The sequence below is a fragment of the Dasypus novemcinctus genome, chromosome 9 (genome assembly GCF_030445035.2).
Source record: "Dasypus novemcinctus isolate mDasNov1 chromosome 9, mDasNov1.1.hap2, whole genome shotgun sequence".
NCBI classification, from domain to species: Eukaryota; Metazoa; Chordata; class Mammalia; order Cingulata; family Dasypodidae; genus Dasypus; species Dasypus novemcinctus.
The window spans coordinates 117,059,011-117,296,187 of NC_080681.1; the positions used below are offsets into that span (position 1 = coordinate 117,059,011).

The window sequence follows — 237,177 nt, forward strand, 5'->3', positions numbered from 1 at the left end:
AGCTGCTGCTTACTCGCCCCAACCACCCTCACCTAAGGATCTCAGCTCTTGCCTGCACAATAGAATCTCCTGGGAACTTTTTTGATTGCCTGATCCTGACCCATCTTAGACCAATTAAATAAACTTCTGGGGGTGGCAGACTTGGCCCAGTGGTTAGGGCGTCCGTCTACCACATGGGAGGTCCATAGTTCAAACCCCGGGCCTCCTTGACCCGTGTGGAGCTGGCCCATGCGCAGTGCTGATGCGCACAAGCAGTGCCCTGCCACGCAGGGGTGTCCCCCGCATAGGGGAGCCCCACGTGCAAGGAGTGTGCCCCGTAAGGAGAGCCGCCCAGGGCGAAAGAAAGTGCAGCCTGCCCAGGAATGGTGCTGCACACACGGAGAGCTGACACAGCAAGATGATGCAACAAAAAGAAGCAGAGATTCCCGTGCCACTGACAACAACAGAAGCGGACAAAGAAGACGCAGCAAATAGACACAGAGAACAGACAACCAGGGTGGGGGTGGGGGGGAAGGGGAGAGAAATAAATAAATAAATAAACCTTCTGGGAGTGGGTCCTGGGCATGGGCATAAGTTTAGAAGCTCCACAGGTGAATCTAACGTGAAGCTGGGGTTGGCACCTGTCATCTAGATCCTAGAACAGGGCTCCTGGGCCGGCCGCATCAGCATCACCTGGGACTTGTTAGAAATGCATTCTTGGTCTCACCCCAGATGGGATGAATCAGAAACTCGGGGTGGAACCAGCAGCCTGTTTTAAGAAGCCCTGCAGCGACTGTGCGGCAGCTCAGTTGTGAGAGTCTCTGTTCTAGAAGTGTGTCTCCAAAATCCCCCCAAGGAGGTCATCATTCACAGGGGTCCCACCAGGTGAGAAACGAGCTCACAGGAAAGCCGGGCTGCTGGAGCCCAGGAACGTGAAAGTAGCACTCCCGGGGTCCTAATAGCACGGTGGGCTCAGTACTCTGGGAAGATGAATTTCCTGAGATGGGGCTTGTTTACTACTTGAATAACAGTATTCCTGGGTGATCAATACTCCTGTAGTATTAAAAACAACAGCTGGGGGGAGGGGTACTGGGTTCCTGGCCGGGGGTGCTCTGTCATGGTCCTTAGGGGAGCAGCGGCAGTCCCCCAGGTGCAACGGTAAGAACAAGGAAGGAATGAGGGTCCAACAGTGAGCCCTTGATACTAATGACTATGCTTGTGAGCCTATACGCCTGAAATAAGAACAAGGCCTAGAACAGCACTGTGCCTGGGAGTTTCCTTCTGACAGCCTTCATGTTACTCAAATGTGGCCAGTCTTGAAGCCAAACTCAGCATGTAAATGCAATGCATTCCCCCCAGCATGGGACATGACACCTGGGGATGAGCCTCCCTGGCACCGAGGGATCACTGCCAAGTACCAGCTGATGATGCAACTAGAAAATGACCTTGAATTAAAGGTTCAACGCGGACCAGCAGAATGTCCCTGTCTACAAAGACTTTAAAATGCTGTTTGACCTAATGTAAGGGGGAAATGGAAAGAAGAAATGAGTTTATATGGCTATGAGTCTCTAAAAAAGAGTCTGGAGGTTGTCAGAAGGATTGCCCTTATGCACACCTGAGCAGAGTCTCAGAGACAGATAAAGTAGATACAACCACAGGTATTGGTTCTTTTGAGGGCTAAAGAGACCCACAGGTTCTATGGTCATGGCCGATGGGGTTCACTGCCATGTCAGTTGGCCCCTCTTTGGAGCTGGTGTTTCTGCGTGATGGAACTGGACTCAGATGGGATCTCTTTTCATGGGACTTTCATGCATATTATTGGAATTGTAGTTGGTGCTGGGGTTTAAGATATATCTAGGGGATTTGAATCTCTGGACTGACAATATGATAGCCACACCCTGAACCTCAACAGACTTCAACTCCTACACTCTGATTTATTGGACTTACCCCACTCAGCTAACATGGAATTGAAGAATGTCGACCACCACACCATGGAGCCTAGAGTGCCTGCAACTGAAAGCAGGAGGATTGCATCCAGTATCCATGTGGAATCTAAGCCCCCTCTTGACATAGAAGTGCAATGGACACAACCAATCCAATGTCCACAGAGAAAATGTGGCATTGGTGTGGGAAAAGTAGCCATGGTGGCTGCTGGGTGTGGGGAATGGGAGGAAGAGATGAGATATGGAGTTGTTTTCGGGACGTGGAGTTGTCCTGGGGGGTGCTTCAGGGACAATTACCGGACATTGTAGATCCTCCCAGGGCCCACTGGATGGAACGTGGGAGAGTATGGGCTATGATGTGAACCATTGACCATGAGGTGCAGCGATGCCCAGAGATGTACTTACCAAATGCAATGATGTGTCATAATGATGGGAGAGAGTGTTGCTGTGGGGTGAGTGGGGGGTGGGGGCAGTGGGGTTGAATGGAACCTCATATTTTTTTAATGTAATATTTTTTTAAAAAATGAATTAAAAAAAAAGTGGAAAAAAAAAATACTCCTGTAGTCACAATTTCCAGACAATGGGGTCCTATAATCTTTAAATATCAGTAGTCCTGGGATGTTCCCTTCTGGGATGTCAATAATCCAATACCAACAACATCAGGAGACCAGCGGGATCCGGGCGGTAGTCTCCCCAAGTGGGGCCCACACCCCCTTTCCATCTCAGGCCCTCTCTGGGCTTCAGTAACCTCATTTTTAAAAGGCCCCTTCCAGTCTAGCTGCGGCGGCCAGCTCAGTCGGTCGAGGTGGGGTCTGGCTGCGGACGAGGGACGAAGGGTCGGTCCCGCTTGGGACGAGGGGTCGGTCCCACTTGGGATGAGGGCTTGGTCCGGCAGCAGACAAGGGGTCGGTCTCACAGGGGTTGCGCAGTTCGGCTGACGGGGTCGCCCGGCAAAGCCGGTGACGAGGGGGTCGCCCGGAGAAGCAGGCGACGAACTGGGGACAAGGGAGGCCAGGCCCTTGTCGGGGGTTCTCAGGACTGGAGGGCACACGGCAGAAGAACTACCAGGGAGACAAGGTAAACACGCAAGTCCAACTTTATTGAGGGAGAGGCAACAGTTTTATAGGGGCTGGGGAAGGCTGATTGGTCGAAGCCACGCCCTGTTCTGATTGGCTGCTGGAGAAAGGTCAGTGGGAGGTACTGGAAGGGGGAGGGGTGGTGGTTAGGGATTGGCTGTTGTTGTTGCTGGGGGAAGGGGCAGGGTTTAGGGATTGGTGGCTGCTGTTGCTGGGGTAGAGGGCAGACTTGAGTTTCCCGCCTTGTGCCTGGCTGTTGCTGCTGTGTGTGGGGGGGGAGGGAAGGGCAGACTGGAATTTTCCGCCCTGCGCCTACGCAGGGAGAAAGAAGAAGAAGGGTGTTGCCTCATAAGGCATCGTGTGGCGCTATCCGGGAGGAGGGGCGGCCGCGGAAGCATGGCCGCCGAGAAGGGGAGACCCGAGGGCACTCTGCGCCCATGCCGTGCTCCCTTCAGGGGTGGCGGTGAGTCCGACCAGCCACCCTATTATGGGCGCAGCGGCTTGGAATTAGGCCTACCGCGGCTGCTCCCCCGCCAGGCCAGCAAACCACACTTCAGCCCGAGGGGTGACCGCACTAGCCAATTCCATTTATGCCAACCCTCTGCCTTCATTCAGAAAAGACACTGTGTCCATCTTAAAGAAAATGACTTGCCCACTGAGGCAGCATGCCATAGGGGAGTAAGACCTGGAGGTGCAAATCCCAGCTCTTTCTTTACGACTGTGTGACCCTGGACAAGTTACTTTCCCTCTCTGGTCCCCGGTTTCCTTCTCTGTAAGATGCCCCTCAGAAGAGTCTCACGTGGACAGTGACTGTTTCAGGCACTGTGCCTGGTCCTTGACCAGCCAACTTGTTTGTTTCCTCGCAATCTGCTCCTGAAGTACGTACCAGTATCACCCCCGGGTTGCAGGGGAGACCAGGATTTAGCAAAGTGAAATCCCTTGTCCAAAGACACACGGATCACAAGTAGCAGAACCCAACCCCCACGGAACAAGGTCCACGTGATTCCGGAACGTGTGCAGCATGGAGCCACCGAAGAAGGCAGCTGGGGCTTGGGCCTGCGTTGCAGGGTTTGGCTCTTTCTCTCTTCCTCCAGCATCACAGTCAAGTCTGGTTCCCTTCACCATGAAAGGGCTTCTCCGCAGCAAGTGCATCAGCCAAAGTCGGCGGGGGAGGCAGAAACTTCGCGGTGACATCGGCATCCCTCCGATGACAAGAGCCTGTAGGGTCCCCTAGAGAAAGACGCTCCCTGTCCAACAGTGAGGAGGAAACGAGGGTCCAAGGCGGCCCCCTTCACTGTGTTTCCACAGAGCCCCTCTCTGTGGCGGCCCCGCCCTGTCCTTGCAGGTGGTGTTCATAGCCTGGGGTGGCCCTTGCCAGGACTCAACCCCCAGCCCTGCCCCAAAGCCAGACCGAGCGCCTCACGTCCAGGGGACACGGTCCCTCGTCCCTCCCTGCACAGCGACAGAGCAATGAACAATGAACCCGGTGGACCCTGGAGCCTGCCCGGCCCTGAGACCTCAAGTGAACAACGCAGGGCACATTTGGGGAGAGAAGCCGGGTCTTTGGGGCAATTCCAGGCTGTGGCAGTCAAGACAGTGGGTGGGAGAGGGGAAGGGAAGCAGCCGGCAGGTGAGATAATTGTTTCCTCTTGCTTTAGAAGGAAAATCTGAGCGCTGCCTGCAGGCAGATAAAGAAGGCCTTGCCAGGGCTGCAGGGGCCCCAGAGTTGGCTGGAGGGAGATAAGGTTATTAATTCACTGGCCACGCCCTACCTGGTGGCTCACAGCCATAATTGTAATCACCAGGGCAGGAGGCTGCCATGGAGGTGGGAGACCTGGGTCCAGGGGCTGAGGCAGCCAGAGGCAGCAGGCAGCTGGGGGCTGCAGGACTCCTTTAGTGGAGGTGGGAGGGACTGGAGGGACCCCGCTTCACCCAAGATGAGCAGGCCCTGCTCTGGCCCTCCTGCCCCTGTGCTTCTCTCTGCCTCTTGCATCCAGTAGGGATTATGCAGATGGACCCCATCATCAGATAAATGGGGTTCAGTCCTAGCTCTGCACCCTGGGTGGCTGTGCAGCCTTGGGCAAGTTAACACACCAGCCTGAACCTCTGGCGTCCTCATCTGAAAAGAGATCATGGAGATAGGTACCTGGAGATGAAATGAGATGGTCCACACCAAGCACGGAGCCCAGTCCAGCCCCGGGCCCAGGATCAATGAAGGAGAACTATTTGTAAGACAAGAAGAAATCAAAATGTGTTTTAATAAAAAAGCAACCAGCACAAAATACCCATTTGATGACTCTGAAGGGAGGCCTGTGCCTTTAAGACAGGAATCGATCCACCCTCAGCCAAGCCAAGGAGGAATATCAATCCTTGGGCACATTAGGAGCTGAGGATTGATCAGGAATGCGGCAGGCGTGGGAGTGGAGCTGGGGGCCAGGCCCCTCTCTGCGTGGGCCTCAGACAAGCCGGGGACCCCCCCCTACCGAACCATTCCGTAAGCCACAGGGACCTTTTCTCAGAGGTGCCGCTGGGACCCAAGGGCCCTCCCCACTCACACACACCTGCACACTCACCTTTGCTGTGCCCTGCCCAGGAGTGCAACAGCCCCTGGTTGGGGGAGGGCGGCTCACAAACTCAGCCCACCTAAACCAAGGTCTGTACGCTGTGCCCCACCCCGGAGCCTCTGAGATGAGAGCAAGAGCAGCTCACAGCCCAGTGGGGAACTCATGGTGCAGTGGGAACCAGGCTTGAAAAAGGGAATTACAGCCTGGGGGGGGGGGGGAGGGGGTAGGGGCAGGCCAAGCCCAGGGGCTGTGGGTACTCAGGGGAGGGGCTCGAGCTGAGGCTGAAGGTCCAGGAGGGCTTCCTGGAGGAGGGCCCTAAAGGGGAGGTGGGCATCGAGCAGGGGAGGGAGAGGGAAAAGCATTCCAGTTGGGGAACAGCACGAGAAAGGACCAGAGGCAGGAAAGAGCACGAGGGGGAGCATGGGATGCGGGGTCCTCCAGCGGAGCTCTGGGCAGTGAGGAAGGGGTTGAGCGAGTCGGGTCTGGGCCGCGTGTCTGGAGTGGGGTGTGGAGGGGAGGTGAGAAGGAGGCAGGAGGGCAGCAGCAGGGCTCCAGGGGGGCACCCACTCAGCCCCCGGGCCCGGCTCCTCCGCCTGCCGGGGCCCACCGGGGAGCTGCCACCACCAGCTCCCCGTCCACGGCGGAGGGAATGGCAGGTGTGGAAGGGGGCCTTGTCCCGACCCGAGGTCCGGGCAGACTGGCAGAGTGGCCCAGGGCCACGCGCTCAGCCCCCCGTGTCCTGCTCTCACCACCGCGATTCCCCTTCTTTCCCACGGCCTTGGCTCTGACTGGGAAGAAGGCGAGGAGGGAGACAGACGTAAAACGGACTGCCTCTGGGCTGCAGCTGCTCTGCCGGGCACTAGGAGATTTCTCTCTAACGAATCTGCTGTGTGATCTTGGGCCAGCCACGGCCCCTCTCTGGGCCTGTTTCACTGCTCTAAAATGCTGTGGTTGGTGCTGGTGGCTCTGAAGGATTCTTCAGGGCTCATATTCTGAGTAGAGCAAAGAGAATGAAGCCTCCAAGTCCAATTTCTGGCAAACTGTGGGATTTCAGGCAAGTTCTCCAAGCCCCCTGGCCTTGCCTTCTGCAGCCTATGAACAGAAGGTCTCCCTGCTGCACAGGGTGAGAATGCAAGGAGGGGGCTAAGCCCTGTCCCGCGTGGCCCTGGGCACAGGGGGCCCCCCAGCCCCTGATGGCTCTGCTTGCACATCCTGCAGGAGCCCAGGGCCTGCTCCAGCCCAGACCTGTTCCCGCCAGGCCTGGAAGAGCCTAAGGACAGGGGCAGCGAAAAGGCAGCCGGGCACTGGTTGCTTGGTCTGGCGTTCAGTTCAGAATGAATCCCCCTTTTATCCCGAGGAGCCCCGCCTCCCGCGCCCCTGGGCCGCTGGCGCTAACGAGGGAGCCTCATATGGGCCCCATTCATCCCCTGCATTTGATGAAGATTCCTCCTCCAGGAATTGTGCTCCCAGACACTCCTCTTTGGTCTCTGAAACTCAACGGCGGGTTCTTTAAAGGGGCAGGGGAGGCACGCTGCGTCCCAATGTGCGGCTTTTGAACCCGTTGACATTAATAGAGGTCACGGTTCCCAGGGACACGGGGCCCTCCCCAGAAATAACTCAACGCAGGTGCCGCCCGCCCACTGATCTGTTTGCTCCATTTTCCTTTTCGATCACCCACTGGTGCTGGGGGAGATGGGGAGTTGGGGAGGCAGAGAGCCGGGCACCCGCGTTCCTGGGCCTGGGGGAGGAGAATCCTGTCTGAGGACAGGGGCCTAGAGAGGTCACCTGTCATCCTGTCCATCCTCCACTGCCCCTGGAACCCAGGGGTCTCAGGGCAGGATGCCAGAGAGTGTTGCAGGGCTTTACCAGGTGCAGGTGGCAGGCCCAGCACCAAGAGCTTAATATGCATCTTCTCATGCCATCCGCACTGTTATCTGGGGAAACTGAGGCCCAGGGAGGCTCAAAGTCACACAGCCAATAAGGACTTAGCTGGGCCTCAAACTCTAATTACCCCACTCCAAAGCCTGACCTTACCCACCAGGCAGGCTGCTTGTTAGAGGGCCTTAGAAGGAAGAACACAAGGATTTCCTGGTCCAAGACCTACTAGGTACAATCCTTCCAGGCCCCTCCCCTTCCTCCAGAGATGGAACCTCAGGAGAGGAGGCAGGGACTAGGGGGAGGAAAGAGGGAAGGGGCAGAGACAAGAGACCCTCGCCCTAACCTAGCCTCCTGGCTGCTTTACAAAGACAGGAGGGGGCATGGCCCAAAAGACAAACCCTGCAGTCGGCAACCAGGCAGGCCTGGTTGGAATCCCTGCTCTGGCCCGTCCTCACTGTGTGGTCTTGGGCAAATGACTTGACCTCTCTGTGCCTCAGTTTGAAAAGGTAGCCTCTCCAGCAGGGCCTCCACTGAGTCTTGGGGAAAGCTGGGGCAGGGGCTGTGGGGCAGTCACTCCCTCACTGCCCCCACCCCTCTGACTCCCCTCCTAACCCTTCGCTGGCTGTCAATACTGCAGGCACAGACTGGCTTGGCCCTGTGATGGTCCTGCCACATTTAAAACTCTCAACACATGCTCAGATGTATAAGGTTGTGTGTTCCGGTCATTTCTCTGTTACCGATTGCCTTATTGATCGTGCTGCTGACGTGAGTCCCATGATTTTTCTGGCACTGCCACTGCCTGCCTGGGTGGCCCTGGGCAAGTCCTTCATCCTTCTGGCATGGAGGCATCTCAACGACCATCAATTCTGTCCCTCATTGTATCGATAATAATCACAGCAATGACCCAAACCTCCACTGGAGCCCGTGACAGGGCTGTTCATTGGTGGTCCCCAGTGAACCATGTCTCCAGGTAGTTCTGCCCTCGTGGAGTCCCCTCCCACGTTGATGCTGGACCAGGTCATGTGATGTGCTTTGGCCATTTAGCCAAATTAGCCAATTAGCAAGCATGGGGCAAATGGAAGCTTGCTAGGTGCTTGCCCATTGACACCTATTCTCTTGGGCACTCCCTCTTGGAATGCTTGATATCCCTGAGCTGCAAGGAAGCCCGAGCTGGTCGCTTGGAGAAGAGCCTAGAAGCCCCGGCAGGGAGCCCTCGCTGAGTGCCCAGCTGACAGCCAGCACCAGCGGCCAAAGCGTGACTGAAACCCTGCTGGACGCTCCAGGCCATCTGCCTGCTGCAGCTGCAGCAACCAGAGTAGCTAACTCACCTGGGGATCCCCAGACTCTCCAAGTTTTAGCACTAAGTCCAACCTCCAGAAATCCCCTCGCCTCCATCCCCCAGTCCCAGGCAAACCAGCAGAGTGGGTCAGTCTGACAACAGCTGAAACTGAAAAGCCTTCCCACCGGCCCAGAGTGTCAAGAGAAACCATATCTGTTGTGTGAAGCCTCTACGTTTAGGAGTGTTTTGTTACACAGCAAGAGCTAACTGGAACAATTCCCTAATACAAGCCAAGCACTGGACTAGGCCCTTGAAATCAGAATTTCTAATCTGCACAACAGTCCTGTGAGATGGTTTTATTAGCCAACAAGGGAAGAAAATGAGGTTGAGAAAGGTCAAGTGACAGTTCAAGGCCAGGCAGGAAGAAAGGGTGTAGATAGGGTTCCAACCTCAGTGTAACCACAAAAGCCCTGGATGTTGTTGCTGACGTTTTGACAAGGAGGAATCCGCAGTTCAGAAAGGCCATGCAGCACGTAGGAGACAGCAGGTTACCCGGGGCTGCCTCTGTGGTTCTAAGTGTAGTAATAAAAATAGCTGTCAGTTATCTAGTGCTGTAGTAATGCTGCATAACATACTACCCCAAAACTCAGCAGCATAAAACAGCAAGCACTTACTCTGATCGCAAGTCGATGACTCGTTTGGGGGACCCTGGTTTTGGCTGGGCTCACCCATGGGTCTGGGGCAACTGGCTGTCAGCCAGTCTAGGCTGGCTTCGGTTGGGGCTACTGGGGCAGCTCAGCAGCGTCCACCAACAGGCTAGCCTGGACAGGTTTCCTTGGCAAAAGCAGAAATGCAGGAGCAAGTGGAAACATACAAGGCCTAGGCTCAGAACTGGGGCCTCTTTGCTTCTTCTACTTTCTCTTGGCCCAACCCAGTTACAAACCAAACAGATATAAGGTACAGGGGGAAAGACTGCCTGGTAAGAGAAAGGAAGTGCAAGGACTCATTGCAGAGGACATGGGTACAGGGAAGGCCAGAAAACTGGGGCCCTTAAGGCAATCCATGTGTCACCATAGCTATCGTTTATGGCGTCTTCACCAGGTGCCAGGTAGCGTGCCGGTATTTTATATTTATCACATTTATTTCCTGAACTGTTCCTGAAAGGTAACTGCTATGATTAGCCTCCGTCTCCCAGTTAAAGAAACTGAGGCTCATGAAGGTTAAGGGACTGACCCAAGTCCACACAGCAAGCAAGGGGCAGAGCCAGAATTCAAGACCTGGTCTACTTTACTACAAAGCGCATGGCCTATCCACTGAGCTACACTACCCCCAGCCCATCGACCCTGCGGCCGGGGCCAAAAGTGATATTCCAGAGGACAAGAGGCCCGGCTCTCTGAGGTTCCCCCTGGAGCCAGGAGCCGGTTTCTGCTGATGCCGGTGGGCAGCCCTGCTCATGGAGATGAAAGCCTCTTCGCCAGCCAGGCAACTCTGCTGACAAAGAACAGGTTTCCTTTAGAGTCAGCCCTTCCGGAAGGGAGGCAGTAGAAGCCCCGGGCAGGGGAGTGAAGGCTGCGGTGAGGCTGGCCCCTGAGCAGGCAGGGGAGGATGTGGCGCGGAAGCCACAAGCTTCCTTTGCTGTGCAGCGGGGCAGCCGCGGGGTGGGGGTGGGGGCTCCCTCATCTGGGCCTACTACGGCAGGCCAGCTGCTTACGGTATTGAAGGGGAAACCGAGGTCCAGAGAGGGGCAGAGACTTAGCCACAGATACACAGCTGGACCCGAGGTACTCGTCCTGCCTGGTGAGCCAAGCTCATTTCTGGCCCCCACTGGGTCTCCCAGTAGGGCTCCCACCGAGAGAGGGGCCCGGTCAAGGCCAGGGTCCGCCAAAGTCCCACCTTGCCGGTTCTGGCGTCCCCTGGGGAAGTCAGGCCTTGGGCATTTGGGACCCCTGAGCTCTTGCCATGTCTTTCCTTCAAGGAGACTCAGCGAACACAGCGCGGATCGGCCAACACCATTTGTTACGTCCGCCGCGCTGCTGGGACCTGGCGGCCCGCGCTCTCAGAAAATGCTCCTTATCTCAACCGGGAGCCAGGCTGCGGGAAGGCCCAGAATTACGATCCCCCTTTCACGATAAGGATTGGGAAGCACCAGCCTCGGCTGTCAGCAAACACGGCGCAGGGGCAGGCATGGCATTTGCATAGGAAATTTTACAGAGTGCGGCTCTCAGAGGCTCCGCAGAGGATGCTGGGGACACAAGCCATGGACTCCCCGCAGCCCAGGCCTTGCCTCTGCCCCTGACTCGCAGGTGACCTTGGGCAAGGCCAGTGACCCCGCTGGGCTTTCTTCTCCCCACCTGCTCACGGACGGGACCAGGGATTCTCAAAGTGTGCTTCTTGGGACCCCAGGGTTCCCCGGAGGGGCCTCAGGGGCACGTCGAAGGGGAGGAAGCGAAAGTGGAGCTCTGGCCCCACTCCCAGCCGCCACCAAACCAGACCCACTTTCATCTGTCTGATGTGCTGGGAGTCATGTAAGATGCATTCCAACAAAGGGCTCCAGTACCTTAAAAGGGCCAGCGGAAAGCCAGACCAGACGAGCCAAGGGGGCCCTCGTGGCAGTCAAAGGGAGGAGGGCGCGGTCCCACGAGGAGACGCGCCACGCGATGGAGGGTGTGCTCGGGGGGGAATACGCTGCACCCCCCCCCCAGGCAGGTTTCCCACATCCACCCACTTCTCTACCTCCTTCCAACTCAGTGCCCTCTTCATGGCTCTCTCCTTGAAATCCCCAATGCCTGCCTCCCACCCGGGCCAGGGGGTGGGGAGTGGAGACAGGAGGTGGGCAGCGGCAAGGAGAGGGCTGGCAATCAGGTCCCACTGCTGATCCTTACTCCACCTTTTCCAGCTGTGTGGCCTTGGGCAGGTTCCCTCACCTCTCTGAGTCTCCAGGTCCTTCTCTATAAGTTGGGGAGGGTAGTTGTACCTCCCTCATAGAATTCTAAGGATCGAGTAAGATGAAGTACGTTAAAGTGCTTAGCCCAGGGTGGGGAACAGAATAGATGCTCATTCAAAAAGACACAAAATAATGGAAGCCCAGATGTGGCCCTTTCGCTCCAGAGGATGAGAGGGTCACTTACTACTGCATCCCCTTTGTTCATTCCCTTAATTATTCATTCAGCAATGAATTTTTTAAAAGATTTTTTATTTATTTTTCTCCCCTTACCCGCCCCCCCTGCAGTTGTCTGCTCTCTGTGTCCATTCACTGTGTGTTCTTCTGTGACCGCTTCTATCCTTATCAGCGGCACCGGGAATCTGTGTTTCTTTTTGTTGCATCATCTTGTTCTGTCAGCTCTCCATGTGTGCTGCACCATTCCTGGGCAGGCTGCACTCTCTTTTGCGCTGGCCGGCTCTCCTTACGGGGTGCACTCCTTGCACATGGGGCTTCCCTGCGCGGGGGACACCCCTGCGTGGCACAGCACTCCTTGCGCGCATCAGCACTGCGCATGGGCCAGCTCCACACGGATCAAGGAGGCCCGGGGTTTGAACCGCGGACCTCCCATGTGGTAGACGGACGCCCTGTCCACTGGGTCAAGCCCGTTTCCCAAGGGTTGGCTCTTGAACGTGCCTTTTGTGGGCGACATGATTCAATCCCCAACAACAGCTTTTCTCGACTACAAGGAACAGCTGCAAACAACTTGCATATCATTCAATAGCTGCATCTTCCATCATTTAGGGCTGGATTCCTAGAAGTAAAATTGCTGGGAGTCAAGAACACAAAATGTTCAAGGCTCTTAATGCTATATAGAAGCACTCTCTTCCAGAAAGCTTATCCCAATTTCCATTCCACCAGCCAGGGATAAACAAGCCTGCTTCACTCCACACTGCCCAGCGTGGAGGTACATCCTTTTGTTCGCCTTTGCCAGTTTGATGGGCAAAAAATCAGAGCCTCATTGTATCCCTTGATGATGAAAGTGAGGTGCTAAAGGGTGCTTAGACAAAGTTAAGTGTTAAGTCTAAACAGAAGCCTGTTTGGCCTGTGTTTATATGCAGGATTTTGTTTGTAAAACCCCCACATTGAGAAGCTGTCTCTCCTCTCCTGGGAACACTCCCTCCCCAGCCAGAGAGCGCCATCCTGTCCCCTGATGGCTCTGATCCTCCATTTTCTCATCCATCAAATGGGGAGAATACCATCTATTTTGTAGCACTTTTATGAGCATGCAGTGGATGTTTATTTGTTGTTTGCTTCCATGGCATCCTTTTCCTTCTCCCCTCTTCCTCATCTCGCCCTAAGTTTCCTGGCCATGGGAGATGTTGACTAGTTTAATGCAATCAATGTTTTCCATCTCCTGGAGCAGTGATTAGTTCAGGAATGGGCACATGACCCACGTATGGTCAACCACAGGCCAATTCAGAGGCTGGATCAACCCTTGCCTGAAGCCTGCAAGACCAACCAACTTTTTAGTTATGCAAGCCTGTAAATTCTCTTTATTATTTAAGCCCATATGAGTTGAGCTTTCTGTCACTTGCAACCAAAATTGCAGGGCTGCGGATGGAAGTTACTGCTGGGACTGGTCTGGCACACAGAGGGCTCATGGGCTTGCACACAAATGCCTGTGCACAGGGGGATAGAGCAGCCTGATTAAAAGCATGGGCCTCCACGTCAGACAGAGCTGGGCCTGAATCTCAGCTCCATCTCCTCTGTGTTCTGCTGGGTGACTCTGAGCAACTGGCTTCACCTCTCTGAGCCTCAATTTGCTCCACTGTGCCATAAGAATGGTCATATTTGACTTCCTGGGTTTTTGTGAGAATAAAATATAATTCACACACACTTACAGTTCCAACCCATAATAAATGCTCAACCAAGTAACATTATTATTTATCAACAGTTTTGTCATTATCACCTGCCTCCCGTGTTGATAGTGAGTTCCCGGGGAGCAGGATGGAATTGGTGGCACCCTGTGTGTCTATTGCAACGATCTGAATTGTCACTTAATTGTTGCTTTGGGGTTGGGATTTACCGCCTTGAACCTGGAGGCGAGCTCCCTGAGAAGAGGGGCTGGGACCTGCCGCTGCGTTCTTCAGGGGGTGGACCAGCCACGCATCCCACCCCTCACTGATATATAAACAAATCCGAAGACCTGCTGAGTCAAAGAACCACCGCGAGCCTATCAGGAAGATCCTCTTCACTTCGGACAGATGGGGAAACCGAGGACACCACGGGAAGGCCCGAGGCCCCAGTGCCACATGGTGGCACCAGCACGTGGGACCCGGGCCGGTGTCACTCCAGGGCCCACGCTCGGCACAGGTCTTGGAGTTGGGGTCCGTGGTGGTGACAGGCGTCCCTGAGCCTGCGACACACCCCGACGGGTGAAGGGATGGCAGCCCCGGCAGACCCGCCGCGGGTCAGGGCACACCCCAACTTCCTTGTCGTCATCGTGGTTGTCACCATGATGCCATTTTTCACAAGACCAGACCTCGGTTCTGATTGCCACAGCTTGAAAAGAAGAATCATGGACGTGGAGAAGAGCGAATGGCCAAGAGGACTGGTGGGGAGGGGGCTCAGGCAGAGCGGAGCGAGGAGACGAGGCGTCCAGCCTCTTGCTCTGGGCATGTGGGGCTCTCTCTGGCTCCCAGGAAGCTGGACAGGAGGGCGAGGAGCTTGTGCCCCTGACCCAGTTGCCCTTTAGAACCAGGAAGAGGTCTCCCGACTCCCCATGCAAGCAGCTGCGAGTGCGCAAAGGGGGCAAAGGTTAAGGGACTGAGAATCACACTCCAGAAGGTCCTGGAAAGTTCCAGAAACAAATCACAAATGGGAAACTCCCCAGTTCTCTAGCCTCGGACACTAGGAAACAGGTATCACAATGGCCCCTGGTGACAGACACTGGAGAAATTGGAGCTCAGAGGGGTAGAGTGTCTTGCCTGAGGTCCCACAGCAAGGCCGAACCAGGAGCCTCCCTGTCATGGGCCCCAACTAGGACCAGAAGATGCAGGTGTCCTCCTCCTTCTCTCTCCCCCAGGCCCGGGGCTGCCTGCACTGAATCTGGTAGATCTGGGCTCCCAAGTGGGTCTCTGAGGCCTGAGACAGAAAATCCTGCTCTTCCACCCCCTTGCGAGGCCTGCTAGGCGTGGTGTACCCATCTCACAGATGAGGAAACTGAGGCTCGTAAGTATTAGCATTTGCCGCAGATCACCCAACCAGCAAGAGGCAGCATGGATGCGAGAGCCCAGGGCTCACCCCACCCCCACGGATGCCCCACAGCCTCAGCACAGACTGACCTTCCAGTGCGAAGCAGGAGGCGGCGCCCCTCGGGGCCTGCGTGGCTGACGAGGTGCGGAGGGCCCGGGCTTCCAGCGGCAGCTCGTTTCTCTGGGTGGGGGAAACCAGACCCCCTCGCTCCTTCTCCATCAGTTTCTAGGCACCGAGGGCCAGCCTGAGCCTTTCTCCGCAGACACCAGCCCCTCCAAGAGCAAGTCACCGCCGCTCCCCTGCCTCTCGGCGCCTTCCTCGCACTGGCCACGGCGTCGCTCCCGCAGCACATCCAGCGGGGGCTCCGCCACCAGCCCGCTGTGCCGCCCAGCTGGCCCGCCACCCTCGTCGAGGCCAGGCTCCTTGCCGAGCCCCCAGGGCTGCTTCTAGACGGCTCCAGCACTTGAAGGGCCCAGGGGGTTGGTGTCCTTCCTGCGGGAGAGCAGCCGAAGGCTCACGTCCCCTCTTGTCCCCACGGTCCCTCCCTCCCCTCAGAGAGCCCCGCTGTGTCTTCGCCTCCGTGTCCGCCCCTCCCTGCCACCCAGATCCCAACGCCAGGATCCTTGTCCCCGTTGTCCCCCCGGGGCCTCAGGCGGGGCCTGTCCTGTCCTCAGAGTCCCGTGAAGGGTTGATCAGTGACCGGCTGGCCAGCAGGGAAGGCCGGGATCCAGGGAGCACCTGCCAAGACCCCTCCAGCAAGGCCTTCCCTGACCCTCCACCCGGGCTGGAGCAGGGGCTCCTCCCCTCAGCACCCATGACACCCAGGACTTTACAGTTACCCAGGCAGGTTCTGGGGTTCAAGTCCCAGCTCTGCACTGACTAGCTGTGTGCCTTTGGACAAGTGGCATAACCTCTCTGGGCTCCATGTCCTCATATGTAAAATGGGGATGATAATAACAGCGTCAGCCACGTAGAGTTGTGGCGGGGTGCTGGAGATACAACCAGCCCCTGGTACAGTGCCAGGTGCACGCTGTGCGCCCACAGACACCGGCGGCTGCTATGACGGGCACAGGTAACGCAGTGTTGTCCTGCCTGGTCACCTACCTGTGGACTCCTCAGCGCCTGAAGGGTGTTGGAAGTTCAGGTGTTTGTTCTGAACCCCCCAGGACCATTTGCTTTTTTTTTACTTTCTTTTTTTAAAATAATTAACTTATTTATCTTTAATTGCAGTAAAATATACATAATACTTCAACCATTTTAACTGGATAATTATTTGACATTAAGTACCCTGTCAACATTGTGTAACTGTCACCACTATTTCTATACGATCTTCATCATTCCAAACCAAACCTCACATGCCCTTAGCAATAACTCCCCATCCTCCCTCTCCCCACGCCTGGTAAGCACTGTTCTGCTTCCTGCCTCTATGGGTTTACTTTTTCTGAGTATTTCATGTGCAGGAAATCATACAAAATTTGTCCTTCGGTGCCTGGCTTACTTCACGTAAAGTGATGTCTTCCAAGTTCATCCATGTTGTAGCAAGAACCAGCATGTCACTTCTTACGGCTGAATAATGTTTCCCTGAATAGATACACCACACACTGTTTATCCAAACATCTGCTCATGGACGCTGGGTTACTTCCATCTTCTGGCTATTGTGAAGAGTGCTGCAATGAATGTTGCGGTACGAATGTCTGTCTGAGCCCCTGCTTTCAGTTCTTTGGCGTATGTACCTAGGAGCGGAATTGCTGGGTCTTTTGATAGATCTATGTTTAACTTCCTGCCAAACTGTTTTCCACAGAGGCTGCATCATTTTACATTTCCACCAAAAATGTACAAGGGTTCCTATTTCTCCACATCCTTGCCAACACTGTTTTCATTTATTTAATAATAATTTTTTTAATAATTGCCACTTCAGTGGGTTTGAAGAGTCATCTTAATTTGCATTTCTTTAATGGCTAATGATGTTAAGGATGTTTTCGGAAACTTATTGGCCATTTGAATATCTTCTTTGAAGAAATGCCTATCCAAATCCTTGGCCCATTTTTTTAATTTGGTTGTTTGTCCTTTTGTTGTTCAGGTGTTGGAGTTCTTTATATATTCTGGATATTAAACCCTCATTACATATATATAGTCTTAAACTAATAACAGCCTAGTTCAACTAGTACCAACCTATTTTTAGTAGTATAAAAACTCTACTCCTAAATATCTCTGTCCCTCCTCCTTTATATCGTCATTGGCTCAGATTACATCTTTTTTTAAAAGATTTATTTATTTACTTTATTATTTTTTAAATTTATCACCCCTCTCCCAGATGGTTCTCTTGTCTGTCTGCTCATTGTTTTGCTGCCTTCTCCAGGAGGCACCAGGAACTGAACCTGGGACCTCTCACATGGGAGGTGAGTGCCCAGTGGCCTGAGCCACATCCACATCCAGCATCTACTGGCTTATGGCATCTGCTCGTTTAGGCATCTGCCTGTTGCAGCAGGTGTAGCATCTGCTCATCATCTTTAGGAGGCACCAGAACCCAAACCCAGGACATCCCATGTGGTAGGTGAGTACCCAACCGGTTGAGCCACATCCCCTTCCCTCAGATTACATCTTTATATACTGTATGCCCACTAACATAGATTTAACATTGGCCTTATTAAATCATATCAGAGGGCAGTTAAAACCAAAAGTACAATAATACAGGGTTTTATATTTACCTATTTAGTTACCTTAACTAATGTTCTTTATTTCTTTTATGGCTTCAAATAACTGCTAAGTGTCCTTTTTATTTCAACCTGAAGGCCTCCCTTTAGCATTTCTTGTAGGGCAGGACTTCTGGAAAAGAACTCTTTCAGCTTTTGTTTACCTGTAGATGTCTTAATTTCTCCTTCACTTTTGAAAAATAATTTTGCTGGATATAAAATTCTTGGTTGACAGTTTTTTGTCTTATTGGAGCACCCTTGGATGTGACAAGTCAGTTTTCTCTTGTTGCTGTCAAAATTCTCTGTCTTTGGATTTTGACAATTTCAATACAATGTGTCTTGGTTTAGATCTCTTAGAGTATAACCTACTTGGAGCTTGTTGAGGTCCATGGATGTGTATATTTGTGTCTTTCATGAGATTTGGGGAATTTGGGGGACCATTATTTCTTCAAATTTTTTTCCTGCCATTTTCTCTCTCTTGTCCTTCTTGGACTCCAGTGGCACATACGTTGGTGCATTTGATGATGCTCTGTTCATATTTTTTTATTTTTTTTCTTTCCATTCCTCACCCTGGATAATTTACATGTCTTGTCTTTAAGCTCACTGGTTCTTTCTTCGGCCTGTTCAAATTTGCTGCTAAATCCATTAGAATGAGTTTTTCATTTCAATTACTGTACTTTGCAGCTCCAAAGTTTCTGTTGTGTTCTTTTTAAACTTCCATCCCTTTATTTTGTTCAATGTTTTTCTAATTTCCATTAGTGCTTTGTACATTGATTCCTTTAGTTCCTTGAACATATTTCAGACAGTTGGTTTAAAGTCTTTGACTAATAGTTCCAATGCGTTAGCTTCCTCAAGGATGTTTTCTGGCAAATTCTTTTTTTTTTTTTTTCTATGAGTGGGTCACACTTTTTTGTTGAGAACCAGACCTTCTGGGTATTGTGTTGCTATAACTCTGGACTCTAGTTCTCCCACTCTTCTGAGATTGCTAGGTGTGCTGGTGGTGGTGGTGTTCTTGACGGCTGGACCATCCATCTGTGACTTTTCCAAACTTTTTTTGCTCCCAAATGAGGACTGGAAAGAGAAAAAAAAAAAGTAATGCCTCTTTAAGGCAACTCTGCTGCCTTCACATGAGGGATATTGGAACAGTGGCCACCCTCAGAGCTGGCCCCCAGCATGTGAAGTAACTAATTAAAAGCAGTGATCAGCAGTCAGACCTCACATGCCTGGATTTTAGAGGCCCAGGTCCTTGCAGCCCACCAGGCCCCAGCAAGCTGCACCAGGAACCCAAGCTATAGTCCCCACTGCCCTGCTATGTGGCTGGGGGGTGGGGAGCAGGAGCTCTGCAAGGTGGCGAAATTCACTGATATTTACTGTAATTTACCAGCCTCTTCCTCCAGCTCTTCCCTGGACGCTGCAGTGTGCCACTGGACTCCAGAATTCCAACAAGTTGATTCAGGCAGTTCCTGCCAGTTCAATAGTTGTTGGGGTGGAGGGATTGATTCCTGCAGCTTTCTACTCCACCATCTTCCCACAATCCTCCCTTTGGATCCCTTTTCACCATTTCTCGGAGCCTCTCCATTGACTTTGCCTTCCTCTTCCAAAGGCTGCGCCAGTCGCTGGTCCTCACAGCCTGCCCTTGGCCTGCTGAGGCCACTTTGTCCACTCAGCAGGGAGCCAGAAGTGCCTGGGGTTCTACCACCCCCAGCTGCCCTGGGCTAGTGACTGGCAGGTCAACTCCGAGGCTCATCTTACACTCCAGAGTCCCCTGCAGGGTCAGGCTGAGGCTGCTCGCCAAGGGGCCTTCGCTGAAGCCGCACCTGACTTGGCTCACCCCTAACCCACACCTGGCTAGCTTCCCTCACTCCTTTGCTGGTCTCTCTGGGAGCAAAATTTACACCCAAATCCTTGCCTCAGCCTCTGCTGCTGAGCAGCCGTATCTAAGACAGTAACTGAAACCATGTTTTGGTCACGCTGTCTCCACTGCCAGCACAGAGCCCAGACATGGGGCTGCTTGGTCAATGTGGGTCAACAGTCCAATTAAGCTCTGTCTTTAAGGAAAAGATTTGGCGAGCCAGAGAAAGGAAGAATTCTGAGATGGAGAGGCTGAAGCAAAATGCTGGAGGGTTTCCCCAGACACATCTGCCCTGCCCCCTCCATGCCCAGCCCCTCCCTCACCCACACCGTGGAGCCATTTGCAGCCATAAATGTTCAACGGAGCCTGAGGTCTTGAGTGCAGGGATTTTGAGCTGCATAAGCAAGGCTGCAAAATTTCAAGGCAAACCTGACTGGGCTCCCAGAGGCAGTCCCATGACATCACAGTTGGGGGCAGAGGGAGGAAGCTCTGGGGTAGGAAGAAGGGGCAATTTGGCCCGAGCTGATGGGTGCTTCTGCTTGTTTATTTTGTAATCATTTGATCTGAAATGACTGGATGGAAGCAAGCCCACATCTGGACTGCAACTACCGTACAAGGGGATTGGATGGTTTGTCTCTTCCAAAGAGAATCAATCCTCTTCTCTGTTTTTATGGCTAAAATTCTGTGCTAAAATTCAGGGCTTGAGAACATTCTAGAAGCAGGAAAAACAAGTAAGTCTCTACAACTTCAGATACTGATCAGTGCTCTAAAAATGGGATTAGGAGGGAGGCCTACTTTCGAGTGGGGCATCACCATGAGTTGTCACCCCAGCAATGCCAGCATGAGCCCTCAGGAGGGAGGTGCTGGCCACAGAGCCCTTTGCCGCTGACCGCATGGCCGGCTCCTCCATCACGGGCTGCTCTGCCTTCTTCCCGGCCTCCCCCACTTGCCCCGGCCCAGCAGCGGCTTACAGATCAGACCCAGGGCGGATTTCTCACACAGCTGACCCAGCTTCCCAACCTCCAGGCACATTGGGTAAGAGTCTGGACTGAGGCAAGCTGTAGTCCGGGGTTCAAATCCCAGCTCCACCATTTCCTAGCCATCTGTCCCTTGGCAAGATTCTTCAGTTCTCTGAGTCTGGTTTCCTGTTCTGTGAAATGGAAATAGGACAGTCCCCACTGGGCAGAGTCGCTGGTGGACTAGGTGGCACCTGGTAGCCCACAGTAAGGCGGAGGGCTCGTCCTTGTCCCTAGCACTCCCTCCTCACAATGGCCCAAGGCTGCCTGACAGCCGGCAACATGCATGGATCCAGCGGGGAGGAGGGCTGGGGGGGGTGGTAACACCTACTACTAAGATCCGGCTGAGACAGGAAGAGCTCAGAAGGGGCTTGGACAAGAAGGGGAGGGGCAGGACAAGAATGAGCGTGGAGACAAGGGGGGCTGCACAACCTCATTCAGGAAATGCCACGGCAGACCTGGGTGAGGGGGCAGACGGTCCCTTCCGGCTCTGAGATGCGCGAGTGGGTCCATTTGAAGTTACTGCAATGTGTCAGACGAGGGGGCCCCAAAGGAGGGGAGACGGGTCCGATAGACCTGAGTCGAATCCCACCTTCGGCCACTTAGCAGCTTGGCCAAAGGAACCTACCCTCCCTCAGCCTTGATGACATCGTCTGTAGACTGGGGATAACTTAGAATCCACCTCCTAGGCAAGAGGCAGGGATTGAATGAGATGTGACATGGTCAGCACTCACTAAATGGAAATGAATAAATCTTATAGTGAAGAAACTCTGATTTCAAGATTCAGTGAATCTCAGACTCGAGATTTTTTTATGGTTTGTGTTTTGTTTTTTAGGAGATACCAGGGGTTGAACCTGGGACCTCGTACATGGGAAGCGGGTGCTCAACCACTGAGCTACACCCCTCCCCCAGACTCAAGATTTTAATATTCTAAAGGTTTGAGTTGGGCCTCCTTGACCCATGTGGAGCTGGCCCACGCACAGTGCTGATGCGCACAAGGAGTGCCGTGCCACGCACGGGTGTCCCCATGTAGGGGAGCCCCACACGCAAGGAGTGAGCACTGTAAGGAGAGCCGCCGAGCGCGAGAGAAAAGTGCAGCCTGCCCAGGAATGGCGCCACACACACGGAGAGCTGACACAACAAGATGACGCAACAGAAAGAAACACAGATTCCTGTGCCGCTCACAACAAAAGAAGTGGACAAAGAACACCCAGCAAATAGACACAGAAAACAGACAACTGGGGTGGGGGGAAAGGGGAGAGAAATAAATAAAATAAATAAATAAAAATTAAACACTTAAAAAAAAATTCTTATTAGAATGTCAGCTCTGTGAGAACAGGGATTTGGTCTTTTTTTCATGCTTTTATCCCCGATACATTGTGCCCAGGCCTGGCGTATAGAAAGTAAGTAATAAATATGTGTTGAATGAGTGAAGGAGGGAGGAGGGAACAAGCAGGGTTGGCCACCCTGTCCGGTGCCCAAATCAGAAATGAGGGTGCCATCTCCTCTCCCTCTCCCCACGTCTGGTCACTGCCAGTAGCTCTCCACACCCCCATCCCATCCCCCCCACCTCCCTCCCTTACACAGCCACCCAAGTCACCTGGAATGCTGCCGTGGCCTCCGATCGGATCCCCCAACTTCCAGTCTTGCCGGTGCTCTCCTCCCATCTTAAAAATTTCTTTTGCAAAAAGGAGCGAAGTTCATTAACCCAGTTGGGGGCATTCTGCCACAGGTCTGAGCCATTACCAAGCCCAAAAGAAAATCTTATCTCAGTCACCTACAAAACTAACAAGAAGGAACCTGGAGCAGAGGGACTTCTGTTAGGCTGAACGTCCAGGCTTTGCGGGTGACAGCACCGCCCACGTCCCAGGAAGTCCCGGGGTGCCAAATGGACGGCCATGGACGCAGGGCCCGTGGCGGGGGGGGGTGGATGACATGACCAGGGGCCACCCACAGCCCCGGCCCCTGGCAAACCCCGAGGGCCCCAGCAGCCACGGTCACTTGCTGGCACCCCACTCCCGTCCTCACCCCTGGACACTCAGTCAGAGCCCGGACACTCCCAGCTCATAAAGCAGCTGGCCCGGGGCCCTGGGAAATGTCTTAATTAGCTGGCCACACTGGCTCGCGTCAATTAATTTGATAAAGCTAATGGAATTCAGCGGAGCAGAGCTGACCACGTTTCCCAGAGCAGCTGCCTGGAGGCCTGAGCTCTAGGAATCAGGAAGGGAGAGGGGCGAAGGGGGCAGGAGGGGCCTCCGAGGTCAAACTGTCCATCCCTCTGCCACCGCGCATTTCACCTTCTGACCGCCAGAAGACACGCAGTGGCAGGGAGACAGGAGGCTTCGCCTTATCCTGCTGTTTCCTGGAGGCAAGCGGGGTTTCCATCCCAGCTTTGCATGTTCCGTGTGAGCCCAGCCGCCTGACTGGGGGATCCTCGGTGTCCTCTGCTGTAAAATGGGGTGACAGTCCTGCCTCCCAGCGCTGAGTAAGTGAGAGCATCCATGGGGGGCCGTTGGCACAGGCCCAGAGAAAATAGCAAGGGAGTCCTCAGCAGAGAGAAGCAGTTATATTTCTTATTCACCTAAAATAATGGCAGTCCCCCTCTGCGGGACCTTGGGTGTCCATTTGGAAGGGGGTTCTTTTGGATAAACTAGTAACTCCTGATTTTCACGAGCTCGCACTCAGGCTGGGCCTTCCACTCCCCTTGGAGCTGAGAGGATTGAACGACGTGAGCCCTTCCTGCCACACCATGAGCTAAAGAAAGAAAGGCAGGAAGGCACGTAAGTGAAACTGCAGGCGGGTGGACTGTACCGGGGCTGAACACAGTTGAGAATTCTGTTTCCCTTCCAATCCAGATTTTACTTAACAACCAGTCGGTTTGCTGAGGAGGCTTAAACCCCCTTGAGTTCACACTGGCCACAGACAGTGGGGGTGGAGGCTGCTGGGGAGACCTGGGATTCAGGCTGCGCTCTGCCACAAGTCATGCCCCTTCTCTGAGCCTCAGTTTCCCCATCTGTAAAGGGGAAGGGAGGGCTCCAAACTCGAAACACCTTTCCTGCCTAGTTCGTTCCACAGACCCTGCTCTGAGCCACTTGCTCTTCGGATTGGCTGGCGTTACCTGAAACTTCTTCCCACACACTCCTGCAGCCCAGGCTGGTGCCTCCCACGGCGCCGAGCATGCTGGAACCACCTGCATTCCCTCTCCTCAGACAGCAGCAAGAAGGACTAAGGGTAGACCACAGCGATCCCTGGAGATGAAGGGCCCCAAGTGTCCCCAACCTGAATACCAAAGTCGTCCCTGGGGCGTGAAATCCCTGAGCTGGGCTACTCGACACCTGCTCGTCAGCAAAGAACAATGGCAGTACTGAGCACTGGCCCCTTTCTGGAGGGGAGACCTGCTCTGGGTGTCCAATTAGCCCAGGATTGGATGATTGGTGTAATCTGGTGCTCTTCCCTCTCTGACAGCCTCTGCCACGCTGTCCCTTTTCAAACTTGAGCTGTAGTAATATCGGGCTGATAATTGTAATATGAAAATGGAAAATCAAATCAGAGGCTCCCATTAAATTGATTTAGGACTGGGGAAATTAAAAAGAGCCCCTGCCCTCCTTGTCCCCCTCTCCTCCCCGACCCCAATGCAGAGCTGCCCCAGGGACAGAGAAGAGCACACCCTTGGAGCCCACGGGCCCCACCCCCGTGGGCCCTGCCTCGGCCTCGGACCTGCTGCCACCTTCCCATGTGGTCACGCACCACTGCCCGCGAAGGCCCGTTGTGAGGACTGGGTGAGAGCGCCACGCACGCAGCACCGGGGCCCGGGCCAGCAGGGGCTGAGTTGGTATGCACTTCCTTTCCTTCCCCGTGAAACAGCAGAGCCCGTGCAATTTCTAAGTTTGATAAGATCAAGGAATGGAGAGAGTATCAAGTGACTCCCATCAGTTCAAGGGACAGTAATCAAGTCAAACTAGCATACAGAAAAAAAAATTTTTAGTTCCAGAGGGAGAGGGAGCCCAGAGCACTGAGAACGCCGAGCTGGCACCACCCCCTCTTCGCTCTGCTTGGCCTCCTCTCCCACCGCACCTGGGGGGGGGGGCGCACGACCACAGATGACTTCCGGGCTCACGTCATCCCGGAAGTAACAAGAGCTTCTCACCCCAGTTCAGTGGCAGAACCTCAGGAAAGCCCCGACCGGCTCGTCTGTGGTCTCTCGCCCACCTCATCTGCGGTCTCTCGCCCACCTCTGCACCAATCCTGTTTCCGGGGGTGAGGCCTGGATCCCACCCCCGGGGCTGAGGGCCCAAGGTGAGCAGCCCCTCCAGGTCAGCAGGGGAGGGGGGACCCCAAAGGGAGGCTTTTGCCACCACAAGAGGAGGAGGCATGTTGTTATGTGAAATGGCCCCCTTGGAAAAATGAGGCTGAGACGACCTTTAAGACCTCCCATGAGGCTGGGGGCGGCTGGGCCCAGGCACCGGCTGCTTCTGCTCACGTGACGTCACCCGCATCATGTCCCTTCACTCAGGCATGTGATGGCCAGCTGGGGTACCTGGGGTCTCTCAGCGCCTCCCCCTCCCCACCTCGCCTCTCCATCACGGTAGCCGGGTCCCCCAAAGTAGGAAAGCAGAAGCTTCCAGGCCTTCTTAAGGTTTAGGCCCAGCCCACCCCAGCAGGGCTGGACAGACAAGGCACGACCACCGCTCATGTCCACTCATCGATGAACTGACACCTGAAGCGCTGGGGGAGACCCTGCCCCCGGTGGGCCTTGCGCTGGGGGCTGCGCTTCCTCCGTGGCGGCCATCTTTGCGAGTCCTCACTGGGATCTACCCCGCCACCCTCCCTGGAGGACCACCTGCCGCCTGGGCTGTGTCCGTTGCTATGGAAATCAAGCTCCTTCCCCATATCTGGAGACGCAAGTGCATCACCCAAAAAGGAGAAGGCTCTCACGGGGCGAGAGAAGATGCTGGGGGGCTCCAAGGGGAGTGCAGAGGCCACTGCTCCAGCGCCACCCCTCAGCAGGGAGGATAGGGTCTGGAACCAGAGACCCGTGTTTGAATCCAGGCCTCCAAAGACCAGGCATGTGGCTTGCAGCAGGTTGCTTCAGCTCTCTGCACCTCAGTTTCCTCATCCTTAAAATGGGCTCTAAGGAGAAAAGGGACTAGCACATGTGGAGACTCTAGTGCGGCACCTGGCACGTCGTAGGCGCTGGGTAATGGGGACCTGTTAGAGCAGGTGCCACCCCCTTCCCGTGGCCTCTGCCTGTTCCAAGGTCTTTGCTGGACAATCAAGGACACCTGCCTTGCGGCTCCGTCGCAGCTTCTTCAGCATCTTTGCAGGCAGGAGCCCCACGCCCTCCTTTCCCCCTCAGCTTCTGGAAGCACAGGGAGGGCTGGCCCCAGAGTTCTTTCTGGATCTCACTGTCCCTTGGAGACCGCCAGCCCCTCTGAGCATCCTCATTCACACCTGTGGGGTTCGGGCTGGCTCAGAGCGGGTGGACTCGACACACTTGTTTCATTTTACACACATTGAGTTTGGGCCTCTTGAACCTCACATCCTGAGAAACATGCAAATGAATGAAAATGAGGCCCTGATTTATGCAAAATAGCATGCAATTGCATGTCCCTGGATTTGCCAAGGCAAAAAGCCTGGTCCCTTAATTGAGCAGAAATAGCACAGGGAGGAGGTCGTGTCTGTCCCTCTGAGCTAGGTTCAGGCCACAAAGAACTCACAAGACTTTCTGGAATGGAGCAGCAGGACCCCAGGCCCACCCTGGGCCGCAGCCCACACCAGCCCCTGGAACAGAGCCCCCCGGCCCGGGCTTGCCAACAGAGCGGGCCTGCAGCTGAGCAGCTCCCTTCCCTCCAGGAGGGCCCTTGAAGAGGACGCCCCAGCCCCACCACGCCGGCCCCGCTCACAGCGAACCGCGTGTCACTAAGGTCAGGTCCATTATCGCTGTCATCACCACTCGAAATGGCTGGCCCTGGGCAATCACCATATGATTGACGACCCCACTTCTAAGCATATGATACCCCAGAGAGGTGAAAGAAGGGACTCGAATGGACGTGGCCTTGTTCACGGTTGCTGAAGGCTGGGGCGGGCCAGGTGTCCATCCACAGCAGATGGCCAAACAGCACGTGGAGTTACCCACAGTGGAACGTTACCTGGCAGCAGGAGGAACCTATTAGACTTCATGCTGCGTGGCATAAGCTGGACACAGAAGGGCAGCAGTTGGGTGATCCCACTGTGTGACATCACTGCAATGGGCGGGTCACGGAGCCAGAAACTCGAGGGCACGTGGCTGGGGGCCGGGGTGGGGAAGGGAGTGGGGACTTTGTGCTTGGTTGGCGTGGGGTTTCCGAGTGGGTGATGGGGAGTGTGTGGGTGGTGGGTGGTGGGCGGTGGGTGGTGGTGGCTGCAGCACAGCCTTCACCTTGCCACTGAATTGTCTATTAGATTGAGCTGGGGTGGGGGGAGATTTTAGCTTGTATAAATGGTGCTAGAATTTTAAAACAAAAGAAACCATGGACTGTTGATCACAGTGGGCCCTGATGTAAACTACAGATACGGTTGATGGGTGAAGGGTGATGCTCTCTCATCAGCTGTGGCAAAGGTGCCACATGGATACAAAGCGGTAGGAGTGGGGAGGGCTGAGTGCAAGGGCTGTACGGGAGCTCTGTATTTTCTTCATGATTTTTCTGTGGACCTACAATTTCTCTAATTAAAATAATTTTTAAAAAGATAGCTGACAGTGACCAGTATCCCAGCACCAGGCCCGACGCCAAGCACTTCACACACGTGGTCTCCTTCCGTCCTTGCACTGCCTGGGGTAAGGGAATAGTCCAAGATGAGGAATACAGTGGAAAGCACAAAGACCAGCGAGGGGGTAGCCCCAGGAACAGAGCGGATGAGAGCCTCCGCCTCGTGACCCCAAGCCACCAGTGATCTGCTCCCAATGCCAAAGGCCTCCTAGAGCCTTCTCTCTTTAAACCCATTCTTCCAGGAGGCTGGGGGCGCTCAGCTCACCAAGGGCAGTGACCTTGTCTGTTCATTCGCTGCCCCGGCCCCCGAGCCCAGTCCCGGGCCTGGCGTGCAGCAGCGTTCAGTGGACACTTGCCGAATAGACAAACCCAGTACTGGGCACTGCTTGCTCAAACACAGCTACTTTTTCCTCCAACTTATGTGGTCTCCTCTCTGGACACACTGAAAGACCTGCAATTGGAATGTCTATCCAAACAGCACAGAAGTTGCTGCACTTTGCAATGATTTTCCAAAAATGCTTTGTGAATAGCACTGGGATTTGTGCAATAAGCTGGCAGAACTGATACAAGTTTCTGCACCGGCGGCTGGGTTCTGCTGAAGGGGCGCCACACCCCTCTAAAGAAGGCGCCAATGGCTGAGCAGCATGCTTGGGAGCTGAGTGCCCGAAAGGAGCATGTCTGAGTACAAACACCTGGCAGGGCCCTGCCAAGGAGGAGGGTGATCAAGAAGCGTCCGTGACGGCTCACCAGGGGCCGGAGCTGTCCTGAGCTCTTCGCACGACTTAACTGGTCTCACCCTCCAAACAGCCCAGGCGGTCAGTGCCGCAGACATCCCCCTTCTCAAGAAGAGGGAGCCGAGGGTAAGCCTGGGCACAGCCTTCTGCAGCTTGGCCAGCCCCTGGGCACCTGCTCTCACATGGGGTCCTCTCGGAGCCAAAGGGGAGCAGGCCGGGCCAGGCGCCTCGTTTGATGACGGAAGATGGGGGAGGCAGGTAGTTCAGGGCCCAGGCTGAAGCCCGAGTGGCCCTGTGTGGTGTGTGACCCTGGGCAGGTGACCTCACCTCCCTGAGCCTCTGCAAGGTGGAGAGAGTGATAGAGCCTCCCTCGGGGTGCACGGCACTTGGCACGGCGCCTGGAACCCAGCGAGCTTTCAGCACGTTCGGACAGGCACTGAGTGGGACGTGGGCTGGAGCCATGCAGGGACTTGCCACAGGTGGGTCACACGGCCTCACGGAGACAGAGCCAGAACTTGAACCCAGGTGTCTGGCTCAAGGGCCAGCACCGTCTCTGCCCCAGGGCTCTCTGGCCCACACTGCTGGGACCTCCGGACTCCCCGAGGGGGCTCCCCTGAGAACCTGTCCCGGGGGCTTCATGTGGGAGCCTCCTCACCAGGAGAGGCTTTGTGGTTTCTGTTGAAATCAAAAGATGACAAGAAATAGCTCCAGTAAGTCTATTAATTTTCCTCAATTTACACATTCTCGCTACTCACTACTCTCCCAGGAAAGCATAGATGAGGAGTTTAGAGCAGTTGTGCGGTCATGTAATTAGGTCTGCACCATTAAAAAGTTTCTGTTGTGTGTTTTATTAGGAGATCTCTCTCAATGTGGGGTTCCTGTCTCCCCCTTCAGACTGGAGCATGAAGGATCCTGTCTCCCCCCTCAGACTGGAGCTTGCCAGGGTAAGGGATTTAGCTCCCACTTCAGCCCAGAGGATCTCCACATCGCACTGGAGAATTCTCTGAGGACAGGGCTCTGTCTCCCCCATCGGGCTAGGCTCTCCTTCAGGGGAGTAACTCAATCTTCCCCCATCAAACTGGTGGGCTCCTGAGAGCTGGCCTGGGACCCCCCATCAGATCTGGGGTTCCTTAGGGGCAATGCCTTATCTCCCCAGCAGACTGGTGGCTTCCCCCATCAAACCAGGGGATAAGGGCTGTGACTCCTCCCTCAGACTAGGGGCACCCTGAGAAGGAAGTGTCCCCATCAGATGGGGACTTTTCAGCCGGGCGGCCCTGTTAGGCTGAGGGCTCTGCACGTGTGAAGGACCCCAGCCTGATGGCAGAAGCTCCCCTCCTCCGCCTCAGGAGCCCACGTGCACGGGCTCTGGAGCCTAAGCGGAAGCAGACTCGGCGCCCTCAGAGGCGAGGCGGGGGCCCCATCCACCCTCCATGACAGGGCAGTTCCTTGGCCTGCCTGTGTCCTGGACCGTGCCTGGGGCCAGCTGGGGGGGTCACACGAGACAGCTGGGGGGCTGGTTCCTTCTCCCAGGTAAGAGGCCTGTGTCCAGAGGCCTGACCTCGTCGCCCCCAACCCAATTCGCCCGTCCTCCCGCCACCCCCTGGCCCAATTCCCCCGTCCTCCCTGACCCATTTCCGTCAGGCTTCCGCTCCCGCCGCGCCTCCAGAGCGCCCCTCGCCAAACGCCCAGCGGCCTCCGTGTGGCTCAGTCCTCAGGCCTCACCCCGCTCTCCTCATGGCGCCCGGCAGCGACACTCTCCCCCGCGGGCCGCCGGGTTCTCCGCCTTCTCCGCTGTGCCCTGCAGGCTCCTCCAGCGCCCTCCTCCGCGCTCAGCGCCTGTCACCCTCTCCCCCCACTCCCGCCCTTGGCATCTCTGCCGGGTTCAAGGCTTCAGTTTCCCCAGGCGTGGGTCTCCAGCCTGGACCCTGGAGCTGCAGACTCGGAGTCAACGGTCTCCACGTCTCTTCTCCACTGGCCACTGGCAGCGCAGTCAGCGCACCCCAAACCCAATTCCTCATCTTCCCCCAGAAAACCCGCACCCCACAGCCAGGCCGCCGCGTGAACGCCGCCCCGTGACGGACGGCACTGCTCCTCAAAATCCTCCAATGGCCCCCCACGCTGCTGAGGAAAAGGAAGAGCCCCCTTCCTCTGACCCCGTGACTCAGGACGCGACCTCCCCTACCCCAGAGCCCTCTACCCTCTGACCCCGTGACTCAGGACCCGACCTCCCCTACCCCAGTGCCCTCCACCCTCTGACCCCGTGACTCAGGGCCCGACCTCCCCCTACCCCAGTGCCCTCCACCCTCTGACCCCTCTGACCCCGTGACTCAGGACACGACCTCCCCTACCCCAGAGCCCTCTACCCTCTGACCCCTCTGACCCCGTGACTCAGGACCTGACCTCCCCTACCCCAGAGCCCTCCACCCTCTGACCCTGTCACTCAGGACCCGACCTCCCCCTACCCCAGAGCCCTCCACCCTCTGACCCGTGACTCAGGACCCGACCTCCCCTACTCCAGAGCCCTCCACCCTCTGACCCTGTGACTCAGGGCTCCGCTACTTCCACTCCAGCCATGTGGGTGTGCTCTCCCCTCTGCCTGGAAGTCTGCCCCGCCAAGCACCTGCTCCTTCTTCAGGTCTTGACTCCAATGTCGCCTCCTCAGGGAGGTCACCCTGCCCCCCCATTTAGCATTGCAAGCCCCCTCCCCAGTACTTTCAATTCCTCCTGTACACCCCATCTGACATATTTCTGCCCGTAGGATGGAGGGTGGGGCAGGGAGTATTTGTCTTATTCCAACCTGCACACAATCGGCTTTCAGCAAATATTGAATGAATGATACTTAGGTATTTCTCCCATCAGCCCCTGGGCAGGGCCTGTCAGTATCCCCTCTGAGACACAGAGAGGTTAAGGCACTTGCCTGAGGTCACACAGCTAGTAAGCAGGGGAAAGCATAGTTGGAACTCAGCTCTATCTCTCTCCAAAGTTTTGCTCCTGGAGGCAGTGTAGCCTTTAGATCCTGACGCTTCCTCAGCAAGTTATTTAATGTCTGGAGCCTCGGCTCCCTGCCTAGAACTAAATGGGCAGATGCCTGCAAGGTGCCTTTGGTGATTATGACCTTATCCATGTCTGAGATGAGGGCTTCCTCAGCATTCTGGGCACATCCTGGTCTCAGCAGCCGCTTCCAATGACCCCCCCACCCCCATCTTCCCCTTACTCTGTTGTCAGAGATGCAGGAGATGAGCCGGTGATTGATATGATAATCTCACGGCTCTAGCAAAGTCAGTCATCTTCAGCGAAGGGATTTCACGGGCCGCATTAGATCTCCTGGGCCCCCTTCAGCTGAGCAATCTGTAGGGCTAGGATCTAAGGGACCCCGAGTCCTCAAATACCAACTCTTGCACAAAAGGGGAGTTTTCTAAGAAGAACCACCTGCCTCAAATCATCTGGAACAAGGCAGAGGCTACGATGATACAAAGGACAACCACAGAGCTCCCAAGGGCCGGGGACCCTTCCGGGAGCTTCCCAAGACTTGGCACCATGCCTCAGCAGCTCTGCAAAGTGCATCTTCCCTGTTGTAGGAATGAGGAAACTGAGGCAAGAGGGGCAGGAAGGGGCTGGGAATCCCCCGGCTGGCCTGCTGGACTCTGGGGCCCAGACTCACTCGTCCAAGCAGCCTCTGTCACCAGCCACTGTCCCAGGAAAAGCCTTGGCCAGGATCTGGCTAACAAGATGTGTACCCCTTGGGAGTCCCCACGAGACAGGGCATTCAGTAATTAATCTGAGCAGTAAAAATGAAAACACTGCGCTTTATCCCATTCGTGCCTAGAAAGGATTCCCCTGCCCCAGGAGAGGCAGGCAGGGTAGTGATGTTTCTTCCTTTGCATCAAATGGGAAACTGAGGCCCAGAGGAGGGGGACACATCTGGATCTGTACGGAGCGGGTCAGTGTGCTGACTCTCTCAGAGCCATGATTCCTCCCAACTCACAACCCCTTCCTCACACCTCGTCCCCAGCCTGGGGGATCCACGTGGGACCCCTCACTCACGGGAAAAGCCCTCCTCTGCACACCTGGCATCTTTGCACAGCTCCTCCTCGGCCCCCTTCTCTGCAGCCCTCGGCCCCCCTCCTCACAGCTGGTATTTATGCCTGCTGCCCCTCACCCCAGACCTAGCTCCTAATGCAATGCCTGGCATGTAGGAGGAGCTCGAGGGGATGGTGAAAGGAGCAAATAAATGAATGATGTCTACAGCGGGCAGAATTCCACCAGACTGGAGGGACCCAGCTGGACTGTCCTTCTCGTGGGCATTTGTCGCCTTGGACATCCTGGCTGTGTTCCCGTAACTTCCCATCGAAGCTCTGATCGAGCTGTGCAGTCAGGTGCAGCAACAGGTCTGCCCGCCCCCAGCTCTGCCGAACCCATCCCTGCATTCCTGGCAAAGGTGTCTTTAGATGTGGCAGGAAGGACGGACAGGGGGGCAAGTGGTGGGTAGGCAGACGACAGAAAGGTCGGCGGGTGGGAAAACACAGGAACCACTACCCGTTTGGGTGCTGGTTTTTGGTTGTTTTTGGTTCCCTGCTGCCATTTCTAGAAATCTAGGGCTGGAATGTGCTAGAAGAGGGAAGCCAGAGTCAAAGGCAGCCCCACCCACCAACTCCATCCTATAGCCTGGGATCTGTGGCCAAGGCCCCAGGGCCCTGCCCCGAATTCAAGTCTTCCTCCCGCAGGCCCAGGGGCAGCACCGCCCCCCCCCCCCCCCCCCCCCCCCGTCCTGTTGCCTGCAGCACTGGCTCCAGCCCCCACCCAGTTCTCGACTCCCAAGCCAGCGCCCCAGGAGCCCTCAGGCTCTCTCCCCTCTGGCTTGCACTGTTGGACGCCAAGGCCTCCTGCCTCCATACTACTCCAGAGCCGGGGTGACCCAGCGCCTTCTTTTAAAAAATATTCAGGAGAGCAGCTCCCGCAGAGGAGCACTTTCTGCAGCAACGGAAATGACCGGATCTGCATTGTCAGATCAGCGTCCACTTGCCCCAAAGGGCTATTCCCAAGCCACCCGTGAAATGTGGCGGATTGGAATTTTTAATTTTACTTCATTTTAATTAATTTAAAATTAGATAGCCGCATGTGGCTCACCGGGATGGAATTGGACGTCTCGGGTCTGGAGCCCATCCCCATAGAACGGTTCTTCCTTGTGTCTAGCCCAAATCCTCCCTTCCTGCTGAGAGCAGCGTCACTCCGGGTTCCCAAACACGCCGTCTAGCGACAGCTGCTCTCTCTTCCTTGTCCCCTAAGCGCCGTCACATATCAAAAAGCTGCCGTCCTCGTACAGACATTACTCTTGCCTTTTATTCCAGCGTCTCCCAGAACTCCAATATGTACAGACTTCTTTTATACACATATAATATACACCATATATACGTATTTATATATATTCACACACCAGCCCACACGCTCTCATACACTCGCTCACACGCGCGCACCCTCCTGGGACGGCCGCGGCCCTCCACAGGCCCCGGAGGTGGTGCTGGGCTTGGCAGGCAGTTCTGAGGTTTTGTGTTTTGTTTTTTTGCTTTTAAAAAGGTCATTCCTCCGGAGGTGTCTTCTCTCTCCCCAAACCCAAAACCCTTCCCCAAAACACTTTGAGAAAAATATTTTAAAAGAAGAAGAGGTTTTTCTCCACCCAGCCAAGGAAGTTGCTCTCCGCGCAGCTCGGCTCTGGTCTCCGGAGGGCGGTTCCACCCCACCCCCTCCAGGGGACCCCAGCCGGAAGGGGCCCCAACAGCAGCGGAGGGGCGCCGTGGCTGCAGCCGTGCCTGCCCCGTGCCCTAGGTGGGCTACAGCGACAGGGGCCCCGGCAGTGGGCCCCTGGAGGGGAGGGCTATAGTGTCAAGGGCACCTGCCAGATGAGGAGGGTGCTGTCCGTCTCCCCGCACGGGGCCGGCCTCCCGCTGCCGCCCGGGGCGCTGCTGAAGTTGCGGTAGCCCTGCCCGCCCGAGACGATGGCCACGGAGCAGATCTCCTTGCGGTGGGCGTCGCGGGCGCAGGGCCGGCTGCGCACCCAGACGTCGGGGTCGTCGGCCATCTCGTAGATGGAGCCGTCCTCCTCGCTGTGCTCCAGCGCCGGGCCGTCAGTGGGCGGCGGCTCCCGCACGGAGAGCAGCGGCCCGGGCAGGTGCGCGGTGGAGCGCAGGCGGTACTGCAGCAGGATGCCCTTCTTGCGCGTCAGCTCGCGGCCCACGTGGCTCTCGGGTGCGGGCGCCGGCTCGGGGGGCTGCCCGTCTGCCTTGTCCTCCTCGGCCTCCTCCTGGTCACTCCGCAGGATGTCGGGGGCCAGGACGCTGGTGGCCACGGCCAGGAAGGCCACGGGCCCACAGTGGCCATTGAGCGAGACCATGCCTTTCCCTGCAGGAGGGGGGAGAGGAGGGCCCGAAGGTTCACGCTAGGGGAGGTGCCCGCGCCTGGGGAGAACTTTCTCCGCGTTTTATCTTGTGTCTGGCGACTGCCGCCATCTATGCTGGGTCTGGCGCAGGCGGCCCCCGTCCAGGCCTCCTTTCGCTGGGGGAGCAGGATGGGAGCGACCGTGTAAAGCACCTGGAGGAGCTGCAGGCTGGAAGTCCCGCCATCTCCAGGCTCCACGCCTTTGCCCAAGCGTTGCCTCCACCCAGAAGGCACCCCTCCAGCCCATGCCCGAGTCTACAACCCGTCCTGCAAAAGGCAGCTCAACTTCCCTGCGGCGGAGTCTCCTTGACTGCACCTGCCAAGGGCTGACACGCCTGCCCGGTGTCCCTGGGACTCCCTCTGTGGCGGCACTTGCTGCCCTGGGCTCTAAGGGCCCCCACCAGACCACCAGACCACCAGCCCCTGGCAGGCAGGGTCTCCGCCCCATTCATCCCCTTGTCACACACCCCCTGGGTGAATGAACGCCCCATCCGCTCAGTCCTGATGCTGGGAGATCTCAGCACTGTGCAGAGCGCAGGGTCTCCAGCCCCACGCGGGCCGGCCCAGCCTCCGGCCTCTGACCCGGTGGGCCGATCACACCGTTGGGGCGGGAGCGAGTGGGCCGTGCTGGGCCCTCAGGGCGGTCACCGGCCTCCCCGGCCTCCACACTGGACGCCAGACAACCAAAAACGTCTCCAGGTATTGCTGAGCGTCCCCCAGGGGGGCGAAATCGCCCCCCATCGAGAACCACTGTCCTATCCCCAGAAGCTCTGGCTCCTAGGTGGTCCCGGCGTGGGAATTGCTCAAACAGCACACCACCTCCCCACACCCGGGAAGGTGAGTTTGGTTTGCTACGAAGCCCTGGCCCAGGTAGTCTCTGAGATTCGGCAGGGCAGGGCATTGCCACGGGACGGCTTGGCGGCGGAGGTGGGTCTCCTGTGCGGTCCCAGGCTGTCCGCACCAGCCGGCCAGGCCGGGACTCCTCCCGTTCTGCTCAGCCCTGCTCTCAGGACAAAGGCCTGAGGTGGCCAAGCCAGGCCCCTCCCGACCCCGCAGGTCACAGGGCGGACCTTCCCCTAATCCAGGCAAACACAGCTGCGCATGGACCCCGTGAGGGGCCTGGCCTTGGTCCCCAGGAGCCCCGTCTTGAAACTGGGGGGAGGGAGCCGAAGGGGCCCAGTGGAGCCTCGGCCCGTGCCAGGCTCTCCTTCCCAGTCCTCCAACCGCCTGGGCAGGAGGCGCTGCCATGCCCATCTGCCAGATTAGGAAACCGAGGCTCTGGAAGGAGGTGGAGATGGTGGGACTCGCAGGACCCTCTCCTTCCACGATGTCACGGTGCCACCCACAATGACAGAGGACGCTGGAGGCCGGCCCCCTGCCCCCAAGTCAGAGGAGGATGTAAATGCCTGCCCTCCCCCCAGGCACCCAGACCCCCGTGCCTCAGACGGGCCCCCGCGACCTCACCTGTGATCTTGGGGATCCCTTCCAGCCGGGGCACGGGCAGCAGGACGATGACACCCTGGTCAGTGCCCACCCAGAGCAGTCCCTGGCAGATGAGGAGGCTGGTGACACACAGGTGCTTCTGGCCTGCAGAAAGAGAGGCCGACATGAGCCGCTCCCCTCGGGGGGCGGCCAGGGTCCCCGGGTGCCCCCGCGAGGTGAGGCCACGGCACGGCTCGGCGCTTCCCACGAGGCACGCCAACAGCTGGTATGCGTGGTTAAGACCTCGGGCCTGAGACGCTGGCCTGGCTGGGTCCAGGGCCCCCGCTGTGTGCCCTCCTGCTCCTCACTTGAAGCTCTCAGGCCCATCCTGCCTCAGTTTCCTCATATGTAAAATGGGGCTGCCATGAGGATGCAATGAGGTAACACCGCTGAGCTCAGGGCTTGGCCCATCCTAATAGGCAGTGGCCAGGCTAGCTGAGCCCAAAGGGTCAGCCAAGGGCAGCCCATGCCAGGGACACAACCGGCCAGCTGGGGAGTGATGGCAGGGAGGACCAGGAAGGTGCAGGCTTCCAAACAGGGAGGGAGAAGCGGGTGTTGACGCAGATGGGATGCATGCAGAGGGGAAGGGTGGAGTCAGGGACATGGTACGAGGTGGTAGTGTGTCGGCAGCCCCTTTGTGAAACGCTACCTCCAGCCTGGGCTTGACATTCTGCACAGCCTGCCATTCTTGGGCCCAACAACAAAAGTGGACCATTCTCTGCTGGGAACTGGTTTGTCTTCACTGTCAGTCCAGATGAGTGCTTTTCCCACTATCCCCTTGGTGCTCTCTTCATTTTAGTGAGAGTGGCGATGGCAGGGAGGGCAGCGGGGCGCTCTCTGGAAGGCGGTTCCTCTGCTCTTACAGCACAGGCTGCAGGCATGTGGCCGAGATACAGGCCGCGGAGCTGGGCGGCCGACTCCCAGCCAGGCCCTGGGACTTACTAGCTTGTGGCCTGGGGCCAGGCCCTAAACCTCTCTGTACCCTGGTTTCCTCAATTGTAAAAGGGGCCGATGACCATATTGCACAGAGTCGACAGGTGTCAAACACCCCACCTCCTGGCACCCGCAGAGCTGGCCTGCTGAGCTCCGGCAGAGGCCTCCGGGTTAGCGAGGGGAGGCTGGGAGTGGCCGCGGAGGGGTGGGGCGCAGGGAGCGGGCCAGGACAGCCCGGGGCTCCCGGGGGCTGTGCTAGCTCACCCCTCCAAAGGGCCATCTGGCTTCTTGCCCAGATCCTTCCGTCCCGCTGAGTGGGGCTTATTCTCCCCTCAGAGGAGATTCAGATTCACTCCACGTACCGTGGCAGTAACGACGATGATTACACTTGAAAGGGCGCTTAGAGCAGCAGTTCCCAAACCTGGACCGACTGGAGCCCCACCAGGAGGCTTTACGGGTCAGCTCCCTGCCCGCCCCCAGAGCGAGGCCGCAGGCAGGGCTTCCAGCAAGTTCCCAGGTATGCGATGCTGCAGGTCCGGGGAGCACTTTTGGAGAAACGCTGCCTTAGAGTTTCCGACGCACTCATACCCCTGCCCTGATCCGACGTAAGCTTTGCAGCAGCCGTCTACACTCCAGGTCCTGCGCTGCCCCATCGCTCCCGGGCAAGTTCCTGAAGCTCCACAGGAGTGGGTCAACACGCTTCCCCTCGGAGCAGTCTCGGGGGAAAGGATGTGGCTCCAAATTCACCCCCACAGGAGGGCGACCGTCCTGGGGCGGGCAGAGCAGGGTCTGGCGCAGCATGCCCTCCCATCATGGACACATGCACTCGGCACTAGGCCCATCCCTGAGCACCTACTGTGCGCCAGCCTCTGTGCTCGACATGAAGGCACAGCCGGGACCATGCCCAAATGTCCCTGCTCCAGGAGCAATCATTCTAGAATTTTCTATGATGATGGAAGTGTTCTCCTTTGCACTGTCCAATTCAGTAGTCATTAGCCACATGTGTTCATACCACCTGAAATGTGGCTAAGACAGAGGGACTGATTTTTACCTTCATTTACTAACCTTAAATAGCAGCTATTCTATTGGACAGTGCAGTCCTAGAAAGGGGAGACAGGAAATGAAAACATAAACAAGGACACTCATTCTAGGCAGGAGATGAAGATGGGGCGGTGGGGCAGAGCACGAGTGGGCTGGAGGGTTCCTCGGTGCTGGCGGAGGGGGCTCGGGGTGAGAATCAAGATCCAGATGACAAGGCGGAGCCAGCCACCCAAAGACCCTGTGACGAGTGAGTGTCCAGGGGGCTGACTGAAGCCAGAGTGGCTCGGGGCAGTGGACAAACGCAGGATGACCAGAGGGGAGGTCAGAAGGCATGAGGCTGTGTGAGTCAGGGTGAGGCAGGGGGCGTCTCATTCCAGGAGCAACGAGGAGCTTTTGGAAGCTCCCAGCAGCACCAATTTTAGCAACCTAGTTGCAGTGCGGCAGAGACCTGGGAGTAGTGGGGGGTGTGGGGGGCGGAGAGCAAGCAAGGAGACCAGCGAGGCGGCTCTTGAGTTGTCAAGGTAGGAACGGTGGCAGCGAGATGACGGGACGCCAACACGTTCGAGAGATATCCTGAAGCAGAACCAACAGGCCTGTCGACAGCCTCGAGCGGGAGGAGGGAGGGGGGCCCGGGGCGGTGCCGAGGTGTCTCATCTTGAGCAGCTGGGCGGACGGCAGTGCCATCACTCAAGATGTCTCGAGAAGGCGCGGGTTTGGGGACTGAAGTGAGGAGTTCTCTTTTGGACGGGTTGTTTGAGATGCATATTAGACATCGGAGGGGAGCTGTCAAGCAGGCAGGGGGACGCGGGGGTCTGGAAACGTGGCGCAAACTCAGAAAGTCACATTCGTATTGATTTGTCATGGAAATACAACCACCCTGGGGAGAAAGTGTTAGTGACTCGGTGGCAGGGGCCATTTCACCAACAGCGTCTTGTCCGTGGAGCTGGGGCTCTTTCTGAATTGCACCAATTCAGAAACCATGAGCTCAAAGCAACGGTGACAGGCCGCAGTCCGGGGGTGGGCCTCCCGGCAGTGGGGGGCTCCTGGTGTGACCGGCAAGCCCTGCAGGCCTGAGGCTGCGGGCTCTCGTGGTCACCTCCCTCGCGCCGCCGCCCTGGCCATGGCCCGGATCCTCCCTTTTCTCGGGGCTTTTTAATCGTCTGCCTCCACGTCCTGAGAGGTAAGCGTCATGAGGACAGGGTCTTATTTCTTTACTCAGGGTTGACTCCCCCAGCTCCTAGAATGTAGTAGACACTCAAAAAAAATATCTGAGTGAATGAACAAGTGCATGAGTGAATGAAGAGACATGAAAAGGCACACAGTCATTGATGTCACTTACTAGCTGGGTAAATTTGGACAAGTCACCTTCTTTCTCTCACCAACCAAAGACTATTACAAACCCACCTTGCTCAATGTTATAATTATTAGAAACATTATATATACGATATACTGATACACGCACATATGGACAGCTGAGCACAGCTCTTAGCTGATAGCACACAATCAATAAATGGAGACTATTAGGATAATGTCTGGGCTTATTAAAAGAACGTAAACCCTAATGTTTTCGGATTGGCTCCATCAGAGCCATAAAAACACTAAAACAACACAGCCAAGGGGGCGGAGAGTGGCTAACGTCTCGTCGCACGCGCCTCCCCTCCGTCCCCGAGGCCCCTGCATCCTCTCGGCCCCCGCTGGACAGCCAGACCCCGACAAGCGGAAGGAGGGTGAGCGAGAAGCCGAAGGAGATGCCGGAACTGAGAAACGACTTCATCTGCCGACCTCGTTCTGGGACCTCCACACACGCCCCCACTCGCCCCAAGGAAAAGAGCGAGCCACTGCTCACAAACAGTCCAAAAGAAAAAAATTCTAATGGTGGATAAATATTTTATCACAGAGACTTAATGCAGCAGTGCTCAACTCACCCAGGCCATCTATCTAGAGATATACAACTTTAAAAAGCTCAGGCTCTCAGAGAACATTTTATTAATGACCTGTCTAGTTAAAAGGAGGAGGGAGTTTAGATTAAAAAAATGCATTAATACCAGTCGGGTACTCGGGTGGAAGAAACGGGTCCAGGGAAGGAAGCGTGATAAATTTTTAACACACCCTAAAAAAAAATCCACACTTAGAGGAGGAACAAATTTATTACTAATTATGCAATTATTTCATTTGGTGGTATGGGGGAAGAAAAATTCTTAAAAGCCTTTTAAAAATATCTCTAATAAAGAATTTAAGAATCCTGCTCTATTGTTCTTTCGCGAGGGCAGCACGTGGGTGAACCTGAAGCCGCCCCCCGTGCTCCAGGCCCCACACTCGGCCTGGGGCTGGCTCAGCCCTTCTGAGGTTTGGGGGGTCCCAGTGGACCTGGCCTGGCCAGGCTGCAGGCTCCCCAGTGTTGCTGATTGCAGAGGTCAGGCCTGGGGTTAGGAGGTCCAAGACAATAACTCCTGGGAACCTTCCAGAAAGCCTGCACCCAGGAAGCTCACTCAGCCTATGCCCAGCTGCGTCCAGGTCCAGGCTAGGGGCGTCTGACAAGCAGAGAGGCAGCTGCGTCTGCTCTGACGGCACTGGTGCCGGAGGAAGGACACCGGCCAGAAGGCGCGAGCACGGGAGCTCGTAGGAGAGCAGGGCGGGCAGGCCAGGGCGAGCAGGGTGGGATCTGGGAGCGCGTGACCAAGGAGACGACGATGGCCAGGGCACCAGCCCAGCCTGGGACTGACACAGCCCTGGGGGACCAGGACCATGGGTGGGAGGGGGCCCACCCCTCGCTCCCAGGCACCAGGCGGGCAGGCGGGGACGCGGGGATGCCAGCTGGACCCATCTAACTCCTGGTCTACCTACACAGCCTAGCCAGGTGCCGACTCAAATCTCGGCCCTGCGGTATATAGATGGGGAAACTGAGGCCCCAAGAAAGGGGAGTGACTGCCCCAGGCTGGGCATGAGTCTGTGAGACAGCCTGGGTTGAAGCCCTCGTCCCGGCCTTCCAGCAGGGTGACCTTAGGCCCGTTACTTAACCTCCTGGGCCTCAGTTTACCTGGTTTTAAAATAAAATATGTGAAAAAAATAATCATACTAAGAAATGCCCTTCCTTCTTCAAACGGTAACTGCAAAGCACATGGCAGCTAAGGAGGTGAAAACGTATTCGGAGCACACAGTAAAGCCAGGTCCTAGCGTGTGAGCTGCTGTTTCCTGCATACAGCCAAGGTCTGCCCGCAAAGCCTGGCCCTGACCACCAGATAAACTTGATTCTTTCTCTCGCTCTCCCTGGCCCCCACAAGATGAGATTCAGAAGATTAAAAAAAAAAAAACCCACAAGATTATCCTTTTTTGTTATTGTTCCACTAACTTGAAATAATTTAGCTATCAGCCTAAGCATGGGAATATTTTTGTGACACAGGGAGATTTTTGTTGTAGTTGAAATAGATAAAGCTTGTCTGATGGCTAAACATGATGAAATACAATGAAATACAATGAAATTGAAGGAAAGGACAGGCCCACCATGCCTGCCCCCACCCAGGGGATGCCAACGTGGCCGTCCCCACCGTGGGTGCCACACTCTGGGCCTGGGCCCACTTCCTCCCAGAGCCGGCCACATTTACCCCCACAGCGGCCCACGGGGAGGGGCCACGTCACAGCTCACGGGAGGACGGGGGGGGGCACATGGCTGATACGCGGCCAGGCCAGGATCTGGGTCGCGCCTGACCCCTCCAAGGCCATCCTCACTCCCGTTCCCGCAGCAGGACTCTGAACTGCGTCTGGCCTGGCGGGCGCCCTGGGCCTGCCCCTGGCCGGCTGCACGGGCTGGGACCAGCCACTGCACACTGCCAAGCAAACCTGGGCTCCTCCTCTGTGCGTCGAGGACCAAGTCCCACTCACAGGGCCAAGGAAGCACGGCAGCCTTGCGCTCCGTTGGGCTCCTGCTGGGACAGGCGTTACCAGCCATCGTCACGGCTGCTGCCGTGGTTAGTAGCCACCCCCTGTGGTCACCAGTCCAGATCTGGGGACATCGGGCCTGGCCAGGGGAAAGCCTGAGCCAGGGGGACGCCTGGGCCTACAGCCGGGCTCAGGGACCAGACCTCCCAGCGAGGCAGAGGCCTCCAGGCTCCCGAGGAGCTGGCCATGGGCCACCGCGACCCAGCCTCTGAAGGCCGGAGGACCAGCCCTGGGTTGGCACACGGCTGCTTCCTGCCTCCACCTCTGCCGGTCAGGACAATCAGCTCAATCCTGCCTAATGGCTGTTTCCAGCCCCCGGGGCCTCTGCTCCCCAGTTGCTGAGCCAGCCCTGCCTGGGAGGCTGGACGGTGCCGCCACAGGCCTCCAGAGTCCTGGCCTCGGGTCAGTCTGCCTGGAAAGCCGGGGCAGGCAGGAGGCACTGTGAGCTGGGCCTGCTTCATGCCCTGGCTGCCACAAAGCCTGCGGGAGAGCAGCTGCCCCTGCCTGTCCCCTCCCGGGCCCGCCCGCAGGGATCTGGGGGGCGTCTCGGGCGTGCGTGGGACCAGGTGAGCTCCAAGCTGATGCTCTGCCATCACCTCTCCACCTGGTCTCACCGGCAGCCTTGTCGGGGGCTGCACAGGCCCAGGGGATGCCATCCTCGCCTGGCAAACTGAGAGGGGCATTCACCATTCTTGTACAACTTCTAAGGACAGAGCCCCTTGCTGGCCTTGCCTTTTACCCTTCACCCCATCTGAAGGGAGTTGGAGGGAGAGTGAGGCTTTGGGTCAGTCTGAGCCTACTGGGGGAGGGAACTGGGCTCGGCGCCTCACTCTCTGAGTGCCAGCCTCTGGGGCAGTCGGGGCTCAGGATGACGGGAAGAGGGGACTTTGGGGATCCAGATGGTCAGGCTTCCCACCCATGTGCGAGCTCCAGGCCCCAGTCGGCCCCGATCCCACCTTTCCTGGCAGCTTTAAGTCCTGGTCCTGCTGCCCCTGGGAAGGGGCTTCCCTCTCGGGGCACCGGTTCCGCTAGAGGGCCACTGAGGCGGCCGGCCCAGGGCACACCCCACCTGACCCTGGAAGTGCTCCGGGTGTGTCAGCTGCACCCGCCGGCCCCAGCCTCACCTGGCAGGAGGAAGGTGGTCCTGGTGGCGATGTTGATCTCCTGCAGGTGCTCCAGGGTCTCGGTATGGAAGAGGCGGATGGAGGAGCCGGAGGAGAAGGCCATCCAGACGCCGCTGCCCGCCTTCACCATGTGCGTCACGCTCGCCGCCTCGTCCTGGTACGCCTCGAAGCTTTGCTGCGGCACAGCGGGGGGAGTTGGTGCAGGGCTGGGGCCCGCTGGCCGGGCCTCTGGAGGCCAAGCCTTGGCCCCCAAAGCCCTGACAGGGCCCCAGGCCCCCCACCCCCAGGGCGGCTGCTTTCAGGTCCTCCACGAGCACACGCTCACCTGGCCTCTGCCCAAACCAGAAGCAGGGCCACGAGGAAACCTCGGGCTTCGGGCTCTCGGGTGGCAGGGGAAGGGCAGGGGGCCCCCGCTTCACGGGATTTACCAGTTCTCATGGTGGAAGTACTCCCACCATAGCCGGTGTCACGCTACCAGCAGGACATGACCGAAAGAGGAGGGGGAGAGGGATGATGACTGGCCCCCGGAGATGGAGGAGGGTTCCAGCACGTGCCTGCGACCCCTTCCACAGCCTTGCCTCCCACTGGAGGTCAGCAGAGGGGGAAGCCGCGGTTTATGTGTATTATTTATGGGACAGAGGCAGCCAGCACAACTACTGGGGAACGGAGGAGTGAGCCAAATCTTCACCTTTCACAACGGAGAGCCAACAGGTAATAGTCAAAAGCCGACCAATCAAGAAACAGCAGGGTACATGAATTAGAGTCAGATTAAAAAAAGAAGTGGCAAAAAGTGTTTTCTTCCAGGAAACAGGACTGGGGCTGCAGAAGGGTAAGGGCCTTTGGAGATCCACTGTTCCATGCTATTTGCTTTTTCTAAATAGGTACATGTATAATTGTCATTAGGAGAGACGATACAGATGGCCAGGCTTCCCATGCACTGCACAAGAAAGTCCAGCGCCGTCACCCAGCGGTTCAGGCCCCCAGCAGCCCGGCCCCACCTTTCCTGCTGCCTCCCCGAGCTCCAGGCCACACCAGACAGTCGCATCTCTGCCTTCGCCATGACCTCTGCACCGCCCAGTCAGTCTCTGGAGACACCACGTCTGGGTGATATCCCTCTTCCCAGAGGCATGCCCCAGCAGCCCTGGACGGGCCACCTCCCCGCACGCCTCCCCAGCCCACCAGCAGCCCCCACATCGCTCTGCTGGGCAGCTCTGCCTAGCTGCTTCCTGCACTGGAAGAGGAACTCCTGGGACCAAGATTAGGGGACCCCTGCTCTGCCCGCGGCCCAGCGCATGGTGAAGTCTGGTCGAGGAATGAAAGGATGGACATTTGAATCCCACTGATAATATTCAGTCGTTACTCAAGCACAGACGAGTCCAGCAAACAAAACTAGGAACAGCCTCCTTGCCCCACTGCTGGGGACGATCAGGCAACTCTGTGTCCACATGTTTACAAAGACTGTGACAAATGTGGAGAAATAAGGATGCGATAGTAGCGAGGGCAAGGACACCAAGATGCACCCAGACTTGGAGGAGAGAAGGGGTGGGAGGAGAGCCTTGCGAGCCGAGGGTGGCTGCGGGCTCTGGCTTGGCAGTCCCCTCCCTTCGGTCCTGTGGGTGTTCTCTCCTACAAGGAGGAGGTGCTGCTGGCAGAAGCCCAAGACAGCAGGACGACACTGGGCAGAACGCAGCTTTGAAACCAGACCTGCTGTGAAATCGCGTTTCCTCAATAGTGTCACAGGCCTGGGCCTCAGTTTCCCCGCTTGAAAGGGAGGTTGTTGTGCAGCTCCTAGGGACCAGGGAGAGGGAGCGCCCAGTGTGGCTTCACCCACTCCACAGGTGTCCTTGAGCCCCGCTATGCGCCTGGTGTGGTTCTGGGTGCTGGGGACAAAGTGAGGAACCAGACAAGGTCCCTCAGGCTGTGAGCTGGACAAGGGGCTCCTGCGGGGGCGGCCCCTGCTCCTCTCTCCCCAGCACCCCCACCCCACTCGGGAGAAGGCTCGGCCAGCAAGCCGCTGGCTTCCGCCGGGAGGCCGAGCCCCTTCAAGGCCGCCACAAAGCTGAGTCGGGGCCACTGGGCGGGTTCCCCACCCTGCCGCCACGGCCCGGCAGCACTGGCTCACGGCTCTCCCGCCGAGAGGAGCAAGCCTTTGAGGAACCCCGCGGGCGGTCAGCCGCTGCCTTTCTGAACCAGCCTGCTCTCGAGACAAGTTTGCCGATGGCCCAGACCTGGGTGGTCCACCCTTGTTCCACCAGGAACCTGCCCGAGAGCCTTTGCTGGGGTAACCACCGAGGGGCCATGGGCCCAATTACAGACGGCGACACCGAGGCCCAAAGAGACTTCCCACGGCACCTGCCATCAGCAATCACTCAACTGCCCGACAGAAGGAGGAAGGGACGGGGACCGCAGGAGGGTAGGGGAGACCCCAAGACGCTTAGTCTGCAGGCGTATCCTTAAACAGCACACACATACGCTCTTGCACACGAGGGCACAAACACACACACCGACAGAGTGGTGTGTGCTGCAAGCCTCCTGCCTGATTCCTGAGAAAAGGGCAAAGCACTTCCTGTCTCTGAAAGAGCCAAACCACTCGGAAACCGAGGCCTGGGACCACAGAGAGCTGCACCTGAACTTGCAGCCAGCCAGCCCTGCATGCTGTTGTCAGGATCTAATTAAAAGAGAAGTCGGCAGCAGAAACCCAGGCTCATTTCTCCAGAGGCATAGCAAGTCTGCCTCCAGGCCCGGAGGGGTTTGCAGAAGGCCTGTGCAAACCTGCTAAGCCCAAAGGGTAAGACAGGAGGGAGAAAGGGCTGGAATAAATCTGGAGAGCGGCACAGCCTCTCCAGCTCCTCAGGCCTCAGTTAGCTCTGGGCTCCTGGCCAGCTGGGCCTGCCCTTGGCATCCCTTCTCACACCAGGAGCCTCCGTCGGGAGAGATGGTCTCGCAGTCCTGCCTGAGCTACTTGCCATTGGACCGGGTCAAGTCAGGTGACAGAGACAGGCTGGCCTCAAAGGGTCCAGAGAGGCCCAAGGAACTGAACATGGCACCTCCGGGTGGGGTGGGCGGCAGGAGCACGGCACCTCCAGGAGGCCGCGGCCCACCGTGCTCAGACAAGCCAGGTTGTTGGTTTTGTTTTCCAAACACAGGATGTTCCCTTATCCAGAGGAGCTCAGGTTTGTTTGATCTGAATTAACTGCTAGCGGAGGCTGCTGGCCCCCAGCTCCCCTCTCCTCCAGCCAGGGCAGGCAAAACGCTGCCCGTCTGGCACCCCAGCCAGGCCGTGGCTTCTCCCCTCACCTCCTCTAACCCCGGGGGGTCCAGGGCTGGGGCTGCCTTACTCTCTAAGAGGCTTCTTTCCCCTCACCCCTAACGAGGGCCCCCGCCCACCTGCCACCAGTTACAGCAGTGCCCTCCGGGCATCCAGAAGGCCTGGTGCTTCTGCTCACTTGGCCGCGCGGTCCAGGCTGGGCCCCTGCCCTGTGCCGGGAACTGCTCTGCTAGGATCACGCACGAGGCTAGCGGGCCGCACGCGGCAGTCCTCGGCCAAACCCAGCCTGCCGCCCGTTTTGGTAAATCGGATTTTACTAGAACACAGTCAAGCCTCCAAAGAAAAGGGTCTGTTCAAGCAGCTTGGGAACCCAGCACCCTGACCAAACACCCCTGACGTTTGACCTGTTTAAGGACAAAAAGATCTGCCAAGACTATACCGAACCATACGGAACTTGACTTGGTAGGCCAGGTGCCGGGGGTGGTCTGGGTTTGAAAAGCGGTTCTGAACTCAGTTCTGAGCTCGGTTGCGACTGGAGGGCTCTGCCGCTATTGGGAACCAGGGTTCCAGGGAGGGACGAGAGAAGGGAAGGTGGATGTGATGGGAAGTAACGGTGACACCGAGGCAGAATCTGGCCAAAGACTGAAACAACCGGCAATTTCAGATTGTGGGGACTTCTATAGGACATGGGTTTGGACCTTTCAAAAATATCAGTATCATGGAGACAAAAAAGAGAAAAGCAAAGGGATGATTCCAGGTTAAAAGGAGCCATGACAGCCAATGCAACATGTGCTCCTAGGCTGGAAGGGGTTGGGGGGAGCAACTATAAAAGAGCCAGTGGGGGGGGGGCAACTGGGAAGCAGGTGGCCGGCCCTTAGATGACATCAGGGCAGCGATGCTGAATCCTGGCTGAGCTGACGGTACTGCAGGAGAAAGATGGCCGAGTGCTGGCAGGGGTGGTGGACTGAGCCGTGCACCCGTCTGACATGGTCTTGGTCTTGGTCGGCATTCTGGCGGGTGGGACCACTGTAAACGGGATCTCCTGAGCCTGTCCTGCAGGTGAGGGGGCCCCAGGGCACCAGGCTCTTACTTGAGCCCTTTAGAAGCAGAGTGAAGAAGATAAAAGCCCCAGGGGAAGCCGGAAGTGGAGGTCAAGGGCAGCCAGGAGAGAAAGGAGAAGACGCTGCTGTGTGCCTTGCCAGGTGACGGAAAGGCCAAGGACCCGGGATCGCCAGCAGCCAGCCCCGGAGTGCCACGGTCTTTGGGAAGAAAAGACCTTGAGGACACCTTGATTTTGGACTTAGCCTCAAAACCATGAGCCAATACATTCCCATTGCTTAAGCCAAGCCCGCGTACAGTATTTGTTTTAGCAGCCAGGAAACGAACACAGGGCTGAAGGGTAACAAATGACGTTTGCAACTGACTTTAAAATGGCCTAGCAAAATCAAGGGGGTGTGAGTCTGTGTGTGCACCCATACGGTGGGGAGAGAAGAAATACGGTACAATGTTAACGTTTGGTTAACTGGGTGAAGGATATATGTATTATTACTATTTCCTTGGAGTTTGAAAATTCTCAAAATGAAAAGTTGGTGGAGGAGGGTAGGCAAAGTTATTTTTTAAAAAAGGAAAGGGAGGCCAGCTGGAGCCAAGGCTGGGTCAGACCCTGGCGCCATCCTGCCCAGCTGCGTGCTTCTGGCCAGGCACCAGGTCTCCTTGCTCACCTGCACGTGGGGACAGAGAAAGGGCCTGCCTTACGGGCGCTGTGAGGGTCCAGGGGACAGCGCAGCACCCAGCGGGTGCACAGCACATGCCGGCCCTGCCCGAGACTCCCTGTCCACATCTCCCTCGGCCGGCAGCCCCAGGGCCGCCCCCGCGGGCACCCGCCACGGAGCTGCAGGTGAGCGCGCCTGCCCTGGAGAGTGCTGACACAGCCCCGCCTCCAGTCGTACAATATTTATGTGCCTCCAGGTGATGCTGCCGCGCGGTTTCCATAAATTCCCAGGGTGAGCAGCTCAGCACTCAAAGTCATTAGAGCTGAGATGACGCCGAGGAGGGAAGGGACGCTGGGCCCCGGGGCTGGGGGGGCTGGGAGCTGCTCAGGAGACAGCAGCGAGCCTGGCTGCACCTCCCAGGCGCCTCCTCCCACCGGGCCTCCCCGAAGCAGGCCGGGGCACCTCACAGAGACCCTGATGGAAGAAGAGGAGAGGAGCCCCGAAAAGGGGAGCAACAGCCCAGGGTGACCTCGATGGGCAGGGGCAGAGCTGGGTGTGAGCCTCGCCTGCTGGCTCCAGGCTCACGCCTCTGCTCAGGGGCTCACAGGACCCACTGAGGCCGTACCCCCGAGCAGGGCATGCATGAGAAGGGGCTCTTGCACGCTCATGCTCAGTCACCCCCAGTGGGCTGGCCTCCCAAGGCTTGCCAGCACCCGCTGGCACCACCTCCGCTTCCCGCCCCTGTGGCCTGGGCTTGAGAAATAACCTGCGTGGGTCACTCCACTAGCGGGGGGACGGTTAGGAACTGAGGCCCAACGCCACGACAGCTGCGATGCAGGCAGGCCAAGAAGCCATGTCTCCAAGGCGATTAGCACAACTCCCTTCCTCTCCTGACCTGGCACCTTCTTACCAACGCTTTACAGCTGAGGAGACACACTAAAGGACATTCAAAAAGCAGCACTGTAGAGGAAAGGAGGGGGGCCGGGATTCGAACTGAGGGAGACCGACGTGTCCCAGTCTGCCCGGGGCTGTCCCGCTGTCAGCACTGAAACCCCTGGGTCCTGGGCAAACCGGGGAGGCCGGTCACCCTAACAGGCCTTGGAGCCCACACTTGACCTCCAAGCCACGGACGGACGCCTTTCCATGGGCTCCACTAACACCCAAACCGAGGGCCCTTTTTCCAGAAGCAGACCGGCCTCCCCAGCGCATTTCTGCGGAGACTTAAGATGCGGCGCGCACGTCCGCCTCCTGCCCCAGGCCGGTGGGCGCCTCTGGGACCCAGGATGCTCAGCTGTAAAGTGAGCATCAGGCCCTCCTCTCTAGCAAGAGCCGTCAACAGATAGGGGCTCCCCAGCCCTGGCTGTCCCCCAGCCCTGAGATGTAGGGCCCGCCCTGAATTTTTTAACAACCCTTTTAAGAAATCGCTGTGAAAACCCAGGTCTTTGGTGCATTCTTCTGGGAACATGGTCAACAGCTTTTGCCAATGTCTCAACATGGCCTGTAAACCTCCCTCATGGCCTGCCAGGTGCAGAATTCCTGTTCGAAAGCCTCCGTCTAAGCACACAACCCAGACCGAGGCGCAGGAAGTGCCACGGCCAAGGGCCATACTGCCGCGGCCACTCAATGCTTTGCCTTGAGAACCAAGTGCCGCGGCTGAGCTGCGGGTGGCTGCCTGGAGCCACCCTGCCCCGGCCACCGTAGGGGACCAGTGGGGGCCGGGCACAGATGGAGCAGGGTGGGGGGTGGGCTTCCAGCACCTGAGCCCGCCCGGGCTGACTCACCTCGCTGCCCTTATGGAATCCCTGCAGCCCCCACGGGGAAGAGATAGCCACTGTGCCTCTGTCCAGACAAGGAATCTGAGGCTCAGATGGGGCGGGTGGTGGAGGGAGACCTGCCCAGGGTGGGATAACAGCCAGGCGCAGAGCTGAGCTCAGATGTGCAGCTCGCCCTCTTAGCAGCCCTCCATTGCCAGAAGCTACCTTGTTGTCTGTTTACGCTTGAGAGAGGCCCCAACGCCACCAACACTGCCTCAGTTTCCTCGACTTTACAGCGGGGGTAACAATAGGAAGATAAGTTGCCACTTGCAAAGGGCTTGGAGCAACTCTGGGACACGAGGGCCTCAGCGCTCACTCGGTATGGTGGTCGGAGGGTCTGCGCCCCGCAGCTGCGCACGTGCCCAGGGGCTGACCGGCTTTACCTCCCCGGGGCCAGGCCCCCTCATCGAGGGCACCACCCCCAAGCCAGGCTGGACTTGCACTGGCCAATGGTCACTGCTGGGTGCCCAGGCTCTCAGCTCCCTTCTCTCCCCAGGTCTCTTGCCTCTGGCCATCGCCGCCCCCATCAGAGCCCAGGGGCCACTCTGGACCAGAGGGCCCCGGCAGAGACCTTGTGCCATGTTCCAGAAGGACCGGGCAGCTGCTCCTCTGGGGTCTGCCTGCCCACCCTGCTGCAGGGCTCAGAGGAGGAGTGCCCAGGACACGGTGGCGGGTGGGGAGGGGGTGGGGAGGGCTCTGCGAAGGAGGGACAGGAGGACGGGGCCTGGCCCTCCTGCCTTCGCCCGCCCTCCCTCACCTCCAGCACCCACCTCCCCCCCCCTCATGTCTTCGCTGCGCCGTGATCCCCTGTCCAACGTCCTTTCCCGTCTCTGTCGCTGCTCCAGGTCCCGGCTCCGCAGAACCTGTTCCCTGAGCTGGCGGCTTCAAACTTGGTGTTTTTTTAACCATGAAATCTTATCATCAGCCTGAATCATCCAGGGGAGACTAAATATTCAGCAGAGGTACGATCTGAGCTCACCCAGGTGAGGCGAGAGGGGCCCAGAGACGGCTCCTTCGCCATCCCCTGGCCCACACGATGGACCCTGAGCTGCGCCCGCAATGCCTCCAGACACCCGGGAGCAGAGGTGCAACCCTGGCCTGCACCGCTCCCTTCCCGAGCCCACAGGGTCCCCAAACCCACCCACCCCCTGCTTTTCTCAAGCTTCCTAAGAGGAAGTCCTTCTGAACATCTACCCTCAACCCTTCCTGCTGCTTGGAAAATGCTCACCCTCCTTTTGAACGTATTACTGTCAGAGGCTTCTGGGAAGTCTCCATAACCTTTAGGAAAGCAATTTCCCAAGTTCCACTGGCCAACTACTGTTTTAAAAGAAAATAGCAGAATGATAACAATGACACACACATTTTTTTAAAATTTAAAACAACACTGCTGAGCAGAGACACCCCCTGGAAGGACGTGACCCCCGACCCCGCACACTCCGGCGGGCCGGCGCAGGTGCGCGCAGCTCCTTGGGACCGTGGGAACCGCACGAACCTTCCCGCCCTGGCGCTAATCTGCATACCGCTACCCAGGGAGCTCTGCGTCTGGATTTTGCTTTTGCAAATCCCCACCCGTTTCGTGTCATAAATAAGATAGAAGACAGAAAACTAATATGGCCCAGTGATGCATTATTCATGGCGCGCCCACCGTTGATAGATTTACAACGGCTGATCCATGCAAACTACGTTTGGGCTCTAAACGTGAAAATCAAGGGTGGGGATGGGGGTGTATGGGGAGGGGGGTGGGCCGGGGGAAATCCAGGGACCACTTGTGTCCAGGACACAGAGAGGGTGCTTCTCTGTCACCTAAGAGACAAACAGTGTGCGCGCTGGTACCGCGGCGGCAGCTGAAGCGGGTCATTTAGCCACGCGCTGGACCACGCGCCTTTGGGTGGCTGCGCCCTCGGCCAAGGGTTCCGCGCGCCCCCAGCCCCGAGCTCCCCTCCACTCAGGATGCTCTGGGGGTGCCCGTCCGTCCCTCGTCACCCCTTTGCTGAACGCCTACTACGCGCCAGGCCGAGTGGCGGCCCCAGGGCTGCGGTGGCTGCGGGGAGGTCCCGCCCCACGACCTTCCGTCCGGGGAATCCGATAATCGGCCCTAAAGCGCTGGCGTCGGCTGTGCTGAGCGCTGGGAAGGACGGCGTGGTGCCACGTCAGCGCATGGCCAGGCGTGACCCCCTGGGTGGGAGGCACGGGGTCCAGACAGACCTCCCAAGAAGGGTGGGGGAACCGGGCTCTGTGGGAGAGGGTTCCCCAGTCAGCTATCCCAACACCCTGTGAGGCAGGAGCCAGGCCTGGTGCCCACACATGGCCCCAACTCGCCTTGGGCTCTGGCACTTTCTAGGCCGGCTGGGGGCCTCCCCCACCAGGGAGGCTCAAAATCTGCTCAGCTGAGCCCGTGGGAGAGGGGCGTTGCCATGGAAATGCCTCGAGGCTGGCACAAGGGGCACGGTCCGCGGCAGGGCGCTGGTCCCTCAGAGACACAGCCACGGTCCCGTCTGCCACCCACGGTCCTTCCTTGCAGTCAGATGGAGCCCCCACCCTCCCCCACAGTGCTGGCCACCGTCCCCACTGGCCTCAGACCCCTGAAGGTCCTTTAACCCAAATCCCTCCCGACTCCTCGGATGCACGATTCCCTCCTCCTGGGAAACTTCCCCAACTGGCCCCAGTCGCCCCGAGCCTTTGCCAGCCCAGGTCTCCGACCTTCCGCCCGGAGCTCGTAGCCCAGCATCGCACGCTCCCTGCGACCTGCTCTACGGGCCCATGTTTTCCGAGGCCGCACTGCTGCGTGGGAGAAAGGCGTCCGCACAGCCAGTCCCTTGTGCACCTGCGGGGGCTGCTCCGTGCCTGGCCCTGGGGGCCCCGGAGCTCACAACCTCGCGGGTGCAGATGACAACCAACGAGGCGATTTCCAAAAGCAACACGTGCTGTGCTGATGATGAACCAGGGGTCCAAGTGAGAGTTGAGTGCATGGGCACTGAGCAGTCAGGGCAGGCCCCATGGAGGCGGTAGCTGTTGAACCAGGACCCGAATGGCGAGAAATGGCTGCGCAAGGGAAGCTCGTGGGGTGTTGCTCCAGGCAGAACGAACAGCAGGGGCAAAAGGTCCGGTGATGGGAAGGAGCGTGGCACGTTCCAAGACCAGCCGGCCTGGCTGAAGGCTAGTGGGTCCCCGACTGCCAGTCAAGAGGTCCTCGCCCGCCTCCCCAGCTCTAAAACGGGGACAGCTGTTCTCTTCAGGGCACTGTGCAGATCCAACAAGCAGCGGAAAGCGCACTCACAGCTGGTTCCCGCCACCCTTCCTCACCCTCTGCCCCCTCCGTGAGCTGGGCGACGGCGACTCCAGCCCACGCGCTACCCGGGGGCAGCTCACCCGGCACCCAGACCGCCCGGCAAGCTGCAGGCCATCAGCCTGGCCCCAGTGAGTTTTTCTAAAAATTAAGATGCAACAATCGTCCCACAGCCAGCTTCCCCCTCCAGCAACCGGGTAAAATGAACTCTAGACAACTGGATTAGACTTTGAAGGTGGCGATCTAGATAATGAACACGGAGGAAGCGGTGTTGACACAGGCCCTGGCGAGCTACATTATTATTTAACGGGCCTCGCCGCTGCCTCCACTGGGAACGAGGGGCTGAACAAGCAGTTGGTGGGCGAGTGCAAAACCCAGAGTCACGCCACGGGCACTGGCTGCGCTGGGGAGACGAGAGCGAGGTTGGGGACCCACGGGGCAAGGGACGGGGGCCAGGCCAAGTGGGGTTAGGGAGACAACCAGAGCAGGCCCAGCTCAGGCCCCTCCCCCCACCTGGAAAAGCGTCCACACCGCTCAGCGCCTGCACACCACCGGCCTTCCCGGCCTGCTCTTTGGCTAACCCTCCTTCTCCACCTGGAGCCCCCTCCCCTGCTCCCTCTCTCCCTTCACCCCCTCACCTGCCCAGCCTCAGCTCAGGGGTCCTGTCCTCCAGGAAACTTCCCCAGATGAGTCCTGCTCCTGGACCATCCACCAGCTGGATCCGGCACCCCTTCCCCCCCGCAGGCCTGGGCTCACCCTGTCTTAGGTCTCATCTCACTGGGCCAGCAGGCGGTCCTGGGTCCACCTCCCTGCACGAGCCCCTGAGCTCCTGATGAGCTGAGACTAGGTCGTGTTAATTTCCCCACCTCCAGCACCGTCCACCAGGGCCTGGGAAACCAGACACTCGGAACAGCTCGTCCACCACGACCACTTAACAACGAGCACTCGTCCACCACGACTACTTAACAACGAGTACCTGCTCTGTGCCAACCACACAGGCCTGGAGGAGGCGCCAGTGGGAAACACAAGCACATAAACAAAGGTGGGTTTCCAGAGTTACACCGGCGGGACAGACACCTGGGGGCACGCGCAGCCGCAGGAGACTGAGCTAAGGACAGACTGCAGCCACGTGCCTGTGCTCGAATCCCAACTCCACCACTTTTTAGCCATATGGCCTTGGGTAAGGTACTTACCCTCTCTGTGCCTACTTCCCCGTGTAAAGTGGGAATAATAATATTCATCTCATAGGAATATTTGAGGATTAAAATAGTTAAAACACATAAATACCTAAAACCATGCCTGGTCCATCCTAGGCACTCAATAGATGTTGGTTCCCGTTACTTCCTTGGGTAGGAGAAACCAGAGGAGCTAACGCAATCCCCAGCTTATCCCACAGGGGGCGTCCTCCAGCCCGGGAAGAGTGACTCACCGCTGCTGGGCAGGGATGCCCTGGGTGGGGGGGAGCGTCTGCCACAGACCACCACACACACCCCCGCGCCCGGCCAGGCCCTGCCAGCAGGCAACCTGGAGACCTCAGCCAGGGAGCCTCCCCCTCTGCCCCTGGCCTGCGCTTTCTCACCTGCCCGGCTGCGCAAGGGGGTGTGGGGGTGCACAGGGAGGCCCAGGGGAGCGCAGAGGTGAGCGTGGAGCAGGAGTGGGTGGGTGCTCATTAGCTGCAGCCAGGCGGAGACTTCCGTGCGTGCGTGTGGGTGCCAGGTTCGCTCTGCTCTGGCAGTCAGGGGCTGCGGCTCATTAACTGCATGGCGACCGCCTCGGTACATCGGGGAGCTGCGGACGGGGCGTGCTCCCCCGCGGCGGCCACCCCTCCTCCAGCCAGTGCCCTCCACGGCCAGCAGAGCGGGTGAAAGGCGCACCCATCGCTTCGTGAGGGCAGCTGGTCCAGCTCTGCTGGAGCCTGGTGGCCGCCGTGGAGCCTGCGCAGGACCACAGGGCACTGGCCACGGCCAGAAACGACGAGGGCCGGGCCCCACTCGGGCCTGTCCTCCTTCGCCCCCAGTCCACGGATGGCTGTGGGCAAAGGAAGGCTTCCTCCCAGGGAAGAGGGGAAGGCCCGGCCGAGGGCAGCAGGGGCGGCCTATGCCCCTGGCCATGCCGGCTCTGCGGGAGGAGCCGGGCTTTCCAGGTGAGCCGCAGGAAGCACCTTTCAGCTCCCAGCTCACCTCCCCAACTTCCTCTCGTGTCCCATGTCCCCTGCTGGCAGTGCTGAGAAGGACCTCAGGCCACCAGGGAGCTCTGAGGGCCTCACCTTCCCAGCACATGCTCTCTGCTTCTCTGTGCTGACCTTCCTCACGCTGAGGGTGGGGCTGAGTCTCCCCCATCAGACTGGAGGCTCCCAGGACACGGGTTGAGTCTCCCCCATCTGACTGGAGGCTCGCAGGGGCAGGGGCTGTCTCCCCCATCTGACTCGAGGCTCCCGGGGGCAGGGGCTGTTTCCCCCCTCTGACTCGAGGCTCGTAGGGGCAGGGGCTGTCTCCCCCATCTGACTGGAGGCTCGCAGGGGCAGGGGCTGTCTCCCCCGTCTGACTCGAGGCTCGCAGGGGCAGGGGCTGTCTCCCCCATCTGACTGGAGGCTCCTGGGGGCAGGGGCGGTCTCCCCCATCTGACTGGAGGCTCCCGGGGGCAGGGGCTGTCTCCTCCATCTGACTGGAGGCTCCCGGGGGCAGGGGCTGTCTCCCCCATCTGACTGGAGGCTCCCGGGGCAGGGGCTGTCTCCCTCACTGGAGGCTCCCAGGGGCAGGGGCTGGGTCTCCCTTCTCCTTGCCCTAACTCGGGCACCCAGGGCACAGGGCTCCTAGCTGGGCACGTCTGTCCACCATTTCTTCTCTCAGACCCCTGCCAGGTGACAGCAGCCAAGGAAGCTTGGAGGGGGCAAGCTGGGGTGCTCGGGGCGAGGGCCAGAGGGGGAGCAGGCCGAGGAGCCGGAGGCAGGCGTGCGCCTCCTCCTGCCCAGCAGCTGGAGAGCCGGCTCCGCCGGGGCCCTCAGGCCCGGGGAAAGCCAAACTGGCTCGGCTCCTCTCACAGGGCTGAGGTGGGAGGCCCCTGCAGGGGCGCTATGAGGTGGGGAGCAGCAGGGAAGCCCCAGAGGGAACCGGGAGCTGGGGCAGGAGCCTGTGGCTTGGGCTCCCCAAGGAGAGGACCGAGGAGTCAGCATCACCGTCCCAGCCCTGCCCAGGGCTCCCACCTGGCCCAGTGAGGACAGAGCTCGGGAAGCCTGTGTCCCCTCCGAGGCACTGGATAGGAGGCACCCCGGGGACAGTCCAGGAGCCCAGTTAGCCCCAGACCTCTTCACAGGACTTCCACAGCTCGAGACTCAAGCCTCCTGGGTCTGCACACGGCACCGCCTCCCAACCCTGGCGGAGGTCATGGGCCAGGCTCTCAGGCCTGGGAGGAGCCGGGAAGAGCCGGACCGACCCCCAGCACCAGCCAGGGCAGCGCTGAGACCAGCTCACTCAGTGAGCTCAAGGCCTGCAGGGAGGGGCAAGGGCTCCCCTCTCCCAGATGGGAAAACCAGCATTCCCGAAAGGGAGCCCACACCGTGGCCCCCGCCAGGCAGGCCCCACGCAGAGCCAGGCTTGCTTGGCTTGCTGACAGCAGCACCAGGTGCCAGCAAAACGGCGTGGCGGCTGGGACCCTGGGAGCAGCAGCTCAGGGCTCAGGTCTCCCCAGCCAGCTCGGCCCCCCTGGGATTTCCCAAATCGAGGATGCGCTGGCGGCCTGCCTGGCTGGTCAGTGGGTCTGTGGTACAAAGCAGACAACCAGGAGCAGGTGAGCGGGCATCCCTCCAGGGGCACACCGTCCAGGGGCACACCTCCAGGGGCACACCGTCCAGGGGCACACCCTCCAGGGCACACCTCCAGGGGAACACCCTCCAGGGACACACCCTCCAGGGGCACACCTCCAGGGGCACACCCTCCAGGGGCACACCTCCAGGGATATACCCTCCAGGGGCACACCCTCCTGGGGCACACCTCCAGGGGTATACCCTCCAGGGGCATACCCTCCAGGGGCACGCCTCCAGGGGCACACCCTCCAGGGGCACACCTCCAGGGGCACACCCTCCAGGGGCACACCTCCAGGGGCATACCCTCCTGGGGCACACCTCCAGGGGCACACCCTCCAGGGGCACACCTCCAGAGGCATACCCTCCAGGGCACACCCTCCAGGGGCATATTTCCAGGGGCACACCCTCCAGGGGCATACCCTCCAGGGGCACACCCTCCAGGGGCACACCTCCAGGGGCACACCTGGGGCCCTTCCGCTCAGCCCACACTCTAGACCTGGGGCGGCTCATTCTAAATGGTGACGGCAAATATCACAAAACCACCACCAGGGGAGTCGCTCCCCAGTCCAGCCCCCAGAACGACCCTGGGGCAAGGTGAGGCTGGAAGTGGTGGTGGGCGGCAGGTGGGCCCAGGCTGAGCCAGGCCCGCATGGGAGGCAGGGGAGCATTCCCAGGGGCCAAAGCAGGGCACGCTGCCGGGAATGCCAGCTTCCAGGTCATCTGTGCCACCAGCCACACCCTCAGCACAGCCGGCTCCGAGGGCAGCAGTGGGAGAAGAGGCAGCCCAGTGCCCACCGCCACCCACACAGGCAGGCAGACACCCCTCAGAACCTGGCCCACAGCCCAGGGCAATCAGAGACCCACCCCTCGCAGCAGCCATGGGCTGTTTGGCAGGGCCCAGCAGGGCGCTTGGGCCCCTCTGCTTCCCAGCAAATGCCATCTGGGTGGAGCCCTGAGACCTAGCCCAGTGCCAAGGAGGGTGGGCAAGGCTGAGCCAGGCAGGTGGTCCCACAGGCGGGGGCCTGAGCCCCGAGGCCAGTACCTGGATCTGCAGGGTGGTGGCATCCACGACGGTGACCCGGGGCCCACAGCTGGCCCACACGGCGTCCTCCAGGCTCAGCAGGGTGCGGACAGGCCCGGGGCCCACTGTCAGGCACACGGGAGGGCGCTCCAGGTCCCAGGGGACTCCGCCTAGAGCAAGAGGGGCAGCAGGTCAGGGTGGGAGGGGTGGCAGGTGGGTCAGGGGCCCAGCACTCCTCACGCCCTGGGGACCCGGCAGGGTCCCAGCAGCTGCAGAGGGCCCAGCCCGGCTTGCCCCTTCCCCTGGCCCCTCACCCTCCCTCCAGCTGGGGGGGGGGAGAGGAACTGTTCCTCTGACTCCACCTCCCACCTCTTATTCCCCTCCCTTGGGGCCTGGGTCCCAGTTCATGCCTTCCTCCTTCCTTCTCTCGCCTTCCTCCCTTCCTTCTTTCTCCTTCTCTCTCTCTCTCATTCATTCATACCACACACACTTAGTAAGCACCTACTGTATCCCAGGCCATGTGCTGGGTACTGGGAAGACAGGAATGGGCCCTGCCCTTGATGAAATCCCCAAAGGTAAGAAACCAATAGGGTGACAAAAGTAACCCTACAAGCCATCTTGTGCAAACAGCCAGGTGTGTAAATGGGGTCTTGGGAAATGGCTATGGTGGAAGGGACTAAGTACTTCAGAGGGGAAATCCAGGGAGGCTTCTTGGAAGAGGCAATATCCACGTGACCCGGGACAAGGAGGCAGCATGGTATAGTGGCAAGTGTCCTGGACTAAGAATCAAGAGACTTGGGGTCTGGCCCCAGTTGTGCTAGCAACTCCCTAAGGACTTTGAGGGCCTCTCTTCCATTCTCAAGGCCTCGGTTTCCCATCTGTAAAACGGGCACAGGGTGTTGCTAACAAGATTGGCTCTGAGGACTTTCCTGACACCGCAGCTTATCTAGACGGAGTATTTCCTTCCCACCTACTCTGAGATCACAGAGAACCTTCCTCCCCCAGAGGTGCCGCTGCCGCCAGGAAGAGCAGGCCGTGAGCAGCAGTCAGCCCGTCTGCCATCGCTGAAGCCAGAACAGACCAAGGGGCCTGACCGGGCACTGAGCAAGCCCTCCCCTCCCGCACCCCAGGGATGCTCAGCTCCCCCAGAAGCTTTTTCCCACCTCCCAAGGTGGTTACCAGCACTGCCAAGAGCTGGAGAATAAGGAGCCCCCTTCCCAAGCCCAAGGCCAGCTCTTTCCGGCCCAGGAGCATGGAGACGTGGGAAACAGCTGCGCCAGGGTCCTGGTTGTCGCTCCTGAACTTCTGCAGGAACTTGGGCAGGTGACTGCACCTCTCTGAGCCTCAGTTTCCTCATCCATAAAACGGGCATGCTGACCGTGCCTGCACCTCACCAGATGTTGCAGGGACAAAATGCGACGCTGCAGAACACTTAGCACAGTCACACGAGCTGGCAGCCGTGGCTACGCAGCATGAGATGGGCGCCTGGCTCCTCTTTCCTGATTATTTCCTCAACTCCCTGCAAGGTTGTGTGGTCACTCCTATTACCCTCATGCACAGCTGAGAACACTGGGGCACAGAGAGGTTAGAGAATTCGCCCACTTCGCACAGCTGGAATGTCTAGTGCTGCCAGCCCTCGTTGGAGAGCATTTGCCCCGCGGGCATGCCGGCCATGAAAACTTGCACAAAGCCCCCCAAGGGGGTCTGGCCGGGTGGCGCTCGAGCTCAGCTCCTCCTCCGGTCCAATCCTCCTGCCCCATTTCCTGCTGCCCTCTCAGCTTCCAAGAGGAAGGCAAGAGGAAGGGGCTCCAGGGCCAGACAGGGGGCGGGGAGGGGTGAGTAGCCAGGAGGTGGCCAGGCCTCCACCAGGGATGCTGGCCCCCACCCCGACACCAGAGATGTGGGAACGCCAGGCTTTGAGTGCCCCCCAGTGGCCAGAGGTAAGTAGTGCTTCGTGGCCAGAAGCCAGAGCTCCTGCGGTAGAAGCAGCTGAGGGATGATGGGACTACCCCATAAAAACAGGGAAAGGGGGCTCTGGCCATGGGCACGCAGCGATGGCCTGAGCCTCTGCACCCTCTACTCTGCCCCTTTTGTTCCCCAAGTATGGCCGTGGCTGCCTGGGAGGGCAGGGGGGCGGGGGGTGGCTACGTTGGATGAGCACATCTATGCTAACCACCCCTCCTCCATTTGCTGGGAGTCTTGCAAAATCCTCTAAGAAATCCCGACTCCAGAAGGGAATGATAAACTGATAAAAGGTATTTATAACAATGCCCTTACATCAAAGGTCCGCTGGGCGGAGAGGCCCTGAACGGGAGGCTTCCCCTGCTGGGACTCCGTTCGCATGGCACCAGCAGGGACAGAACTTTGTCCCTTTAGGCCCTTCCCAGTCCTCCCACACCCTGGTCCTAACACCTTAGACGCCATCATGGGGTGCTCTAGGCAGGCTGGGGCCACCCCTGCCAGGTGGGGGCTCCGCCCCTTCCACCCCCCCACTGGCCCCGCACGCGCACGCGCACATGCCCGCCCCTGCGTGACAGCCCATTCTTCTGCGCCAACACCGGCTCTCCCACCAGACCAGGGGAGATGGAGGCCCTGTCTCAGCAAAGGCACCTTCAGGAGGCGCGAGTCCCTCCCCGCGGCTCGCAGGGGAGACCAGCCGGAACCAGAAGGCAGGGTCTCGAGTGAGTCATCAAGGCGAGAGGGGCCCAAGGGCAGCCCCCTGCCCGGGAAGCAGGAGCAACAGTACGATGGGGACGATGATGAAGGCAACAGCACGGGTCCCTAGCTCCCGGCCTCTGTTGAGGCGCCGGCGCGGATCAGCGCATCCCAGCTCTGCGACCGTTCTGTGGGCCGGGGCTGGCTGCATCCATTTTACAGGTGAGAACACCGAGGCTCCGAGCAGCAGAGCAACAGGCTCCACCTCTCACGGCCAGAACTCAGTACCAGGAAGCCTGAGTTTACCGCATATTCTTCAACCACCCGTCACCTGCCTCTTCAAGTGGGTGACCCTGGCCTGCGTCGAGTAAACCCCCAAATCCCACCCCAAGGCCTGGGAATGTCCTTTGTCTGCTTAGACGGGGTGGCAGGGGCAGAGATCCCAGGGAGCGCTGTTCCAACACAGGACTCCACAGCGGGGGGTGGGGGCTGTGGCATCTGGCCCACGCCTGCGCCCCAGCAGCCTGCCCTTCAGCGGGACTGCACGGGCCCTCCAGGCTGATCCACTGAGGGAATGAATGAATGAATGACAAACGCAGATAAGCAGAGTCTCCGAGAGTAGCAGACTGCCTGCCACGCCATATGCTCTTGGCCTCAGTTTCCCTGCCTGTCGGTTGGGGATGGACTCCGAGGCCTTCCAGATTTGCCTGCGACTCTGCATGTGGCCTGGTGAACTTGGAGTCCAGGTCAAGAGACCGGTTCCACAGGTCCTCCAGGGCTAGGTAAGTGCTCGGGTTCCTTTCTGCCTGTGCTGCTTAGTATTTCTGGTGCTTCCCTTTGGCAATGAGCTGAAGAGCCAGCCAGGAATGCGGATTTCGCCTGCTTTATGCCTATCGCTGTAAACACGACCCTCCGGGGCTGAGGACAGAGCTGGGGATTTGCAAGCCAGGGCACTGCCGGCCACCAGGGGGCAGCAGAGGCAGGTCCCGAAGGGCTCTGCCCTGGGGTGGGGTTGCCCAAGAGCAGCTCCCAGGCCCGGCTCTGCCCCTGGGAGGGGGGCCTCAGGGGTGTCTGAGGCCTGGGTCTGCAGGGGGGAAGGCCCATGCCAGCCTCACAGCTGGGTCACAGGCCAGGCAGGGGACTCCAGATATGACAGGGCCACAAACAGCCTGGGCGAGGCCGGGGGAGCCCACGCCCCTTCACTGGGGGGCAGGTCCGACAGCCCCCTTCCTGCGAGGTGAGGCGAGACATCCGAGGGCCTCTCACTGGACACACCTGCACCTGGGGCCTCCCCTGCCTGGTGGAGGTCTCCCTGCCTCCACTCGGGCCCGCCAGCCCCGGGAGCTCAGTGCTCAGCCACTGCCCTTCTTGATACTTTCCTCTGCTTCCAATCTCCTGTGGACAAGTCCAGGGTCCACAAGACCCGGCCAGGCCTGCTCCCCCGTCTCTCCCCAGCTTCTGTCCAGCACAACTTCTTGGTTTCCCCACCAGACCACCACCCTCCTGCCTCCTAACCTGGGCACATTCTGTTCCCTCTGCCAAGAACACCATTCCCTCAGCTCTTCACTTGCCTGGACAGGTCTTCTTCAGGTCTCAGCCTAAAGATCCGGCTCTTTGGAGACACCGCCGATGACCATCCCCGTCCCCAATGCCTGGGTGGGACAGATCCTCACTTGACACCTGTCCTTCCCTGAGTGGCCCTCAGCCCGCTGGCTAATCTTACACTCACCTGCTTATTTACTTGACTAACTCTGTCTCCCTTATAGAGGGCAGGGGCTGCATCCATGTTGCTCACCACTGTATCCGTGGCACATAGTAGGTGTTCATTAAATATGTGGTGGATGTATGTTTTTTTAGGGGGGAAAGCCGTGGAGGCCCTGCACCTTCTCCTTCAGCCACACAGCTCCCAGCTCTGCTCAGAGAAGCCAAAGTGCCCTCACGTCCAGGGAGGGCTCTAACCCGGGAACAGGACACTTGGGCACGGTCTCAGCTCAGCCATGGGACTCTGGACCGTCCCTTCCCATTCGGAAAATGGGCCATAGCGTCCAGAGGTCTCCAGTGGCTCTTCCGGCTCCAACCCCAGGCTGAAGTGCACCAACTGGACCCCAAGCCCCTCTCCTCCCCCAGCCCCAGGGGCCCACATAGATGAATCAGGAACCAAGAGGGAAAGGGACAAAGCAACCCAACCTGGGGACCTGGAGGGTTCAGGGGTGGGGGGAAGGCAAGGCAGAGCTCACAGAATTTGGGGGGAGCCAGAGAAGGGTGGTCCCTTTAGCACCCCTTCTGCACATCTCGGCAAATCTGAACCCATATTTACATTCACACGCACGCTCTCTCTGATGGTGAGAGGATTTTTTCCCTCCCTCTCCCCCCTTTAATTAAAAACTATAAATGCCTTATCAAAAGCTAATTAAAAATACCAACACAGTGCCAAGTGGCAAAAAAAATAGCTCAGTACAAATATCCGTTTATAACCCTGCAACAGGCTGTGATGACACAGCAATTAGAGCCGCACTGGAGGAGAAAGAAGGAAAATCCACAGCCGCCGGCCGCAGGGCGACATGCGCCAGCCCCTTCTGCGGGCCCGGGGTGGTGCGGCACTCGGCTCAGCTTTGCCCGGGAGCCGGGAGCTGAGCAAGCCACGGAGCCGCGCCCCACAGGGACGGGGACCGCAGGGCCCCGTGGGGCTACGTACAACCAGGTCACCCCCTCGGTCTCAGCTTCGTCGTCTGGGAAGAGGAGGCAAGCCTCAAGAGACATGGTGTGCATTGGGCAGGGGGCTGCCCACAGTCAGCCCTTGACCCCGTGCCTGGAGCCCAGCAGCTCAGACGCCGCCAGCCTCACCCTGCAGACGTCAGAATCCGCGCCAGCCACAGCTCCGTCAGACGACAGGGGTGGAAACGCCGACCCCTGTGGAGACTCACTACGTGCCAAACGCTGTGCTTGGCCCTCACTGGGCTGTTGAACCCACCATACCCAGAAGCAGTGGGTGCTGCTATTACTCCCATTTCACAGAGAAGGGGACCAAGGCACAAAGAGGAAAAGGCGCTCCTGACGGGCACAGCTGTCATCGACGACAGAGCCTGCCCTAGAAGCCAGGTCTCTCGGACCCCAGAGTCCCTGCTCTTACCCACCAGTCTCCTGCCCATGGGGCAGCCTGAGCAGAAGTGAGCACCCAATTTTTGCAGAGATGCTGGTGAAGGGGGCCCGAGCTGGGCTTGGGGGCTCTGAGCCCCTCCAGCGTGGAGATTCCCTGACTTGTTTCTGAGCCGGCTCTGTGGCCTGCCTCCCACGACTGTTCTGGGCGCCCCATTTGGCACATGTAAAAGCGCCCCGAGGCTGCCCCCGCTCCCGCACCCGGCCCCGTCCTCACCGCTGGTCCGAGGGTAGGCGGCGAGGGTCCCATCCTGCAGGCTGGCGAACAGGTGGGAGGGGCTGTGCCGCAGGCAGAGCACGGGCTGCAGGCCGGGGCTCCTGCAGGCTGCCAGGCATTGGGTGCCCGTGTCCACGCTGCCGTAAACCAGGATGCTGCGGAGAGGTGAGGGCCAGCGTGACTCACCCAGGCCCCTGCCCACCACCCCCGAGCCCCGTGGGGAGAGAGGTCCAGGGGATCCCCCCACTCAGCCAGGCCTCCTCCTGTTGACCTTCGGGAGCTCGGACTTTTACGTGGGTGGCCCTGGGAGGGTGATGCCACCAGGTCTCCATCACACGGAGGAGGGCAGGAGGAGGCAGGACAATGCAGCCTCAAGAGAACTGTCTTTAAAGTCACGAGTTCGAATCCAGACATGCCGCCTTCCAGCTGGCGGACCTGGGCCGCTGAGCCTCAGTTCCTTCTATAAAGTGGGGCAACGATGCCCACCTCGCAGGCTGGTTGTGCACCTGGCAGGCCGCCTGGCCTCCCATCAAGCGCACGCCCGGGGAACACAGCAGCAGAACTCACCATCGCCAACGCTGGCGGGAGCCCAACTGTCCATCAAGGGACGAATGGACCATAAATAGACCACAGCATGTCCCTACAGCGGGACGTTATTCGGCAATGCAAGCCATGAGGTCTCGCACATGCTGCGGTGCGGACGAACCTTGGAGAATGGACAGCTAGTGAAAGGAGCCGGTCACCAAAGGTCACGTGTTATGTGACTCTGCTGATATGAAACGTCCAGAAAAGGCAAATCCACAGAGACAGAGAGCGGGCCAGCGGCTGCCGGGGCCTGGGGAGGGGAGCGGCGAGCGGCGCCTAATGGGGCCAGGCTTTCCTTTGGGGATGATGAAAACGTTTTGGCGTTAGCGGCGGTGATGGTTGCACAGCACTGTGAACGGACAAAATGCCACAGGATCGTGCACTTTAAAATGGGTGAAATGATGGGTTTTACGTTACATGAATATTGCCTCCATTTAAAGAAAACAATAAAGCGTTTCCCTGGGCCCCTCCTAGTTCTGGGTCCCGCCCCCGGGAAGCTTCCTGGGGCTCCGGTTGGTTGGGAGGACAGACGGTTTTCTGCTTCTCCTTGTTTCCGCGCGTGGGGCTGCCCTGAGGCTCCTGGCATGGGAGCTGCACACAGTAGGTGCTCAGGAAGCCCGCCCCACCTCCCGGCTCCCCTCCCGGGACAGGAGGAGTGGAGGTGCCGGGAGGTCACGGCAATGCTCAGCCACGAGCTTCCCACAAGCGCTCCGGGAACAGGTCCCGTCCCAGGTTCCCGGTTCCCCAATTTCCCAGAGGAAAGCGCGCTCCCACTTAGGCCAGGGGACGTCCATGACCCAGGCAGGGCACAGCTCTGCCCCCTCCCTGCCAACTCGCCAGCTCCAGGCAAGTTCTACAGTGGAAGCCCCCGCCCCCTCCGCAGGGATCTCATGCCCAGAGAGGGGGCCTGAGCGGGCAGGCGAGTGAGCAGTCAACTCTGGCTTCCACGCAGAGCCCAGGGAGCCCGCGCAGCCGCCCTGCGTGGTGGGTTAGGATTCCCACTTTACAGACGGGAAACTGAGGCTCCGCACGGATCAGCGGTGCGGCCCAGGACCACAGCGAGGAAGAGGTGAGCTGACACCCGAGCCCCCAGCCGCTGACACCCAGGTCGGTGTCAACCCTGCTGTGCGGCACCGCCTGGGGAGGGGGCCACATTCACCCCGGGCAGCCCCTGTAGGGTCTGGGCTAAAGTGCAAGCAGCTCCTGTGGCTCTCACGCCGGGCAGGTCTGGTGCCACCTTCGCGGAGCTGCCACCAGCGCCGGGGAATGTGGGTGGGAGACGAGCGGGGAGGGCGGGCGAGAGCGGCGGCCCGGCTCGCGGCCCCTCCTCCCTGGCACCTCACCTGCCGTCCTGGAGCCCGAGGCAGATGGTGGGATGCACTGCGGCCGCGGGGTCAGCGGCCGGCCGGCTCTCGTCTCCGCTCTCGCCCTCCTCCTCCGGCTCTGGAATGTACTCCATGCAGAGCACGGGGGCCGCCAGCGGGAAGGACTTGACGGTGCGAGGCGAGGGCCGGTTCAGGGAGAAGATCTCCACCTGGCCGGCGGAGCCCTCCTGCCCGCCCCCGACCTGCGGCAGAGATCCAGAGAGGCCGTCAGGTGGGAATGCAAGGGGCAGGGGAGGGGTGTGGCCCCGACCTTCCCAGGGACCCCATCCCCACCCCCGACGGCCACCGGCGCTGGCTATCGAGGGGCGTGCCCCCTCTCCTGCCCACCACGTCCCGCAGTCTCTGAAGGTCACTCATCTCCAGCTGCCATGGCAACAAACCAGCTTCAGGGCCCAAAGGAAATCAGGTAAGGAGCTAAGGTGGATTAGATACCCAGTCAGCATTCTATTTCCTGGTCTTTAGGGTGTGATTCAACCAATAAATAGTGAATGTCTCCTCTGTTCCTTTAAAATGTCCTTGTCTGTCTTGTTTGCTGTTTTATTCCTGTCTCTAGCATGTGATAGGTACTCAATATATATTTACTGGACGGATGGGTGGGTGGGTGGATGAATGAATGGATAGATGAGAAGGAGGGAGAGAAACAAAGCATGGACAGAGAGGGGTGGTGATGGATGGGTGGACGGGCAGATGGAAGGATGGGTAGGTGGGTGGATGGATGGACAGATGGATGATACACTATGTACTAGATACTGGGAGACGGTGAAGATCAAATCACCGTCAGAAGGGACAGCTGGGCAGGACTCTGAAGAGTAGACCAGAGTTTCCCTGCCTGAGCACCTGGAGGCAGGAGGAAGAAGGGGGAGTCAGGGGTGGCTGGAGGGTGGTGAGCCCAGGGTCTCGCGATGCCATCTCTTGGGCCTGCAAGAGGCTTCGCCAGGAGCCCAGAGGCAGAGAGGTGGAGTGCAACCAGTGAGAGGGCGGCGACCACAAGCCCTGCTTCCTGACCCGGGGGGGACCCCGCAGCCAGGCTCTCTGCACAGCTCCCCGTCATTCCTCCACCAGAGCCGCACTCGCGCGTCGGTCCCTGGTTTTCCGACAGTCCCTCCCTCCTCGTCCGTGTGGGCTCTTGGGAGACGAGGCCCAGCACAGGCCCAGCACCAGAGTCCAGAAGAGCCTGCTGGATGCAGGGGAGAGGCGGGCAGGGTGGCGGGAGGGCCGGCGGGCAGGGCCCCCTCCCTGCGCTGTCCCGCATCCCTGGGGAACAGAGGTACTCACCCAGAGGTAGCCTTGTGGAAGGGAGGTGCTGACCGCCGAGAAGCCCAGAAGGGGACAGCTGACGGGACTGTGGACCAGGGCGCCAAGCTGCAGAGAGACGGCACAACGGGGTTAAGTACCAGGGTGCCCGAGGCACCAAAATGGGCAGAAGGACCTTGGTCTGACATCCCAGAGCAGTCCCTGTTCATCTGCAGCAGGACCAACCGGGAGTGGGGACTGAAACGGCAGATTCCCGGGCCCCTCCAGGGTGAGTGAGGTTCCCCAAGGGCAGGGGCTGGGAAAGACACACGTTTCACAGGGTCTCCAGGCAGCTCCTGCGCCCTGGGGTTTGACCATCGCTCTTCTAGAAACTTCCGGCTAGAAGGCGCCTGAATGAAGCTCTCTGCCAGCCCAGGGTTTTCCGAACTCGGCAGCTTCCAGATAAGACTTGTTGACAACCACTAATGCCCACCCCTCCGGGGACCGCAGGGGGCCCTGGGCCGGCCCAGGCTCGGGGAGGGGGAGCCTCTTTATCTTCCAGCTTCTTCCAAGGGTGCACGTGGAGGCGCGAAAAGGACACCGAAGGTCTCAGTGCTGCCCCACCCCAACTCAAGAACTACGCTGAAGAGGAGCCTGGCAAGGCCAGAGACACAGGGCCGTGGGCCTCTGTCCGAAATCGGCAGGTGGAGGACAGGCCCGGCTGTCACCGAGCGCCCCAGCTGCCTGCTCCCCTGCACCTCCTCCCTAGCCCCATGCCGTGTGGCCTCGCTGAGGCCTGTGTCCTGGGCTGGACCCGCCGGTCTCTCCTGGCCAGCACGGTACTGCGATGAGATGCGGCCTGGCCTGGCAATGCTGGAACCCCGGCATGACCGACGGGGATGGACACTAGGTGAGGAAAGCTGGAGGGTGACAACCCGGGCGAAGCATCCCGGCAGGTGCTGCCCTCTGCTGGTGCTGGGAGCTCAGACCTGGCAGGCCCTGGCCCTGTTGGAATATTCTAAGACAATTTCTCATGGCCACAGGATGGTGGCCCAAAGAGGTCACTTCCTCCACCGCCTTCAGCAAACTTGAAGCTCAGAGAGGGGATGTGACCGACTCAAAGTCACACAGCAAGTCAGTGGCAGAGTCAGGGTTAGTACTCCAAGTTTTGACTCCTGACCCAGTGCTCCTTCTCCTTCTGGTGAATTCTACCCGGAAGCCAGGCTGCCATGCTGGAGGCTTCTGCACTCTGGGGTCCCCCTTCTGCCCAGCTGGGAATGGGGGTCCAGACACCCCAGGGCCAGAGGCGTCCCTTAGCCTGGCCTCCTGCGCACCCCGGGGCCCTGCTCCTGTTCTCTTTCGCTTCTTGGTGGGTTAAGTTCAGCTACTCGAAGGGGGAGGGGGCAACCCCAGCCCTGGCTCAGATGTTTCCACGGCAACCCCTGAGTGCTGAGGTCAGCTGGAGTCAGCAGAGCCTGGTCCAAGACCACGACAAAAACTCACACCGCCCCTTCCTCGGGCAAAGCCCTGGGCCCCGAAGTCCCGCTCGTGCCAGGAAGCCGACCACAGCACCAGGGTGCTCCGCGGGCGGGGAGGGCGGCGAGGGTGGAAGGAAGCAGGCCTCGGGTGCAGCCAGCCTGGCCCCGGTCCAGCTCGGCTGCTACGGCGGGGTGGCCCCGAGCAGCGCGGGTCCCTGTCCTCGTGGGACTGGCCGTGGGCGCCGAGGGGCCGGCAGGTGAGGCACCAGCAGCTGCCGCTCACTTCCTGGGGGCTCTCCAGCACTTCCTATGCGCTGACGCCCGTGCTCATCCCAAAACCCCGCGGGAGGGGCTGCTTCAGAGGTGACCGCAGCCAGCCGAGCGGGAAACGAGCTTCCCTCCAACAGCCGTTCCGATGCACGGAGGCAGGGGAGGTGTCGTCCAAGGCCGCTGGCGGGGCCCGAGGCCCACGCAAGCCTGGCCCAGCCCCTGCAGCTCTGCAGCCCCCAGTCCCCGGGATGGCCACACTTTAAGGCCTCAGAGGGGCACAGCCCACCCCTGTCCCAGGCGCCTGTCCTGCCCAGGAGAGTGGTCTGCCCTGAGCCCGCCCCTAGGGGCCTCCGCTTGGGGTGCAGCCAGGGGTCCGGGAAGACCCTTCTGACACCTCAGCAGTCAAGCCTCAGCCCTCCCCAGCAGGCCCGGGGGGCTCTGTGGCTTCCTGCTGGCCTGAGCCGGCTCAGCAACGGCTGAGGACCGGGCAGGAGTCACCACGGGAACCCGGCCGGGAGGCCCCGCAGCTGGCCGTGAAGGCACGGCAGGGACACGGAGCGCCGAGCAAGTACTCCAAGGCCACAGATCCGTGGCAGGGCTGGGATCAAACCCACGTGGGGCGCCCCCCGGCCGCTCTTCCCACTCTTCCAGGGTGGCCAGCGTGGGCAGGGCATGACAGCAAGGCCAGCCACCAGCACCCAGGGGGCGACGCCCCCTCCCTCGGCCCCTGGCGCCCTGGCGTCCTTGCCTTCGCCGAGGGGAAGAACCCGGCACACGCCTCACCTAAGAGCACGGACGTCCCTCCACGGGGCTCCCTGGGAACAGACTGGGCCCCTGGCCCTCACGCGGCCGGCCTGGGGGTTCCGGCATCGCCTGGACAAAGGGGGTGGGCCGGAAGGAGGCCCAGGCCCCGGCCAGCATGCTCGTGTCTGTCCTGGCAGTACCTGGACTGGGCTCTGGCCCTCCAGGCCCTAATTCATTTGCTGCCAGCACAGAGCTGATGGGCACATCTGCCCGGGGGACTGGCAGGCACCGGCAGAGGGGTAGGGTCTTGAGGCCTAGCAGATGGGGAAGCACAGGCTCTGGAATGTCCCACAGGTCTATTACCCCTGGAGGCTCCTTGTGTCCCCCGCCCCACCCCCTGCTAGCACAGGGGCCCCACAGGGGCTGAGGGTGCTGCCAGCTACTAGTCTCTGGGACCAGAGAGCTCCAAGGAGGAGACCGTGGGCCCTTGTCCCCCAAGTGCGAGGCTGCAGAGGCCCCACCGGGCGCTGCTTTCTTCCAGGGAGGCCCTGGGGGCAGCGGGTCTGACCCTCAGGGCTCAGCGTGGGCCTGAATTCCCAGGAGGCCCAAGGCCCTGGGAGGAGGCAGGAGATCCAGGCCCACGGCCGAGGTGCAGTGGTCAGCCTTCGCGCCACAGCCCAGCGAGCGCCAGACAGGGCAGACTCCACAGACGCTGGCCTCCGCCGCAGGGAGCGCGCAAGAGCCAGCAGGCCTCCCCACGAACCGTGAGTGAGGGCTGGCCCCCTCCGGAGCCCGGCTCCCCCGAGGCTCCCAGCAGTGACCAGCCTCAGGCCGCCCCCTACAGCTCGGGCACATGCCAGACCACAGCAAGGGCCACGTGGAGAGAGACCTTGGACAAGGCATTGCTCCTGCTGCTGCCTCAGTTTCCCGGCTATGAAGAGTGACGGCCAGCCCGTTTCTGAGGGTGCCTGGGCAGATTCTGGTTCGCACGGAGCCTGGCGCGCAGACGCCTCGCGGCAGGGTGTGCTGCCATCGTGTGAGGGTTAAGCACATTCGAGTCACGTTGCTTCCACCAGGATTATTGTTATCCTGGCAACTGTCGACGGAGCACTGGTCACGCCCGAGTCAGGCTAGAGCTAGCCCTCGGCCCAGTATCTCTCCTGAAGCGCAGGAAACGCTCCAGCCCCCGACACCACCCTCCATGCTGCAGCCAACACCTGGCAGCACCCTTCCTCTCCTTCGCCTTCAGCCTTCACCCATCTATTACCAAGTCAGCCAGTCCTACCCCAGTGCACAACCCAAATACACCCCATCACCCACGCCGTCGCCTCTACCAGGATCAGGCCTGCGGTGGGCTAACGGGCACGCCAAAAACCTCAGTAGCAAGGGAAAGCCTATTTTAATGCATTTTTTTAAAAAATCAAAATTAATACCAAAAAAAACATGATGAGCAAATATTCACATGCTGTTCCATAAAGACAGGACCCAACTCTGCACTTGTGCCACTCTGCCTCACCCTAATCCTGGCCTTTTAGTTAACAACAACAAAAAACAGCTGAGCCAGAGGCCAGAGTTTGCCAATTTCACTTTTTTTTATATTACATTAAAATATAATTTACCTTGATTATTGGGATTTTGGGCACCTGTTGAAATCTTGTGCCCAAGGAGAATGCCTCGCTCGCCTCACCCTAGCCCCAGTCCTGGCCTCTCACGGTGCCAACGCCTGCCACATCTCAGTTGAGTTCTGAACTGCTCTCTCGGGATACACTCTTGCCCCCCTTTTGCCCAGAGCTCACCCTCCCACGGCAGCCAGAACGAGGCAGCGATCCTTCCAAAACATAAACCCGGCCGTGCTGGGCTCAGGCTTGGAACACACAGGGCTTTTCATTGCTAGAATGAAATCCTAACCCGAGCCCGGTGCACCCCCCACACCCACCGTCCAACCTCGGCGCCCACCCCTCCGGGCTCGCCGAGCCTCGGCTCACTGGCTCCCTCGCTGATCCTCCAGCAGGCACCCGGCTGGGCCTCGGTCCTAGCTCATCTGCCTGGAACATTCCTCCCCCGACCGGATCACAGGGCTGGGTCCTTCTTGTCGTCTGGATCTCGCTTTACCTGCCACCTCCTCTAGGACCCCCTAACTCCGGGGCTCCCCAGCGACGCATCTATTACAGCCCAGGTGTGTTTTCTTAGAGCACATGGCACTCTCGCATGTTCCCTCTGGCTGGTTGGCGTCTTCCCTGCCTCTCTCCACTAGACTGAAAGCTACGTGAGAATAGGAAGCTTGTCTGTTATGGTCACAGCTGTATTCCAGGGCCTGGCATACAGTAGGTGCTCAACGATTATCTGTGGAATGGACAAACGAATGAATGAACAGATGCCTCAAGGGTATGTTCAGTGAGCTGTTAAGAGCCACCACCTCTCACCCAACCCGCAGCCTCGGGGACCATTCTTCTGGGCCCAGCAGCTCCCGTCCTTGCTGCACCTGCAGAGCTGATGTGACCTCATCTCAGGAGGACAGGCACTGCTCCTCGTGGGCACGGCCAGTGCAGGCTGCACATCCGAGCACAGGGAATCAGACTGAGCCATGTCCGAGTTCCTGGGCCCGTCCCTCACTAGCTGTGTCGTTTTGGGGAAACCATGTCCCCTACCTGCGCCTTAGCTGCCTAATCTGTGCAACAGACATAAAGGTGCCTTCAAATAGAGGTTTTCTTCCTCACAGAGTTTTGTAAATATTGAAACAAGAGAACACTGCAGAGCACCAGGGAAGGACAGTAGGTGCTGGAGGCCACATAGAGGGGCCAGCTCCATGCCATGGACACGGCCCTCTCAGTACGCCCCGGCTCTTCTGAGCCGGAGCCTCACCAGCAACTAATGAGGTCACTGCGATCTAGTATCTCAAAATAGGGAGGCGTCCATTTGCTGGACCCACAGAAGTCAATGACCCCATTTTCCTGCTGGGAAAGCTGACTCCTGGGGCACCAAAAGGATCACCGGCTCCCGTCAGAAGAAGCTATGAGGCTGGTAGCACTGGTTCTCCCGGGCGAAGGGAGACCACGGCCTCCTTCGCGGGCGGCTCGGCGGGCCTGCACACTCACCTGCAGGCTGAGGGCCCGGGAGGAGAAGGCGGGGATGCAGCAGGCCAGGGTGGGGCACCAGAACGGAGCCTTGCTCTTCTTGTCCTCGTCTGGACACAGCCAGCCCGGCTGGTTCTCCTCCCCTACGGCAAGAGGAGGAAGGAGGTGAGGCTGGCCAGCGTCCGAGCGCCAACTGGACACTGAGTGTCCCCCGAGCCGAGGGAGCCACCGCAGGGCAAGAGGCCTGGCCTGCGCGGTGGCCTGGACTGGCCCAGGAAGCTGCTCCCCCAGCCCCATTCCTGCCCACCCACAACGAGAGCCAGCCTCAGACCACAGGTGTGGCCGTGGGGCCAGTCAGAGAGGAGGGAAGCCCAAGGCTGGAGTCCAGTGTGACCTCCCTCTACCTGAGCAGCCTTGGGCAAACCACCCCAACTCTTGGCGCCCCAATTTCTTCACCTGGAGGACCAGATGAAATAAGAGATGCAAAGGGGTTTCAAAAAAACGTTAAAACGCCGAATGGAACACATATAGCTTGATGGTACTTTTATCTGATGATGACGTTGACAGTGACGAGGAACAATCTCTCTCCTGCTTCTTTGGAGGCTGCCCTGAAACCCAGGAAGGCATCTGGGCTCCACCTGGGCATCAGAGCCCCAGGGGACCTCTGAGACAGTCGAGAAACCCAGGCCCGAGCTCAACCACAAACTCAAGTTTGGAGACTGCAGTTCCAAAGAGCATCTGCTAAGCCATGTTCTCCTAGATCTTCCTGCAGCAGCTCTTTCGCAGGTCAGGGCCCTGCCCAGTGCCACCTCCTCTGGGAAGTCTTCCCTGACCACCCTGGCTACAGCAGTCTCCTTCCCAAAGGAATCACTCCAGAGGGCCCGCCTTATTTTCCCCACGGCATTCATTACCATCTAAGACCATCTTGCCCGTTTCTTGCTTGCAGTCTGTCTCCCACCTCTAGAACCAAGTTCAAAGCAGCAGAGTCTGAACTAGCTCATTCATCCCCATCTCCCTGGCACCCAGCACACTGCCTGGCTCGGGGTGAGTGCTCAGTAAACACTGGTTGAAAGAATGAAGGAAAGAAATGAGTGAGCAAGTAATCTACCATCTGTCCCAAAGAATTCCGCCTAGGTGCCCTTCCTTCTTTAGGCACCACATGAAATTTACTTCCCAGAATCCCCACAGCAAGGCGCAAGGGCACTGAAGACGCTGCCTTCCACGTGCCCAGGGGCCAGGCACTGCACCGAGAGCTCCAGGTCCACTACCTGGCTTCAGCTGCACAATGACTAAGCACAGTCGGAATAATTACTTCCACTTTACAGATGATGAACCTGACACTCAGAGATTCAGCAACTTGACTCGTCCCCTCCATGGCTCATGGCAGAGCCCAGATTTGGACATGGGTCTGACTCCAAAGCCAAATTCTTGGCTCTAAACCGGGCAGCCTTCCAGATGTGCCCTTATCGATGCCACTGTCACCAGCGCCCGTGAGCACAATCACGGCGACCCAAGGGCCAGAGCCCCTGGACAGGGGCCACCAGGTGAGTGGGGACCTTCCTGCAGGGACCTCAAGCCGAGGGCACCCAGAGCGTGGCAGATGGGAGGAGAGGCCATCGACTCAACTGTTGGGACCCCAGGACCCCAGGCTGCCCACTCCCCCCTGTGGCCCCTCGCAGCCCAAGAGGAAGCAGGAACCCAGGCCCACCCTGACCCTGCCTGAGGAAGGGTCAGCTTGGCCCACCAAGGCCCATCGGCCACACGGGTCCTCCTGACCCGTCTTGCAGTGCTGATTCCTGGCCTTGACCTTAGGCCTCCCCACAGAGGCCACAGTCACCCGGGGAAGCTCATAATGGACCACATCACTCCCTGGCTTAAAAGCGTCGAGTCCCAGCCCACTCACAAGAAAACCCAAACTACTCCCCATCCTGACCTCCGCGGCCTCAGGCCCTGGGAGGCGCTCTCTGCCCGGAGCTGTTCCCTCCACTCTCTCCAGGGCTTGCTCTCTCCTCTGAGCTGTAGGTAGACGCCCGCCTTCTTAGAATCTGCCTGCCCATCTCCTACCCCTCCCGCGCTTCCATCACTTTCTATCTCCGCCCCTGCTGGGGGCGGCACATCCCTGACCACAGAATGCAGCTGGCTTCTCTCCTTCTGCTTTGTGCACATGTGCACGTGTCATGCAAGGGCGTTCACACATGTGTGCCTTCATTCTGTGTACATGTGTGTGCACACACACTCCCAAACTGTGCCAGGGTTCTGTGGAGGGAGAAACCTCCCACGCTATTTCCTTCTATGCCAAACCCCATCCCTGACAGTGCTGGACACACAACAGGCACCAGTACATATTCTTTTAATTTACTGCTTTTATTAGAGAAGGTGTGGGCTTATAGACCAATCAGCATACAATACAGGATTCACTTATACTACCCTATTACTAACACTTTGCACCAGTAAGGTACATTTGGTAAAATCGATGAAAGTGCATTTTTATAATTGTACTATTAACTATATAATGCATGGACTAACTTAGGGTTCACTGTGTTGTGCAGTTCTATGGATCTTTAATTTTATTTTTATTCTAGTAAGATATACAACCTAAAATTTCCTAATTTTAACTGAATTATGTTCACAATGTTGCACCCCTACCACCCCCATCCATTACCAAAACTTTTCCATCGTCCCGAAAGAGCCTCTGTACATGTTAAGCCTTAACTCCCTACTCCCTACCCTTAGTCCATCCCGTGGTAACCTATATTCTAAATTCTGACTCTATGCATTTTCTTGGTCAAGTTATTTCATATCGGTGAAATCATACAATATTTGTCCTTTTGTGCCTGGCATATTTCATTCAACATGATGTCTTCAAGGTTCATCCACGCTGCCAGATGTTATCAAAACTTCACTCCTTCTTACTATTGAATAATATGCCATTGTGTGTATCTGCCACATTTTGTTTATACATTCATTGGTTGACGGGCACTTTGGTTGCTTCCACCTTTTGGCTATTATGAATAATGCCACTATAAGCATCAGTGTGCAGTACCTGTTCACATCCCTGCTTTCAGCTCTTTGGGGTACATACCTAGAAGTGGAGTTGCAGGATCATAAGGCAATTCTTTACTTAACTTTCTGAGGAACTACCAAACTGTCTTCCCTGGCAGCTGCACCATTTTACACTCCCACTAGTCATATGAGAGCCTTCTTTCTCCACATCCTCTTCAGTATTTGTAATTTTCCATTTTTTAAGAGTAGCCATTCTTGTGGGTATGAAATGGTATCTCTTTGTGGTTTTGATTTGCATTTACCTAATGGCTAAAGCATCTTTCATGTGGTTTTTGGCCATTTGTGTATCTTCTTTGAAGAAATCTCTATTCAAGTTGTCCTATTTTAATTGGGTTGTCTTTTTGTTGTTGAAGTGATGGATTTCTTTATATATTCTGGATATTAAACTCTTATTGGGACATGTGGTTTCCAAATATTTTCTGTCATTATGTAGGCTATCCATTTTACTTTCATGACAAAGTTCTTTGAGACACAAAAGCTTTTAATTTTGATGAGGTTTCACTTATCTATTTTTTCTTTTGTTGCTAGTGATTGAAAAGTCAAAGAAACCAGTGCTTAACAAGGTCCCAAAGATGCTTCCCTACATTTTCTTCTAGGAGTTTGATAGTTCTGGCTCTTATATTTAGGTCTTTGATCCATTCTGAGTTGATATTTGTACACGGTATGAGGTAGGGGTCCACCTTCATTCCTTTGCAAATGGAGATCCAGTTTTCCTAGGACCATTTGTTGAAGAGACTGTTCTTTCCCAATTGAGTGGTCTTTGTCCCTTGTCAAAAATCAGCTGGATATAGGAGGGGCAAGATGGCAGCAGCGTAAGGAGCTCCGAGAGTCAGCTCATCCTACCATGCAATTAGTAATCACCCAGAGATATCCAAATCACCTGTTCGGGGAGGGGGGCCCAGAGGCCAGAAGAGCAACCTGCAACACCCTTGGAAGACCGGAAGGAGGAAATTGCTCATCTGCAGTGAAGACTCCACGTGGCAGAGGAGGTGTCTACCCCCCGCTGGTGGCACAAGACCTTGGGAGCTATTCCCTGGCGGGAGCTGGAAGCCCCATTTCCCAAAAATGGGGGAGGAAGAAATGGTTGGGCACCGGCTTCAGCTACAGATTAGTAAATTCGGCTGGAGGCCCAGGCCTAAGAACAGCTAACGTCTGAGCCTGTCCAAGGCAGAATGAAGCCGGTAGCCTCCACTTTAACTCCACGTCCTGCAGGAGGGGAAGCTGAGCTGACTGAAAACCACAGTGCGGGAGGGACCGGCTTCTTCCCACCAGGTGGGATTGCTGCCCTGGCCTGGGCTCCAGCCCCGCCTCCGGCAGGGAGGAAGCTGGGACCCTGCACCAGCCTCTCCAGTCACGTGTGGACACTTTCCGCCCACAATGACTAGACTGCAGGGCCCCCATGTGGCTCCATCCCCGCCTCCAATAGGACAGGAGAGGCAGTGCTCCCGCAGCCTCTCCAGGCGACTGTAGCTGCTTTTGGCCCACACGGAATAAACTGCTGGACACATCTGTGGCTCCATTCCTGCCCCTGGCAGGGGAGGACAGAGGCCAGGGCTTGACAGCGTATCTGGGCGACGGCATCAGTTTTGATCCGCCCAGCTTAGTTTGCTGCCCACACCTGTGGCTCCACCCCGCCCAAGGCAGGGAAGGACAGGGCACGGAGCTTCATCAGTCTCTCTGGGCAACTACAGACAGTCTTGGCCTGCACAGTTTGAATTACTGCACCCTACCCCTGGCAGGGGAGAAAGGTGGGAGACGCGTCATCGGTTCCCGCGGCAATGTGGGCCGCTTCAGCCTCCACCGCTTACAGCACCAACTGCATCCTCGGCTCCTACTCTGCAACCAGCAAGGGAAAAAGGGCAAAAAACAGATGAAAAACAGCTAAAAAAATCATACTGCTAAACATGAGCCACTATAAAGATCCGAATTAAGATGAACCAAGTATCAAAGAGGGACTGTAGCACAAGCCAAGCTAACCGACAGCCCTAGACTAAAGAGAGAAACTGAGCCCAGAATAAATACATCTAGTAAATCAGATGCTGAGATACCAACAAAAAATTACAATCCATACCAAGAAATAGGACGATATGGCCCAGTCAAAGGTCAAACTAAGCCTCCAGATGACATAAAGGAGTTGAGACAACTAATCATAGATGTTCAAACAGATCTCCTTAATAAATTCAATGAGACAGCTAAAGAGATTAAGGATATTAAGAAGACACTGGGGGGGGGTGCAGATGTGGCTCAAATGATTGCGTGCCTGCTTCTCATATGGAAGGTCCCAGGGCTTGGTTCCCAGTGCCTCCCAAAAAAAACCCCCAGAAACAAACAATAAGCAAAACAAATGAATAAACCAACTCAGGGAAGCTGATGTGGCTCAGTGGTTGAGCACTGGCTTCCCACATACAAGGTGCCGGTTTCAATCCCCAGCCCCCAGAACCTCAAAAAAAAAAAAAAAAAAAAGAAGACACTGGGTGACTACAAAAAAGAATTTGAAAGCATACATAGAAAAATAGCACATCTTATGGGAATGAATGGCACAATAAATAAAAAATACACTGGAGGCATATAACAGCAGATTTGAAGAGGCAGAAGAAAGATCAGTGAGCTTGAAGACATGGCCTCCAAAAAAAGAACACAGAACAGACGAAGAAAAGAATGGGAAAAAATGAACAGGGTCTCAGGAAACTCAATGATGGCAAGAGACATGCAAACAGACGTGTCACGGGTGTCCCAGAGGAAAAAAAGAGGGAAAAGGGACAGGAGGAATATTTGAGGAAATAATAGCAGAACATTTCCCAACTCTACAAAGGCCATAGATGTCCATGTCCAAGAAGCACAACATACTCCCACCCAAATAAATCTAAATAGACTTACTCTGAGACGCAGCTAATCAGAATATCAAATGCCAAAGATAAAGAGAATCCTGAGAGCAGCAAGAGAAAAGCGATTCATCACATACAAAGGATGCTCAATAAGATTAAATGTTGACCCAAAGATGTACTTACCAAATCCAATGGATATGTCATGATGATGGGAACGAGTGTTGTTGGGGGGGGGGGAGAGGGGGGGTGGGGGGGGGTGGGGTTGAATGGGACCTCACATATATATTTTTAATGTAATATTATTACAAAGTCAATAAAAAATAAAAAAATTTAAAAAAAAAAAAAAAAAAAGATTAAATGTTGATTTCTCATCAGAAATCATGGAGGCAAGAAGGCAGTGGTATGACATTTTTAAGATACTGCAAGAGAAAAACTTGCCAGTCAAGAATCTTATATCTGGCAAGACTGTCTTTCAAAAATGAGGGCGAGTTTGCAATATTCACAGATAAACAGTAACTGAGAGAGTTTGAAACAAAGAGATCAGCTTTTCAGGAAATACAAAAGGGAATGCTATAGCCTGAAAAGAAAAGACAGGAGAGAGAGGCTTGGAAGAGAGTCTAAAAATGAAGATTATATAAATAAAAGTAACTGAAATTGTAAAAACAGTGGTGAAAATAAGATATGACAGATAAAACCCAAAGGTCAAAATGGGTGAAGTAAGAACTGCTTTAATAGTAATACCATAGAAGGTTAGTGGACTAAACTCCCCAATCAAAAGAAACAGATTGGAGGAATGGATAAGAACATACGAGCCATCTATATGCTGTCTACAACAGACTCATCTCAGACCCAAGGATACAAATAGATGGAAAGTGGAAGCTGGAAAGACATTTCACACATGCAGTAACAAAAACGAATTGGTGCTGGGGTTGGTGTATACTCAGGAGACCTGAATCTCTGGACTGTCCATGTAACAGCCAGGCCCTGACCCTCAGCAGACTAGCAACTCCTACTCTCTGCTTTATTGGACTTACCCCAGCCAGCTAACAGGGAGGTGAAGAAGGTCAACCACCACACCAGGGAGCCAAGAGTGCCTACAACTGCAAGCAGGAGAATTGCATGCATCATCCATGTGGAATCTAAGCCCCCTCTCAATATAGAGGTGGAGAGGACATCACCACCCCAGGGTCCATAGGATGGAGGAATAGAGAGTATGGATTAGAGTAGAGTAGACTTATGATATTCTGCTATGGAACTATTATGATTAGTAACAGAAGAAATTGTAGCAGTGATGTGGAGAAAGTGGCCACAGTAGCTGCTGAGGATAGGGAGAGGGAAGAAGAGATATGATCTGGGGGCATTTTCAGGACTTGGAGTTGTCCTGAGTGGTACTGCAGGGACAGGTGCCAGACATTGTACGTCCTGCCATGGCCCACTGGGTCGACTGGGGGAGAGTGTAAACCACAATGTAAAGCATTATCCATGTGGTGCAGCAGAGCTCCAAAATGTATTCACCAAATGCAATGAATGTGCTATGATGATGAAAGAGGTTGTTGATGTGGGAGGAGTGAGGTGAGGGGGGTGGGGGGTATATGGAAACCTCATATAATTTTTGAATGTAACATTTTTTTAAAAATAAAGAGAGAAAAAAAGAAAAACAAACGAACAAACAAAAAAGCTGGAGTAGCTATCCTTATATGAGATGATATAAATTTTAAAAGTAAAGCTATTATTAGAGACAAGGAAGGATTTCATATATTAATAAAAGGGTCAATTCACCAGAAGGAAATAACAATCATGAATATATATGTACCTAACCAGGATACACCAAATCACATGAGGCAAACACTGGCAAAGCTGAAGGGAGAATATAGATGTCTCTACAATAATAATTGGAGACTTCAATACACTACTCCCATCACTGGATAGAACATCTGGGCAGAGGATCAATAAGAAAACAGAGTTTAAATAATATGAAAAATGAACTAAACCTAATAGACATACATAGAATATTGCACTCCAAAACAGCAGGATATACATTCTTTTCAAGTGTTCATGGTTCTTTCTCTAGATAGGCCATATGTTGGATAACAAAACAGATCTCAATAAATTTAAAAGGATCAAAATTATACAAAGCACATTATCTGATCATAAGGGAAGAAAGCTGGAAAACAACAACAGGAAGAAAAAAAGGGAAAATCCACAAATACATGGAGATTAAACAGCACACTCTTCAATAATCAGTGGGTTGAGCAAGAAATTGCAAGAGAAATCAATAAATATCTCAAAATGAATGAAAACAAGAACACAACATATCAGACCCTATCGGATGCAGTGAAGGCAATTCTGAAAGTGAAATTTATAGTCCTCAATGCTTACATTAAAAAAGAAGAAAGAGGAAGTGGACTTGGCCCAGTAGTTAGGGCGTCCGTCTACCACATGGGAGGTCCGTGGTTCAAACCCCGGGCCTCCCTGACCCGTGTGGAGCTAGCCCACGCGCAGTGCTGATGCGCGCAAGGAGTGCCATGCCACGCAGGGGTGTCCCCCGCATAGGGGAGCCCCACGCGCAAGGAGTGCGCCCCGTAAGGAGAGCCGCCCAGTGCAAAAGAAAGTGCAGCCCGCCCAGGAATGGCGCCGCACACACGGAGGGCTGACACAACAAGATGACACAACAAAAAGAAACACAGATTCCCGTGCCGCTGACAACAACAGGAGTGGACAAAAAGAAGAACACGCAGAAAATGGACACAGAGAACAGAAAACTGGGGTGAGAGGAAGGGGGGAAGGGGAGAGAAATAAATAAATCTTTAAAAAAAAGAAGAAGAAGAAAGAGCTCAATCAACGACCTAACTACACAGCTGGAGGAACAAGAAAAAGAACAACAAACTCATCCCAAAACAAGTAGAAGGAATGAAATAACAAAGATTGGAGCAGAAATAAATAAAGTTGAGAACAACAACAGCAGAGGATTACCAAAACCAAAAGTTGGTTCTTTAAGTAGATTAACAAAATTGAGAAACATTTAGCTAGACTAAAAAAAGAAAAAAAGGAGAGAAGATGCAAATGAATAAAATCAGAAATGAAAACAGGGACAGTACCACTGACCCCACAGAAATAAAAGAGAATATAAGAGGATATTATGATCCTGTATGCAACAAACTAGACAATGCTGATGAAATGAAAAAATTCCTAGAAACATACAAACAACCTACCCTGGAAAAAAAAAGAAGACCTTAACCAACCAATGGCAAGTAAAGAGATTGAAACATTCACCAAGCAACTCCCCAGAATGAAAAGCCCAGGACCAGATGGCTTCATAGGTGAATTCTTCAAGCATTCAAAGATTAAATACCAATCTTACTCAAACTCTTCCAAAAAATTGAACAGGAAGGAACACTACCAAACTCATACTGTGAAGAAAATATCACCCTAATACCAAAGTCAGATAAAGAAACTATGAAAAAAGAAAATTACAAACTCATTTCCCTAATGAATACAGATACAAAAATCCTTGGCAAAATACTTGCTAATCGAATCCAACAACACTTTAAAAGAACTATTCATCGTGATCAAGTGGGTTTTATACAACGCATGTAAGGGTGGTTCAAAACAAGAAAATCAATCGCCTTAATACACCACATTAATAAATTAAAGAAGAAAAACCACAAGATCATCTCGATTGATGCAGAAAAGTCATTGGACAAGACACAGCATCTTTTCTTGATTAAAAAATTCTCCAAAAGATAAGAATTGAAAGAAACTTTCTCAACAAGATGAAGGGCATATCTGAAAAACCCATAGCTAACATTGTACTCAGTGGGGAAAGACCAAAAGTTTTCCTGTTGAGACTGGGAGCAAGACAGGGTTGCCCACTGTCCCCACCGTTCAGGGCAGTGCTAGCAGTTCTAGCTAGAGCAAAATGGCAAGAAAAAGAAACAAAAGGCACCCAAATTGGAAAGGAAGAAGTAAAACTTTTGCTATTCTCAGATGACATTATCCTCTACCTAGAAAGTCCTGAAAAATCTACAACAAAGCTATTGAGCTAATAAATGAGTTCAGCAAAGTGGCAGAATACAAGATTAATATGCAAAAACCACTAGTATTTCTACACACTAGTAATGATCAATCTGAGGAGGAAATCAGGGGAAAATTCCATTTATAATAATGACTAAAATGATCAAATATTTAGGAATAAACTTAACCAAGGATGTAAAGCACTTATATTTAGAAAACTGCAAGGCTTTGCTAAAAGAAATGACAGAAGACCTAAATAAATGGAAGAACACTCTGTGTTCATGGATTGGAAGATTAAATATTGTTAAAATGTCAATTCTACCCAAATTGATATACAGATTCGATACAATCCTGATAAAAATTCCAACAGACTTTTTTAAAGAAATGGAAAACCCGATTATCAAATTTATATGGAAGGGTAAGGGGCCCCAAATAGCCAGAAACATAAAAAATGGAAGAACAAAGTTGGAGTACACTCGCTTATAGACTTTAAGTCATAGTACCTAGCTATAGCAGTAAAAACAGCATGGCACTGGCATAGTGATAGACATATAGACCAATGGAACGGAACTGGTGGTTCAGAAACAGACCCTCACATCTATGGTCAAGTGATTTTTGACAAGGCTGTCAAGTCCACCCAGCTGGAGCAGAAAAGTTTATTTAACCAGTGGTACTGGTAGAACTGGATGTCCATAGCAAAAAAAAAAAAAAGAGAGAACCCCTATCTCACACCTTAAACAAAAATTAACTCAAAATACATCAAAGACCTAAACATAAAAGTTAGAATCATGAAACTCCTAGAAGAAAATGTAAGGAAGCATCTTCAAGATCTGGTGGTAAGTGGTGGTTTCTTATACTTTACACTGAAAACATAAGAAACAAAAGAAAAAATGGATATATGGGATCTCCTCAAACTTAAAACACTGTTGTGATTCAAAGGACTGCATCAAGAAGGCAAAAAGGCAGCCCACTCAATGGGAGAAAATATTTGGAATCCACATATCCGATAAAGGTTGGACTTCCATGCTATATAAAGAGATCATACAATTCAACAGTAAAAGATCAAACAATCCAATTTTTAAAATGGCAAAAGACTTACACATTTCTCCAAAGAATAAATACAAATGGCAAAGAAGCACATGACAATGTTCAATATCACCAGCCATCAGGGAAATGCAAATCACAACTATAAGGAAATACCATCTCACACCTCAGAACGGCTATTTGAAAAGAAAAAACAGAAAACAAGTTCAGGAGAGGATGTGGAGGAAAAGGAACATTCCTTCACTCTTGGTGAGAATGTAGAATGGCGCAGCCTCTGTGGAAGATAGTTTGGAGGTTCCTCGGGAAGAGAAACATAGAATTGCTGTATGATCAGCAATCTCTGCTGGGAATATATCCAGAAGAATTGAAAACAGTGACGCAAACAGACATTTGTACATCGATGTTCACAGTGGCATTATTCACAATTGCCAAAAGATGGAAACAACCCAAGTGTCCGTCAACTGATGAATGAACAAAATACACACACACACACACACACACACACACATGGTGGAATACTATGCTGCTCTACAAAGAAATGAAATTGGGACACATATAATAACATGGATGAATCTTGAGGACATGAAGTGAAATAAGCTAGACACAAAAGGACAAATACTGTATGGTCTCATTAATATGAACTAAATATGAAGAACAAACACATGGAATTAAAACCTAGAGTATAGGTTACTAGGAGCTAGGAGGAGGGCTGAAGAGGTACTGACACTTAATGTATGAAGAATTTTTAATATTATCTTGACTGTAAAAGTGTGGAAATGGGTAGAGTTGATGGTAACACATTATAGTGAGCATAACTAACACAATAAAAGGGATTGTGGCTGAAAGGATGTTTAGGATGTAAATGCTAATTGAAAGAAAGCTAGAGAATAATCAAGGGACTGTATAACATGTGAACCTGGAGGTGGATCAGGATTATGGTTAATAGAACACAAGAATGTTCATCTATGAACTAGAACAAATGTACATCACTGTTACAAGGTGGTTAGAATATGGTGAGGCATGGGGAAATGCAATTGTAACTTGTGATTACAGTTAACAGCAATACTGTAATATTCTTGCATCAATATCAAAGAAGGTCTGTATCAAAGCTAAGGGCCAATAATAGGGGGACATGGGACTTTTTTCTTCTGGACTAAGGAAAACGTTCAAAAATTTACTTAGGTGATAACTGCACAACTCTAATGAAAGTGAGAGCCTCTGAGTGTACACTTTGGAAAGACAGTACAAGGTATGGAACTGTGTAACACAGTGAACAATGTGGTGGAAAATGGATTGTGGTTAACAGTACAAATATAAGAGAGTTCTCTCATGAACTATAACAAATGTACAGTACTAATACATAGTGTTACCAATAGGGGATGTATGATAAAAATATACCAAATGCAAGCTATGGACCACAGTTAGTGGTAATAGTCTGATGATGCTCCTTCATAATCTGTAGCAATGGTTCCACAACTATGTAAGGTGGTGGCGGGGTGATGTATTAGAATTCTGAACACTATGCATGATTGTTTTATAAGCTCACAACTTCTCTAATAAAAATATATATATTTAAAAATCAGTTGGCTATGAATGTGAGGGTTGATTCCTGAGCTCTCAATTCAATTTCGTTGGTCTACATGTCTGTCCTTGTGCTAGTACCATGCTGTTTTGATTACTGTGACTTTGTAGCAAGTTTCGAGATTGGGAAGTGTGAGTCCTCCAACTTAGTCCTTCTTTTTCAAGACAGCTTTGGCTATTTAAGGCCCTTTACACTTCCATATAAATTTCATTATTGGCTTTTACATTTCTCCAAAGGTTGCTGGAATTTTTATTGGGGTTGCATTGAATCTGTAAATTTCTTTGAGTAGAAATTACATCTTAACAATATTTTGTCTTCCAGTCCATGAACATGGAATATCCTTCCATTTATTTGGGTCTTTTTAAAAATTTCTTTCAGTGAAGTTTTGTAATTTTCTGTGCATAAGTCCTTTACATTCTTGTTGAGATTTATTCCTAGATACTTTATCTTTTAGTTGCTATTGTAAATGGAATTTTTTTCTTGATTTATTTTCTGATTGTTCATTACTAGTGTGTAGAAACACTACTGATTTTTGGATGTTGATCTTGAACTCCACAACTCTGAGGAATTCATTTATTAGATCTAGGAGCTTTGTTGTATATTTTTCAGGATTTCCTATATATAGGATCATATCATCTGCAAATAAGGAAAGCTTTATTTCTTCCTTTACAACTTAGATGCCTTTCTTTCTTTTCCTTACCTAATTGCTGTGGCTAGAACTTCCAGTACCAAGTGGTAAGAATGCGCATCCTTGTTTTGTTCCTTATCTTAGAGGGAAAGCTTTTAGTCTTTCACCATTACTTATAGGGTCAGCTATGGGTTTTTCACAATGCCCTTTATCATGCTATGGAAGTTTCCTTCTATTTTCAGTTTTCTAAGTGTTTTTGTCAATGAGCACTGGATTTTGCCAAATGCCTTTTTTGTATCAAATGAGATGATCACATGTTTTTTTTTCCCTTCATTCCATTAATGCATAATTGAGATAAATCCCACTTGATCATAGTCCATAATTCTTTTGATATGCTGTTGGACTCAGTTTGGTAGTATTTTGTTGAAGATGTTGCCATCTATATTCATAAGATATATCAGTCTCTAATTTTCTTTTCTTGTGGTATTTTTATCTGGCTTTGGTATGATATAAGTCTCATATGATGAATTAGGGAATATATCCTACTCTTCAATTTTTTGGAAGAGTTTGAGCATGGTCAGTGTTAGTTTTCTTGGAATATTTGGCAAAATTCCCCTGTAATGCCATTTATCTGGTCCTGGGCTTTTCTTAGTTAGGAAGTTTTTGATTACCAATCTAATCTCTTTATTAGGTATTGGTTTGTTGGGATCTTCTATTTCTTCTTGAGTCAGTATAGGTAGTTGTGTGTTTCTAGGAATTTGTCCATTTCATCTAGGTTATCTAATTTTTTGGCATACCATTTGTTCATAGTATCCTCTTACAATCCTTTCTATTTCAGTGGGGTTGGTAGCAATGCCCCCCTTTTCATTTCTGATTTTAGTCATTTGTGTCCTCTGCCTTTTTAAATTTATCAGTCTAGCTAAGGTTTGCCAATATTCTTGATCTTTTCAAAGAACCAATTTTTGATATTTTTTATTCTATGTTTATTATTATTATTAATCTGTTTCATTTATCTCCACTTCTTTTTAAAGATTTATTTTATTTCTCTCCTCTTCTCCCTCCCCCCTCCTGCCCCCTCCCCCCCATTGTCTGCTCTCTGCATTCATTCACTTGCTGTGTGTTCTTCTGTGTCTGCTTGCAGCCTCACTGGCACCAGTTTCCTCTGCGTCTCTTTTTTGTTGCATCATCTTGCTGCGTCAGCTCTCCGTGTGTGCAGTGCCACTCCTGGGGGGGCTGCACTTTTTTCACACGGGGCAGCTCTCCTTACAGGGCGCACTCCTTGTGTGTGGGGCACCCCCATGTGGGGGACACCCCTGCATGGCATGGCACTCCTTGCGCACAGCAGCTCTGTGCATGGGCCAGTTCACCACATGGGTCAGGAGGCCCTGGGGATCGAACCCTGGACCCTCCATATGGTAGGCAGAGGCTCTATCAGTTGAGCCACGTCTGCTTCCCTATCTCCACTCTAATCTGTTATTTCTTTCCTTCTTCTCACTTTGGGTTTAGTTTGCTCTTCTTTTTCTAGTTTTTTCAGTTTTGAGGTTAGATCTCTGATTTGAAATATTTCTTCTTCTTTCATGTAAGTATCAAGAGCTATAAATTTCCCCCTCAGCACTGCCTTTACTGCATCCCATAGTTTTGGTATATTGTTTTTTCATTTTCATTTGCCTCAAGATATTTCCTAATTTGCCTTGTGATTTCCTCTTTAACCCATTTTTTTTTGTTTAAAACTACATTTTCAATTTCCATGTATTTGTGAATTTTTCATGTCTCCCTCTGTTATTGATTTCTAGTCTCATTCCATTGTGGTCAAAGAAGATACACTGTATGATTTCAGTATTTTCAGATTTATTGGGACTAATTTTCTGATCTAAGATACAGTCTGTCCTGGAGAATGATTCATGTTCCCTTCAAAAGAATGTGTATTCTGTTGTTGTTGGGTGGAGTGTTATATATACGTCTTCTATTAGATCTATTTGGTTTACAGTATCATTCAAATCTTGTATTTGCTTACTGATCTTCTGACTACATGTTCTATCCATTATTGAAAGTGGTGTATTAAAGTCTCCTACTATTCATGTAGAACTGTCATTTCTCCTTTCAAGTCTGTCAATATTTGCTTCACATATTTTAGAGCTCTGCTATTGATGCATATATATTTATAACTATTATGGCTTCTTGTTGAATTGATTCTTTTATTAATTTTTTTTAGTTTTTAACCCCTGTAAGATGTTATGCATGTTTGCTTTGTGAGTTCACAACTTTTACTATACACTTAATTGTTTATGTATGTTCATATATAAATGATATAAAGATAATAATAATCAGATTGGTTAGGGGAAAAATACTTTGTTTAGTAGTAATTTTTTGACAATGCTCTTTTATCATTAGTTAAAAAGGTTTAAAAAACAATGCAAGTTATTGGTAGTAGGGTGAGATGTTATATATGTTTGTTTGATGTTATATGTTTGTTTTGTAAGTTCACAGCTATTATATATTTATTGTTTATGTACGAGTGATATATTTCAATTTTTAAAAGTTAAAAAAAGTCACTTGAGGGGAGCAGTTGTACCTTGGTGTGTGAGGGCCTGCTTCCATGTGTGAGGCCCCAGATTCAATCCCTTGTACCTCCTAAATTAAAAAAAAACTTTTTAATTGATCCTTTTATCAGTATGTAATGATCTTCTTTGTCCTCATAACAGTTTATGATTAACAGTCTATTTCATCCAATATTAGTATAGGTATTCCAGCTCTCTTTTGGTTACTACTTGCATGGTATATTTTTTCCATCCTTTCACTTAAAACCTACTTATGTCTTTGAATTTAAGGAGAATCTCTCGTAGACAGCATATAGTTTTGTGTTGTTTTGCTTTTAAGATTTATTAGTTTATTTCTCCTTCACACACACACACACCCATTGTCTGCTCTCTGTGTCCATTCACTGTGTGTTCTTCTGTGTCTGCTTGTATACTCATTAGGTGGCTCTGGAAACCGATCCTGGGATCTTCTGGAGTGGGAGAGAGGAGATCATTCTCTTATGCCACCTCAGCTCCCTGATCTGCTGCATCTCTTACTGTCCCTACTCTGTGTCTCTTTCTAGTTTGTCATCGTGCTGCGCCAGCTCTCCGCATGGGCCAGCACTCCTACACAAGGCAGTACCCCACGCAGGCTAGCACTCCAAATGGGCCAGATCGTCACATAGGCCAGCTTGCCTTCACTAGGAGGCCTTGGACATCGAACCCTGGACAATAGCATATAGCTGTGCCATACCTTTTTATCCTGTCTGCCAATCTCTGTCTTTTTACTGAAGAGTTTAATCCATTTACATTTAAAGTCACAACTGATCATGCAGGACTTTCTTCTGGCATTTTGCCATTTAGTCTTTATAAGACATATCTTTTTTTGTCCCTCAAGCCTTCCATTAATGCCTAATTGATTAAATATGTAATAAATATGTAACTCCTACAAAATGACAGTACAGGACATAAATATTTATTTAATTTTTGTTATATACCATATTTTCTCACTTCTATCTGGATGTATTTTTTCATATATTTTCCTTGCATTTACCATGGGGTTAAAGTTTAATGTCCTAAATACACAACAATTATGTTTGACACCAATGTGACTGGAATAGCATATATAATCAATATATTGTGGCGGGAATAAAGTCTGTTTTCTCAGAGCCTCTTTTTCTGGATTTGTCAAATGGGTACATTAATCTCCAACTTTCTTTCATCAGAGAGATGCTGTCAGGTCAAGCAACAGGACAAGCCACGCACAGAAGGACCAGACCGAGGAAGGATTGCTACAAAAGCACATAGCAGGCCCTCAATAAATGCCATCACTGCCAAAAAAAAGTGGCACCTAAGTATCTGTCACAAAGCAAGGAGATGAAGTGAGGTGGCAGGTGTGGATGCTATTTGAACAGTTAAAAGACGCCTGCGAATGTCAGACGCTGCTTTGTGAACAACCACATCCAGCGTCTCCAGTGCACGTGCACACTCATCCTCCACGCCACAGAGGGGCTGAGCGTCACACTCGTTCCCTAAACCTGCACAGAGGCATCCTGAGTGCCAGGCTCCCCGTCCTCCAGGCCCCTGAGACAGAGTCACGTAAAGCCTTGTCCCTGCCACCGAAGAGGTGAAACCGACCTCGGGGGGACTGTCGGGGAAAGGCTGACCACAGCACGGTATGGGCATCTCCACCGCAAGATGACTCTACGTGCACAACACTTCACAGTTTACAACACTCTGTCCCACACGTTCTTGTTCCATCCCCACAGCCACCACAGGAGGCAGGTGTTCCCATCCCAGTTCCAAAGCTGAGAAAGAGAGGCTCAGGAAAGCTCGGGAAGGGCCCAGGGGCTATAGGGCCTGCAAGTGGGCAGTGATAACAGAGGAAGCGCCATCTACGGGGCAGGCACCGCCTTGCTGACAAGCGCCCGGCCGAGAGTGTCTGCATCAGGGCCCGCCACGCTGCCTCTTGGCCAAGTGCCTGGGGTGCAAATAAAGAGGGACAGGATGAGGAGAGCCCGTCCGCGCTCTCACGGAGCTCACCGCTGGGCAGACTCTTGCCGCCGCCAGGCAAGAGCCGGGCTCACCAACCGCGATGCCTCTCCCAGGAGGCCTCCTGGAGCTTGGGCAACACGAGCCCCTGCCCCAGGCCTTCCCCCAGCTGTGGCGCCCTCAGCTCATCTCCTGGTGCTTTTCCTCTCTTCCTCCACCCACACGCAGCCCATCAAGTCCTGGCAACTTAGTTATTTATTTTTTAATGATCTGACCTTCTCTTTCCAGATGGCGCCTTCCCTGCCTGCGACTGGGAACGTTAAAAGAAAATGGAGTTGTTGCTCCCCATCTGCTGCTGCCATTGTTCCCGTCACAAAACCAGAGCGGCTGAGACCAAATTAGAAGGCTGTTGCTGCTGAAAATTGAAAGTCCGCTTGGGATAACTGACATTAAGAACTGGCACCAACGGCAAAGCCGTGATTTCCAGCTGACATTAAGTGGGGGCTTATTTAGCGCCCGATGCTGTTCGCCGGCACCCTCTGCACACAAGCGCGCCCGACGGGGCAGAGGGAGCAACCCCAGGGTCGGGGCCACATCCCCTTTGGCTCCCCCCGAAGCTTTGGAACAACCCCTCCAGCTGCAGGTGCTGAGTCTGCAGTCAGATGCACCTGGGGACAAGTCCCAGCTCAGTCCCCAACCCACAGTGTGACCGAGCAAGGCACGTCACCCATCTAGCCTGTGGCCTCGTCTGGAGTGACGGCGGTCATTCAAAGTAGGGATGCACTCGGCGCCCAGCCTACAGCAGGCCCTCAAGAAGCGGCACCCGGGAAGCGGACTTGGCCCAGTGGTTAGGGCGTCTGTCTACCACATGGGGGGTCCAAGGTTCAAAGCCCGGGCCTCCTTGACCTGTGTGGAGCTGGCCCATGCGCAGTGCTGATGCACGCAAGGTGTGCCCTGCCACGCAGGGGTGTCCCCCGCATAGGGGAGCCCCACGCGCAAGGAGTGCGCCCGTAAGGAGAGCCGCCCAGCGCGAAAGAAAGTGCAGCCTGCCCAGGAATGGCTCTGCACACATGGAGAACTGACACAACAAGATGACGCAACCAAAAGAAACACAGATTCCCATGCTGCTGACAACAACAGAAGCGGACAAAGACGATGACGCAGCAAATAGACACAGAGAACAGACAACCGGGGTTGGGGGGAAGGGGAAATAAATAAATAAATAAATCTTTAAAATAAAAAAGGAAGCGGCACCCGTGACGGTCATGGTCCCTGGGACACCTCTTGCTATCACGGAGGGCAGCTGCCCTGCCTCTCCAGCCCGAACTGCCTCCCAAACTCCTGCAGGGCTGAATTCCCGCGCCACGCCCTTACTGACCCGCTGCCCAGTGGACAGCCCAGACCACTCTCTCCTCATTCCTGAGTCCAAGTCCAACCACCCAGGACACAAGACCCTGCTGGCACGGCCACAGACGTCAGGGCCGGCGGGACCTCGGCGAGCATCTCCTCCTGCCTTAGGCCCTGCAGAGGAAGCCGCAGGTGCCCGGGGAGGCCAGGTGAGTGCTGGGGTCACCCTGCTGGGATAAAGCCCTGTCAGGTTCCGAGGTCGATGCCCGGGGCCTCTCCCATAGTGGGACAGGCACAGATTGGGCAGATCCCAGGACCAACTTCTGGGACTGCTGCAAGGGTCGAAGGAGGTGAGGTTTAGAATGCGCTGCCATGCAGCCTGCGCCAGGCTCAAGACTCAGAAACCAGAACCCTCGCGAGGTGGTGGTCATGGCATTACAGGAAGACGGAGAGCTGAGAAATGGACCAGATCAGAGGCAGCAAGGGAGGCCCCAGACCCCACATTCAAGCTCCTCGCTGGGAGGCCCGTGGCGGCCCTGTGAGCGGGGATGGGGCCGTGGCCGGGCAGGCTCAGGTGTTCACGGGTGGAGAGAACAGGGAGGGCTGTCGCTCCACGGCCACGGCGTGCACAGCCAGGGCTGCAGCGCTCTGAGAGCTGTAGGGGTGAGGAATGGAAGGGAAGGACCAGAAGCCCCCAGACTCGCCTTTGCCTTCTGGAGCGCTCCATCTGCAACTCTTTTCCTGACCCTTTAAGATGGAGAACACTGGTGACTCTGCTCTAAATTCTACATGGCCCTCGGCTGGTTGCTCCCCGGCTGTGAAAGGACACGCCTGCCCCAGGAACTTCTCCCATGGCCCTCCGCGCTGGGTTGGTTCTCCTAGGGGCCTTCCCGACAGCGTCTCCCCACACCCCCACAAGAGTCCTGGGAAGGAGGGAGGCACAGTCACATCCTCGTCTGCAGGTGGAGAATCCCAGGCACCTAGAGGTCAACTCATTTGCCCGAGACCCCTGGGCTGGCAAGTGGCAGGGCGGGCACCTGAGCCCAGGCGGCCGGGCTCCTTCCACGCAGGGCTAAGCCCCACCCCACCCGCCCCGCAAAACTGAAAAGCGTGAGGACAGGACACTTGCAGGTCTTGTCCAACATGGGAAACCTGGGGCTCAGGCTGGAGACGTGCCTTCCCCACGACCACACAGCAGGGCGGTGGCCAAGCTGGGGCTGGAGCAGGGTCCCCGCCTTCCCCTGGGCTCCCACCTTCCAAGGGGCAGGACCCATCCCAGCTCCCACCACCCCCGTCCTTCTCCCCTCTCACTCCTTGGTGGATTATCATCTCGGCACACTGAAAGAAAGGAGGCAATCAAGGGGAGAAGATGTCGGGGGGATATTAAAGGAATAGCATTCTTTGTGAAGAAATGTTTTTAACGTATCCTATTTCTAACAGGCTCATATTATCCACACACACCCGCCCCAAAACCAGGCGCTGCAGATTTAAAAAAAAAAAAGAAAGAAAGCAAACTGGCAAAATAAAAGGAACAAATTATTCAGGCCCCGGGGGAACCCAGGCATTCAAATACGATTTCAAATGACTCTCCTTCCATTAAAACTTTTGCTGCAGTGCAACTGCGCAGCGATAAGGCGGCTGCGCATCTTCACAGGCCCACATCAGTCAGCGCCTCTCCTCCCAGCGCCGAGCCCACTCAACAAAGCCTCGTGGCTTCAAACGGGAGTTTCAGGCGCCTTTAGAGCAGGTGTACAAACAGCCCGCGGGGCGGAGGGGCGCGGGGGGCCCCAGGCCCGGCGGGGAGCAGCTCAGCCTCTCTGCAGACCTGAAGCCCCGCAGGGCTCGGCTGAAAATCCTCGGGGACTCTTTCCACCGCCGCCGGCATCCAGGTCACCCAGAAACGTCCGAGCAGATGCCTGAGCAACGTCAGCACCACATCCACGATGTCTGGCCGAGTGAAGCCTCTGATCCTGGCTCCCCCGAGCCCCAACCTCCCACGGGCCTTGCCCCACCCCATAGCTGTGCCTCCGATGCCCCCCTCTGCATAGTAGCCACGATGACCCACTAAATGAACATCAGATCACGGCACTGTCCAGCTTGCGATGCTACGGTGACCAGTTTCCCATCACACCCAGGACCAATTCCTTACACCTCGTCCTGGTTTTCCAGAAAACCTGCCCCTTCCCACCACCCATGCCTCCCTCTCTCCCTCTCCAGCCTCGTTCTGTCCTCACCCCAGGGCCTTTGCACCTGCTGTCTCCTACGCCTGCATCGCTTTACCCCAGATCTTCACATGGCTTCGGTCTCCACTCAAATGTCCCCTCCCCGGAGGCCCTCCCTGACGGGAGCTCCCGACCCCTGCACCAGGTGACAGTCGTGTCCCCAGCTTTCCGCCCCTCACAGCAACACCACCACTTCCTCCCGATTTGCTCCTGTTCAAGGCCTGCCCACCCCTCAGCAATGGTAAGTTCCCTGAGGACAGGAAACTTTCTGTTTTTGTCCTTGTTGGTTTCCCAGGCCTAAAATTACTGCAGAGACTCAATTTTTTTTTAATTAATGAAAGCCAGTGATGATTTATTTCCAAAAATGTTTAAGAACCCATTGGATATATATACACCTATGAAAAGAGCACAACAAAACAAAAACAAACAAAGCAAAACAAGTCCCTGCTGTTGGCTGGAATCAGCAGATGGGAGTTCTTGTGATGTCACAGGGCTGGGAATTCGAGTGACGTCACAGGGCTTACTCGCTCTGATCAACAAGGACACAGACCTTCCATTAATTTGTGAAAAGGACAAATGAGGGCATTATAACTGAACAAATGTGGTGTGGCAGACTTCATCTCACCAACTTGAAGAAGCAGAACGACCAGACAGGGAGGGAGCAGGGGCTCTGGAAGCAGAGGTCTGGATCCCAGCCCTGCCCTGCCTGCTGTGTGACCTCAGGCAAGTCACTGACCCTCTCTGGGCTTCAGAATCCTCAACTGTAAGAAGCAGTTCACCACAGACTAACTTCTTAGGGATATCATGAATGTGAGATGAGAAAGATGTGTGCAAAATGCTAAGAAAGGTGCTTGTCTCACAAGGAAGCACTCGGCAAACGTAAACATCCAGAGGAGGAAAAATAGGTCTTTGGTTGAGAACCAGTTTAGTCCAGCCCCCGACAGATTTTTATTAACAGCTTCATGGAGACAGAATTCTACTACCATAAAGTTCACCAGTGTACAATTCACTGGTTCTTAGTCTATCAGAGCTGGGCCACGATCACCACTATCTAATTTTAGAACATTTTCAGCCCCCCCCCAAAAAAACCTGTACCCATTAGCAGCCTCTTCCTCCCCCCAGTCCCCTGGCAACCACTAATTTACTTTCTGTCAACCCCTATCATTTTGCAGACAGAGAAACTGAGGCTCAGAGAGGGGAGGAGACTTGTCCAAGCTCACTAGGCGGAACAAAGGCCCTGGCTCCAGCAGCGTCTCTACACCGCCCTCTGACTCGGAAGGCGCCCTGACCCCCGCTGAGCCCGGGCGGGACCCCCGTGACCCCCCCTGCGCACACGTACGCCCCGACCTCAGCGCCCGGCGCCCCTGCCGAGGCGCGTGCCCCCGCTTCACTCACGGAGCCCGAGCTTGGCCAGGTGCAGCCTGTTGACCCAGGAGATCTTGCTCAGGGGGCTGGGGGTGATGAAGACCACCATGAAGCTGATGGGGCGGCCAGACCTGCGGCGAGAGAGGCGGGGGTGAGGCGCGGGCCCTGCGGGGGACGAGGTCACAGCCTCGCCCAAGTGTGGCCGGAGCCCAGGGGCCCGGCGAGGGCGCCGTCCCCACGGTGGCCCCCGGAGGGCGCTACCTCCCCAGGCTCTGGCCGAGCCACGTGCCCCAGCCCGGCCCCTGGGCACCTCCGGCCTGGGCCACCAGCAGAGCTGGAGGGGGTCGGGCCACCAGCAGGCTGAGCCCACCTGGCCAGCCTCCCGCCACCCCTGAACGCTGCCCCCCCAGGCCCCGTCAGACGCTGACTCAGTGCCCAAGCCCCCATAACGGGTCTCCCTCAGGTCTGTCCCCAGCCCTGACGCAGGGCAGCTGCTCTGTGGTCGCGTGAATGAATGAAGAAATAAAAGAATGGGATGGAGCACAAGCTCAGGGCAGCCAGGGGCCATTGCTGCCACCCACTGCCCCCCTCCTTGGAGCCCCAGGGCCCCTTCTGAGTTCTTTGGAGCTTGTTCTCCACAGTGGGCCATCCCTGCTGGGAACCCCCCGCTGGCGCGGGGAGAATGGGGTGCAGGAGGGGCAGGGAGCAAGGCTGTCCAGCAGGCAGAGGGCAGAGCCAGGCGAGAGCTCAGAGCCGCTGGCCCCTTCACCCAGCGCGTGCCCTGCAGCTTGGGCCCATGGCCCTGCCTCAAACGACTGCGCTCCCAACAGCCTCTGCGCGGGTGGCACTGCACCAGCCCAGGCTTCAGAGGCTGTCCCACCGGAATCCCGCTCTGCCTCTGGGGTGAGGCCGTGGACCCGTCAGGTAACCCCGAGTCTCACCCGCCCCCGGCATGGCTTGAAGCCTCGGATGGCTCCAGTGCCCCCTCTCCAACCCCCCGCGCTCCTCTCACTTGTCAGGTTTCCCAGGAAGCAGGAGCCTGAGGCGGCACTTGTTGGCCGAGTGGATCTCCTCCTCCTTCACCCGCATCAGCCTCTGCAGGGCCAGGCACCAGTCCTGAGCCACGGTCATGTTCAGGTTCTAGGGTCGAGAGGCCAAGGTCAGATGCAGCCCGTGGGCCCCCAAAGCCAGACCAGACCCACGGGAGTCGCAGCCCCCCGGGGAGGCGAACTGGGAGAGGCCCGGAGCCTCCGCCGGGGGCCCTTCGTTAGCCAAAAGCAGGAGGCTCGGCCCTGGGCTTGGATCCCACCCGGCACCTTCCGTGGGAGGGTCAGGCCCCCCTCCCCACTCAGCCCCCTATCTGGCCAGGCTCCCCTGAACCCGCACCCAGGAGCCAGGGCCCACCAGGGGATGGGGCAGAGGGAGGGGAGACCCCATGGTGCTTCTGGGTCTGGGCACGGCCCTCGGGGCCCTTGGGGCCCGGGGAGCGCGGCAAGGCCGGGCCTGGCGCCGCCCACCTGGTAGGTGCCGTGGAGCGTGCTGACGAGCAGGGTGATCTGCTCCACCACGGCCAGGTCCTTCTGCAGGTCCTGCAGCTCCTGGAAGAGGCGCGGGGGGCCGAAGTACACCTTGTCTGGGCAGAGAGAGGCCACGTCAGCCTCGGGGCCGGCAGGGGGCTGACGCGAGCCCGGGCATCCGTTCACGGCGACAACTAAGGGCCGGCGCCCTGGGGAGACCGCCCTCAAGATGAGGAAGGAGGCAGCAGGTTCTCGCACCGGCAGGAGCTGAGGAACCTCCCAGGGCCAGGAGGGAATGGCCGCCGCGGGGAGCAGTGCGTGCAGAGGCACGTGGCTGGAGAAAGAGCCTGAGCTGCAAACTGTTCCTGGGCGTCCCCTGGGCCAGGTGCCGGAGCTGCCGGAGGTGCTGGAGATACAGCAGCAAACAAGACAGGGAGGTCCCTGCCCTCAAGGGGCTTATGCTCAGGGGGGAAGGCAGCAGCCAAGGAGCAGCTACAGGGAGGGGAAGGTGCCGGAGAGGGAGACATCAGGGCGATGGGACAGTGACGGGGAGGAGGGTGCCCAGATGCCTGGGATGCTAGGAATGGAGCACGGGTAGCAGGAGGAAGAGCAGGAGGGTCCGGGAGGACCGGAAAAGGGAGTCTTTGAAAGCCGTACTACGGGGTCTGCTGTTTTTGGGCCAGGGTTTCTCAAGCTGAGGTCTTCCGGAAGTCCAGTGTTACACTGCGTTTTATTTAGATGATTACCTTAAAAACGCACATCCTGAGTCACCTGGAAAGTGACCTTCAAGCCACGTTCCACTGCACTAGGCTACCAGGGCTTCCGTGGGCTTGGAGCAGCGCTACTCTAATAGTCCCTAGGTCTAACCAAGGAGCAAGATGGGCTGGGGGCAAACGACGCGCTCACTCTCAAGGGTGCGGGAGGGTTCTGCAGAAACCCAAACAGTGAGCGGGTGGAGACGCGAGTCGCGACAAGGTCCCCCGCGGCACGGGCCCACAGAGCTCAGGGGACCTGCGCCGTAGCGGAACCACGTCCATATTGCGAGCAATTTGGTTTCCGCAAAACAGCGTCATCCATCACATTAAATTAATGTTGCTAATTTGAATTTTATTGTTCTGTAGTTTTATTTTTATTCAATTTGTGAGTTTGCTTGGGTTTTATGGTTGTTCCACGGCTAGAAGCATAAGGAGTTTATTAAGCCTGGTTTTATATTTCCACATATTTGAATAACAATATTATAAGAAAGCATTTAAGGCTGACTGGGGTGCAGCAAGCCTTTGTTCCCCTTTGAAAGGGGCCTGGCACTGCATGACTTGAGTTGGAGGAACACGCTATAGACAAAGTCCTTGAAGGAGGGGTCCTGGAGCAATGGCCCCGGGGTGGGAGGAGTGGAGGCAGAGCTGGGATGACGGTCCTCCAAGGAGGTGGGGGGGGGCAAGAAACGCTCGCAGGGAGGTGCCGCTCACGGTGAGTCGGGAACGCAGGCCAGCCCTTCCTGCCTCGCCGAGCTGGGAAGAGAGACCAAGCATTCTGGAAGTGGGCACAGCCGGCCCGGCCCAGCCCTCCCTGAGCAAGAGGGGATGGTGCAATCTCTCCCTCAGAAGTTCTAGAATTGCAGGCAGCCCCATGAGGAAACCTGGGTCAGGCAATGGACAGAGCCCCGGCTGGAGGGAAGGGGGAAGCGAAACCCCAGGGCCCTCCGAGCCTGGGGAAGGGGTGCCTGGGCACGGCCCTCCTTTCTGCCAGCCCTGCAATCACTCGACGGACAGCTGTGAACACCCGCTCTGCACCGAGCACCACGTGAGGGACGGCCCAGCTAAGGGACGAGACCTCAGCCACACAATCTCCAGTAAAGTTGCCCTGAAAGCACACAACGGGGGTCTGGGCTAGGCTGGGCTGCGCTCTGAGGAAGGGGCATCGGAGCGGAGCTGAGGAACAGGAAGTCAGACACCAACGAGAGGGCGGCGAGCCCTGAGGAAACCGGGTACACGGCCCCCGGGAACCGAGGGGCCAGTGTGGATGGAGCCCACAGATGAGATGAGGGAGGGGGCAGGGGGAGCCCCAGGAAGGAGGCAGGGGCCCAAGCAAGGACCCCGGACTTTCTCCTGAGAGCGATGGGCAGCCGTTGGCGGATTTGGCGGGAGGGGCTGGGGACACAGGCAGACCTGATCTGCAGGTGGAAGAGCTGGCTCTGGGGGCAGGTAGAGGATGGACAGGAAGGGGACAGAGGTGGAGGGAGGGGGGCGCGGTGGTGGCCGTCGTGGGGCTCACAGATGGAGGGGTGCTGCTGCGGGACAGCCGAGCTGCCCTTCTCATTGCAACAGAGTCTGGGGGGACGGTCAGGACAGGGAAGGAGGGCGCAAACAAAGCCAGACAGCCTGAGCGTCACCTGGGTCCCGCGCCATACAAAGGGGGGCCCCCGAGGTCCAGAGAGGGCGAGGCACCTGCCCGAGGGCCCCCAGGAGCGGCCACGGCCAGGCAGTCATGGAAGGCACGCCTTCCACCTCCAAGCCACTGCGTGTGCATGTGTGTCTGCATGAGGCACAGCGGGGCAGGTGGTGGGTGGGGCAGGGTCAGGGGCGTGATCGTGCCCACGCAGGGCGGGGGGTGTGGGTGCACATTTACATAGAGTGTGGAGCTGCAAAACCAGCTGGTCTCCCAGCCACACCGCCCACAGGCCCGCGGGTCCCTGCTGCGCCGGGGCGAGGGCGGCAGGGGCGTACTCACTCTGGGCCTGCCCCGCGGCTGAGGCCTTCTTGGCACCGGCGTGCTGGATGAGCACGTTGTCCTTCTCGTAGGCCCCGCCCTCCTGGCCCACCTCCACCACCTGCACCTGGGGCAGGGCCGTGTTCCACTTCACCACGTACTTGGGCCCCAGGGGCACCAGGCTGCTGATCTCCAGCTGGCCCCTGCCGGGAGAGAGAGGACAAGGCCCTGGAGAGCCCGCCCCCTGCGCTGGGCCAGCCCGGGGCCGTGCTCCTTAGCACACCAGCTCCGCACACCAGCTGCACATACCAGCTCTGCACACCAGCTACGCACACCAGCTGCACACACCAGCTCCGCACACCAGCTGCACACACCAGCTCTGCACACCAGCTACGCACACCAGCTGCGCACACCAGCTGCACACACCAGCTCTGCACACCAGCTACGCACACCAGCTGCATACACCAGCTGCACACACCAACTCTGCACACCAGCTCCGCCAGGCACCGCGCAGCCCAAGCGGGAGGGCTCAGGCCCAAACAAAGTCAGGCAGAGCGGGAGCCCTCGTCGAGGCGGAAGCACCGGGGCAGCCAGGCTCCCGCCCAGGCCAGAACCACGTGCCCCCCCCCCGGCCCTGAGCCACCTACCTGTGGTTGGCAGGCCTGAGGACAAAGACAAGAAGGAAGGGAAGCGGTTACTAGCGCTACGATTTCTGCGGGGCTGAGGCCTGCCAGGGCCGGGAGTGGAAGGACAGGTGGATGGCCTCCTCGGGGGGAACCACGGCAGCACAGGCCGGGTGTGGACAGCGAGGCCCACCAGAGGGCACTGGCCTTCCGTCCTGTCACCTCCCATTCTCGCAACAGCCCTGCTAGGAAGCTTGAGCTATTCCAGACAAGGACACACGCTCTGTGGCTAAGGGACTCACCCCAGATCGCCCAACAGATCCCTCAAAACTGGACCCCTAGCATCCCCATGGCACTTTCTCACTGCTGCACACCTGAGGGCAAAGGGGGTGTCAGTTCCACCCGTTGCACCTGCCCGGTGCCTAGTAGGTAAAAGGACTTAGAAGCACGGTATTCGGATGAATGAATGAGGGAGCGGGTCGTCAGAAGCACCGCTCACTCTGGTCTGTCCTGGAGGCTCCCTTGCCTGAGTCCCACAGGCCACAGCTCCTAGAGGCAGGGCCCGGGGCTGGCTCAGAACCACTTGCTGGGTTGAGGGACAGATGGACAGGCGGGCAGTGAGTGTGCGGGGCCCCGAGCAACCCTGCTTGCCACCCTTCCAGGACGCGTGCACCACGACCACGCCGAGCCCCGGGTTGGCTCCAGGCCCTGCGCAGGAGGCCCGGGCTGCCTCGGTGCCTCCTGAGCCAGCCTCTGCCACGCCCCGGCCCCACGTGGCTTCCTCTGGGAGGCAGAAGGGCCAGGCTGGGATTAGCAGTCCTCCACGTGGGAGGATTTTCCCTGCTGGATCTCAGTTATTGTTGCCGTGTTGTTTCCAAAGTGGTGTCAAACATGGAAAGCGCGCTCTCCCCATCCCCCTGCCCCAAGTGCAGGGAGCCCTGCTGGCAAAGTCACAGCCGGAGTTCTCAGGGGGCATCTGGCAACCAGTCACGACTCCTGAAGCCCCCAGGGCCATGCGGGAACACAGAGGGGACGGTGGGAGCCACAGAGCAGGAGCTCTGGGTTCTGAATTTCCCAGAGGGCCCAAAGGGCCCCACCTTTGCGTGAACTCTGCGTAAGGCCGACATTAGGTTCCCAGGGGCCCAATCCGACCCGTGAGCTGCCCGCTTGCAACTCAGCCCCACCCCAGCTCCAGGGCTCTAACTCTTTTGGGGGCAGCCTGGCACCCGGGGTCCAGCATTTCTAGAACCTCTGGCCCAGAAGCGGGGCACGGGCTCCCGCGGGCAGAAGACGCCCCGGGCTGTGGGGGAGGGGAAGGCTCACACTGAGAAACACAGATTTGCCCAGAGGAAGAGTGAACTGAACGAAAGCACCAGGATGTGGATTGGACACGGAGAAGAAAATCTCGAGGTTAAAGCGGCCAAAACCCAGGAAGCCGTTCGGTAACCAAGTGCGGAGTTCCAGAACAGCCAGTCGGTGCTTTGTACAGTGGACAGCCATTTGCCCAAAGGCTGGGGCTGCCCCTGCTGACCTCTCTAGGTACTTCCCAGCCGGTCGCTGTGGCAGCCAGCGACAGAGCAGGCCAAGAGGGCTGGGGGTGGGGAGAACTGGACAGCAGGGGCCTAAACTGGGCTCGGTGGGACCCGCTCAGGAGGCCGTCGGGGGCTGGGCTGCGGGAGGGCCCCCCAGGGGTGGCGCCCGCCCCCCGCACGGGCCCACTCACTTGAAGTTGATGTTGGCGCAGACCAGCATGTCGTTGAGCAGAAAGACCCTGCGCTCCTTGGACTTGATGAGCTGCCCGCGGTCACCGTACACGGTCTCCGTCAGCGTCTCGCACAGGAGCAGCTGCCGCTGGCCCGAGGTCAGCAGCTGCGGGGAGGGGGCGAGGTCAGCACCAGCACTGCAGCCCACGCGGCTACGCAGCCATCGCCTGTGCCCCCGACGCGGAGGCCACGAGGTCCACGCGCTGAGTCCTCCGCCCCGAGGCGGCCTCCGCGAGCCTGACCTCCGCGAGCCTGACCTCTGCAAGCCTGACCCCTGCGAGCCTGACCTCCACCCTTCCAGAGTCGGCCCCCGCCAGCCGCGCTCCCCCAGCCTCCTGCGGAGGGCCACGCCGCAGGACCACCACGGCCACAGCTCCGGGTCAGAGGCGTGCTCGGACGCTAGCTCCTCCACCCGCCAGCTCTGAAGCCGCCACCCCCCCCAAGCCTCAGTTTCCTCAGCTGTCAAGTGCGGACAGTGGCCTCTACCGCTCAGCTCACACGAAAGAACACGTGACCAGTTCTGGCTGCACGACTTGTGGACTCAGGGCAAAATGGAAGCACGGGGTCGCCTGTTCAAAAGCTACTGAGAGTTTCAAGATGGCGACAGTAAGCCAAGCGTGGGGCCCCCTGAGCACGGGCCCTTTGGGGCGCTGCAGGCGCGTCCAGAGACAGCCGCCGTCCCTGCTGCAGGTGTCCGTGATGGTCTTCACACCTGCAGAGGCGCAGGAGATGCAGGGACGCCCGGCCTGGAGCTGGTCCCACCCCTGCACCCGACCTGCTACGCAGCCTTTGGCCTGGAGGCCTCTTGGAGGCTCATGAAGGGGCTGGAACAGAACTGCTGGTCATAAAGTGACCCTCTAAGGGGACCAAAGGCCTTCCAGCCTACGGCATCTGAGCAGGCATTTGCCAACCTTAAGCTGGACACCAAGGACCCCTTCCTAGCCCTGGGGCCATCAACCCAACCAGGGACCCACTAGGAAATAGCTCTTTTCCTGATGAGGGCGGGGGGCAGTATTCAGCAAATTCATTCCCAAAATCCATTACTCTGATGACAGCAATTATTCTCCCCTGCCCTCTCCATCCTTGCTTGAAAAAGGACAGATGGCCCCAAACTTATCCTGGAGAGAACAACCCAGTGTTCTCCAAAGAGCCATCCATCTCGCTGACACATCACCAAAGCCCGAGCGGCATCGGTGCCCACCAAGGGCCGGGCGCTGTGCTCGCACGAAGCGGTCCATGTCTCATTGGGTCATCCTGACCATCCCACCAGGCTCTGAGCGTTGCCCAGACGAGGAAATGGAATCACAGAGGGGAAGCACTTTTGCCCACACGGCCTCCTCCCCCAGCACTCTCCGTGCTTTCCAGCTGGCGGGACAGGGGCCCACACATGGGGGGCTCAGGAGGGGCTCTCGGGACTGCTAAGGCAGGGACTCCTGCTCCCACGCTACTTCCACAAACAAGCGAAGGACGGTGCCTGGCAATGCTACTCGGGCTCTGAGGACAGCAGAGGCCCCACAGGAAGCAGCTAAGCGGGTCATGACTCAAAATTTAGGAGGAGAAAGTCCTCTGGGCTGCTGGCAATCATCCCCCTCTGCCCCTAGGCAAAGAGAGAGAGAGAGAGAAAGAGGGAGGAAGGGAGGAAGGAGGAAGCGAGAGAGAGAAGAGAGAGGAGGAGGAGAGAGAGAGAGAGAGAGAGAGAGAGAAAAGGGGAAAGAAAAAGACAAGAAAGCCAGATATTCCACAAATGTCCCTCTGGAGGGTCCTGAAGAGGCACATTTTGCAATCGTCAGCAGGGTTCCGTTTCGGGTACACCCAGTTTCATTTCTGCTTTTCCCTGGGTGACAGCGACAGGGAAATCACTGAACTGGTCTCAACACTGGCTGAGCCTGTCCCAGGAGGGCTGGAGGGGGGAAGGGCAGGGCAGGGGGTGGCACCCTCTTCCAAACATCACACACCTATCAAGCATGCCATTTGCTTAAAGGATGGGGAAACTGAGGGTCACAGAGTTCAGTTCCTGCCCCAACCTCAAACACCTGATACCCGAACTCTGCTGACCGCTGTGCTCCACTGCCCAGGTCCGAGGGCCAGAGCAGGAGAGAAGGATACCCTTCTCCTCGGCAATCTTCCTGCCGGGAAGGAGGGCTGCACAGACAAGTCCCCACCAAGGAATGAGACGAAGCCAGGGAGACCCACCTGCTTTCAGGAAAGGGGACTAAAGGGGGGCAGAGGAAGAAATTTCCCATGGACAAAGATCATAAAACATTAGCTCAGGGGATGGTGATTGGGCTGACATCTTTTTCCATAAAGAAATTCCAAACCAGAGGCTTGTGTGAGGCTGGATTGAGAAAGTCCTGCTTGGAGTGGGGTGGGGGCATGCCTTCCAGCCCCCAGTCCACCCCATGCCCCCAGGGGAGGGTGGGGTCTCCTGACCAGCTTTTCCTCCCCAGCTCTGTCCTCTTGGCGCAGGTGAAGCAAACCCAGACCATGGGGCTGGCAGGTAGCACAGGTGGGGACAGGTGCCACGGAGGAGGGAGAACCACATGACCAGCTCTTCCAATCCTTCAAGATGAGCCAGAAATCCAAATTTTATGAGGCCTCTCCCAATTTTAAGATGTCTGCAACTAATTCCATTCTCTTAAAAATGCTGTGTGGGCCCCAAAACACTTCTGTGGCCTGAATTTGGCCTGAAAGGGAGGATCTAAGAGTGGGTCTGAGGTCTAAAGTTGCAAGGACCACCCTGCCTTACAGGCCCATTAGGTAAGGGTCAAAGAAGGCAGCGCACATTACATATACTGTAAGTGCGGTACACATGAAAAGGGCTGACATCCAGCTTGGCAGCTCCTTCCTGTATTATTAGAAAGTTCTTCCCCCTGTAGCTGAAATCCTCCCCCTCCCCCCAAGAACTGCCAGTCATTGGTCCTAGTTCTGCTTTCTGGGCCACACAGAGCCAGGAGGCACCCAGTTTGTCCCCTAGAAGATCTGAGCACATCTCCATGCCACCCCCAGCCCTCACACACACAACACCCTTCTCCAACACTGTCTCCTCACCCTGAACCCTCCCTGGCAATCTCCGCCCTCTTAGAGGGTGAAAGGAAATGGAGCACAGGGTGCAGGGCCTACCAATCTGGGTGCAGCCGTGGCCGGGTCATGCCACGTGCTGGTGGGGAAACAGAGGCACAGGGTGGGGCTCCGAATGCTGACGTACCAGTACGTGACTCTACGGGCAGTGTTGTTGTTGTTATTGTTTTATTTTTTATTTTTTGCACTAGCCTTGTGTTTTAACAACAAGGGTTCTCTGCTGCAGGCTCATTTGCAAGTTTCTCAAGGTTGGTTTTTTTTTTCCCCACTACGATGTTCCAAAGTTGTAATCCCAAACACAGTGCGGAATTTTTGTCTTCTTTAAAAATAACAATAATAATAACTTCTGCCACCAAGTGTTAGGGGTTCAGAAGGCTGCACGGCTGGATCACCGCGCTGCGGCAGCCGTGGGGGTCAGGCACTATTAAACTTTCCTTGCTTCAGAGAAAGCAAGTGAGGCTCAGTGAGCCTGGGTGACGTCCCTGAGGCCGCGCGGGGAGAGCCTGAGGCAAAACCTGGATTCAAACCCAGGCTTGGGCTCAAGTCCTCTCATTTAGCCACAGCGCCGGGCTGTCATTTCTGGCATCTCCACCAGCGATCACGACAAACAAAATCAGCTTTTATCCTAAAATAACGAGACTAGCACGGCAGGTGGGGCCGGCCGGGAGTGCAATTCTCTGGGACCTGCGCAGAGAAAAGCAGGCAGCCCTTCCTTCGGGGAACGCCGCCACCTAGTGGGCGGCCGGGGGCGGAGGCCTGGCGACAGGTGCGGAAGGCGGCAGAGCGGGGCACACAGGTGCGGGGCACACAGGTGCGGGGGGCGGGGCCCACCTTGTTGAGGCTGCTGCGGTCGCTGACGCTCTTGGTCAGCTGCTGGATCTCGGCCACCTGGTCGGCCAGCCGCTTCTGCTCGTTGAGCTTCTCGGCCAGCGTCTCCAGCTCCGTGAGGGCCAGCTGCAGCGAGAGCCGGTCCGGGTGGCCTCTGGGCGTGTTCTTGAGCATGTCCTGCCGGGGCCAGACAGCCGGGGCTCAGAACCCCGAGCAGCCCCCAGCCTCCATCGCCCCTGCGCGGGCCAGGCCTAAGGGGCTGGAGCACCCGGCCTCGAGGAAGAGCCAACGCGCCAGAAAAATGAAACCAACGCGTGGCCACTCCCTGGCCGAGTGACACGCCTTGAGCTTAGCACTCCCGCCGCCTGGTAGCTCTGATGACAGAGAGGAAGTCGCCACTGCGTCCCCTGGGCCTGGCAGCCACCCTCCTGGGCCCCGTGGTGGGAGACCACCCCTGCCTCGGGACCGGCAGCCAGCTGGGAGGTCCCCCAGCGCTCGGGGCCCCGCAGTCGGTACACTGGCTGCCCATCTCCTCCAAGCTAGGACCCCTCCCCGGCCCCGCAGCTCCCGCGAGCTTCTTCCCCCTGCCGCAGCCTGCGCTCACACCCATACCGGTCACTCAGCCTTTCGCACAGGGGAGAGCAAAAGAGCCGGAGGGTAGGACCGGTTCTGCTGCAGGCTGGCCCCCAGGCCCCCGGCGGGCGGGTGGCTCGTGGCGCTCCCGCCTCCCGCCCTCGAGTCTGCCCCGTGCCCCATGGGGGTCGACGGTGGCCGGGATCCCCGCTTACCTGGAGCAGCAGGATGAACTGCGGGAACCTCTGGATGGGCTTCACCATCAGCCCGTAGAGGGTGACGCGGTCAGGGCTGCTCACCTGCCGCCGCTGGGGGAAAGAGGCCTCGTCACCCTCTGCCCCGAGCACCCGGCCCACGGGGTCCTCAGCACCAGCCCCCGGGACTCTGCTCAGCCGCAGGGAGAAGAGCTGCGGGAGGTCCCTGGACCCGCGGTCAGGGAACCCCTCCCACCGCTGGTGGGCCCTGCACAGCCCCCTCCCCTCAGGAGACCGCAGCAGTCACGTTAAGGTCTCTGAACCAAAGGCCTAGCAAGGAAGTTCAGCCATGGGTTCAAGAGATGAGCGCCCTAGAGGCTGACGCGGCCACCATTCCCTCCACTTTAACTGAGAGTGGCTGGGGCAGGCCGGGACGAGGTGCGGGGCACAGGGGACCCAGTGTCCTGCCTGGATCCGTGCCCACCACTCCATCCTCACACCTGCTGCTGTGATCCCAGCCCTCACCCTCCAGCTTCTCCACTGGCCTCCACTTCTGCCTGCCCCAGCTCAAGACTCTTCAATGGCTCCCCACTGCCTGAATATTACATTGTAGCCCCTGAGCCTGCAGGTCCAGCTGCCTCTTGGCCTTCTCTCCTGGGACCCCCAACAGGGACCAGGGGCTCACAGGACCCAGCCAGGCCTTCCCGCCCCACACCTGACCCTGACCTTTACCTACCACCCTTATACCTGGAGCCCCCTCTCCTCTGTCTCTACTGCTACAAACCCACCCCTTAGGACCTGTGTCAGCTGGACCCCCTTCAGAAAGCCCCTCCCCATCCCAAGTCCCCCCCCCCAGCCGGAGGCAGCGGGCTCCAGCACTGGGGCCACGTGATGCCTGAGCTTTTGAGGCGCCTGGCCCACCCTGCAGCCCCTGCCGGGGTCCCGCTCCTGAGGGCAGGCTCTCCGGCTGTCCCAGGGAAAGCAGGGGCAGCCCGGGCAGGGCTACACCAAGCGACACTATCTCCTGCTCGCAGCGGATGCTGAAGTTCTTCCAAGCCTTTATCTCGACTCTCCCACGTGGTCCCTGGGACACCCCTTGAGGCGTTCTCACCCCTGCACTGAGGAGGAAAAGGGCCAGCGCGGCAGGCTCTGAGCCAGCCCTGAAGCCCGCCAAGCCCAGCCCTCCAGGAGGGCACGGGCCCCGTCTCCGTCTCCGCCGGCCTCCCCCGAGCCGGGCCGTGCAGGCCCCTCGAGGCGCGGGCAAGGGGCCAGCAAGGCCCCCGAGTCTCCCTCCCCCGTCAGGGCGCGAGGGCCCCAGGCCGCTCTCGCTCTTTATGACCCTCCTCGAGGGGGACAGGAGGGAACGGTTTTCCTCCCACGAGACTGGGGGGTGCCCCAAAGGAAAGGGGGTGTCTGGGCCAAGGCGACGAGGGGAGGCCCTGGGGGCGGGCCGGAGGGGGCCCACCTTGAGGAACTCGAGGAACGCCGGCTTGGTGAGGCAGGCCTTCTTGATGGTGGACATGGCGCTGGTGAAGTTGTTCACGTAGTCGCTGTACACATCCAGCACCACGGACTTGGAGAACTGAAAGAGGCGCGGGCGCGGCCGGGGGCTCTCGTTAGCGCACGGGGAGGGGGCGCAGCCGGCACTTGCCCCGCACCCCGGGGCCCACCGTGCTCTGGGAGCATGGCCCGGAGGAGCTCAGCATGCCTGGGAGGTGAGCAGAGCCAGGAGCTCCACGGGCTGTGAGGAGACGGGCTCGGGGAGGTGGGACCCGGTCGCCTGCACAACAGGGTGGCACCGAGGGAAGGCCCGGGGTCCCGCCTGCCTGTCGGGGGCCTCCTTCCCAGCCCAGCAGCCGGGTCCAGGGGAGAGAGGCGAGGGGGAGCAGCGCAGCCTTCCTTTCGCTCCACTCACTTGCTCCCCCCTCCAGGAAACAAAACGCCCCTGGCCCTCCACCCTCGAGGACGCACTCCTGGCCCCTCGCCAGCAGCGCTGCACCCCATTGAGCCGCCACAGGTGGAGCTGGTTTACCTGGGGCCCCTCACTCGCTCACCTGAGCCTTTGGACACACAGCCCGGGGCACTGGGTCTACTTAGTGGATAGATTTGGGGCTATGGTTTCCAAAATATTATTTTTTCTTTTATGCAGCACAACCCCAAGGACCCGAAACACCAGAGTGGACCCTTCCCACCCCACCCCCCACTCATGAATCTCTGGGGCCCCAGGGGCTTTGTTTGAAAACCATGGGTCCAGGGCATCCCCTCAGTTCAGACAAGGAACCAGGCTCCAAAGAGGGCCCTGGGCCTGCCCGATGCTTCGGCACGGGGCTGGGACCGCGTGCAGGCCTCCTGGGTCCTGCTGGGGTACGCAGCCCCCACACCGTGAGGTGTCCTCCTGGGCCGAGGACATGCCTGGGCAAGCACCTCATGGGGGGCTCGCTCCACAAGCACTTGGTAAGAGTCCAGAACAGCCCAGTGGCTGCCCTGGGTACTGGGAGACCCACAGTCCCCCCGTGGTGCTCCCTGCTGGGCAGAGCCACAAGAGACCTGGCTTCGCTGGCATGTGGCCTGGCCGCCGTCGCCAAGGACATGCGGGAGCCTCAGGGTGTCCCACCCGCCCCCCGCTTCAGCCAGAGTGCTCAGGAGCCCTGCCCTCCTCTCACCCCACGGCTTGGGCAAGGTGACCAAGCAGAGGCAGGGGGCTGGGCCGGAGGAGCTCCAGAGGTCAGGCTGGCTGTGGTTTTACTTTGGGGACCCGAGGAAAGAAAGTGTGGAGGGGTGTGGGGGGCGCCCAGCCTAGCCACACCTACCGAAGCCACGAAGAGGTCCCCGATCTTCTCGGTGGCGTCCCACTCGGCCACGCGGGAGGACAGGGCAATCTGGAACATGGAGTGGCAGTGCAGGATCTCCTTCACCCGGAAGAACACGCCCTGGCACTTGCGGACGCTCAGCACCTTGGGCTCCATCTCCATCAGGGGGTTGCGGTAATCCTGGGGGGCGGGCGGCGGTGAGCGCCCAGTGGCCAGGCCGCGGCCCCTCCGCCCACTGCCCTCGTGGCGGCCGACAGGTGGACCTGCCCTCGCCTCGAGTTCCTGCTGGGAGGACCTCCACGGACAGGGCACTCCTGGCTGCCCTCTGCCCGCCCCTCTCCCAATGTCTGCATCAGGCTGAGTGGGGAAGAAGGGGGCCTCGTGGGGACCCTGCCCGCCAGGGGCTCTGGGGAGGCCAGGCCCAGGGCGAAGCTGGCCCACGGTCGGTTCTGACTGCAACAGAGCCAGGCTGCCTGGCCCCCCAGACCTGGCACCACACTCCCAACGACTTCTTCCGAAACGAGGTGAACTTTTGATCTCTACCTGCCTGATTCCTGACCTCCCTCTCTGCAGATCCCAACCCGGGAGGGGAAGAGAAGAGTGTTTGTGGCACCACCCACCCCGCAATTCCCTTCCCAGCTGGCCTCACTCTCCACACCCCCAGCATCCCAGGAAACTCGCCATGCCAGGAATTCAGGCAAGTCACGTGAGGATCTACTTAGCAACCCCTGGGTGTCCGGATGGTGAGAAAGAGGGGGGGGACTGTTGGCCTTGGGGACATCCAGGATGACGGGAGTCCCAGGTGCTGAGAAGGCACGGCGCCTTCCAGGCAGGGACGTGACCACGTGCTCGTGTTCCAGGGCGGCCCTCGTTTAAAAGAATTTCAGTTTTGTTCAGAAAATACAGTCGACCCCATGAATCTAAGGCATCAGGAATCCTTGGTGTCCCCCATTTAGAGGGCCTGCTGTCCCCCTAGGACAGTGCTGGCTTCTAGCCCCCTCCTCTCCAGCCTCCCTTGACGGCCCCCAAGCACTCCCTGTCCAGTGCTCCTCCGAGACCCTCCCTGGACCAGACCCCTGCAGCCATACCTGGAGTATCCGCTTCAAGGACTCCACGTAGCTGCCTTCGCTTTGCACAATCGACCCCAGAATATGCCTCCGGACCACCTGCCCGGGTCAAAAAGCATGGTCAGTGCCTGGACAGCCATCAGCCCAAAGCCAGCACCTGCTGTGTGCAGAGCCCCAGGTGGCCAGACGAGGGAGAAGCCACGGTCCCCCAGGAGGCGCCTTGGGCCTGGCTGGCCAGTGCTTCCTTCCAGGAGCCCCGTCCACTCCAGAGGAAAACCCGTGCTGCCCCCACTGCAGAGCCAGCCCCGAACGGGGCAGGGAGGGCGCTGGGATGCCGCCAGCCACATCCCAGTGCACACCCCCTGCTCGGCCTCTGCTCAGCTACGTCCAGGGGTGGAAGTGAAGGCTGCCGGCCAGAAGGACTGCCGAGAACCAGAGGGCAAGGAGGGATGGCGCCTCCCCAGCTCTCCAACCGCTGCCAGCGAGAGCCGGCGCCAGTGCGGCCATATCATCCTGATTTTCAAGAGGCCAAAATTCAGGTCCTCCTGCCAACTAAAAACCAGCAAGCCCCTTCCACTGAGCAGGCTGCCCCGGACACGTCTTGCTCATTGTCCTCACAACCAGAGGAAGCAGGGATCTCTTGCCCTGGTTCATGCCTGGGAAAACTCAGATTGGGAGGGGAAAAAACGTGACCCAGCCAAGATCACCGAGCAAAGCCGCCCCGATCTCAGTGCGAACTTTGGGAGAAGGAAGAGGCCCAGCTCTGGGGTGGGGGGTTGGGACATGGCAACTCCGACAGGTAGACAGAGGTGGAGGCCAGCACCTGCGCTCACCTACAGAGCCCCTGCTGAGCAGATTCACTCCATGCTTTCAACCATTTTTTTAACTGCAGCCCCTTTCTTCCAACGTCTTAGTTTGAAAATGGCTAAATAGGAGCTGTTCTGGTTGCCGTGGGGTGAGAGGCAAGAGGTCCAAACACTGGGGTCCCACCCCCACCCCCAGGCCAACAGCACGGCACCCACAGGGTCCTCTTGGTGCAACAACGAAGTCTGGTGGAGAAGAGAGCCCGGGAAGCAGGCCCCAGCCAGGGCCAACAGCCCCCTGACGGCCACTTCCCCTTCAAGACCAGCTGGGCCCCCGCCAGCCCTCCCCCTGCAGCCCCCCTGCCCCCACAGACCTGCTGAGGGCTCAGGCCGTCAGGCATGGGGCCCAGCTCCGGGGCTGGGGGCTTGATGTCTGTCACGCCGACCTCCAGGAGCCCCATGTCCTCCTCCTCCGAGTCACCTGAAAGCCGGACGGGCGGGTGATGCGGCCAGGGCAGGGCCCACGCTCCCCGCCCGGGCCCAGGGGCTGCGGACCGCCCAGAGCAGCCCTGGGGTGCCTCTGGGGGCGGGCGGCTCCTGCACCGCGTGCCACTCAAGCCTACTCGCAGCGCTGAACCCCCAGGGCCTAGAACTGTCCCTCGGTAAGTATACGGGAGGGGGGCGTGGGCAGGGAGGGCAATAAAGCAGCATCCTCCACGGCCCGTCGCTGTCCCCGCTGAGACCCGCCCACTCTGGCTGGGGAAGGCAGCCCGCCCGTGTCCCCATCACCAGGCACTAAAAATAGTTTTCTTCTTGGACGCCTAAAAGGGGGAAGAAAATAAGCTCCGAGAAGAACGGGCAGTTTGGCTCTGCGCTTTCATGTTTTAAAAAACATGCAAAGAGAATCAATAGGGAGAGAACTCAACCGGTGTCTGATAAGGAACGGGGGTGAGCGGGGTGGACCGGGGATGGAAGGCGGCACGCGACGGACGGAGGCTGGGGCACAGGGGAAGAGGCAGGGAAAGAGAGACGGGGGTCAGGCCAGGTGCAGAGGCCAGTCGTGGAGGGGTCAGGGCCCCACGCGAGAGAGGGGCAGGCCCGGGGCGATGCGGCCGGGGACGGCAGGAAGTGGGTGCTGTGGGGACGCTGGGCAGGAGTGAGGGCGGCCCCGGGGGCTGAGGGGGCAGGGACACTGGCGGGCGGGCCCTTACCTGAGCAGGAGAAGGAAGAGGAGGAGGAGGAGGGACAGCGGATGAGCGCGTGGGGGTGGGGGTGGCAAAGGCCCTCCTGCCTGGCCCACATGGTGGCCCGGGCATCACTGCGCACCCACCCCAGGCGCCGGCCCCGCGGCTTCCTCTTCCCCCACGCGCTGCTGGGCAGCATTCTTGGCTGGTGATTCGAGCCCGGCACGGCTATTAATAACCTCTGGTGGGAGGGTCACTTTAGGGAAGGCTCTGGGCTCATGGGCGGGGCGGCGCGGGCCCGGGGATAGCCCACTGGCCGGCCTCGGGGCGGGCGGGGTGGCGCAGGGACAGCTCCTGCCAGCCGGCCTGCCCTCCCTGCCTTTCTCCGGCCCATTCCACTGAGCTTGCAGGGGACACCCAGCCCTCTCTCGTCAGGAGCCAGCACTTCCCCGAAGGGATGTTTACCGAGCACCTGTGCCAGGCACCCCTGGGTTAGCTCTGCATCAGGTGCCTGGAGGGTGGGGCCAAACCCATTTTACAGATGAGGTCCCTGCAGCGTGGAGAGGGGAAGTGTGTGCGAGGTCATGCGGCCAGGAAGCTGTCGGGCCGGGCCCTGCGCCCAGGCCAGCCTGAGCACCCCAGTACCAAACGCCTCCATTCGCTGACCCCCCGCCAAGACTGACGCCAGGCACAGGGCCAGGAGCAGCTCTAGGCACTGCCCTGCCTCAAGCTGACCACAAGACAGATGCCAGATTAGCCCCACTGTACAGATGAGGAAACTGAGGCATGGAGGGGCTAGAATACTTGACTTTTCAAGAGGACACAGGTCTCAAAGTTCTCCCCCGCTTGAAAGCCTGCGCTCCTTCCCCTACACCCCTCTGCATGGCAGGCAGTCCCAGGCAAGGACTCCTTCGCTCCAAGGGTCCTGTCCACCCAGAGGTCACTGGCCGCTTGCCCACGGTACAGCGTTTCTCAGGCTCAGGCAGCGACCTGCACGGTTCACCTGCTGGAGGCAGGGACCCGCTCAGCTGCCACCTCCTCAGAGAGACCCCAAACAGGGTCGCCCCCTGGCCATCACGCTGCTCCCTCCCTCTGCTGTGTTCCCTTCTGGAGTTGGAATCCTGCCATTGCATTATATTATGGATCTACTCACTTAGGCTTTGTTTCCACCTCCCCTGACCAGAACAGCAGCCCTCGGGGGTGGGCGTCTCACCTGTCTTCTGTGTCCCAAGAGGTTAGGACAGCTCCCAGCACAAAGCAGATGAGTAAAGCTTGTCGAATGAATGACTGCTCGGCCGACCAAAGCTTACCACAGGATGCCTCCGTCTAAAACCCTCCAAGGACCCCCACCGTCCTCGAGATCAAGGGCAAGTGGCCAGCAGGGCTGGCGGAGCCTGTGCTGACCTGCCCAGCCCACCTCGCTCCAGCCAGGTGGCCCCACCCACCCCCTGCCGGGTGACAGCCCCTGCCCCTCCCACACTCACACACTCCAGCCGGGTGACCCGCCAATCCCCTGTCCCCCTGCTCCAGCCCAATGCTCTCCCCTCCTTTCCATGCCTGCGTCCTCAGACAAGTCACGGTGCCTGTTTCCTCATCTGCAAATGGGGCACGAGGGCCCTCGGGCCCCGTGTGGTGCTCATAAAGACACCTGAGTAACGGCAAAGCTCCCAGGAGGGTCCCTGGCACACAGTAAACACCCGGGAGCTCTCGACTGAGTCAAGAATCGTTCCCTGCACAGCGACTTCCCTGCCCCTGGCTCGGCACGTGCCGCCTCTCTGCCCGTTCCCCTCCCCTGATGGGCCTCGGTCTCCTTTTCCTTCTGGCCACAGCTTAGATTCCCTTCCACGAGCGCCCAGCCTGCGTGAGACCCCACTCGCCCACCTCCGCACTCCCTCCACGTGACCCACATCTCTCTCTGTGCCTGTCCGCCCACCGGGCCAGAGTTTCTGGGGAAACCCTGCTTCATTCACCCTGGTGTCCCTGCACCCAGCGCAGGGTGTGGCACTGTCACTCAACAATAACTCCCAGCTGGCTGGAAGGATGGGGGATGGACGAAGGAAGGGGAGAGTGCAAGGCCCGGTGAGCGGGGCAGCTCGCGGCAGGGGGTGGGGACAAAAGGAGGGCCCCACCTGTTCCCAAAGAGACGGGCCTCGCCTGCCAGGGGAGTGGGCAGCAGGCGGGAGCCAGAGCAGGCAGGGCTCAGTCCCCAAAGGCCACTGCAGAGCAGCCCAGACACACAACCGGCCCACTGCGACCTTACCAAGGACGTCTTTCCTGTGCAGAAAGGACACTTTCCGCATGACGGCAATCCTCGTCTTTTCCAGCCCGTCCTTGGTCCCGCTCTTGGCGGCCTTCATGAGCTGGGTCATCTGAGCAAACGCAGAGGGTCTCGTCAGGGAAGCTGGGGGGGAGGGGGTGGGCTGCAGGCACAGGCACCGCCTGGCCCGTTCCCACCAAGGAGGTGAGCAGCAGAGGCCAAGAGGGGTGGGGGGGCAGGGCCACCCCAAAAGACCTCCTGGGAGTGGGCAGGAAGGTGCCTTCGTGCCCTTGGGGTCTCCTGGAGTTGGGGGAACCCTCTTTATGGGCCAAGGGAGGTCCTAACCCAGTTATTCCCTTTGGGACAAATTACGTAGGTAGGGGTCAAATTAAGGAGCTGGGTGGCGCTGGGGGAAGCTGGAGTCACCTCCTGGTTCCGATCCCAGCTCTGCCACGTGGCTCTGGGGGAGCTGCTTGGCCTGTGAGCCTCCGTTTCCTCAGGCAAAGCCGAGGGTGACAGCAGTGCCCACCCATGCCAGGTTCCAAGAGGCCCCAGCAGGCAAGGTCTATGAAGGTGCTCGGACAGCAGGAAGTGCTGCACAGATGGGGGTGGCTACTTCAGGGTGACCAGAAAGAACTGAGCGTGCACCCCCATCCCGTCCACTGAGCCAAGTGAGGAGCCCTATCCCTTACCCCCTGACAGCCAGATTTCTCAACAAGCCACCACCCAGGAAAAGGGGAGAAGGCTGAATCTGCCCAGAGCGAGATGCAGCTTCCCACTCGTGGGAGGGTCCGTGGACACTGTGGGGCACAAGCCAAGCAGAGTGTGAGGTGCGTGGAGGGCAGTGCCAGGAGGGGAGCAGGCACCTAGGCAGGGAGCCCTGCGTTATCCTTTTGTCTCCCCAGCCCTGACTCCCAGCCCCAGAATCTTCCCCAACACACAGCCAGTGCGGTCTACTAGAACCTTCCTATGCCTGTGCTGCCCATCACGGTAGCCACCAGCCACGTGTGGGTGCAGGGCTCTTGACATGTGGCTGGTGCAACTGAGGAGCTGAATTCCTAATTCCACTTAATTTAAATTAGTTTAAATGTGAAGAACCACATGGCTACCATAACGGGCAGCACAGTTCTGGAAAAACCCTCTTCTTCCTGAAACTCTCTGCCGAGGCGGGGAGCAGTGGGTGGGATGGTCCCTGGTCTCCTCTGGTCTCACCAGCCCACTCCTCCCAACCACCTCTTGGTCCCCAGCTCAAGGGGTGAAGGGCTTCTTGGGGGGCTGAGCAAAGAAGGCCTGCTGAGAAGCCACAGGGGCCCTGGCGAGGGCAGAGGGGCGGTGGCTTTTCAGGAACAAGGTCAGCTTTCTGGAAACAAGCAGCCGACAGGAAAGGGAAGTCCCCCGGCCTCCCTTCATCTAGATGTGCAATTCTAACCCAGCAATGCTCAGCCTTTTGGGAGATGGGCAGGGGTCACAGAATCCTTTAGGAAGCTAATGAAAGGGCTGGATGTGGACCCAGGAAGGTAGAAAATGCGGAACTGATGCTCATTCATTCTGGGATACGTCCTCTGGGGGCCCCAACGCCTAGACTGGAAACCTGTTAGAGCCTGTTCCTGTCTAGGAGAAAGCCATCGATGGGGCTGGCCTGTGGACCCCCCAAAGTGGTCTTTAAGGGCTCCATGGAGGCTTTTCTCTTGGCATTTTCCTCTGCAAATTAGAACAACAGGCCAATGCCCAGGACGGCGTCCCCAGGCCAACGCACGTCCACCGGCTCTCAACGCGCGGCAGGGGCGGGGGTCTCGCCCGGGGCTGGGGGCTGGAGAAAGTGCCCTGCTCCTAGACTCTGTCTTTCGCCTGCTCCAGGTCCCCCTCCAGTCTCATCCTGCCCCACCCCGGTACTGGCTCTCAGGAGATGTCTGTAGAGGGCGAAGCCCACCTCCTCCTCCTTCTCCTCCTCCTCCTCCTCATCCTCCTCCCAGGGCCGCTTCCGGTGACACGGCAGCGCTGCAGGATGGCGCTCGGGCCGTGGCACTGGGCAGACTCAGGCTTGAACCCCAGCTCTGCCGGTTCCTCCGCTCCGGCCTCACTGGCCTCCTGGGGCCCGTGGGCACTCACGGGGAGGGTGAACGTGACATCGGCCCCCAGCGGCTGAGCTAGGAGCTCCTTACAGCGCCCCTGGGGCCGCTTCACAGAGAGGGAGCCAAGGCTCAGGGTCACACAGCAAGGAAGCAGCGGGCCTGGGTGCACAGCCAGGCCCACGGGCCTCCAGAGGCCCCGCCCTGCACCCCGCCCAGTCCCCAGCACTGAGCTCCCTGTGAGGAGATGCCGCTTTCTCCTGGACGTCCTCGCCCTGGTTGGCTCTAACAGCTGGGGAGCGGGGGTGGGGGGAGCCGCCAACGTCACCAGCACCTGCACTTTTCAAAGTGTACCCCAAACCCACTGCTGGTAGATATGCAGATTCCTGGGACTCAGCCCGCACCTCCCACATCAGCAGCTCCGGGGTGCGGCTCAGGACTCTGCACCTGACAAGGCACTCGGGTGACTGTGAAGACACTAAAGTCTGAAACCTTCACCGGAAGACTTGTGGAGAGCCAGGATTTTACCAGAGGGAGGGGAGAAAAACACGTGGCAAGGAGGAGGACAGGAGCAAGCGGGCCCAAGGCGCCCACCATCCGGGTCAAATGCGGCCAGGTCCCCGGCCTCGGGCAGCGCGGGGGCGGGGGCGGGCGCTGGGGGCTGAGATCCACCTTCCACAGCCCCAGGAGCAGCAGGCAAAGCCCCGGGAGCCACAGCCAGGAGGTGACCCCATCAAGGACTGGGGAGGGACAGACAGACAATACCTTACAATCGTACTTGTGCTTCAGCTCCTGCATGTCTCTCCCCCCAACTCTTAAAGCCAAGATGTCTCTCTTAGTCCTGGCGTATCTCTCCTTTAGCCTAGTCAGGTCTGGAGAAAGCTGGAGCCCCCAAGCAGCCAGGCAGAAGGAGAGCAGGTGAGAGGAGCAGGCGGGCAGGGGGGAGACAAACACAGACAACAGAGGAGAAAGGAGACTTAGATCAAGTGGTGGAGGGACAACTCGGGGCGGGTGGCACTGGGAGCCTGGGGCTGACACGCAGCAGTCCAGCGAGGCCCCTGCTGGATCTGCCCCAGGAGCAGCCAACCCCAACGGGCCAGGCAGCTGAGACTGGGTCTCTGCACAAAGAATCCCAGCCGCTGGGAGGAGAGGGCTGAGGGGAACAAGCACAGGCCTCCCAACCTCAGGGAAGGAGAACAATGCTCAGAGGTCCAGGGCCATGTCCTCTCTCCATTCCTGGGGCCCAGCTTAGGGCTTGCAACAAGGGAGGTTCTCAGTAAGTTTGTGGGATGAATGGATGGCAAGGGGATAAATACATGGGAAGATGGATGGGTGACTGGCTAGCTGGGCAGGTGGATGGTTGAACAGGTGGTTGGGTGGATATACAGATGGATGAGTAGAGGAACAGGTGGATGGATGGATGGATGGATGGATGGATGGATGGATGGATGGATGGATGGATGGATGGATGGACAGGTAGATAAAGGGATGGGTGAGCAAATGGATAAATATGGATGGGTGGCTATATAGCTGGGCAAATGGACAGATAGATGGATGAACAGACAGGCAGATGGATGGATGAAAGGATGTGTAGCAGTACGCTACCAGCTATTCAAGAAAAAGAGCCCTGCTTTATAGCATTTCCATGGTGTGAATACTCTCACCATGGCCAATTTCAAGTACCAACGTGACATCACTGCATATGGAGTTGAGTGATGGAAAGAGATGTGCACAGCTGGTTCTCATGAATAGCAGAAGCTGGCTTCAGCACCCCAAAGGAGGAAGGGGAGGATGAATGGAGGAATGGGTGCATAGATGGGAGGGAGGGAGGTAAGGAGGCTTATCAGTTGGGAGGATGGATGGATGGATGGATGGACAGACAGAAGGACAAATGGATAGATGTTCAAATACATGAACTGAACAACAGTGGTATGAAGTGCACACAAGGCCAAGCCAGGCACAGCTTCTAGATAAGTAGACAAGTAGAGGGGTCAAGAATACGCGCTCTGGAGGCAGGCCCGCATTCAAACCATGGCTCCTCATTCACTAGATAGAAAATTCTCTTTACCTCTCCGAGTTTCAGCTTCCTCATGAGTAAAGTGGCCATAATAATACCTACTTCACAAGGTTGTTTAGATGATTAAGTGGACAATACATGTAAAGCCTAGAGCTTAGTAAGTGCTCAAAAATTGGAAGCCATTACTATATTATTCTATTTTTCAAATTACAAGCACTCATTATTTGTTGAATGGATGAATAGTTGAATGGTTGTGTGGCTCATTGGCTGGATGGATAGTAAGTGGATGGATGGATGGATGGGTGGTGGTGGGTGGGTGTGAAGGTAGACAGATGGATGGATGGATGGACAAGGTATTTTCTTTTATCTCATACGTGTACTGAGTACCAATCAGCTTAACCACCTACTGGCTGTGTGATCCTAAGTATATCACTGAGCCACTCCAACCTTCAATCACACAGGTCCTCTCATCAATAAAATGAGAATATTAATGCCAATAAGACCAGCCACTTTAGGGTATTGGGAAAATTAAATGGACCATTTTGTAAACTGCAGTGCATTAGACAAATGTCCAGGACAGGGATCTTTGTTACCCAGCCTCCTGAAAAACTGGCGAGTGTAGGATTTGGACTGAGTTCTGTTTCATCTATAAATAAATAAGATGCCCCTCAAATATTAGACTCAGAGGTCAACTGCTGAGTTGGCCAGATCAGAGCAGGGGACTGAGCAAGGCTGAGGTGCGAGCTGGCATTTCTGTACGAACCCACGGGTTCCGCCCAGCCCCCCACCAACTGGATCCACCTTGACTATGAAGCTACAATCGGGAAGTGGAAGAGTTCAGTGCAGCCCATCCCCACATCTGAAAAAAAAATCCCAGGGGTCATGAATGGCAAACAGCAGGATGCTCGTTAACAGGATGAAGATGCTTTCACCTGGACCTCTAAGGCAGTCCTTTGCAGACCCTTCGGCCATTTTCTTGGGCAAGACTCCCCTGGCTACAGCTGGCCCCTTGAGACACCTGAGGAACCTGCCACTTCTCTTGCAGCTTGCAGGTACCAGGCCCATGGTCAGATTCCAAGGACAGGACAGAACACTTGCCCTGATGCCTAACTGCCCTGCAGCACACACAACGCAGCCAGGCAGTGGTGGCCCAGAGACATGCAGCCGTGATGCCAGGCAGGGAGCAGGTGCACCCCAAGCAGCTCAGGGGTGCCAATGACCAGAGTCAGGGCTCAGCCAGGGTTCCTCTGCAAAAGTGGATGCCTCTCTCTCTCCCCAGGAGTCTGCCGTTCAGGGGCTGACGGGCCTTGGACCACAGCCAGAGAAAAAGTTCTCGTGGTTAGAAATTCCAAGACCTTTGCCACATTGTTTATCTACTGAGGACGAGTCCAAAGCCCCCAGTTGAGGGTCTGAGGGACATCAGCTCACAAGCAGCCCTTAGAGACCCCACTCCCGGGGCCAGGCCGTGGGTGCGCTTCAGCCCAGCATGTCCCAGTGTGCACGGTGGGCCCCCTTCATTTCCTTGGAATGAGGTCCTGGCATCTGCAGTTTCGACCAGCTGCCCGTGTGGTTCTGATGCCCATGAGGACCACTGCTCCCTCCCAAATTCAGCCTTTGGGAGATACCCCCAGTTCCCCCTCCGGCCCCAGCCAGAAGGCAGGAGAATGGGAAAGTGACCATGCAAGAGCCGGAGGGACAGCCAGAGGCTGAGAATAAGGATCAGGCTCCCCTCTGGTCTCACCACCAGAGCAGCCAAGGTGCAGAGCCCTGCCCACGGAGCGGGAGGCCACCCAGGGGCCTCGGCAGCTTCTTAACCAAGGCCCCTCCTCCCCTAAAGACCTGCACACCGCCCCTTCCTCGACTTGTGCTGGGGCCATTCCCCCTGCCTGGAACACCTGTCCCAGCGCCAGACTCACCTGTCTCGGCAGCGTCCTCTGATTGGCCTCGTGAGGTCCCCTCCCCTTTCGGGCCTGGGCCAGCCAGCTGGCCCACGGGCCCGTGTTTACGTAAAGGCCTTCTTGGTTTGATTTCTGATAAACTGTTTCACATTCGCTATCTCCTCCCAGACCAGAAAGGTTCTCGGAGCGCAGACCGGGTCTGCCTGTTCCCAAGTGTCCCCATGATCCTCAGATATGAACGCGGCACACAGTAGGTGTCATAAAGGCTTAGCCTTTTCTCAAGGCTGTTGTCCTTGGCCAACCCCGTGGAGGCCCGGCCCTAGCCCTCCTCAGCCCCCATGTTTCCTGCGGACTTGGGGAGCCATCTTGGTTTGAGGACGGGCCCCCGAAAGCCTTAGGCATGGGCGCTGCTCTGCTTAGCCTCCCCCAATTCCCAGAAGTGGGTCCGGGACCCTAGGAAGGACCTGGAGGCCCCCGGGGGAAGGCTTACGGTGACAATAGTCCCAGCCCCAGCCTGGGGCCCCTGCTCTTGTTCCTGCAATGCCGGTGCCCGGCCAGCAGGTGGCGCTCACCTGCCCTTTGAGGAGGGGTGGAGGCGGGGCCGGGCCACCCTGGCCTGGCAGGGCGGGGAAGAAGCTGCTCCCGTGAAATCCCCAATCTCAGCGGGGACAGAATCTGCCTTCTGACGGCTTCAGTAGAATAATGTGGGAGGAGAGAGGATGTCAGAGAGGAGGAGACAGCTTGTCCTCCAGCTTCAGGGACTCCCTCCATGAATCAGGCAGAATGACCCCCGCCCAGGCAGGGACACAGGAAAGCCAAATGCCTGAAGGGCCAGCTAAAGGGTTTGCACAGCAGCCTCCATTCGTCCACTTTCCTGGGGCAGTGTGGTCTGAGAGTTGGTCGCGTTCTTTAGGAAAGGGAGACCAGGTGGATTTGCTCCAAATGCCAACTTTAAAGGATTGGCTGGGCTGCCTGGAGCCCCGTGTTGAGAAGGATTCTGAAGCCAGATCTGAGCCTGGCGGGGACGATCATCATGATCCACTGCTAGGGTCTGCCACAGGAATGGGGTCTGGAGGAGGGGGCATTAACCTTGCCCGTTCCAGATGTAGGGCGTTCCACAACCAAACAGCAAGGCCTGTGGACCGGCTCCTGTTTGGGGGTTACGGGGCCGTTCCACTCTCCCTGTAGAACGACTGGGAATTACTGACATCTGGACACAAGTCTCAGGTCTGGCCCCCATCGCCCCGCCCCCTCCCTGAGGGGGTCTCGGGGCCCTGGCTGGGGTGAAAGACATCCCGTGCCCCCCTCACCTTGGGCTGGAAGGACACTCGGTGCTTGGCGGGCTCCACCTCCGGCTTGGCCTCCTCCCCAGAGTCCTCGCTGTAGCTCTCGAACTCGCTGGAGCTCCAGCCTAGGTCCTCAGCCTCCCGCAGAGCCCCGTCGCGGTGCACGTCTTCATACAGCAAGGTCTTCTCCGCCCCTGCCGGCCATGGGGCAGGCTGGTGAGCAGGCGGCCCCGCGGCCCAAACCGACCCGACTGCGGGCCTCAGACCCAGTTTCTGGACCCGGGCTGTGAATGAGGCCCAGGACCCGAGGCCCCGGCTGGGCCTCCTCATCCGTAAACAGAGGTGATGACGACACAGCACGCACCTCCTTGGGGGAGGATGCCCGAGAAAATGCCAAAAAGCTCCCGAGGCGCACACGGCACCCAGCAGCTGGGTCACTTCTTTTTAAACTCGGCGTTGCTTTTCGGTGATCTGAGTGCTCCTGCTGGGCTTCTGGGCATTTTTTTTTGGTGGAAAAGGAAGACTTAGGGTTAGGGACTCTGGCTCAGCACTTTGAGGGAGGAGTCACTGAGACGCCCAGGAAGGGGCCACCCCAGAGTCCGGCACCAGGCAGGCCCTCGGGCCCCGGAACCTCGCCCCGAAACCTCGCCCCGAAGCGGCGGTTCCCATGTGGGTGCAGGATGGGCCAGCAGGGGGCGCGCCTGGCCCGGAATCCAGGAGCATCCCGTCCTCTTCCAAAGCCCCACCAGGAATGGCTTGGACTGAAACTTGGGGATGAAGGGGGGAGAGTCCACTGATCTGGAGGGACGGGTCACACCAGGGTGGGGGGGGCTTTGGGGGACGTTGTCAAGTTGGAGTGTGAAACACTGCCACTGCCTGGAGCTGGAACGCCTGGGTCGCCTCCCAGGGCCACCGCTGATGGCTGGGAGATCTCTGGCAAGTCCCTGCGCCCCTGGGGGCTTCTATTCCCATCTATTACCTGGCGGTGAGGGGCCGACCTCACAAAAGGGGGGTCAGAAGTACAGCAGATGAAAATGCCTTCTCCACTCAGAAGACAGATGGCTTGGGAAAATGTTTAAAAATTAATAACCTGCCATAAAGGAGTAGGATGATACAGCCCACTCTTAAATGTTTAGACAGAGGGAGAATGATATAAAGTGACAAAAAGTGAAGAGTTGGTAAATCTGGGTGTCTGGGTGGGGAGTATATTGGAGTTCTCTGTATTATTTTTGCAACTTTCCTGTAAGCTTGAAATTATTTCAAAAGAAAAAAGTAATAACCCACGTGGAAATTATATCGAAAACCAAGGCACTTTGCCTTCAGAGACCTCTCGGCAAAATGGGGATGATAACAAGCTGAGAGGCTGAGGAAATAAAATATGCACACAAAGCTCTTCCCACGAGCCGGGCACGTGGCAAGCGTTCAGTGGAGCAGCCGGCCGTGGGGGCTCCGGGGGGCTCAGGTGTGTGCACACTCAGGAAAGCGGCGTGGGAGGAGGGTTGAGGAGATTGTCAGCCAAAGAACCAGCAGATCCACTGAGGCTTAGCTAGAGATTCAGGTCCCAGGATCAAGAAGGAACACGAGGTTATTTTTATGCAAAAGACAATAGTGACTAATGTCTCCAGGGAGAGGAGCAGCTGACGAACAGGCTGTGGCCTTTAAAGGGCTGGGCTGATGGCCCCAGACCGCAGGGGAGGCCCCACATCCTGTGCCCAGAGGGGCAGAGCCCAGTTCTTGCCACACTGCCTTCTGAGAGCACCCCACCATCCTGACAGTCACCCTGGGGGCCCGGAGAGCCCCTCCAGCAGGGGCAGTGTCACCAGATTCCTGAGTCTGGACCGCGTCCTGGGTGCCAAGTCCTCAGCTTTCAGGGCCCCATGGTACTGAACCCCACTTCCTCCTGCCTTGACAGAGCGCTTGCTGCACAGCTTACCACCCCGTGCTCAGCTGTACCCCAATTACTCATGGAATCCAGGCAATGACCCCAGGATTTCCAGGTGCATCAACTGAGTTCTCTGGGCTCCCCAAAGCCCCCTGAGTTAGGGAGGTACCCCCACTTAATATGCAGATGCTCCCTCTGAAGTCTGGGGCCCTCGGCAGGACGTAACTGGGGCAGCGCCATTGCCACCAGGCTCCGTGCGGAGCACCCTCTGAGCGCAGGCCCTGAGCCGGCCCGGCCTCGCCTCACTCCCTCCTCCCTCAGCCCCGGTGGCGGGTGTCACCAGCTCCTGCGCGCGGGCTCTGAGCCAGGACGCAGGCGCAGGCTGTCGACTCAGAGCCACGGGCTCTTCACCACCTCATGGGAAAACGCCAGCGTGGCAGGGCCAGGCCACAGCCACCCGAGCCCACCCGGGACCCACACGGCCTGGGAACTAGGCAGGTGCTCAGGGGGCACTCGGAGACCAAGGAAAGTTGCTCCATTTGATTTTAGGTGGGAAAACAACCTAATAGGCCTAAGCAAATGCTGAGGCCTCTCAGTGGCTCAGACCTCCCAGCTCTGGAACCTTCCAACAAGCTCCCACTGCCCCCCAGCACAGTGTGCCCTCCCCCCACCTCTCCTCGGATTCATGTGTGAACCGAAAGCTGGGGAGCCAGGAATGCGGCCTGGGGGCCTCGGGCCCTGTCATGTGGTCTGTGGGCCTCACCCATTGCACTGTGCTCAACCCCAGGATGGTGCCAACCGCCTCTATCAGACTAGGAGCACCTAAAGAGCAGGCACTGTGTGTTCCCATTAGATGGGGAGCCCCTGAAGGTAAGCAGAGTAGTGGAGTAGGAAAAGCAGAGTGAGATGGACATCAATTCAAATCCTTGCTGTGGGATCTGGGATCTGAGGCTTACCCTCTCTGATGCGACTGTCAATTGTAATCATAAGCACCCCCTGTCGAACTGATGGAGTTGATGGTATAGTGGGAGCCATTGTGGGGCATGTATTATAAAATATCACCCAAATCCTCCTGGGTTAGGGGACAGACCACTGAACTTGGGGCTTGCATGCCAGCCCAGCATCTACGGAGTATCCTTGTCTGTAATGAGGACACAAGAGCCCCAAATCAGTTTTGGAGCAGATCACACAAGACAAAATGTAAACAGCAGGTGTCGAACCAGAGATGGCTCTTGCTGACTGCTGGTGAACATTCCTCCTCCCGGGGCAGTTCTCTCTCCTGGGGAAGTCAGGCCCAGCTCCAGCAGGACTTCCCTCCCCCACTCCGTCCCCTACTCCAAGTGAGTAATCAGGGAACGATGGGGAGAGGGGACAGGTTTAGAGAGGGGGTTCAGAAGAGTCCCCCAAAACTCAGCCAGCAGAGTCCTGGTCAGTGAAAAGGCAAGTCGATGAGGATACCCCACCCCACCCCCACTCCCTCTGCAGCCACGAGTCCCCCCTCCTACCAGCCACCCGCCCCCCAGGAGCAGGCTGACTGATGTGCTTTATCTGCCCTACTCTTGTGGTCCGACCATTTGTCCACCTGCCGACAGCCCGTGGGGTCTGGACCATTATCCCAGTTTCCGGAGGGAGGCGCCAAGGCTTGGAGGACGTGGTGACTCACCCTGCCCCTGGAGCCCCTCCCCAGCCTGGCCGCACCCCCAGCCACCTCCAGAGCCTCCCCAGTGACTGCGGTGGTTGGTTTTTGAAAGCTAAAGGAGGGGCACGGGGCTGGGTGGGGACAGGGAAGGATCCGGAAGAAGAGCCCCCCGTCCCCGTCCTCCTTCCCCTGTCCCCAGAGACATGGGAAAGATGACGTACCAGGCTGATGGGCATCCAGGTTCTCGCAAGGGACGTCGTCGTAAATCACATCCTCTTCCAGGGCAGGGAAGGTGAACCGGTCGACTGCGGGCGAAGGAAGAGAAACAGCACATAAAGGCTGGGGCTGGCAGCGGCCAGCGGGGAGCTGACATCAGAGCTGCGGCCGCCTGCGGCTCCCTCCCCGAGGCCGGCGCCGCAGCATCCCCGGCTGGGCACCCGAGCCGGCGGAGCCCCCACCAGCCGCTCCCTGGATCGGCCGGCCCCCGCCTCTGCCCACCCCAGCTCCCACCCGGAGGGCTCCAGTGACCGTGCAGACCCTCGCCTGCCCCCCTGCCGCCCACGGGCCCCCCATCCAGCACCTCAGGGGGCAAGAAGCAGCCCAGCACCGGGGCCCTGGCCCGGGGAGCATCTTCGCAGCCCAGGCCCCCAGGACTAGCCCCGTCCCACGGAGCAGGGGCCCAAAGGAACCACTTCCAGAGTCTGGCCAGGGCAAAGCAGTGCTAGTGAGTAAGCAGAAAATGACGGGGGCCCGGGGCAGATCTGGGGTTGAGAAAAGCACCCCCAAAATTCAGTCAGCAGGGTCCCGATGAGCGAAAAGCTAAATCGATGAACTCCTTCCTCACCCCACTATCTCCCTGGGCAGCGGTGAGCAGGGCAGAGAGCACCCCGACCACCTTAGCAGCTGCCCAGGTGGAAACGGGAGGGAGCCCAGTCTCTGCCTCCACAAGGAAGGGAGTGCACCTGCTGAGCTAGATTTGGAAAACCAGTCCCTTCTGTGGCTCCCAGACCTTGCCGGAAGACAGGGTATAGGGTGTAGGGGCAGGTGCACTGGAAGGTCCCTGCTGGCCCTGGCAGCTCCTGACGCTCCCCACCATCGGCCCCAGTGTCCAGCTGGGGCCACCATCGGTGCTTCCTCCCTTCCTCCCACTCTGCCTCCTAAACAGACAATCAGTCCACCCCGTTCGGCACAGCAGCCTCTCTCTCCTGGATTGCCGTGACAGCCCCTGTCACTCGGCTCCTGGCCCCCCTTGTGTTGTACCCTCACCTGCACCCCGAGCGATGAGACTGAAATGCACAGGTGGCTCATCACTCCTTTCCGAGGCTGCCTGTGGCCTGGGATAGAGCTCGAGCTCCTAAGCACGGCCCAGGGTTCGGTGGTGAGACTGGCGGCCTCCCCTCCCCGCTCCCCTGGGACGCTGCCCTCCATCAGGCTGACCCGCTCGTCATCGCCCCAGATGCTCCCCCTCACCCCCGGGATCGAGCACCAGCGGGTTTCTCTTTCCCTCCCTCTCTGCCTGCAGGACCTGGCCCCAGCCCTCCTTCGGCCCACCTCCCCTTCCTGACCCCTGCACACTGCAGGCAACCCCCTGGCTACACGTCTGGTTCTTCTCCCAGAGAGACTTGCCCTGGCATCCACAGTGCACCCTCCACCCAGCTACCTGGCCTGTTGCAGGAGCTCCATAAGTATTTGCCAAACAGGTGCACGGGGCCCCTGGCTCCATTCGACTCATCAGGAGTCGAACGGGGCGCGTCTCCGAGGATGGGCAGTGGCCGCCCACCCCAGAGCAGCCTCCCAGCCACCGGCAGCTCCAAGGAGGACGGCCCCTGACCCGCCTGAGCCCAGCTTAGTGCTCAGTCCAGAGACCTGGCTAAGAGCTGGGGCGGGCAGTGGGGACGTGGAGGGGGCACTCACTGCGTCGGGAGCTCTTCCGCTTCCAGGTGGAACGCCGGACCCGGGAGGAGGCTGCACCCACGGCATCCCCATTGCTCACCACGGCCGGCACGCTGAGGGTCAGGAAACAGGGTCAGGGGCCATCAAGGGGACGGCCGTCCCAAAGCCTCTGCAGCTCCTTGCTAGGTCAGCAGGGCGCACAGGGGTCAGGGCCCGGCTGACGCTGTCAGTCAGGGGGCTGGGGAGGCCCGGGGCTCTAGGAATCAGACAGGCCTCTTCCCCTCTCGCGGCTGGTCTTTGGAAGGCACGATAAGGCCTGCCCTGCTACTCGACAAATGCACAAAGATCCACCGTCTCCACCGCCACAAGCCTCAAGCACTCTACACGGTACCCCTTCCCAATCCCTTCTCCCAGGGAAGCTGAGGGCTGGCGGCTCCCAGCATGTCGCTGTGTCATGAGGTCCCTTGCCCTCTCTGTGACTGTTCAGCCATCCATCTTTTTCAAGGAGAGAAACAGCACTCAGCGTAGAGTCAGAGACGCAAGCTCCAGAGTCCACCCGAGTTCATGGAGTTCAAGCCTCCAAGAAATACCGTTACCGCCCAGCACCGAGGTTGCAGTGCAGGTTAACCAAGAGCACACGTGAAGACCCTTTGCCAGCTCTGAAGGGGGAGTGGGGGTGGGAGAAGTACTATTGGGTGAAGTCAGGCATCTACAGAAGCATCTGGAACAATGTAATGAGCATATTAAACCAGAAATACAAGCCTCCCTGTCTTAGTTTGACACAGCTGGCTGGCTTAAACATCAGGAAAGTGTTTTCTCCCAGTTTTGGAGGCTCAAAGTCCAAAATCAAGGCATCAGCAGGAGCGAGCTTTCTCTGAAGTCCAGCGTACTGGGGTGGCTCGCCGGCAATCCGTAACTCGGCCCCTGTCTCCATCGCATGGCCATCTGTCTCCTTCGGCCTCCTCCTCTCTGTCCAAAATTCCTCTGCTTCTAAGGACTCTAGTCATACTGGATTAGGGCCTGCACTGATCTGGTTTTCTCTCTCTCACCTTAACTAACGGCATCACCAAAGATCCCGTTTACAAATGAGCTACATCCTCAGCAGCGGGGGGTTAGGACTTGAGTCTGTCTTTTTGGGGGTGGGATTCAATCAGTAACGCTCCAGAGAGCACATTGTCAACAGACAGCAGCCGGCCAGTTACTGGACCTGGCTTCCGGGGCTGGGGAGCTGGGGGTCCCACCGCACAGCAGAGCCTGGTAGCCCCAGGGGCAGGGAGACGGGTGCTTCGGGGGCCTGGGCTGGAGCCCACCACCCACTCCTCACTTCCACTTTGCTGAACCTCTACTCTGTGCCCAGGCTGAGCTGAATGCTGGAGGGATGCCCACTTGAGAGCAACAACTTCCAAGAGAGGTCACTGCAGCCACTGTCCAGCTGAGGAAGCAGGTCACAACCATCAAGTACCTGGCCCCGTCCCCTGGCTGGCGAGGGGTGGAGCGTGGCCTGAGCTGAGCCTGTCTGCCCGCAAGGCCTGGTCTCCACACCAGCTCTGCTGCCCCCAGGCTGGGGCAGGTGCTCCCCAGGCCGACGAGAGGGCAAGGCCCTGCCAGGCGAGGGACGCGCGCGCAAAGCAGGGGGTGTCACGTGCAGGGGAGCAGGGTAGAATTCAAGGTAAAGGTGCAAAGAGGCCACGGCAAGACACGAGGCTGGGGGCACCTCCTCCCTCCTTGCCCCTGCCCCCCTGCCAAGGCCTGCCCCCACCCAGTGGGCAGCCGCTCCCAGTGGCCACACGGGACCCTACCACACTGGAGAGTATAACTCTCCTCGTGAGCAAACACTCCTGCCCAAAGGCTCCAGGTAAGAAAAGAGTCAGAAAAGCCCGGGCAGGCCGATGGGCTCACGCTTGGCTGAGCTTCCTGCACTTCCAAGGCCTCCCAGCTTACACGGCAAGACCGAGGCTAACCTTCCTCGTGAGGCGAAGCCACTGCAGCCACTCAAAGGCAAAGGACAGACCCCAACCCCGGAGAAGAGAAGTTGAGCCACCGTGGAGTGGTGAAGGGGCGAGGCAGGCTGTTCTCGTGCCCCCCCGGAAGGGTCTGGGGGAAGAAGCGAGCCGGGGCCTCGTGGCCCCATGGCAGTTTTCACTGTAAGCCAGGCTTAATTCAAACGCCCCAGAGCACCGCCTGGTGAGGGTCTGGTCCGCGGGCGCCTTCTGCGCCCCTCCTCCTCTCTCGCCAGGGAGGAGGGAGAGCCTAGTGGGAGGTGGGACCCTGTACCTGGAGCCCCGGTACAGCCGGCGTTCAGAGGTGATGGCCACCACTCACCTCTGCCGCTGCTGGTGCAGGCCCCGTGGTTCCGTGACTCTCTATGGACAATGGACTTCACGGGGTCCCTTCCCAGAGGCTGCACAGTGGGGTGGGCCAGGCAGAAGACCCCAGAAACCAGAATGGTTCTGAGGATTATGAGCCAACCGAACCCACTCACTGGGGCATTTCCGGGGCCTTTTCTAGGACAAGGTATGAAAAATCTGAAAGAATTTTACCTTTGGGTACTAGATAGGAACAGACTACGTCTGCCTCCAAAGGCCCTGAGCAAAGCTCCGTCGGAAGCACTGGGGGGGGCTGGAGCGGCTCAACTGCCCAGGGCAGCCCCCCCAGAGTGTCACTCCCCGCTAGGATGCCACCCCCACACTGCTTCCACACCCCAAACCCAAGAGACGCTAAAGACAGGCACTGGGGGGATTGTGGCTGCTCCACTGGGGAATGTGACAGAGCTCCCCTGGCTGGGAACTCAGCACTCCCTCGGTCGTTGTTTGTAACTACTATGAAAATACCCAACGACTATCCGAATAGCCAAAAGTTTTTATGTCCCCTATATACATGCCCTGGAGAACTCCTTTCCAACCATGTGTCCCCCATCAGTAGCACCCCCACCAGTGCTCCTCCCCTGCCATAGTTGAAGCCCTCTGTGGTCCAAAACTTCTTCAAAAATGAAGCCTAATATATTGCCAAATTCAATTAATAGGAAAACAAAATAGTAATGATAGGTTTAAAGATTAGAAATAGAATACATACGATTTTTAAAAATTAAAATAAAAATAAATTGGGGTATTAAAAAATGAAAAATATCATAAAACTTTGTTTTTGACGTTTTTGCCTTTCATCACTGCAGTAGGTGTTGCCCTGTATGTACAGCAGCAAGGCAATTTCTTTCATTTCTTCCCCAACCAAAGTAGACACAACCCCAGGCACTGGTGCTCCTGAGGGCTATGGAGACACACAGGTTCTATGCTCATGGCAGATGGCTCTGGAGTTCAGTGCCTTGTCCGCGGGCCCTACTTCGGAATTTGTGTTTCTGAATGTGATGAAGTTGGACTCAGATGTGATCTTTCTACACATGCCTCTTCTGTCACTTTTATTGAACCTGTGATTGGCACTGGAGTTGGTATATATCCAGGAGAACTGAATCTCTGGAATGTCCATGTGCCAGCTGGGCCCTGAGCCTCAGCAGAGTTGCAACTCCTACTCTCTGGTTCATTGGACTTACCCAGGTCAGCTAACAGGGAGGTGAAGATGTTCAACCACCACACCAGGGAACCGAGAAGGACTACAACTCCAAGCAGGAGAATAGCATCCACCGAACATGTGGATCTAAGCCCCCTTCTCAATATAGAGGTGGAGTGGACATCACTATCCCAGGGTCCACAGGATGGAGAAATAAAATATGGACTAGAGTGGACTTACTGGTATTCTACTATAGAACTATTGTGACTAGCAATGGAAGAAATTGTAGCATTGATCTGGAGAAAGTGGCCACGGTAGTTGCTGAGGGCAAGGAAGAGGAATAAGAGATGTAATGTGGGAGCATTTTCGGGACTTAGAGTTGTCCTAAACAATATTGTAGGGACAGATGATGGACATTATATATCCTGCCATAACCCACTAAATGGACTGGGGGAGAGTGTAAACTACAATGTAAACTATAATCCATGTGGTGCAGCAGTGCTCCAAAATGTATTCACCAAATGCAATAAATGTGCGACAATGATGGAAGAGGTTGTTGATGTGGGAAGAGTGGGGGGTGAGGGGTGGGGTATGTGGGAACCTCTTGTATTTTTTAATGTGACATTTTTTGCAATCTATATATCTTCAAAAAAATACAATAATAAATAAATAAATAAATAAATAAATAAATAAATAAAGTAACCAGAGTGAACCTTCTAAAAAAAAAAAAAAAGGCAAAACACAAAGCCCCGATTAAACCTGACACCAGATTTCTTTTCCGCCCTGGCCGCTTTCTCATTTGTACACCATGTTAAAGCTGGAAAGGACATCAGCGATCGTCTAGTCCAGTGATTCAAAACCAGCTGCCCAGCAGAGCTACCCAGGGGCCTCCTAGAAGATACCAATGTCCAGAGCCCTACCCCAGCAAGTCGGCCCCCTCATCTGGGGAGGGGCTGGGCATGTGTCTGCAAAGCTCGCCGCGGGTTCCAGGGTGTAGCCAGGGTGGAGGAAGGGAGAGCACAAGCTTGAGAGATGAGGAAGCGTGCACTCTGCAGCCAGACGGACCTGCGACCAAACTGCAGCTCGGCCCCTTGGCTGTGCACTGGGGCCACTTAATGTCTTGTTGCTGTTGAAGGGGGTGAATACTCGCTTCCACTCTCATTAGGAGGATTAAATGAGGTGATGCAGGTGAAGCACTTAGCATTTCTCTAGGCCTCAGTTTCCAGATCTGTGAAATGGGGTAGTCACACCTCCCACTTAGGGTTCTGGTCAGGAGTAAATAAAGAAGGCATGAAAGCATGTGGCTCAAGCATGTGGCTTCCGCCTACTATAGAGGAGGTCCCGGGTTTGATCCTTGTGGCTTCCTGGTGAAAAAGAAGAGAAAGCGTGCCCGCGTAGTGAGCCAGTGCCCGCACAAGTGCCTGCATGGTGAGCCAGTGCCCACGCAAGTACCCATGCAGTGAGCCAGTGCCCCGTGCAAGTGAGTCACGCAGCAAGACGATGACACATCATAAGAGAGACAAGGGGAGAGTCAAGGTGAAGTGCAGCAGAGACCAGGAACTGAGGTGGCACAATTGACAGGGAACCTCTCTCCCCATCAGATGTCTCCAGGATCGAATCCTGGTGAATCCTAGAGGAGAAAGATGAGAAGACAATACAGACAGCAAAAAGAACAGGGTGGGAGGAGGGGAGGGGGGAAAAAGAAGTAAATAAATCTTTAAAAAATAAAAAAAAGAAGGCATGTAAGATACGTAGCATGGGGTCCGGCAGCCGGCAAATACTCCAGCCTTTCCCAAGCTTCCCGGCAGCCCATCTCCAGTTTCAGGGCCTCCAATGCCCCGGGCACAGCAGTGCCTCCAGCCTGCCCACACTCACCTCTTCACGCTTGGCTTGGTCCTCGCTTACACACCAAAGGAGCCAGTCTGTGCCCTGTGCCCCCACCATGTGATTATCGATCTGCTTACTGACGGTCATGAGGAAGCCAGGGGAGTGAGGGTCAAGGTCACCAGCGAACCACCCCAGCATCCTGCCCGTCCCCATCCCCACAGATGCCGATTCTAATCCCAGCCTCTGGCCTTCTGTTCCCAGTGACTGCACCCCCCTCACTGACATCTCAGGCTCCCGGGCCTGGTGGTCAGACCATGGGCAGGTGCTGACCCCCCGCAGTTACTCATCAAGAGCCACGCTCGTGCGGGAGGAGGATACAGGTTCCCGTGGGAAAACGCTCACGATAAGCAATAAAGTAAACAAGTGAGCCATGAAGCAGCATGTACAATCAAGCCCCAGGTCAGTACATAGGATGTATGTGGTGGGTGTCCCTCAAAAGAGGGTGCACAGGGACGCAGCAGGTGGAAGGTAGATTTTAGGTAATAGTTTTCTAAACAGAAAGAAGGAGAGGAGACAAAGAGGGAGAGAAAAAAGAAGGGAGGGAGGGAGGGAGAGAGGAAGGAAGGAAGGGACACGTTCCAGGTAAAGCTTCACAATGGACTGGCAGCACAGGGTTCCACTTGCCCTACAAGCACTCTTGGACAGGGATGAGGAGCAGCTCGCTGGCCTGGCAGCTAATCCTTTACATCTCAGCTAATCCTCCCGGGAGCTCCATCCATGGGTCCTATCATCCCACTTTGCAGAGACACGTCCTTGGCCCAAGGTCACAGAGCTAAGATGAGACTAGGCCAGGGTTTAAACCCAGAGTGTCTGCTTCCAGAACCTGGGTCCCAGCCCCTCTGCTCTGCCCCTCCCGCACAGCTCTGGTTTGGATCCCGCCCACCTACACGTTCGCTCAGTGACCCAGGACCTTCTCCACTAACCCTCAGTCTCCTCTCTGTAAAGTGGGATGGTACCATGGATGGATGGCACATCCTCCATGTGCCCTTTTCTAGCCTGGTAGAATGGGGGTTGTAATGGTGCCTGCCCCTTTGGAGCATGAGGATCAACTGAGACAAGGCAGGTGGCGCTCTTAGACGCAGCTGGACGGAGGAGAGGCAGCGGGAACGAGAACTGGGCAGCCCTTCCTGGCCTCTTCCAGCTTCTACAGGCCGCCTGCACTCCTTGGCTCGTGGCCCCTTCCTCCACCTTCAAAGGCAGCAGCGGAGCACCTTCCAGTCTCTCTCTGATCCCGACCTCCTTCTAAGGACCCTGTGATGACACTGGGCCCACCCGCGTCATCCAGGATCATCTCCCATCTCAAGAGCCTTTGCTTAATCCCACTGCAAAGTCCCTGCTGCCATGTAAAGCACAGGTTCCTGGGCATGGGCTGTAGAGGAGAGGGAAGGGCACTATTCTGCCTCCCACAGTTATCCGAGGGTCAAAATAAGACACGTGTGGACAGGGTTACGTAAACTGTAAAGTCTGTGCGCAAGGCAGCTAGCGTCAGGCCTTCTTTGTGCCCAGCAGCAGGGACATAAAGAATAGTAAGGCAGAGTCCCTATCCCCAGGAAGGGGTGGGCTTCACCAGCACCTGCCAGCAGGGCTTCTGAACCTTCTGTGTTCCAGGGACCCCTCTGCCAGTCAGATGAAAACCACGGACCCCTTACTAAGTCCACACTATACTGTGTATTATTTAATAAATATATCACGCCCACACCAACACGTCCCCACAAGAATCATGTTTTTTTGAATTTCAATTCAAGCTCACAGACCCCTGCTTAAAGGGACATTCTGTATAATGGACAGATGCCTGTGGACATTTCTCAGGGGTGAGGGTGTGTGGCCTTTATACTGGGAACTCAAAGGGTCTGTGACCCAAAGGCCATGGCTCTGGTGTGGAAACAAGAAACTTCATCAGCAGGGGTTGAAAAGGAACAAAGGTGGAAAACAGACCTTTGCCAAGTCAGGGCTGGCAAGGGGCCAAGCAGAGAGGTCATTCATGGGAAGAGAAGCCCCCCGGGAGGGCCTCGGGCAGCAGCCCCACGGCGGGGAGAGCTGATATCTGCAGGTCTCAGGTCCCACGCCGACAGGACAGGACAAGAGAGACTGCGAATGCTCTTAACTGCGGGCGAGAGGTGATCCAGGGGTCTGCAGCAACCTGGAAAACTATGAGTGATAACTCCACTACTGACCTCCCCAAGAGGGGTTTTCTCGAGTGGGTTGTAGGGCTACCCCAATGGCCCTCACTGACCTGCCGTCCAAGCACTGCTGCCCTGGGCCGGCGTCCTCCTGACCTGATCCTAGCTGCACCAGATGTGTCCGGGGAGAGCCCTGGCCCTTCCGGCAATCTGGCTGCCCCTTCCATCCCTCCAGCTCCAGGCCAGGTGAGAGACGCTGGCCAGGAGGTAGCACAAGCCACCTTATCCAGGTAAGTTCAGGAAGGGGCAGGACGGGTAACCCCAGGGGGCCAGTGAGAGTCCCTGGGGCTGAGGCCAGGAGCCAAAGCCCTGGCAGTACTGTGTCCGCAGGGGGCCCTACAGGAATGGCCAGAAAAGCAAACAACTCCGGAGGAGCCGGCGTCCACGAGGCTGGGGCACTCAAAGGCGAGCGGTGTGGGCCTGAGGCCAGGAAAAACCCGGGAAGCCAAGGATCCTCGGCTCACGTTTCCCGACCACCACTGGGTGCTCAGGGCTGCTCTTCTGCCTGGGACTCCCAGAACCAGAGCTCAGGGTGCTAGCCGGAGCACGGGCACCCATCCACAGGAAAGGAAGGGGTGCGGCCTGGTGCAGTTGGTCATCTACCAGCGCCACGAGATCCTGGATCAATTCAACTCTCTACGCCTCAGTTTCCCATCTGCAAAATGGGCATAATCAATAGTCCACGTTTCACAGGGCTCTGGGTGATAAATGAGATCACGGGCACAAAACACTGACCACTGTGTGTGGCTCGGAATCGGAGCCGGCACCATCGGGGGCTTTGGGGACGGGGACCCTCGCCGTGAGGCGTCGGGCTGCTTGACCGTGCAGGCCTCCCTGCCCACTGGCCTCTGTCCTGGCCCCTGTCCGCTGCCACAGTCAGGGCCCAGGGTCAGAGGTTCTATTTCCACTCCACTGGTTTGCTCATTTTCATCGAGACACTGAGAGTCACGGCCTTGCAGGCCACTCGTCCTGTGACCACCGCTCCTTCAACGAGGACGGCCTCAGCACCCTCCAGGGCCTGGCGCTGCTCTAAGGCCTGAGGCTACAGCAGCCAACAACAGGCAAACCCGAAACCTGGCCCGCGGCGCTGCCCTGCAGGTGGGGGAGGCGCGCGCTCCGTCCATTACACACCCTGGGGGGGCTCCTTCCATTCTCTCCCATGTCGAGGGGAGGAGCCTTACCCTGCACACACGCCGGGCAGTGCCAAGGTCTGGGCAGCCCCACCTCGGCCACTCTGCTCGGCTCCCCAGTAAGGGCTCTGGAACACTCCACCAACGGCCTGGAAACGCTCTCCCAGGAGCTCAGGGGTGAGCTCTCAGCAGGCACAAAGCTGGCCCCAATAACCGCCCAGTAACCGCCCCCCAACACACACACACACATTCAGATCATATGGCGCCTCCACACCCTTCGCCAGGAACCGAAGGAGGAGTTCCTGGGCTTGGAAGTGGCGTCCTCAGCCCATTCCTGGAGACAGGAGCACGTGGTTGGGGTCAGAGGCGCCTCAGTTCTAGCCTCTCTTCTGAATTTACTAACTACTTGTGACCTTGGGCAAACCACCTAACTTCCCTGAACCGCAATAATCCCATCCGTAAAATGGTAATGACAGTCGCTGCCTCCTAGAGACATGAGCAAGTGACACTGGGCGTTTAGCTCCGGGCCTGGCACACAGTAAACCATCATCATCATCGTCGTCACCATGCCCATCTGCTGCTCCGTCAGAAGTGTCCCACGGAGGAGCGTGCACGTGCCCGCAGTCTCCCGGCCCTGTGAAGGCTGCCTTTACCTGGCAGCAGGCGGGACGTGCTCCCAGCCGTCCTCCCTGCTTGACGTTGTTGAGCAAGGCGTCCAACCCAGAACTGCCCCGTGGCCTGGGCCGCAGCCCACACCCACCCAGCAATGCCAGCAGGGGTGGGGTGGTGCCCCAAGGGGCAAGTAGGCCTGGTCCTGGGCCTGCAGGGGAGGGGACGAGAAGTCCACAGGCCTTGGAGCCAGAGACTGACCCAATACCGCCCCCACCCCCGTCAGTACAGCTGCTACAGAGCCTGCCATGGCACCTGGTCACCCAAGCCTCAATTGTCCTCGCAACCACCCACCCACCTGGCAGGTGTGCTTGTCTTTGTGGTGCAAAGAGGGAAACGAGGTGGGGAGGCTGGCTCGGGTGGCACAGCTGGTCGGTGCCTGCTGGGTGAAGCCCAGGGCTGGAGGACTCCCGGGTGCAGAGCCAGCTAGCTCCCTGCCAAACCAAGTGGTCACCAGGACTCAACAACCACAGAGATGACACATGCCGGTCACCGGCCTAAGCACTTTACACACGTTAACCTCACCGAGTTGCAAGACAAGGACCCTTGTCCCCATTTTACCGGCGAAGAAAGGGGTTCAGGGACAGGAAGCCACTTGCCCTGTGACACACGGCTCGTGAGCAGCAGAGCTCACGGTCTGAGCTCCCAGCCCCTCGGAGACCCAGCCTGCAGCCCTCACCTCACCACCCACTCTCCCGCCTGCCCGCTCACTGCCACTTCCTCTGTGACTCCAGTTCACCACCTGTGAGGGGGGCTAGCACCGGGCGCCTCCTTCCCTCCCCAGCTGCAGCCAGGTGGGGCCTGCGGTCACTTAGAGACCAAAGCTGTGCCCAGAGCTGGGCGCTTATTCTGTGATCAGGAGCCTCGGGAGTCCAGCGGCCCCTGCTCCGGCCGCGGCCAGGTAGGCAGCCTGGCAAAGCCGGGGGCCACTGCCAAGCCTGGGGCGGGGGTTGCAGAGGGGACGCAGTGAGCGGAAGCAAAACGCCCTCTGCTTTGAGGTTTGGTTTTTCAAAGCAGTGTTTGCTTAGTGAAGACTTTTGGGGAAGTGTTTATTGAATAAAGATTTTTTTTTTTTCCTTCTCTTAGATAATGAGAACAGAAGTAGTGTGGATTGATCGTTTTCCCAGAGGACTCCAGAGGGAAAAATCACCACTCAGGGAAGTGGCTGGAACTTAAGTGAACGGAGCCCCGAAAGGGAGGGAACAGAGCTGGGAAAAATGCAGAGAGCACTGGGCGAGGAGTCAGGAGGCTGGGCCCTGGCAGGTGGCAGCCGGCCCTTGGGATCCTCCTCTGAGAAAGCCTCCTGAGTGGCTGCCCCGAAGCGGGGTGCACGTGCAGTGAGCGGTCACCTGAGGAGTAAAGGTGGCGCTCACGGCCGCTGTTGACGAGATGCACCCCTCCCCCCACTCGCGGCCCAGCCCAGGAGCCCCGGGCGCTGGGTGCGCAGACAGCTGGCTCCTCGGCCCCATCTCGAGGGGAAGCAGCGGGCCCCAGGCATGGACGCGGGGGGGCGGGCAGGCTGGGTGCTCCACAGGCCAGCCCCGCGCCTCCCTCATGGGGCTTCCAGGCAGCAGTGGTTATGTCCAGCCCCTGGATGGGGCAACTGAGGCTCAGGGGGGTTCACGAGCAGCCAGGGAGGGGCCAAGTGGGGATGTGATCCCCCAGCGTGCGCGCGCGTCCCCAGTGCCTCGATGCTCAAGGGAGCTGGCGGACTCCAGCGCGAGTGGAAGAAGCGTGGCTGCCGCAGAGGGTGGGGGTTAGGGCAGAGGCTGGGCCCCTCTTCCTGCCCAGAACACCCACCCACTCTGGCGATCTTAACCCGCCGGCCATTGTAAAACAACGCAGTGTGCACCAGGTATGGGGACTGCTGGGTTGCTTGGCCTCTGCATGGTGCCGGGCGCCAGCCTGACACTCAATCCGCCTGCCACGTCATCGGGGCCCAGCTCTGAAGCCAGTTCTGCCCGCACAGCAGGGCCCAGGGAGAAGGCACAGGTAGAGAGGGCGCCGGGCTCAGTGCCCCTGACGGTGAGGTCGAGGGCCTGGGGTACCCAGGAGGGTGGCTCGAGAGAACCAAGAGCACCAGTCCCTGCTGCATATCCTTCTCCGTCCCACTTTGTCTTGGCTGCACCTCCCCTCCCGAGGCCTGGCACGCCCTGGAGGCTCTAACCCCTGGGGAGCACACAGCAGCCTGCAGACAACCCTCCCCACCCACCTCGTGCTTTCCTGACTCACTGCAGGTCCCGAATCAGGGAGGACAGGCTGGTCCCTAGCTCTGACCTTAATTACTCAGAAACCCTCCAAGGGGCCGTGCATTCCCCACGAATGGACACAGACGAGGACTCCTGGGCCCTCCCCTCCCAGGCCCAGAGGCCACGATCTGCCGCTGAGACCACAGAGGGCACCGAGGCCAGAATGACGGCCCAGGCCAGGGGGCCTCCACGCGGCTAGGACCTGATGCATCAGTTCTGCCAGGGACTGGCCCTTTTGACATTCCAGAAAGCCAAAGCCCGGAGGGACCCTGACTTACACAAGGCCAGGGGTTCAGTGCTGGGGCAGGACTAAGACACGGGCAGCCCCCACAATGCCCTGCCTCCAAGAGGCTCCAGGCATCGAAGGGCAGCGATGGTGACAGTGCTGGTGAGAGTGACCGTCAAGGTGACAATGGTTCTTAAGGACCACCCAGTGGAGGGGGGACTTTATGTCTATCATACGACAAGCCTGGCATTGGAGAGTCCGTGTGACTCATCCAAGGTCACACCACTAGCAAGGGGCAGAGACAGGGACTGGAGCCAGGCCTGCTCTCCACTACTGCACAGGCTGTTGGGGAAAACAGAAGAACTAAAGCAAGTGTTAGGGAACAGATGTCTTCTCCCAGACAAAGGAAAGTGACAAAAATGCCTTCCTCCTGAGCCAACGACCTGCCCTGAGCCTTCTCGGCCTCAGCTCCACCCTTTTCCCACAGCCCCTGCCCCGTCTCTCTTTTTCCAGCCACCAAAGCAAAGGGCCAAGTTCACTTACTCTGTCTGGGTCGGGGCGGCCGCTGGGTCTGGGTCTGCGGGAGAAGAGCGAGGGAGAGCTGGTCAGGCAGGAGGCCGGCCCCCTGGGCTCAGCCCGCTCCCGCCCCCTTTCCCAGCCTCCCGGGGGCACTGGAGACAGGCCGGGCCAGCCTGGGCTCCTGCTGGGCTCCTGCCTCCCCTCCCCCAGGCCTGGCGAGCACAGCCGCCACTGCACGGTCATTAAGCTCCTCTACCTGTCCTACCTGTACCACCCCCGTCGCCCACACCCCGACTCCAGCCAGAACCAGCCCCCCTGCCCCCACCCACGGCCTCTCAAGGCGCCTGTTGTCCCCAGGTCTGTGGGAAGTTCCTGCTAAGCTGGTCCCTAGAGCCCTTCCCAGATGACAGGCCCTAGGAGGCCAGAAGCTGTCATTTACCCGCAGCCTTATCAGAGCCCTCCTGCCCTGCCCCCCAGGGCTGGCGGCTCCCCTTGGCAGCCTCGGGGAGCTGGTGTGGCTTCCCGGGGAGAAGCAGCCGGGCAGGGCCTGGGCAGCAGCCGTCTCTAAAGCAAAGCCCGGGCCGGCCACTTGCACTTCCAGCGTGCCAAAGTGGGCCAGATGTTGTGGGAATGCTAGGAATCTGGAATTCCCAAGGAGAGCTATGGAATGCAGCTTCTTCCCGATGGTTTCCCTTCCGGCTTTCTGGGGACGGCTGAGCGGCAGCCACACCTCACTGGGAGCCGGGAGCCGGGAGCCGGGAGCCGGGAGCCGGGAGCCGGGAGCCGGGAGAATGGCTTCGCCCAGCTCTCCAAGCTTTCTCCAGCCTGAGGCCGGGAAATTGGGGCAGGGGGTTGGAGGGAGGAAGTGGGCTCCCAGAAAATCTCACCAGTGATGGGGGCAGAGTCAAAGAGGATCAGTGGGGGGGCTGCATCTTCCTGCACAGCAACAAGGAGGGCGCCCAGGCCCACGCTGGTGTCCTCCTCCTCGTCAATGTCATCAAACTCGAAGGCCTCTCCAGGGTCGTCCTCCGCCTCTGGGGAGGGGCCTGGGGCTGCGGGAACCAGCTGATCTCCTGGGGAAGGGGTGGGTAGGAAACAGGAGTTAGCCAGGCGGCGGGGTCGCGGGGCTGGGTCAAGCATAGAGATGCTTCAGGGAGGCTGGCCGCGGTGGGCCAGGGCCAGAGCCTGGACGCGTGCGACAGCTGGAGCGTCTGGCGGAGGGAAAAGGCGTTCTCAGAGACTGAGTTCAAGTCCTGCACAGGCCAGATGGTCCTACTAAGCCCCTAAGGTGCCTGTGGTTGGGTTAGGCTGCTAAGCAGGTGGGTAGCAGAGGCAGGGAGCGAGCAAGCTTCTGTGTCTGTGGGTGCAACTATACGTGAACGTGTGACTTTCGTTTTCCTATTTTATTTTTGTGGGCCAGGGGGCTGTTCAAACACATCTGCACGTGTACCTGTGGGCACACGTGTTCACATGGATTTGTGAGTTTTGCATGTGTGCAGGTGAGCACATGCCAGCACGTTCTGCGTGCTGTGCTTTACTCAGTGTGCACGTCAGAATAAAACAGCCGCCTGAAGACATATGGAGTGTGAGGCACGCCAGCCCTCGGGTGCCAGAGCACAGGCTGCCCAGACAGGGCCGTGCTCCAGCACGGAGGCCTTCCCCATCAGGCCTCGTTCCCTGCCTCGCCCCTCCTGGGGGAGCCACTCCGTGGCGCGCTCTCCCGCCATCCTGCAAAGCTTGACTCAAGCAGCGAGGCCCTCCCTGGCCTCCTTGTCCATCTGAGGCCCTTGTTGGTTTCCTTCATCCATTCCCCTGCTCCAGGTCCTGCAAACACCTGATCTGTTCTCTGCCTCTATGGATGCGCCTTTTCCAGCATCTCACACAAATGGACTCGGGCACTCTGTGGCCTTCTGTGTCAGGCTTCTTTCCCTGGGCACAATGTCTTCTAGGCTGATCGTGTCGCGTTTGTCAGAACTTCATTCCTCCTTACGGCTGAGTAATAATCCGCTTATGGCTAGACCGCATTTTGCTGGTCATCAGCTGGTGGACATCTGGGCTGCTTCTACCCTCTGACCACTGTGAGCAATGCCGCTGGGTTTTTTGCTTGAGCACCATGTCCAGTTACCTGGGGCATGTACGGGGCAGTAGAAGCGGGGCTCGCGTGGGGCTGTTCCCTTTGTCCTTGCCCTTCCTGAGCCCCTCCCCACCTAGGATCCCTGAGAGCGGCGCTTCCGTGGTCTCCCACTTGGCGCAGAACAGGAGCTCAGAAACTTCCGTTAGGCGTGGCAAGGCCTGAACCCTCTCCCCGAGACAGCGTTCCGCGAGCGCTCCCCCTTCGGCTCATTTCACCAAGCTGAGGCTCCCCCGTCGTCCTCCCTGTCTCCCTCACGCGGCCTAGAACCTGGGGCTGGAGAGGACGCCAGGAGCTCGCCGAGTCTGTCCCCCTACCTCGTGCGAACCTGCTCCAAAGGCAAAGGGCAGTCTGGTCTGGTTCTAAACAACAGGAAAGCCAAGCAGACCCTCCTCCACCTGCTGAGAAGTCCTGCCCGTGCCACTTGGTTTAGAATACAAGCTTTGGGTTCAGACGGTCCCATCTGGTTTCTCTACTAGCTGTGCGGTTCCGAGTAAGTCACTGCACGTCCCTGAGCCTTGGCTTCCTCATCTGTAAATTGGGAAATAGGAATAGCCCCTCCCCCATAAGGTTGTGTGCACCCTGGGAGGTAGAGCAGGGCTTTTAGGAGCAGCCCTGGGGACTTTTGGGGCTGGCTCATCCTCCGCTGTGGCTGCCCTGGGCACTGTATGATGTTTACAGGATCCCTGGCCTCCACCCAATAAATGCCAGCAGCCAACTGTGACACCCAAAAATGTCTCCAGACATTGCCAAATGTCCCCTGGTTGAGAGTCCCCAGTGCCGGTGTGACGCTTAGCAGAGCACCCAGTACACGCAAGTGCAATGACGGAAATACCTGCTGTTGAAACCACTGTGCCCATCCCAGCCTGAGGTCCTTGGGGCACAGGGCCGTCTATTCCTTTGTGTACCCTGCGCCTCACTTGGGCCCGGCTTATAGGTGCTCAATAAACGTGAGATGAATGGAGGCTCAATGGATGGGGACAGAACAGAGATGGAAAGATGGACATACCTAATTCTAGCAGTTTCTCTGGCCAGAAAACCCTAACCCCTCCCCCACTGTGGCCTGGGGGTTCCCAGAGCAGAACAGAGAACCCAAGAGGCTCCTTCCTCAGCTGTTCTACTGTAGCCGAAACCCAGAGCTCACCCTTGCTCCCCAGGATGGGAGCCCCAGGTTCCACTGAGGAACGCAGACCAGGCAGAGGCCACTGTGGCAGGGGCACAGCCCTGCTCCTGGGAGCTCTGGGGAGCCCGTGGGCCAGCACCTTCTGGGGTGGGCCCTTTTACCCGGTGGCAGGGCCTGCGGCACAAGCTCCTCCCCCAGGAGTGAGGAAACAAGCACGGAGAGCCTAAAAGGTGACACACAGAGGCACGCACCGTTTACACAAGGAGGCCACATGGCACGTCCACAGCCACCCAGCCTATAAGTGGGAGAGCCAGGCTGGGACCCACGTCTCTTTCTGTTCTCTTTCCACTGAGCTCTGCTACCTCCTGGGGGTGGCCTGAGCCCTTGGCCACTCTGACCCATTATGAAGGATTATAGAAGGAAATACAAGGGATTCAGTGGAAAGTCAGATCAGCTTAGGGATTTTCAATCACAGCTCTCAATGCTTTGTTGGTGATAAAATCAATTGGGGGTGAGCAGATGTGGCTCAAGTGATAAGGCCTCCACCAACCATGCAGAGGACCCAGGTTCGATCCCCGGGGCCTCCTGGTAAAAAAGGAAAAGAGAAAGCGTGCTTGCGTGGCGAGCCAGTGCCCACGTGGTGAGCTGAGTGCCCGTGTGACGAGCCAGGTGCCTGTGTGAGTGCACATTGAGTACCCGTGTGGTGAGGCAGCGCCTGCACAGGGAGCCGAGCGCCCGCGTGAGTGCCTGTGCAGGGAGCCAGTGCCCACGTGGCGAACCAAGCGCCCGCATGGCAAGCCGAGGGCCCGCACAGCAAGCCGAGGGTCCACGCAGTGAGCCAGTGCCCACGCAAGTGAGTCACGCAGCAAGATGATGACGAAACTAAAGAGAGACAAGGGGAGGGTCAAAGCGAAGTGCAGCAGAGACCAGGAACTGAGGTGGCTCAGCTGACAGGGAACCTTTCTCCCCATTAGAGGTCCCCAGGATCGAATCCCAGTGAATCCTAGAGGAGAAAGATGAGAAGACAAAAAGAGAAACAGATACAGAAGATCACACAGCGAATGGACACAGACAACAAGAACAGGAGGCAGGGGAGGGGGAGGGAGAAGGGAAGAAAAAATCAATTAGGGGATTCTCAATCAGTATTTTGTTTATTAATTGCCTATTTCAGTTTTTTAACATTATACTACTAATAAAATCATATTTGGTATTATTTTCGACATTGCTTTCGATGCCTTTGTTTATAATATAATGTGTGTCTGTGCTCACATGTAGAGAATCTTCTGCTCTCCCCGTACTCCTTTCATTCCAGCCACCACTGGTCTCCTTGCCGTACCTTGAATGTGCCACAAAGAGCTCCTGCTTCAGAACTTTTGCACTTTCTATCCCTGGTCTGGAAGATTCTCCCCTCCTTCAGGTCTTTACATGTCCCCTTGAGGCTGCTGTGACCCTCTGTTCACGACCCCCCCAGAGACACTTGACACTCCCTAGGGGCTTGTCCACTTTTTTTTTCTCACTGGCACTTACCAGCAGGTGACCTGCTGGATATTTTCCTTATTGTATTGTCTGTCTCCCCTACTAGAATATAAGCTTCGTGAGAGCAGGTATTTTCATCTGATTTGTTCAGAGCTGTGTCCCCAGCATCTAGAACACTGTCCAGGATATAGTAGGCACATGATAAGCATTTGGTGAATACGCACCCGTACATACTCCCTTGTTGTCATGTAAAATGCAGTTCTTGCTATGGGTTGTGATTTTTTTTTTTAAGTTTGAAAAACACTGGAAAAATGGCCACAAGATCCCTGCTTACTATTTTTGGGGGTTCCAGATACAGGGTCATCCTGAGTTAGGGGCTTACTTAACTCTTCAGGGCCCTTGGCTCCTGAGCAGTTGAAGCCACTGGGGGGGGCAGTGGGGAGGGGAACCTTCCTTTGCACCTGGATGGTATCAGGACAGTGGCTAAGGATTTAGCATCAGACCCCTGGGTTGAGACTCTAGCCTCCCATATACCAGCTGTATGACTGCCAAGTTATTTTATCCCTTGAAGCTGTGTTTTCTCATCTGCCAAATGAGGAAAATAATAGCAATGACCTCACAGGGCCCTTGATAGAATGAATTAGCACACATAAAGCCCCTGGTGTGAGGTGTGTGCTCAGCAAGTTAGTTCTTCTTGATTCCATCTCTCATCATCATCATCATCACAGTGTCGAGTCACAGCACAGGCCTGGATCCTGGGCAAGAGGGAGAGTCCTTCCCTACTCACAGCCAGGCCATGCCCAGATGGCACTCTCCCTGTGCCAGGAGGCTCCAGGGGAAACGAGACACAGCCTGGGTGTCACGGAGCTTGGTACCAGGTGGCAGAGGCTGGTATGGCTAAAGGCATAAACCGCAGTGGCTGACCAGGAGCTCAAGGAGAGGGGGCCCCGAGCTCAGAGGCTGCCCTGCCCAGGGCCCTGGGGGAAGAGGAGAGCTCTGGCGGGCTCGGATGGAGGGGAGGTATTCGGGGCGGAGGCGACGGCAGAAGCAGAGAACAGCAAGCGGCCGGGTGGGGCAGAGGCCGTGAGCACGGACGAAGGGGGTCACGAGACGTGTGAAAGGGTGCTTGGGGGAATCCTCTACTTGGGAATTGTTTTATTAGGTTAGACAAGGGAAAGCTCTCAAAGAATCAGAAAGTGGCAAACAGCCTGGTTCAACCAGGCGATACTAACCAGGAATATCAGATATGGCTGGAACAACCAATGTCCCTCCCACGTTCATTAGGCCACGCTGAATGGAACTGAATTGATTTGATTAGGAAATAATTGTTTTTCCTCATTTCGAGTTTGGCCGGCTTGGCGGGTAGGAGAAAGGGAGCAGGGTGCTCAAGGCAGCAGGGGCTGGAGAAGGGCATCCTGGGACCCAAAGGCACGGTCTTGAGTCGGGAGACGGCCTTGTCCCCAAGCCCCACCCCAACAGGCTGCCCTCCCTCCGCTCCCAGGACCCGGCACCCAGGCAGCAAGGCGCTGCTCCTTATCAAAAGGGAAAATCAGGAGGCGCGTCCCAGGGAGCTGGGAGCCCCGCTGAGCCCTGCCCAGCCACCTGGACCTGCGGCATGAGCCGAGCAGATCACGCAGGCCTTTGATTTCCCTGGACACGCCCGGTCCGCAGGCGAGCCCATCAAGGGAGCGCAGGAGGGAGGGGACCCTGGCAGCCACCTGTCACCGCGCATCGCCGTGGAGAAGGCAGGGCCCCCGCACGGACCCACCTTCAGGGAAGAAGACGGAGGCTCAGGGAGGAAGAGACTCACCGTTCAGCAGCACCCGGGGCCCGAACACGGCCCACCAGCCCGCCCACCAGCACCCTACACGGACGGCCCCTCCCAGACTGACCGACGGCCACACGTGGTGCCTGACGTATATTTAAGGCCTTGTGACAGCCCGGGAGGGGGTGTTATCATTACCCCACGATTGTGGAGGAGGAGACTGAGCCCCGGAGACACCTAGTCATTAAAGAGCAGGGCGCAGGTGCAGGGCGGCCAGTCAAGCGCACGGCAGGCTGGTGGCCAGGCTCTCGCGCAGAACCGCCCTGCGATTCTGCCTCCCCCAAAGGCCAGCGAGAGGAAGGGGAAGCTGAGGCCTGGTGGGTGAGGCCTGCGTTTTCCACTGCAGTGTCTAATAAAATACAGTGACGGGTCAAACACAGGACACTGGGTTCAATGTGAATTTCAGAAAAACAACCATTTTTTTAGTCTAAGCATGTCTTTTTGTTTTCTTCTTGCTAAATCTGCACCCCTCCCGCTGCGGGACAACCCGGACTTCATCGAAGGAAAGTCTGACCCTACAGCCAACCTCAGCTCCCACCCTCAGCCTAGGAGCTTCAGCCCCAAGTGGGCTCTGCTCACCGTGCAGTCCTCAGGGGAGACGGGGAAAGAATTAACTCCTGTCCAGAGCCTGCTCTGGGAGGAAATTACTTTCATTTTATAGACAGAGAAGCTGAGGCAGAGGGCCTAAGTCACTTGGCCGATGGCCAGCAGAGCCAGACTCTCAGCAGGGTCAGCCTGGTTCCAAAGTTAGTGCCTCGCAGCCCCAGGGGGGGCCCTCTGCGGAGGGGCACGCGGAAGCAGAAGCGCCTGGGGGTACGGTACCGTTGGCAGGCTGCGGAGGGCTGGGGGAAGCCATCAGACAGGGTCCGGCTCAGCGCAGCACCGCCCCGGCCGCTCTCCTGTGAACAGAAGGACAGAAATCCAGTTAGGGGACGGGGCTCGGGCGGGGGTCCAGCCACAGACAGGGGCTGCTGGCCCACACCCCGAGCCTCCGGCCCCCACCTCGCACGCTCCCTTCCCCAGCCAGAAAGCGCCCGGCCTCTGCCCTACACAAATCATTAACCTGTAGGAAAACCAGCAGCTGCCGAGCTCCAACTCCCAGCTTCCCAGAAATCCCCTGCTGCCGTCACGCCTTCCTCTTGCCCAATGCCACGGGACTCCCAGTGTCCTTCTGGGTCCGGCCAGACCGCCCCCCCCACCGGCTTACAGGTGACACCCCCGCCCCAGAGACCAGGATCACGCAGGAACCATCACAGTCGGGGCCGGGCACTTGCTCCCGCGGCTGCGGAGTGACCCCAGGCTCCCTCGGGTCCAGCCGTGTCACCAGTCCCCTCCTTGGGCCTCGCTGAGGGCCACTCTCTCTCTGACTCTCCCTGCCCTGCTCTGCAGGGTTAGCCAGCTGGCATGGGACCACCGGGCCTTGAAACATGGGGAAGTGAAGAGCTACAGGGCGGCCCTGGCATGGGACGGGGCAGAACCCCGAAGGCTCGGGGCTGGGCACACACGTTCTCCGGGCTGGGAGCAGCCTCCCCTCCCCTCGCAGCCACGGGGCAGTGGCTTGTGGGCTTCCTGGGCCCTGAGCCAAGCTCACGCAAGGGCCCCTGCCAGGCAGTCAGGAAGAGATCTCCCCACTACCCACGGCTCTCCCACCCCCCATTCCAAGCCAGGGGCTGTCCCTCTGGACTTCCCTCAAGTCTAATCTGCACTGCCACACAGTGGCTGCACGCCTTCTTTCTTTTCCATCCCTAGAGCCTTAATTTTTATTTATTAACACAATTAAAGTGTTATCTATGTAAATGGCAATATTATTAACAGCAAACACTCGTATGGTGCCTGCTATTGATCTCAGATCTTGTTCTAGGCACTTTGCAAATATTAACATATAATCATTCAAATCATAGATGAGAAAAATGGAGCCAGAGAGGCCAAGTAACTTGCCCTAGATCACACAGCTAATAAGTGGCAGGGCCAGAGCTCAAACCCAGGCCCTGGGTTTGAGTAACAACACTCCAGGGCAGGGGTTCTGAACCTTTTTTGTTGCACAGACCCCTTTGCCAGGCAAGTGAAAACCACAGACCCCTTACTAAGTCCACACTATACCGTGTATTATTTAATAAAAATATCACAACCCCACCAACACATTCCCACAAGAATGCCGTGTTTTGGGTTTTTTTTTTATTTCAATTTAAGCTCACGGACCCCTGATTAAGAACCCCTGCTAAATGGGAAGCAGATTCGGCTGAATGGATAGAGCATCCGCCTACCACATGGGAGGTCCAGGGTTCAAACCCAGGGCCTCCTGACCTGTGTGGAGCTGGCCCATGTGCAGTGCTGATGCGCGCAAGGAGTGCTGTGCCACGCAGGGGTGTCCCCCAGTAGGGGAGCCCATGCATAAGGAGAGCCGCCCATGCAAAAAAAAAAAAGCATACACGGAGAGCTAACGCAGCAAGATGATGCAACAAAAAGAGACACATTCCCAGTGCTGCTGACAAGAATACAAGTAGACACAGAAGAACACACAGTACATGGACACAGAGAGCAGACCCCTGGAGAGGGGGATGGGGAGATAAATAAATAAAAAATCTTAAAAAAAAAAAAAAAGAACCCCTGCTGTAGCATGCCTCTAAGACATATGAATATGCTCAAGTGTTCATGTGGCATTGTCTAGGTGGATGGGGATCCACACAACAACCGAAAGAATATTGAATTCCCATCCTGGGGAGTTCTGTTACATTCTCTAACAGGATAGCAAGAATCCCCTGAGTGCAAAGGCAGTAGTGCCTAGTGAAGGAAGACAGACCATTATGCCAGGCCTTTATATTGATGATTGCACTTCTGAACCTTTTCTTGTGAAATTAAAACTTAGCCTAGTATTGTATATTGCCTAAGAGTTACCTCCTAAAAACCTCCTTGTTGCTCAAATGTGGCCTCTCTCTAAACCAAACTCAGCATATAAATGCACTACCTTCCCCCCCACCATCCCCAGCATGGGACATGACTCCCAGGGATGAGCCTCCCTGGCACCAAGGGATTATTACCAAGTGCCAACTAGCAATGCATCTGGAAAAAGACCTTGACCAAAAGGGGGAAATGGTAACTACAAATGAGTTTTTATGGCTAAGAGATTTCAAAGTGAGTTGGGAGGTCATTCCAGAGATTACACTTATGCAAGTCTCAGCAGGATCTCATTGACTGCCACAGTAAACAGTACCTCAAATAGTGGGACTCCTGAGGGCTCTAGAGACCTCCAGAAACTAGAACAGGGCAGGTGCTCAGGAATTTGGCACACTGTCAGTGGGTCTTACTTTCGAATTTATGCCCCCCAGTGTAACAGAGTTAGACTCATTTATATGTTCTCTACACATGGCTCTTCTGTCCCTTTTATTTGAATGTATAATTAGCACTATACTTGATAAATATATGTCCCAGAGACTTAAATCTTTGATTCATCTATGTACCCATTGAGCCCTGATTTTCAGCAAAGTTTCAACATCTACTCTCCAGTTCATTGGATTCACCCAGGACAACTAACAAGGAGGTAATAATGGACAATGTCCATCCCAAGGAACAGAGAGAGTTTGACAACTGCAAGTAAGATAGTTCCATTCATCTGCCCTATGGGATGTAAGCTCCCTCCCAATTAGAAGCAGAGTGGGCATCACCATCCCAAAATCCTCAAGACTGGGGAATGAACAATAAAGTAGATTTACTATTATTCTACTATCGATTTATTATTATTCTAGCAATGGAAGAAAGGCAGTGAACACCATAGATTCTGATGGATTAGAGAGGGAAGAATAAGTGTAATATGAGGGCATTTTCAGGACACTGGAGTTGTCCTGAATGACACTGCAGTGACAGATACAGGCCATTGTATATTTTGTCATAACTTACAAAAGAGTGCAGGACCGAGCATAAACTATAATGTGTAAACTGTAATCCATGGTTAACGGCAATGCTTCAATATGTGTTCATCAACTGTAACAAATATACCACAATAAAGAGGGATGTTGCTGATGTGGGAAAGTGTGGGAGCAGGAGGGAGTGGGGCATATGGAAATCCCTTATATTTTATGGAAATCCCTTATATTTTTTATGTAGCGTTTATGTAATCTAAAGCTTCTTTAAAAATAAAAACAACTAATTGAAAGAAAAAAAACATCTGCTCTAGAGCCTAAATTCAAACAAAATAAAGGGGAACAAAATGAAAAGCAAGTCTTTCTCCTTCCCAGACACCCTAATCCCCTACAAGTTCCCACTGGTAGTATTTTCTTATGAACCCTTCCAGAATAATCCCATGTGTGGATGAGCTTGTGAATCAGTATATATACCTTTGTTTTTGTTTTATATACAAGGAAGCAAACTGTACCTAGTGCACTGCAACTGCTTTTTTTCTTTAACAATTTCAGTGATCATTTCATAACAATACATAGAATCAGCCTGTTTTTTTTAATGACGCACAGTAGTTTTTGGATGTACCACAATTTACTTAACTGATCCCCTATCAGTGGACCTTGGTAATTTTGTTTCCAGCGTTTTGCTATTAAAAACATCCTAGTGCATGCGGCCTTGAGCAAATGGATCAGTGAACCTAGGGCCAATTCCTGGAAATGGATCTACTGAGTCCAAGAGGAGAGCTGCAGTTTTCATTTTGAGTGATGTCCCAGATGCTCTCCTTTGAGTGTGTGCCTGTGCCTTTAGGCTACACTGTAAATTCTCAGGACTAGCATTTTATCTTCAGCAAAAAGGGTCTGGGAACTCAAACCAAAATGTATGCAAATCCCTGTACAAACTGAAAGAGCAAACAACAGCTTCAGAGAATTGTAGGGGTGCTCCTGCCAGCCTCTCCCACGTGTAGGCTCAGTAACAACCAGTAGTTCTGCTCAGCCTTTCTCTGAGGGCACTAGTACCCCAGCAGGGAAGGGGGAGGATGCAGAGACTTAGGCCCATTTTACCGCAAGGAAAAGGAAGGCTCTTTGTGTAAACTGCTCCTTAAACGCAATCTGAGGCTGCTACTTCCTTCTGAGACAAAGTCCAGGATCCTTCCTTCCCAAGCCAGAAAGTCTGGCATTCTCCCCTTATTCCTCACCTGTCATAAGCTGATTCCTGCCCTCTGGGCCAAGCACAAGGCTTTCCCTGGAAAGGAAGGGACACACTAACATTTATGGAGCCTGAAGTTTCATATGCATTATTCCATCTAATTCTCCTAACACCATTTTACAGATGAAAAATGGAGGCTCAGAGTTTTGATTTGTCCAAAGTCACAGAGATAACAATGCTAAGACACAAGCCAGGGGGCTCTGACTCCAAAGCCCAGTCTCTCTCCCTTAGCCACACCGCCTCCCTGAACTTCAGGGCTGGAATCCGGGCAGCGTGTGATGCAAGCTGAGGGCCAAGACACAGGCCCGCAGGCCCGCCTTCCCCCAGAGCACCAGTGAGCTCTAGCGAGCCTCTGGTGGGCACCATTTTGCACACACCTGCCACTACCCCCAGAAGAATGAGGGCAAGGGAGTAGGAATGATGGCTCCAAGCAGCCCGTCGCCACCACTAGAGACTCTCCTGGCACAGCAGTTAAGAAGTTCAAGCTCTAGAACAGTAGGGTCTGGATTGCACCACTTGAGGCTTAACCGCACCCCAGGGCCTCAGTCTACGCACATGCAAAACTGGGGTTAAAAAGTACCTACCTTGTAGGACAATTAAGAGGAAATACAGGGAAACGGACTTTGGCCCAGTGGTTAGGGCATCCGTCTACCACATGGGAGGTCCGGGGTTCAAGCCCCGGGCCTCCTTGACCCGTGTGGAGCTGGCCCATGCGCAGTGCTGATGCGCACAAGGAGTGCCCTGCTACACAGGGGTGTCCCCCGCGTAGGGGAGCCCCACGCACAAGGAGTGCACCCATAAGGAGAGCCGCCCAGCGTGAAGGAGGGAGCAGCCTGCCGAGGAATGGCGCCGCCCACACTTCCCGTGCCGCTGACGACAACAGAAGCGGACAAAGAAACAAGACGCAGCAAAAAGTCACAGAAAACAGACAACCGGGGGAGGGGAGGGGAATTAAATAAATAAATAAATAAATAAATAAATCTTTAAAAAAAAAAAAAGAGGAAATACATAGAAAGCTGTTGGAAAGGTCCCTGGCACCCCCTGACCTGCCACTGCCATCCTCTCGCCTGAGCCCTGCATTCAGTTCAGTGAAGGGGGTACAGCAGCACCTGCCCAGAGATCTCACAGGTGCTTCCATCAGCAAGCTGGCAAGGCAGCAGGTGTGATAGTGCCGAGGAAGCAGAGGAATTGCTTGGCTCTTCCCTTTCCTTTTTAAAAGTCTTCCGTGGACTACACGTGGTCAGGAAGCTCTCAGTTCCTAAAACACCGACAGCGCTCTGCTCAGGTGGTGGCTTATAGGAGAGTCTCCTTTCACCATCTGAATCATGTCCCCCACGAAAAGCACATTCAGGACCCACCCCTGGTCCCGCGGGTGTGAACCCATTGGTGAATGCAAATGTTGGAAGCATCTGAAGATGCTACTGGTTAAGGAGAGCCCAGACTCAATGAGAGTGGCCCTTAGTCCATCCCGAGCAAAGGACATGGGACATGGAAAGACAAGTCACAGGGAGCAGCCAGCACTGGAAGGCAACGGAGCCCAGGAGAGAAAGGAGAAGACCGCACCATGTGCATTGCCGCGTGGCGGAAAAGCCGGGGAAGCTGGAGATTGCCGCCAGCCAGCAGTACCGGCCCAGGAGGAAGCTGGCTTCCTAGCCTGTGACACCAAGAGCTGACAAATCCCTGTTACTGAGCTGACTCGTGTGGTATTTGTTTTAGCAGCCAGGAAATGAATACACCATCTTTCTACTTCCTGAATTTTCCAAGACTTCTACAGTAAGCATAATAATGAGGAAAAATGAAAACCATTCTCATTTTTTTAAATGACTACTACAAAATCATCAGGGCGTGTCAGCGCCAGGAAGAACCTGCAAGATGGTGCTGTCAGCTCAATTTATAGAAGCGGGAACTGAGGCTGAAGGAGGGCAGGCAACTCCCCTTTTGCACTGTTGCACCTGAGAGGCCGTAACGGCACAGGGGTTAAAAGGATGGGGTTTGTCACCAGGAGATCTGAGTTCAAATCCCAGCCCTGCCATTTGCCAGCAGCGGCAGTTGCCACGCAGCTGCTTTATTCAGTAGGACTGAGACCAGCACCTGCCTCCCCCCAGCTCCTGTGCTGAGTAGGTGACGCGCGCAAGGCATTTCACATGGGCCCAGCACAAGGTCTGGGTAAGCGGTGGCCACCGGCGTAAGGGTGATAGGAGCAATTCTGTGCTTGGGTGGGAGGGTCACAGGAGAGCGTCCTCTCTTGGGGATCATGGCTGGGAAGACGGCAGCCAGGCTGGATGGGCAGGCGGATTCCCAGGAGGCCGCTCTTCTCAAACTTGCTCCGCCAGGGGGAGGTCCGAGGGAGAACCAGAGGAGCCCTAGCTCCCGGCGGCTGGGTGTGAGCTCAGCGACCCCAGGACCCCAAGAGCAGTCCGGCACGCATACCCCCTCCATGCTCAGCAGAGCGGGTGGCTCCCTAGCTCTGGGCTGCTTTCACACGCTTCGCAGGCCCCTTCCCTCTGGGATCCCAAGGCCATCAAGGCCAGAGGCCTCTTTAGGACAGTCTCCTCCTGCCACATGCTCTCAGGACCGCGCGACCCCCCAGGCCCGGGCCATCTCCCATGCCCCCGTCCCTCAAATGACCCAGGTCCCTCTGAGTGAGGTCTGGAGAAAGACATCCGGAGGACTCCTGAAAGTCAGGGAGGTGGCAGAGGACCCAGGAGCTGGAGGAGAGGGACGCTGGCTTCTTGGGGAAGGGGAGGGAGGCGGGGTCCAGGCAGGCAGGAAGTCCCAGGGCAGTGCTGGCTGCAATCCCAGAAACTGGGAAAGGGGCAGGAGCCAGCACACCCAAGTGGGCGGCCGTGGTAGAGGAAGGGTGGCTGCCACCCACCCTTGCACAGAGGGAAACCGGGAATGGGTTTCCAGCTTCAGAGGCACCTGTGTCTGTCTCCTGGAAGTAAGAAAAAAAATGGGGGCCAGGGGTGCAAGACCGGGTGCTTGGACTGGACAGCACCAGAGCTGCTCCGCGCAGGTGCGTCCTCCCAGAGGTCTCTCTGGTTTTCAGCTCTCAGGGGACACAAGATGTGCTCCTGAGCAACCCATGCCCACAAAAACGCCTGATCACATCACCCCCTCTGGCATTATACCGATCCTCGTTCCCCTCAAAGTGAAGCCCAGGTCCTAGGCAAGGCCACCAAAGGATCACCCCCTATCTAGCAACTCCCGTGCCTGGCCTGGCCTGCTCCAGCCCCAGGACGGTGTCACCTGTCTCACATCATTGGGTCATGGCTCAGTTATTTGTTACCTCCCAGGGTGATGTGTTTTCATCTCTCAAATGAAAAGCCTTTTCTCTCTCACAACCAGCAAGCAAACTCCTACCCATCCTTCAAAGCCCAGACTCATTTCTCCTCGGTGATGTCTCCCCACCCGTCTAACCTTATCCCAGTTGTGGAGCCCATATAAAATACACATGGGCGCAGATGTGGCTCAAGCAGTTGAGCTTGAGCAGATGTGGCTTGAGCAGCTCGAGCAGCTTCCCAAATGGGAGGTCCCGGGTTTGGTTCTGGGTGCCTCCTAAACAACAACAAAAACAAACAACACTCAAAGCAAATGAGAAAACCAACCCGGGGGGGCCGATGTGGCTCCGTGGCTGAGCGCCGGCTTCCCACATACGAGGTCCTGGGCTCAATCCCACGCCCTGGCACCTCAAAAAAAAAAAAGTGCACGTGTCCCAGGCCCACCCCCTGGGACTGTTTCAGTAGCTCAGGGGCGTGGCCAGGGAAAGCCCATTTTCAAAGCACACAGGAGGGTCTGGGGCACATACAGGGTCAAGGACACGTGCCCTGTCGTGGCCCTGGCCCCACTGAATTTTAACTGCCTCCCTCACTAGACGGTGACCCTCCGAGGGCACTGGCTTCTACCATCTCAGCGTCCGCAGCGCTGGCCCAGGCCCAGGACGCTGGAGACCGGCTGCCACGACGAGCTGAGCTGCAGCCAGGAGCTGAGAGCACAGGACAGGGACAGGTGAGGTGGGGCCTGGTGGGGCCAGGGGCAGCTGTGCGGGTGGGGCTCAGGCCCAAGGGATGGGAGGCACCTTCCTGCCCCTGTGCAAGAAGGGGTCCCCCAGGGGTCCTCTGCCCTGTCCAGCAAGACCAGGGCAAGAGGAGGGGGCCCTAGGGAGTGAGGGGGGAGCCCCGCAGCAGTGCCTCGGGGGACACGGCTGGTGGAGGCTCCTGGACGGGAAGGGGTCCGGGGTGCTGGAGAGAGGCAGGGTGTTGGAGAGAGGCAGGGTGCTGGAGAGAGGCAGGGTACTGGAGAGAGGCAGGGTGCCTTGTCCCAGAAAGCGCAGGGGAGCTATCATGGGGCCCGACATCAGCAGAAAGGGCTTGGGCTGGGGTGGGAGAGACCAGCTCCAGACGCAGAATCCGGGCTCTCCGGCTGCACGACCTCAGCAGCCCGCGCCCCGCTCCTGCTGGCTCCTCTGTCAAATGGGACTTGGAGGAAATGAGCCCGGGCAGTGCTGGTAGGTTAATAACTGCGAGTGCCCTTCCCAGGGCTCCTGCGGCCCGTCGCAGCTGGCAGACGGCTGCGCCAGGTCCCAGCTGCGTCCACCAGAATGCATCTTTGTGGCCCATGTCGCCCGGGAGGTTACATAATCCTCGTCTTCAGATCCGGAGCGCCGACCCCTAGCCACCACCGCGCACGGGTCCCCACGTGCCCGCTTTACAGCGTTCGTCTCATTTAATCCCCGCAGCAGGTGAGGGAAGGCGGCGCCCAGAGGGGCAGAGTAACTGCTCACATGGGAGGTGAGACGGGACCCTCAGGCTGCTTCTCCCGGGAACCTCAGCCCCAAGCAGGTGTTCAGTGAACAGGTGGGGTCAGCGGGGGGGGAGGGAAGAGGGAGGAGTGAGTGCGGGAGGCCCCAGGAGGTGCCCCCACATACCCGAGGGACCCCGGGGCCTCCACAGGCTTCCCGCGGAGGGAGGGGCCCGCGCTAACTTCCTCTTCCCCAGAGGAGGGACTCTGAGGAGACCCAGCCAGGCTGCCCGGTGGACGGCTGCAGCCTTGGACAATGGGCACGCCCCTGGTTAACGGTCCCAGGCAGGACGGGTGAGGGGCAGCCGCAGCCCCAGCCTCGAGGTCGTAGCCCCCGCGACCCCGCCAGAGGGGGCCCGGGGGCAGCCGCCCTGGAAATCAGAGCCTGCCCTGAGAAGCTGCTGGACCATGGGGCAGGGGGCACCGGCCTCGGCCCCAGCCCCTCCTCCTCGGGAGGACAAACGCTGCAGCGCTGGGCCCAACGGGGTGGCGTCTCCTGTCGGCCTCACCCCCAGAGGGTCCCAGATCCTCGGCGGCAGCCTGGAGGCCGGAAGGGGAGGATGCACTAGCTTTGCCTGGGCTGCCCATCTATAAAAGGGGAGACAAAGCCCATTTCTCACCTCCCAGCCTGGGAGCATTTCCAGGCTGGAACCAAACTTGAGGGCAGGCTCTGGTCCCCTCCTTTTATAGACGGGAAGCTGAGGCTCGGCATGGGAAAGTGACCGGCCCGAAGTCACCCAGGAAGGATGAGGCAGAAACCAGATTTGGAAAACTCAGGTCTGCCAGCTCCATACAACGCTGACAGGCTCCGCGTGGCTGACAGATGGACCGTTCCAGGCTGCAGGAGTAGCCCAGGCAAAAGCAGAGAGGCAGGAAAGAGCCGGGGAGTGCAGGGACGGCGGGGGGGGGGGGGGCAGGAGCGGGGTGCAGGGCCAAGAGCAGAAGGGTGCGATGGGTAAGCCTGGAGCTGACGAAGGAGGGGCAGCGCTGTCCAGCCCCGACCCCAAGCTTGGCGTGAGGCGCTGGGGTTGCTCAACGAAGCCTAGAGGAGAGCCAGGCTGAGGCACCCACTGCTTCAGCCCTAACACCCCAGGGACCCCAGGGGCCCTGGAGATCTGCGAGTGGCCTCAGGCAGTGAGAAGGAGCCCCCGCCCGGCTGTCCCGGAGGTAAAGCTTTCCCCGCACAATTCCTTCATTCCGCCCACCACTCAACCAACCCTTCCCCGGGCACCCACTGCCTGTCGGGCTCTGGGCAAGGTGCTGGGGACAGAGAAACCAGCAGGAGGCGGCCCCAGACCCTCGAGGAGCATGGATGCCCAGCCCGCTCTCTGAGCAGGCAGTGCCCCCGCGGGCAGGCAGGTGGGGGCACAGCATGCCCCAGGGCCTGGGTGGGAGCCAGGCAGCGGCCTGGAGGCCTGCTCATTCCAGGTCGGAGGCCAGTGCGGGAGCCCTGGGGCCGGGCTGTGTTCAAATCCTGCTGCGCCCTTGCTCGGCTGCGGGTTAGGGTGAGGAATGGCGGAGGTGAGGAGCGGCGCCTGGCCCGGGCAGGAACTCGCTCCCGCAACGGGCAGAGGCAGGAAGTGGGTTTCGCACCCTGCTCTCCAGCGGGGTGGGCCGCGGAGCTCAGCTGCGCCTGCAGCCCTGCCTGCACCCCTGCAGAGCTCTCCGCACTGCCCGCCCCGGGCCAGGCTGGACGATCTGCTGAGGCGCCCGGGACAAGCCACTGACCTCTCCGGTGGTTCCCGGGGTGTGAACTGACCTCTGCCAGCAAGGGATTCGGGGGCCGGTCAGGGAGCGGCTGCCCCGCTCAGGACTCGACGGTCTCCCGCCCACCCCGCGGGCCTGGCATCACATGCACAGCCGGATTTCAGAACTGCCCAGGACCACGGGCACTGAGTGCCCGCGGCCCCCGTCCGAGCGGGGAATCCAGGGGTCAGCCCCACCTGCCCACCACTCCCGCCGAGTGTGTCTCTTGGATTCGCAGGTTCAGACGCGGGAGCTGGGCGCCTCACCCGCACGGGCCCTGGGTTGGATGAGGAGAGCCTGGACTCTGAGCCACGCCCGAGGGGAGGAAGGCGTTTTGCCTGGAGAAGGGATGTGAACGGCAGCCTGGAAGGCAGACGGTGACCGGTGGCATCTCCCCGTCTTCCTGGGCTAGAAGCGAGGCCACCAAGAGACCCCTCAGCCCCAGCAAATACAAACCAGCGTGGCTGCTCACCTTTACAAAGAAAATCTCACCGAGGCCACACCCCCTCCACCCACCACCCCATTTCTCTGCTCTCCAATTCTCTGCTGATCCGCCTCCCATCAGGCTTTCGTCCCCCATACCACAAGGCAGCTCCCTGAGCCACCAGCGACCCCAGTGCCCACCCCGGTGGACTCGGCCTGCTCCTCACCCTGTGGGCCTACTGGGTGCCCTCAGCAGCGGCCCCCGCTCCCTCCCTGGAACGCCCGCTCTGCCCTCCCCCTGCCCCGTGCCCGCTGCTTCACCTCTTCCTCTGGACCGCCAATGCCTGGGAGGCTCCAGGCCTGGCACCCCGACCCGGGCTCTGCCCACCCTCTTCCCTGGGTGGCCTGCTGGAGCCTCACGGGTTTTAATGCCATCTGCACGTGGCTGCCTCAGCCTGACCTGCCCAAGCGCCAGCCTCCTGCCTACCTGCCTGCTCAGCCTCGCCACGCGGTGCCCAGTAGGGCATCTTGAACTTACATGCCCATCCAACTCCTGATCACCAGGCCCCTCAAAAAAAATAATAAAATTACTCCTCCCAGTCTTCCCCTCTCACTCGGCAGCCCCACCCTGCTGGGCACTCAGGCCAAAACTTTGAGCGTGCCTCTCTTTCTCTCAGACCCACCTCTGCTCCATCAGCAAACCCTTCAGAGCATGTCCAGAACCTGACCCCTTCCCACCTCCGCTGCCGCTGCCCTGGTCCAAACCGCCACCACCTCGGGCCGCAAGATCACGACAGCACCTCAACCGCTCTCCCTGCCCCCACCCCTAACCCCGCCTCCTGCTTCCACTTTAGCCCCATCCCATACACTTGGTTCTCAACCCAGCAGCCAAGTTACTCCTCTGCTCAAAACCCTGGAACGCTGGGGAGTGGATGTAGCTCAGTGGTTAAGTGCCTGCTTCCCACATACGAGATCCTGGGTTCAATCCCAGTATCTCCTATTAAATAAAAAGAGAAACCTGGAATGCTTTCCCACCTCATTCAGAGCGATGGCCAGAGTCCTCCTTGGCCTACAGGGCCCTAGGTGGCGTGGCCCCTGCTCCCTCCCTGAGGCCATACCCCCCCCCAGCTTACTCTCACTCTGCCTCGCAGTTCCTGGCCCCAAACACGCTCTCCCACCTCAGGGCCTTTGCACTTGCCTTCCTCGCCCCCAGATATCCCCAGAGCTGGTCCCCTCACCTCCAGGGCTCTGCTCTCTTATCAGGGAGGCCTCCTCCCACCACCCCCTTTAAAAGAGCACATGCCCACCCCATCACACCCTCTCCCCGACCTGCTTTCTTGGGCTTCCTAGCGTCTGTCGCCCCTGGTTATTTGGTGGAGTCAGTCTTCTGGTAGAACATGGACTCCCCAGAAGCAGGGCCATTGTTGCTTTTGTTCATGGCTTCATCCCAGCCCTGGGGCAGTGCCTGGTGACCTCAAGAAACACCTGGTGAATGGACAGAGGGGCCCTGGTCCCAGGTTCGTGGCACCCCCTCCCAGGACTGGGCCGCTCCCATGTGAAGTCAGCCTGCGGCCAGGCCAGCTGCTCCCGGGAGAGCGTCACAGCTTCAGGCCACGCTGCACACCAGGCGGCTCCAAAGCCAGCGTGGGAAGGTCTGGGGCCAATGCCAGGGAGTGATCAGAAGAAGAGGGGTGGGGCAGGGAGCAGGAAGGACTTGGACTATTTTTAAAGACTCGCTCCCCAAAAGACCACATTCTTCCTCTGCTGAGTCAGAGGCACGTGGCTGGGGGGCAGGGGACAGCATCCACCGGCCCCAAAGTCAGCAGCTCCCGGCTGGCAGGTGCGCACGCACCCGGCAGGTGCAGGGCCACAGGCCAGAGTGGCTTTCCAGGGAAGGGGCGGGCAGCGGCCAGCGGCGGCAGCAGAGGCGGGGCTGGGCGCAGCAGCCGCGGCTGGCAGGCCGTGGAGGGCGACGAGGCCTCTACCAAGCCCGCGAGGGTGCAATCTGGCGCCCATCTCTGCTCTTCAGGCCCAAGCTCTGCCTCGGTCGTGGGAGGTGGCCATCCACTCTGTCCCACAAGGGAGCTCTGGGCAGGAAAGATGACGTTTGCAAAACTCAGAAGTGAAAACAGCTCAGCCCACCCAACCACCACAGGCAAGGCGAGCTGGCCGGATGGAGGTCTCCTGCGATGCAGGCCCCACCTCCAGCCCCAGGGGACAGGGACGGCCCTGCCACACGGCCCAGCAGCCCAGCTCCAGGGGCTGCTCTCGGCAGGAAAAGCGGCCAGCATGGAAGATTCAAACCCCTCCTCTCAGAAATGTGCTGCCCTTCCCCAGAAGATGCTGCCCATCCTTCAGCTGTCCTCAGTCCCGCGGGGAGAGGGCAACAGCTCCGCGCGCCGCTCCAGGCCGAGCGCTGCATGCGGAGCTCCTCGAAGCCTGGCGCCAGCCGGGCGCGGGCACCGTCCCTGAGGGGGTGGGGTCAGCTCCACTTACAGAGGAGGGAACTGAGGCTCAGAGAAGCAGAAGGGCTTGTCCAAAGTCAAGAAGCTCACCAGATGGGAAGAGGACATGGCTCAGCTGATAGAGCATCCACCTACCACACGGGAGGTCCAGGGTTCAAACCCAGGGCCTCCTGACCCGTGTGGAGCTGGCCCATGCCCAGTGCTGATGTGTGCAAGGAGTGCTGTGCCACGCAGGGTGTCCCCGGCATAGGGGAGCCCAATGAGCAAGGAGTGCGCCCCGTAAGGAGAGCCGCCCAGCGGGAAAGAAAGTCCAGCCTGCCCAGGAATGGCACCGCTCACATGGAGAGCTGACACAAGATGCTGCAACAAAAAGAAACACAGATTCCCAGAGCCGCTGATACGGGTAGCAGTGGTCACAGAAGAACACACAGAGAATGGACAGAGAGAGCAGACAACTGGGAGTGGGGCGAGGGAAGAGAAATAAATTAAAAAAATAAATCTTTAAAAAAAAAAAAAGCTCACCAGAGGCGGGTGCATGACTGGGCCCCGGGTCTGTCTGACCCCAAGTCCACGGTCTCTCCCCCACATCAGGCTGCCTCGCCATCAGGCCAGGGGACCAAGCCACACTCTCCTGCCTGACCCCTTGTAGTCCACTCCACTCATCTGAGACGATGCTGCATGGGGCTGGGGAAGGGGCCAGGGGCAGGGGGCAGGGCAATGGGAAGGGATGGCCTCTGCCACGAAGTGGACTTGCCCTGGAGCCCCCCCGTCCTGGGGTGGAGACAGACCCAGGGCCAGGACCTACAGAGGACGCCACTCCAACCGCCCGTCCTCTCTCCTTATCAACTTTACCAAGAGCCAGTCGAACGCCCACTGACCTTGCAGTGGGGCCCAGGGGGACCCAGCCAGCCCCGGTGTGCACCCCCAGTCCTACGAGGCATTCCTAGGCTCCCTCCTGGTATTCCTCCCGCCCTTGGCATCAATGCCACCCGGGTGCCGGGAGCTGGGAACTCACCTCTGCCTACATCCTGCCAGTGGAAAATGGGGGCCATTTCCCTCAGGGGTACTTCCTGCTCTGAAGCAGTCTCTGGTCCCACGGGAGTCCCCTGTGGGTGCCCCTTTCACCATCATGCTGCCCTAGTTATGGTTCTCAGGAGAATAAGTTTTGCCATCCAGCCTGCTTGTGTCCTGGCCCTTGCACTTACTCACTGGGAAACTAATATATGATTTCACTGCTCTGATCCCTGGTTTCTGCTCCTGTACAACCACAGCAATAAGACAGACTCCCCCACATGGGGCTGTTATAAGGATTCAGTTAATAATTCATATGAGGTGCCTAGCTGAGAGCTTGCAACACAGTAGGTGCCCAATAAATGTTTGTTGAGTGAATAAGTGACCACCTCCTCCTCAATGTACAGCAGCAGTAGTGTACGTGCAGGAAGGCGTAATGTCTTGAGCTAGAGCTGACCCTAGAGCCCTCCCCGTCACTGCCGCCAGAGCCTTCTTGGGGCAGTGAAAGCGAGGCTAAAGGGGGACGGCCTCTCCAGCAGGGTTTGACCCAGCTTGGCCTGAGCCCAAGGCTAACACTCAGCAAGCAGCATGAGGTCAATGGAGCCTCCACCAGACTCCTGCGCTTTTCAAGGTCAAGATTCCAGGAAAGAGGGTCACAGTCAGAGAGGGGGAGGATCCCGAAAAGAGACAGCGATGCTGAGTTCCTTAGTTGGTGCGATGACCAGAGCCCTGTGCGCGGCGCCAAGGAACATTCCAGTTCCCTGCGTCTGGGTGGTCAAGCAGACAGCCGCGCCTCAGAGCGGTCTGCCCCTTTAAGTAGGGCACTCTGGCTCGGAAATCAACCCTGGGGAGAGTTGCAAATAACAGGTTTCCACTTCCCTGCTCCAACTCAAATACTTTCTGCTAAATCCAGGGACAGCACCCCCCTCCAGGCAGCAAACTTACAATGACCCACCAGACAGGCCACGGCTGTCACACACACCGTACGGGAGCGTCCGCAAGCAGCCTGGGAGAGAGGCGAGGGGCTGGGACCCGCACACTGTCGGCACGCACGGCAGGTGCTCAAAGGCCAGAGGGGAGAGACACAATGGACACCTGACGCTCCTGGCCAAGACCGAGACTTTGCCAGGTACAGCCGAGGCTCTGTGCTGTGGCCGGGAACTTGGCTGAGGATTGGGACACCAGCTTGCTCCAAATCAGGATGCAAACCAGGAAGTGAGCAGCGGGGGTCCCAGCTTCCACGCATGTACTGTCTGTGTTAGGACAAGGTCTCCCGGCCCCACTCCCTGACCCCAGGGACTTTTAACCTCAACAGCATTCAAGGGGCAAGACGGGAAAGCAGGACTGCGTGTCTCCGGGTCCCTCTGCCAGCCACCAACACCCTAATCGTTCAGCAAACATCTCCTGCGCACTCGGCGCACCAGGCACCATGCAAGGCTCTGGGGATTTACCGAGGGGCAAGACAGCCTTGGTCCCTGGCCTCCTGCAGGCCACAGTACTGTGGGGAGGCAGGTACTAAACAATCACACAAACCCACGCTCCTCACAAAGCAGGCAGGAGCTGGGTGGTGAGCACCAAGATTAGGGCTTGACGCAGACTTGGGCTGACAGTCGAACGTTCTGGCTCAAGCCTCCCAGGTCAAGTACAGCCTGTGGTCATCTGATGGTCTGAGGAGAGGAGGAGCTTGAGGACCTGGTCAGTTCTGCCTGGGGCCTTGGGCAAGCCACACAGCAGCTCTGGTCTCCAACGCCCTTCCACTGTCAAACAGATCATTTATGCGCCTAAGGATTATGGAAGTTACAGGATCTTTTATCCTCTTTTTTGGGGAGGAGAGAGGGGAAGAGGAAGTCTTAAATTCCAAAATCTCCACCCCATCTAGATTTACACAGTTACAGCCTCACTGCCCCATCTAAGGCAGTGGCTCCCAACAAGGGGCAACCTTACCCCCCCCAGGGGACACTGGCAATGTCTGGGGGTACTTCTGGTTATCAAGACTGAGGCAGGGGGAAGCAGAATTGGTCCAGTGGTTAGGGCGTCTGCCTACCACATGGGAGGTCCCCGGTTCAAACCCCGGGCCTCCTTGACCCGTGTGCAGCTGGCCCACGCACAGTGCTGATGCGCGCAAGGAGTGCCGTGCCACGCAGAGGTGTCCCCCGCGTAGGGGAGCCCCACGTGCAAGGAGTGCACCCCGTAAGGAGAGCCGCCCAGCGCGAAAGAAAGTGCAGCCTGCCCAGGAATGGCGCGGCACACACGGAGAGCTGAGACAGCAAGATGATGCAACAAAAAGAAACACAGATTCCCGTGCCACTGACAACAACAGAAGCAGATAAAGAAGAACACGCAGCCAATAGACACAGAGAACAGACAACTGGGGCAGGGGGGAAGGGGAAAGAAATAAATAAAATCTAAAAAAAAAAAAAGACTGGGGCAGGGGGTGCCACCTGCATCCAGCAGGTGGAGGCCAGGGAGGCCGCGGAACATCCCACGATGCCCCACCACAAGGAATCCTCCGCCCAAACGTCAATGTCAACAGCACAAGGCTGGGCACGCACGACCTGGGAGCCTCTGGCCAGGTCCCTTGAGGATCTCGAGCAGATACTGGCCTATTAAGCGGGTAGTGTTTCAGTTATCAGTCCCAGGGATACAAAGACCAAAGTCACTGCCGCTGGCTTCCATGGCAGATAAACCCCGGGATACAAGTCTCTGAAGGAACTGCATCATGCTACAGCTACTAGACTGTGAGGGCAGGACCACGTCCCGGGTCCCTCTGCGCCTCCACCACCTGGCCAAGCAGCTGGGGAGAGAAGGAGAGAGAAAGGGGGGGTGGGGGAGGAGACTGACCTCTTTAAACGGGGAGGGGGCGCGTCTGAGCCAGGGACCCTGGGCCTGGCCTCCAGCTCGGCTGCACCCTCAGCACACAGTCTCTGAGCAGCCTCACTGCTGGGCGAGACAGACCGGTCCCTGCCTCGGGAGTGCGCAGTCAGGCAGTAGGGAGGGAGGACTGAACGAGGGCTAACAGTAAACGGGGGCTGGGGCTCCCGTAGGGGAAGTCTGGGGGGCTGTGGGAACCCCTGAGGGAGACCCTGAAGCTAGATGGGGACAAAGAGGGGGTGTCACCCTGAAACAACACACACTAGCATGATAGTTCATCTCCACCTCCCGCATACTGTGTCATGCCTGGCACAGAGCCGCAAGGAGAAAGCACGAGAGGGAGGGAGGAAGGAGGCAGACGGGCACCTGGAGGCTGCCCTGCTCCTCTTATTCACTCACCCGACAAGCAATGTGGACTGAGTGGAATCCAAGTCTGGGCACACAAAAAAGGCCACAGCTCCTGGGTACCCAACGCCACTGAGAAGTGACCGCTAAGATCAACAGGACAGCTACCTGTACTAACGGCTTGCTAAGTGCACGGGCTATCCCAAGCCCTTTACTCCTATAATTACTTTAATCCTTACATCAACCCTGGAGGGGAGGTTCTATTATCCCCACTTTACAGATTAGGAAATGAGGCACAGAGAGGTTAAGGAAACTGCTCAAGGTCACACAGTCAGTAAGGGAGGAAATGGATGCAGCGCTGGTGCCTTGAGCCCCGACAACGTTGCCTCTTGGAGCCCCAGTCCACTGGAAACATGCAGGTGAGAAGATGGGACACGAAGATCCCACTCATGGGGAGCTGGTGGGGAGGGTCCCTGAGGGCAGCACATCAGGTGTGGAAGTTGGGGGGCCACCCAGTGGGCCCCCAGGGGTTCTAGTTGCAGCACCCCTAACGGAACCTCGACAAGCACCCTGACAGGGGGTGCCACCGGGAAGCAGACACCTTCACCCTGCCTGGGCATGGCAATCGGGAGTCATCTGGAGGCTGAGGGCAGGCAAGTTTTCCTGTAACACCCGGGCTTCATCAAGGCTAATCCAGCCATCACCCGAGAGAATGCACACAGGCAGAGGCAGCCTGAGATGCAAGCCCCCCGGGACCAGCAGCACCTAAGCCAGCACCCCGGACCCTGCTTGTCAAAGCCTAAGACACCCCTCCCTGACCAGGCTCCTTGAGAGGGCTCAGGCTGATCAGAGCAGGAGCTAATGGCTGGGCTATCAGCTGTAATTAGCGGCCTTGGCCCCGCCATTGCTGCCTTTGCAAACATTTTGTATTCTTGACCCCACAATCAGAGGGAGGGGTCTTAGAAATGCCGAAATCCAAACTGTCAGCCAGAGCAAGAATTCCTGCTCATCGAGGATCAGGATGGGGGTCAGATCACAGGCTTTGGACTCAGGCAACCCTCCTCCAAGTTCCCGCTCCACAAGGGAGCAGATGTGCAACTTGAGCCAAGTGACTTACCCTCCCTACGCCTCCCCTGGTCACATGCAAACTGGTGGAAGAGCAGTCCTGCGACCCCATTAAATAATGCCATTCGTTCATTCATTCAACCTCTATTCGCTAGACAGCCCAGGGGCCAGGGCCTCTTCTAGGTGCTGGAGATACATCAGTGAGCACAGAGAAAGGCTCTCTGCCCTGGTGGTGCTTACCAAGCCCAGCCCTGGGCCTGGCACAGAGTGGATGTTCCATAAATGTCCCACCCCTGTCGTGAGTCTGAGTCACTGTCCACATCACACTCTCATACTTGGGCAGCAGACTCACCACCCCCCATTAGGAAGGTCCATATCTTTCTCCGGCCTTCACCCCTGGTCCCAGTGTACCCCCAGAGTCCCTCCAAACAAGGGTGTTCTCCCCTGCACACACCTGGTCAGCTGTCCATCCCTCCCCGGCTCTGCCCTAGCTGGACATTCCCAGTCCCCTCACCTGCTCACCAATGCCACGGCTTCCAGACCCTGCAGGTCACTCTCACTTCCCCTAAGGTGTGTTCCAGGCTGCCACTGCCGCTCTTATTGGTTCAGCAAATGCCTCTTGGGTGCCCACTTCCTTCCGGGAGGTGGATGAGCCCCGAGGGGCACCCCCTGGTTACATTTCCTCCCAAAAAGGTCAGGGCACACATGGCCCTGCAGCAGCCTCAACTCACAATTGGAGCCCTGATTCACATCCCAATTTACATAGAAAATCAGTACTGTCCCTCCAGAAGTAGCCTCAGCACTTTCCTGCTAACAAGTGTGCAATCCAAGTGACAATAATTCACGTGAAATCCCAGCTATGGTTCTCACTAGCTGGGAATAAAGTAATGCCCAGTATCTTCTTTTAAAAAAAAAGATTTATTTTATTTATTTCTCTCCCCTTTCCCACACCCTGTTGTCTGCTCTCTGTGTCCATTCACTGTGTGTTCTTCTGTGTCCTCTTGTATTCTCAGTGGCACCAGGGATCTGTGTCTCTTTTTGGTTGTGTCATCTTGCTGCATCAGCTCTCTGTGTGTGCAGCCCCACTCCTGACCAGGATGAACTGTTTACATGCGGGGCGGCTCAGTGCAAGACACACTCCCTGCATGTGGGGTTCCCCTACATGGGGGACACCCCTGCGTGGCATGGTACTCCTTGCACATGGCAGCACTACGCGTGGGCCAGCTCACCACACAGGCCAGGGGGCTCTGGGTTTGAACCCTGGACCTCCCATGCGGTAGGCGGACGCTCTATCAGCTGAGCCACGTCCACTTCCCCCCAGTATCATGTTTGCATTTCTATTACAAACCAGGTGCCCTGTGCAGCGCTTTCCCCATTGTTCATGTGATTCTCCCAGGACTGCAAGGTAGAGATCCAGGGCCCCACTTGACTCCCACTCAGTGAGAGGCTCCTGGCGGACAGCAGCTGAGTCTGTCTGTCCAGCACATACCCCCAATATCTAGCACCATGCCTGGCACTGAACAGGTCTCCAATAAGCATTGGCTGAACTGAATGAGAAAACAGGTTCTGAGAGGTGATGTGACTTGCCCTGGGCCACATAGCTGAGATGTGGACCCAGGTCTGTCCCGCTCTGATACCTTCACCCTACCTCTCTTCAACCTTCCCCCATTTAAGCACCTGTGGCCCAGCAGCTCCTAACAGGAGCTCTCTCAAGTCAGGCATCACAGGGCAAAAGGCACCAAGCCTCTCCCGAGAAAGGAGAGGTGGAGGGAAGCGGATGTGGCTCAAGCCCTGGGGTGCCTGCCTACCATATGGGAGGTCCCAGGTTCAGTTCCCAGTGCCTCCTAGAGAAGGCAAACAAGACAAAGAGCTGACAGGAGGGACTGGCGCGGCAAGCTGATGCAAAAAGGTGACAATGCAACACGATGACAACTCAACAAGGAAACACAATGAGAGACACAACAAGCAGGAAGCAGAGGTGGCTCAAATGATGGGGTGCCTCCTTACTACATGTGAGGTCCTGGGTTCAGTTCCCGGTGCTGCCTAAAAAAAAAAAAAAAGAAGACAAGCAAATGGAAAGTATAAAAACAATGAGGTGGGGTGGAGAAATAAGTAAATAAAATAAATCTTAAAACAAAAAAAAAAGATAAGAGCTACATGGGACCTTATTAGGGAAGGAAAAGAAAAGGAAAAATAAAAATGCCTGGCAGAGGAAGGGCCAGCCTTGTGAGTCATATGCCCTGAAATATTCTGTTCATAGCCAGCTGGGCCGCCAGCCCCAGGGACCTGCCCCAGGAGGCTACAGGTGCAGCAATGGGATCGGGTAGGACTTGGGTTGGGGTCAGCTTGGTTCTGCACCAACTCCCAGAGCACCTTGGGTAAGTCACTTCCCCAGTCGGGGGTTCCAGTTTTTCGTATCATGTGACAAAGGAGAAAGGAGGGCAAAGGGCCACGTCAGGGCTGCAGGGCCGTGGGGGGCGCAGGACTAGGTAAAAGCCAGAGCTGGGGAAGCAGACTTGGCCCAGTGGTTAGGGTGTCCATCTACCACATGGGAGGTCCGTGATTCAAACTCTGGGCCTCCTTGACCCGTGTGGAGCTGGCCCACGTGCAGTGCTGATGAGCGCAAGGAGTGCCGTGCCACGCAGAGGTGTCCCTGCACAGGGGAGCCCCACACACAAGGAGTGCGCCCCTTAAGGAGAGCCACCAGTGCGAAAGAAAGTGCAGCCTGCCCAGGAATGGTGCCGCACACACGGAGAGCTGATGCAACAAGACGACACAACAAAAAGAAACACAAATTCCCATGAGGCTGACAACAACAGAAGAGGACAAAGAACACGCAGCAAATAGACACAGTGAACAGACAACTGGGGCAGGGAGAGAAGGGGAGAGAAATAAATAAATCTTTAAAAAAAAAAAAAAGCCAGAGCTCTCTCTAGCAACACTTAGCCCATGCCCCACATCCCACCCCACCCATTGTGGAGCTGGTGCCCCATTTGGCCTCGTCTCCAGCTGCCCAGAGAGCCACCCCATGCTACTACCAGCAGCCAGCACCTCTGGGGGAGCAGCCCTCGCTCACCCTTCAGGCCCACTGGTCACTTTCCGCCTTAGAAATCTGTGGGCCGAGGGTCTGAGGAAGGCAAGTCAACTGAGCAAACACTACGTGCTACAAGCTTTGCCAACTTCATCCCACTTGGTCCTCAGAACGGCCCTGGGAGGTAAATTATCATCCCACCTTTCAGAGAGGTCCCTGAGGCTACGCGAGGGGAAGGCACCCAGCCAAGATTACACAGCTAGTAAGTATGAGAGCCAGAATTCAAACCCAGGTCTTGAAGTCCCTAACCTGCGCTCACTCCTTGCTCGGAAGTCAGCTCCCAGGGGACGGGAACAGCAGCTCAGGCCACCTTCAAGTCTTCAAGGGGTTGCTTGTATGGTTGGCTGGATGGTCACCCCCAAATCCCAGTCCTGGCCTGGGAGTACCTCACACACCAGAAGCAGGGAGCACTACTTGCACAGTGCTGTGCACAGGTGTCCTAGGCCAGGCCCCTGCTTGCCAGGGACCCCAAGCCAGCCTCTCCCCATTCCACAAAAGCGGAGCCAGAAAGCCAGCCTCAACATCTCTGACACACGCAGCATCCTGGTGAGACCCGAAGAGCAGCAAACTCTGGGCGCAGGTGCACCTGGAGGAGCTGCAGGGATGCACTCCAACACTGGAGCCCACCCCAGCGCCACCACTCAGCTGTGCACACCTAAGCAGGCCTCCTACCTTCTCCAGGCTTTGCTTTCCTCCTCTGCTGTAAAAGAGGCCCAGCGGCCTCTGACCACCGGACTCTGCTGGCCATGAAATGCGATCGGAGCTGCATGCCCGGCACAAGGCAGGTGTCCTTCCCTCCCCTGGAGGGCGCTGCTGATCCTGGCCACCAGCTGGGAAGGCCCAGGACCCGGCAGCCCCGCGGGTAGCCGGCACAAACAGGTTTGCTGCATTTGTGGGTTTAATATTTATCTTTGCCCTCCAAATCTTGCAGGACATCAAGCATGCCCTAATCACCCAACCTTGAGAACACAAATGGAGCAGGAACACGCGGTGGGGGGGGGCACCGAATCCAGGATGGGGGTGAGAACCCCAGGCTCTCCAGAGCAGCCAGGCCCAGACTGTCCCCTCCCAAGGTGACGCTGCAGACTAAATATCAGCAGCCAGTCCTTCACCTCTGTAGCACCCTGTTCTCAGCACTGACAAGCCCCAGTTCCATGGGAATCCATTTCCATGGAATCCCAGAAAATAGGGAGGGCGTGTAAGGGAGAAGAGAGGCAGAGCCTGTACTGCAGGAGGGAAGAGGTGCCCCCGCCTGCCCCAACCACGATGACCACATTACCAAGGGCAAGACCCCCTTGGCTGGAAGCCAAGAAATGGATGGATGGATGGATGGATGGACAAAAGACAGGAGCCCACACTTTTGAGCCTATGCACCTGCAATAAGAACAAGGCCTAGAGTAGCATTGTGCCTGGGGGTTTCCTCCTGACAGCCTTCATGTTACTCAAAGTGGCCACTCTCACAGCCAAACTCAGCGTGTAGATGTGATGCATTCCCCCCAGCGTGGGACACGACACCCAGGGATGAGCCTCCCTGGCACCGAGGGATCACTACCACATACCAGCTGAAGAAGCAACTAGAAAATGACCTTGAATTAAAGATTCAATGCGGAACAGCAGAATATACCTGTCTACATATAATAACATGACTTCGGGAAGCGGTTTGACCTAATGTAAGGGGGAAATGGAAAGGAGAAATGAGATTATAAGGCTGTGAGTCTCTAAAAAAGAGTCTGGAGGTTGTCAGAAGGAATACCCCTATGTACAACTGAACAGAGTCTAAGAGACAGATAAGGTAGATACAACCCCAGGTATTGGTTCTTTTGAGGGATAAAGAGACCCACGGGTTCTATGGTCATGGCAGAAGGGGTTCACTGCCATGACAGATGGCCCTTCTTTGGAGCTGGTGTTTCTGCGTGATGGAAATGGACTCAGAGGGGATCTCTTTTCACAAGACTTGCATGCTACTTTATTGGAATTGTAGTTGGTGCTGGGTTTAAGATATATGTAGGGGATTTGAATCTCTGGACTGATAATATGACACCCAGGCCCAGAGCCTCAACAGACTTCAGCTCCTACACTTTGACTTATTGGACTTACTCCACTCAGCTAACATGGAGTTGAAGAAGGTCAACCACCACAACATGGAGCCTAGAGTGTCTACAACTAGAAGCGGGAAGAGTGCATCCAGTACCCATGTGCAATCTAAGCCCTCACTTGACATAGGTGTGCAATGGACACAACCAATCCAATGTCCACAGAGAAAATGTGGAATGGGTGTGGGAACGGTAGCCATGGTGGCTGCTGGGTGTGGGGAACAGGAGGAAGAGATGAGAGGTGGAGGCGTTTTCGGGACGTGGAGTTGTCCTGGATAGTGCTTCACGGACAATTACGGGACACTGTAGATCCCCCCAGGGCCCACTGGATGGAACGTGAGAGAGTCTGGGCTATGATGTGGACCATTGACTATGGGGTGCAGTGATGCTCAGAGATGAACTTACCAGGTGCAATGGATGTATCACGATGATGGGAGAGAGTGTTGCTGTGGGGGGAGTGGGGGGCGGGGGCGGTGGGGTTGAATGGGACCTCATATATTTTTTTTAATGTAATTAAAAAAATAATAATAATAAAAAAAAAAAAAAAGACAGGAGCCCATGAGTAGTGGTCAGAGGCCACTAAGCTCAGGGTCTATTTCAGCCTGGAATTTACTGGCACTCAGCTATCCAGAAACCCCAGGTTTGCCCCAGATTTTGTTGTCCGACCCAATCATTTTATAGACAGGTTTTTCCCCAGCTGGCCAAGCATCCTTGTGCTACAGGGACACGCAGATGGGGCCAGCAGGATCAGAAGCCCCAGCCTGGTCATGCACACTTATGCCATGGAAGAGGTGACATCCCGTCTGAGGTTGCGTCTGGCCTCGCCGTCATGCTGTCAACACCTTCCCCAAGGCCCAGGCCACTGCATGAATGAATGACATGCAAATGAACAAAAGACCTAGGGAGGTTTCCAAACATGGATATTCCTGGGTCCCAGCTGAGATGTGTTGATTCAGTTACTAGAAGTGAAGCGCGAGAATTCCTATTCTGTTCAAAAGGTTCCTGGCAATTCTGGTAATCAGCCAGGTTTAGGATACAGGAGCTTGTGGGGAAGACTGTGACTGGCCCCTGGGCTGGGCATCCCTGGGCTGGGCATCCCAGGCCTGGGCAGGGCTCCTCTCACCACCACCCCCCAGCCTCCTCCCAGCACTAACCTGCCCAGGTTATGACACTTTAGCCCAAAGAGGGTCCAACAGCCTTTTTCAAAGTGTGGTCCTGGAACGACTAACTTCAGAAGCACCTGAAGGGGAAAGGGGAAGTTTTGTGGTTTTTTTTAATGTAGAGAGATCCCAAACTACAAAATTAGAATTTCTTGGGGTGAGGCCCAAGAGTCTGCATTTCTAGCAGTTTGTCTGGGAAGCACTGGCTCACGGGCTACCCAGGGTGCAGAGACCACTCACCAGCTCCTTCATACACACCTGCCCTTCTGGGAAATTAAAGTTCCTGACAGGGGAAGTCTCGGAGGGTTCCAGAAAACCCAGAGAACCTGGTCGTGAGGCTAAAGCAGACCAAATGCGCTTGCTTCCTCCGGCCTCACTGAGCTGGAGGAACGTCAACCCTGCAGGGAACTGACGCTCACCAAGCTCAGCCTCGCATTCTACAGATGAGGAAACTGAGGCACCGCCCCAGCCTGGTTGGGAGGCTCTGCTCCTCCCTCTCCAGCCTTCCCGTCTCCAGGCCTGTTCCAGGAAGAGCCCTGCCCAGCTCAGCCGGTCTTCGGCCCCAGTGGCACGAAGGCTCCAGGTACCTGAGCTCCACCTTCCTCATGGGAAGGCTCCTGCTGTCCCCATGGAGGACGATGAAGCACCTCATGCTCCAGGGAAAAGGGGGCATTGGAGAACGAAAAGAGCATAACCAGGCCGGGGTTCTGAGCCTGCTGGCCCCATCTACATGTCAGGAGGGGGGTGGACTGTCAACGACTGGCCGGGGATGGCTCCCAAACCTGCGCAATCACACCACAGAACCCAAGCTGAAGTGCTCCTGAGACACCACCAACATCGGTGCTTCTCAGTCTGTTTATCTGGAGGAGCACCTGTGTCCTGAAATACGTTGACAGGAGCTCAGTGAAAAAAATTTAAAAAGGGTTCAGCGGTCGAAAAACCACAGAAACCACAGGAGGACACGTTCCCCTGCTGGAGATGAGTGATACTCAGCACGGCGAAGGCACCGGCAAGTCCCGCAATCGCAAAAGCTGCTCAAATCACGACACTGATGTACAAAGGTAAGGCTAACAGGAGACACCTGCCCTGCCCAGAGTCATCGGCTGGACAGGAGAGGGACAGCATCGACCCTGCACTCACAACCACCATGCCTAGTGCTCGGCGAGAGGAAGCCTTCTGAGCACAGCTGCTATTGGCTGTTGTCTTTCCGCTTGCTCTTCTGACGGTGTGGGGGCGGGGGGGGGCGGCAACAAAAGCAGTCGGTGGGAGGCTGAGGATCCAGCTCCAAGTGTCTTCTGTCCCTGGGTCTGCAGCCATTGCCCTGTGACCCAGGGCAAGTCACGGCCCCTCGCTGGGACCACACGTCCCCTGTGGAAACTTAGGAGCTTGGGCTGGATGAGCCAAGCAGGCCGCGGCCACCGTGTCCTCCCCTCGGCTGCCCGGGCTCCCTCCCTGCCAGCGCCTCCTCTCCTGGGCCCCAAGCCGCCCCCCCCCCCCCCCGCCCCCGGCTCTGTGCACAGAGGGGTCCCGCCCTCCGGTCTGGCGAGGCCGCATGGGGTGGGGGTGGACTCCACTGCTCACGCGCCCCTGCCCTCCCTCCTCCACCCTCACGGTGACTCGCCCATTTAGTGTTTCCAGGTCCTTAGCTCTCAAGGGCAGTGGCCTGGGTGGGCCCACCCGGGGCCGCAGAGGACCAGTTAGCCAGGGAGCTCCGTGTGCTGGGCTGTGAGGGGAGAGGCTGCAGGGGGCAGCGCCCGGGGCACGAGTCCCCACGCTGTCCTGCTCCTTGGCGTCCAGTTCTCACGCAGAGGCAGCTCCAGCAGCGCCGACCTGAGAGCTAGCCTGTGGCCTCGCCCCCGCCTCTCACTGGGGCTGTGACTCCTCCCCGCGGGTGCGCGAAGCCCGTAACACACGCCCAGCCCATGGCGGAGCCCCAGCCTTGGGATGAAGCGAAGGCGTCCCAAAGCGGGGAGCAGAGACCGCTGGAGCCCCCAGGAGCCAGCAGGCGATTTGCCAAGGGGGAGGCTTCATGCTCAGCGGAACAACGTTTGGCAGGAACCAGGGGGGCTTTGGGGAGAGTAGGGGGCTCCGGGGTCAGATGGACCTGGAATCAAGTCCTGGTTCTGCTGGTGAATGGCTGGTGGACGTTAGGAAAGACGCTTGCTGGCTGTACCCCCGCTGCCTCACCTCTAAAATGAAGATAATAACCACATGCCCCTCACGAGACTGTGGCAAGGAACTGAAACGAGGTGCCGTGCGCTTCCCGGCAGGCTCGAGGCCCTGGTGGGGGCCCACTTAATGCCATTCCTGCTTTTCAGATGCAACAACCAGGACTGGGCGGGGGGGTGAGAACCTGCCCCAAGTGGGTGCTCGGAAGGGGCAGGGCTCAGGAACTGCTCCCCACCTCTCACAGCCCCCAACGGGCCTCTGCCCGGCAGCTGCCCCCCCAGGGGAAATGCCCCTCGCTGGCCTCACGTGACCCATGTGAATGAACCCTGGCCCAGCCCCACGGAGGTTTCCAATCACTCACCAGGGAGGAAGAAGATGCCTGGAAACTGAACAATCCAAGCCGCCCCGGGGAGGGCGCCAGTGCCCGCTCCCCACTCCGGCAGTGCCCCAGCTCTGCCCACCCAGAAGCACTGCCTGTTCTCTGAAACTGCAAAAGAGCAGCATTTAAGGCCACAGGGAACCTGCGGATGGTGACATTTGACTGGAACTGCCAGTGAGTACCCTCCCTGGGGATACTCTCCACCTGCTTCCATCCTTAAGACTCTGGTTGTTTCACACAAGGGACTAGTGCCAGCCTGGATGCCCTGATGGGCTGTGTGACCTCAAGCAAGTTGCTTAACCTCTCTAGTCTCGGTTCCTTTTTGGAAAAGAGAAATGAGCGGAGTTTTTCAAGCACTGGGAAGGCAGCAGGTTCACACAATGACTTAGGAATAGCAGCCTCGTAAGGTCCTCCCAGAGTCTTCCATCCATTCCAAGCCATTCTCCCCCAGGACCAAAAGTTCCCATCTGTCACTTCCTGGGCTCAAATCACTGGAAGGACTCCCTCTGGCCTGCCCTATAAGAAGCGCAAGCTCCTAGCGCAGCATGCAGAGCTCTTCACCCTCGTCCCGTGCTGCTTCAACCTTCGCACGTGCCCGGAAAGCTTCCTCTCCTCGACCTAACCCTGCCTCTTCCACCATGTTTAGGCCTAAACGTGGCCTAAACGTGGCCCGCTGGGAAGCCCTCTCTGAGCGCCTGTGCCCAAGCCGCGTGCCCTCCCAGCCCGATGGCCATACTCGGTTCCTTCGTTTGGTTATCTGACTGCTTCCCCCCCCCCAGACTGTGGGTCACCGGATCTTACTCATTTGGAATCTAGTCCCCAGTCCCGTGCCCAGCATACAGCAAGTGCTCAGTAAATACGTGCTACAAGGAGATGAACGCAAGGACGGGCAAATGTAAGTACGGGTGGTCCCAGGCCTCAACTCCATGCTTCCTCTCTGGGTGATCCTGTACCATCTTCAAGCTAGTGACCCCCAAGTTTGAATGTCCAGCCCACAGCTCTCCTGCCGCCTTGGGCTTCTGACTAATCTCTTGAAGTGAACCTGTGCCAAACTGAACTCTTGGTTTTCCCAAAACCCGTGCTCCCTACCCCATCTTAGCCATCTCGCTTCACGACACTACACCCACCTAGATACTCAAAAGCAGAATCCACAGCCATGCTGGATTCCTCTTTCCTCACCTCAAGTAGGATCTACCAACAATTCCAGTTGGTTCCACCTCCAAAACATATGCCGAACCCAACCATTTCTCTCCAAGTCCACTGCCTGCCACAAGCCTAATCCAGCTACCCTCAACTTTCCTGCAGCTCCCAGCTCCACCCCTGCCCCTAATGCCAGTCCTCGCAGCAGCCAGAGGTTCCTCTGCGAACGTAACTCAGACCACGTCACTCCCCTGCGTGCACCTGCCAAGGGCTGTCGTGATGCAGAGAGACAGGGGGCCTGGACCACACTTGGCAGTGAAGCCGGGCGCCCATGAGGCATGGTCTAGACACGTGCTGCGACTCCCATTTTTCTACATTCATACTGCAGTTGTTGGTTCGTCTTCTCCCCTGGGCTGGGGGTTGTTGGAGGATGGGGACTCATCTTTCCCAGCTTTGAGCAGGGCCCCTCATCCCACGGCACCTAGTCCAATGCTTACAACATAACAGGCACGCAGTAAATTATTTTTTGCCAGATTGTCCGAGAAAGGTAAATTTCTTTACAGAAGCTGTTATTAATAGCTGGAACCTGGAGGTTATCTTTAATTAATAAAAAATATTTATGCAAAACCATGCCCTCCAACGGCCTCCTGTTAGACCTATAATCGCCACTTTGCCCTTCTGCTCTGCTCCCACAGCCTCTTCTTAGCCACCCCCTCGCCCACTGCAGGCTCCGGCTTCCTGCTGCTCCAACAGAAGGCGTTTGTTCTGGCCTCAGAGCCTTTGCATGGTCTGCACTCCCTGCCCGATCGCTTCTCCCTCAGACCTTTGTATGTCTGGCTCCGTCTCGTGTGTCACTGGGTGTCACTGGGTGTCGGCTTGATGGCCCCTTTCCAGAAAGGCCCCCCTGACAGCCCCCGGCTAACACGTTTTGCAGGATCAGCACCTCCCCTCCACCATTTCCCCATTCCCCTGCCCACTCCCCACTTTACATCACGCGGGGCCGTTTCCTTTGCAGGGCTTCCTGCCTGACAAGCAGTTGCTTTATTAATTTGTTTGGCAGGTTTATCATTTGCCTCCTCCAGATCCGACAAGATCCCCAAGATCAAGGCCCCTGTGCGGTGGCGTACAGCCACACCGCTGAGCTCTTCCGAGGGCCAGGTCCTGTCCTGAGCACCTGATTGCACTTTCGCATTAAACCCTCAGACCCCCCATGCCCTACAACAGAGCTATTAGCATCTTGCCCATTTTACAGATGAGGAAACTGAGATAGAGTGGGGTCAAGTGGGTTGACCGAGGTCCCGAGGAGGAAGTGGTGGGAGCGGGGTAGAGCAGGAGCGCCAGAATCCAACAGGCCTGGCACTTGGTGGGCCCTAAGTAAGCCCTGGCCGAACAAATGAGTGAAAGAGTGGATGAATGCTACAACCGCAACACTGAGAGAGGCTGTCTGTAGGTGGCGGGATAAAGGATAAAGGGTGATTTCCTTTTTCTTCTCTCTGTAGTTTCCAAGTTTTTTTCAGTGATCTTGCAATCCATGTATAATTTAAAGTAAAATAAGCCTTAATTTAGAAAAATTCAAGGGTTCTGAGTAACGTCTAGGTTCAGGACTCTTATTCCCCCAACTTAATTTAAACCATTGTTTTTCTAGGGAAATTGAATAGAAAGCCGGCATTTTAAAGCTCTCTCCAAGTCTGCCCACTTCAAACAATGAAGAGATGAAGTAGAGAGAGCTGGTTGCCGCCTCGTGTGCTCCAGACAGGATCCAGGGGTGCATACCAATCAGGCTGCGGCAGGAAGGGGCCGCCGGGGCCACCGCACCCCCAGGGCCGGCCCCCAAGGAAAGAAAAAGAGTGGTCCAAACCCAGGAATGCCGCCTGGCCGGGCCGCACGGGGCAGGCACCAGCCCTAACCCCCGCGCCCCCTGCCCGCCCCCGGGAAGGCAGGTGGGCGGCAGCAGCGGGGGGGCCAAGTCCGAGAGCACCCCCTCAGCCGACAGCCTCTGGGGAGACGCAGCCACGGCAGGGAGCTCAGCGCCAGGCTCTCCTCCAGAGGCGGCCACGCTGGGGCCAAGAGGTCGTGGTCCTTCCCTAACCCCGCCCCCACCCCGCAGATGGGCACCCAGGGTGGCGGGACATGGCTGGGCCAGGCCCCGGAAGGGGCAGCGAGGTTCTGGGGTGCAGGGTCGAGAGCTGGGGCTCCGGGGCAAGCAGCTTGTGGTCCCCGCATTGCTTCCGCCGGTCACAGCTGGGTGACCTTGGACGAGGGAGATAAAGTGCCCCGGCCTGGGATCCTCGCAGGCAACACGAAGACAACGATTCTACCCAACCCTCAGCACGACCGAGGCCTAAACACGCTCCTGCAAGCCGCATGCGCAGCCGAGCCGCCGCGCCGAGAATACAAGTCATTGTCATTAGCTCTTTCCAGGCCCGGCCCTCGGGGGCCTCTGTGGACACTGGCGTTTTATTCTCAGCCTCGACCCTGAGCCACAGGGTGTGTGAACCCAGCTATGACCAGATGAGGCCTTGCCAGCTCTAGGAGGGGCAAGGGGCACGAATCCATTTCAAACTAAGGGTGGCAAAGTGTGTTGGAGATTCCAGACGGGGCGATTTCTCTCCCTCCTCACAGGCAAAACGACTTATACGAGGGGAGCACGGGGTTGCAGAGAGCGCTCAGGGTCCTGCCCCTTAGAGGCTCTGAGACCCTGAGTTGCTCAGCCTCTCTGAGACTCGGTTTCCTCACCTATAAGATGGGATCACAGTACCTACTGCAGGACGGCTAGGGGAATTAAACGAGTAATGTGTGAGAAAAGTGTGGCCCATACAAGCATAACAGAAGTCAGTCGCCTTTAAACAAAAAAAGCAGCTCTCAGTTATCTGTCTAAATAGTGAGTGGAAGTAGCCGGGATAGCCAAAAAGATAGCTGGCCTAAATCCCAGCTGTTTTTATCTTGGGCTTTCCTGGTGTTATTAAAATGGAAATATTTTCTGAGAAACTCCATCAGCTATACATGTAGGGGCTGAAGTGGCAGCAGGCTTGGGGGCATAATGGGAAACTCTGACAGGTGAGTTTGGCAGGGCTCCATTAGTGGTACCCAGGTGAAGCTATGCCTCTGCTTGAGGACGGTTCACCAGTTGCCCTGCTCTGCCACAAACCCTGCATTTTCCATTTTCTGACACTTGCATCAACTGGAACCCCCAACAGCTCAAGCCTCTGAGCCTTTGCACACGCTGTTCCTTCTACCCACACCTTTCCCTTCCCTGCTCCCCATTCTCCTGCTCTACTCTACCCACACTGCTGTCGATAACTGTGCTCGTGTCCATCTCCCCACCAGAGACCACAGACTGTACAAGGGCTATGGCCCGTGCATTCAGCAGTCTGAGTCCCCTCTCTTACACAGTCCCTGAATCCATATGGAGGGGTCCTGCCCAACGTTGGCCAAGTCGCTCCCAGATAGCTCTTGCCACCCTATCGGGACATCACGTCTCCCGCCAGCCCTGAGCTATCTGACCTGCCCAGCTGGTCTACGGACACCACTGCTGCTTCACCTGCCAGGTGCCGGGTCCTCCTGAGTGTGGCCATACAAGCAGCAGCAGAGCAGGCGCTCAGCCAACCGACTCCCCCTCCTCCCATTCCTGCTCTTCTTGGTACATGGTCAAAACTCGGTTTCTGGAGCAGAGAATTCATTCAGGGCGAGACACCACCCCACCACCACAGCTGGGGGTCCAGCCCAGCAGCTGCCCCCCGCACACTCCACCCATGAGGGCCCTAAAATCAGCCCTGGGGTAGCGTCACCTCGCCTGCCAGCTCCAGGAGAGGGGCTGCAACTGCGCTGCTCATGCACGTCCAGGCCTGGAGGGGTGCTGGGAAATGGTGGTCCACGGCTGGCTCTCCAGGGAATAAAAGCCCCCATTCTGTGGAATAAATACCCTCACTGTGGCCCTTTTCAAGCTACCAGCGTGACGTCACTGAACACACAGTACATTTTGTATATCATATGCCTATACAAGAGAGGCAAATAACCTCAGGCACGTAGATAAGAGCACTACAGTAAAATGAATAGGAAGCCTGCTCTCTGAGTACTTATTACCTTTGTTTTTAAGACAATTTATTTAGTTGTAAATTCACATACTAACAATTTTTTATAATGGCTGAGTTTAATAATCAACTCGCAAAATTCCCAAAATTTAGCACCCGGCTCCCGTTGTGGGTACCAGCTGGCCCCAGCACACACACTGCCCGGCGCCCAGCAGAGAGACCCTGGGAGCTCCCTGGGAGCTAAGGAAGGCGCTAAGGAAGGCGGCTCCCATGCCCTCCCCTGAGGCTGAGAGACACGGAGGAACTCTCCGGGGACACGTGATGAGGACAGACCTAAGAGGGGTCGAGGCGGGAGGGTCGGGTAGAAAGAGAACTTTGGCACACGCCACTGTTCATGAGTCCAACTTCCCACCGCCACCGCCACCCAGGACTTTCGGGGCCTTGGGGTGAGCACAGTGCCTCGTTCAGCATGGCTGAGCTGGGTGACGAGAGTGGAAAAGCACTGAAGACAATTTTGCAGAAGAAATCACGGCAGTGCAGTCAGGGAGGCCCAGGCTTGAGACCCGGCTCCTCGGCTGACCAGCGGGGGGCCTCGGGCAGCCCCTTAAATGGCTGCATCTCCTTTTCCTCATGTGGGAAATGGGTATGAACCCACCTTCCCTGCTGATTACCATGGTTGTTGTGGAAACAAAGAGATAATGGACACGAAGTACAACAGAAATCCAGGTTACCGTTATCCTATCATATACATCACCTTCTTTATCTTTTCAAAATTTATCTAACCAAGAAGATGATATTCTTTCCACTCTGCTCCTTCCCACTGTTCCAGAAAAGATATCATATGTGTAAAGTGCTAGCCCAGCACCTGGTACTTACCAGAAACTACAAATGTCTATTAATTTACTATTTATCTAATTAATAGGAGACCTGGGCCTTGGGGAGTCTACACAGCTTTCTTCCTCTCCCCAGACACTTCCAAAGTAAAAACCTGAAACAGTACAACTAAGGAATCATCAGCTATCAGACACATACGTATTCAGCCACTATTTATTGAGCACCTACTATGTGCCAGGCTGGTGACCAAGGAGAGACATGGTCCCTGCTCTCGAAGGCTTGCAGTCCATTGGAAGATGTCAACACCCCTCCATCCCCCCCAGGTCAGGGCTCTGGCAGAAAGATGCCTGACCCAGCTGGAAGGAGGTGAGAGAGGACAGAGGGAACGGCGAGGGCAAAGGCTCTTGGCGGAAGGCAGCAAGGGAAGTGGGGGGCCCTCGGTGTGGTGGGGCAAAATGAGAATCAGACGGGAGCCCAGGGTGAGGCCCTGCAGGTCCCCAGGGGTTCTGAGTCGCTCCCTGACAGCTTAACGGGAAGGGCAGCCCTCCCCACAGTCACAGAAGTGCACGATTCCCAGTCCACGCCCCTTTCTGGTCTGTGTGCCTTCTAGAACACTGGACACTGTGGGGGCCCAGGGCTGGGTGGATGGACAGATGCTGCTGCTCGCGGCCATTCAGGCAGGGCCTGCAAGGAAGGGCTGTGCATCCTAATGAGCCTGCCCCACCTGTCCTCTCTCTGCAGTCTCCGAAGAGGAGCAGATGGGGCTGTGGGCAGGTGGGGCTTAGCTCCCACTTGAATCCCTAGGGGTGGTCAAGGACTCTGAGCAGCCACTCAGTCCCGGGGGGAGGGGGGTGCTGCCCACTCCCCATCAGCTCCCCGCTGAGGGCTGAGGCAGGGCCCAAAGGCTCTCACAGCCAAAAGAAGAGTCCTGACCCAGTGCCCAAGGACCCCACCCCCAGGGACCCGGGCTTCCTGTGCAGCCTCCTCGGAGAGGGAGGAAGAAGTGCCCTCACACTGTCCTCTGTCTCTCTCGGCCACCCCGGAGGCCCAGGAGGCCAGCCTCCATCCTCAAGCGGGCCCAGTCCCAGCACCCACATCCTTGCCTCAGGGAGCGCCTGGCCTGATGGCAACGCAGGACGCGTGACCCGGCACCCTCTCCGCCCACACTGCCCTCTTCCCCAGGGCAGCCCTTGTTCTGGCCCTGAGCAGGGTCCAGGGTGGGAGAGGCTGACCCAGAACAGAGGCTGCAGGAGCCAAGTCCAAGGTCAGTGCAGGGGCGGGTGGGCCACGAGGGGGGAAGGGGAGGCACGGGGCAGGGCAGGGATTTCCAGCGGGTCCTTATCCAAACCCCCTCGAGGCGACAGGTACACACGCACATACACACACGCACGTGCTGATACACAAAGGCCAGTCAGGAGACCGGCAGGGGGATACCCGAGGGACACAGAGGTGGGGGCAGGGGATCCACACACACCAGTGACACAAGGTGAGACACACGAGACTCACACAAAGACCCAGGCTCCCGGGGGGCTCTCACACCACTCAGGCTCCCAGAGACACACACAGAAGGACAACAGCTCCTAGAAACACAACACCAGGGCTCAACGACCCCCCGGGACTCACAAAAGCCCCAGGCGCCCCCTCTCACACCGAGACACACACAGACACAACCACACACGGGCTCACAGCCACCCACTCTGAGTCACGCAGAGGTCACCGGCTGCCAGGGACTGTCGCACACTGGGAGAATCGCAGAGACACACAAAGATCCCGCAGAGACGCACAGAGGGGCAGGGGCGTCACAGGCCACGGGGACATTGGGACTCTCAGCCACACGCACCAAGACGCCGGCCCCAGAAGACGCCGGCGCCTGGGAAGACCCAGAGAGAGACACGGACACCCTCAGGGGCTTTCGGAGGTCCCCGGAGACCACGGAGACACCGCCCAGGGGGAGGCCGCGCCCGGGGAACCCCGCGACCACGCCGGGCCCGCTCCGGCCCGGGCCGCACTCACCGGCTTCGGCCGCCTCGGGCCCGCGCCTTTGTTGTCCGCGCCGCTCACAAAGGCGCCGGTGGGCGCGACGAGCTCTGCCGGCCGCCGCGGGCGCCCATGGCCGGGACGGCGCCCCCAGCCCCGCGCCCCGAGCGGGCCCGCGCCGCCGCCGCCGCCGCCCGAGCCAATGGCCGCGCCGCGCGCGCCGCCCGAGAGGTCGCGGCCCGGCCGGGAGTGCGCCCGCCGCCCGCCCCGGAGCGGCCTGCTCCAGCCGCCGCGCACGGCGCGACGCGGCGCCACCCCCGCCGCCCGGTCCCGGGTCGCCGCGGCTGAAGTCACCGCTTAACCCCTTGCGGCCGGGCCCGCCGCCGCCGCAACCCCTCCCTGCGCCGGCCGCATCCCCGGGGCGGGAGGGAGGAGGGCGGACCCCCCATCGTCCAGGGGTGGGAGGCTGCGAGCCCTCCCGCCGTCCTGCCGGGGTCACGCCACAGTCTGGGTCGGGAAACTGAGGCCCGCGAGGCGGGACCCGGCCCCAGGTCACACAGGGACCTCCTCCCTCTCTCACTCCCAGTGTCCCTTCCCACTTTCCCGTTTTTCTCATCAGCGCCTCCGGGACACCAACCCATTTCCTCATTTCTTCCTTGGAAAGATCTCACACTGGCTGCTTTCTTCGCCGCCCTCCCTTGCAGCAGTTTGCTCTGATTCCTTAGAAAGGTGAGAGATTCCTGGGAGGCAGCAGCAGCTACCATGCCATCTGCCCCCGGCAGTCTCTGCCAGGGAGAGCCCTCCAGCCCCTAGGAAGCAGCCCCTCCCGAGCATCCCAAACCTCCCACGCAGGTATTTTGCAACCTTGCACCCTGACCTCTGGCAATAACCACAGGCATGGTCCTAGCAGCTGCATGCTTTGAGGACTTGCTCTGGGCCCACCATGGACCGAGGGTTTGGAGAACGTCTCACTGAATCCTGACCGCAACTCTGAGATGCAACCCCTTTTTCCAAGTAGGGAAACTGAGTCTCAAAGGTGTGAGTAGCTTACCAAAGCTCACCCAGCAGGGCAGCCACGGAAAAGATCCTATCAGCCACTCCCCCTTCCCGCCTCCAAAGCGGCCAAACAGCAGTTACTCCCTCTCAGAATTCCAGAGAGCCTCTGGATATGATGCAATTAATTACGGTTATCAGGTCATTAATTAAGATTATCCCTGTTGTTATTAAACACTCCCTGCTACCTCTTATTTGCAATGACATTCACACTTGGGCTTATCAGCAATTACTCCTGTGTTGATAATAAGGAGTTCTTGCAGCTTCCAAAGGGTAAACAGGTGTGGGATGAAATTTTTGTCAGCCTGTGTTCATTCCTTCTGTACAGCCAACAAAAACAGGTTTTTACTACTCCCTGTTTGTCAGGCACCAGCCGCAGGGACTAAGAATGAAAGCAGGATCCCGGCAGACCCCAGGCCTGTGCCCTCAGTTCTCATGGTCTAGAGACAAAGCCACCTGACAGCGGCCACACGCAGGCCTCCACCTCTGGCCTCCTCTCACTCATTGATGGGTTTGCTTGTTTACTGTCCAACCCCACACAAGACCAGAAGCTCCACGGCGTTTGCACTCCCGGCCTAGGGCAACCCTAGGCTCACAGTCAGCGGCTGGTAAATATTTACTGAGCACTTGCTATGTGCCAAGCCTTGTTCCAGGCATGCGGGCCACATCAGGGAACAAAACCGTCATGGCCCCTGCCCAGGTAGAGCTTCCATTCCGAAGATGAAGAAACGTCAGCCATGGGAGCAGAGAGGAAAGTTTCTGGAATTGCCAGCAGAGCAGGAAAAATTTCATCTTCAGATGTCGATGGACTGAATCTGCACTCAGCACTGAGCCTTGAACCATGGGTCCAGGTGCACGCGGACGGAACCGAGTGTATTCACAGCTTTGCAAACCTACCCCCACTCTCCCAGCTGCCTTATGTCCCTCCCAGGCCTGAGCCTTCCTGAGTCCTGGAGCCTGGGATGCCCACCCTGCTCTGGGTTGGGCTAAGTCTGACCCTTCCCTCCCAGAACTAAGGCAAGGCCCCGAAGCTCCAGGAAACCTCCCTGCACGGCTCAGTGCCCTGGCGGCGGGGGCTCCTCTGTGCTCCCCCATCACCCAGTGCTGTCGTTGTGAATTGGCTCAGCCTGCCTACTGATCTCAACCGTCCCCAGCTTGAGGGCAGCTCTGAGCCAGGCGGCTCCCAGGGCCCAGCACGGCTTAGGAGCGCCCTCAACGTTACGGGATCATAGTGGATAACAAATGGACACCAGCAGTCCTTGACCGACAGAACGAACCGTCCGGGGCCAGGATTGCACACCACCAGCCTGAGAAGAAATCGCGCCCACAGAAGCATTTTGTTTGGCTCCCAGTGGCTTTGTTGTTGTTGTTCACTGGCTGCCAACGTTTAACAATTGGGAGATGTCCCATTAAAAAGCCAGATCTCTGGCTTCTCTTGGAATTCTGTGTAGTCCCCCCATCCCACCCCCGGAGCCATACTCTGCAGGTGCCAAGGAGTGGGGGCCCCTGAGACACAGCTGTCTTTTCCCCTTGCCACCGTCCTCCCCAGGCCTGTGACACCCATCCGAGTGAGAGGCCCTTCCTCTGTGAATTAGCGTTTTGATTCCATTTTTTCTCTACACTCTGCTTTCAAGAGAAGGAATCACATCGCAAAACTTACACTCGAGAATAAATAAAACCGCAGCTCACCTTCCGCCACGCCCTAGCCCAGGCCATATTCTCAGCATTCTCACTCTCTCAACCCCTCGTCTCCCATGCCTCCCTCCCCAGCCTCACCTTCTAAACATCACAGCATAAATGAAAGCACTGGGTGTTCTCGCCACCGGGCCTTCGCCCATGCCGCCCCTTCTGCCTGGAATGCCCTTTACTGCCCTATCCTCGAGATTCTATGCCTGGTGACTTTTTCACACTCTTTCCTTAGATGGCACCTTCTCTAGGAAATCCTCTCTGCTACCCCAGCTGAACACTTGGGCTCTCACAGCACCCTGCGCTCCCCCAATCAGTGCACAAAACCTACCATGTTGTAGGGGGGGTTTGGCCCCACCTCCTCCCCCTGCCTGTGCATTCCCTGGGGACTGGGCCAGCTCATTCATGGTGGTATCTCCAGCACCTGGTACACAGCCTGGCACAGCTTAGGCACGAGGCAAATATTTGCTGCGTTGGTAAATGAATGGGTTTCAATAACTACAAAAGGAACACAAAGGATTTCTGGGAACATTTCCATGTCCCAGAACATTCAATTAACCAGAATTACCCACTCCCTGAGCATTCTGGCGAGTGCAGGATTTATTGTGTAAGCATAATAATTAATGATATGTTCCATCTGGATAGGACTCAGGAATCTCTTCTCCCTTGCCTCCACCACTGACCTGGGAAGGAGGGAGGGAGGGAGGAAGTACGGGAGGGTATTTTCCATTTGCTACTGAGGCAAAGTGAGTTGGCTAGATTGAGTTGTCCGGATTGCACAGCAAGCTGGTCACAAAACCAAGAAGGGAACCAGGTCTCCTGCCTCCACCTCCCAGCCTGCCCCCCTTCCTCCAGCCCAGCCCCACCGCGGGTCAAAAAGGAAGTGCATAGGAAGGAATGTGGACCTTCCAAGCCCAGATGCCACCCTCAACTAGACAGTATGACTGGAGACCTCCCAGGAAGTAGGTCATCTCATTATTTACCATATTACGAAATCCAATCAAGAGGATAATATTATCTAGGAGAGGCCAGGTCACATGTCGATTACAGGTGAGGGTATAACCTGCCTCGCCCGGATGAAGCCCTCTTCCCTTACAGCTGTCCTGCTCCTGGTCAGTCGGATGGGCATTTCGAGTGGCATTTACACCCTAAGGTCTATTTGGGGGGAGGCAAGCTGGGGTCAAAGGCGCAGCCACGGGCAGAGGGGTCGCTAGGGCTCAGCTGGGGAGGAAAGCCTGGCTCCCTAAGCCGCCCCTTCATGGGCCTCGGCATCAGGGAGACCAGTCTGATAAGCTCATTCCCTGCGGGGATGTAGTCTAAACGTTCTACCAAAACAGCTACGGGGGGAGGAGTGGGCAGCTCAAGTCCAGGGGCTGGAAATGCAGGGCTCGGAGACTGATTCCCGTCAGAGCTCTCCATAGGACCCGAGCAAATCCCTCAATCCCTTTCGCTTGGTTCCTCTGACAACAAAGTGTGAAGAACAATCCTTTTGCCCTGTTCTGTCTCGCAGGCTTCTGAAGGATGACTTCACTATGGTCTAAAAGAGATTTTTGGGAAGCAGATGTGGCTCAAGCAATTGGGCTTCCACCTGCCACATGGGAGGTCCCAGGTTCAGTTCCCGGTGCCTCCTGGAGAAGGCGAGCTGGCACGACAGGCAGGCATGGTAAGCTGATGCAACAAGTTGACGTAACAAAGAGACACGAAGAGGAAAGACAATGAGAGACACAACAAACCCAGGAGCTGAGGTGGCTCAAGCGATTGAGCACCTCTCCCACATGGGAGGTCCCAGGTTCAGTTCCCTGTGCTTCCTAAAGAAAAGATGAGCAGACACAGAAAGTGCACAGCAAATGGACACAGAGAGTAGATAGAGACCACAAAACAATAAGGGGGGTGATAAATAAAAAATAAATCTTTAAAAAAGAGAGAGATTTTCAACTTCTTACTGACAAAATTAGATAAAGGTGCTATTTATCCTATATCATGAAAAACAGTGCTAATAGTATTAATGAGAGGCACCCTAGCATAGAAGTGGCCACAAGTTCAGGCTCTCAGGCTTCTCACTGTTGGAGAAGGGAATTACAAACATGGAATAGGAGAAGACTAGAATGAACTCTATGCTCCTGGACTGGGACTGGAGATATCTGTGAACTCAGCTCTGTCTTCCAAGAGCGCCTGGAGTAGGGATGCTCCAATAGCAATGAGCACACTTTGCATCCAGATATTGGTTTCTAAATAACATTCTTCACTAAAAGGAACCAGGGCCCTTGGAGAAATGGTTGATTTCAGGAAAAAAACAAGTCATGAAACATATTTTTGTGCCAGAAAGTGACAAATTGCTCAAATAATGATGGGGACATATCAAAAGGACACCAAAACTAACTTAAAGAGGCTCCCATTAGCCGAACCAAGGAAAATTGAACATCAGAATAATGATTGTAACAGTTTATATTCCATTGAATAAAATAGAAAACCAAGAAACCATACTGATATAAATATATGAATGAATAAAATGAAAGTTGAATGGCTGCTTATATAGTCTCACAGTACTTCCCAAGAAAATATTAACCACAAGGAGAAAAGAGTAGCTTTACCGTAGAGAAATCTGGCAATCACCACCTTACCCAAGTGGTTGAATTTAGCATGACCAGTAATGGGATATTTGGACATCACTTGTCTCCTGATGTGGTGCACTGAGAAGGACACAACATCACTCGTGATATTCCTGCCAAGGATGCATAAATCTCATAATCATGAGCAAACATCAAACAAACCCAAATCGAGGGACATTCCTCTAAATGTCTTCAACATTGAAGGAAACTCGAAAGGAGCGATAACTAAATACAGCACTGCTTCTGAACTACAGTCAGTTCTTGCTAGTCACAGTAGTTAGGCTCTATAAAGTCAACGTAAACACTGAATTAGCAAATAATGAACCACTGTTCCTAGGGGAAATTCAGGATTAGTTTCCTGCAAGCCTTGGTCACAACAATCTCATCAACCAATCAATATATAACCTTGTCTCCTTGTTTTGTGTGTTTCTATTTAAAGACACCTTATTTAATAGATATTGTTGATGCATTTGCATTGAACCCCCAGCCAACAGCAATGTAACTCATGTCTGAGCAAGATAATCTAAAACACTTATTTTCTCTGAATGGCACATCACAGTCTTTTTGCACTTAGGAACAGTACACAGCACTTTGGCACTGTGCTTGGGGACCATTTTAAACAGCAAAATCACCAACAAATAGCATAAAAATGTGAAAAACATGGCACTAGATATAAAGTGAATAAAACACTCGTTTACAGCATGAGAGCTGACACAAAAAACAAGAGCATTGCCTTGCTCAATCATGCATGTCAAGCAACTCAAATTTTTCACCTCTTCTGTGTGTGTCTAGAAATGACCACAAAAATATGACAAGGAGGCAAATTTGCAATCATGGAATCCATAAATGAGGATCGACTGAATCCTTTTACTATAAAGACATTATTGGGGGAAGCAGATGTGGCTCAACCAATTGGGCTCCCATCTACCATGTAGGAGGTCCAGGGTTCAATGCCCAGGGCCTCCTAGTGAAGGCAAGCTGGTCCACGTGGCAAGCTGGCCCTTGTGGAGTGCTGTCCTGTGCAGAGTGCTGCCCAGCGCAGAAGTACTGCCCACATAGGAGTGCTGGCCCACACAGAGAGCTGGCACAGCAAGATGATGCAACAGAAAGAGACACAGAGGAGAGACAATAAGAGACGCAGCAGATTCAGTTGCTGAGGTGGCGCAAGAGAATGTTTGCCTCTCTCCCACTCTGGAAGGTCCCAGGATCAATTCCCATAGCCACCTAATGAGACTACAAGGAGACACAGAAGAACACACAGCAAATGGACACAGAGAGCAGACAATGGAGGGAGCGGAGAGAAAAAAATAAATAAATCTTTAAAATAAAATAAAAAAAGACACTACTGGGGGAAGCAGTTGTGGCTCAAGTGACTGAGCTCCCATCTACCACGTGGGAGGTCCCGAGTTCAGTTCTGAGTGCCTCCTAAAGATCCTAAAAAAAATGAGCAAGACAGTGAGCTGATGCGACGGGCTGGCACGGCAAGCTTACACAACAAGATGACACAAGAGACACAGGAGAAAGACATAATGAGAGACACAAAAAAGCAGGGAGCAGAAGTGACTCAAGTGATTAGGTGCCTCTCTCCCATGTGGGAGGCCCTAGGTTCGGTTCACAGTGCCTCCTAAGAGGAAGACAAGCACACAACAGACAGAGAGCACAAAACAATGAGGGGGTGGGGAGAAAGAAAGAAATAAAATAAATCTTAAAAAAAAAAAAACGTTAAGACAGTTGGTGAACCTTGAATAAAGTCTGAGGATGAAATGGTATAAATGTATTATATGACTTTCCTGGTTTATGGTTCTGTAGAAGAATGTCTTTGTTTACAGGAAATGCACACTCAAATATCCAGAGTGAAAGGACATCAGGCCAGCAGCTTCCCGGTAAAGGATTCAGAGGGGGAAAGTGATTTGCATTATACTTGAAACTTCGCCGTACGTTAGAAATTGTTTAAGTCTAACGGCCTGGATTTGATTTAGGGCAAGTTTATTTAACTCTCTGACACTCAGTTTCATCCCCTGTAAAATGAGGGTGAAAATAATAATACCTTACAGGGTTGTTCAAAGGATTAAATGAGATAATAGTTGTGGACTATCTGGCAAGGAACTGGACTCATACACATATTCCAAAATTTTGAGAAGTTGTGTAGTTTTTCTTTCTGTTCATGCAATTCCTGTTCCCTGGGAAAGTAGGAAGTTAGGTGGCAAACCCCGGCATCTAGGGTGTCAGGGGAAAACATAAGCGGAGAAGTAGGCTGGGTATACAAGCCTCGGGGGAGTGGGGGGCCTGGGGCTCTAGAAACACAGGCTCCAGGTAGAGCGGACAACCACTACCGGGTTCTAGGAGACGTATTGCCATGCCGGATGTCTCCAGATCTTTCCTTTTTTTTTCCTAAGGAAACCAGAAATTCAGATTTCTATATGAAACCTTCTGACTTTTAACATTAGCAACTACTTCAAATTTTTTAAATACTCTCTTTATAAAGTGATCAACTCTTTGACATTAAATACATAGTCAGTACTGTGTAACTTTCATCGTATTCTAGCTCTAGACTATTTTGATCATCCCAAACCAAAACTCATACTCATTTAGCAATAACTCCCCATTCCTCGCCCCCCTGCCCCACCCCTGGTAACCAATAATCTGCTTTCTGTCTTCTTGAATTTGCTTATTCTAAATATTTCACAAAAGAGAAATCATACAAGTTCTGTCCTTTTGTGCCTCGCTTACTTCACTCAACATGATGTCTTCAAGTGCCATCCCTGTTGTAGTATGTACCAGCACTTGATTTCTTTTTACAGTTGAATAATATTCCATTGTTCGGATACACCACATTTAGTCTATCCGTTCATCTGATGATGGACACTTGGGTTGCTTCCCCTTTAGGCTATTGTGAATAATGCTGAGATGAACATCGGTGTACAAATATGTTTCCAAGTCCCTGCTTTCAATTGTTTTGGGTGTATACCGAGAGTGGAATTGCTGGCTCATAATGGTAATTCTATGTTTAACTTTCTCAGAAATTGCCCAACTGTTTTCCACAGTGGCTGCCCCATTTAAAATTCCCACCAACAATGTACCTGGGTTCCTATTTCTCTGCATCCTTGCCAGCACTTACTAGTGGATATGAACTGGTATCTCATCATAATTTTAATTTGCATTTCTCCAATGGCTAATGATGTTGAGCATCTTTTCCCACACTTCTTGGGCATTTGACTATCTTTTTGGAGAAATGTCTTCTCAAATCCTTGGCTCATTTTCAAATTGTGTTGCTTTTCTTTTGCTGTAGAGTTGTAGGAGTTTTGTGGGTTTTTTAAAGATTTCTTTCTCCCTCCCTTCATTGTTTGTAGCAGATGCAGAAGAACACATGGTGAGTAGACACAGAGAGCAAACAACTGGGGGAGGGGAGAGAAATAAATCTTAAAAAAAAAAATTCATTGCCACTACAAAGTTCTGAACACATTTCCCTATGTTTTCTTGAACGAGTTAATTATTAGCTCTTATATTTAGGTCATTGCTTCTCTTTGAATTAATTTTTGTATATGGTGAGAGGTAGGGGTCCACATGCACTCCTTCATATGTAGATTCCAATTGTCCCAGTACCAGTTGTGGAAGAGACAATTCTTTCCCCCATTGAATGGACTTGGTACCCTTGTCAAAAATCAACTGACAATAGATGTGTGGATTTATCTCTGGACTCTCAATTCTATTTCATTAATCTATATCTATCTTTATGCCAGTATCACACTGTTTTAATTACTGAGGCTTTGTAGTAGGTTTTAAACTAGGAAGTTGTTCTTCTTTTCCAAGGTTGTTTTGTCTTTTCAGAGCCCGTTGCAATTCCATATAAATTTAAAGATCAGATTTTCCATTCTGAAGAAAGAAAAAAAGGGCTGCTGGAATTTTTTTTTTTAAGGAGGCACTGGCCGTTGAAACCAGGTCTTCATACATGGGAAAAAGGTACTCAACCACTGAGCTATACCTGCTCCCCAAAACTGCTGGAATTTTGATAGGGATTGCATTGAATTTGTAGATTGCTTAGGCAGTATTGACACCTTAACAACATTAAACCTTCCAATCCACGAACACGGGATATCTTTCCATTTATTTAGGTCTTCTTTAATTTCTTTCAGCAGAATTGTATAGTTTTCAGTGTATGAGTCTTTCACCTCCTTGGTTAAATTCATTCTTCAGTATTTTATTCTTTTAGATAGTATAGTTTTCTTCATTTCTTTTTCAGATTGTTCATTACTGGTGTATAGAAACCCAAATGATTTTTGCATGCTTATCTTGTATCCTGCAACTTTGCTGAATTCATTTATTAGTTTTAGTAGCTTTCTCATGAATTCTTTGGGATTTTTTAACATATAGGATCATGTCCTCTGTGAATTGGATTACTATGATTTCTTCCTTTCCAATTTGGATTCCTTTCATTTCTTTCTCGTGCCTGATTGCTCTGACTAGAACTTCTGGTATAATGTTGAATAACAGTGATGACAGCAGGCATCCTTGACTTGTTTCTGTTCTTAGGGGAAAAGCTTTCAGTCTTTCATCATTGAGTATGATCTTTGTGTACCCCCAGAGTCTCTCCAAACAAGGGTGCTCTCCCCTGCACACACCTGAGTATGATATTTGCTGTGGGTTTTCATGAATACCATTTATCATGTTAAATAAGTACCCTTCTATTCCTAGTTTTGTGGGTATTTTTATCAGGAAATGATGTTGGTTTTTATCAAACGTCTTTTCTGCATTGATTGAGATGATTGTGTGGTTTTGTCCCTTCATTCTATTAATGTGGTACATTACATTAATTGATTTTCTGATGCTGAACCATCCTTGCATTCCTGGAATAAAGCCCACTAGGCCATGGTGGAAATCCTTTTACTATACTGTTGGATTCAGTTTGCTGGTATTTGTTGAGGATTTTTGCATCAATATTCATAAGTGATATTGCTCTGTAATTTTCTTTTCATGTGCTGTTTTTACTCAGCTTTAGTATCAGGATAATGCTGACCTCACAGAATGAGTTAAGAAGTCCTCCCTCCTCTTCTATTTTGGGGAAGAGTTTGAGAACGATTGGTGTTAAATCTTCTTTAAATATTCGGTAAAATTCAGCAGTGAAAACATCTAGTCCTGGACTTTTCTCTGTTGGGGGAATTTTAATTACTGATTCAATCTTTTTACTTGTTACAGGTTTGTTGAGATTTTCTGTTTTTTCTTGCATCAGATTAGGTCATTTGTTTATTTCAAGGAATTTGCCCATTTCATCCAGGTTTTCTAATTTGTTGGCACATATGTCCCTACTTTCATTTCTGATTTTAGTTATTTGTGTCCTCTCTCTTTTTTCTATCAGTCTGTCTAAACTTTTGTCAATTTTATTGATCTGTTAAAATCCAAGTTTTAGTTTTGTTGATTCTCTCTATTGTTTTTCTATTCTCCATTTCATTTATCTCTGCTCTGATCTTGACTATTTCTTTTCTTCTACTAATCTTGGGTTTAATTTGCTCTTTTTATTCTAGTTTCTTTAGGTGTGAAGTTAGGTTATTGATTTGTGATCTTTCTTCTTTTTAATTTAGGCATTTAGAGCTATAAATTTCCCTCTGCACACTACATCCCATAAGTTTTGTTATTTTGTGTTTTTGTTTTCATTTTTCTCAAGATTTCCTAATTTCCCATGTGACTTCTTCTTTGGCCCATTGGTTGTTTAATAGTGTTGTTTAATATCCATGTTTTTTAGATTTTCAATTTTCCTTCTATTATTTCTTTTTAGCCCCAATCCAATGTGATCCAAGATGAAATTTTGTATGATTTCAGTATTTTTTTTAATTTTATTATATTTGATTTGTGGAGTAAGATGTAGTCTATCCTGGGGAATGTTCCATCTACACTTGAGAAGAATGTGTACTCTGCCATCATTGGGTGAAGCGTTCTGTGTGTCCATTAGGTCTAATTGGTTAATAGTGTTGTTCAAGTCCTCTATTTCCTTATTGATCTTCTGTTTCAATGCTTCATCAATTACTAAAAGTGGTCTATTGAGGTCTCCAACTATCTATTTCTCCCTTCAATTCTGTCGATTTCTGCTTTGCATATTTGGGGACTCTGTCGGAAGGTTATTTCAAATTTTAAGTGGGCCAGCAGTAGCAGGAGTCCTGAAGGCTTGTTCTGAACACCTAAAAATGTGTGAGCAACCCTGCTGGATGACAGAAAAAGCAACAAACCAGGGTTCACACCTCTCCTGGAGTCTGGGCTGGACATGCCTGGCTGTCACCCCTACACACACCTTGTGCCACTGCTGACCTGAAGGTGAACTCCTGACCAAAACTGGGTCCATCAGCTCATTTCTCCCAGGAATTTGGAATTGACTGAGTCAGTCAAATGACCATGGGTACTGAGCCTGAAAGAGGCTGCAGAGCCGGGGCCAGCGTTCACTGCAACAAGCCATGGTCATGTTCAAGCTGAGGTTCTGGGGGATGAGAAAGGTGGTAGGAAAGCAAAAAAGGGAGGAGTACAGAGAAATGTGGGAGGAAAAGACAGAGTGAGGCAGGGACCATGAAGCCCTGAAGAACCAGGTCAACGTTCCAATAAAAGCAATAGCAGTAATAGTAGCTACATTTATCCAGCACTCTCCAGGCCAGGCTCTGTTTAAACACTCTACATGCATTCATTCATGTAGTCCTCTCAGCAACCCTCTGAAATAAGTACTTTTATATAGATATATTTGTATATAAAATAGGTACTGCAGGAAAATGGATTTGGCTCAACTGATAGAATGTCCGCCTACCACATGAGAAGCCCAGTGTTCAAACCCAGGGCCTCCTGACCCGTGTGGTGAGCTGGCCCACGCACAGTGCCCATGCACGCAAGGAGTGCCGTGCCACACAGAGGTGTCCCCCACATAGGGGAGCCCCAAGTGTGCCCCGTAAGGAGAGCCGCCCAGCATGATAAAAGTGCAACCTGCCCAGGAGTGGCACCACACACACACACACACAGAGCTGATGCAGCAAGATGATGCAACAAAAAGAGACACAGATTCCAGGTCCTGCAGACAAGAATACAAGCAGACACATAAGAACACACAGTGAATGGATACAGAGAGCAGACAACTGGGTGAGGGGGGCGGCAGGGAAGGGGAGAGAAATTAAAAAAAAATTTTTTAATCTTTAAAAAAAAATAAAATAAAATAGGTACTGCAGATGAGGAAACTAAGGCACAAAGACATTCTCTCCTAGCCTTGAATATCCATGAGAGGGACCTGCTGTATCCTTTCATAGACCCTTTACTTGGACTCTCCTGAGTAGATTTTTAGTGCTTGAAAGCAAAGACGCCCATGATAAAAGGAGGGACAATTATTTGGGTGGTGGACACTGTCCCTGGTTCCAGGATGAAGCTGGATTCCTGAGCGCCTTATCATGGGCCCAACTAAGCCAGGAGGTAACCCGGGCCTCCTGCTGTAGGCTTCCTGTATCTCCAAAAGGGAAAAGGTGGAGGGGACAGAGGGATCGGGGGAAAGTCACAGCCAGGGGTAAACGTGGCGCAGACCCCACAGGCCCTGCGTCCCAGCGATCCGTGCCAGGAAGCACCGCGACCTTCCTCTCCACTGGGATAAGCAGGCCGGGGATCGTCTGCAGTGCCAAGGGGAGGTTGGATTTCTCTGCCTGGGGCCCGGCCAACGAGCCAGAAAGGACAAGGAGACAAGGTCTTTGCTTCCTGGCATCAGGTTACTGCTCCCACCTGGGGCTCAGAGCACCAGGCGAGGCTCCCGGGCAGGGGGTGCTGGTCAGCTGACAGTGGGCAGGGCCCAGGGCCTGTTCTAGAAACCGCCATCCCATAAGGATGGAGGAGATGTGGCTCTGGCTGCTGGGGAGGAGCAGGGCAGGAGCCTGGGGACACCGTGCACCTTCAGCCTTGCCAAGCACACCAGGCGCTGAGGGCTGGACAGGAGGTCACCCAGAGGGAAGGCCCTGGGCCTGGGGCACGAGAGGTGCTGCAGCTGCCACCATCTCAGAGGCCGCAGGGCAGCTCCGGGGACCCTCAGCCCCCTCCCCACCCCCCAGGCTGCGCAGGAGGGCCTGGCCAGGCCATGGCCTGGCAGCAGCCCCAGAAGCCTTCAGCCTTCCCGGGTTTCGCTGCCCAGGGCTGGGAGGCTCCATAAGCTCCCTGGTCACCCAGATGAAAGGCGCTTTCTAAGAGTCATAAAACCGTCCCCACTCAGAACAATGGGCCCTTATCCAGCTGTGTCCTTCACAGAAACTCCCATTAGCAGCACCAGAAGCTGCACGACCCGGTTTTATAGACTGGCCTTTTGGATCAGCCCCAGGGCTCATTAACACTTCTTCCCTCCCCTCCTCAGAGGCTGCATAAAATCACTGCCATCGACAGAGGCCTACTGCACGCTAGTGCTGGGCCACCGTGGAGTCTTGAAGCCTGCAAGGAGGGAAGAAAGTGAAGCCCAGAGAGGTTAAGTGATGTGTCCAAGGCCACACAGAGGGTGAGTGGACCACGTGACCTCGGCTTAAGATCACCCACACCCTCTGCTGGGGAACCCAAAAGGTTCAGCTAAACGGCCGCATTAGGTTTGCCCCTGGGAACCAGCATCGTCCTAGACCTCAAAGCCCTTGCCAGCCTCCTGTTGACCTGCCCAACGCGGCAGCCAAGGCACAGAGGGGGTCACTGCAGAAGGGAAGTCGAGCCCACCAGGGGCCTACCCATAAGGGGCTCCAAGCCCTTTCCATCCGCTGCAACCCAGAGTCCCGCACGACGACTCACCCCCACCAAGCCCTTGCCCCGTCCCTCCTCGGAAGGCCAGGATGAGAATGATGGCAACCCGCCTCGTCAGGCATTCCCGGGAAAGGTCCTGCGCTCTTCTCACATTAGCCCATTCGCTCTTGCAAGAATGCTTCCGGAGGGTTGCTTTCAAGATCTCCTTCAGCACATGAAGAACTGAGGCACAGCGGGGAAAGAGCCCGCCTAACATCACGGAGCAAGGAGGCAACAGGTCCAGGTCTGACTCCACCCCAGCACGCCTCCCCCAAACTTCATACAAGGGGATTCAGGAGACCCTCCACCCCAATCCGCTCAAGTCCACCCTCCTGGCTCACAACTCTGGGTGTCACCCCAGACGTGGGGATAATGACAGTAGTATCCTCTCTTTACAGGGTCCCTTTGAAGTACCTTTACCACCTCCTGTCCACGCAGCCCTCAAGATCAAGATCGCCATCCCTATTTTGCAGATGAGGAGACTGAAGCTCAGCAAGGGGAATTGTCTTACCTATGACCCCACAAATCTGGGAAGTGGACGTGACAGGGTTTGAACCCACTTCTGTCTGGTGCCAGAAACAGGGCACCTTCCAAGTTAAGTCAGCATGAGAGTTAATCCAGACCATTCCATAGGGGCTGAGCCTGCATTCAGCAAATACCACCTGAGTGCCTGAGGTATCCCTGGCACTGTACCAGATACCTGGGCCCCCTGGAGCCCCCAGCCCAGGGTCTCTTTCCCACTTCTGTTGCCCTTGGCCACCTCTGTCTCCCCTCAGCTTTTGGGCGTTGTCCAGATCTCCTGTGCCAGCCCCTGCCAAGGCAAGCTACAGCTCTTTGTCTTGTGGCTTGTTACTGCCCAAAGCCTCTTGACAATCAACTCCTAACTGGGCAAACCAGATAAGTGGCTCAGGCTGCCCCGGAGGAGCCCAGAGACCCACACACCCAGGGCTGGTGGCATGGCCAGCACCTTGGGCCCCTTTGTTAAGGTGTTTTGTTCAGGGGCTACCCCACCCTGAGAAGCTAGCTGGCTTGGGGCCTGCCCTGTGTCACCATTCTCTTGTTAATGTCCATTGCCGCCAAGGGCAACCAGCCTGCCCAGAACAACTCATGGATATAAATATGGTTACTCAGGTAGTGCCAGACAATGTGTTAGGTGACTGTAGTCATCATCATCTTCATCATCATCATCATCATCATCATCATAGCTAACATTTCTTAAGCACTTACTATATGCCAGACACTAGGTCAAAACTGTCCCTGAATTATCTCATTGAATCTTCACAATAGTCCCATGATGTAGGTACTATCATCATCCCTATCCAACAGATGAGGAAACTGAAGAATGGAGAAGACCAGAGCACAGGTACCACACTGCTTGTTAAGTCACCTGTTACTCCCAGTCTACTATAATCTCTCTGGGAGCAGGTTCGTGGCTGTTTTGTACAGAATTGCACCTCCAGAATACAGTGTCTGGCTCAGAGTGGACTCTCAATAAATAGTCCGTGGATGGACGGATGGAAGGATGGATGGATGGATGAATGGATGGATGGCAGATGGATGATGGATGATGGATGAACACACAAATGGATGGATGGGTAAATGATGGTTAAATAGATGTTGGGTGGATGGGCAAGTACAACTGAAAAGGAAGAGGGAAAGAACTAGAAGGCAATGCCTCCTCCTCTCCCAGTTAACCACACCTTCAGTGAAGCCAGAAATAAGCTCAATGCAGTTTCTCTTCTAATTGGAAAATCCAGGCAAGTATTTCAGAGAAAGCAGAGAGGAGATTGTTGATTTTTAGGGGCAGAGAAAAAGGGAGTATCATGTGGGTGATGAACTTTGAAATAGCTTCATAAAAGCAGCAGCGTGGAGAGTCTGATCAAGCATTTTCCTTCTTCCCAGAAACTGCCACATTGCCAGAGAATTTTACTCTCTTCGATCTCAAAACACATTTCTCAGGGGTAGCCATAAGACATGCCCAGTGTAGTAAGGTCCCTGGCCCATGGCTCTGGGACGTGGACTGGGAACAGAGCTGCTCAGACTTAACCCCAGTCAATTCCTTGGATGAGAGGAAAACCATGGACTTAGGAGACTGGAGCCTTAGAGGGAGTCATTTCCTAGTCAATTTAAGAAATCTCACGCTAACCCGCAAACCCGCCTACATGGTAGATTCTGATCAGGGGCTTCGGTCAGCTGGATTCTGGGCAAGACCAGTGAGAAGCTGGTTGCCCCCCACAAGTTCCCACAGTCCCAGGAGAGCAGGCAATGAAGCATGTGGCCCAGTTTTGTAGTTTCCAGAACAACTTTAAGAAAGAGAGGGAGAGAAAAGACTGGAAAGCAGCGTGCCATCCCTAACCCACCCAGAAGCTGCTGTTCTGAGGGGCGTGTCCTTCAGGTCCACGAGAGCATGATGGGGCGTCCTGCCAGTGCCATCCCGAGCCTTTGCTAGATAGGGACTGCCTGCAGGTGAGGGCAGCGGTCGGCACACAAAGAATAGGAGCAGGCTCACGAGGCGCCCACTCCAGCCTCTGCCAATCACAGGCGAACCTCCCCCACAGTCCCGCACTCGCGGGGCGGGGCCGGGCAAGGCGGCCAAGCACAGAGGAGGAAGTAGCAGAGCTGGCAGGAGCCCCAAGGGCACTGGGGACACGTTCATCCGAGGATTCGGAGACTTCCAGAGCTGGACGAGCCCTTAGCAATTATCTAAGCCAGTCCCCTTCTTTCACAGAAGGGAAAACTGAGGCCTGGAGAGGGCAAAGGACTTGTTCAAGGTCACCAGGGTGTGAAGGTTGGAGAGGGGAGCAGAGGCAGCCTTCCGGCTCCCAGCCCCAGGCCCCCTCCCCTACCCCAGCCCATCACCAACCAGCCGGGACTTTGGAGCCCCTTTTATCAGATAGAATGAATGCTTATCAGATTTAGTTACAACATTGCCCAGCGGGAGAGAAGAGGGGGGAGGGTAAAACGGGGCGGGAGGAGGGCGGCTGGGTGCTGCCTCTCTCTGTTTGCAGTGGCTGGGCCCGGCCAGGTGGAAGGATGAGGAGACCTTTGGGGCAGGTCCCAGCATGGCCTGGAGGGCTCCCTGTGTCCCTGGTCCCCTTGCAACAAGGGCTGCCTGTGTCCCTGAGTGGGGGAAAAGGGGGTCCCCCCTGCCTTTCACTGAGCACAAAGGGGGAGGAGTCCTAGGCAAGGGTGCCAGGGACTCCCCTGCCTGGACCCACCTGCTTGGCTCCCAAGTCCCTGTTCCCATGGGTCTGTATCCCAAGACCCACCTCCCTGCTCCAGGCCTGGTGCCTGGGAGACCCCACGCACGCCTGTAGGAGGCGATGTGCCCTGGAGACGCTCAGCCTGCATTCGAATCCCAGCTCCCCACTTGCTAGCCCTGCGACCCTGAGCAAGCCCCTAAACTTCCCTGAGGCTCAGCTGTCCCGCTGTCAAGCGCGGCTTGTGTTCTCGCATCACAAGGTGGTTGCCAGGATTAAATGTCAAGCCTCTCCCAGCAACAAAGGGACTGGAGGCGTCGCTTGGGTAATTACCTCCCTTCATACTAATTCTCTACGTGCACGTTGTGCCCCGACTTTTTAAACACACTCCCTGCCATGACTACCATTCGCAGCACCCAGTAAGATGCAGAGGGAAGAAATTAGCCTCTGCACCCACACGGGGCGACCCAGGCCCCCAAGAGGCTCTGCGACTTGTCCCAGTCCCAGGACCAGAAGCTCTGGTTCACCAAGCCCAGCCCAGCCCAGAGGTGCTGAGTGAGGAGGGCTTGAGAGCAGGAATCACCTCCGGAAACTGACCCCATGTGACTGGGTTAGAGAGGAAGCCCTGGAGTGAAGGCAAGGAGACAGCTCCCAGGTGGTGAGCGTCATTGTCACTCGCCTCCCAGGTGGGGAGGGTGTGGATGGACCACACAACCGCCCCCCTGAAGCCCCCAAAGTCCCACTAACTGAAGACACCCGGCCAGGAGGACTGCTGGTACCACCATCCCAGAGGACCTCGGGGGGCGGAAGAGAGGTGGTGGGCCCCAGCCGAGCCCCAGGAGACCCCGATTCGGGTGGGAAGACCCACCTCCGCAGCCCGGGACGCCTCGGCCCAGACCCTGGTTGGAGGGAGATGCGCGAGGATTCTCTGGAGTAAAACCGGAGCATCCTGCCGCCGGGTGGGGCCTGCTCTGTGAGGATCTGGGAAGGAAGGTCTGACTCTGCCACCCTCCCTGAGCTCCCGCCCCTCTGCTCCAGGAAGGTTCACTGTGGGGATGGCGATTCCCACCCCGCCCAGCTCACGGGGATCGCAAAGGTCAAGTCCAGGAGATCCACAAAGGTCACTCCTCAGGAAGGTGACAATGGAAAGAAGACAAAAGACAGGGGACCCAGGCCCCTCCCACTCCTGCCACACCCACCCACCCTTCCACCTCCCTTTTCCCATGTGGACTCCGTGGAAATCCCTGACAGTGGCTTTGGGGTTCAAGAGCCTGGCAAGTTGCATTTCACCCACCTTCTGTGCACCCCTGGGGGTCTTTGGCCATTTCCTGGACCCTGGCAGTTGGGGGGCTACATGACAAATAGAGGGATCTGCCAAGGAGCTGAAGCAGAAAAAAGGAGAAAAGCTTTGACAGTGGTGGTCCCAGCTCCCTGGGGGGCCAGCAGCATCCTCGGGGCACCCTTGCCCTGCCCAGTGGCATCCGTCCTAATAAGTCTCATCTTTATATCGAGGCAGTAAAGTGAAGGAGGTGAGAGTTCAGGTGGACTCCAGGACCAGACTTGCCTCGGTTCAAATCTCAGCTCCCCCTCTTCAAGCTGGCAACAATAATATTTCCTTCAAAGGGTGTCCGGGGGGTTAAATTAGTTAATACGTGTAACTGTGCTTGGCTAGCAGAGTGCCTAGCGTGAAGTAAGCACCCAGAAACTTGCATAGCGTCATTCTCCAGACGTTTTGCCAGGCAAACAGAGGAGGCTCCAAAAGCAGTGAGATCTCCAGCACCAGAACGATTCAAGCCACGGCTAAACAACCACCTGTCAGGGATCTGTGGCAGGAATTGCCAGGGTGACCTTTAAAATGCCTTCCAATCCTGAGCCCATGATATCCCACCCTGTGAGACTGAACACACTGTTCCTCCCCCTACTGTGGCCAGGATGGGATGGGATGGGAGAGGGGTCCCAGGGTGGGAAAAGGACAGAGGAGTCCGGAGCAGGCACCAAGGAGCAGGCTGGCTTCCAGCTTCCAGCCCCTGCTCTGCCCTCGATTCACCGCGTGACCTCAAGTCACCCCCTCCCCACCCAGCCTCAGTTTTCCCATCTGTAAAATGGCACGGTTGAACCACGTGCTCTTTGAGGCCCTATCCAGCCACAATCATCCATCTCTGTGACCCTAAGAAGGGAGTGGGGCAAAATTTCCACCCCACACCTTGAGCTGCTCCCTCTGCCATCCATATCCCCCTTCGCCCTGATTCCCCCACGACATGGCCACGAGGTCTGGGTCCCATCTCAAGATCCCAGCAACCTTCTCCTCACCGAGCCCATCCCAGGTACCCCGGGCCCTGCCCACCAGGGAGGGACCAGGGTGTCCCTGCCCCTGGAACCCCTGAGGGTGTCGATGACAGGAGAGCCTCTCCCCACCCCCACCCTCAGTGACCGTCAAAAGATCTTCTCCAACTCAGCGAGGGACAGAGACGTTTAAACGGAAACTGACCTGGATTCTGAGTGGTCCTCTCGCAGCCCTTGGGGAGGGGAGTGCAGTGAGGCGGCAGCCCCGCTGGTGGGGAAGGGTCCCAGCTGTGCTGGCAGCTGGCGCGGTGGGCGGGAGCCCAGGGCTCTAGCACACTGAGGCTCCCGGGGCCGGGTGTGAGGAGGACCCGGGCTGTGAGTCACTCGCCTCCCAGACCTGCCGGGCGGGCAGGACAGGGCGGCCCCTGGCAGCCCGAGAGCAAGGGCGAGACTGAGCCAGGCTGGGCAGGGCTGGGCGGACCGGGAAGCAGACAAGGTGAGGAGGGAGGAGGAACACAAAGAGGTGCCTCCAGAGGGGCTGCCCAGCAGCAGGGCTGAGCGCGGGCAGCTGCCCACGGGTCTGGGAGGGGCCCAGGGCTCGAGCAGCGGGAGGGCCGGAAATCCCCCCGCGGGCCAGGACCCTCTCCGCCAGAGGAGGTGGAAAAGCAGGCGGCTCTGAAGTCGGCCAGCCCCAGGCCGAATCCTTGCCCTTTGCAGATGTGCAACCTCACACGAGTGACCTCGTTTCTCTGAGTCTGCATTTCCTCCCCAGTAAACTGGGGTAGTAATAGTCCCTCCCTCGCAAGGTTCTCGTGAGAATGAAATGAGACCTTAGGGAAAGGGCTTCGCCGGAGTCCTGGCTCTTGGGGGGTCATCAATAAATGGAGGCTCTGATGTCAACTCCTCTTCCGGAGAGAAAACCAGAGAAACGAGCCCACTCGGGAGACCTTATTTGTGTCCTTACTGCCGGCGTGAATTTCCCCTAGGCTCCACCTTTTCCAAGTATGTGGACATGAGGAAAAAGCAAACACATACCCTTACCATGGGCCCCTGAGAGCCCAGGACGGGCCTGGCCAAGGCGAATCAGTCCTGCCCTCCAAGCACTCACAGACCAGAGCTCGGCAGGGCCTGCTTGAGTTTCACGGCAAGGCCCCTCGGGGAACCTGTTTCACTTTTCTTCTGCAGTGACACCAGCAATTGAGCCTCAAGACCTTAGATCAGAGAAGCAGATTTGGCTCAGCAGGTAGAGCGTCCGCCTACCACATGGGAGGTCCAGGGTTCAGGCCCAGGGCCTCCTGACTCGTGTGGTGAGCTGGCCCACGCGCAGGGCTGATGCCCGCAAGGAGTGCTGTGCCACACAGGGGTGTCCGCCGCATAGGGGAGCTCTATGTGCAGGGAGTGCGCCCAGTAAGGAGAGCAGCCCAGTGTGAAAAATAAAGCACAGCCTGCCCAGGAGTGGCACTGCACACACAGAGAGCTGACGGGGCAAGATGACACAACAAAAAGAGACACAGATTCCCGATGCCGCTGACAAGAATACAAGCAGACACAGAAGAACACACAGCGAATGGACATGGAGAGCAGACAACTGGGGGGGGGGGGAGAGAAATAAATTAAAAATAAATCTTTCTTAAAAAAAGGCCTTAGATCAGGGGTCAGTAGGCTATGGCCCAAGGGCCAAATCCGGCCCACCGCCTGTCTTTATAAATAAAGTTTTATTGGAACACAGCCACAGCCCTTTGCTTACTCATCTTCCATGGCGGCTTTTGAGAAGCAATGGCAGAATTGAGTCATGAGAGAAACTGGGTAGACTGCAAAGCCAAAAATATTGATCATCTGGCCCTTTATGGAGAATGTTTGCCAACTCCTGTCTTGGGCGACAATAATGACAATCCTGGTGATTGGCTTTTATGTGTTTATGTGCTTTAAAAAAAATCTCTCCATACATCATTTTGCACAAGGCCTCACAACCAGGTTTCCCCATTTTTGCAGAGAAATCGAGGCTTACTGAGACAAAGTAACTTGCCCAAGGCCACAGTGCGCGTAGTAGAGAGATGCTGTGAACTCAGGGCTGACGGAAACCTGAACCCCTGCCTCCTCCCAGCACCCCAGTGGGCACCCCAGGCCTGTGGGCGGGGCTAGCAAGCCCTCTGTGCGCCAACCGCTCCTGCCCAGCGGGAGAGGAATGGGAGCCTGCTTGGCCAAGTCCCACCTGGGAGGCTCCAGCCCTTTGGGCCATAGAGTTAGGCTGCCCGGGTTTGAGCCTGGCTCCTGCATTAGCCATTTGGGAAATGGGAACGCAAAGAGGGCTGCAGAGGTCAATGACAGCGCGCCTGTGGGCGCACAGGAAGCCATCGCCATTGTTATCAGGGCTTGGAGGGTGAGCAGGGAAGCCAGATGGAAAAGCCGCCCCTCCACCTGCAGAAATCACAGTCCCTTTAGGGGGACCTGGCCTCGTGCACTGCAGCCATCGTGGAAAACAGTACCTGAAAGCGTTAAGCACACAGTGACACAGTGACCCTGCAATCCTACGCCCAGGTTTATACCGGAGAGGACTGAAGGCAGGGACTCGCACGGGTACTGGTACACCGTGTTCACCGCAGCATTGTTCATGACAGACAGCCAGGGCTGGAAACGACCCGCATGTCCATCGACAGATGAAGGGATCGACAAGACGTGGCCCGTCCACGCGACGGAATCCCAGCCACGAAAAGGAAGGAAGTTCTGAGCCACGCTACACCACGATGCCCCTCGGAAATGCATGCAGGGAAGGATAAAAACTGTCCGCGTCTACTTAGGTGAAGTATCTAGGAAAAACACGCTTATAGAGAAAGAAAGGAGATTAGAGGTTACCAGGGGTGGGGGGAGGGAATGGGGGGCTACTGTTAATGGGGGCAGAGTTTCTGTTCGGGGATAAAAAGTTTTGGGAATACTCGGTGGTGATGGTAGCACAACATTGTGAACGTAATTACTGCCACGGCATTGTCCACTCAAAAATGATTAAAATGGGAAATTTTATGTTATGTATATGTTACCACGATAGAATTTCAAAAATAAACAAAGGGTCTTGGCACGAGTTGGGAGGGATCGTTCCCGGGAAGGCCGCTGTCCCTGCCCATTTCTGGCCTTCTCTGCCGCCCCTTCTCTTACCCCTGGCAGGGGAGAGGCTCCCAGCAAGGGAGCTGCCCCTTCCTTTCCTGAGCCCCACCCAAGGGGACCACCGCCTTCCCATCTCACCCACCAGGAGGCCTGACCCCGACCTTCCCCTCGCAGAAGCAGCAGTGCCAAGGGCCGGGGGTCACAGGGCAGAGCCTGGGAGGGCCCGGAGCTGCCCTTTGTGTTTTCCTTTGGAAAACTCGACCAGGCCCCCCATCTTCCGAAGGGCGTAAACGGCTCTGGAATCTCCTCCGCTGGCCTCTGGGGGCTTCTCAGGCTCTCGCCCCTCCTCGCCCCACCCCATCCCCCACTCCTGCAGGACCCAGGTGGTGGGGGGAGGGGCCACAAGTTCAGAAAAATGCTCAATAAATCCACCCCAACTGCTGGTCACTCCAACAAGTTCGGGGAAGCTGCTTTCCCACTATCTGGAAGAAAACTCACTGCTCAAGCAACTCTCTGCTGGGCAGGTGGGGCAGCAGCCTCTCTCTCTCTCTCTCTCTCTCTCTCTCTCTCTCTCTCTCTCTCTCTCTCTCTCGCTCTCTCTCTCTCTCTCTCTCTCGCTCTCTCTCTCTCTCTCTCTCTCTCTCTCTCAGCTCTCTCTCTCTCTCTCTCACACGCACGAGAAAGCAACTTGATTAACTTGATTTAAGCACTTTGGAAGCACCTGTTTACCAAGGCCACACGCAGCCACTTAGTTATTCATTGACAGTCTCTCCTAGCGCCCCCAGCGCCAGGCCTTTGGCAGCCATTGCCACAGGCTTAAAAGCAGAAAACTGTCGGACTTTCTCCTAATTGAGCTGAGCTTTGATGTAGAGGTACCACGCCCCACTCTGCAGCACCCCTCGAGGCAGGGGCTGGGTCCTTTCTACCCTGCAACCCCACCACTGCCACACACGCCTGCACCAAACGATGCTCAGTGAAAATGTGCTGAATGAGAATCTCACCCAGGCTCTAGCCCCCCGTTTCCTCCTCTCGGCCCCCGACGTGCTGGGATGGGTAACTGCGTGGTGGGGCCGTCCTGCGCATGACAGGAGGTTTAGCGGCGCCCCGGCTCCTACCCACCAGATGGTCACAAGAGTTGTGTCCAGAATTGTCTCCAGACATGTCCAAATGTCCCCTGGGGGAACAAAATCGCCCCCAGTCAGGAGTCCCTGCTCTTCAATAGTCAGTCTCATGTGCTTCCTGCACCAGCTTTCTCAAGAAAGCAGAGCAGGTAGGGAAGTGGACTTGGCCCAGTGGTTAGGGCGTCCATCTACCACATGGGAGGTCCGCGGTTCAAACCCCGGGCCTCCTTGACCCATGTGGAGCTGGCCCATGCACAGTGCTGATGCGCACAGGGAGTGCCGTGCCACACAGGGGTGTCCCCGTGTAGGGGAGCCCCACATGCAAGGAGCGCGCCCCGTAAGGAGAGCCGCCCAGTGCGAAAGAAAGTGCAGCCTGCCCAGGAATGGCGCCGCATATACAGAGACCTGACACAGCAAGATGATGCAACAAAAAGAAACACAGATTCCTGGTGCCACTGATAAGGATAGATGCGGTCACAGAAGAATACACAGCGAATGGACACAGAGAGCAGACAACTGGGGAGGGGGGGAGGGTGGTGGAGGAAGAAAAGGGGAGAGAAATAAATCTTTTTGAAAAAAAGAAAGCAGAGCAAGTAGTGTTAGCTAGTGTACCAATAAGAAAACTGACGCTTGATAGCACCAAGAGCTGTGCCCACATCAAACAGCTGGTACGTGGCAAAGGCACATGGGACAGAAGTTGGAAAGGGCCCCAGCGGCTCTGATGCGGTCTGAGGGGTGCGTGGGGCTGCTGGGGCCGGGGTGGGCCCTGGGCCGGGGCTGCTGCACAAAAGCCTCGGAGGCTGTGAAGCGCCTGCTGCCCAACACGCCCCCTCTCCCAACTGACCACCAGGCAAAGGACCCCAAGCCAGACGAAGATGTCAGCCAATCGGGGCCCGGATGACTTTTAGAGCCCCCCTCCCCACATGTACCTCAAAATCGACGACCCATAAGACACAAAGCACACCGCTGACATCATAGGAACACCGTTCTAGATTCGCTGAATCTTCTCACTGCACAGCCCCAGATGGGCTCAGCAAGGTTGAAGGGTTTGGGGCGTCCCTGCTTGGTGTTTTATTGCGGGCAGGGTTTTCTATCCCCAAACAACTCCCACTTCTCTCCTGAGAACCATTCCCCACTCCCAAGGATGGCGCAGCCACGCGCTCTATGTGACCCCCCGCCTGGTCGTTGCTGATTGGCCCTGGTGTGCACACCTGATGAGCAAATCCTGTATCGGACATATGGACCTGGGCCTCTCCTGGTGGCTGGAACTGAGGACTTGCAACTCAGAAGCTGCGGGACGGCCATGTCCCAGGTGCAAAGAGAGGGGCAGAAATAAGAGCCCACGAGAGAAGAGACGGGAAGGCGGGCGGGCACTGCCCAGGCTCCTGACCCCTGCCGAGGTCTGGGTGCCAGGCCCTCATGAGACCCAGCTGCCCTCTTTGGATTCCTAGAGACACCCCTGAATCCTCCAGTCCCTTCCCTTTTGGGCATAAGCCCTGTCAAAAGGGACTCTGTGTCTGCAAATAAAAGGCGCTTGCTGGGACTCCAGGGGACTGTCATTCCGGAAGTGACACCCTCTGCTCAAGGTCAGCCCCAAAAGACCTGTTTTCACGATACCCCAAGCTCCCCTTTCAGACCCATGATAGAACTCTCCTCTGCATGTTTCTTTTTTTTTTTTAAGATTTATTTTTTATATTATTTTTTTTTTCCCCTTACCCCCCTCCCCCCGGTTGTCTGCTCTCTGTGTCCATTCACTGTGTGTTCTTCTGTGTCCGCTTGTATTCTTAGTCAGTGGCATCGGGAATCTGTGTCTCTTTTTTGTTGAGTCATCTTGCTGTGTCAGCTCTCCGTGTGTGCGGTGCCACTCCTGGACGGGCTGCGCTTTTGTTCACACAGGGCGGCTCTCCTTACGGGGTGCACACCTTGCACATGTGCACATGGGGCTCCCCTACATGGGGGACACCCCTGTGTGGCACGGCACTCCTTGCACACATCAGCACGGCCCGAGGGCCAGCTCACCACATGGGTCAGGAGGCCCTGGGTTTGAACCCTGGACCTCCCGTGTGGTAGGCGGATGCTCTATCAGCTGAGCCAAATCCGCTTCCCAGCCCATTTGTCTTAAAACTGCATCAGTCAGATCCAGCGACCCTGTGGTAGAAAAGCTCTCTCCACCCTCCCCCATTCTCCATTTTAGTTTTGTTTATCCCTTGTCAGCCTTTCCCAGCTCAATCCCCCACCCAAAGTCAGCAGCCTGGTTCCTTGCTAATTCCAAAACCAGGCCCCATACCCAGAAGGTGAACGCGCTGCCCACTTTCAGGGCCGTGCCACGGGCTTGGAGCCATCTCCTGGAGCAGTTCCCAGAAGACGCGGGGACTGGCCCCATCACTGGGCGAGGCGGAGCCTCACGGGGCCGAGAGGAGCAGCTCCCACGTGGTCGGAGCCGCCCAGGAGAAGAACATGGAGGGGCCTCACCCCAGCTGCAGGCTCTCCGGGTCAGTTAGGGAAATGTTGCCGGCACCCCGAGTTCCTGGAGGAAGAGCACTCGACCTTATGCTCATCAACTGACTATACAATCACCCAGGAACTGGGCGAAGCTCTTCACGGAAATCATCATATTTAATCTGCCAAACTGAGGGCGCCAGGAGGTTAAGCAACTTGCCGAAGGTCACACAGCCAGTGAGTGGGAGAGTCGGTGTGACTCCAGGTCCTTCAGTTTCCAGGGCCCAGGCTCTTAGCCACTATTCCATATGGCACTGTCTCCAGGCAGAACCCGTGCGAAAGTGGGGATGGCTCAGAAACTGAAACCATCTGGCAACCATTTATTTAGCACCTACTGTGTATCAGACACCAAGCTCGGGGGGAGAGGCAAAGATGGATAAGGACTAAGACACAGCTCTGGCCCTTGAGGATACCACTGTGCGAGGAAGACAGATCTGTAACAAGGATGCCTAGAGCATCCTGACTACCATTATTATCACTGAAATCTAGAAAGATGACAGACCTGTGCGATACCTGCTGACAAAGTAACGGGACAGGAGGAGCAATGACCTTGGGCTGGGGAGGGAGACTGTGTCAGCCAGGGTCAGCACTGGGTGGCACAAACTGGACAGCAGAGGGGAGTTTAAAAGGAAGACTATGAGCCAAAGAAACCAACATGGGATGGGGCAGTGCCAGGGCTAGCAAAGGAAGGAGCCATTTATACCCCTAGGCTGAAGGGGAAGGGGCAGGGGAAGGAGAGGCCACCTCAGCAGGGAGACAGAGGGCTGCCTAGAAAGGACCCCTCAGGAGCCGTGGCCTTTGTTAAAGGAACTCCAAAAATGCAGCACACATAGGCCAGCCTCCTGGGGCACGCAGAAGTGAGAAGAGAGCCTGGAGGGACCAGAGAAAGAAGTTCAGGTAGAGAGAAAGAAAAAAGGCTTTGGAAAGAGGCAATACCTGAGAGGGTTTTGAAGGATGGCTAGGAGTTCACTAAGAAGCGAGGTGGCAAGGGAACGGAGAGAGAAAACTATTCCAAGTAGAGAAAATAACATATGCAAAAACTTCAGTGTCGAGAGCCCATATGGCTCAAGCAAACAAACTAAAAAACCAACTCAGGGGAGCTGATGTGGCTCAGTGGGTGAGCTCTGGCTTCTCACATACGAGGTCCCAAGTTCAATCCCCAGCCTCAGGACCTCAGAAAAAGAACTTGAGCGTCAAACAAGCCGGGAGTTAAATCCTAGCTCTAGCAGGTACTAGCTGCGGGCCCAGCTACAGTGTTTAATGGTTTGTTTCCTTGTCTATTAGGCATAATAATAAAGACTCCACAAAGTTATTATGAGATTTAAAGAAAATCATGGCAAATAATGTACTTGGCACCGCACTTGGAACACAGTAAGTGATCATGAACTAGCTTGGTGTGTGTGGCATGATAAGCAGGCAGCCACTGTTGGGATGTCAAACTTATGTGGACAAGTGGCAAAAACTCAGCGAGTCCGACTTTCCACTGTCAGGTGTCCTCATCACAGACGTCCACACATCAGGATCCCTGCGGAGTCTGTTGCTGACTGTAGACGCTTGGGCCCCACTCTTGGGGATTTTTATCCTGGCCTGGGGCCTTGCCATGGAGGGCTGGGAGCAGAGGCCTGGCCTGGCCTGGGCGGCCTCCAGGGTGCACCACCTGGCACCGCAGCCACGGCCACGTGAGGCTATTAGGCAGGTGAGTTGTGGTTCTGACTGCGATATAGCTTAACCTAAACTTAAGTTTTTTATTTTACATAATTTGCGTTAATTTATATTTCAATAGCCTCATCTGTCTAGTGGCTACGCTACCACACAGCACAGCTTTAAAGCTGTCAAAGTCTGGGGCCACAGGGAGAAGGGGATTGGGACTGCCAATGGCGGCGGGTGTCCTGGAAGCAGGGGGTCTAAGCTCTAGGCTCGGGGTCTTCTCTGCTGGCTCCCAACCTCCTAAAGCACCTGCCTACAGCCTTGGAAGTGGGAATGGTCAGGACGGAGGGGTGCTCCCCGGCCTCCTGCCCTGGGCCCCCTCACCCCTCCTCAGCCGGCCTTTGTAGGGGAGCGTGAGGCCAAGGCCCCATTCCCAGGTGGGTCGGGAGGGCCGCGAGAAGGCAGGCACCGTTGTTCCCATCTGCCGCGAGACAAGCAGCGGGGCTGGGCCTTGCCCAGGTCTCACGGGCCCCCATCCCTCTTCCAGCTCAGGTGGGAACCTCATCCCAGGTGAGATGGGCCCCTCTGGTCAGTTCTCACCCAGCTGCTCTCTCCCAGCCCTCCAGCCCTGCAGCTTTAAGAGCTCCCTGCCCGGGACGGAGGCTTCACACCAAGATAAACACAGTACGGGGACAAGGTCTACAATTACAGCCAGGACAGATCAAACAAACCCTGAATCCGGCTCTGCCCTTAGCAAGCCGTGTGACCTGGGGCAAGAGACTTAACCCCCTGACCTCCACACGGTCCCCTGTAAGATGAGACTCAAATCCCAGGGCTGCCGCACGGAGTAAATGGGCTCATTTATCTACAGCACTTAGCGCTGCCTTAGCAGCCACCCCTACACGCAGAGGCGGGGGTTGTTATTATCACTTCTATCACATCACCCTAGAAAACCTCCAGCCTCCGTGGGCGAGGCTGAAACTTATCTTCATATCACTTAAGTTTTAATAAGCAAATTAATTTTTTGCCTCCAAAGCATTTATCATAATTTGTAATTATGTTATAGTTATGCGTGTTTGCTTGGCTTTCATCTGTGTCCTCAACTGTAAAATAAACGCCATGAAAGAAGGGCTGCCTCCTGATCCGCCACATCCCCAGCACCTAGCCCAGTGCCTGGCACACAGTAGGGGTTTCATAAACATCTGTTGAATGAATGAGTAAATTTCATGTTCAAACCAGATTGGAGGGATGGAGAGATCCTTACTTGAGAAAGAAAAACTGAACACCATGGAGGCCCATTTACATACTGAGAGCCAGGCTCATGGCAAATCATTCTGATCTGTCACTTAAACAGATCTGTGAAGCCGAGCTAATTCCTTAGAAATGTGGAGGAGATGAAACTGTCACTGAAGTTCAGTTTCCACTGCCCTGTCTCCACTGGGCTGCCCTGAATTGAAAAGGAGGAAGTTGGGTCCAGGTGGGACAGAGATGGGGAAACAGGACCGCAGTGGCCAGTGCTCTACGGGGAGAACTAGGCAGCTGGCATTCGCTGAGGGCAGGCTCCGTCCCAGTCACTGAGCCACCAAAATTCACCCCCCTATGTTGTAGAGTTATTGTTAGTACCCCCGTTTTGCAGAGAGATTGGAAGTCTAGCCCACAAGCCCACAGAGAAAGAGGCAGAATTGGGATGTGAAGCTTCCACTTTTTTCAAGTTGGGACCTGACTTGGGAAAATGTCAGCCCATCAGAGGTCCAGGCACTGGTGAGCCTCATTTGCTGGGGTGGGGAGGTGATGCTGTGATTTGGGGTGATCCCTCCACTTACCTGGGCCTGGGAAGGACCCACCCCTTCCTACTGCAAGATATGGGCAGGAGTTCAGAGTTCAGCCAAGGGAAACTGAGGCAGTTGCTCAGGTGGATAGGACAGGCAAGGCAAGGCTGGGACATGGAGACTTGGAGGGTCCCCAGGCGCTGCCCTCCCCCACGTTGGTAGGCAGAGGCTGCTGACCCCACAGTCCAGGGCAGCACCGAGGTGGTCCGAGCGGGCAGCATCAGGCAGGGCTGCCACTCTGCACAATTGGCAGGGGTGCCACACATCACAGCCCATGCAGATGGCACTCCCTGCCCTGCAGGGCTCAGCCTGCATGGCCGGATGAGGTGGCCCTGGCCTCAGGGGCCCCAGCCCCACCAGCACCAAGGCCCCGACGACATTCTACTCTCCATTTTTCCCAGAAGGGTCAGCCAGGGACTCCCACAGTCATTGCTCCTTAGGGCTGGCCCTGACCATGACCCAGGGATGTGAAGAAGCCGAGGGAGGGCAGGAAGGGGAGATGGAAAGGATGGGCCTGGGGTGCCAGGGGCAGGAGAGGGTGGACGTGCAGGGAGCAGGGCAGGGCAGGGGTTGTCAGCAGCCCCGGGTAGAGGGGGGCCCTCCGTGTCGCAGAGCTCACGTGCAGCAGAGCAGTTAGGAACAGGGGCTGGGGGGACAGAAAAGTCAGTTCAGCCCCTGTGTCCTCATCCCCAAATGTGGATGGCAGTGCCCTTCCCACAGGGTCACTACAGAGACGAATGCAAAGCAGAGAGAGAAGATCTTGGTGCTCCCAGGAGGAGCTGCTGCTCTTGCTCCCTCAAGTCCCAGCCTGCTTTGAAACTCAGTCCCATGCCCTTTCCCTGGATCATGGTGCCCCCCATGGACCCCGGGCCCAATGCCCACTGACCATCCAACATGGCACCCGCACGGCACAATGGGGGGCCAGGGGCAGAAGCCTTGGGGATTGGTTCAATTTATAACGTCAGGGGACATTTTCAGAAACCTCACTGAACTCCCTTTTACAGCCACAGGGAGGGCAGCCCCAGGGGGCCTGCTCCCAGAACTCTGCCTCCAGTAGCGGTGATGGACTACAGCAACCATCCTCACCTCTGCCCAATGTCTCCAGGTGACCAAGGAGGCCAGCAACTCAAGAACTCGCCCCCATGGGTTTAGGGAGCACCCAAAGCAAAGCTAGAAGGCATGAAGCTGACCACCTACTAAGCACCAGCTGCTTTCTCAAGTCTACCTCCCAATGGCCCTGGGCTATCACCCCCATTCTCCAGATGGGGAGCCTGAGGTCCAGAGTGGGAAAGTGCCTTGCCAAGGTCAAGGAGACATGGTCTGCTCAAAGGGGTTTGCTGTCAGCCTTGGGAGCCAAGGTTTCTGCCCCTAAAGAAATTCGGCATTAGAACGTGCTCTTTGGGATTCTGGAACTCTGGAAACTCAAGGAAACCCTCGCCCTTGCATCTGGGAAATCCGAGGCCCCGATCAGGGAAGTGGTTTTCCCAAGCTCACCTTCTGCCCGGCTACAGAGCCAGTGCCTGCCCCGCTGCCCAAGGTGCTCCCTCAGAGTGTACCAGGGGCTGGACATCCCCCTCCCATGGCCAGCTGTAGCAGCAGCCGCGCAGCTGGAGGGAAGCAGGAAAAGCCACCAGCAGCTCGTTGTGATGTTTGTGGGGATACAACCCAGAGTCCCCTTGTGGGCTCCTTGCTGGGCAGTCGCGGGTTATGTCAGAAGGGCTTCCGGTATCCCCCTCTCTCACCTCTTCCCAGCCTACAGGTCTGCAAGAGTTTAGGGCACACCACAAAGTTCAAGGGTACAGTCCCCAACTGCTCTCATCTCTCACACCAATTTCAAGTTTGGGCATGTCTCAAACCACTTTCAGCTTCAATAATTTCCTAGAAGGATGCACCGAACTCACCGAAAGCTGTCCATCTCCTGGGTTCTAGTTTATTCCAGGAAAAGGAGACAGTAAAATCAGCCAAGGGGAGACATGTAGCAAAGAGTCCACGAGGGATCCAAATGTGGAGCTTCTGGCCATCCTCTCCCCGGGCAGTCAAGGACGGTGTTAACTGCTCCGGACACGACGTTTGACCACATGCACAGAGCAGCACTAACCAGGGAGGCGCACCCGAGCCTTGGTGCTCAGGGTTTTTACTGGGTCTTGATCTCCTGTCTGTGTGGCTGAGCTTCAGTCTCCAGCCCGTTCTGGAGGAAGAACTGAAACCTACCATCTCCAGTTCCTCCAGAGGTCACAATTGATGTCACATGGCCAAAGCCCCCATCATAAATCACTTCGTTGGAAAGAGGACATGGCTCAACTGATAGAGCATCTGCCTACCACATAGGAGGTTCAGGGTTCAAACCCAGGGCTTCCTGATCCGTGTGGTGAGCTGGCCCACACGCAGTACTGATGCACACAAGGAGTGCCATGCCACGCAGGAGTGTCCCCCGTGTAGGGGAGCCCCACGCGTAAGGAGTGCACCCCACAAAGAAAGCCGCCCCACTTGAAAAAAGTACAGCCTACCTAGAAGTGGTGCCACGCACACAGAGATCTGATGCAGCAAGATGAAGCAACAAAAAGAGACACGGATTCCTGGCACCACTGACGAGAATGCAAGCAGACACAGAACACACAGCGAAAGGACACAGAGAGCAGACAATGGTGGGGAGGGGAGAGAAATAAATAAAAAATAAATCTTAAAATAAATAAACAAATAAATCACATTGTTAGACTGTCCAATGGCCAAAGTCCCAGGGCAAGCAAAGTCACCCCTCTCAGGCAGAACATCCCAGGGCCTAGAGAGCACAGGCCAGCAGCCGAGGGCAAAGGCCAGTCCTCTCCTTGCGTCAAGTTAATTCCTCACTGCACAGGAGCCCAAGAGCTATGGGGCTCCCCCTCCTGGCCCTGGGAGCACATCTCCTGGTATCCAGGATGAGGCAAGAAGCTCCTAGAACTACCCGAGTCTCTCAGAGTTTTGCCAGCGGGCAGTGGAGTGGTATGGCAGGGCAAGGCGATCCCAGGCCTCTGGACTCTTCCACTGGGATCCACACTCTCTGCTCCAGCTTTTTGTGCCTGGAGGGGGTGGGGGCTGATTGGTATTGATGCCACCTGCTGCAGTTTTAAAACATGCCCATAAGTGTTTTTTCTGAGAGATGGGGTCTCTGCCTGAATCTGGGTAGGCTTGTGACTCGTTTGTAACCAACAGAATGTGGCAGAAGTGAAGCCGTGTGGTGACTTCCAAGGTGAGGTCAGAAAAGGCCACGCAATCCCGGTCTTGTCCTAGACCCACTACCCTGATTCCACCACAACCTGAGGCTGCCCCGGCTGTGTGAGGAGTCTGAGCAGGTGCTTTGGCCAACAGTCCCACTGGTCCCAGCCACAGTGAGCATCACCCACCAGCCTCCTGGACCCTCACCCTGGCTCTCTCGCCAGGCTGGTGGCCCCTGGCAGATCCCTTCAGCTCACTGAGCCTCATTCTGCCTCAAAAAGGAAGAGTGACCCCAATTTATTTTTTACTTTACTTTACTTTTTCTAAATTATTATGTATTTTGTTTCTAATATTTAAACCTATCATTACTATTTGATTTTACTATTAATTGAATTTGGCAATATATTAGGCTTCATTTTTTAAGAAGTTTTGGATCACAGAGGAGATCAGCTATGGCAGGGGAGAATTGGTGTGGGTGTCCTTGATGGAGAATGCACAGGTGGGAGGGAGTTCTCCAAGGCATGCATATAGGGTATATAGATATGTTCAGATGTTTGTTGGTATTGACACAGTGGTAGAGATTCACACAAGTGAGGGAGTGCTGAGTTCCCATTCTGGGGAGCTCTGTCACATTCCCCAATGGAACAGCAACAATCCCGCAAGTACAAGAGCAAAGACCAGTGAAGAAGGATGGTCCAATGATGGGCCCTTGATACTGATGACTATGCTTATGAGCCTGTGGGCTTGAAATTTCAGCTAGGCCTAGAACTGCAGGGTGCCTAAGAGTTACCTCCTGAGAACCTCCTATTGTTCAGTGAGGCCACTCTCTAAGCCAAGCTCAGCATATAAATGCATTACCTTCCCCCCGGCATGGGACATGACTCCCGGGGATGAACCTCCCTGGCACCAAGGGATTACTACCAAGCACCAGCTGATGATGCAACTAGAAAAATACCTTGAATAAAAGGGGGAAATGGTAAAGAAAAATGAGTTTATATGGCTAAGAGACCTCAAAATGAGTCAGGAGGTCATCAGAGGGGTCGTGCTTACGCACGTCTCAGCAGCATCTCAGAGACAACCAAAGTAGATACAAGCCCAGATAGTGTTGCTCCTGAGGGCTATGGAGATACCCAGGTCCTAGAGTCATGGCAGATGGCTCTGGAGTTCAGTGCCTTGCCAGTGGGCCCTACTTTGGAATTTGTACTCCTGAGTGTGATGTAGTTGGACTCAGAAATGACTTCTCTACACATGCCTCTTCTGTCACTTTTTCTGAACCTGTGCTGAGAGAGTCTACAACTGCAAGCAGGAAAATCCCATCCATCAGCCATGTGGGATCTAAGCCCCCTTCTCAATTTAGAGGTGGAATAGGCAATCACCATCCCAGGGTCCTCAGGATGGAGAAGTAAAATATGGATTAGAGTGGACTTACCATTATTCTACTTTAGAATTATTGTGACTCTAGCAATGGAAGAAATTGTATCATTAATGTGGAGACAGTGGGCACAGGAATTGCTGAAGGCAGGGAGAGGGAAAGAGGTGTGCTACAGGACCATTTTTGGGACTTGGAGTTGTCCTGAATGATATTGTGGGGACAGATGCAGGACATTATATATCCTGCCATAACCCACTGAATGGACTGGGGGAGAGTGTAAACTACAACGTAAACTATAATCCATGCCATGTAGCTGTGCTCCCAAATGTACTCATTAAATGCAATGAATGTACCACCCTAATGAAGAAGTTATTAATGTGAAAGGAGTGGGGGATGTGGGGAGTGGGGTATATGGGAACCTCTTATATTTTTTAATGTAACATTTTACATGATCTATGTATCTTTTTTAAAAAATACATTAAAAAAAGGGGGGAGGGGGACGAGTGAGACTATCCCAACAGGATTCTGGAGAGGATTCGATCACACCATAAAAGCCTACGATTATGCCTGGCATCTGGTAGTTCCTCAGCCAATGGCACTATTTTCACCATTACTACCAGTAGCATTGCTTCTGTCATTTGTGTTTGTTTTCCTTCTCTCTCAGCTTAAGGGTTAAAGCAGAAAACAATAGCCAATGGGATTCTGGCCACTTACCACACATTTCTGATGAGTAGATAGCACTTCCTGGCCCCTGGTGAGGGAGGGAGAGAGGGGTGGAAAAGAAGTGCGGTGGCCCCTTAAGGGCTGAGCATTCATTGCAAGACCCTGCTGGGACTGTCTTTTCTCCAGCAGAGCAAGACAGGAAACTTTCCAACCCTGGACCCACTAGTGAAGAAGGAACCACATCCTGCCCATGGGCTAGAGCGAGAGCCCTTTGTTGTTTTAAGCCACTAAAATGTGGGGGTCATTTATCACTGCAGCATAACTGGGCCTGTTCCTCGAAACACGTTCCCTCCGTGCCAGGCACTGTGCTAAGTACTTTACTGCATTTTATTTATTCCTCATCTCTAGCCTCTGGGGAATAGGCTGTCCTCAGGCCCACCTCACAGATAAAGAAATTGACTATGAGAGGGAGAACAATTTACCCAGGAACATTGAGGCCTAAGTGACCGTATCAATTAATTATTGTAATATGATAAACTGGCCCCAAAACAACAAATGTCAGTTACGTCTCATGGCCCCACAGGTCAGCCGTGTGGTTCTCCTGTGCTGGGCTGGATCTCAGCTGGACTTGGCTGAGGGCAGGCTGGTCTAAGATCATGTTAGAGGCTTGCAATAATTAACAAGCTGCAGCTCAGTTCCCCCTGATATGCACTGGGGAAAGGCTCACCCCCTCCCCCATAAGCCCACATGCCTAAGGGCACGGCACTTTCCCACAGGTTAAACAAAGAAACCATGTAGAGACCTGCATATCGGAGCGAGATAAAGAAACACTTTAGTCCCTACAGATCAAAGAAACACCCGCTCTTCCAGCATTCCAAGAAAACCTAACTCCCTAACCCACTACCCTCTAGCCTTACAAGGGAAAATTTTCACCTCTAGGGCTTCCTCTTGGTCCCTGCACCTCACCCGGACCCTCAACCTCCTCCTACCAACTCTCATTTCCCTGCCTAGGAAAGTTCTGTGTAAATTCAAATTCCCTACTTCTAGGAGTGGGCTGAAGTCTCTCTTCAGACCCCCACCATGTTGGTGGGGGGGCTGAAGTCTGTTCTTCAGACCCCCTCCGTTGGGAGAGCTTCTCAATAAATTCTCTGCCTGTGGCTGTATCAGTCTCCGTGTCCCAGTGAGCGCTGTTTTTCTCCAACAGTTGGCCTGGCCTGGGACGCCCTCCTCCCGTGCTCTCGTCCTCCCGTACCCTAGTCCAGGCTCATGTCACCTTGGGCTGCAAAGGTCCAGGAGAGAGAATGGAGAGGCCTCTCAAGCCTGGGCTTGGAAGTCGCACAACTTCACCCCACCACATTCTAGTGAGCAAAACCAGTGTGTAAGTCACAAGAATGTTTGCAACTTCTGACTGCAACTACAATTCAATCCGATTCTGATTCTAACCATGGGGAGCTGGGCCAGATCCCGCAGGTCTGGGGCCATCCTCTCCAGGACTGGCCTTCAGGCGTTGGGTGCAAAGTAGTGGAAAACCAGCTCTACACCCTGGAGCAAAGGAGCATGGCGACCATTCCTGCGACTGACACAGAGGCCGGGCCCTCTCCTGTCCCTAGTCCCCACCCGAATCACCCCCGCACACCGCATCTGGGTGGAACTCGTGCCTCTCCCCTTTCCCTCTCAGGCCCCTGGACGGTCTTTGGAGGATGAGTTACCCCATGGCGAGGTTCAGGGGCACAGCTGCTCCTCACTTATTTGTCCAGCTGTCCACATGGTACGTGGAGGTCTGTTGTGTCTGTCCTCTGCCAAGCTCAGGGCCACCCTGGGGACTAAATCCACAGCAGAAACGGAAGGCGAGTAGGTAGGACACTGGCGCCACTGAGCAGCCAGGGCTGGGTGTGACCAGTCACACCACTCAGAGAAGGGCCTGCCTGGAATTAGCCCAGAAACACCCCCTCACCCCCCATGGCTGCTCTGCGGCGCAGCTGCCTGTCCACCCCTGGGGCCCCAGCTCCCACCTCGATTCAGATGGAGCATGAACACCACAAGGCACCAGGCTCGGGGCCGGGCCTCCCGCCAAGTCTCACGGCCTTAGTCTGGAGAATGTAATCTTGTGTTTTTGTTTAAGGATGACACAGAAACCCATTTGGTTTCAAATGTTAATAACAACAGCAAGAGTTAAACACACCCACACAACACGTATATAGCCTTTCCAATCTTCCAGCATCCCTATACAGCAAGCGGGGCTCAGAGAGGTTAAGTCACTTGCTCAGTGTCATGCAGCTGGTGGGAGGCAGAGTCAGGATTGAAAACCAGATTGTCTGGCTCCAAAATGTAGGCTCTTTCTCTGCATCTAATTCTAGTGGATGAAAATGTTGATCCACCAGCTCACCCTGAGAGGGAGGACAGGTTGTTTTAGTTTACTAAAGGCTGCCAATGCAATATACCAGAAATGAGTTGGCGTCTACAATGGGATTTATTAACTTACAAGCTTACAGTTCCAAGGCTAGGGAAAATGTCCAAATTAAGGCATCAGGCAAGGTTCTCTCCCCAAAGGTCGGCTGCTGTCGGTCCTGGACTCCTGCCACGTGGCAAGGCACAATGACCACTCTGCCAGTCCCGCCTTCTCTCCAGGCTCCCCTTCTCCCTGAGCTCAGCCGTGGGCGGTCAGGCACATGGCGGGGTCCGCTCGGGTCTCCCCTCTCCTCCAGGGCCTCATTGCTTTAGCTCCGTCTGTGGCTTTCTCCGGGGTTCATCCACTTTGGAGGCTTCTCTGTCTCTGCAGCTCTTTGCTGTGCCTGTGGCTTTTATTCCTCTGTCTCTAAAGAACTCCAATAAGAGGATTAGGACCCATTCTGGGCTACACCCTACTGGAGCAGTCTAACCAAATGACCCCTAATGGAGCAATTTAAGAACATAATTTTCCGGGGTCCACAAAAGACTCAAACCACCATGTAGGTCTTACTGTTCCCATTATGAGGAGGGAGAAACTGAGATGCACACAGAGATAGTGGCGGTCCAAGCTCCCCATCCCCATTCACCCCAAGTTTAGCTGCAAAGCTGTCTGGCTCCAGCCTCCCTGCTGCCTCCCCCTCATGCCTGCAGGCGAGACTCAGAGACCCAGGGCAGTGTTGGTTTTCCCGGGGTGGGAGCCAGTTTCTAGACACCACCTGGCACCCCAGCCCAAGCCAAGACTCTTAAACTTCTCTTCCAAGGAAGAGTCTGGTACTGACCCTGCCCCCACCCCCAGGAGCAGAGGGAGCCCAGGAACAAAGGATGGGGCAGCCCTTCCTCTGGACTCGGCAGGGATGTGACAGGTGAAAACCGGAGTTGGTCATTATCATTGTCTTCAACTAATATTAATAATAATAAAGGGAAATGCTAAGAACCACTGTTCTTAGTGTTTTATATATTAACTCTTTTAATTCTAACGATAGCCCTATGGGGAAGTTAAAATGATTCCCGTTGGACAGACGAGGAAACTGAGGCTCAGAGAGGTGCAGTTGCTATTCCACAGTCAGCCAGCCGTTGGCGATGTGCTGCTCCTGGTCCAGGCTTGGGCCAAGCACGTCACGTGATCATTTTATTAAATGCTCGCACACGCATGCGCACGCACACAAGGGATGTTACTATAAGTCATGCACAGAAGAGAAAATCGAGGGTCAAACGGGGAAGTCAGAAAGCCCCAGATCACGCAGCTAAGAATACCTGGACCCAAGTCCCCAGCACTTCGTCACTAGTGGACTTGGTCCTTAGAGAGCCAGGGATCCCTGGCTCTCGTCCTCCTGAGGACCGGAAGCCGGCGGCTGCTGGCGCTCGGCAGGCTGAGCCGTCTGGGAGAACGGTGGTACCAGCACACCCTCTGCTGGCCACGCATGAAAGAGCACCAGAAGGTGTCTCCTTTTCCACTTTTTGCGTCTTTGTAGTTGAGACGTCAGAGAGCGCCTCCTCTGCGCCCCACCTGACACTGCGGATGCTCAGATGCATAAGGCACCATTCCCGCCCTGAAGGGCTCACAGTGTCCCTTGGGGGAAATGGACAATTTATGAGAGGGGTAAGCATAGGGCTGAGGCCAAGCCCCTGACCCAGCCTGGGCAGCCCAGGAAGGCTTCCTGGAGGAGACCTCTGATCTGCATTTTAAAGAAAGAGACGACATTAGTGAGACCAGAAGAGGAGAAGAGGTGGGGGGACTGCATGTGGAAAAGTGCATAAGGAGAAGAGTCTATTGGGTCAGATTGGGGATTTGGGCTGAGCAGGTAGAAGCCAAGCCATAAATTTCCAGCAGATTCAGCTAGAAAAGGTGGAGAAAGAGAACTAGCACTGGGCAGGAGCCAGGATACCTGACAGCATCCACTTCGCCTGGGAACGTGTTATTGAACGAGCCCTCCAGGTGATGCTGGAGTTTGAACACCACTGCTCTAAACAATCCCTGCAGGTCCTGCTCTCTTAGTTCAGGCTTGAGAAATGCAGTTCCTCATTCACTCCTTCAGCGTGCTCTACTCCCCTTCAAAAACCAGGTGTTGAAAAATGGTTTGGCAGTTCCTCAAAAAGTTAAACATAGAATTACCATATGACCCAGCAATTGCATTTCTGGACATACATGCAAAAGAATTGAAAACAGGGACTCAAACAGATGTGTGCACACCCACGTTCCTGGCAGCACTCTTCGCAATAGCCGAAAGGTGGACGCCACCCAAGCGCCCATCAACAGACGAAATGCATAAACAAAATGCGCTATCCCCACACAACAGAATATTATTCTACCGTAAAAAGGAACGAAGTTCTGATTCAATCTACAACATGGGTGAACCCTGAAAACATCATGCCAAGTGAAATAAGCCAGACACCAAAGGCCACCTCTTTTATGGTCCCACTTATGTGAACCAACACTTGAGAACAAGCAAACTCATAGGGGCAGAAAGTAGATTTGCGGTTCCGGAGGCGGGGGGAGGACTAGGATGGACAGGAGGGAGGATTATTCTTAATGTGGACAGTTGCTGTTTGGGGTGATGGGGAAGTTCCGGTAATGGAAGGTGGGGATGATAGCACAATGTCGTAAGTGTAATTGATGCCACTGGATTGTACACATAAAAACAGTTAAGATGGCAAATTTTGTTTTCTGGGAAGCTCCCTAAAGCCTTTCCCATTATCTTCAGAACAAGTAGTAGCAGCAGCACCCCCACTTAAAGACAAGGAGACTGAGGTTCAACGAGGTGAATAAACGTGGCCAAACATCACACAGCAAAAAATACCGGGGCTCTGGTGCCACGAGCCCTAACTGCCACGCTCTGTGTGCTGGATCCTCTTCCCTTTTCCGCTCCAAGCTCTCTCATCCGTCAATCACGGGGCAGCCCAAAAATCCTAAAAAGCACTCCCAACTCTAATTCTGATTCCTGGCACCTGGAGCCTGGTGGCCACTCCATTCTTTGATTCACTAAGTGCACAATGAGGGGAGATGGGATTATCCAGTCTACAGGGAAGTGGGGGAGTATGCCAGAGAAGGGTAAAGGCTAGAGAGAAAAGAAAGCAGGGAAGGTGGCAGGGTGCAGGGGTGCCGTGGGTTTGGTTTGGACCTCACTGATCAGGTGACACTGGAGCAGAGCAGGCAGCGAGGGTGCCAAGGGACCTCTGGGGGCAGGGCGTTCAGGGCAGCAAGGAACAGCAAGGAGGCCAGTGTGACTGGAACAGAGGGAGCTAGGGGCGAGTGTAGGGAAAACATGCAGAAGTCTTGGAAACGTTGGGTGTCTGGACTAGCTCACCCATCTCCACCTTTCATTGTCCTTAAGGCATTTTACAGCCCTGGGAATTGTAGGCAACTGATAGTCTTGCGAATATTTCTTGCATAGAAATGTAAATTCTTGCATAGAAATGTAACCCCATCTCCCCCCACTGATTAGGACCAGCAGCAGCCAGTTTTGCATTATTTGTAAATTTGTCTTGTCCTTCCCAATCTGACTATGGATGTGGGGGACTTTGAATTCTCCTTTGAAATGATTGTCACCTCTTTCTGGTTTCCCCATTGTTAAATGAGTTAAATAAACTCTTTGATACAGTTCATTATACACTTCTCTGAGAGGCACCATCTGACCCTTTTGTGAACTCTGTCCTTTGGCGGGGTGGGGGGGGGGCGGGGAACAGGTCGTGTTGTAAGGATTCAGCTTTTAAGCAGCTCGATGGTCCAGAGTGCACGTTCTGACCTACTTTTTTTTTTTTTGCTGTTTTTAAGTTTATTTCTGAGTTGCAAAGATTATTTCCCCTTCCGCATTTTTAGGATTTCCTGCATTCCCCTATTTAATCTTGGCTGCCACAACCAGACAGACAGAAAGCACGAGGACCTTCTTTCCCTTGCATCTAGAGCGGAAACCTTAGCAGCCGGCATCGGTCTGTCAAGACGCATCTGACCTACTTTTTAAAAAGCCCACTTGGCGGCTGTGTGGAGAATAGGTGGAAGTGAGGAGTCGGGGAAGAGTCCTCAGTAAACCCAGGAGTGAGGTGCTGGTGGCTGGGACCTGGGTGGAAGCAGGATGGGGGGACTCGGTTGGATTCTGAATATACTTTGATGGTACAACTGACGAGGTTACACAGAGACGAGGGGAAGAAGAGGCCGCAGAGGACGGCACCAAGGCACGAGGAAAAGCTGGGCATTGACAAGCCCCAAGATTTGCACTTGGACATGACAAATGTGTGAGATGTCCAATGGGCATTTAAATGTAAATGTCGAGATTGGAGGCATAATTTGGTGGTTCATCTGCATAGAGATGGAAATTAAAGCTTAGAGCTTATATGAGAGCAATTAGGGTTGCATTTAACTAGGCTTTCAGTTTTGCCAATTGAGTATCATTTGACAGCTGGAAGGATGGATGGATGGATGGATGGATGGATGGGTGGGTGGATGGATGGGTGGGTGGATGGGTGGATGGGTGGATGGGTGGATGGGTGGATGATTGGATGGGTGGATGGACGGATGGATGGATGGATGGGTGGATGGGTGGATGGATGGGTAGCTGGATGAATGGGTGGGTGGGTGGATGGGTAGATGGGTGGGAGGACAGACTGACGGGTGGGTAGATGGGTGGATGGGTGGGAGGACAGATTGACGGGTGGGTAGATGGGTGGATGGGTGGGAGGATGGATGGATGGATGGACGGATGGATGGGTGGGTGAGTGGATGGATGGATGGGTGGGTGAATGGATGGGTGGGTGTGTGGATGAGTGGACAATTGGATGGGTGGGTGGGTGGACGAGTGAATGGATGGATGGGTGGATGGATGGGTAGATGGACAGATGGACGGATGGACAGGTGGGTGGGTAGATGGATAGATGGGTGGGTGGGTAGATGGATAGATGGGTGGGTGGAAAGATGGACAGATGATAGATGGATGGATGGATGGATGGATGGACAGATGGATGGATGGTGGGTGGAAGGGGAGAAAGAGAGGAGAGGATCTTTCCAATTCAGATCTTTAAAAAACCAGGACTTTCCAGAAAAAAACAAAACATTAGATCATCCATTCAAAACCCGAAGGAGAATAAAGAGGCCATGGCTGGCCAATTTTTTCTTGGGTCTGGCTGACCTTTCTCGTCACTATTAGTCAAGTAAAGAGAGACCTAACTTCTTTTCTTTTGGTACTTGTTCAAAGCAACTTCCACGCTTTCTCTTCCATGGTCATTGCACCCCTGCAAATCCGGGGGAGATTGCCCTGACCTGACTCCTACATTTTTACATAGATTTGTTTACAAAGGATATTCAAGGAGCTGGGTGTGTGTGACACGATGGCACTGCAAATAAAAGTGACATGGGGCTTAGCACAGTCTCCTTTCTTTAAAAGCCACTGCAGTGTCTGTTTATTTAGTCTCTCCCAGACGTTTTTAAAACATCAAACTTTCTAAAATGCTTTGAGTCGTTTCAGCACACAGCAAAAGTCATGAAGTGACTGCGGAGGGTCCCTTCTGTTCCCCTCCCTTCTAGAAATCGGCAATGTCCCACCCTGCCTCTCCAAGCTGCTTGTGCAGTAGGAATTCACATGCACATCTGCCACTGGGTGGACATCATCCCATTTAATTTTGTTTTTCCACACAGCTCAATGTCATGTAGCGCTTAGGAAACTTGCTGCAATCCTGCTCTGCCTCCTTGTCCAGGGTGGAAAAGAGAATTTGTCTTTCTTGGGCAGGCCGACTGCAGGCCAGACACTTCCTGGCACCTCACGATTCAGAGAGGTTAAGCAACTGACCCAAGGTCACACAGCCATTGAGAGTTAAGCCAGGATCCGATCCCAAACCCACCTTCCTTGTGGAAAATTAGAGATTTCATAGTTATCGAAGACGTTCTTTCAGGCCATCACCACTTTCCACTGTACTGGAGGGGACTGACTCCCTCCCACATCCCAGGACAGTTTGTGACAATGAAAACCAAAGTCCAAGTCTCCGATGCTCTCTCAGGTAGGAAACACAGCTGCACAGTTAGTGTTGTACCTGTTAGGTGGTTAACACCTGGCTCTGGCCACGTCCCTCCGTTGCCCCACCCACTTCCCTCCCCCCCCAGGCTGCCACAACTGAAAACAATTCTATCCATTCACTCAAAGGCTTTCAACTGGGGGTGGGGGGCTGGGGGCCGTCCCTGGGCAGGAGACACCTGGCAATGTCTGGAGTCATTTGGGGTTGTCATAACCGGGCGGAGGCCAAGGCGGCTAAACATCCTGCAAGGCCCAGGGCACCCCCAAATGCCAGCAGCATTGAGAAGGATGCTGTGTGAACCCCAACAGTAAGGGCTGTTTGCACACCCAGGAAAGGCGGTGATTTCCAGGAGCTGGGCAGGGAAGGAAATTCTTTAGCCAGGAGAATAGGATAGAAGGAAGCTTGTGGGGTTTACCCCCAGAGGAAAAAATCCCTACGCTCAGGCCCAGATCCCTAAGTTCTGGGGGGGAGGGGAGGAAGTTCCCCCGCCATTGTCCCCTGCGGATGAGTCCTCTCCAAGGCAGGAATGTGACGCCTGAGAGTGGACGCGGGAGCGGGACCACCACCCTCTCCTGACAGCCTGAAACACGTACCTGCCCCTGGTGCTGGCCAAGCGCGAGCAAACACTGGCAAAGCGCCAGGACTGTGCTGGCTGCCTGGAGGAGGCGGCCCAGGCACTGGAGGGCAGTGAGCGCCAGACCAGGAGGCAGGTCTGGAGCCCGTGGCGCTCACCAGCGCATGACTTAGCCGCACAGTTAATGGAAAGACTTTTCTCAGCTCTGTCTGGCGACCTCACGAGTTCACCGTGGTGGTCAGATGACAAAGGGTTAGAGCACTGGAGCCCTCTCGTCATAAAAAGTGCGTTAACACGCGGGGTGCAGGGAAGGGCTGCTCTGGGCAGCTGGGAACCTAGGGCTCATCCCTAACTTTGCCATCAGCTGGCTGTGCAACCTGGGAGCAGTACCCTCCCCTCTCCGGGCCTCAGCTTTTCTCCCTTTGAAATGTGAGCCCTGGATCTGCAGGCAGGGGCTGTCCAGTCCTGCGGTCCCAGGATCCCAGATCGAAGGCTTTAAATAGCACCTCTCCCCGGTGGCTCACTCCCATGTCCACGTCTGCAGGACAAGCCTCTCTCTGGGACTTGAGAGCCAACGCCCTACTGGACATCTCCCCTGCCTGTCCCCAAGGGAGCTCCCGAGCAGCCAAGCCTTCCAATCCGCTCCCCTCCCACTCCCATTCCAACTTCCTCCTACCACCCCACGCTTCCAGCTGCTTAGGCTAAAAACTGTAGTGCCACCCTTTCGTCCTTCTCCTGCACCCACAGTCAATTGCGTGGCGAATTCTACTGGCCCACCTTCAAACTATATCATGAATACAACCATTTCTCTTCACCCTCCCTGCCAACATCCTTAGCCAAATCGCACCAGTTTTTCACTTGGAGTTTGGTTAGTCTCCTCACTATCTCCCAGTTGCCTCCCTTGTCCCCTTTTCAGCACAGCAGCCAAAGCGGTCCACTAAAAAAGCAAGGTGGGAAGCAGATATGGCTGAAGAAGTTGAGCACCTGCCTCCCACACGGGAGCTCCTGGGTTTGGTTCCCAATACCTCCTAGGGAAGACAAGCAAACAATGAACAAAGATCAAGCAAAAACAATGAGCTGACCATGAGCAAAAACAACGAGCAGACAACAAGCAGAAACAAACAAAAGGGAGGAGATGTGGTTCAAGAAGTTGAGTGCCTGCCTCCCACATGGGAGGTCCAAGGTTCAGTTCCCAGTACCTCCTAAAGAAAAAATAGACGAGGAAAACAAAAACAAAACAAGGAAAAAACAGACAAGGAAAGCATTGGTGGGGTAATATTTATTTAAAAAAAAAAGCAAAGTTCCTCAGGCCCTCCTCTACTCCACGCCCTCCAATGCCTCCCATGTCACTCAAAGCAAGAGCCAAAGCCCTGCACGACTCTCGACTCTCAGCACCCACCCTCGCCTCTCCCGCTTCATCTCTTCTCTCCCTTCCTCACTCCACAGCAGCCACACCTGCCTCTGGAAGAGCCTCGAGCCAGACGTGAGGCTAGCTCCTGCCTCAGGGCCTGTGCCCTGCTTGTCCTGGGCCCAGCGTCCCCCCAGGTGTCCACCTGTTCCTGGGGAGCTTCTGGAATACCTCCTTCCCGCGAGGTCTCCCCACCCAGCCTGTCGGCAGCTGCAGCTTTTCCGCCCGCAGTCCCTCTCCCCACCCCCAGCACTCTTCCCCTAACCACCGAGCGGCTCACGTTTATTTTGCGTGTCTGTCTCCCCCACAGGACGGAAGCTCTAGGACAGGCCCTTGCTCTCGTTCACTGCTGTACCACCGGTGCCTGGAGCGCTGTACGGCACAGTCAGTGCTCAGTAAATATCGCGGAAGAAATAACTGTATTCCCAAAAGGTGGCTCTTTGGAGGAACCGAGTACCAGGGTAAATGTTTCAAGGAAAGCAAGGTCAGATTCTGAGGTGCTCACCTTAACTCTGAAGAAGTACTTCTATTTTAATCCTGCTCCTCAACCTTCTCCTCCCCCAATCTCTATCCCATGGCCATTTTTTTTTTTTTTTTAACAAATAGGGCCCTCTCTCTGCCATTTGTGAAAATGTGCTAGCTCTATCTCCCAGATCCGGGCCTCGGGCATGAATACTCCATGAATAAGTCAGGTGAGCCCTCCCCTCTTTGAACTCACCTTCTTTACCTGGGACCCCACCCAGTGAAGTTCCCTGTCCCCTCATCTGCCGGCCCTGAGCGGGGCAGCACGGGGGCTAGAACCCGATGTCCCTGGGCTCTGAGGCCTCCGTCCCCTCCCCATCCCTACCCCCTGACCCCCAGCCCAGGGCCAGGCTTGGGGCAGGCAGGGGCTTGGTGAGAGCTGGTTTAGCACCCAGGGCCCCCTGAGGCGCATCCTAGGAGGGAGGAGGGAAGGAGAGGAGGGAGAGGAGGGAGAGGAGGGACTGGGGGATGGGAATGTTCAGTAACGTGAGAGGGCGTGGCTCACACCTTTGCGTGCACCTGTGCCTCAAGACCGGTCCATCGCACGGGAGGTAAAATATACCTCAAGAAAAAAAGCGGGGAGAAAGCGAAAGATTTCATTTTTTTAAAAAAGAAAGAAGTAGGAGTGCAAAGGGTTAACTTCCCAGCTAGCCCAAAAGAGTGGAAGGTAGAAAGAGTCCTTTCCAAAAGGAGTTAGAACTTCTTTTAAAGAGAGCACAGACACAAAACTCAGGTTTGGGGGCCTGGTGTGCTTACCAGTCCTCACGGAGAATGCTGCTGAACCTGCAAGTGCCTGTGAATGCTCCCCACCCCCTCCCCTGCCCCCCCTCCCCCTCCCTCCCCTTTCCCTCTCCTCCACCTTCCTCCTCACCCTCCCCCTCCCCTCCACTCCCCTCCCCTCACCCTCACCCTCCCCTCCACTCCCCTCCCCTCCACTCCACTCCCCTCACCCTCACCCTCCCCTCCACTCCCCTCCCCTCCACTCCACTCCCCTCACCCTCACCCTCCCCTCCACTCCACTCCCCTCACCCTCCCCTCCCCTCCACTCCCCTCCCCTCACCCTCACCCTCCACTCCCCTCCCCTCACCCTCACCCTCCCCTCCACTCCCCTCCCCTCACCCTCACCCTCCCCTCCACTCCCCTCACCCTCACCCTCCCCTCCACTCCACTCCCCTCACCCTCCCCTCCCCTCACCCTCTCTCTCTCCCTCTCTCAATTGTCAAAGGATAATAACTCAAGCACAGGGGTGAGGATATGGGGGGAGAGGGCCCAGCCTGCACCAAAGTCCTGGAATCACTAGGTTCTGCCAATAGCCCAAAGCTAAGCCGGAAGCTGTCTCCAAGGCATTTGCCATTTCACTGAAGTTTGGATGGTCCACAGGGAAAGAAGGGGATTTCAAAAGTCCCCCTCTCCCAGCCCTTGTCTCTGAAGATAGGATCATCTCCAAACCTGGTGCTAGCTCTGGGCAGGGGTCAGGGGCCAGGGGTCAGGACAAGCGGAAAAGCAGGTGGTGCGTGGTGAGAGGGCCTGGGTTCAAATCCTACCTCCCCCACGGACCAGGTGCGAAATTCTGCATTTCGTCATCAGTGAAATGGACGTGACCACATGAGCATCAGCAGCACCACCATCCAGGCTTTACCACAGCCGATCAATTCACCTCTTCCGGAAGTAACACAGCCTACCTCCCAAGAAGGAATGAAATAGTGTGTTCTGTACCCTCAGGCCCTAGAAAAGGCACAGGAAGGGTAACCCTAATTAGGATGATTTCCAAAACCGCAGGTCTTTGTGTGTGAGCCGTCCAGACCGCAGCCGCCTGTCTTAGCACTTAGGCCCCTCGAGGGCAGGAGCCAGGTGTGCTGCAAGGCCTGGGGCTGAGGTTACCTCCTTCTCCTCGGGATCACTCCTGAAGCTCACCACAGCTGAGGAAGGCCAAACGCTAACTGGCGTCCTGAGCTTGGAAAGATGGAAGGACCACTAGAGTGGAAAGTGACCAGGCTGTGACCACCAACTGGTGGGGGGGGGGGGGAGGGGGCACCAGGCAGCACCGGGCAGTGGCCGGGGGACCCTGAGGGCAGAGCCCCAGCTACTCAGTGCAGAGAAGCAAGGCGCAGTTTTTCTGAGCTACGTGCAAACCCTCGCTCTGCAGCCGGCCGAAGGGGTCCGTAGGTCTGCACGCAGCTGGTCACAAGCCCCGCTGTCCACTGCTCAGGGAAGTGTCTTTAGCCGGGTCCAGGAAGGGCGCAGGCCTGTGGCCGTGAACGCCAGCAGTTGCTTTTCTAATGGCTCCAAGTGCTGCAATCAGGGGGAAGGTGCTAGGCATTGGACCACCAGCCTTCCTTCCTTCCTTCCTTCCTTCCTTCCTTCCTTCCTTCCTTCCTTCCTTCCTTCCTTCCTTCCTTCCTTCCTTCCTTCCTTCCTTCCTCCCTCCCTCCCTCCCTCTCTCCCTTTCTTCCTTCCCTCCTTCCTTTTCTTTCCTTCCTCCCTCCCTCCATTCCTTCCTTCCCCCTTTCCTGTGTTTTTCTATTTTTCCTTCATGATCATCTGTCTTATATATTTAAGAAATACTTTCAAGAAACAGTATCATAGCGAGACAGGTAACTTCGGCTTACGGCCGTGATGGGGGCCTGTTATCAAGGGAGCCTCCCACCAGAAACAACCTTAAAACCGGGCAAATCTGGGAACAGTGGTTTCCAGGCCCTGAGCCATGGGCGGCAGAAGCCTGGGGCCCTGGAAAGGAGGGAAACTCGGGGAACACCCCCACGTGGCCCCCTCCTGGGGAGTTTCCAACCGCCACACAGTGGGCTGGCGTCCAAGTCCAACACAGGGGCCAGCGGAGCTGAGAAGGCAAAGATCAGTGTTTGAGGCGGCAGAAGGGGACCCCCAAAATCTGTGTGGGATCCACAGTGAGTCCTTGGCTGAGAGCTGGCTGCACAGTCCCCGGGCAAGGCGACCGCAGCTGACCAGGGAGCAGCTTCCTGCCGGCTGAGGGTGGAACAGACGGTGGGTCCAGCAGTGCCGCGGCGTCGGGAGTTCAGGCCCTTCCCCCACCACCAGCTAAGACCCCAGAAAGACCCCACCTCAGCGATGAGAACCACACCAACAGTAAGGTCTGCTCCAGATTGGCCTGGAAAATGCCTAAAACCAAGTCCAAAAAGGGGCCCCTGGACTGTCCGGGGAAAGAGGCTTTATGGGCCAAACCCTGCCCTGTTAGGACTTGGGAGACACCTTGCTTTCCGCGGATCTGCCGGAACAAAGTACAAAACCAAGCAGATCTGCCAAATACTTTGGAAAGTAAATCACATATTTTGAAATAACCCATGAGTCAAAGAAGACAACACAAGGGAAATTAGGAAATGTTTCAAACTGAGAGATAATGAAAATACCTCACACCCAAATTTGTGGGAGGCAGCTAAAGCAGTGCTTATGGCAGAATGTGTATAGCTTTAACTGGTTATAGTAGAAGAGAATGGTTATGTTAGGAATGGTTATACGAAGAAGCCAGAAAAAGCACAGAAAAATCATAGAAGGGTTGCAGATTTAAGAGACTTACACTATTAAGTGATAGTGAGGATGGGAGCAAGGAGAGCTTTCATACTTTGCCAGTGGGAATGTAAAATGGCTCAGTCCCTTTGGAAACAGTTTGGCAATTTCTTATCAAGTTAAATATACACTTTATGTAAGATCCAGCAGTCCCACTCCTAGATATTTATTTGAGAAAAATGATAGCATATGGCTACACATAGACTGTTACACAAATGTTCATAGCAGGTTTATTCATAACAGCCCCAAATTAGAACGAATCTGGATGCCCATCAGTAGGAGAATGGTAAACACATTGTGGTACATGCATGCACCGCGGACAACTCAGACATCCAAAGAATAAACTCCCAGTAGGCACAGCATCAGGTTTGTAGCTCAAAAATATTCTCCTGAGCAGAAGCCAGAGACAAAGTAACACATACTGCGTGATTCCATTTATCTGAATTTCTAGAGCAGGCAAAACTGAGTCTTGGTGATATAAATAAATGAGAATTTGCCTGTTTTGGGCGGAGGGAGAGGGAAGGGGAGGTGGAACAGTGGCGGTAAAGAGGTCCTAGGAGCACCACTTCCCAGGGTGCTGGGAGTATTCTGTATCGACTGGGGTGGTGGTTTCATGGGAGAACAGGTTATGGCATTAGCGAATGGATGAACACGGCGGCGCTTGGGCGTGCCAGGCTGCACGTCAGATGCTTACAGGCCTCCCGTTTGGTTTTCACCTTTTACAGAAGAGGGAAGTGAGGCACCGAGAAGTCAAGTCACACAGTCACTCATAAATGGGGTGCCGGCTCTGAACCCTGAACCCGCAGGCTGTTTCGGAACCAGACGCTTAACCACCGTTCCCCACGCCTGAATGAAGCCTGCAGGTTGGCGGCAGCGCTTTCAGTCTCAGACTTTCTCAGTCTTGAAATTCTATAGGGAAAAGATGAATCCCAAGGGATCTCGCGGGAGCAGGCCAGAGCTGAGGAAAAGTGGGAGGCGGTTCCAAAGAAGGGTGAAGAGCAGGCGCACGAGAGAAAGTGGAAGAAACTTCCAGCCAGGCAGCCGGGTGGGATCCTGGAGAGGGGACATCTCCCAGAGGAACCCGAGCCCCTCCTCCCCTCCCACCCCCTCCCATCTGTTCTCTGGGTCCAGCTGGGAAGCCCCTTGGCCTCTCTCCTCCCTCTTCCCAGTTCTGAGCTCTTGGCCATTAGCCATGCTTGTCCCCGCCTGCTCTTTCACTCCTGCTGGGCAAGCCTCTCAGCGGCCTTAAAGTGGGGATAAGAAGAGGATCCAGTTGTATAGGATCGTTGTGAGGTTTAAATGAATTAAAATCAACCAAAGGCCTAGAACCTTCTTACATCCTAAGGGCCCTGCAGCTCCTCTTCGGCCTTCAGCATGTCCAGGAAAGATGCGTTGAGGGCCGTTGCAGGCAGGAGCTTGGCGCGGGGAATTAGCAGTGAGGAGCTCTAGGCACTGCTCACCCGCTCACATCACCTCTAGGCTTTGGTACGCCATTTGCATCAAGAGCCTTAAAAATACGCTGCCCTTTACCCCAGTAATTCCGCTTCTGGGAATTGAGCCTGAAAAAATATGCCTAAATACAGAAAGGCTCTGTAATTTGTTTAGTCATTGATTCAGAAATTGCTTTTAACACACGCATGAAGTGGTTTGGAAAGAAGCCTTGCTCTAACGCGAGGCGTGGGGGCGCTTCACGGCCAGGTTGAAGGAGCTCTGTGTTTCAAGGCCGTCCCGAGCTCCCCAGCTGTGGGTCTGTGGGTCGCAGGCCGGAAGACGAGCCTCGCCGCACGCCCAGCCCCGCGCCCGCCTTTCCACAGGCCACCCTGGAGGAGCACAGGCAGGCCAGGCTCTTGTGGGGGGGGATTGCCTGAAGCATCCTCGCTGGCCCCTGGCACAGCCAGGTTGGCAGCCGCAGAGCTGGGTCCGCCCAACGGAGTGTCACGACAGGCCGAGCAAGTTGGAACTTGGTGGCTCTCCAAAGGGCCCTCCCCTCGTGCTCACGCCACCACCCACACATCCCTTGATGCCAGGACCTGTAGCATCCTGAGCAGAGCTGGGCAGGAGGAAGGAGGGGGCTCGGGGGAAGCTGATTGGGCTGCAGAGGAGCCTGCGGATCACCCCGGGAACCCCCATCCAGAAAGCAGAGGACATCCAGGAAGCACTCACACCCGGAGAACTCTCTGAGGTTTCCCAGGGGCAACTGTGATCAGGCTGCAGAAAAGGCTCTGGGATCCTGCAAGCCTGGATTGAATCTGGCTCTGCCACATACTGTGTGACTTCTGACAACCCAGCTCACCTCTCTGAGCACCATCTTCCTCACCACCAGGACAGCAATGGTAGCATTGTTGGGAAGATTAGGCAGAAGCCTAAGAAATAGCTGTGGATGCAGTGGATAGCAGAGTGGCTGCGGCAGGCCCGGGGGGCAGTGACACAGAGCGGCCCCGCCCTCTAAAGGCAGCCTGGTGTTCCTGGACAGGTTATTTGTTAATGCACCTGGTAGGGATTCAGGACCTTTGAATACAGCTGTGAGAAAGGATTCATTCTTCCTCTAGAAGCAGTAGAGTGTCTGGTAGAGACTGCAGACTCTAGAATCCGATGGACCTACGTTCCAGGCCTGCATTACCTGTTGTTCAAACTTGACCTAGTTAACCTCTGTGGGTCTCTGTTTCCTTATCTGTAAACCAAAGTTAGTCCTGGGTTACCAGGTAGTTGGGAGCATCAAACGCAAAAATACAAGTCAAGCTCAGGACCTGTTCCAAGAGTTGTCATTGCTATCACCATTGTCATCATCGGTAAATTGAGAAGGTTTCTGGGAAGAGGTAACCTTGGATGGGGCTTTGAAGGATGAACAGGAGTTTGATGGATGGAGAGGACAGGTTCAAGACACAAGGGTCTGCTATAGGATGGTGCTTTGGGGTGTGTTTGGTGTGGCCAAAGTTTCCATTCAAGGGTGACTGGATTTGGAGGTGGAGGGTTGGTTGGCAGGAAGTGTGGTAGAACTGGGAAGGGTCTGGAGGCAATAGAAGCTGTCCACTAGGATATAAGCACCACAAGGTCAGGATCTCTGTTAGGTCTAACTTTTCATCAAGATGTAATGTACAACTTTTATCAAAATATAATGTACATAAAAGCCCACATATCCTAAGTGTACAGGTGGATGAATTTTCACAAACTAAATATTTCTATATAAACAGCACCCAGATCCATCACCCCAAACCATCAGCCCCCAGAACCGCCCTGCTCCACTCCCTTCCAGTCACTCCCCACTCCCCTCCCCCGACAAGCTGACTTCTCCCTGACTTCCAGCAGCCTAGGCTGGGTCCTGGCAGGGACTAGTGGCTTTGGCGTCTCTGAGGACCCTAAGTCCTTAGAAGGGTGCCAGACACGAGGCAGGAGCCTAAGAAAGCTCCGCAGGCCTGGGGGCAGGAGGGTGTCCCGGAGAGAGAGAGACGGAGGGGGGATGTTGGTCAGCCCTGGGCTTGCCTCCTAGCTCTGCCTCTCCTGGGCTAAGGGAATGTTCTTTATCCCCGGAGAGAGGAGAGGAGGAAGCTCTGCTGGCCGGTCAGGTGTCTACGGGAAGTCCGGGACACGTGGTGGGGCAGCCTCCCCTGGAAAGTCTTTGAGGCCACAGGAGCCTCGCCCCCACTCCTGCCGCCCCGGCCTCCCCTGCGCAGGGACACACCATCTGCCCCCTACTTCCTGATCATCTATCTGGGATGTCCCCCTCATTAAACGCCTGCATTAAGCTCAGCTTCCCTTCTCTCTTTCTAGACCAAGGGTCCACGAACTATTTCCTTCTGTAGAGGGCCAGATGGTAAATATTTGTGAGCCAAACTCGAGGATATGACTATGAATATGGGTATTTACAGAACGCAAGAAAAAACAAATTTTCACAAATGCTTTATTGTTATATGGATAAATTCCAAAATAATAATAATCATAATTGGGTAGAATTTTTTGTAACTCAGATCTAGAGAGGAGCAGAAAGAAATTCTTTTGAGGGGAAGCACATTTTGTTTAACTGGGATTCAAATGTAAAAACACACGCGTAAAAACTCATGGTCTTCAAAAAATGGGTCGTCGGCTGAATTTGACCTCTCTCTGGGCGTTTCCTTTTCTGAAGGTCTTACAGGGCTTTTCATAAATTCCTCCTCGATCTTGTTGCAAAATGCCATCTGCGGGGACTGCTGGTCTGAGCTCCCTGCAGATAAGCTTTCCTTATCTTCAGCACGGCTGCCCTGGCCTGCTCCGCACTTACTGAGCAGCTACTCTGTTCTGGAGCTGAGCTTAGGCCTGGCGCCCTCCCTGGCCAAGCTTCTGGTCTAGAGGAGATGAGAAGTCAAAGGCAAGCCAGTTGGCTTTCCCGAGGCTCAGTTTCCCCTCCCGTAAATGGGCATAATAATCAGGCCCCATCTCCTCCCCAGGCGGTGGCACGGCTCAAGTGAGAAGACAGAAGTGCCTTCCCGGGAGCAGCCTCCGGGCCCCCCGCAGGTGGGGGTGGGGGGCGGGGGTGGGGTGGGGGGAGGGGTGGGGGGCCTCGGCTGGGGGAGGGATCTGGCCCGCCGCCTGCCGCTTATCCCACGCACCACCTCCTGCTTCCACGGGGCCTCTGGCCGGAACTCTCCCTCTCAGCCTCAGGGGCAGAGCCTTTCAAGCCACCTTTCCAGGCTCCCTCGCCAGCCCTCCGACGGGTGGCCGCTCACCTCCGCGGGTTGCCCCAGAGGCGGCTCAGTCGGCTCCTCCCCACCGGCCTCCCCGCAGGCCCGACCCGGGTTCCAGAGCGCCACCTCC

At 56.0% G+C, this 237,177-nt stretch overlaps 1 protein-coding gene and 1 long non-coding RNA gene across 10 annotated transcripts; one reads left to right on the forward strand and one right to left on the reverse strand.

Moving 5' to 3' along the window:
* Nucleotides 1-33,256: 33,256 nt before the first annotated feature.
* On the reverse strand, nt 33,257-202,923 carry ARHGEF10L (Rho guanine nucleotide exchange factor 10 like). 9 transcript variants are annotated; one of them, XM_058304283.2, is made up of 29 exons: nt 202,681-202,923; nt 147,010-147,086; nt 140,520-140,705; nt 139,657-139,690; nt 127,293-127,384; nt 125,600-125,683; nt 121,882-122,051; nt 117,422-117,538; nt 114,591-114,699; nt 111,521-111,627; nt 110,365-110,442; nt 109,277-109,456; nt 107,932-108,048; nt 106,488-106,580; nt 105,703-105,876; nt 101,754-101,899; nt 100,055-100,069; nt 99,429-99,610; nt 96,702-96,817; nt 96,197-96,324; nt 95,215-95,315; nt 72,608-72,729; nt 67,063-67,149; nt 65,746-65,969; nt 63,818-63,972; nt 57,811-57,959; nt 42,887-43,061; nt 35,835-35,957; nt 33,257-34,334 (listed from the first exon to the last, which is right to left on the reverse strand). In XM_058304283.2, exons 2-29 carry the CDS (start codon nt 147,041-147,043, stop codon nt 33,811-33,813), a joined length of 3,822 nt encoding a protein of 1,273 aa, XP_058160266.1. In that variant the 5' UTR covers nt 147,044-147,086; nt 202,681-202,923; the 3' UTR covers nt 33,257-33,810. The 9 variants fall into 9 exon arrangements, with proteins under 9 accessions (XP_058160266.1, XP_058160265.1, XP_058160264.1 ...); XM_058304282.2 differs by lacking the exon at nt 202,681-202,923 and adding an exon at nt 183,525-183,682; XM_058304281.1 differs by lacking the exon at nt 202,681-202,923 and adding an exon at nt 182,924-183,062.
* On the forward strand, nt 182,083-198,462 carry LOC131279830 (uncharacterized). Its single transcript, XR_009187304.1, has 3 exons — nt 182,083-182,174; nt 196,586-196,723; nt 197,391-198,462. It is a non-coding gene; the product is annotated as an uncharacterized lncRNA (long non-coding RNA).
* Nucleotides 202,924-237,177: the final 34,254 nt, after the last annotated feature.

Bases quoted from the DNA above. Each gene is read 5' to 3' on its own strand.
- ARHGEF10L (XM_058304283.2), bottom strand. From the start codon at position 147,043: ATGGCTTCCCCCAGCCCTCCGCAGCCTGCCAACG. The intron at 125,684-127,292 runs GTGAGTGCCCCC...CTTCGCCCGCAG, and splicing joins GCGGAAGAGCTCCCGACGCA to TCGACCGGTTCACCTTCCCT. The intron at 35,958-42,886 runs GTGAGGCTGGGG...CTCTTTCTGCAG, and splicing joins GACCACCTTCCTCCTGCCAG to GCCAGAAGCACCTGTGTGTC.